Genomic DNA, 272,705 nt, shown 5'->3' with positions numbered 1-272,705 from the left:
TCGATTTAGCCCTGTCCGTCTGTCTGTCCGTATGTTTGAACGCGTCGATTTCAGAAGATACAAGAGCTAGAGACTTCAACTTTTTTTTATATGTCCGTATATATCACACGCATATCGTGTTCATCACTAAAAAACGATAACTCATTCCGATACTTTTTTATCGATAAAAAACCTTATCGAAGATCACTTCAAAAATTATATCTCCTACATCTTTCAAGCTAGAGTCTCAAAATTTAAAATGTATATTAAGATTCATTTTATACAATTTCGGTTTTTGTTAAAATTTACCCCCCACCCCTAAATCCACCCCCTCACCATCATCTTTATAAAAGTCGTATATCAAATACTAGAAACTTGTGCTTCGGTATACACATACATTTAAGCATTATGATTACGTTCTGAAAGTTTCATTACGATCGTACGTCTAGAAATTAAATTAATCCACAAACAAGTTATCATTATATTGCCAACATTACAACGCAGCCAAAGCGCAAACGACTGTATATGCGTGTGTGTGTGTGTGCGTGCGTGTGTGTGTGCTAACTATTATTGAAATATCAGTTGCTTGTAGGGTTCAGGGGATCTCGTAGTCGAGCAGTCTCGACTAGAGCTTTCTTACTTGTTTTTTATACCCTGAACCCATTGAAAATGGGAAATCAGGGTATACTGGTTTTGTTGAAATGTATGTAACAGGCAGAAGGAGGCGTGGCAGACCCCACAAAGTATATATATTCTTGATCAGGGCGACGAGCTGAGTCGATTTGGCCCCGTCCGTCTGCCTGTCTGTCCGTCCGTCCGTCCGTCCGTCCGTCCGTCCGTCCGTCTGTCCGTATGTATGAACGCGTCGATCTCAGAAGATATAAGAGCTAGAGACTTCAACTTTTTTTAAAATGTCCGTATATATCGCGCGCATATCGAGTTTATCACTAAAAACGATAACTCATTCCGCTACTTTTTTATCGATAAAAAACCTTATCGAAAGTCAGTTTAAAAATTATATCTCCTACATCATTATAGCTAGAGCGTCCAAATTTTAAATATATATTAAGACGTATTTTATACAGATTCGGTTTTTGTTAAAATTTACCCCCCACCCCTAAATCCACCCCCTCACCCTCATCTTTGTAAAAGTCGCATATAAAATACTAGAGACTTGTACTTCGGTATACACATGTATATTTATACATCATGATTACGTTCTAAAAGTTGCATTACGATCGTACGTCTAGAAATTAAATTATTCAACAAATAAGTTCTCATAATATTGCCAACACTGCAACCAAAGCGCAAACGCCTGTATATGCGTGTGTGTGTGCGTGTGTTTGTTTGTATGCGTGTGTGTGTGCTTGTGTATGTGCGAATTATTATTGAAATATCAGTTGCTCGAAGGGTTCAGGGGATCTCGTAGTCGAGCAGTCTCGACTAGAGCTTTCTTACTTGTTTTTATTATTTTTGTTTTTATTTTTTTATTTTAAGAATTATTTATTATTTTATATGTAGTTAATAAATCTACATAATAATATTTTTTTCTAAGTTTTCTTACTAACACTTCTTTTCATAGCATTATTGATTTCACTGGCCATATTTGGCTGTGAGACGTGGGCAGTCCGGCCTGGCAAATAAAATACCCCCATCGGGTCGATGTTACTATTGATATTATATCCTGTACTTTGTTTAGGCTTTTTTTTAAATTTAAATTGACTCTCGTTTTTGTCGATAGCTTTAAGAAATAAAATAAAATAAAAATTCGACCCATAATCCAAGATAAGATGGATAACCTTCCGGGTCTACCGAAAATTCAAATCCCAATATATTTTGGAGATACCAAAGATTGGGATTTATTCACTGAATTATTGGCGAACTTATTGATAGAAGAGAAGATTTAACTCCTTCTATCAAATTCAGTTATTTAAAATCCTCATTACTTATTGATAGAAGAGAAGATTTAACTCCTTCTATCAAATTCAGTTATTTAAAATCCTCATTACAAGGAGAAGCAAAGGGCATGGTTGCTCATTTGTTAACGGGGTCCGCAGATAATTATACTACCGCTTGGGAATTACTTACCAAGCGTTATGAATATAAAAGAAAATTTTGTCGGAACAATTGAACCGAATAATGGACCTTCCCAATTTAAATATTCACTCGTCCAAAAGTATTAATTATTTTATTGATACAATTAATGAGTCAATACATATAATTAAAAGTAAGGCTCAACTTTCAGAAGAAGTTGATAAAATCTTTGCGCATATAATACTAAGGAAATTTAGTAAAGAGGTATTTCAATTATACGAAAGCCAAATTAAAAAGAAAAAAGAAATACCATTACTGACTGACGTAATGGACTACTTCGATCAGCGACATTGTTCATTACCCACTTCAAATAAGGAGGAAAAGAAAATACTTCACTCTGGTTACAATTGTCCTATATGCAAAGTAGTAGGTCATAGTACCACGCAATGCACGAAATTTAAGGCAATGGTCCCAAGATAAAGATTGGATGCTGCATAAAAAAATACAGTTATGTTTAAGGTGTTTAAGACACACGAATACTAATAGGTGTACAAGTAACATGAATTGTTACTTTTGTAGGAAGCCTCATCATACAATGTTACATATAAATGCAGAAAAAGTTAATACAGTAGTAACAAATGAAAAGGTCTTATTAGCCACAGCGATAAGTAAAGTTTAAGCAATAAAGGGGAATTATATTGACTTAAGAGCCTTAATAGATAGTGGATCTCAAAAAACAATTATATCTGAGGAGGCCGCACAGTTGCTAAATTTGCCCAGAACCAAAAATGAGACAGAAATAAGTGGTGTCTCATCAGAAAATACTTGTAGATCGAAACACAAGTTAAGCTAATAATAAAACCTAGAGAGCCAAATAAAGAACAGCTTAGGGTTCACGTCATCATACTTTCAAAGTTAATGAAAGCTCTCCCAGTTGGCAAAGCAAATATAGACATAGCTCAATGGCACAATTTCACTTTAGCTGATCCGCAATTTTATAAACCAGGTCGTGTAGATATAATAATAGGTGCAGACTTATATCCACACGTACTAAAGGATGGGATAGTAAAAATAAATGGATTACTTGGAATTTGGTTGGAAAATCGAAAGGTAAAACAACGATAGTAGCGACAAGTATTGCAATAGAAGACCTAGATCGGTTCTGGGAGTTAGAAAACGAAGAAGAAGAAGATGTCAAAGAGATAGAATTAGGTGAGAAAAATTTTCTGAATACAACAAGAATTGATTCAAGGGGTCGATATGTTGTAACAATTCCGTTCAAAGAACAAAATGAATTAGGAGAATCAAAGCCACAAAATATAGCTCGGCTTCTTAGCTTAGAGAAAAAGCTGCAAAAAAATGAAAAATTAAGAACAGACTACACAAATTTCATGAACGAATATTTGCAGCTAGGACATATGATATCTACAAATAAAGAAGGAAAATATTATTTACCACATCAGGCAGTAGTCTGACAACGAAGCTAAGAGTAGTTTTTGACGCATCTGCAAAAACAACAAATAAGAAAAGTCTAAATGACATTATGTGGGAATATGTAGTATCAGCAGATACAGAAAAAATGTGTAGGCAAATAAAAATAGCAAAACATGACCAGGAATTTCAATATATTGTCTGGAGAGATTCTCCAAGTAAAAAATTAAAGAACTTTAAGCTTACAACAGTCACTTATGGTAATGCATCAGCTCCTTACTTAGCCACCAGAGTTCTTTTAGACATAGCCAATAACTGCGATAATGCAACAATTAAAGAAATAATTAAAACAGATTTTTATATGGTCGATCTTATGACAGGCGCTGAATCCATACAGAACTGTAAAGAAATTGTTGAATGTGTTTCCAGTGAACTAGCAAAAGTAGGATTTAATCTGAGAAAGTGGATTTCAAATAAACCAGAAATAATTAAAGAAATAGACAGAAATGAGGAAAATAAGGGTTGAGCATTGAAGAGAATGAGTCAATAAAAACATTAGGGCTACAATGGGAACCCCTCAAAGATGAATTTAAATTTAGTTTCACTGACAACGATATTAAAACAATAAATAAAAGAACAGTCTTATCAACACTTGCTAAAATATATGATCTTTTAGGGTGGTTATCTCCAGTGACCATAATAGGGAAACTGTTTATGCAAAAGCTATGGCTAACTGATAATAAATGGGCTGAAGAACTATTCAAAGAAGAAATCAAAGAAAGAGAAGAGAAGAGAAGATAATTTGAAACATCTACAAAACCTAAGAATACCTAGGTGGGTCAAAATACAAAAAGATATTGAAGTACAGTTTCATTGCTGATGCTTCTGAAAAAGCCTATGCAGCAGTAGTATATGCCGAAGTATAGGTAATTCAGTAATGATATTAGCTAGTAAAGTAAATCCCAAGAAAAATCGTAGAACTATTCCCAAATTGAGCTATGCGCTGCCCATCTTTTGACAAAACTCATTTCTAAAATAACAGAATCGATTAGAATTAATGTTGCTTGGATCCAAAACGGATTGAATAAAAATAAATTCATTAGAAAAAGAACGGATGAGATTAGGAAAATGTCAGATTTTAAATGGAATCATGTAAAATCAGAAGACAATCCAGCAGATATAGCATCCAGAGGAATCAATACTTATAAATTAGTGGAATGCGAAATTTGGTGGAATGGGCCAAAGTGTTTAGCCAAATCAAAGAACAATTGGCCAAAAGAAGAAGAAAATGTAGATGAAGAAAGAATAATTGTTAGCTTTATGATAGAAAACTCAGAAAACAATAAAGAAACAAAAGCCACAAAAATATATAACAGTAGAAGAATTAAACAACGCTAGAATATTCATTATTAAACAACAACAAGCATGTCAGTTTAGAACAGAAACAGAAAAGCTGTTGGAAAAAAAATATTTTCAAAATAAGAGTAAAATAATTAGTTTGAATCCATTTTTAGATGAAAAGGAAATACTTCGAGTAGGAGGAATATTAGAGAATGCTAGTATTGGATTTGACGTACAGCATCCAATTATTCTTGACAAATGCCATTTAACTTAAAAATTAAAGATGCGCACACTATCACTCTGCACTGAGGTATTAATGTAATGAGAAACTATTTTCAAAGGAAATATTGGATAATTGGACTCAGAAACTGTCTAAAGAAATACTTACGTAATTGTATTACATACACTAGATATAATCATACACCCACACAACAAATAATGGCAAATCTCCCTATGAATAGAATTACAATGTCATACCCATTCCTGAATACTGGAATAGACTATGCAGAGCCTTATTATATAAAATGTTCTAAGTATCGTGGGCAAAGGGTACATAGCATTATTTGTGTGCATGGCAACAAAAGCTATACACTTAGAAGCAGTTAGTGACTTAAAAGAAATATATCAATTACTTACAACGAAAGGAACCTTTATAGACAACAAAATAATAGTTAACGCTAAGATTCCGCAATTTAGCAGATATCTATCTCATTTATATAAGGTTATCCCAATACCAGTCTACAATGACGACCAAATGATAATGGTACACCAAAGATTCTTACCACTTAATGGCTGAAGCCACATTAAACAAATGCAAAAATGGCAACCAAACAAGCTCATATGTGAAGGTAACTGGCCCTGGGATAATGCCAACGATATCAGCTGCGAAATATCACCATTTAAGCCAAACCGACCGGCGAACTGTATTTATCAAACATTAGTTCATTCACAAACATACTGGGTTGAATTGGAAGGTAAAATTAGGTGGTTATTTAAAGTACCTATTAATGAGCAGCTAAGCGTACGATGCAAGGGAGCACAGCAAGAACTAATAGAATTACCAGAACAGGGTGTGCTAAAAATGAAATCAGATTGCACCGCTCGATCAGGAGATAAGACCTTAATAGCTCATAATGATGATATTCACACTGAAAGACACGAGAAAATCGCAAGGAAAGATGGTTGACGTTCCAAAAATAGTTTGGAACCCATAAGAACTATCAAGAATAAATCATACTAAAGAAATTGAGCATTTACAAATAGCAATACAGCAAATGAAGGAGAGCCATATAAAATTAAAAGGGCTGTTAATAAGTATCTTGATTGCATTAATTTTAATCATATATACAATAATAAACAAGTAAGAAAGCTCTAGTCGAGACTGCTCGACTACGAGACCCCCTGAACCCTTCGAGCAACTGATATTTCACTAATAATTCGCACATACACACGCACACACACACACGCACACACACACATACGCATACAAACAAACACACGCACTAACACACACACACACGCACATACAGGCGATTGCGCTTGGGATATATTAATTATTATATTAACAAAAATCGAAATTGTATAAAATACGTCTTAACATATATTTAAAATTTGGACACTCGAGCTATAATGATGTAGGAGATATAATTTTTTAAGTGATCTTCGATAAGGTTTTTTATCGATAAAAAAGGATCGGAATGAGTTATCGTTTTTTAGTGATAAACTCGATATGCGCGTGATATATACGGACATTTTAAAAAAAAGTTGAAGTCTCTAGCTCTTATATCTTCTGAGATCGACGCGTTCATACATACGGACAGACGGACGGACGGACAGACAGACAGACGGACAGGGCCAAATCGACTCAGTTCGTCGTGCTGATCAAGAATATATATACTTTGTGGGGTCTGCCAAGCCAATTTTAATGAAACTTTCAGAGCTTGATCATAATGTTCAAATGTACATATGTATGTACATTCCAAAGCACAAGTCTCTACTAGTTGAAATACGCCTTTTTCAAAGGTGAGGGTGAGGGGTCGAATTTAGGGGTGGGGGGTAAATTTTAACAAAAACCGAAATTATATAAAATACACATTATTCTACATTTGAAATTTGGATGCCCTAGCTGTAAAGGTGTAGTAGATATAATTAAATAAGGTTTTTAATCGATAATAAAATATCGGGAGGAAAAAAATTTCAAATCTCTAGCTCTTATATCTTCTGAGATCGACGCGTTCATACATATGGACGGACCGACGGACGGACGGGCGGACGGACAGACAGACAGACGGGCAGGGCTAAATCGACTCAGCTTGTCGCCCTGACCAAGAATATTTATACTTTGTGGGGTCTGCCACGCCTCCATTTGCCTGTTATATACCATTATACCCTGATTTCCCATTTTCAATGGGTTCAGGGTATAAAAAGGTGATTAAAAGCTATAACATTTCCTGGTCCCATATAAATTGAAACATAAAAAAATATTTATTCCATAGCCTGCGCGTTATTAAAAAAAAAAAACCAAATATATTTTTGGCCCCTCAGGCAGAATGTTGAAAACATGTCAATACTGGATGACCTGCGAATCATCGAACAATAAAAATTTTTAAAGCCACAACATTTTTGGGCCCCTGGCAGAATGCTCAAACATGAACATACATAATAAAAATAGAGACAATACTCGATAACCTGCGCGTTATCCGACACAAAGTAATAAATATATCGCCCTTTAGTTGCAGCGACCAATATGTAAATGTAACGTGAGCCTGGGCCCAGCGATCTAAAAAAGGGGCACTTGAGTAAACATCTGTGCACTTGATTGTATAAGAAAATGCACCTTTCCAGTGACTGGAAATAGTTTTAAGAGTCTCTGTTCCTCTTTCCTTTTTATTTAAGCGCGACAAAATTTGTAGCTTTAGGCGTCAGAATGCGAAATTAATAAAAATGAGGTGCATTCACTCTAACAGCTGTTAGTAGTGCTAGAAATTGCAGCGCACAATCAGCTGCTCACTAACTTTGGAGAGCTGCTAAGTCTTAGCAAAGACAGCAGCCTAACTTCTGAAGTTTCTTAAATAAGTTTCTAAAGTATTGCATACGTTAAGCTATTGAGGCCTGTGATCTTAAGCTTATATTATTTATTCGCAGCTAAATGAATGTCAAGATGGAGGACGAGCTGCAAGCTTTCGCGTGCCGTTCATCGTTGCAGCGATCGCCGCAGCAACAACAGAGGGCGTTGCCGCAGCCGTTGACTTTCAGTCAGTCCCCAATGGTTGAGTGCCAGGCACCCAAATCACTTAAGGAATCATTAGATCAAATATAGGGTTATTAGGCCTTATTTGGAGGTCAGCGGCATATAAATGCCTTAATGAGAGAGGAGCTGGTCAGCGAACCCAATAGAACCAATGGATCCACGGGCTGCAGCTGATAAATCCAATAATGCAGGTCGACCGAAAAATTCGAATAGCTGGACGGTCATTAAAGGACGCCTCTGCAAAAACGACCAAGAAGTGATGCTATCCCGAGTCAAGAGCGACCCAAATCCAAAACATCTGAGCTGCGATGTTCAGGGCGTTAGGAAGACAGTTAAGGGGGACCTTTTGTTGCAACTGAGTAGGAAGCCGGAACATAGCGCTGATGCCCTGCACGAAGCTGTAGGAAGGGCCTTGCGCGACAGAGCGGCAGTTAAAACACTTACCGAATCGGCTCAAATTGAGATTAATGATCTAGATGAGTTAGCGAGCAAAGATGAGATCTTGGAAGCAATTAGGGTGGAGTTGAAGGATAGCCTATGGGCCCATTGGCCAACACACTCTTCCCACACAATCCCGCGGCGCCCAGTTGCAGCTGCCGCTAGCTGGCACCCATCTGCATTCGCTCCCTGGTAGCCCCCATTCCCCGATAGCCGGCAGTGGAAAGCACCCGCTGAGCTCGCCCAACAGTACGCCGCAGTATCATTTGGGCCTTCAAGTTCCCATCCTACCGTGAAGCTGCACGTAAAATGAAATGTTAAGGTTTCTTCAGCTAAACTTAAATCGCTGCTGCCCAAGATCTACGAGCCTCATCACTGTAGGTCTGCCTGCCATAGAACATGGACACAGACGCAAATGGCAAAGTTGTGTTATGGGTATGTGGCAACTCAGCGAATGTACTTTCGGATGCTAAGTCATTCAATGGGTTCGTACGTGGCCATTATGGTAACTTATTGCTCTACAGTTGCTATTTGGCCCACAGCATGCAGATCAGCGAATTCACAACAATGCTAGACGAGCTTGCCGAGGATGCTAGGGGTCGGACGGCCATTATTGCAAGAGATTTTCACTCATGGGCTAGATGTTGCACTGCTCAACAATGGCCATGAGTTCATCTTCAGTCGGGCTGGATATAGATCTGTAATTGACATTAATTTTGTCACTTCATCCCTCTTCTGGAAAGCAACATGGAGCAATTGCGATAGCAGCGATCATACGGCACTTCTGTTCGCAATAGGTGAGCCACCGACCAGGGTGTCAACCTTGTGGAGAGAATCGTATCGGCTGGATACTTCTGATGGCATAATTGGTAATGCTGAGGCCAAAGCATGCCAATTGGTAGCCCAAATTCAGAGTGCCTGCAATAGGAACATATTACGCCGCAAGCAGTTCACGCGACAACAATAGCCTACATATTGGTGAAATAGACAGGTAGACAGGTGCAGCCCACGGATCGCTAGGAGATTAAATCAATTGTGGAAACGCTCTTTCCAGAACGATGAAGCTCCATTCATGCCTCTGAGATCGTGTCTGCTAACCAAGGCTCAACGAGCACCCACATTGTTTCTGTTACGGACGAAGAAATATTAGTAGTTGTAACTCAGCTCCAGGGCCGGATAGGATCCCCAATCGGAGCCCATACGTACTAGGGTGTACGTTTGCCGAACTATACAATGCATGTTCGATTCAGGAGACCTTCCCTGCGGCATGGAAAATACAGAACTTGGTATTGCTACCCAAGGCTGACAAACCACCAGATGAGCCATCTTCATAAAGACCGATCTGTCCGTTAGGCACCATGGGAAAGGCGTTTGAAAAATTGACTGGAGACTGCTATTTCTAGTGCCGGAGGACTGTCGTCTAACCAATTTGGTTTCCGAAAGGCATGGTAAACAGCAGACGCGCTAAATAAAGTTCTTGGTCTGCCAACTTCCGCACAAGATGGAAGCACGGGACGAAGCAATACTGCATCACCGCGACCCTGGATGTAAAGAATGCCTTCAACACAGCCAGTTGGGATATGATACTGAATACGCTGTCACATTATAATATCTAAAAGAGATAATAAAGACCTACTTCAGAGGAAGAACACTGAAATACAACACGAGTGAGGGTCCCCAAACTCATACAGTGTCAGCTGGAGTACCCCAAGGCTGGGGACTCTCCTATGGAATATCATGTACGACAGCGTACTGCGCTTGGAACTACCAGCAGGTGCACACACGACGGGTGCGCAACGACGGCTTCTTCTACTGAGCGTCCTCTATGCTGCGCCAATATGGACATGGATTCTTCCGGAGCTACTTGAGCCGCTTTGGCCACGATGGAACCGACGAATGCTCTTGGTGCGGACGAGGACTGGTGAAGGACGCCAACCACGTCTTATTCGAATGTGGACGCTTCCTTGAGGAGAGGCGTTGTCTGGAAGAACCATTGGACTCCAATAGAGCGGAAAACATTGTCAACGTGATGTTGGAATCGGATGCAGCTTGGAAACTTATAAGCACCTTCGCGACCACAATTATGATGGAGCTTCGCAGAATCGAGGGAAGACGAGGTATCAAGTTAAAGGGGTGCAAAGTGCTTGCGAAGCAATGCTTTACGGCCGTCCAGCAAGCATCGTGCGCTATCCTTAGCCACCTAAATACACTCATTTTGTAAAAGTTGTTAGTAAACGAATATAAAAAAAAAACCGCACACACACACACTAACACACATACATACATACGCTCACATACACTAGCGAATGCGCTTGGGCTTCAGTGCGGGCAATATTATGAGAATTTATTTGTTGAATAATTTAGTTTTATTTATATACCGAAGCACAAGTCTCTAGTACTTGTAATAAGCGTTTTACAAATATGAGGGTGAGAGGGTAGAAATTAAGGTGGGAGGTGAATTTTAACAAAAAACGAAATTGTATAAAATGCATCTTAATATATGTTTAAGATTTGGAGACTCTATCTTCAAGGTTATGTTATGGATAATAAAATATCGGGAGTAGTTATCGATTTTTAATGACAAACTCGATATGCGCGCGAGTTATGAACTTGTGATTGATTTTATGAGATGGTACCCAAACTACACACAACTTGTCTCGAGGAGTAAGAACAATAGAATGAGTTTTTATTCGTCTTCGAGCAGCAGCGAGTCTGAACAATTGTATAAGTATAAGTTGTCCCTCAGCGACTCATACGTGTGCACAAGTAAGTCTGTACATGTATGTGTGGCGCTGTGACCGGCGAGTCACTCATGTACATATATGTGTCTGTATAGTGACTGGCGGGTAACTCCTCCCCTCCTAGATTGAAGTGAGGGCCAGAACGAAGGTATGGCCTGAATGAGGGCTAGAAAGTCCGAGTCATCCACCATTGATGTTCCTTTTCAGTGGCTTAAGTTCCATGTAGAAGCATTTTGTATCCTCCGTTTTGCTTTTTCTTTTGCTTTAATTTTTTAATATAACGTATGACAATTGAAGTATATTTCAAAGTTGTAACATAACTTTCATATTTCAAATTTTTACATTTATTTTGCCTGTTATTTTTTATATATAGTATATATGTCGCAGATATCGGACTAAGTATTTTCTATTTTATAAACACCATCACCGGACGCTTTCTGGGCTTCGACATGCTCGCTCGTTTAATTTCTGCTCGAAATTGCCACAGCTTCGTTTTACCATCTCACGGCTGTTCTATGTGAGGACACACAAATACTCGCTCATATGTATTGCAATTGTTATGCTTGTCTCGCTCTAACTTACTCTCGGGCCCAGACTGCGTCAGACAGAGACGTCTGCCAGGTTAGGATAACGGATCGGGGAAGAAACGAATGGAATTGAGATAACGGCAGTCGCATAGTCACACATACAACCTTATGCGTTATTGCGAAGTACATTTTATTCTTTCCTCTTTACGCTCTTAATCTTGAAATATAGTGATGACACTATGCTTATAATAAAGATAACACAATATTCATAATATTGTGAAGACACGACATGGCCATTTTGACGTTCACACGTCCTCGAGTGGCACAAACCAAAAACTAATGAAAAACTAAACTATACACAGCTCAATTTAAAAGAAAAAACAAACTCATTACTTTAAATAAAAATCCAGTTATTTTGAATTTTCTTAAGTTGGTCATTCAATTGCCATAGTTTCCAAGATCGAACAAATATTTTCGCGACTTCCACTAGTTACATGTGAGGTTTACCTAGATCATCAAGACAACAATCCACTCATAATCTTACTATACGTGCCCACCAGCGACTCAATAGGATAACACATTAACTCGTGTCCCTAATAGCTTTAGTAGTTTCAATCACATATCAGCAAGATTCCCCGGTCGTGTCTGATATCTCACATGTTAGCTCCACCAACATGCCACTGACGTCACTTTCAACGCCTTCATTGACGTCTCCTGCAACGTCCTCATTGACGTCTCTTTCAACGCCGTCTACATCGAGAACTTCTGTCGCTAAGAACGGACCATTAAATTTGGAATCTAATTTGGTTTGGTGTCTTTTCTCATTCTTGAGCAGTGCATAGTCGCCAACCTCTAATGGGCTAGCTTTTGTAGTTCCATTTGTTGTACAATTTATAGCCAATTGAATTTCACCTAAAGAGTCTTGCAAGAAAGCTCACTACTCATAAAGCGTTCAACTTGGCCATTTGCTCGCTCCCCTTACTATTAAATGTAGGTCAATTTTTTGCATGGTACAAAAAACATCTGCTCTGATCTGCAACTATTCTTTCTGAAATAATATTGACTGTGTGATATACATATGTAAGTAAACGAATTTAGTGAAGCCATCAACTTGAACTATTATATACTCCTTTTGGTCACTTTTTATACCCTGAACCCATTGAAAATGGGAAATCAGGGTATAGTGGTTTTGTTAAAATGTATGTAACAGGCAGAAGGAGGCGTGGCAGACCCCACAAAGTATATATATTCTTGATCAGGGCGACGTGTTGAGTCGATTTGGCCCTGTCCGTCTGTCTGTCTGTCCGTCCGTCCGTCCGTCCGTCCGTCTGTTTGTATGTATTAACGCGTCGATCTCAGAAGATATAAGAGCTAGAGACTTCCACTTTTTTTTTTAAATGTCCGTATATACAGCGCGCATATCGAGCTTATCACTAAAAAACGATAACTCATTCCGACACTTTTTATCGATAAAAAACCTTATCGAAGATCACTTAAAAAATATATCTCCTACATCTTTCAAGCTAGAATCTCCAAATTTAAAATATATATTAAGACGCATTTTATACAATTTCGGTTTTTGTTTAAATTTACCCCCCGCCCTTATATCCACCCCCTCACCCTCATCTTTGTAAAAGTCGTATATCAAATACTAGAAACTTGTGCTTCGGTATACACATACATTTAAACATTATGATTACGTTCTGAAAGTTTCATTACGATCGTACGTCTAGAAATTAAAGTATTCAATAAATAAGTTCTCCTAATATTGCCAACACTGCAGCGCAACCCAAGCGCAGTCGCCTGTATATGTGCACGTGTGTGTGCGTGCTTGTGTTTGTTTGCTGCGTGTTTGTGTGTGTGCTTGTGTTTGTTTGTATGCGTATGTGTGTGTATGTGCGAATTATTATTGAAATATCAGTTGCCCGAAGGGTTCAGGGGATCTCGTAGTCGAGCAGTCTCGACTGGAGCTTTCTTACTTGTTCCCCATAATTTACCAGTGATGTCAATGTGATTCGTGTGCCATGGAATATCTACCTTTGGTATGGGACGGAGCGCTACTCGTTTTTTCTATTCCTTTGAATTTTCCGATGAACAATTTTTGATCGAGCTCATAAGTCTTTGCAATGCTTTCCTCAAGCTCATCATTTTTAAATTTCGTAATTATCAAAGAAATCTCTGGATCTCTCTGTTGCTCCGCCAAAAGTCAATAATTTGAATCTCAGCTAGCTGTACCCGCTTGATAGGAACTTGAGTACTCATTTTATTGGGTAAAAGATTTCTAGAAAATAAGTCTACATACGCCATTCTACTACCAGGTGTATATTGTAAGTCAAAGTTGACTTATTGTAAGCAAAATTGCTCCGAATCCATCCATACTGGTATCGGATAATCCGGATTAAATATGGTAATAACAGGTTCATCTGTCAATGCTTTAATACTTTTTTGAAAAATTTCTTCACGCTCTAATTTCCATTCAGATACTTTGCCTTAACATATGTGGCCATTCAGTGGTTTAATTATTTGTGAAATCTTTGGGATGAATTGTCGAAAATATGACGCCATTCCAATAAATTGTCAGACTTGTGTCACAGATTATGACCACTCAGACAGTGAACTTTTCTTGCGGGGATTTTTGCGAATTTCACCCTCTCTAACTTAAAAGCCCAGATATTCACCGCTAGATTTAAAAAACGAGTACTTAGCAACGTTAAAATAGAATCCAGCCGCAGACAATATTTTCAACTTCGCTTCAGCAACTATCATTATGCCATCCATTTAAACGATTACCTATGAATATGCAAGTTCTCCCATAGCTTTCATCTCTGCTCGTTGAAGCACTGACTGTGCATTTTTTCTTTAACCCGAAGAGCATATTCAAGAACTCATATTGCCCGTCTGGAATGACGAAAGCTATGCAATTTATTGAATTTTAACATTATGATGACGTTCTGAAAGTTTCATTACGATCGTACGTCTAGAAATTAAATTATTCAACAAATAAGTTCTCATTATATTGCCAACACAGCAGCGCAACCCAAGCGCAATCGCCTATATATGTGAGTGCGTGTGTATGCATGTGTTTTTTTGTATGTGTATGTGTGTGCGTGTATTTGTTTGTATGCGTGTGTGTGTGTGTGTGTGTGTGTGCGTGTGCGTGTGCGTGTGAGTGTGCTAACTATTATCGAAATATCTGTTGCTTGTAGGGTTCAGGGGATCTCGTAGTCGCGCAGTCTCGACTAGAGCTTTCTTACTTGTTTTTTTTTTTTTTTTTTTTTTTTTTTTTGTAGTAAGGGAGTGTGTGTGTGCATGCTCATCGCGAAAACATTTTCATTATGAACATCATAATACCCTTTTTAGAAATTATCATGAAAAAGCTAGCATTTTGTATAAACGTGGCATACGCTTTACAAATTTCGGTATACCCTTCACTTAAAAGGAAAGATCGTCGCGAACAAAAATTTCAATTCAATTCCCTCACCTTGCGTTTCAGTTTTGCCATCCGCTCCTAATTCACTTGTTCCCATATCACCTGTTCCTGAAGCTATTGATTCTTCTGTCGAGGCTGCTATTGAAACTCAGGTCTTTGTTTCAAATTGGAATCTTCTCCATGAGTGTCAATAATTCAACCACTCCCGGCATTTCCTTATCTGTCGTCTCTCCCTGAAAGCAAGTTTTCTTATCTAGGCTTTCATCTGATATGACCTGTGAGGCAGTATCTGCTTTTATTGCAAGCAGGACATCGTTTAATGTTTTTATATCGAAGTTTAGCTTCGCAACTCCGCGTGAAATTGCCTCTTTCAAGATATGTAAATGTGCCGGTAGAATATTTTAAAACTTTATGTAATCCAAATTTTTGGCCACCTCATGTAGTTGTTCCTGAATTTCGGAGATTTTAGGGGGTAAATTAACCCTCCCATCGTGCTTATTGTTTATCACATGTTCTTATATCACTCCCTTTCCTGATGTATGCTCAACATATTAATTGTATTAAAGAAGTTTATGAGCATGTGAATGATAAAGACTTGCTTCTTGTGTTGGGGGATTTTAGCATTCCCAACACTTCTTGGTCAGCAACTTGTAATACAAATTACTTTATTCCGACAATTGATCACTATCTTTTTGATGAATTGTTTAACCTGTCTCTGTTTCAGATTAACTCTATTTCTAATCATCTGAATCTTGTGAATCTTGTGTTCATTAATCATGATTCGCTCATTAATGTCGTGAGATCGACTCCTTTCTGCATACCTGGGGATTTACATCACCCCACTTTAGAGGTTTTATTAGCTGTTGATAATCATCTCAATTATACTCCTCTGCCTTCTAAACCAAGTCGTTGTTATGGGAAATGTGGTTTTGTTTTGCTCAAAGAATTAATTTACTCAACAGATTGGTCCCTTTTATATTAGTCGGTTGATATTAATTTAGCAGTATCGCTTTTTTATACAATCTTAAACTCTATTCTTGATGTTTGCGTCCCTCTCTGCCGTATTTAGCCGTTTTCAAATAAACCTCCTTGGTTCACTAAGACACTCTTGAATTTAAGAAATATTAAATCTAAATTTTGTAAGAGAGTCTGGTTCTAGTGTCGACTGGTCAAAGTATTCCATAGCCAAGTCCAATTATCTTACGTCAGTTTGCTCGATATCCTAAACAATTTTACTCATTTGTAAACTTAAAGCGCAAGTCTTCTGGTTTGCCGTCTACATTTGGGCTTGGTGCTGAAAAAACTTATCATGACCAGGATCCCTCTGATCTATTTGCTGATTTTTTTCAATCCACTTATTCTTCTAGCTATCCCTATAACAACTCATATGCATATTCACAGAAAGCTCTAGTCGAGACTGCTCCACTACGACATTACCTGAACCCTTCGAGCAAATGATATTTCAATAATAATTCGCACATAAGCATGTACACACACACGCATACAAACAAATACAAGCACACACACACGCGCGTGCACATACATATACAAGCGATTGCGCTTGGGTTGCGCTGCAGTCTTGGCAGTATTAGGAGAATTTATTTGTTGAATAATTTAAATTCTAGACGTACGATCGTAACTTTCAGAACGTAATCATATTGTTTAAATGTATGTATATTCCGAAGCTCAAGTCTCTACTATTTGAAATACGCATTTTACCAAAAGGAGGGTGAGGGGATAAAGGACATGGATAAAGGTCAATTTTAACAAAAACCAAAATTGTATAAAATGCATCTTAATATACATATTAAATTTGGAGACTCTAGCTTTAAAGATGTGAGAGATATAATTTTATAACTGATTTTCGATCAGGTTTTTATCGATACAAAATATCGGAATGAGTTATACGGATGGAGCGTCTTCTAGACGACGCCTCTCCTCCAGGAACCGTCCACATACGAAAAGGATGTGGTTGGCGTCTTCCACATGCCCCCGCCCGCACCAGGGGCACTCGTCAGTTTCCTCGTGACCAAAACGCTTCAAATAGCTCCGAAAGCATCCATGGCCCGAGAGGATCTGCATAAGATAGAAGTTAACCTCGCCGTGTTTGCGGTTAACCCATGGTTCGAGCTCCGGGATGAGTTTGTGCGTCCAATGCTGTTCGCCCTGGTAGCGTTGTGTCGCACATGCGCGTGCGAATTCCGCTCCACGGCTTCGGCGACCAGATACTCCAGTGGCACCATGCCGGCTATGACAAGCGCCGCATCATTGGAGATAGTCCTGAAAGCGCAGCTGACTCTGATTGCGCTCAGTCTGTAGATCGCGCAAATGTCCCGGCTGTAGCTCGGCGTTGCCATCGCTCTTGCCCATATGAGCGCAGCATAGAGGATGACGGACCTAATGACGCTCATTAGAAGGAGACGTTGCTGTTTAGGTCCCCGCGTGTTAAGCATAATTCTTGAGAGAGCTCTACAAGAATCAGCTGCCTTTTTATGCACATATTCTAAGTGCTCGCGGAAAGTTAATCTTGTGTCTAACATGACGCCAAGATACTTAATCGCCCTCTTTGACACGATGCTGACGCTGCCTATCCTTATATTGTCAGTCTCCACTTTCTTGCGACTGCTTACTAGGACGACTTCCGTCTTGTGCGCCGCAAGCTCGAGACCAGCTCAGTCAACCAGCTTCGTATGCGATTGATACTTTCGCTGCACATATCCTCTGTATCTTTAAGCTCCTTGCCTATGGCAACGACAGCCACATCATCAGCAAAGCCAATGGAGTGCGCACCTGCTGGTACTTCCGCGCAGTACGCCGTCGTACATGATATTCCATAGGAGAGGCCCCAGCGCTAAGCCTTGGACTACTCCAGCTGACACTGTATGAGTTTGGGGACCCTCACTCGTGTTGTATACCAGTGTTCTTCCTCTGAAGTAGCTCTTTATTATCTCTTTTAGATATTTAGGGATTTTATATTGTGACAGCGCATTCAGTATCATATCCCAACTAGCTGTGTTGAAGGCGTTCCTAACATCCAGGGTCGCGATGATGCAGTATTACTTCGTCCCGTGCCTCCATCTGTTGTCTTGGATGGCGGAAGTTGCTAGGCCAACAATTTTTTCTAGAGCATCTGTTGTTGACCGGGCCTTCCGGAATCCAAATTGATTTGGTGATAGGCCTTTGGCGCTAGCAATAGCAGTCTCCAGAGCAGATCAATTTCTCAAACACTTTTCCTATGGTGTCAAAGAGGCAGATCGGTCTGTATGAAGATGGCTCGTCTGGTGGTTTGCCTGTTTACCCGCGTATAGTCTTTTAACTACTGTCTTATATGCCCTGCCCCAAGGGTCATATTCGGCTGAGTCGCACAACTCTAGAAAGCATTCTCTTTTGCTTGCCCGAATGGCCTTCTTCAACTGTCTTCTAGCTACCTGGTAAGCTAATTGTAGACCTACCGCGAGCCCGTTGGCAGCTTCTTCTCGCCTGGATGCATATGCGTCGAATGTCACCTACTTGTGCATTCCACCAATACGTAGGCTATTGTTGTCGCGTGAACTGCTTGCGGCGTAACATGCTGCTATTGCAGGCACTCTGTATTTGGGCCACAATATGGCATGCTCTGGCCTCAGCATTACCAATTGTGCCCAGAGACTGAATGGCCTCTGAAAAAGCCGCGGGATCAAAAGTATCCAGCCGATACGATTCCCTCCACAAGGTTGTCACCCTGGCAGGTGGCCTATTCTGAACAGAAGTGCCGTATGATCGCTGCCCGTATAGCTATCGCAGTGGCTCCATGTTGCTTCCCGAACGAGGGATGAAGTGACAAAATTAATGTCAATTACAGATACGTATCTAGCCCGACTGAAGGTGAACTCATGGCCAGTGTTGAGCAGTGCAACATCTAGTGTCACGAAAATCTCCAGTAGGATACGGCCTCTGACATTTGTTGTGTGGCTACCCCATTCTAACGCCCATGAGTTAAAATCTCCTGCTTCCGACCCCTAGCATCCTCGGCAAGCTCGTCAAGCGCCGTTGTGAAATCACTGAGCTGCATGCGGGGGGCCAGGTAGCAGCTGTAGAGCCATAGGCTACCGTATTGGCCATTAGCATCTGTTGCCCATGTCCTAGGGCAGCTGGCTCTACAGTGGTGAGGCTCATTGAGAAATGCTACGTCTATACGTTTTTCCCTTATGGTCTGCTCTAGAAGATCTTGGGCAGCAACACAATGATTTAAGTTAAGCTGGAGGAACCTTAACATTTCATTTTACGAGCAGCCTTGCGGTAGGATGGGCACTTGAAGCTGCCTGCTGAGTAGTCTGCTTTTCGCATTTCCGGATGCAGAGGCTACATTTTGGTGGCTTAGTGCATGCTTTTGCACTGTGTCCCATCTCTCCGCACCTGAAACAGGCGCCCTTTAGGTCACAGTCGCTTCCACAGTTTGCTGCCATATGACCGTAATCAAGGCACTTGAAACAGCGTTTAAACTGATCCACGGCGCGGATACGGCATACAACCCATCCAATTCTGATTTTGGACAGCTCGAGCAGAGTTTTGGCTTTTCCAATTGGAAGAGCAACTGTAGCTCTTTGCTGTCTACCAAAAGCCGGTCGAAGCGACTTGATAGCCTCAATGGGGAGTGAGCTATCCTTCAACACCGCTCTAATTGACTCCAAGATCTCCTCTTTGCTCGCTATTTCATCTAGCTCACGAATCTCAATTTGAGCCGATTCGGTAAGTGTTTTAACTACCGCTCGGTCACCCAAGGCCTTGCCTACAGCTTCGTGAAGGGCCTCAGCACAATGCTTCTGCTCAATTGCAACAAAAGCTCCCCCTTAGCTGTCTTCCTAATGCCTTGAACGTCGCCGCTCAGATGCTTTAGATTTGGGTCGGTCTTGACTACACGAAGCATGTCCGCATAGCTGCAACCACGCACGCCTGAAATCGCGATTGCGTCATTTCTGGGTCGCTTTTGGATGGGTTTGCGTCCCTTAACGACTGTCCAGCTGTTCGGGTTCGTCTGTCGACCTGCCTGATTTGAATTTTCAGCTGTAGCCCGTAGAGCCATTGGTTCTTTTGCAGCGCCTTTATTGGGCCTCGGCTTTTTTGAGGGTGTTTTCCTCTGATCGCGCTAGTGATCGCTTTCTCCACTACTTTCTGGAGCGGCATGGTCTGCACCTCGCAGTTTTTAACTGGTCGGTTGCAGAGCTTTTCGGCCGTCTTATGGAGATTGACCAGCCTAGCTAGCTCCTCTCTTATTAGGGCATTAATATGCCGCTGACCCCCAAATAAGGCAGTCAAGCCCTCTAACGTAACTCCTATTTGAGCTAACGCTTCTTTTAGTGAGTTGGGTGCCTGGCACTCAGCCACTGGGGACAGATTAAAGGTCGACGGCTGCGGCAACGCCCTCTGTTGTTGCTCCGGTGATCGCTGCAACGAGGAACGAAGCGCGAAAGCTTTCAGCTCGTCCTCCATCCCGGCATCCATTTTTTGCTCCCACTACAACGATGTGAAACCTGTAGTGGGCAATGGCTACTAATATAATTTGAGTTTACAGACCGCAGTATCTTAAACTCAGCTTAACTACAGAGAGAGCCCGAAAGTATGCACTACTTTTAGTAACTGCGTCTTCACTCCAGATGTTAGGTTGCTGTCTTTGCTAAGACTTAGCAACTCACCAAAGTTAGTGAGCAGCTGATTGTTCGCTGCAATTTCCAGCACTACTAACAGCTGTTAGAGTGAATGCACCTTATTTTTATTAATTGCGCAAGTGCGACACCTAGTGACAAAACTTTTCGCGCTGGAAAAAGAAAAGGAAAGAGAAAAGCCCTGACGCCAAAACAATGACGCTATTGCCCACCTCTCTTGCACCATTGGATTCTACCACCGGGGTATTCCACGAACCGGCGCGCAGTAAGTCTTTGGTAGCTTTCGAGGTCGCTGGGTACGTTGGGCCACAGCATACACGTTTTCTTCAGATATTTCCCCTCTCGCAGGGAAAAACTCGGAACAAGCTATAGTAAACGATGGATCACAATAACATCGACCGCACTCCGCGAAACGCAACTCGCAACACTCGTGTGCGTGTGTGTGTGTGTGCTTGTGTGTGTTTTAATTATTATTGAAATATCAGTTGCTTGTAGGGTTCAGGGGATCTCGTCCTCTTTTGTGATGCGTCTTAATTTTTCGGTTCCGTCCAGAACAACTAGACATTATCGTCCGTTTCATTTATCTGTGTGTACTACGGATTATTCTTTGCATAGTGCGTTTTATGTTCTATGTGTTAATTCCAACAAATATTATCAAAATATAAACAAATTTCATTAGATTAGAAATTATATTAACTATATTTAAGCTCTTGTCATATGTTATATGAAGTTCTCCATTTTAGCACTGTCATAGTTTCAATAGTATATACTGTATACTGTAGTATACTGACTGTTGCTCTTATATTATTACTGTACTACGTTCTTCGATCAGTTCACCAAAATAATCCACAACAGAAACGATATCAGCGACAAGACGAAACTGCTATACCTGCAAATGTATGTCAAAGGAGAAGATCTACAAATGGTAACTACAAGTTAGCGTGGGACTGTTTATGCAGACGCTACAAACGTTATTTGCCAGTGGACAAGCAACTGCTGAAGAATGATGATGAAGGCAGTATCCGAAATTGCGTGAGCACCTCCGATAACAATGACAAGGTCACCGCTGATGAGATGCATCTCAGGCAGCCGGCAAGCCCCCACATGGGAAGAAATACAACTGAATCTACAGAACAAGAAAATAAAGTTCAAGTAGTAACTAACAACAAAAACAAAGCTGGGTGAAGAAAAGAGATCAATAAGATCTGGGCTCCACCAACTCCGACATCGGATTCGGAAGGCATAGAACATGAGGACGAGAATGGAATCTCTGCCAAAACTTCGACATCGACGTTGAGTATCGCTGAGGTTACATCAACAGATATCCAATTGGAAGTTCGACCAATGGATGATATTTCCACAGTTGGCAGCACGACAGAAGCGCAAACTTCTGCGGAGACTGCAACAGCGGCTGGATGTGCAGCTGAAGAGAACAGCGACAATACCGACTCTAGCTCTCCAGTAATGACTACAGCAGCGCTACCAACTATGGAGACTAAAACTGCAAGTAGAATTACATCGGAAAGGGATTCAATTGGAAGTAGCAGCTGTTCTAAAGCATCAGGATCCAACTAAAGAGGCTTTGGCTTCGGCAACAATCAAACGATTGACAACTTCCTCAACAGATGCAGTCAGCCATACTAATGCGACAAATGATGACACCCAAAAGCCGCGGAAGTTCTTCAAAGAGGCTCGACTTCATTTGGCATGGGAGCCGCCGCCTAAGCAAAAGTCCAAGGTACTGGTGGCACACTCGGTTTATCTGGATGTCACACACTCTGGGCCCCGCAGAATGTTCAGGCACGATCATAAGGATTGGATTGATGATCATTTCGTCAAGAATATTAACAATTATCAAATTTGTATTTGTCCTGTTTATTATTAAGATTTCAACAGACGACAATTCCAGAAGTCAAAACACTTGGCCCCCCGAAGAATGTTCAGGCATGAGCATATGAATATACGAAGATCGTATACATGCTTCCGACGCACTCAGCGACTAGCTGGTAGTGCGCTGTGAAAGGGTCACATGTACGGACTTTATAAATAGACAAATGAAGACCAACCCTTGCAACCCCTTATCACTAAAAAACGATAACTCATTCCGATATTTTTTTATCGATAAAAAACCTTATCGAAGATCAATTATAAAATTATACCTCCCACATCTTTAAAACTAGAGTTTCCAAATTTAATATGTATCTTAAAATGCATTTTATACAATTTCGGTTTTTGTTAAAATTTGTTTCCCACCTCTATATCCACTCCCTCACCCACATATTTGTAAAAGCCGTATTTCAAATGGTAGAGACTCGAGCTTCGGCATATACATACATTTAAACAATATAATTACGTTCTGAAAGTTACGATCGTACGTCTAGAATTCAAATTATTCAACAAATAAATTCTCATAATACTACCAAGACTGCAGCGCAACCCAAGCGCAATCGCCTGTATATGTGCGTGTGTATGCGTGTGCTTGTGTTTGTTTGTATGCGTGTCTGTGTGTGTGTGTGCGAATTATTATTGAAATATCAGTTGCTCGAAGGGTTCAGGGGATCTCGTAGTCGAGCAGTCTCAACAAGAGCTTTCTTATTTGTTTTGTTTTAATTCTTTTCTTTATTTGTTTTTATATTTCCTAAGTTTCTTTAATATTTGTTTCTTTCGTGTTTTTAGACCTTGAAAATGCATTCAACAGGCAAGAGGAGACGTGGCAGACCCCACAAAGTATATATTCTTGATCAGGGCGACGAGTTGAGTCGATTTTGCCATGTCCGTCCGTTCGTCCTTCTATCCGTATAATTGAATGTGCCGAAAATATAAGAGCTGGAGACTTGAACTTGCTTTTAGAATATCCGTATAAAGCGAAAATCAGTTAAATATTCATATCTCCTACACCTTTAAAGCTAGAGCCTTCAAATTTTAACTATTTATATTAAGATGCATTTTATACAATTCAAGTTTTGTTAAAATTAACCCCACACATCTATGTCTACCACCTTTGTAAACGATGTATTTCAAGTACTAGAGATTTGCCAACTTATACACATTTTTACCATACGACTACGCTCTGAAAGTTGAATATTCAACAAATAAATTCTTATAATATTACCCACAGTGCAGCGCAGTCGCTGCATACTGCGCAGTTCGCAGAGCACGCAGAATGATTACAATATCAAATCGGAGGGTCAGCAGCAGTCACGACATCTTGCTGGTTTATTTTTAGTTTTCTATCTAATAAAACAAACCGCGCACTATAAGAAAAAAGCCCGAAATTTTGACATAAACGCAATTATTTTTGTGTTAATTGTTAAACCTTTTTTTTGTTTTCCAATAATAAACATCTTAACTAAAGTAAAACGTATTTTTTTTTTTAATTTTTAATTTTATGGACTGTTGTTACTATAAGTCAGCTGACCTAGAGTTTCTCTGCATGCAAAAAAAAAAAAAAAATGGGTCGTGTTTTGTGGAGTATAACTTACAAATAGAGGCAAGTTTAAAGGCAAACGTATTGTCTGAATCTCTATTATATGAGACTATTCACCGTTTTTACTCCTTTTTGCTCCATTTAAAAAAAAATAACAATTTTGTTGTAAAATATGAGTTTCAGCGTTTAGAATTTCTAGACGTATGGTCAAACAAAAATTACCAAGTAGCGTTAAGAAAAATTATTTATCGTTGAGAAAATGAATAACAATATGGACGAAAGTATGGAAGCCAATATGTCTGCTAAAATTTTTGTCAATTTTGTGATTTTATTAAAAATAATTGCCAAAAACTAGCCGGAATCTATAAAAAATCAAAACAATTTATTCACGGGTAGAATATTGAGAAACTTAAAAGAGCCGAGCTCTTCATGAAATAAAGTTCTCCATAAGGAAAAAATTGTAAGTGCCAGTTTCTTCCTTAAACTTGCTTTTGATCTTGCAAGACAAGAAGAACACTCTATTGCTATCTCCTCAGACTCAGAGGCTCTGAGCCCTATATAAATATTGACAAATTTTGAAATATAAATGATTAACTGTGCTTCGTATTCTGTGTCCCAGATGTGCACATAGTTTTGATCCATGAATACTATCTAATGGATAGCTGCTAGTAATCTTGACGAAAACGCAACAGAAGCTCGCAAGAAAATTTATTAAAAAAAATTGTCCGAGGGAGCAGTAGATTTAACAACATCTTGGATGTTTTTGAGAGGGTACTGATAAACTTAGGACTTAGCTGACTTTGGCTCAAAAAAGACAAAACTCTTCAAAATAATTAAATTTTCAAGTTAAGTGATTGAAATATTTGCTTTGATTGAGTGTCCGTTAATTGCGCCTCAGTAACGATAGGATGATATAAGCTAAGCCGGAAATTTAAAGGACAGACGAAGATAAGCATGATCTATACAATTTGAATATCGAATTAGATGTAAAATATTAAGATTATTAATCTTAATTTTCTAAATATGTTATAGATAAAATGGGAATTTTTTTTACAGGGTATAAACTGGTTTGTCATACACTTTTACATTTTTGTATTATATTATGACGTTTGTAACGAACCTTCGGTTTATCCCGAGTCTAAGCTGGGCTAGTTTCAGCTGACTGTGGATTCGTGCCAACAAATTTATTTGTTGAAGCCCCTGCGATAATAATTAGTCACTTGTGAATTTAGGTTTTATAGCGTAAATATATATTCTCTTGAATAAGTTTAAAATGTACACGTCACTTAAAGTTATGTTGGCTCGCTGGTTAGCTTTAGCGGAGCACACCTACCGAGCGCCGAGAGAATTGTGCTAAAAACACGCTTGTTCACCGGGACGATTAGGGAAACGCCAGGACTTCGGTCTGAACAAAACTCTGGCGGTTCGCTCAGATATGCAGGCCTCTCCTACTATCCTACTCGCTCACAGCACAACACTAGCTTCGTTTTCACTCACAAACACTTCTCTTGCGCACGGCTACGTGAACTTACTCAGATGTGCAGGCCTCGCTTAAGCCGCTGATATGCACCGATGTCCTGATCGGTGCCGCTGATGCTGCTGATTGCCTCTTTCGTTGTCGCAAGGATTCCCACTCGATGTCCTTGCTGTTCCCACGATGTCCTTTCTGTTCCCACGATGTCCTTGCTGTCCTTTGAAGTCCTGAGAGTCCTGATTTACCACTCGCGTTGACTTTCACTAATCACTTTGCACTCGCTTAATCCTCACTTAATAATCTGACTCCTTTAATCACCACTTAATCATCTGAATCCTCTGAAGCCTCTCAATCATCTGAAGCCCCGTATGGAGCCGCCGGTGGCCTTTTATAGCCCAGCCACAGGCCCTGCTTCGGGTGATAACGGGGCCCGTTCGGCTCTGGAGCGGGGCCTTTCAGCCGCTCGTGCCCATAGAAACGGTAAAGTGGCGTGATCCGGGTGACGCCACCTTCCCGCCAAATTGCGTGGCAGCCTCCCATTGGCCGAAGTACCGTTGGTGCCCTGCGAGTGAAAGTGATCACTACTATCACCCGGCACGAACGGCACCTCGGCTCCACAGCAACGGTAAAGTGGCGTGATCCGGGTGACGCCACTTTCCCGCCAAATTGCGTGGCAGCCTCCCATTGGCCGAAGTACCGTTGGTGCCCTGCGAGTGAAAGTGATCACTACTATCACCCGGCACGAACGGCACCTCGACATACCTATATTGCTCCTCACACTCCCCTCTTCCTTCGGGAAAACACGAGACCATCGTGTTTGAATTTGGCGCCCGTCTCCGCTGCGCTGCTCCGTTTTGCGCTGCTCCATTTTGCGCTGATCGCCGCTGCCTTTCCGCTTACCGCTGGCAATGCTGTGTTCTGCCGGTGAGTGAAAAGTACAATATTTTTTTAATTTTCCATAAAATTACCAAAAATATTATGCTTTCAGGCTGGGCATCGTTTCCCATTATGCCCCCTTGACCTGATGGCCTGCCGCTGCCAATGCCCACGCCGGGCGCTGCTGCAAAACTCGCCTGTCGGTTTTGCAGCCCCCGGTGGCATTGGCGCATGTGCGCGCGGCACTGGCCATTTCATCTCCATCTCGCCGCTGGAGATGCTTTTCTGCTTGTTGCTGCTGGACCTTTGGGGATGCTCCGGTGGGGCACTGCAGTCATTCCATGTACTGCTGCTAGGAGATCGGGCCACAGACGTCGTTCGCAATTGGACACCGGTGTCGCGTCTTTGGTGCCGGTACGCTTGTTGGTCGATCCTCTTTCGCGCACAGCTCACAGCGAAGTCGCTGGCCAGTGCGCGAGGATCGGTTGCCAAGCTTTGTCGACACCCAAAGTTCCGGAGCCGGTGGAGCCAGTTGCGTGGCTGGCGTCTGCAACCACACTCTTCCAGCAAGCAGCCACATGCTCGAACGCATGCCCCGCGTCTATGGCTTGCCGCCGCTGCCTCTGCCCACGCCGGGCGCTCCTACAAAACTCACCTGCTGAGTTGTAGTCCCCGGTGGCTTTGGCACCCCTGCGGCGGCCACCTGCCTTCCGCCATACCTCGCCGTCCTCTCCGTTGCTGAAGGCGTCCACAACAGCAGCTGCTCTCCCTAGTTCGTGCGGTGTCTTCTTTGCGGCGCTGCAGACCAAATTCTGGATTGTTGTTGGGAGTTGGCCACATCGATGTCGTTCGCAACTACCACCGGTGCCGAACTTTGACGCCGGCTGGCATTTTGCGGCCACTCCTCATTCGCTCACAGCTCGCTGGCCAGTGCGCGAGGATTCGGCCAGCAAAACGCGCCTACGCCCAAGCACGGACAACTGGATGAATTCGTCGCGTGGCAGGCATCGATGGTGGCCAGGACTCCCAACTGGCAACCCAACTTATGGCTGCGTGCTCCTCGTCTCCACTCGGACACTTGATGGCATGTGGACGGCGCACTCGAGCGCCGTCGGTCCTCTCTGGTAACTCATCCAAAAGAAAAACCCCGGCCCGATGCCCACATGCCCATTTTATACCCTATGCTGCCGCGCGCCGCTGCTTAGGCGACAGCACATAACGGGTCCTGTATCCTATGCTCAGCCCACTCTAGGCTTCGCTGCCTTATGGCTGAATTCCAGGCAGGCTACGGTACTGCCCAGATACCGTTTTTCCCACATTCCCATCGGCACGCGCATACATAACCCTTCTAGCCGATGCAAGCTCTTCTGCCGCGTTGCATTGTTGTTGGCATCTCTTCGATAGCGATCGTTTTACATGCCGCCGTGTGTTTTGTTGTTGGCGGTTTTAGTTGTCGCTGTGCGTTTTGTGGTTGGCGGTTTTCGTTGTCGTTGTGCGTTTTGTTGTTGGCGGTTTTAGTCGTCGCTGTGCGTTTTGTTGTTGGCGATTTCGTGCGCTAGCGATCGCTGAGCTTGCTCTCGCTTCGCTGTGGGTGTGGGTGTGCAATTTTCGCCTGGAATCCGTGCGGTTTGTTTTTGTTTCCCGCTCTCGCTTAGAAATACATATAATTTCGGCTGCGCGCGCGCTGTTACTAAGGGCGCCTTCACTGCAGGTGGGTACTGCTTGCACTTGCACTGCTTTGTTGTTGTATCTGTGCATAGTGCATTGCACTTGCACTGGCAGCTAAGTTTTTCGGTGCAGTACTGTACACTGCTTGCTGCCGTGCGCGCGCAGTTCAAACAAATTGTTGTTGCGCATCCAATATACCGTAATTATCCCGATGGCAACTGTAGTTTTCCAGCCACAGATGCATTTCACAGCCGAAATTATGCATTTTGAGCAAAAATTTTGCTGTGTTTTTTTTCTTCTTCTTCTTTCTGCTCTTAAATTAGAAGCAATACACTTCGCTGTGTATTCACTCCCTTTTTTTTTTGGGAAAAAAAAAAAAACGAAACAGCTTTAATGCTCACCCGTGTCTCCTCTCCACGGCTTGAGAGCCGCCACATGCGCCGTCCTGGTCCGCTTATCGGCCTCCGACCTGATCCGGCAGATTACCGGCGACACAAAACTGGCCACGATATAAGGGCCTCCATAGCGTGGTGCCAGTTTTGCTGCAAAACCCTCTGCGGCATTCGACAAGTGGCGTTCCTTTGCCCACACCTTGTCACCTACGGCCGGCTTCCACTGCCGCCTCCGTAGGTTGTAATGCCGCGCCTGATCCTCAAACACTTCGCGCATCTTATCGGCTCTCTCGACTGGGCTCTGTGCCTCCTGCCCTGTGCCGATTGTTTGCGCGTCGAACAGCGATTTGGGCAGCCTTGGCCGAATACCCTGTGGATGCTGACACGCTACTGTTGACCGCCAACGTCAACTCCGGCAATGCGTCGTCCCAGCATCTCTGGTCACCTCCAGCGAACTGCGCAATCATCGTCTTCACGGTTCTGTTGGCCCTCTCAGTGGGATTCTCTTGAGGTGTGTATGGTGCTGTCAACTGATGACGCACCCCAAGCTCCTCCAGAAACACCTTGAATGCCCGACTGGTGAATTGGGCCATTGTCAGTAATGAGCACCTTTGGCGTGCCGAACTGCGCCAAGATCCGCTCTCGAAATGCCTTTTGGAGAGCCGCGCTATTCGCGCTCCGCAGCGGCACCATCTCCGTCCATTTCGAAAAGCGATCTATGAAAACCAAAAGCATAGTGTTCCCATGCTTTGATCTCGGCAGAGGGCCAACAAAATCGGCACAAACTGTTGCCCATGGCTCTTCGGGCACCTGCGTCAGCATCTGCCCAGCAGCTTGCAGCTGACTGGGCTTATATCGCTGACACACGTCGCAGCGCTGCACGTATGCTCTCACATCCCGGTACATACCTGGCCAGTAATACCGCGCTGCCACCCGAGCGATTGTTTTTCGGCTCCCAAGGTGGCCAGCGGTGGCTGCGTCGTGGTTATCCTCCAGAACTTGTTTGCGCCGGTCCGCCGGCACGCACAACTTCCATGCAGCCACATCCTCGTGGCCGGCTCGATGCGGGATGTGCCGATATAAGTTTCCAGAATCTTTCATATAGTCTGGAAACTTTTGTGGCGCCTTCTTGATGTCCTGCTGAAGCTTGGTGAGCCAGCGACATCTGTCCCAGCTGGCATCTCCTTGCTCTTGACCAAACGGCACGCCTCCTCTCCCAGAGGCTGCCGTGAAAGCGCATCTGCTACCACATTCTGCTTGCCCTTCCTGTAGCGCTGCTTTATGGGCCTATTGTCCTGCATCCTGATCCGGTGCTCCGTGATCCTGGTGGTGCCTTTCACATGCTGGAACTTCTCCAGCTCATGCCTCAGAAAAGCATCCATGCATGGATGCTCCATGTTCGCCTCCAATGGCGTCTGGTTCGCCTCCACGCTGGCCACAGCCACGGACAGCTTCTCCTCTGACTGTCCGCTCGACTGTGGAATTCTTGATCCTCAGCGTCAAGCCACCGCACTCCAGTGTGGTGCCCATGCTGGCCAAGAAATCCCAGCCCAGCACCAGATCGTTGATCACTCCTGGCAGAATCAGCAACGGGATTTGGCTTTGCTGATTCCCCAGGCTGATCGTCCGCTAAGCGCATGCACCGCCGTATTGCACGCACCATGCCCACTCCTCTGAGCCTGTCAGCAAGCTTTTCGCTTATAAAGCTGCTTGTGGCTCTAGTGTCGATTGTGGCTTTTTGTTGGGTGGCTCCAATGGCCACAATCGCTGTCATTTGGCTGCCTTCATCCTGAAGACGGCCAACTAGCGCCTGGGGGCTCCTGGCCGCTGCTCCCGCTCGCCCCTGGATGGCGGGTGCCGCTGCTCGTTTCCCGACTGGCAACAGGCAAACGTTCTCACCTCAATGCGCCCGCACTGCCAGCAGAAATCCAGTGCTTTGTTGCGGCACGTAAAAGCGCGGTGCCCCTCCTGGCCACACACTCGGCATGCCCTGGCTGGATTCGGGATGTGAGTCCTTGCTCCGGTTGCACCTGTCCTTGGCGCAGTTGAAGGCTTCGCCTCATCCTCCATGCGGCGATACTCCACATCGCCTCCAGCGTCGTCCATGGCCATAAATCGTGTTCGGCCCGGGCATGGCTGCTGCCGCAACCTCTCGCGGTCCCTCTCCAGCTCCTCGAACTCGTCTGCGAGGTGCATCAATTCCACCAGATTATGGAACTGATATGGGCGGGCGTAGGCACGCAGATCGGGCAGGCTGTTGTTGTAGATGAGCTTCATCTCGCGGTCTGCTCCATAGCGCAGAGGCCGCATGAGAGTCTGCATCTCAACCATGTAGACCTTGAAGCTCTCATCTACCATTTGCCTCCGGCGTTTGATGTCGTCCTCCAGCTTCTCCAGATAGCCTCTGGGCAAGAAGAACTCCTGGAAGCTGCGCACAAACGTCGCCCACGCCGTCCAGTGCCTGTTGTTGACCACATACCACTTCAAGGCCATGCCTTTCAGCAGCTCTGGCATCGCCCTCGGGATCATATCCAGATCCAGGCCATATGTGTCCGCCGACCACTCCACCTGCTCCAAGAACTCCAAAGGCTTTGTGGTGCCATCAAATCCACTCTCGCACTTGTTTGGCTACCTTTGGATATTCTTGGGCTGTGCTGCCGTTCCCAGTGGCCTGATTTCTGGTTGCAGGGTGGATGTGGCCCTTATCTCACCCTGTCGCGTGTCCTGCAGCCGTGCCGCTGCACTCGTGGAAGGCACACAGAGCCGCGCCACATGCGCCAGCTCTGTCTCCATGTCGTCGTTAACTACGGCGGTCGTTGCCTCATCCCTCAGTGAGGCACGGCGTCCATGCAGTCGCCTCAGCTCGGCGATCCTCAGTGAGTAAGGAATGCTACCTTCATTCCTCTCAACCCACTCGCCAAACTGCCTCCGCATAGCGTCCAGTGTGCCTGACAAGCTCACTCCGAACTCGTCACCATAACTCAACACTTCATCTTTTTTCAAGTTATATACCTACGATCGCACCATAGTTTCTAATTAAACTCTTATCGCAGGGCCCCACGTTGGGCGCCAGTTGTAACGAACCTTCGGTTTATCCCGAGTCTAAGCTGGGCTAGTTTCAGCTGACTGTGGATTCGTGCCAACAAATTTATTTGTTGAAGCCCCTGCGATAATAATTAGTCACTTGTGAATTTAGGTTTTATAGCGTAAATATATATTTTCTTGAATAAGTTTAAAATGTACACGTCACTTAAAGTTATGCTGGCTCGCTGGTTAACTTTAGCGGAGCACACCTACCGAGCGCCGAGAGTATTGTGCTAAAAACACGCTAGTTTACCGGGACGATTCGGGAAACGCCAGGACTTCGGTCTGAACAAAACTCTGGTGGTTCGCTCAGATATGCAGGCCTCTCCTACTATCCCACTCGTTCACAGCACAACACTAGCTTCGTTTTCACTCACAAACACTTCTCTTGCGCACGGCTACGTGAACTTACTCAGATGTGCAGGCCTCGCTTAAGCCGCTGATATGCACCGATGTCCTGATCGGTGCCGCTGATGCTGCTGATTGCCTCTTTCGTTGTCTCAAGGATTCCCACTCGATGTCCTTGCTGTTCCCACGATGTCCTTTCTGTTCCCACGATGTCCTTGCTGTCCTTTGAAGTCCTGAGAGTCCTGATTTACCACTCGCGTTGACTTTCACTAATCACTTTGCACTCGCTTAATCCTCACTTAATAATCTGACTCCTTTAATCACCACTTAATCATCTGAATCCTCTGAAGCCTCTCAATCCTCTGAAGCCCCGTATGGAGCCACCGGTGGCCTTTTATAGCCCAGCCACAGGCCCTGCTTCGGGTGATAACGGGGCCCGTTCGGCTCTGGAGCGGGGCCTTTCAGCCGCTCGTGCCCATAGAAACGGTAAAGTGGCGTGATCCGGGTGACGCCACCTTCCCGCCAAATTGCGTGGCAGCCTCCCATTGGCCGAAGTACCGTTGGTGCCCTGCGAGTAAAAGTGATCACTACTATCACTATAAGTGCATTTGGCAATTCTTTGTGGCACTGTGACCGGCGAGTAACTCATACAGATAGTTGTGTGTGGTATAGTGACTGGCGGGTAGCTCGCACTTATATTTAAGCACCTGATTTCATTTTAAAATATCGTGGGTTTGTCTATCAGAAGGAATTCTTAAACAAACGTAGTACCTGATTAAGATCAGTATACCTGTTCATATATGTACATATGTACATATACAGGTGCATGCCAATACAAACAAACTTATAATAAGAATTGGCAAATGCACTTATCACTTTAGTTAGACAGCTACTTAAATAACAGCGCGTCTCTTCCATTCAAACCCAAAATCGTTCACACAACTCTAAGTTGAGGTAGGCACACGCCAATGCTCATGTCCCATGCTTACACACATGCACATACACACACGCGCATGTAAGGCACATAGGCATACAAATGCTTCTACAAGTGATATTCCATAATTGTGACAATCGCATCGCATGCGTACACACAATCAAATGTACATATGTATATACATACATACATATGTATGTATGTGAGCACTTCTCATGATCGACCAAATGCAAATGCTGGGCTTCAAAATTACTACAGGCAGCAAGAGCTTCGCACACAGGCATACAAATGCTCATAATACATGTAGCAACGGAGACTGTGTGTGTCTGCATGCTCATCGCGAAAACATTTTCATTATGAGCATCAACACTTTCATACCCTTTTTAGAAATAATCGTAAAATCTAGCATTTTGTATGAACGTGGCACACGCTTTACAAATTTCGGTATACCCTGCACTTAAAAGGAAAGAGCTGGGATCGTCGCGGACAAAAATTTCAATTTTTGTGCGCGGCTGAGAGTGATGATTTCAGCGACCATAGAGAGCGAGAGAGAGGGACTGAGAGAGAGAGAGAGAGTATAAAAAATGGCTCACAGCTGTGCTTCATACGGAATTGGGACCATTTCGCTTGAGCGCTCACAGCGCACTGTTTTTGTCGTGCAGTATTTTCATTGCTCGAACCTCCAGCGACCGAGCCGAGCAAATACGAAGTATAGCGGTCGACCAACTTAACAGTTTCGAGCTGTAGAAAAATTTGTTCTACATGTCTAGTCTATGTGTTCTCTGGTCAGTGCATATATAGTGCACATATCGATTTTTTTATCTAAAACTCGATAACTCATCCGCTTATTTTTTTATCGACTAAGCCCTTTTCAATTAGTAATTTAATTACCATAAAACAAATGGACTAAATATGTAGAGCAACCTTTTTCAACACTGAAAAATAGGTACCAATAAATTTCATGTTCGCTCGGCTCGATATTTGCTGGCTCGTGTAATGAAAGATAGCTGTTATTCTCTTTCACAATCTCGCCCTTCTCGTATCTTCTCCAAGGGCTTTTCAAATCATCAAGCTCAGCAGCGCACAAGAATTTAAATTTGTTCGCGACGATCCTGCAAATAACACAATCCTTTTTTTGAACTTGTCGTAAAAAAAATAACCTTTGTGTGTTTTCCCCTCTCTTCTTGGAAATTCTTTTAAGTCTATTTTTTGTAGATTCATAAATCTTTTTTGCGGTTGCAACGTTCTTTCTTGTTTTTATTACTCTTTATCTAGCTCGTAGATTCCTTGCGCTTTTTGCATATACATATAAAAATGGATATATATACATATATATTAGAATTAGAGCATGTAGGCGAATAACCAAAACATAGGCAAATCGGTGCCAGTATACCCTGAACCCATTGAAAATGGGAAATCCGTGTATAATGTGTTTGTGTAAAAGTATGTAACAGGCAGAAGGAATCATCGCAGACCCCAAAATATATATATGTATATACATATATTCTTGATCACAGCGACGAGCTGATTCTAAATAGCCCTTTCCGTCTGTCCGCATGAACGTCGAAATCTCAGAAGATATAAGATAACTCGATCCAAAAACTTATTATCGAGAATAATAAAAAAATTGATTTTGTTCTTTGACCCTTAATGGAATACTATTAGACCTGAAGACTTCAGATTTACTGTGTATATATGTACATATGATGAATACAAACATTTTGTAATGGACAGATAATGGATACCATGTTCAAATATTTAAAGTAAGGAATGTGCATACATTTTCACATGATGATTACGCTCTAAAAGTTTTATTAAGATTGTATGTCTAAAAAAGATGTGTATGTATGTGTGCCTAAAAGAAGTGAAGAGTGATTACAATATCAAATTGGAGGGTTCAGGGTATCTCCTAGTCGAGCATTCTCGACTAGGGTTTTCTTACTTGTTATACCCTGAACCCATTTAAAAAGGAAAATAATGGTATATTGGTTTTGTATGAAACCGGCAGAAGATGACGTGGCAGACCATCCGGATATACTTTGTTTATAAGTTCATCTTCTGACGAGACGAAATCGCAAAAATTTGGAGGAAATTAAATCAAACCACTCGATTCGTCAACAGGATCATGGCCATTACCGATATTCAGCAATTGCTCTGAGAAATCATCAGCAGATAGATCGTTCAACAATGCATCTCTCATATTTACAGACAGTTGAAGTTTGTTTACATATCGCCACAGATTTGATGCTCTGAGGCAAGCTTTTAATTCGTCGGCAGCAGTAGATCATGGAATTACGGGTAGTGTTTGTCGGAAATCGCCAGATAATAAAATCATTTAACTATCAAAACTTCTCATTGCGCAGTTCTTTTAATGTCCCGTCTAAAGCTTCCAATGCGCGTTTGTGCGCCATTGTGCAATTGCTACCGCAATTTCGGACCTCGTACGTACAGTGGCCAAAATCAATGACATGGGGAATGTCTTCCCAGTTCCATCGGGGGCATCAAAAAATAACTCACCATTTCCATTATCAATTGCATTTATCAGTGTATCATAGACTTCCCTCTGTTTAGGATTCAACAGTGGTACACTCGTTTGAACTGATTAGATTATTTCAAGTGGATCATATTCACTTTCGTATTCAATTCTCGATTCATTCCGTCATTCATTCCGCGATCTGACGCTGGCATTCCTAACCTAACTAACTGCCGCATATGAGGTAATACATATCTTCAATCAAGGGCAAGGCCTGGTTATGCATCTCCCGATTAGAGGTGCCAAACTATCGATGGTGCGCCCCATCGATTGAGGACGATAGTAATTTCCAAACCATCGATAGAGGTCGATAGTACCATCGATAGTGGTTCTTGCCTTAAAAATTTGAACACTGAAATTTTGTGAAATTTTATTTTGAGATAAAAGCTGAATTGACTTAAAAGCTAAAAACTAAAAACTGTTTTTTTTTTTATTGTAGTGATAGATTTTTGTTCAAAAACAGCAAAACGTTCACATTTTCTTCTTTAAGCCGTGTCCGCCTATCAGACACAATTTGTCCCGCCTTGCTGAAAGCTCTCTCCGACTCCACAGACGTAAAACAGACAATAAAAAAGACTCAGATTGTTTTTGTCGCGTATGGTTTAGCTCTGAGCGAGACAGTTATTTCAGTTCACGCTTCGCTCAAGTCAAGCATTGTCTTTTGCGTATGTATGGGTAATCACACGCAATTTTTGTGTTATATATGTATGTATGTTTTTTAGTAAAACCATCTTTTGCTGAAAGTCTTTGTGTAAGCGAAAATCGTATTACTCTTTACGCGACACTCATTTCAGATCGTGACACCAATGAGTCAATGGGAAGCGCTTGACCAAAACAAAGAGAGCCGCTTTTTATGTTATGTTATGAAGCAGAGCATATTCGATAAAACAATCAACTATCATTTGCAATCTATGATATAAAATTAAGAAAAATTATAATTATTTATTCCGCGCCTTTGACGATATTATCGTTCACTATCGAGACATTGAACCATCGATAGTTCAGTCGCTCGATAGTGCCCGGCCATCGATAGTGACTATAGTGCCATCGATAGTTTGGCACCTCTACTCCCGATTCGCCTCAAGATCGGAATTTCTTGAGCTGACACGAATTTTATATAAAATGTCTTCTGACATGTTATCATTGTATTTGTTCCACAGGTCACGCGGGTTCGATGGGCATAAATTTTTAATTTAATAAAGAACTCCAAAATTAAAGAACTTTTAGGGATAACGCATTTCGTCGTTTTAGAGCTAGAGCAAGTATTCGTCAATTTTTTAGTATTTTTTAGATATATTCTGTTATTCGGGCCGCAGAAAAATCTAACAAATCAAAAACCATGAAAATTGGTTCAGTAGATCTCAAGTTATAATACTTGTAACAAACACGACTTTGTTTTATATATAGAGATAGATTAAAACATTATCGAGAGCTATTTATTTAATTATGTATCCCACACAATTAGATCCAAAGTTTCCAAATTTTATATGTAGACTTATGTGTATTTTAAAAATTTTTTATTCTCGTTAAAATTTGCTCTCACCCCTATATCCACCCCTCACCATCACATTTGTAAAAGGCGTATTTGAAGTACTAGAGACTTGTGTTTTGGAATGTACATACATTAAAATATTATGATTAAATTAAATTAAATTCGTATTATATTGCCTTTTTATACCCTGAACCCTATTGAAAATGGGAAATCAGGGTATAATGGTTTTGTTAAAATGTATGTAACAGGCAGAAGGAGACGTGGCAGACCCCACAAAGTATATATATTCTTGATCAGGGCGACGATAACTACTCCCGATATTTTATTATCGATTTAAAAACTTATCGAAAGCTAGTTATTTAATTATAGCGCCTACACTTTTAAAGCTAGAGCTTCCAAATTCTATTCATGTCTATTTTATAAAATTTCGGTTTTTGTTAAAATTTACCCCCCACCCCTAAATTCGATCCCTCACCCTCACCTTTGTAAAAGGCGTATTTCAATTGGTAGAGACTTGTGCTTTGGAATGTACATTCATTTGAACATTATGAGTATGTTCTGAAAGATTCATTAACATTGGACGTCTAGAAAATAAATTATTCAACACTCTGCAGCGCAGCCCAAGCGCAGTTGCTGCTTACTGCACAGTTAGCAGAGCGCGTTCTAATACGTGCGTGTGTATGTATGTGTGCCTATCTCCTAGTCGAGCAGTCTCGACTAGAGTCTTCTTACTTGTTTTTAATATGATATAATGAGATAGAATAAGATAACGACTATTGTTGAAACAGAATATTTAAGTGGTGGGTTTTTGTTCTTTGCCATATGTATGTACATACATATGTTCTTGTGCTATAGTTACATATGTACATACCATTCTAAAATTACGTCATTTATTATCTTATTTCATTGTAGATGACCAATTTAATATTGTGGGAGCAACTAAATGTACATACATACATACACAAAACGGCTGTTTTCAACAAAGAGAGCAGTTACAAAATAAAGACAGCGTGCTCCCTCAACAGAGAGAGAGAGAGAGAGAGAGTTTTTGTGGAAATCAAAAATAATCGAAAGCTTTTATTTCAAAACTTGGGGAGAGGACTTTCTCTGAGCTTTAGAGGGAAAATTGGTTGCCGAAGTCAGAATAAAAAGAGATGCAGCTGAGTTGCTCGTGTATAATTCTCTCTGCTGTGTTTGATTTAAGAAATGAATTAGTGTGGCAGCTGCATTAAATAAAATTTTGCCAATAGGACATTCAGTTCGGGTCGGGTTAGCAACTAAACAGCACAGCAAAACGGATAAAATATTTTAGTGATATGTGGTATTGACATTCAACTGCCAACACAAGACTCGAAACAATAAGCACAGTAAAACTCATTTTCTCGCTCTAACTCTCTCTCTCTACATGGAATATTTTGAAAGAGAATTTATTCAAAGGAAAACATCGAAATATAACTTGGTACATATATATGTATTGTTTAAATAAATACGTGTGTAACATTGATATGTTAGCTTAGATATATTATCGAAGCCCTACAAAGTGTATAGAAAAAATTGTATCAAGTGAATAATCTAAAATTGTTCTTGCTTGTTTCATTGCTAAAATTCCGTTGAAAGTTTGGTTAGTTAATTTTTTTTTATTATGTACGTATGCATTAAGTGAATTATGTAAAGTATATTTCGGTACAGAGCCCTGGGAGCCAGAAATGCATAGTAGAAAAAAAGAACACAGTTTATAGATATTTATACATATGTATTTACTAAAATAAACCATAATAAACGAAATTATAATAAAAAGAATAATACGACAGCTTCATGACCCAGTAACAATTAATAATCGGTTTCAATCAAAAAAATCAATTCACGCAATTAAATTAACAAAAAACATTATAATCAAAATTTCTTAATATTTATTATTAGAAATAAAGTCAATATCAAAAATTAAAGCCTATAATCGTTTATTGGACCTCCAAAGAACAACTATTTAATATACTAATTTTCATTACCTTCACGCGGTTTTTATTTTTAGCTGCATTTTTTATACCCTGAACCCATTGAAAATGAGAAATCAGGGTATATTGGTTTTTTTAAAGGTATGTAACAGGCAGAAGGAGGCATGGTGGACCCCACAAAGTATATATATTGTTGATCAGGGTGATGAGCTAAATTGATTTAGCCATCCGTATGTATGAATGCGTCGATCTCAGAAGATATAAGAGCTAGAAACTTAAAATTTGTTTTCCCAGGCCCGTGTATATCATGCTCATATTGAGTTTTTTTTTTCTAAAAATCGAATTTTTATCAATTGCAAACTTTTTCGAGCTAGACCTTCCAGATTTTAAATGTAGACCTTTATGTATTTTATATAATTTCGATTTTTATTGTAATTTGACTGCTCGGATACGAGATCCCCTGAACCCTTCAAGCAACTGATATTTCAATATTAATTCGCACATACACACACACGCGCACATACATAGGCATACGCACGCACGCATTGGCGGCAGTGTGGGCTTACCTAGGAAATTTAATTGTTCAATAACTGTTCTTGTCGATGGACTATCTTCATGAACCTTTCAGATTATGGTTATACACGTACATCGTACATCGTAGGCCCCCACTGCAGCCAATGCGTGTTAATGCGTGCGTATATCGGTGTCCATGAATGTGTACAAAATCATTAAAATTATTAAGATCCGAGTTTATAATAATTTGAACGATTTTGTAATTTTTCTAAATTTTGAAATATTTATAAGTTTCCATAGTTTGGTCAAGTGCAAACACAGCGCTATATAAATAGTTTCATATTCATTTTATTTTATTCATACATATGTATATTCGTAATGTATGTTCATGTTACATGCACGTGTACCTGCATATGTATGTATATTTGCATGGCCCTACCGACTAAAGCTTTCTTGTAGAAAAATGAAATAAAGCTTATATATCAAAGTTTAGTTTATGTCATTTGTGTTGGCACTGCCAAATAGAAAACAGTTGTCTAGCTGAGAATTTCGGCAGGGCTCCAAACTGTACAACCCTTAAAATACTTGCGACCCACATTTCTTAAATAACATCCTACACGCAAAAGCAAAGACTGCGTTATGAGTCAGCCTAATTTAGCTCACATTGCGTGTCAAGCTGTACCCGGTAAACAATAAATATTAAACACATTTGACGGGGTTTGAGTTTACACACGCACAAAAAGTTCTACATATTTTTAAACCCTGAGCCTATTTTCAATAGTAAAATAAGGTATAAAGGTTTTTTTTTTTTTAATTTTATTGTATTTCAAAAATTGATTGTCTTTCATTGAGTTGAAACTTTAAACTAAAACATACCAGTGCAACCTATGTCCAGAAAGCAGTTGGCGTTGATGGCATTGTCGCTAGCAGCGAAGAGTGGCCTCATACTGCATCGCCTGTTAGTGCCGTTGAAAGTTAAGGGGCAACAGGAGCGGTTTCCGGTATAGGGTGTTTGTATTCACGAAAGTGAATTAGTATTTTTTTTTTTTTTTTTTTTTTTTTTTTTTTTTTTTTTTTTGTGCAATGTCCGTCTTGTAAATAGATATGCAAGCCTAAACACGCATTGGCTACAGTGAGGGCTAGTTATCAATTTTTGGAGAAAAACTCGATATGCGCTTGATATAGCGCTTATACAAACATTCGGCCGGACGGACAGACAGAAAAACGGACGACTAAATCGACTCAGCTTGCCGCCCTGATCAAGAATATATATACTTTGTAGGATCTGCCACGCCTCCTTCTGCCTTGTACATAATACTTTTGACAAAACCACCATGATTTCCCATTTTCATTGGATTCACGGTATAACAAGTTAAAAAGCTCTAGTCGGCACGTAAACTTTACGTGGTTATGATCGCGGTTCCCTGCTCGGGCGCCAAATAAATATTCGAAAGCGGTTTTTGAATTTAAAAAACATTTTATTACTTTCGGAGCTGAATTAGAAGTAAAATAGAATAATTATAGTACTATTTATATAAAAGTTGCCGCTGCTGCAATTGGCGTCGCTGCCGCCGTGGTCGCTGCTTTTGCTGCTGATAGGTGTCTTATGACACGATGGCTCCCAAGTACATTAATCTTATTGCTGACGACAGGCTCCCACGGTTGCGGTTGCGTTGCTGTTGTATCTTGCTGACAAAGCGCACGTGTCAAAAGTGCACGCACTGGGGCCGTGATATGATGGGGCCGGTGCAATGCCCTCTTTTAGGATCTGTCGTTAACTTATATATCGTTATAATAACGAGTTTATCTCTAAAAATCGACAACTTTAAAGCTAGAGCCTCCAAATTTTAACTATATACATATATTAAGATGCATTTTATACAATTCGAGTTTTGTTAAAACTAACCCCCCACCTCTATATCTACCACCTTACCATCACCTTTGTAAACGATGTATTTCAAGTACTAGAGATTTGTCAGTTTATACACATTTCCACCATACGACTACGCTCTGAAAGTTGCATATTCAACAAATAAATTCTTATAATATTACCCACAGTGCAGCGCAGTCGCTGCATACTGCGCAGTTCGCAGAGCACGCAGAATGATTACAATATCAAATCGGAGGGTCAGCAGCAGTCACGACATCTTGCTGGTTTATTTTTAGTTTTCTATCTAATAAAACAAACCGCGCACTATAGGAAAAAAGCCCGAAATTTTGACATAAACGCAATTATTTTTGTGTTAATTGTTAAACCTTTTTTTTGTTTTCCAATAATAAACATCTTAACTAAAGTAAAACGTATTTTTTTTTTTTAATTTTTAATTTTATGGACTGTTGTTACTATAAGTCAGCTGACCTAGAGTTTCTCTGCATGCAAAAAAAAAAAAAAAATGGGTCGTGTTTTGTGGAGTATAACTTACAAATAGAGGCAAGTTTAAAGGCAAACGTATTGCCTGAATCTCTATTATATGAGACTATTCACCGTTTTTACTCCTTTTTGCTCCATTTAAAAAAAAATAACAATTTTGTTGTAAAATATGAGTTTCAGCGTTTAGAATTTCTAGACGTATGGTCAAACAAAAATTACCAAGTAGCGTTAAGAAAAATTATTTATCGTTGAGAAAATGAATAACAATATTGCCGAAAGTATGGAAGCCAATATGTCTGCTAAAATTTTTGTCAATTTTGTGATTTTATTAAAAATAATTGCCAAAAACTAGCCGGAATCTATAAAAAATCAAAACAATTTATTCACGGGTAGAATATTGAGAAACTTAAAAGAGCCGAGCTCTTCATGAAATAAAGTTCTCCATAAGGAAAAAATTGTAAGTGCCAGTTTCTTCCTTAAACTTGCTTTTGATCTTGCAAGACAAGAAGAACACTCTATTGCTATCTCCTCAGACTCAGAGGCTCTGAGCCCTATATAAATATTGACAAATTTTGAAATATAAATGATTAACTGTGCTTCGTATTCTGTGTCCCAGATGTGCACATAGTTTTGATCCATGAATACTATCTAATGGATAGCTGCTAGTAATCTTGACGAAAACGCAACAGAAGCTCGCAAGAAAATTTATTAAAAAAAATTGTTCGAAAGAGCAGTAGATTTAACATCTTGGATGTTTTTGAGAGGGTACTGATAAACTTAGGACTTAGCTGACTTTGTCTCAAAAAAGACAAAACTCTTCAAAATAATTAAATTTTCAAGTTAAGTGATTGGAATATTTGCTTTGATTGAGTGTCCGTTAATTACGCCTCAGTAACGATAGGATGATATAAGCTAAGCCGGAAATTTAAAGGACAGACGAAGATAAGCATGATCTATATAATTTGAATATCGAATTAGATGTAAAATATTAAGATTATTAATCTTAATTTTCTAAATATGTTATAGATAAAATGGGAATTTTTTTACAGGATATAAACTGGTTTGTCATACACTTTTACATTTTTGTATTATATTATGACGTTATTTAATAATTTTTATCAAAAATTATGTGGTTTAAACGTTGTATTAATTCACAAGTAACAAGTGGGCGGAGAGAGGGCGTGGTCTAACCGGAAAAAATATTTGCTTTAGGTGTATGCATAATTTCAACCTCCTAGCTCTGTTTTTCGAATTGATGCCAAAATTTCAGGCTTTTTTTATATAGTGCCGTCAAAATCGGACGTGGTTCCTTAAATTTGAATGAAATCATTTACAAGTGGTAACGCAAATTCGACGTATTGCCACTACTTTCCACACGCAGGCACTTTGCAAAATTTATGTTGTCTGATTTTTATTTTAAATATTTCCATACATCCGATATTTTGATTTTCTTTTTTATACCCTGAACCCATTTTCAATTGGAGATCACGGCCATATGGTTTTGTTAAATGTATGTAACAGGAAGCAAAAGGCGTGGCAGACCCCAGACAAAGAATTTATAATCTTGATCAAGGTAACGAGCTGAGTTGATTTGGCCCTGTCCGTCTGTCTGTCCGTATGTATAATCGCGTTGATCTCAGAATATGTAAAATCTAGAGACTTTTTTAAATGGCCATTTACATATGTAGTGCACATATCGATTTTTCGTCTCTAAAAATCGATAGCCCTATCGAAAATATGTGATTTAATTAGATCACGATCACTAATCATAGAACATATAGACTAAACATGTAGAACAACCTTTTTCAACACCGAAAAATCTGTCTAGTAGGTACTAGAGTCCATTCGAGAATGAGAATGAGTGAGCAGTGCATGTACTCTATGTCTCATAACCCACTCCCTTCAGTTTAAGGAATGATAATTAATGAGACCTAAAGAGGAATACAACATTTTTGCATATGTCTCCTTGCCAACACTTCGTATTTGCTCGGCTCTGTCGCTTGAAGCTCGATCAGCGAAAACATCTCATACCAAAATCAGTGCGAAATAATCTATATTTAGTAATATCGTAAAAAAGATCGATAATAACGATATATCGAACACTTTTGAACGTTAATTTTCTTGTTTATTAAAATTAAAATAAAAGCGACGAAATCAAACGAAAACAAATTTACTATTATTATTTTTCATAAACTTAAACTTAAAATACAATAATTCATTAAAGACTAAAAGCTCCAGCTTACTCTGTTCCTTAAAAATAAATTAACAAAAAAAATGGCTCCATGGCAGTTCAATAAATAAAGAAAAGCCCATTGCTTCTTATTCAAAAATGTTAGTTTGTCGACAGTTTCTGGCTTTAACGAAGCTCGTTTAGAATTAGCAATCTTTAGCAATTGTTTGCCATTTTTTGAAAAGCAACGTCATTCTGGAAAATTAATATCGTTACCGAATATATTCTTGATCAGGGCGACGAGCGGAGTCGATTTAGCCCTGTCCGTCTGTCTGTCCGTCCGTCCGTATGTTTGAACGCGTCGATTTCATAAAATATAAGAGGGACTTAATTTTTTTTAATGTCCGTATATAGCACGCGCATATCGAGTTTATGACTAAAAATCGATAACTCATCCCGTTATTTTGTTATCGAAAAAAAAACCTTATCGAAAATCAGTCATAATCTCCTACATCTTTAAAGCTAGAGTCTCCAAATTTTTAATATATACATTAAATATGCGAAAGCGGTTTTTGGATAAAAAAACATTTATTCACTTTCGGAGTTGGATTAGAACTAAACTTAAGAATTATACAAGTAATATTTATATGAAAGCTGCCGCTGCTGCTATTGTCGTCGCTGCTGCCGTGGTCACTGCTGTTGCTGCTGTTAGGTGTCTTGTGACACGATGGCTCTCACGGTGGTGCTGATCGGTGCGCTGAGTCGGCGCTCGTGGCGGAAATGCACACGTCAAGTGCATTGATCTTATTATTATTGCTGACGATAGGCTCCCACGGTTGCGGTTGCGTTGCTGTTGTATTCTGCTGACAAAGCGCACGTGTCAAAAGTGCATGCACTGGAGCCGTGATATAATTGGGCCGGTGCAATGCCCTTTTGTAGGGTCTGTCGTTAACTCTTCCCCCCTTAGATGCGGACGTCCTCGGTCGCAATATAGAAAACTTGAGCATTTTCTCTCTTTTCTGCTTCGGATGTTGTGACTTGGCCTGTGGTGGCTGGGGTCTTCCGTTTCAGCAAGTATCCAACTACTGCCATAATTATCAGTAGAGTTCCAGAGAGTGTTATATTGATTGCTGCTCTTGTATCGTTGCTGCTCTTTAGGGTTTCTAATTTTCTTGTGTTGTTTAGATTTATTTCCTTGAGCATTTGCAATGAGAGGACTTCATCGATCTTGTTTGTTTCCGCCATGATTTGAAATAGCGGTGGGGTGGCTTCTGCGAAGGACATTACTTTTGATTCGTATACGTCATCTTCGATGCGTATCGTGGAGTTTTCGAATTGTACCAGGAAGGTACCATGGAGCTCTACTTCCTCTTCGTCGATCTTGATTGGTCCATTGAAATCGTTGAGCAATATTGTTCCGACGAACAGCTGTTCGTGATTGGGTACGTGTTGATTGTTGATAGCACGGCAGTTTGGAGGTTGGCTTTTTAATAGTGGCAAAGTACAAGTATCATTTCTTAAATCGACTAACTTATTTTTATTACAAATTGTTTTTTCATTATGCGACTCACATGAGTCTCTTATAGCATAGATTGCATTTCCGCATTTTACAATATTTTCGAATTTTATTTCATTGATATAGTTTTTTCTTTTAATTGGCTTAATTAACATGGTTGTACAAACTTCATTTGAGATTAAAGGTATGTTGATTGTATAGAGTATATTTTTTCCATTACTTGCAATTTTTATTTGGGTAAATTCTAACAATTCTTCTGCATTTAAAAACATGATTTTTTCTCTTTCTAGTATCTGCTCTATTATGTTGACTTCAGATTCTGACAATATTATTGAGTTTATTGTATTTGTTTTTGCCCAGTCTATGGCATGAATTAAATTAGTTAAATCGTCTTTAAAGATTTGGAACTTGTATTTAAAAAACGTGATTTTTTCTTCTTGAATATTAGAATGATCTTTTACAATTTTCATTATGTTATTTGAGGTTTGTGTGATTTCATTGATTCTATCTTGCAATATTCGATTGATGACTACTTGTCTATTCTTATTTTCTAATTGTTCATTTATTTTTGAAAATAAAACCTCATGGTCACTGTGGTCCAGTGTACCGGCCAGCCATTTCCATGCTGTTCCCAATGCATTAATTGCTCTTGCCACTCTCATGGAGGGTTTGAGTTTACGCAAGTCATTTTTGACGCTATTTAGTTCATAATTTAGCAGTGGGTACATGTGGTGTGAGGTGCTTATATTGTTAAGGGTTTCTTCGAAAGTTTCGAAGGTTTTTTTCATATTCTGAAATGTGAACTATGTGAATAATTTTGAAAGTTCCATTCTGCATTGCCGAAGTTCCTGTCTTTATCGGAATTAGTTGAGAGTGTGAGTAGTCGAGGATTGTGGTTATACCCAGACATAGCGATGCCAATATCCTATAAGTTACGTTCGAATGTTATTTTTGTGGATAATTTTCCCTGAAACTGTTCTAATGGTTGAATTTCTGTTTTCTGCTACAATTTCCTTTTTGTATTTGGGTGTGAGTTTTGAACCTAGGCGCTTGTTTACTTTTACATAGACTATCTCCCCTTGTTCGTAAGTTTTGCTTTCCTGTCTCTCTTTATTGTGGTAATTTAAGTCATATTTTTGTTTATCTAGTAGTGTGTTGGATATTATTTTCCTATTCTCTTCTGTTTTTTCTGGGTTATCCTGAACTGTTGTGCCGAAAAATATTTCTATTGGTTTTCTTTTAGTAACTGAATGGTAGGAGGCATTATATTCCTGTACTGCTTTAAAGAGTGTATCTGTGAAACTCATATCTTTATTGTCTTGTCTTAGGCAAGTCATTATCTCTGACAGGGTGGAGTGAAATCTCTCTATTTGTCCGTTACTTGTTGAGTTATAGGGAGGGGTAGTATAAACTTCGATACCTAGTTGGTCTTGCAGCAAGAACTTAATAGAGGCTGAATTTAAAGCTCGCTCGTTGTCGATTACTACGGTTCTGGGCATGCCGAATGCAATTAGGATTTCTCTTAATGGGATTTTTATATCCTCTGCAGATCTTGAATTTAGAATCTTAACTTGAACGTATTTTGAAAATTTATCGATGCTAGTTAAAATAGTCTTATTTTCTGTTATATAAATATCTATATGAATGATTGGAAATTTGGGAATTGGCGTTGCTTGAATAGAGGGATGTGGAGGGTGTCTATCATATTTTGATTCTCTGCATGTTAAGCATGATTTTGTAATTTCTTTAACTTTTTTATGTAGTTGTGGGAAGAAAAATTTGTCTAGAATTTGGTCTTTATTTTCCGATGCATTTCTGTGTGCTCGTCTATGCTCTTGTGTTATAATTTTATACTGTTCATCGACGCTCGTAATGTCTTCTACCTTTCTTTGAGTGTATTGTATTTTATAATTGGAGAAGTGAAGTGGGTAGAATTCCTGTATTTTGCCCATTATATGTTCTGGAGTAAATAAGCCGTTAATGAGTCTTGGGTCAAGTCGTTTCTTAAAAATGTCAATTAATTCGTCTTCAGTAAAGTGGGGTTGTGTATGTATGTATGGAAGGGAATTTCGAATTTATAATCGTACTTTTCGCCGATTACTATGAATAGCTGATTCTTGAAAACATTAATAGGTGTTTCTATTGTGGGGATGAGGTTGTGTGATGAACTTTCATCACTCATAACTGTGGTTTCTGTACTATTGACTTCGTTTATTGGGTTCCTTGATAAAGCGTCTGCTACTACGTTAGTGGTTCCTGGTTTATACTTTAACTCGTAATTGAACTCTTCTAAGTAACTCTTCCAACGTTTTAGTTTTCCGTTGTGATTTTTATTACTTAGAGCAAAGACCAACCGGTCTGTGAATATAATAACTTTGGCAGTTCCATACAAATAAATTCGAAGGTTTTGCAATGCCCAAACTATGGCTAGCATTTCCTTTTCATTTGTTGCATAGTTCTCCTCTGTTTTTGACAATGTTCTTGATATGAAAGTAATGGGTCTGCCTTCTTGTTCAAGGACTGCACCGATTGCGTAATTCGAAGCATCGGTTGTTAAGTGGAATTCTTTAGAGAAGTTAGGGTATTTTAAAATTACGTCATTGGAACAAAGAGTTGCTTTATTTTATTGAATGCTTCTATTGCCTTGTTATCTAGCTTTATCTGTACTTTATCTGATGCTTTTGCTGATATACGGCCATTTTCATCTCTGAGGTGAGTGGTAAGGGGTTTAGCTAGTTTTGCATAATCTTATATGAATCTGCCGGAGAGGCCTAAGAACAATGGTAGTTCTTTAAGAGTTTTGGGTATGGGGAATCTGGAAATCGCTTCAACCTTTTCTGGATTTGTCTTAACGCCACTGTCTGAAATGGTGAATCCTAGGAAATTTACCGTTAAGTAAAGTCGTGAAGACTTGTTTTAGGTGATGAGCATGTTCGTTTTCAGTTTTGCTGAAAACAATGATGTCATCAATGTAGACATAGCAGACTTTTCCAACATGATCCCTTAGAATATCATCTAAGGCTCTTTGGAATATTGAAGGGGAATTCTTGAGACCAAAAGGTAGTCTTGTAAATTCGTACTTCCCTCCGTTAACAGAAAATGCTGTCTTTTCTATGACTGTCTCCTTCAAAGAAATTTGGTGGAAACCACTTTTGAGGTCGAGGACCGTGAAGAATTTATTATCCCCTAAGTGGGCTATGATGTCCCCTATTTCTGGCATGGGATATCGATCGGAGATTGTGACCAGATTTAGCTTGCGATAATCAATTACAAGTCGGTATTTCTTTTTCCCTGAGGCATCAGTTTTTTTGGTACGATCCATACTGGAGCGTTATACGGTGATCTAGAGGGTTTAATGACTCCGTCGTCAAGCATTTCTGATATCTGCTTTTCGACTTCTTGCTTTAGAGCAATAGGATATGGGTAATGCCTGCTGTAAACCGGAGTGTCGGTATTGGTTCGGATTTCTCCTACTACTTTAGTCGTGTAGGTTAATTTTTGCTCTGGGTCTGCAAATAACGGTTTAGCTTCTTGAATTAGTCGATCTATTATCTTTTTCTGGCTATCGGACATATGATTTGTTCGGACCTTTATATTGTTAACTGCTTGTGCATGTAATTGCTTGATTCGGAATTTATTACTGCCATTTACTATTAGGATATCATTCCTGACGTCGATAACTACATTGAGTTGTTTCATTGTATCATTGCCTAGAATGCCATGAAATGTTTTTAGAGTGGGCAATACGAAAAATCTGATTGGAGTGTTGAGGTTAAAAAGATTGAGCAATATATGATGAGTTATGGCTATTTTCCCGCCTATAGAATAAGCGAAAAAAGCTTCTTTGTTCTTTTTTGCGTTGGTTACTAGGGAAGATTGTATGTAATTCTGATTGGAACCTGTATCAATGAGGAAGTTCAGTACCTGTCCGTCCCTCGGTTTGCATTGGAAGTAAGGTAACGAGGAACGATTTAAGCTAAACAAGTAAGAAAGCTCTACTCGAGACTGCTCGACTACGAGATCCCCTGAACCCTACAAGCAACTGATATTTCAATAATAATTAGCATCCACACACGCACTCATGCAAACAAATACACGCACACACACACTCACATATACAGGCGATTGCGCTTGGGTTGCGCTGCAGTGTTGGCAATATTAGGAGAAATTATTTGTTGAATAATTTAATTTCTAGACGTACGATCGTAATGAAACTTTCAGAACGTATTGATATTGTTTAAATGTATGTGTATACCGAAGCACAAGTCTCTAGTATTTGATATACGACTTTTACAAAGATGAGGGTGAGGGGGTGGATTTGGGGGTGGGGGGTAAATTTTAACAAAAACCGAAATTGTATGACATGCGTCTTAATATATTTATTTTAAATTTAGAGACTCTAGCTTGAAAGATGTAGGAGATAAAATTTGTTTAGTGATATGGTTTTTTATCGATAAAAAAGTATCGGAATGAGTTATCGTTTTTTAGTGATAAACTCGATATCCGCGTGATATATACGGACATTTAAAAAAAAAGTTGAAGTCTCTAGCTCTTGTATCTTCTGAAATCGACGCGTTCAAACATACGGACAGACGGACGGACGGACGGACGGACGGACGGACAGACAGACGGACAGGGCTAAATCGACTCAGCTCGTCGCCCTGATCAAGAATATATACACTTTGTGGGGTCTGCCACGCCTCCTTCTGCCTGTTACATACATTTTAACAAAACCATTATACCCTGATTTCCCATTTTCAATGGATTCAGGGTATAAAAAACGATAACTTTTTTTTACAATTTCGGTTTTTGTTAAAATTTACCCCCCACCCCTATATCCCTCGCCATCATATTTGTAAAAGGCGTACTTCAAATACTAGAGACTTGTCTGCTTCGGGATATATACATACACATTTGGGCAATATGGTTACGTTCTGAAAGTTTCATTAAGATTGTACGTCTAGAAATTAAATTATTCAACATATAAATTCTTAAAATATTGCCAACACTGCAGCGAGCTTTCTTACTTGTTTTGTATTACAAGTGATCAACGCATTTTGCTTTTGTTTGTGTACATTCATATTCTATGCCTACTGTGATTACACTGCTTTAGGGTTTCTATGAGTATATTGCTATCTTTTTACCTCTTTAAACTTATTTTTTTACCTCGTCGCCAATGTAATAGTCTGGTACTGTAAACAAACACTCTATTTCCGAAAATATGATAGATATAATATTGCGCTTCAATGCGGCCGCTGTGTTGAGAGATTTTAAAACTCTTAAACATTTATTTGTGGGCTCATCAATGCGTTAATAAATCTTTAAATATTGGATATACAGTATGTCCATTAATTGTTTGCAAAACAAAAAAGTCTTTCAAATTCAACTTTAACATCACATTTTATTAAGAAAGGCACTTTTTCTCAGAATTTTCTCAGAAACTAAAGTAATGTAAGAAAAAAATTCTGAGAAAAAGTGCCTTTCCTAATAAAATGTGATGTTAAAGTTGAATTTGAACGACTTTTTTTGTTTTGCAAACAATTAATGGACATACTGTATAAACCTTTTTGGTTTTCGACGCCCATTGTGGGTATAGTTATATCCTCCATAGCTTGGTCAACCCGATTATATATACCAAATTTCAGAGTATAGCAGAAATCGAAAAATCAGTATAATTTAATTTTCGATTCGCCACGCGTAGTGGGTGTGGACGTAGTATTTATAGTTTTATTTAATAGAATTAACTCGCGTGAAATGGGTGTAGATCTCGGGTGGTGTACTTCCAAATTTTAACTTTCTAGCTCTTCATATAATATGATTTCTGGCATATCGGAAAATTAGTTTTCCCACTTGAAACGTGTTTAAATTGGGGTTCTGAAGTCTCTACGAACAGACAGATGGTCGGACAGCAAGACGGATATTACACAAAACTAATATACTCATATCACTTTCGTAAATAATTATAAAAACTAACATAAATAGATAAAATTTGTATTATGTACATATGTAGATTATGTATGTATTTACTTGCAGCTATCGTACCATGGGCTACGACTTTGACTCAGCAAGAAAGCGGCTCGAAAAAAGTATAACGAAAGAAATACAACAAAATTCTTCTAACGACACCGGAAAATTGGAAAAATTCCAACAAATTTATAAAACGGAAACAGCAAGAGCAGTCGATAATAATTTAAAGGCATCAGTACAAGTGCTTTTAACGGAACACGTAGTGCATGAGAACCAAGTCACGTTGGCAGGACGCAAATCAATTTTTACAATCAATATTCAGACGCCACCAAGCTCTTTGCAAATAAATTGCTCGAACTGCTACAGCCGTAACCAAAAACTTAAAAAAAATGACCAGGAGAATAATCGATGGTGTCGCTGGAATCAGAAGTATATGTCCAGGGGATGTAGCAGCAATACTGGAAAATCTACCAGTTGCGCTGGAGAATCGTCACTGGCTGGAATACCTACATGCCATATTCAAACTAACATAACAAATGCTACAGGTACCGACAAGCAAAAGTTACGGCACCAAGAGATGAAAGTATACAATATGTGTATGGAGAGATCATTCGCCTATCTAACGTTATGCATAAGCAATATCGCCAGGGGTACTGTCCCCGTAACTATGTCAGCCGCAATTCTTACGAGTCTAAGCACCACTTTAGCAGTCGGATTTCAGTATCTGGCACAGCATTACAAACAATATAGCACATCGTTTAGCTTTTATGCAGCTTCCAGTATTATATTGATGCTGTGCTATCTGACGACCCCATCCACGGCTGCTACTACACAATCGGACACGGTTGCCATTGATAAGCATCCAATGTAAGTAATTTACGCAAACGCGCAGGTAACTATTTATTACTTATTCATTAAATGTATATTATTCACCTATCATTTTACTCTAAAATTTATATTTCTCTTCTAAAATTCTTTCATTCACAGCATCGATTGGTCAAAGTAAGTTTACACTTAGGCAATTAGTAATTAATAGGAAAATTACGAGGGAATGGAAGATAAACCAAAAAGCATTAATAATTAATTTTGTATTTAAGGTTTTATTAATTATTGTTCATTTTTTATGACAATACTTTTTTTTTATATTATTATTATTGGGCTGACATCATTTTGATATGCGCCAACCCTTATTTCGTTAAACCTTAATTTTGATTTTTTGAAAAAAATTAACTTTGAGATCTATGTACGTCTGATCTGTAAAGCTAAGATATGTACATAAGTACGCCATTCGTAAAATATCCATTTTATCCATATCCATTCCAAAATAGCATGAATGTAGATAATTCAGTCATCCTTATGCTTTAATCTCTGAACACAAAATAATTTTAATTTAACTTATTATTTGATAATAAAGGTGCTTAAAATTCGAATCGCATGTACTTTCATAAAAACGTGTGCATTTTAATCTAAACCTAAAATTTATCTAAATATATGTATATACGATATTGTTAATAATATAATATTAACTATAATCAATTTAAATACATATTTAAAGTGTTAAAATATACTAACAACGCAATGAAAAGTATGAATACTAATGAATACTATGAATATTTTATTCTTTATATGCAGATTTGACGAGTCCAGTTCAGATAAAGAGATTTTAGATTTATTACTTGAAAAGAAACGATATGATAAACGATTACTGCCACCTGTCAATGGTAAGAAAATTTTCAAATATTTCAATTGAAAATCAACCGCACACTTTCAATGTATTATATGTATGTATACGGTTTCTCTCGCAGAGTTTCTATTGTAAACATCAACTGTACAAGTTGTGGTCGCAACCACTAACCTAGAACACATAGAACACGTTTTTTTCAGCTTAAGCACCCCAGACAACTTCGCATTCGCTCGGCTCCTTACTTTTAGGTTCAAGCTACGAAAATATACGAAAGCACAAACATTGCGCTTCATGCGCTCGACTGAGATGGTCGAGTGTTGAGCAAAAGATTCCCCTATGCTCAATGTTTCCCTTGCTCTCTCTCTCTGTCTCGATGCTCTCTCAAATGTGTATATGTATGTATGTATGCATATGAAAACAAGTGCGACGAGCGTACACACGCATACTAAATAATTTTCAATTTTCGTGAGCTGCGGCTTGTACTCACATGCATACATACATACATATATACATTTGAGAGAAAGCAAGGGAAACATTGAGTATAGAAGGATCTTTTGCTCAACAGTCGACCATCTCGGTCGAGCGCATGAAGCGAAATGTTAGTGCTTTCGTATATTTTTGTAACCCGAACCTAAAAGTGAGGAGCCGAGAGAATACGAAGTTGTCTGGGGGGCTTCAGCTCGAAAAAAGCATGCAAAAAGCTTTATACTACTTGTTCAGTCTATGTGTTCTATGGTTAGTGGTGCGATGTACCTAGCGAATCAAAAGGCTGCCAAATGCTTACTGTGCAATATGTGGTGCTCAAAAGGTGTGTCTGTGGTGCGAGAGGTGTCATTTCTTATACTTATAACGAAAGTGAAATGAGTATATTGGTTTTTAGCAGTGTCCACACAATTTGTGAAGCATATTAATTAAAAAGCTCGACCGCTGAATTTAAAATGTTGATTTGCGTTGACACAAGAAAATTAAAGCCATGGCGGTTATATCTAAGCCCGTTGGAGGAATGCTAAATCGTTTGAAACTGTGTCTTCCACAAAAATAACATTAAAGCTATTAATGGCTCGTTTTAAGAACTGGCAAATCGGTAAAAGCTGAATTTATCTAAGTTTTCGCTGATAGAAACCGCTCTTGATTTTCACGGAGCGGTTTCTATCAGCGAAAACTTAGATAAATTCAGCTACGAGTAGGATAGTAGATCTTAAAACTACAGAAAAAATTTGACGAATACTTGAAAAACACGGTTTTTTCCCTAGATTCAAATTTTCTTTGATACTCAGTAGGCTGGATAACAGTGACAGTTTTCGGTCCTGCTCTCATATTATACAATAGTATAGAAGTAAATAAACAAATGTAGCCAGTCAGTCTACGGCACAGCCTCAGGCGAACCTAACTATTCATAAAAAAAAAAAATACACTTGATAAAAATAATACGTGTGCATACAGTAGCTAAATATCTCGAAAGTTCAGGTATTTGTTTCTCTCAACATACATTTTTGTAAAATATTTTTATTTATATTTCTCGATTGTTATACCCTGAACCCATTGAAAATGGGAAATCAGGGTTTTGTTGAAATGTATGTAACAGGCAGTAGGAGGCGTAGCAGACCCCAGAAAGTATTTATAGTCTTGATCAGGGCGACGAGCTGAGAGTCGATTTAGCCCTGTCCGTCTGTCTGGCCGTCCGTCCGAATGTTTGAACGCGTCGATTTCAGAAGCAATTAGAGCTAGACACTTCAACTTTTTTCTTTTTATCCCTGAACCCATTGAAAATGGGAAATCAGGGTATAATGGTTTTGTTAAAATGTATGTAACAGGCAGAAGGAGGCGTGACAGACCCCACAAAGTATATATATTCTTGATCAGGGCGACGAGCTGAGTCGATTTAGCCCTGTCCGTCTGGCTGTCCGTCCGTCCGTCTGTCCGTATGTTTGAACGCGTCGATTTCAGAAGATATAAGAGCTAGAGACTTCAACTTTTTTTTAAAATGTCCGTATATATCACGCGCATATCGAGTTTATCACTAAAAAACGATAACTCATTCCGATACTTTTTTTATCGATAAAAACCCTTATCGAAGATCACTTTAATTTTAAATGTATATTAAGATGTATTTTAGACAATTTCGGTTTTTGTTAAAATTAACCCCCCACCCCTAAATCCACCCCCTCACCCTCATCTTTGTAAAAGTCGTATATCAAATACTAGAGACTTGTGCTTCGGTACACACATACATTTAAACATTATGATTACGTTCTGAAAGTTTCATTACGATCGTACGTCTAGAAATTAAATTATTCAACAAATAAGTTCTCATTATATTGCCAACACTGCAGCGCAACCCAAGCGCAATCGCCTGTATATGTGAGTGTGTGTGTACGCGTGTGTTTGTTTGTATGTGTATGTGTGTGCGTGTGTTTGCTTGTATGCGTGTGTGTGTATGCGTGTGTGTGTGCTAACTATTATTGAAATATCAGTTGCTTGTAGGGTTCAGGGGATCTCGTAGTCGAGCAGTCTCGACTAGAGCTTTCTTACTTGTTAAATGTCCGTATATATCGCGCGCATATCGAGTTTATCATTAAAAAACGATAACGATAACATTCCGATACTTTTTTTTCGAAAAAAACCTTATCGAAGATCACTTAAATTATATCCTACATTTTTCAAGCTGAAGTCTCAAAATTTAAAATATACAAATTCGGTTTTTGTTAAATTTGTGTGTGTGCTAATTATTATTGAAATATCAGTTGCTTGTAGGGTTCAGGGGATCTCGTAGTCGAGCAGTCTCGACTAGAGCTTTCTTACATGTTTTATGTGGCCGTGAAACGGCAATTAGAAATGGCTCAGAGCACCAATGCTGTGGTGATATGTAACCAAACTTCAACTGTCTGTACATATGAGAGTTGCATTGTTGAAAAATCTATCTGCTGATGATTTCTCGAAGCAATTGCTGAAAATCGGTAATGGCCGTATTCCTGTTGCCGAATCGAGGAGTTTGATTTAATTTCCTCAACATTTTTGCAATTTCGTCTCATTAAAACATGAGCTTATCAACACAGTATTTCCGAATATCATTTTCCACAAAAATACTAAATGGCTAAGTGAGCGAGCAATTTTGGCGGCTAAAAATAAAGATGTGGATGACCCTAATTTTATAATTAACAAACGAGGAAGAAGCCATTAATTATCCAACTGAATTTTTTAACTCCTTGGATGTTTACCACCGCCCAATTTACAACTGAAGGTTGGCTCGGTAGTTATCATGCTTAGTTAAAACAACCAAAACTGTGCAATGGAACGCGTTTGGTGATAACAAAACTGATGATGGTGATAACAAACAATGTGATTCACGCGTCGATACTCAAAGGAAAATTTAAAGATGAGGAAGTTTTTATTCTTAGGATTCCGATGATCCCTTTGAGTTTAAACGAATTCAGTTCCCGATTCGTCTTGCCTTCGCCATGACGATTAACAAATCACAGGCCCAACCTTTGACTATTTGTGGCCTCAATCTAGAAAATGCGTGTTTTTCTCATGGTCAATTGTACGTGGCATGCTCACGTGTTGGCGAACAATTCGCATTATTTGTTCTTGCACCTGACCAAGAATGTCGTTTACCACTAGGTGCTTGAATGAAAATCCGATTAATAAATTAATCAGAGTGTATCCCAACCTGAACGACATAGCTTTCAACAATTTTTTACCTAGAAATAATGGATAGGGCAATGCAACGTTTGTCGGGCCAGCTAGTTAGTTATAAAATTATATATCCCACATCTTTAAAGCTAGAGTCTCCAAATTTAAAATGTATATTAAGACGAATTTTATACAATTTCGGTTTTGGTTAAAATTACCCCCTCCCGCCACCTTACTTTCTACCCCCTCACATTCATAGTTGTAAAAAGCGTATTTCAAGTACTAGAGACTTGTGCTTTGGAATGTACATACATTTAAACATTATGATAACCTTCTGAAGGTTTCATTAAGATTGTACGTCTAGAAAATAAAGGGGATCTGGTAGTCGAGCAGTCTCGATTAGAGCATTCTTACTTGTTATACGCTGAACCCATTCAAAATGGGAAAGCAGGGTATAATGGTTTTGGTTAAAGTATGTAACAGGCAGAAGGAGGCGTGGCAGACCCCACAAAGTATACATTTTCTTGATCAGGGCGACGAGCTAAGTCGATTTAACCCTGTCCGTCCGTCTGTCTGTCCGTCCGTTCGTCCGTCTGTCCGTATGTTTGAACGCGTCGATTTCAGAAGATATAAGATCTAGAGACTTGACTTTTTTAAAAATGAACGTACATATATACAGCGCGGATATCGAGTTTTGCTTCAAAAATCAATATCGATTAAAAACATTATCAATCAAGTCAGATGCCACTGTAGCTAATTGTGAATGATTTTTAATTTTTTTAAATTTGTCAATTATTCAATATGATAAGTAGATCATATGCTGAAAGTCTCATTAAATTCGGTTAAGTCAATCGACGTTAAAAAATAACAAAATGTTTGGCCAATTAACAAACGCACGTGCTGCAGCTACAACAGTGTTCCCATACGTGTGCACACATACATTCAAACTTCGTCTAGCACATTCTTAGAATCACATCAGCAGTTAAGTTTGGTTTAGATTTGCTAGATGGCGCTGCAGTTTTGCCATTACAAGTTCGAAGACTGAAGACAATGGGTCTAGAGCACAAAGCCAAATATCATCACAATGAAAGAAAAAATTATATAAACATGAGCTTGGAAAATGTGTTATTAATTATATTAAATACATTTTTATCATATCTTTGCATATAAAATCATATTAATTAAATCTTACAGATGAGGACTTTTGCTGTGGCTTGCAATCACCTGATATGGCTACAAATCATAATGAGCGCAGAACACATAATCGCGGTTGGTGAAAATACAAACGAAATTCATTGTACAGTAAAAATTTTATACGAAGCACTTCACAAATTATTTATTTTATTTTTATTTTAGTTAGGCACCCTACATTTTATTAGGCCCCGAATTCATTCAAAATGGGAAATAAGGGTATAATGGTTTTGTTAATATGTATGTAACAGGCAAAAAGAGGCGTGGCAGACACCACTAAGTAAATATATTCTTGATCAGCACGATGAGCTGAGTCGATTTGTCCGTCTTTCTGTCCGTAAGTCTGTCCCTATGTTTTAACGCTTCGAGAACGGTATATAGAGCACGGATGTCTAGCTTATTTTCAAAAATCGATAAATTCCGTTATGTTTTTATCGATTAAAAACAATTACTTGATTCAATGTTCAAGTAAGATGCTAGTATAACTAATTGCACTAACCATAGAGCACAAAGACCGGGCAAGTAGTGTAAAGCTTTTTGCACACTTTTTTATCGAGCGTAGTCTCGTATTTGCTCGGCCTTTGAGCTCGGGCCGCGTAAATATACGAAAGCACAATCATTTCGCTTCATGGGCTCGAACGAGATGGTCAAGTGTTGAACAAAAGATGTCTCTATGCTAAAATTTTTCTGCTCTCTGCTTTCTAAAATACTCACCAAAATTGAAATTTCGTTGAGTTAGAGTTCTTTCCTTCTGAGTGAAGAATATTCCGAACACTCCACTTTAATTAGCTACTTAAATATAAGCGCGCCTCTGCAATTCGAGCCCATCGTTTGCATCGCATCCCATGCGTACACATAATCAAATGTATATACATATGTATATGAGCACTCCACAAGACCAAACGCAAATGCTGCCCCTTAAAATTGCTACAGGCAACAAAAACGTCGCACACATATATAGTACAGGTAGCAAGGGAGAGTGTGTGGGTGCATGCTCATTGCGAAAACATTTTTTCTCTGCGCACCAACCATTCATACCCTTTCCACAAATAATAACGAAAACACAAATATTTTGTACGAGCTTGGCAAACTTTTTGTAGAGTTCGGAATACTCTTCACTCACAAGTGAAGAAACGGCAGTCTAACGCGAATAAATTTGAATTTTTGTTAGCAACTACTTAAGCTCACACGCATACAACATATTTGAGAAAGCACACATGCAATAAAATTTATTTGCTAGATTTCGTAAAGTAAAATGGCGCTGTGACTAGCGGCGCGCACTCGATTGAGAAGTCTCGGGTTAGACTCCAAAGCACGCAATTTATGATTTTTTCTTTTTTTTTAAATTTTGTTCACAATAATTATACATCTAATCAAATGCGTTTTTAAGTTCAGTTACATTTTTAATTTGTCTTATGATAATGTCTAGTCGAGGACTCTCGACTAGAGTTTTCTTTCCTGCGTTTCTTGTAATTATAAAAATTATGGGATTTAAAATCGTGATACACACAAATATTAATTAAATTAGATATATGCATATAGCCTTAAAGAACTTAAAAAAAAAAAACTTTTAGTATAAAACTAACTTTTATTATTTAATATTGTTTTAGGTACGCTGACGGTTAATGTTAATGTGTTGCTTCTAAGCTTGGCATCACCAGATGAGAGCAGCTTGGTATGAAGTCGTGTAATATATACATTATGTAATACTTAAATGCAAATTGTTTGCAGAAATATGAAGTGGAATTTCTGTTGAATCAGCAATGGAACGATCCGCGTCTGCAATATGGCAATAAATCTCATTATGATTTCTTAAATGCTTTGCATCATCATGATAGTATCTGGACGCCCGACACATATTTTATTATGCATGGTGATTTTAAGGATCCCATCATACCAATGCATTTCGCTTTAAGAATATTTCGAAACGGGACCATTACATACGCAATGAGGTGTGTAAAATCAATTTGAATAATCTCACACTTGACTTAAATGCATTATAGGATGGCGTTGCCCAGCTACATAAACGCAAACAATTGAACTCTGTTCTTATATTAAAAACTCAAGATTTTAATGTATCTACATTAAACTGTATAATTACGAGCTTCATAGACACCAAGACATAGTTTAATCCCCTAAGCTAGAATCACTGTAAATTATTTATCGTCGAAAATATAAAGTTGCATATAATATATCATATTGATATTTTTATACCCTGAACCCATTGAAAATGGGAAATCAGGGTATAATGGTTTTGTTGAAATGTGTGTAACAGGCAGACGGAGGTGTGGCAGAACCTATAAAGGACATATATTCTTAATCAAGACCACGAGCTGAGTCGATTTGGCCCTATCCGTCTGTCTGTCTGTTCGTTCGCCCGTCCGTATGTATAATCGCGTCGATCTCAGAAGATATAAGAGCTATAGACTATAGAGTTTTTTTTTAAATGTTCGTAAATAGCGCGCGCATATCGAGTTTATCATTAAAAAATTAACTCATTCCGATATTTTTTATTGATAAAAAACCTTATTTATAGTTATAAAATAATATCTCCGACATCTTTAAAGCTAGAGTCTCCACATTTAAAATGTATATTAAGATGCATTTTATACAATTTCGGTTTTTGTTAAATCTACATCCACCCTCTCACCCTCATATTTGTAAAAGGCGTATTTCAAATGCTAGGGACTTGTGCTACGGAATATATACACATTTAAACAAGATGATTAGGTTCTGAAAGTTTCATTAAGATCTTACATCCAGAAATGAAATTATTCAACAAATAAATTCTCATTATATTGCCAACACTGCAGCGCAGCCCAAGCGCAATCGCCTGTATATGTGCGTGTGTGTGTGCTTGTGTTTGTTTGCGTGAGTATGTGTGCTCTTGTGTTTGATTATAAGTGTGTGCATGTGTGTGTGTGCTTGTGTTTGTTTGTATGCGCATGTGTGTGTATGTGCGAATTATTATTGAAATATCAGTTGATAGAAGGGTTCAGGGGATCTCGTAGTCGAGCAGTCTCGACTAGAGCTTTCTTACTTGTTTAACAATAATATATGTTCAAATATATGATTGAAGTAATTAAGATCACTGGATTTTCGATTTCGGTAAGTAACAAGAAAGAAAGCTCTAGTCGAGACTGCTCGACTACGAGATCCCCTGAACCCTACAAGCAACTGATATTTCAATAATAATTAGCAAACACACACACACACACACACACACACGCATACAAACAAACACACGCATACAAACAAACACACGCATACACACACACTCATACGCATACACACACACTCGTACATATATAGGCGATTGCGCTTGGGTTGCGCTGCAGTGTTGGCAATATAATGAGAACTTATTTGTTGAATAATTTAATTTATAGACGTACGATCGTAATGAAACTTTCAGAACGTAATCATAATGTTAAAATGTATGTGTATACCGAAGCACAAGTCTCTAGTATTTGATATACGACTCCGTTAGATGTCATAAAGTTTCAAAATAGCTATAAAAAGTAGTGGGAAGTGCACTTGTCAACAACGGATGCCTCTTTTTAAAAAGGGTCAATTTGGGCTGCAAACGGATGCAATATTTATAAAAAGGGTAATTTTGACCTGTTGACATATTCATCGTTTTAAAAAAGGGCCAAATTGACCTGCATATGTATGCACAAGTGCAAGGGTTAAAAAAAACACATCCTATTTTGCCCACTTGGTTTGATCAGGTACTACACATATTTTTTAAAAATTCATTCAGATAGGCAAGCCCACGAAAATTGAAAAAAAATCAGGTACTTAAATAAAAGCGCGCCCCTTCAATTTGAGCCCTAAATCGTTCACACCATTCTAAGTTGAGGCAGGCACACGCCAGTGTTCATCTCCCAAGCACACATGCCCATACACACACGCACATATGAAATCACATAGGCATAGAAATGCTTCTACAAGTGATCTCCCATAATTGTAAGCATCGCAGCCCATGCGTACACACAATCAAATGTATATATGTACATACATATGTACGTATGTATGTATGTGAGCACTTCATAAGATCAACCAAAAGCAAATGCTGGGATTTAAAATTGCTACTGGCAGCAAGAGCTTCGCACACAGGCACACAAATGCTCATAGTACATGTAGCAAGGGAGAGTGTGTGCGTGCACGCTCGTCGCGAAAGCATTTTCACTATGAGCACCAACGCTTTCATACCCTTTCCACAAATAAAATCGAAAACACATATACATATTTTGTACGAGCTTGGCAAACAGTTTGATAAGTTCGGTATACTCTTCACACAGAAGGGAAGGCATGGGTTCTTGCTGCGAAGAAATTTCAATTTTCGTGAGCTGCTGCTTGTACTCACATGCATACACACATATACACATTTGAGAGAGCAAAGAGCATCGAGAGAGAGAGAGAGCAAGGGAAACATTGAGCGCAGAGGGATCTTTTGTTCAACCATCGACCATCTCGGTCGAGCGCATAAAGCGAAATGATTGTGCTCTCGCATATTTTTGTAGTCCGACCCCTAAAAGTGATGAGCCGAGCAAATACGAAGTTGACTGGGAGATTACCCTCGAAAATAAGTGTGCAAAATACTTTACACTACGTGTCCGGTCTATGTGTTCTCTGGTTAGTGGTTAAAATGTATGTGTATACCGAAGCACAAGTCTCTAGTATTTGATATACGACTTCTACAAAGATGAGGGTGAGGGGTGGATTTAGGGGTGGGGGGTAAATTTTAACAAGAACCGAAATTGTATAAAATACATTTTAATATACATTTTAAATTAGGAGACTGTAGCTTGAAAGGTGTAGGAGATATAATTTTTTAAGTGATCTTCGATAAGGGTTTTTATCGATAAAAAAGTATCGGAATGAGTTATCGTTTTTTAGTGATAAACTCGATATGCGGTGATATATACGGACATTTTAAAAAAAAGTTGAAGGCTCTAGCTCTTATATCTTCTGAAATCGACGCGTTCATACATACGGACGGACGGACGGACGGACGGACAGGGCCAAATCGACTCAGCTTGTCGCCCTGATCAAGAATATATGTATATACTTTGTGGGGTCTGCCACGCCTCCTTCTGCCTGTTACATACTTTTAACAAAACCAATATACCCTGATTTCCCATTTTCAATGGGTTCAGGGTATAAAAAGGGATTTCAATGGAAAAACAGATTTAGTTCAGTCAGGTTTACAACTCAGCCCTATTTATTTTCTTATTTTATTCCATTCTAAATTCTTTAATAAATTATATATAATAATTATATAATAAATTATATATAATAATTTTATAATAAATTATATACTGTCAAAATTGACTGACCTTGTGGAGAAAAAATGCGTATACTCAGAATTTAACTTGTATTAAAACAAGTAAGAAAGCTCTACTCGAGTCTGTTCGACTACGAGATCCCCTGAAGCCGTCGAGGAACTGATATTTCAGTTCGCAAATGCACACAAACACAGGCATAAACAAGCATTGCACTATGGTCCAGATATAGTTTTTTTTTGGTATAAAGTCGAAAAATTGAGTTATAAAATCTAAACTTAGCACATTTTATTTTTATGGCACTGACTATTTTGTACACAATATTTTCGATCAGTGTGACCACACCCACTCTTGCCATCCTTGCAAACTAAAAGAAAAATATTTTCGGTAGCATTAAAAAAAAAAAAAAATTTTTTTTTGCTGCTCTATTTAGTTACTAACTCTTTTAGATTTCATTATATTCTTCATCTAATTCAATAACATAATAATATTTATCCTCATTATCAGAATCACAATCCAGTTCGTTGTCATTTGAAGTTATACTAATAGCTCTAATACATTTAGCACCTCCTCTGAAAATGTTTTTTTTTTTTTTTAGTCCTTTTCCTTTAAAGAGTATAGTGGATCCGATGAATTCAAAGCTCTGTCAGTCATAGTCTTGATCCGACTTTTTTTTCTGAATTCCACAATCTGTCTTTTTTTTTGTATATATTATTGCGTGCTTGTGAAGCGTTCCTGAGGTTCCTCAGGTTCCTTTTGGAACCAAACTCGAATTAATTATCTGGTAGCTGTGACCTCGAAGAGCTCTGCTCTTTGAATTTTCTCAATATACCCGTGAATGAATTGTTGAATTTTTATAGATTCTAGCTAGTTTTTGGTAAATATTTTTAACAAAATCAATAAAATTGATAACTTGAGCATCAGTTTTTCTCTATTTGCCACGCTCCTGCTGGTCATAGACACTTCATTTTTAGCCAGCTCACGGAACAAGCAAACCGTAACCCAGCTGCAATTTGGATGCTTACGCTCATAAAATGAAAAAATTTTAGGGTATTTTTTGATATGCCACGTCCCTAAAGAGGCGTAACAATATTATTTGGAGAATCGATAGAGGAAGTTACTAGTAACTTAACTATTTATATTTGAAACTTCTAGCTCTTATACTTTACGAGATACGCGCTCCCAATGGGCGGTGATATATCCGCCACAACTGGTGATCTTGTGGATACATACCAAATTTCAGCTTTCTAGATCTTCAACTAACATGATTTCTGGCATATCGGAAAATGCATTTTTCGATTTGCCACGCCCCTAGTGGGCGGATCCATATAGCTTAAAGATTCTAAGAGAAACAGTTTTATCTGATTTGCCACGCCCCAATGGGCGGATCTATGTCCAGTAGGGCCTTGGCAAATCGAGAAAAACTGAACTTTCTACAATATTAGCGCAAAACTTGGTTACAAAAACGTACATACTTGTTTTGCTATAATTATAATTAAAAAATTGAAAAATTGGGAAATCAGGGTATGATGGTTTTGTCAAATGGCATGGCAGACCCCACAAAGTATATATATTCTTGATCATCTTATGTGTGTGTGTGTGTGTGTGTGTATATGTGTGTGTGTGCATTGCTTCGCAAGCACTATGCGCTACTTCTTCCTCTGCCATCGTGCAAGGCTGTTCGCCCTGATAGCGTTGTGTCGTACAGGCGCGTGAGAATTCCGCTCCACGGCTTCGGCGACCAGGTACTTCAGTGGCACCATGCCGGCTATGACAAGCGCCGCATCATCGGAGACAGTTCTGAAAGCGCAGCTGACTCTGATTTCGCTCAGTGTGTAGATGCCCCAGCTGTAGCTCGGCGTTGCCATCGCTCTTGCCCATATGAGCACAGCATAGAGGATGACGGACCTAATGACGCTCATTAGAAGGAGACGTTGCTGTTTAGGTCCCCGCGTGTTAAGCATAATTCTTGAGAGAGCTCTACAAGAATCAGCTGCCTTTTTATGCACATATTCTAAGTGCTCGCGGAAAGTTAATCTTGTGTCTAACATGACGCCAAGATACTTAATCGCCCTCTTTGACACGATGCTGACGCTGCCTATCCTTATATTGGCAGTCTCCAGTTTCTTGCGACTGCTTACTAGGACGACTTCCGTCTAGTGCGCCGCGAGCTCGAGCCCAGCTCCTGTCAACCAGCTTCGTATGTGATTGATACTTTCGCTGCACATATCCTCTGTATGGCGACGATAGCCACATCATCAGCAAAGCCAATGGTGTGCGCACCTGCTGGTATTTCCAAGCGCAGTACGCCGTCGTACATGATATTTCATAGGAGAGGCCCCAGCACTGAGCCTTGGGGTACTCCAGCTGACACTGTATGAGTTGGGGGACCCTCACTCGTGTTGTATACCAGTGTTCTTCCTCTGAAGTAGCTCTTTATTATCTCTTTTAGAGATTTAGGGATATTATATTGTGACAGCGCATTCAGTATCATATCCCAACTAGCTGTGTTGAAGGCGTTCTTAACATCCAGGGTCGCGATGATGCAGTATTGCTTCGTCCCGTGCCTCCATCTGGTGCCTTGTTGCCAGGCCAACAACTTTTCTAGAGCATCTGTTGTTGACCGGGCCTTCCTCCGGCGCTAGCAATAGCAGTCTCCAGTCTAGAGCAGATCAATTTCTCAAACACCTTTCCTATGGTGTCTAAGAGGCAGATCGGTCTGTGAAAAGATGGCTCGTCTGGTGGTTTGCCAGCCTTGGGTAGCAATACCAGGTTCTGGGTCTTCCATTTTGTAGGGAACGTCTCTTGTAGTAAGCATTCGTTGAATAATTCAGCGAACGTACTAGGGTGCAAGGCGAGGGCTAGCTTTAGCGCACGATTTGGGATCCCGTCCGGCCCTGGAGCTGTGTTGGTTCTAAGACCTCTGAGAGCTACTAAGATTTCTTCGTCTGTAACTAAAACAATTTGAGTGCTCGTTGAGCCCTGATTTGCAGACTCGGACTCCGGGGCATAAATGGAGCTTAAACTTTCTGGAAAAAGCGTTTCCACAATCGATTTAAGCTCCAGACGATCCGTCGGCTGCACCTGTTTACCTGCGTATAGTCTTTTAACTACTGTCTTATATGCCCTGCCCCAAGGGTTATATTCGGCTGAGTCGCACAACTCTAGAAAGCATTCTCTTTTGCTTGCCCGAATGGCCCTCTTCAGCTGTCTTCTAGCTGCCTGGTAAGCTAATTGTAGACCTATCGCGAGCCCGTTGGCAGCTTCTTCTCGCCTTGATGCATTTGCGACGAATGTCACCTATTTGTGCATTCCACCAATACGTAGGCTCTTGTTGTCGCGTGAACTGCTTGCGGCGTAACATGCTGCTATTGCAGGCACTCTGTATTTGGGCCAACATTTGGCATGCTCTGGCCTCAGCATACCAATTGTGCCAAGAGACTGAATGGCCTCTGAAAAGACTGTGGGATCAAAAGTATCTAGCCGATACGACTCCCTCCACAAGGTTGACACCCTGGCAGGTGGCTCACCTATTGTGAACAGAAGTGCCGAATGATCGCTGCCCGTATAGCTATCGCAATGGCTCCATGTTGCTTCCCGAACGAGGGATGAAGTGACGAAAGTAATGTCAATTACAGATCCGTATCCAGCCCGACTGAAGGTGTACTCGTGGCCAGTGTTGAGCTGTGCAACATTTAGTGTCGCGAAGATCTCCAGTAGGATACGACCTCTGGCATTTGTTGTGAGGCTACCCCATTCTAATGCCTAGGAGTTAAAATCTCCAGCTATAATGGCCTTCCGACCCCTAGCATCCTCGGCAAGCTCGTCGAGCACCATCGTGAATTCACTGAGCTGCATGCTGGGGGCCAGATAGCAACTGTAAAGCCATAAGTTACCGCGTACGAACCCATTGAATGACTTAACATTCGAACGTACGTTCGTTGAGTTGCCGCATACCCACAACGCAGCTTTGCCATTAACGTCTGTTGACCATGTCCTAGGGCAGCTAGTTATATAGTGATGGGGCTCATACATTTTTCCCTAATGGTCTGCTCTAGAAGGTCTTGGGCAGCAATACAATGTTTTAAGTTAAGCTGCAAGAACCTTAACATATCATTTTACAAGCAGCTTCACGGTAGGATGGGCACTTGAAGCTGCCTGCTGAGTGGTCCGTCTGCTTTTCACCTTTCCGGATGCAGAGGCTACATTTTGGTGGCTTAGTGCATGCTTTTGCACTGTGACCCATCTCTCCACACCTGAAACAGGCGCCCTTTAGGTCACAGTCTCTGCGACAGTTTGCTCTCCAAAAATGTTAACCTGTTATTTCTTTCCATTTAAAAACCTTATCGAAAATCAGTTTTAAATTTATATCTCCTAAACCTCAGATGTATTTTATTAAACTTTGATTTTTGTTATTATTTACCCCCCACTTCAACATAATATATTTAAACAATCTGAAAGTTTCTTAAAAAGAAGTTTATCGACAGGAAAAGTTATTAAAGAATTAAATTCCCATTGAACGAATACACTTGACTATGATGGTGTTTAGTTTCGTATTGATCTTTATTATTCTGAGCCTGGGTTTATATACCCAAACTCAAGCATATTTTCAACCCTTAAATCTAGTATATATGTTGCTGAGTGTATAAGGCTCTGCATTGGTCTATTAGCTATTCTTATCCTATCGCTGTGTTTGTAATTATCAGCATTGGGCTATTACATATTCTTATCTTATCGCTGAGTGTGTAAGACTCCGCGTTGGTCTATTAGCTATTCTTATCCTATCGCTGAGTTTGTAAGGCTCAGCGCTCGTCTCCTTCGTAATCTGACTCTGGGGTTGCAAGGGTTGGTCTTCATTTGTATATTTATGCAGTCCGTACATGTGGCCCTTATCGCTATCACAGCGCACTACCTGCTAGTCGCTGAGTGCGTCGGAGGCATGTATACGATCATCGTATATTCATATGTTCATGCCTGAACACCCATAGTATGCCACACTGCTGTCAATGCATACTTATGCGTGGTTGGCTCTGTGTGTGTACTTCTTGTGTAAGCAGAAGGATGTCAATAATTAATATATCATTCCTCGAAGGGTTCAGGGGGTTTCATAGTCTAGTAGTCTCGACTAGAACTTTTTTACATGTTTTTTTTTTTTTTTTCTTATTCATACCCTGAACCCATTTTCAATGGGAAGTCAGGGTATACTATGTTTCTTAAAAGTATGTAACAGGCAGACGGAGGTGTGGCAGAACCTATAAAGAACATATATTCTTAATCAAGACAGCGCATGTAGCAGATCGCATAGGCAAGTACGTGTGGATGCATGATTAAAATATCAGCTTGGAGGGTTCAAGATATCTCCTAGTCGAGCAGTTTCAACTAGAATCTCCTCACTTGTTTTTTGTTGATTAACTTGACTGATTCTTTCAGAGTGACAATAAAATGCATTGTTTAAATTTTTTTTTAAATTTCTGCTCAGAAAATAAAGAGCTATTGCAAAAACCCAACGTATACGAAGTTATCAAAAATGTTGTGAATAACAAATTCCACATATTTATTGAAACACTGGAAACAAAATTGTAATTCTCGACTTAGGTCAGTTTTTCCAATGGATTCAAGCCATCCAATCCAGCGTATCTAAAATCAGTCAACTAAAAGTGACACCGAGCGAAGAAATCTTTGAATCAAATTCAATAGATGCTTTCCAACAAATGGGAAATGAAAATCTCAAATTCGACCGGTGACCCGAATTATAAAGAAAAGGAAGCAATACTGTCTACATTCCATTACGATCCGATTCAAGGAGGTAATACAGGCATAACAAAGCAAGTAAGAAGGTTCTAGTCGACACTGCTCGACTAGGAGATACCCTGAACCCTCCAATCTGATATTCTAATCATTCTGTACTTTTTTTATGCACATATGTATATGTCGTGTCTTCACAATATTATGAATATCGTTTTATCACTATTATAAGCATGGTGTCATCACTATATTTCAAGATTAAGAGCGTAAAGAGAAAATAATAAAATGTACTTCTCAATAACGCATAAGGTTGTATGTGTGACTATGCGACTGCCGTTATTTCAATTCCAATCGTTTCTTCCCCGATCCGTTATCCTAACCTGGCAGACGTCTCTGTATGACGCAGTCTGGGCCCGACAGTAAGTTAGAGCGAGATAAGCATAACAATTGCAATACATATGAGCGAGTATGTGTGTGTCCTCACATAGAACAGCAGTAAGATGGTAAAACGAAGTTATGGCAGTTTCGAGCAGAAAACGAGCGATCATTTCGAGGCCCAGAAAGCGTCCGGTGATGAATGTTTATATAATAGAAAATACTATCTCCGATATCTCCGACATCAGAACATCCTGATGACCGCTTGTGCGCGAGCTTGGAATCGCAACACGTATCTTAGAGAAGCAGAAAAAAATCTACAATAATCTGTTTCAAATTTGAAGAAGCTGGACACATTCAATCGGCCTGCCCTGGGGGATCGGCATCACCATCAGTTGTTATTAAAGACAAATATTCACTTGAAGTTATATTTCATGTTGTGTTGAATGATTATCTAAATTACGATATAATAATAGGTCGAGAAATCTTGTGTCATGGCTTTAGCTATTGTAAAGCTCGAATGAGAAAGTTGAACTTTTAAAATCAAAGTCTATATTTCAATTCTATAACACAGTAGATGATAAATATCCGTTGCCGTTGATAAGCGATCAAACAGCTTGACTTTGCGGTGCAAGATATGACGAGCGGGCTTTATCAGATTCCTATTCACCGAATTTCAAAACATCGCACAGCTATCGTCATTCCACACGGGCAATATGAGTTCTTGGATATGTTCTTCGGGCTAAAAAATGACATGTCAGTGCTTCAACTTGCATATTCACTGTATGGCCACACATGTTAAGGCAAAGTATTCTTAAAAAAAAATTATTAAAGCATTGACTGATGAACCCGTTCTTTCCATATTTAATGCGGATTATCCGATTGAACTGTATACTGATACCAGTATGGATGGACTCGGAGCAATTTTGCTGCAATTTTGCTGCCTCGCGAAGTCGAATATTATAGTAGACGAACCTCTTTTGCTGAGTCTCTATATCATTCGTACGAATTAGAAACTTTATCCCTTTACAACTCAATGAAGCACTTTCCCCACTACTTACAGACAAACATTTCGTAGTTTATATAGACTGTAATTCGTTGAAAGCTTCACGTTCAAAGGCTGATCAGACGCCAAGAGTTCATCGTTGATGGGCTTTTATGCAATCCTTCAACTTTGACATACAATATAGGCTTGGTAGTAGAATGGCGCATGTAGACTTATTTTCTAGAAATCTTTTACCCAATAATATGAGTACTCAAGTACCTATCAAGCGGAGCAACAGAGAGGTCCAGAGATTTCATTGATAGTTACGAAACTTAAAAATGATGAGCTTGAGAAAAGCATAGCAAAGACTTATGAGCTTCGATCAAAAATTCTTTATCGGAAAATTCAAAGGAATAAAAAAACACGATGCCTTCCAGTTATCCCCCGCCGGTTTATATGGTCTGTCGTGAACCATGTCCACGAGGCAACACCTTGGTTGGAAAAATGTATGAGTTTTACTGGTTTGATAACATGTGTAAATATGTGCGCAAGTTTGTAGACAACTACATTACATGCAAATTGACAAAACCATCGTCGGGCAAACCACAAGTAGTGCTCCATCCCAAGCCAAATGTAGATATTCCATCCAATTATGCGGAAAAAGTGACCAAAAGAAGTTGATGCCTTCACTAAATTCGTTTACTTACATATGCATATCACACAGTCAATATTATTTCAGAAAGAATAATTGCAGATCAGGGCAGATGTTTTACGGGCAATGATGCAATGCAAAAAAATTGACTTACATTTAATAGCAAGAGGGGCGAGCAAATGGCCAAGTTGAACGCGTTATGAGTTACTGAAAGATATGCTAACCGCCATTTAGAGTAGTGAGCTTTCTTAGCAAGACTCTTTAGGTGAAATTTAACTGGCTAAAGTGGCTAAGTAATAATATTCATAATAGTGATATCCTTTCCAGTAATTTCACTATTTATAGACTCGATCGTTCAATGCGCTGAGGGGGTGGTGTATTATTGCGGTTAAATCCAGTATCCTCTCTGATGTGTTTACCTTTTCGTCCCTTCATGAAGCGGAGATTTCAGGGGTTAAATTAACTCTCCCATTGCGCTCATTGTTTATCACATGTTCTTATATCCCTCCCTCTTCTGATTTACAAGTTTATGCTCAAAATATTCATTGTATTAAAGAAGTTTATGAACATGTGAATGATAGAGACTTGCTTCTTGTGTTGGAGGATTTTAATATTCCCAACACTTCTTGGTCAACAACTTGTAATACAAATTACTTTATTCCGACAATTGATCACTATCTTTTTGATGAATTGTTTAACATGTCTCTGTTTCAGATTAACTCTATTTCTAACTTGCTCTTGTGCTTATTAATCATGATTCGCTCTTTAATGTCGTGAGATCGGTCCAAATATTCCATTGCCAGTTAAACTTCAATCTTTTAAATTCTAGCTGTTATGATAATTATCTTATACGTTGCAAACGTCAGTTTGCTCGAGATCCCAATCAATTTTATTCATTTGTAAACTTGAAGCGTAAATCTTCTGGTTTGCCGTCCTAATTTGTCCTTGGTGGTGAAAAAACTTGCAATGACCAGGATTCCTCTGATCTATTTGCTGATTTTTTTTTCAATCAACTTATTTTTCTGCTGATCTCTACAACAATTCATATCCACTCTCTGAATATGGGCCTATAAATACTCGTAAAGTTACTGCCGCCTCTCTGGCTGCAGGCATTAGGACATTAAAATATTTCTCTCCCGGTGCCGATAATATTCCTAGTTGTGTAAAGAGTGCAGTGTTTCTGTCCTTGCATACTCCTGTGTTTCCTTCAATTTGGAAAGAATCTTTCATCATTCCCTTATATAAAAAAGGTGGAAGATCTGATGACTATAACATGGTTTTGTTCAAAATCGATCAACGTCCACTAATTTACTTGAATTTACTTCGCTTGTCAATGATAGTTTTTCTAAAAAAATGCAAACGGATGTTATTTATACTGACTTCAGTAAAGCATTTGACTCAGTACATCATCACATACTAATTCTTAAGCTTGAACCTTAGGATTCTCGCCTAGACTTGTATCTTGGATTTCATCCTATTTAATTGGTAGAACCCAAAGAGTCTTGCTCAGAACAGCTATGTCTAAAGTTATCTTTGTTTCGTCTGGTGTACCCCAGGGTACCCAATTGGGTTCATTGCTCTTTTCCCTTTTTATAAATGACCTTCCTAGTTGTATCCCGTATTCTACTATATATATGTGTGCTGATGATGTAAAACTTTGCCTTCCATACTCCAGTGCAAATGGACATCATCACCTCCAAAATGATCTAAAAGCATTTCACCTTTGGTGTGTGGCAAACCGGCGGAACTTAAATTGCTCAAAGTGTATGACAATGACCTTCAGTCGTACTGTTCCTCTCATTGTTGATTATAAAATTAGCAATATTTTCTTACGACGCATCCATACAGTCAAAGCTCTTGGTGTTTCCTTTGATTGTAAACTAAATTTTAATCTTCATATTTCTACCATCATTAATGAAGCCAAAAGTGTGCTTGGCTTTATTAAACGTTGGTCTAAGGAATTTAAAGATCCTTTACATCTCCGCAGCATAAACTGCATCAGGATCGCATCGAATCGGAGCAAAAACAGTTTCTTCTCTTTGCCTTAAGGTATCTTTGATGGGACAGTAATTTACGGTTACCGTCTTATCATAATAGGCTCTTTCAAGCTAGAGTCTCCAAATTTTAAATGTATATTAAGATGAATTTTATCCGATTTCGGTTTTTATTAAAATTTACGCCCCACTCCTAAATTCACCCCCTCACCATCATCTTTGTAAAAGTCGTATATCAAATACTAGAGACTTGTGCTTCGGTATACACATACATTTTAACATCATGATTACGTTCTAAAAGTTTCATTACGATCGTACGTCTAGAAATTAAAGTATTCAACATATAGGTTCTCCTAATATTGCCAACACTGCAGCGCAACCCAAGCGAAATCGCCTGTATATGTGAGTGTGTATCTGCGCATGTGTGTTTGTATGTGTGTGTGCGTGTGTGTGTGCGTGTATTTGTTTTTATGAGTGCATGTGGGTGTGCTAATTATTGAAATATCAGTTGCTTGTAGGGTTCAGGGGATCTCGTAGTCGAGCAGTCTCGACTAGAGCTTTCTTACTTGTTACTTTTCTTTTTATGCCCTGAACCCATTGAAAATGGGAAATCAGGGTATAATGGTTTTGTTGAAATGTATGTAACAGGCAGAAGGAGGCGTGGCAGACCCCACAAAGTATATATATTCTTGATCAGGGCGACGAGCTGAGTCGATTTAGCCCTGTCCGTCTGTCTGTCCGTCCGTCCGTCCGTCTGTCCGTATGTTTGAACGCGTCGATTTCAGAAGATATAAGAGCTAGACTCTTCAATTTTTTTTTTAAATATCCGTATATATCGCGCGCATATCGAGTTTATCACTAAAAAACGATAACTCATTCCGATATTTTTTTATCGATAAAAAACCTTATCGAAGATAACTTAAATAATTATATCTCCTACATCTTTAAAGCTAGAGTCTCCAAATTTAAAATGTATATTAATTTTATAATATATTTATATAATATAAATATAATATTTATAATTTTATTCATTTAATACAATTTCGGTTTTGTTAAAATTTACCCCCCACCCCTAAATCCACCCCCTCACCCTCATCTTTGTAAAAGTCATATATCAAATACTAGAGACTTGTGCTTCGGTATACACATACATATAAACATCATGGTTATGTTCTGAAAGTTTCATCGTACGTCTAGAAGTTAAATTATTCAACAAATAAGTTTTCATAATATTGCCAACACTGCAGCGCAACCCAAGCGCAATAGGTTATAAATTTATATCTCCTACATTTTTAGAGCTATAGTCTCCAAATTTTAAAAATATATTCCAATGCATTTTATACAATTTCGGTTCTTGTTATATTTTGGATGCCGGCTCCAAATTCACCAGAATCCTCAGTGAAGGTCAGATGCTAGTATAGCTAATTGTGAATGATTAGACTTTTTTTTTTAAATGCCAAATATTCAATAGAATATGTAGATCATATGCTGAAAGTTTCATTAAATTCGGTTTAGTCAATCGACGTTAAAAATAACAAAATGTTTGGCCAATTAACAAACGCACGTGCTGCAGCAACAGCAGTTTTCCAATACGTGTGCACACATACATTCAAACTTCGTCTAGCACATTCTTAGAATAAAATCAGCAGTTAGTTTCGTTAAGTTCTGCTAGATGGCGTTGCATCAGTGAATCTATTTCAGTTTTGACATAGCAAATAAGAACAGAGGAATGGCGTCGCGAGGTCTCTGGCTCAAATCCTGCTGGGCGTATTGTAGTTTTCTTTTAATTGCTTCAAAATTTTTATAAATTTCTCTTATATTTTTTCAAAAATCGAAATTGCAATTTTAACCATACTATGTGTACGTTTTTATTAGTTTGGTTGTTCTTGCACATTCTTCACAGTCACATTAGCAGTTAGTTTGAGTTAGATTTGATAGATGGCGCTGTAGCAGTGAATCTATTTCAGTTTTGACGTTGAAAATCAGAATAGAAGGGTGGCGTCAAGGTAGAAAGCGCGGCGCTTAATCACGAGGTCTCGGGTTCAAAACCAGAGCGTGTCGTAATTCTTTTTTTTAATTGTTTCATTTTTATATATTTAATTAAATGAGTTTTCTATTTCATTTATATTTTTAAATACATCGAAATTGAAATTTGAACCATACTAAATGTGCTTTTCTATTAGTTTGGTTCAGGGTAGTATCTAGTCGAGCGCTCTCGACTAGAGTTTTCTTACTTGTTCTTTTTATACTCATTCACGAAGTGAATTAGTATATTGGTTTTGTGCAATGTCCGTCTTGCTGTCCGTCCGTCTGTCCTTCTGTCCGTATGAACGCAGTTCATTTCGCCGCTATTGAAGCTAGAGACTTGAAATTTGGAACACATACTCGTTTATAACTCCGATTTATAAAGTGTTAAAATTTTCCCGATCCGCCCACTAGGGGCGTGGCAAATCGGAAAATGCATTTTCCGATATACCAGAAATCATGTTAGTTGAAGAGCTAGAAAGTTGAAATTTGGTATGTAGATCCGCGTTGACCCCCCAAGTCCAAAAAGCTATGGTGGATATATCTACGCCCATTGGGGGGCGTGGCAAATCAGAAAAACTGTATCTCCTAAAGTTCTAAAGCTAGAACGTTGAAATTTCGCACGTGAGCTAATGCTATAATGCTATAATTCTATATATGTCTACGCCTACTGGGGGCGTGGCAAATCGGACCTGAAGATATAGTGGTTTTTCAAATTTGGCTATATTTTAGGCACTATTGATGCTAGAGACTTGAAAATTGGTATATATACGCGAGTTGACCTCCCAAGTCCAACAAGCTATGGTGGATATATGTCCGCCCAAAGGGGGCGTGGCAAACCGCAAAACTATATCTCCTACAGTTTAAGAGCTAGAAGCTTCAATTTTGGGTAGTTGAGTTACTGGTAACCTCCTCTATCGATGCCCCAAAAATAATTTTCACGTTTCTTTGGGGGCGTGGCATATCGAAAAATACCGTGTAATTTTCACATTTTTTGAGCGTAAGCATTCAAATTTTGCATTTACGTTACCGTTAGCTCTTTCTAAAAACTGGCCAAAAATGAGGTGTCTACGGCCACTAGGGGCGTGGCAATCGGCATTTGTAGTATCAAATTGCGACATTTATATGCTTGAGCTATCTATGTATGTACATGTATATACAAATAGGCTTAATAGGCATTGATAACACGGAAGGAAACATTTTTATAAAATTTAAAAATAATTTAAATTTAAATATTTAAAAAATATAAAAGAAGCTAAAATAACAAAATTTGCAATTTATAAAAAAGAGTTTTCCGCGGGATTTGAACTCGCACCCAAGTCATGTTTGTCACAAGAACAAAAACAAATGGAACCGGCGCCTTTGCTGACAGCGCCACCACCTACTGTCAACAAATGTAATTAAAATGAAATCCAACAATTAAGAAAGCTCTAGTCGAGACTGCTCGACTACGAGATCCCCTGAACCCTACAAGCAACTGATATTTCAATAATTAGCACACCCACATGCACTCATAAAAACAAATACACGCACACACACACGCACACACACATACAAACACACATGCGCAGATACACACTCACATATACAGGCGATTTCGCTTGGGTTGCGCTGCAGTGTTGGCAATATTAGGAGAACCTATATGTTGAATAGTTTAATTTCTAGACGTACGATCGTAATGAAACTTTCAGAACGTAATCATGATGTTTAAATGTATGTGTATACCGAAGAACAAGTCTCTAGTATTTGATATACGACTTTTACAAAGATGATGGTGAGGGGGTGAATTTAGGAGTGGGGGGTAAATTTTAATAAAAACCGAGATCGGATAAAATTCAACTTAATATACATTTAAAATTTGGAGACTCTAGCTTGAAAGATGTAGGAGATATTATTTCTTAAGTGATCTGCGATAAGGTTTTTTATCGATAAAAAAGTATCGGAATGAGTTATCGTTTTTTAGTGATAAACTCGATATGCGCGCGATATATACGGACATTTTAAAAAAAGTTGAAGTCTCTAGCTCTTGTATCTTCTGAGATCGACGCGTTCATACATACGGACAGATGGACGGACGGCCGGTGGACGGACAGACAGACAGACGGACAGGGCCAAATCGACTCAGCTCGTCGTGCTGATCAAGAATATATATACTTTGTGAGGTCTGCCACGCCTCCTTCTGCCTGTTACATACATTTCAACAAAACCATTATACCCTGATTTCCCATTTTCAATGGGTTCAGGGTATAAAAATAAGATTCTTGTTATGAGAGTAGCGGATGGTAAATTCAAGAACAAAGCAAAAACAAATCAGTCTCATTTCAACGCAACGTATGTGTACATACATACACCCATACAAATGAGCGCGTGCATAAGAAACGCTGGAATGCTTGATGCTACATACGCGTGCAGACTTATGTACATACATATGCATGCATAAATGCGTACATACATATATGAGGGCTATTTAAAAAGCAACAAATTTAAACTTATAAAATTTTTCAATTAGAAAAAAGAATAAAATAAGTATCTATTTTATAAAAAACGAAATATGTATGAAATATGTACATATGTATATGTGTTGAAGGGGCTTTGAACCTCCGCAGCTGTAACATAACTTGCGACGCCTTTAGCGCCCACGCTATCGCTTTGCTTGACAATCTGGTAGCTGAAATACAATAAGCTAATAACAGAGCGTCATCTGACAAAACTACAATAACAGCTAGAAAATCCAGAAATCAATCGCAATTCTTAGAATGCTAAAAAGCGCGCTTTTGTAATGTAAGCAAAAGCTTATGAATCTGCATTAGGTGTGACCGAAAGCTATCAACGAAAATTACCATACATTTGTACTCAAAAAGTGCACGATCAATATAATAATTATCGATTAATCGATAAAAATTACCAAAAGCTACAATATAATCAAAAAGCATAATTGTTTTGTACTAAATTTTGTAAAGCCAAATTAAATTTGAAATAAGAATAAATGCCCCATTGTAAACATCATGTATACGGACTGTGAATGAGTATTCCGCAGTCGGTAGCGCCCGACTGCAACGTTCTTACTTGTTATACCCTGAACCCATTGAAAATGGGAAATCAGGGTATACTGGTTTTGTTGAAATGTATGTAACAGGCAGAAGGAGGCGTGGCAGACCCCACAAAGTATATATATTCTTGATCAGCACGACGAGCTGAGTCGATTTAGCCCTGTCCGTCTGTCTGTCTGTCCGTCCGTCCGTCCGTCCGTATGTATGAACGCGTCGATTTCAGAAGATATAAGAGCTGGAGACTTCAACTTTTTTTTAAAATGTCCGTATATATCGCGCGCATATCGAGTTTATCACTAAAAAACGAAAACTCATTCCGATATTTTTTTATCGATAAAAACCTTGATCGAAAGTCAGTTAAAAAATTATATCTCCTACATCATTATAGCTAGAGTGTCCAAATTTTAAATATATATTAAGACGTATTTTATATAATTTCGGTTTTTGTTAAAATTTACCCCCCGCCCCTATATCCTTCCCCTCACCCTTATCTTTGTAGAAGTCGTATATCAAATACTAGAGACTTGAGCTTCGGTATACACATACATTTATACATCATGATTACGTTTACGAAAGTTTCATTACGATCGTACGTCTAGAAATTAAATTATTCAACAAATAAGTTCTCATAATATTGCCACCACTGCAGCGCAACCCAAGCGCAATCGCCTGTCTCGACTAGAGCTTTCTTTCTTGATTCTTTTTTTATACCCTGAACCCATTGAAAATGGGAAATCAGGGTATAATGGTTTTGTTGAAATGTATGTAACAGGCAGAAGGAGGCGTGGCAGACCCCACAAAGTGTATATATTCTTGATCAGCACGACGAGCTGAGTCGATTTGGCCATGTCCGTCTGTCTGTCTGTCTGTCCGTCCGTCCGTCCGTCCGTCCGTCCGTCTGTCCGTATGTATGAACGCGTCGATCTCAGAAGATATAAGAGCTAGAGACTTCAACTTTTTTTTAAAATGTCCGTATATATCGCGCGCATATCGAGTTTATTACTAAAAACCGATAACTCATTTCGATATTTTTTTATCGATAAAAACCTTATCGAAAGTCTGTTAAAAAATTATATCTCCTACATCATTAAAGCTAGAGCGTCCAAATTTTAAATATATATAAAGACGCATTTTATATAATTTCGGTTTTTGTTAAAATTTACCCCCCACCCCTAAATCCACCCCTCACCCTCATCTTTGTAAAAGTCGTATATCAAATACTAGAGACTTGAGCTTCGCTATAAACATACATTTTAACATTATGATTACGTTCTGAAAGTTTCATTACGATCGTACGTCTAGAATTTAAATTATCCAACAAATAAGTTCTCATTATATTGCCAACACTGCAGCGCAACCCAAGCGCAATCGCCTGTATATGCGTGTGTGTGTGTGTACATGTGTTTGTTTGTATGCGTGTGTGTGTGTGCGTGTGTATGTGCGAATTATTATTGAAATATCAGTTGCTCGAAGGGTTCAGGGGATCTCGTAGTCGAGCAGTCTCGACTAGAGCTTTATTACTTGTTTTTTATTTATTTATTTTTTTTTTTTTTTTTTTTTTTTATTTTAAGAATTATTTATTATTTTATATGTAGTTAATAAATCTACATTTAATATTTTTTTCTAAGTTTTCTTACTAACACTCTCCTTTTATAGCATCATTAGTTTCACTGACCATATTTGGCTGTGCGACGTGGGCATAGCTGGCCGGACTGGCAAATAAAATACCCCCATCGGGTCGGTGTTACTATTGATATTATATCCTGTACTTTGTTAAGGCTTTTTTAAATTTAATTTGACTCTCGCTTTTGTCAATAGCTTTAAGAAATAAATAAATAAATAATGTGTTATCCTATTGAGTCGCTGGTGGGCACGTATAGTAAGATTTTGAGTGGGTTGTTGTCCTGATGATCTAAGTAAACCTCACATGTAACTAGTGGAAGTCCTTTTGCTATCGGATACATCACGAAAATATTTGTTCTATCCTGGAAACCATGTCAATTGAATGACCAGCTTGTGTGAATTCAAAATAACTGGATTTTTATTTAAAGTAATGAGTTTGGATCGATTTGTCTTTTAAGTTGAGCTGTGTATATTGCTGTTTTATTTATTCTATTAGTTTTTAGCTTGTAGCACACGAGGACGTGTGAACGTTAGAATGGCTGTGTCGTGTCTTCACAATATTATGAATATCGTGTTATCAAGATTAAGAGCGTAAAGAGGAAAAAATAAAATGTACTTCGCAATAACGCTTAAGGTGACTATGCGACTGCCGTTATTTCAATTCCATTCGTTTCTTTCCCGATCCGTTATCCTAACCTGGCAGACGTTTCTGTCTAACGCAGTCTGGGCCCGACAGTAAATTAGAGCGAGATAAGCATAACAATAGCAATACATATGAGCGAGTATGTGTGTGTCCTCACATAGAACAGCCGTGAGATGGTAAAACGAAGCTGTGGCAGTTTCGAGCAAAAATTAAACGAGCGAGCATGTCGAGGCCCAGAACGCGTCCAGTGATGAATGCTTATAAAATAGAAAATACTATTTCCTATATCTCCGACACATACATACTTATGCACCCGCACGCACGTATATAAACGCGCTCTGCTAACTGCGCAGTAAGCAGAGACTGCGCTTGGGCTGCGCTGCAGTGTTGGCAATATTATGAGAACTTATTTGTTGAATACTTTAATTTCTAGACGTACGATCGTAATGAAACTTTCAGAGCGTAATCATATTGTTTAAATGTGCGTATGTTTCGAAGCACAAGTCTCTAGTATTTAAAGTACGCCTTTTACAAAGATATTTATGATGAATAAACTCCCTTCCTCTGTTTAATTCGCTAAAGTGTTTCTCATCAACAGACTTAATTTTGGCAGTTTTCTTGAATGGGTTTTGGAGTTTGCCTTTCAATATTGGTGCTTTTTTATATTTTGTATTGACTTCAAAAGATTTTCTATTTTCATTGACTTTATTAATTTTTTGTGTTTTTAAGACTTGATTACTGTATGCAGGGGTGCCTGCAAAAATACACAAATGCGCTGGTGTTCTACCTGTGCTATTGTGTTTAATTTTATGAATATAAATGAATAGGATAGTTTCGATTTTCATCTGCTTTTCTTCAACGTAAGTATCAGTATTTATTATTCTAATACGCTCGTTTAAGGTTTTGTGAAATGTCCGCAACCCCTGTCATTATTGATGCTAATTCTAATTTAACCTCCTCCGAAGTCAACCATTGTTTAATTGCGTTACTTGTGAAAGCTGAGTCTCTGTCTGCTTTGAGTGTTATCGGCTTGCCCATTTGAGTAAATACTTGTAATAGTGCACGTTTGGCTTCCAGCGAGTCACGGCTTTTCACTTTTACTAACATGACGAATTTTGAATAAATGTCGATACATGTTAGGTAAGTTTTATTCTCTGAAATATAAAAGTCTATTATAAATATTTTGCGAGGGTTGAATACTTCAGGTGTTAATTCAAATGGGGCGTTTGTATTTCTGTGTTCTGTTTACGACAATTCGCAAACATCGCATTGATTAATAATGTTTTGTATCAATTCACCAGAATCTGGGAAATAATAGCTTTCTTTGAAAAGTCTTAACATTTTTTCAATGCCAGGGTGGATAAGCTTAATATGCTGTTTTAATATTAATTCTTTAAATTCAGCGTAACTTTCTATATCTTTCAAATATAATAAAGCTCTTACAATGGAAGTTTTAGATTTAGAGCTTTTTCCGTTAAAGGGATTAAGAATGAACTATCCTCTTCCGCACTATGTACAGTTGCACAAGTACTTCCTAACATTACTTCTTCGTGTTGTGATTGAATACGTGAAAGCGCATCGGCTACATAATTGGTTTTTCCTTGGATGTATTTTATTGTAAAATCGTATTCTGATAGGCGAATTTTCCACCTTTGGAATTTCATGTTGGGATCTTGTATTGAGTGAAGCCGAACCAATGGCTTATGATCACTTAATACCTCGAAAGTCCTACCAAATAAATAGGGCCGAAAGTATTTTGTTGCCCAAACAATGGCCAATAATTCCCTCTCAATGGTGCTATAGTTTTATTCGTGATCGTTTAGTGTTCGACTAGCGAAACAAATAGCTTTACCTTCTTGTGACAAAACAGCACCTATTGCTACATTACTAGCGTCAGTTGATACTTGAAACAATTTTTTGAAATCAGGGCAAACAAGTATTGGGTCACTTGAAATTAGAATTTTTAATTTTTCAAAGGGCTGGAGATAAGCTTCGTTTTTTAAATCAATTTTATTTCCTTTTTTAAGACAATTGGTAATAGGTTTTGCAATTTGGGCGAAATTTGAGATAAATTTCCTATAGTAGCCGCATAATCCAAGAAATGATTTTATTTCTTTTGGACTCTTGGGAAGAGGGAAATATTTAATTGATTTTATTTTATCTTCATTGGGCTTGATGCCATATGTGCTTATAATATGACCTAAAAACTTTGTTTCCCTTTTAAGGAATTCACACTTATCAAGCTGCAACTTTAGGTTGGCTTCTCTTAATTTGCTAAACACCTTTCTCAACGATTCCAAGTGTTCAGTTAATGATGTCGAGAATACAATGACATCATCGAGATATACTAAACAACATTTATTTATTACCTCTTTCAAAACATTATTCATGCAACGCTGAAAAGTTGCTGGTGCGTTTTTCAACCCAAATGGCATTCGTGTATATTCATAATGTCCATTTTTGGTTGAAAATGCAGTTTTGGTGATGGAATCTGGATCCATTTCTATCTGGTGGAAGCCTTTTGCAAGATCGATTGTCGTAAAATACTGAAATTGTTTTATTGTTTATTATAATTTGATCTCTGGAATAATCGATAATTGAATTAGTTGCCTTTAGAAAATTGCGTCCTAATAATATGTCATAATAGTGTGAAAATGGAAATATGTAAAAATGCTGTTCTACTGGGAAAAGTTCATTAGGTTGAACAGTAATTAGTTCGTTCAAATTCACCACTCCTTGCAATGCACGAACTGCTGTAGGCTTTAATGTTATTGGTAGGTTAAAGAAATTCTGGCGCATAATATTAATTGAACTACCTGTATCAATTAGACAACGACAGAGTTTATTATTAAATTTTAAGGCAATATATTGGTGTGTTGGGAGGCTGATAAACGAAAATTTTCGGCATTATCTTCATCTGGTTGTTGGTATGGATGATTAAGATTCTGATGGTCGGTTTCGCAATAAGGTTCGTCACCATTATTTTGATATTCGCAACTTTGATAATAGTATTGATCAATCGGCATTTCTATATGATGGTAATCATCAATTTCCATCCTTTGATGGCCACTTGTACTTTCACGTTGGCGCTTTTGAGGTTGAGTTAAATTTGGTATCGAATAACCTTGACTTGACTTTCTATGGGCATCACTTTGTTGAGCTTGTACGAGTTTTTGTTAAAATTCTTTAAATATTTGTGGGTTTTGTGAGGGTAAAGAGGGTGGTAAAGAAGGTCGTCCCTGATTAAATGTGTTCTGTCGGACATGGTGCGGTATAAGATATTGATTGCTGACAATTTCGTTAGTTTTTTGCTGAGATGGACTATTATTGTATAAATTCATTTTAGTATTATTTATTTCTTTATTAGAAGGCCTATCAGGATTGATATTTGAATTTGATTTCCTACTATTTTGTACGAGAATTAAGTTTACATTATCTTCATACATGCCTTATTGTTGGGCAACACATTTTAACTTAGAAATACTAGATATATCATGACGTGCTAAAATCATGAACATACGATCAGGTAATTTTTTATTTATTACATTCTTTAGTGTTTCGTTCATAGCTTGTGTATAATAAAAGTTGTTTACTTCGTCATTTTCTAATGATAATTTGTTTACAATTATGCTGGCTTTGATTTCGAGCTCTTCTACAAACTTACGCAAGCTACCCTGGAAATTAGTATTATAGAGACGGTGAAGCAGCTCCTCGAAAGATATGTGCGGTTTGTACTCGTTGATTAAAGCTGCCTTTAGGGATTTCCAGTTGCTGACACCTTGAAGTCCTACTGCCCTTTGTGCTTGGATACCCAGCAACACCTCTGTCGCTCCAAAGATTATGCTTTGCTGTCTGAGATCATGTGTTGGATAAAGAGCAAGCAGATAATCCAGTCGACGAATAAACGGCCCCAGAGTATCTTCTTGACCCTCGAATGTTGGAATTTGTTTTAATTGCATTAACAATTGATTGAGTTGGCCTTCAGTAAGCATATTTGTGCTACTCCCAGTTGAAGGTAGTTGGTTATGGTTTTCAGTCAGCGACATAATTTATTTATTTTTTTTTTTATTACGTGGTCAAATTTTCACTCACGATTTAAATAAGGTTCTTATGCGGTGGTTTCCACTCAATAATTTTTGTTTGAAATGTTTGTGGCAGTTGATTATAATTTAACTGACGCACTTTTTCACTGTCTTTTATTGATTCCGCACAATTGGGCGATGGTACTAGTATTTGACCAATCAAATAAAATGACTTTATAGAGTTTATGTTTAAGCAATGCGGTTAGTTAAATAGTAATATAACTTTATTTTAATTGCATTGGAGTTGAACAAGTTTCTTCTTATGATGCAAATTTACAACTAACTCTAATTCTAAGCTTACAATGCAATGCGTCGGCGTTGACAGCTATAAAGCTCCAGCATGCTCTTAGTGGCACCTTGCCGGCTATGACAAGCGCCGCATCATCGGAGACAGTTCTGAAAGCGCAGCTGACTCTGATTGCGCTCAGTCTGTAGATGCCCCGGCTGTAGCTCGGCGTTGCCATCGCTCTTGCCCATATGGGCGCAGCATAGAGGATGACGGACCTAATGACGCTCATTAGAAGGAGACGTCGTTGCTGTTTAGGTCCCCGCATGTTATGCATAATTCTCGAGAGAGCTCTTCAAGAATCAGCAGCCTTTTTATGCACATATTCTAAGTGCTCGCGAAAAGTTAATCTTGTGTCTAACATGACGCCTTAACTTAATCGCCCTCTTTGACACGATGCTGACGCTGCCTATCCTTATATTGGCAGTCTCCACTTTCTTGCGACTGCTTACTAGGACGACTTCCGTCTTGTGCGCCGCGAGCTCGAGCCCAGCTCCTGTCAACCAGCTTCGTATGCGATTGATACTTTCGCTGCACATATCCTCTGTATGGCGACGATAGCCACATCATCAGCAAAGCTAATGGTGTGCGCACCTGCTGGTATTTCCAAGCGCAGTACGCCGTCGTACATGATATTCCATAGGAGAGGCCCCAGCACTGAGCCTTGGGGTACTCCATCTGACACTGTATGAGTTTGGGGACCCTCACTCGTGTTGTATACCAGTGTTCTTCCTCTGAAGTAGCTCTCTTTTAGATATTTAGGGATTTTATATTGTGACAGCGCATTCAGTATCATATCCCAACTAGCTGTGTTGAAGGCGTTCTTAACATCCAGGGTCTCGATGATGCAGTATTGCTTCGTCCCGTGCCTCCATCTGTTGCCTTGGTTGGCGGAAGTTGCTAGGCCAACAACTTTTCTAGAGCATCTGTTGTTGACCGGGCCTTCCGGAATCCAAATTGATTTGGTGATAGGCCTCCGGCGCTAGCAATAGCAGTCTCCAGTCTAGAGCAGATCAATTTTTCAAACACCTTTCCTATGGTGTCTAAGAGGCAGATCGGTCTGTATGAAGCTGGCTCGTCTGGTGGTTTGCCAGCCTTGGGTAGCAATACCAGGTTCTGGGTCTTCCATTTTGTAGGGAACGTCTCTTGTAGTAAGCATTCGTTGAATAATTCGGCGAACGTACTAGGGTGCAAGGCGAGGGCTAGCTTTAGCGCACGATTTGGGATCCCGTCCGGCCCTGGAGCTGTGTTGGTTCTAAGACCTCTGAGAGCTACTAAGATTTCTTCGTCTGTAACTAAAACAATTTGAGTGCTCGTTGAGCCCTGGTTTGTGTGTGTGTGAGCGTGTGTGCGCGTGTATTTTTGCTAATTATTATTGAAATATCGATTAAAAACCCTATCGAAAGCTAGTTATTTAATTATATCTACTACACCTTTAGAGTTAGAGCTTCCAAACCTTAAATGTAAAATCATCATGTGTATTTTATATAATTTCGGTTTTTTTAAATATACCCCCGCCCGTAAATCCACCCCCTCACCCTAACCTTTTTAAAAGGCGTATTTCAAGTATATACATTTGGGATGTATATACATTTGCACATTATGTTTACGTTCTGAAAGTTTCATTAAGATCGTACGTCTAGGAATTAAATTATTCAACAAATAATTTCTCATAATATTGCCAGCACTGCAGCGCAGCCCAAGCGCAGTCCCCTGTATGTTTGTATGAGTGTGTTTGTTTGTATGCGTATGTGTATGTTTTTTTTTATTGTATGCGTGTGTGTGTATTTCTATGTATGCGTGTTTGTGTGTGTGTGTGCGTGTGTGTTTCCTAATTATTATTGAAATATCAGTTGCCTGAAGGGTTCAGGGAATCTCGTAGTCGAGCAGTCTCAACGCGAGCTTTCTTATTTGTTTACTATCATTTTGGGGTCTGTTAAATAATGAAGCACTTCAGACAACTAGCTGCGTAAATGTATTACAGACTTAGATCGTACGGGAAAAAGCTTTGAAAATTTATCGGTTCAACTTAAGAATTGTGTTCGCTGTAATGTGAAGATATCCAGGTGTATTATTTCGCATAGATATCTTTGTAACGGTGTAGGTCGTAGAAGTGACCAATTTAGATGTCAAGATGTCTTTGGATCAGAATGTAATCCATGATTTTGATTTGGTAGGCCATTTTGATAAAATTACCGCTTCGCTATATTATGACAAGTTAGAACAGAAATTTAGAAAATTTATTTTATTATGTTTAAAGTTTTTTTTTTTTATACCCTGAACCCATTGAAAATGGGAAATCAGGGTATAATGGTTTTGTTAAAATGTATGTAACAGGCAGAAGGAGGCGTGGCAGACCCCACAAAGTATATATATTCTTGATCAGGGCGACGAGCTAAGTCGATTTAGCCCTGTCCGTCTGTCTGTCCGTCCGTCCGTCCGTCCGTCCGTCCGTATGCTTGAACGCGTCGATTTCAGAAGATATAAGAGCTAGAGACTTCAACTTTTTTTTAAAATGTCCGTATACATATATCACGCGCATATCGAGTTTTTCACTAAAAAACGATAACTCATTCCGATACTTTTTTATCGATAAAAAACCTTATAGAAGATCACTTAAATAATTATATCTTCTACATCTTTCAAGCTAGAGTCTCCAAATTTTAAATGTATTTTAAGATTTATACAATTTCGGTTTTTGTCAAAATTTACCCCCCACCCCTAAATCCACCCCCTCACCATCATCTTTGTAAAAGTCGTATATCAAATACTAGAGACTTGTGCTTCGGTATACACATACATTTTAACATCATGATTACGTTCTGAAAGTTTCATTACGATCGTACGTCTATAAATTAAATTATTCAACAAATAAGTTCTCATAATATCGCCAACACTGCAGCGCAACCCAAGCGCAATAGGTTATAAATTTATATCTCCTACATTTTTAGAGCTATAGTCTCCTAATTTTAAAAATATTCCAATGCATTTTATACAATTTCGGTTTTTGTTATATTTTGGATACCGGCTCCAAATTCACCAGAATCCCCAGTGAAGGTCAGATGCTAGTATAGCTAATTGTGAATGATTTGAATTGTTTTTTTTTAAATGCCAAAGATTCAATCGATTATGTAGATCATATGCTGAAAGTTTCATTAAATTCCATTTAATCAATCGACTTTAATAAATTAACAAAATGTTTGGCCAATTAACAAACGCACGTGCTGCAGCAACAGCAGTTTTCCTATACGTGTGCACACATACATTCAAACATCTTCTAGCACATTCTTAGAATCTATCAGCAGTTAGTTTCGTTTAGTTCTGCTAGATGGCGTTGCATCAGTGAATCTATTTCAGTTTTGACATTGCTAATAATAACAGAGGAGTGGCTTCATGGTAGAGGGCGCGGCGTTCGATCGCGAGGTCTCTGGTTCAAATCCTGCTGTGGGTGTATTGTAGTTTTCTTTTAATTGCTTCAAAATTTTTATATATTTGATTAAATTTCTCTTATATTTTTTCAAAAATCGAAATTGAAATTTTAACCATACTATATGTACGTTTTTATTAGTTTGGTTGTTCTTGCACATTCTTAAAGTCACATCAGCAGTTAGTTTGACTTAGATTTGGTAGATGGCGCTGTAGCAGTGAATCTATTTCAGTTTTGACATTGAAAATTAAAACAGAAGGGTGGCGTCAAGGTAGAAAGCGCGGCGCTTGATCACAAGGTCTCGGTTTCAAACCCAGAGCGTGTCGTAATTCTTTTTTTAATTGTTTCAAAATTTTTATATATTTAATTAAATGTGTTTTCTTTTTCATTGATATTTTTAAATACATCGAAATTGAAATTTGAACCATACTAAATGTGCTTTTCTATTAGTTTGGTTCAGGGTAGTATCTAGTCGAGCGCTCTCGACTAGAGTTTTCTTACTTGTTTTTATTAGTATAAGTAGGTTACAGAAAATTATACGAATATTAAAAACAAGTAAGAAAGCTCTAGTCGAGGCTGTTCTTCTACGAGATGCCCTGAACCCTCCAAGCAACTGATATTTCAATTCGTACACACACAAACACACACGCATACACACGCACACATACAGGCGATTGTGCTTGGCTTGCGCTGCAGTGTTGGCAATATATTGAGAATAATTTAATTTCTAGGCGTACGATCTTAATTAAACTGTCTGAACGTAATCATATTGTTTAAATGTGTGTATGTTTCGAAGCACAATTCTCTAGTATTTTAAATACGCCTTTTACAAACATAATGGTGAGGGGGTGGATATAGGAGTGGGGGGTAAATTTTAACAAAAACCGAGATTGTATAAAATGCATCTTATAATATATTTAAAGATTGGAGACTCGAGCTTTAAAGGTGTAGGAGATACAATTTTATAACTGATTTTCGATAAGATATTTATATCTTCTGAAATCGACGCGTTCAAGCATACAGACAGACAGACGGACAGGGCCAAATCGACTCAGCTTGTCGCCCTGATCAAGAATATATATACTTTATGGGGTCTGCCACGCCTCCTTCTGCCAGTTACATACATTTTAACAAAACCATTATACCCTGATTTCCCATTTTGATTGGGTTCAGGGTATACAAAACTTTTTACTTTAATATATTGAATAACAAGTTGTTTGGTTTCTTTTAAATATTACAGAAGACATTTGATATTGTCGTGTCAGGGAAGTCTCCATATATTTCCATTCGATGATCCAAAATGTTCGTTCTCAATGGAAAGCAGTAAGTATGATTTTTTATTGAATGTAATGTATTATAATATAAGCAGCATATGATGATGACAACGCCCCATATGACCCCATAACTAAGAAGCTTATTAGGTTAACCACAGAACACAAGCTGCAAGACAGATTTTTTGGTGTGAAAAAAATTTGAAAAAATTTGTAGATCTCCGTATTTTAAAGGAGATCTACGTGCCTACGTGTGATGAGACTAAAACTACGTACTTTTATAAAATATTGCATAATACCCTAAAAACTAAAAATTTTTTAAATAAAAAAGATGATATGATTTATATTGGGTTAGCAGCACTAAATTCCATTTTTGATATGTTTACGAAAACTTAGAGCCTTCTGACAAACACCTAAAATATTTAAATCAAAACATTTATAAAGTTTTGTTGTAAAACGTACATTAATTAATATGTATAATTTAAACAATGTAATTTGCTTTCTAAAACGGCAAATGAAATTAATAACAACGAGGTGTTATACAGTTAGTTTAAAAATTTAATGGTTTATATTTTATACCCTGAACCCATTGAAAATGGGATATCAGGGTATAATGGTTTTGTTAAAAGTATGTAACAGGCAGAAGGAGGCGTGGCGACCCCACAAAGTATATATATTCTTGATCAGGGCGACGAGCTGAGTCAATTTAGCCCTGTCCGTCTGTCTGTCCGTCCGTCCGTCCGTCCGTCTGTCTGTCCGTCCGTCCGTATGTATGAACGCGTCGATCTTAGAAGATATAAGAGAAAAGCTAGAGAATTTGTTTTTCCTAGGTCCGTGTATATCACGCGCATATCAAGTTTATCACTAAAAGTCGATAACTGCTTCCGATATTTTATAATCGATTAAAATTCTTATCGAAAGCTGGTTATTTATCTATATCTTTTATAACTTTAGAGCTAGAGCTTCTAAATTTTGAATGTAGACTTATGTATATTTTCTATAATTTCGGTTTTTGTTACTGTCGCTGCTTACTGCGCAGTTGGCAGATCGAGTTCTACTCCGTGCGTGTTTATGTATGTGTGCCTAAAATAAGTGTAGAATGAGTGGAATATCAGATTGGAGAGTCGAGCAGTCTCGACTAGAGTTTTCTTACTTGTTTTTTATTGTTTTTAACAAAATTGTGATACGGAAAAACACGTAGATTTTGGAGCCTGGCTACGTAATTCTCAAATTTTGACTTGGCATCCCTGTTGGGCTCTCATATCATCCAGCTCAGCAGCGCACAAAAGTTTAAATTTCTTCGCGACGATCCCATGTCTCTTCTTTTGAATGAATGATATACCTAAATCTTAAAATCGTTTGCCACGCTCATACAAAATATTAGCGTTTTCGTGATGCAGCGTAGATTCGCATCAAGAATATGTTTTGGCGACGACAACACACACAATTTCAGTCCCTACATGTATGAGCACTTGTGTGCTCTGCTGCCACTGTTGCCGTTTCACCTTTTTTCCCGTCAAATCTGGCTGTTTCAAAAATCCGACTAAGGGAAAAATTGGAAAACAGCGGGGGCGGGAACTCTATCTTTTTTGAAAGCAACCACTATTTTGCTTATTCTCCCACTTCAAGGCTAATAAAATTTTGTCATCGCTAATTAATGAGAAAAGTTTTTTATTTTTTAAAAATTATTTTAAGATGCTAAAAGTATTGAACAAGCAAAAAATTTGTGATGTTTGGCTGCAGAACACAGAATTTAAACATTGGTTGAGGAAAGAAGGGCAGTATACTGAAGTTTTCTTTAATAACATGGGATACCAACAAATTTTGGGCGGAGGTAACAAAATATTCGAAGAGTTGGCAAAGATTGCAATGCAGATTATTTCACTCTCTTGGTCGAATGCCAAAGTTGAGAGTTATAAAACCTAAAATAAGAAACCGGATGAGCGTAGGTAGTCTCAACTCGACTTTAAGAATCAGGTAATTTTTTGACGTTTAAGAATGAAAATCTTATCTAATTATAAAGATTGTAGATACGGATTGCGTCGACACAATAATTGTTGCTTCAATTACATACGCTATTGCGATGATGATGAAATCAGCAATTCTATCATTATTGTTTTGACATTTTTATACCCTGAACCCATTGAAAATGGGAAATTTAGGGTATAATGTTTTTGTGAAAAAGTATGTAACAGCAGAAGGAATCATCGCAGACCCCATCATATATTCTTGATCAGCACGACGAGCTGAGTCGAAATAGCCCTGCCCGTCTGTCCGTCTGTCCGTCCGTTCGTCCGTCCGTCTGTCCGTATAAATGCCGAGATCTCAGAAGATATAAGAGCTAGAGAGCTGAAAGTATGCATACTCGTGTATACCATACGCAGTACGAGTTTGCTTTATTTTCTCGATAACTCATCCGACAACTTTTTATCGAGAATAATCGAAAAAATGATTTTGTTTTTTGCGCCTCTATGGAATACTATTAGACGTGGAGACTATAGATTTACTGTGTATATACATATGATGAATACAAACATTTTGTAATCAAAAGATTTTGGATACCACGCCCCCTTTGCCCCCAATTTGTAAAAAACGTATTTCTAGTAGTAGAGACTTGTGCTTTGGAATGTATACACAGTTTGACCTTATGATTACGCTCTGAAAATTAAGATTGCATGTCTACAAAAAATGTAATTCATCAAATAAATTCTCATACTATTGCCCACACTGCAGCGCAACCCAAGCGCAGTCGCTGCTTACTGCTTACTGCGCAGTTAGCAGAGCGCGGGTCCTTGAGGGTGGATGCATATGTATGTATGTGTGCGTGCATAATAGAAGTGCAGAATGATAAGAATATCAGCTTGGAGTGTTCAGGGTCGAGGAGTCTCGACTAGAGCCTTCTTACTTGTTATTATTGAAATATCAGTTGCTTGTAAGGGTTCAGGGGATCTCGTAGTCGAGCAGTCTCGACTAGAGCTTTCTTACTTGTTTCTAACTATTTTTGTATGCGACTTTTTTTTTTTTTTTTTTTTTTTTTTTTTTTTTTTTTTTTTTTTTTTTGTTTTTGCTCTAGCCTATTTTTCTTCGGAAATGTGGCCAAACTGCTTGCTGCCTGTGCAGATTATGGTGAATTTCTACCAATCGCGCTTTTCTCTGCATTAATTGTGTAAAAGAGTGTAAATGGACAAAAAATATAAGCAAAAATTCTGTGATTCGAGGACAAAAATCATCAGAATTCAAATATTAAAATATTGCATATACTGCAAATGAAGTGTTTTTGCGAAATTACATGGAAAAAATTATAATTTATAAACTTATTTTAACTATTTTTTCAAAACTATTTTCTTTATTTTTATACCCTGAACCCATTGAAAATGTGTAAAAGTATGTAAAGGGCAGAAGGAATCATCGCAGACCCCATAAAGTATATACATTTTTGATCAGGAAGAGCTGAGTTGATATAGCCCTGTCCGTCTGTCCGTCCGTCTGTCTGTATTAATGCGTCGATCTCAGAGGACACAAAATCTAGAAAGCTGAAATTTGGCATGCATACTCGTGTATACCATACGTGGTACGAGTTTGCTTTTTTCGATAAATCATCCGATAACTTTTTATCGAGAATAATCGAAAAAATTGATTTGGTTTTTTCAGCCTCATTTGAACATTATTGGACCTGGAAACTTCAGATTTACTGTGCATATACATATGATAAATACAGATATTTTGCAATTTACAGATTTTAGATACCACGTCCCGAATTCGTAAATAACTCATTTCAAATACTAGAGATTTATGATTTGGAATGTACATACAGTTGAACATTATGATTACGTTCTGGAAGTTTCATTAAGATTGTACGTCTAGAAATTAAATTATTCACCACATAAATTCTCATAATATTGCCCACATTGCAGCGCAGCCCAAGCGCAGTCGCTTCATACTGCACAGTTAGCAGACCTCGGCTTTATACGTGCATGTGTATGTGTGTATATGTGCATAAAAGAAGTACAGAATGATTGAATATCAGATTGGAGGGTTCAGGGTATCTCCTAGTGGAGCAGTCTCGACAAGAGCCTTCTTATTTTTTTTAGAGGTGATTTTGCTAATTTCATGTCTGAAAACCTTTTGTACGGCCCAATATATACCGTTGGTCGGCCTTGTAAAGTGCCTTAATGACTTACATAAGTTGTTTTGGCAATACAAAGTACAGCTTGACTATAAAACGATATACACACATACATATGTATGTTTGTGTATTATGTTGAACTTGAAGTTTTTATATTGTGCTAGCATTTAATGAAATTATTAGTTTATGTAGTATTTTATTAGTTTTATAGTATTTTATCGATACACACATTTATTAACAAGATTAGATTACAATATATGTATACATATGAAGTCGATATGGCAGTCCTTAAGATCGACCGAAAAATTTTGTTTATAATTTGAGCACACGGAATAAGGTACGCCACAGGCACACAAATGCACATAAATTTTTCCAGAGACTGGAAGTGTGTGTGTGCACGTCCGTCGCGAATTCATTTTTTTTATACGCCTCAAAGACTTCATACTTTTCTTAGAAATATTCATAAAAACATTTTGTATGAGCGGGGCAAACACATTTAAGATTCGGTATACCCTCAAACTCAAAAACAGTCATGGGATAGTCGCGAACAAATTTCAATTTTTGTGCGTTGCTGAGCTTGATGATTTGAGAGAAATGGAAGAGAGATAGAGTGCGAGAGAGAGTAGGACAAAAACGCAAAGCATACACGACGGGACCATTTCATCTGAGTTTCTGCATCGCATGACTTCGTCGTGCTATATTATTATTTTTATTAAATACCGAGCCGAGCGAATACAAAGCTAATGGGAGCTACTAGACAGATTTTTCGGTGTTGAAAAAGTTTGTTCTACATGTCTAGTCTATGTCACTAACCACATAACACATAGACCGGACACGTAGTGTAAAGCGTTTTTTTGGGGATACGAAAGGGGGTGGGTTGCAACCCACCCAACTTCGTATTTGTTCGGCTTCTCAATTTTAGGTTCAGGCCAAGAAAATATACGAAAGCACAATAATTTTGCTTTATGCGCTCGACCAAGTTGGTCAAATGTTGAAAAATAGCTTTCTCTATGCTCAATTCAACTAACTTGATTTTCAATGTGCATTTTCGATTTTTTGAGATAAAATCGGCATCTGCGCTATATGTATATGTATATGAACTTTTACAAAATTTCAAGGCTCTTGCTCTTATGTATTCTGATCTCGACGCGTTCATACATACGGACAGTAGAGCAGACGGACGGAGGGACAGATGGACATGGCGAAATCGACTCAGCTCGTCGCCCTGATCAAGAATATATATACTTTGTGGGGTCTAAAACACCTCCTTCTTCTTGTTAAATACATTTCAAGAAAACCATTGTACCCTGATTTCCCATTTTCAATGTGTTAGGGCTATAAAATAGTAACTATTTCCTTGATTATCTCCCTTTATTCTGGACCCTTACATGCTGGCCAGTTTCTTACGAGGAAGCACAAATCAAATATGTTTGGAAGAATGATGAGGACACATTACGTAAAAGCCCCTCGTTGACAACATTAAATGCATATTTGATTAAAAATCAAACAACGGCCTGTGATCAAAATAGTTGGCGAGGTAAGTTATGGCCCATGGCCATCAAATTTATGGAAACCTTGACTTGTGTTTGTCATTTAAATATGATTTAATGTGTTTATCTTTAGGATAGATTTTGTTTAAAATCATGGTTATTATATTAGTATTTTATTTTTATTGATTTGATGGGAATTAGCAATTTCTTCTTGAACTAAAATAAAAAATAATATATTTTTGAAACATTTTTTCGCGTACCTAATAGTCTATTGATTGTTTAATTCTAAACAAAAAAAAACCAACAATAAAAATAAAATATATGCTGTACAAAAATATTTGTCCTGCTTCATAATATTACAAAATCATTAACAACGAACATAAATGTTATCAAAAATTGAATAGGGAACTACAGCTGCCTTAGGGTCGATTTAATCTTTACCAGAGATCGTGCGTTCTATTTTACCACCGTTTTTATACCTGGCATTATATTGGTGACGTCGTCTTTTATAACTTTCTGGCTAGAATGGAATGCAGTACCTGCTAGATCAATGATAGGTAACGAATACTATATAATATAGTACCATTTAAAAAAATAAAACACCAATAAAAGCTACCAACAACATATTCGCATTAATTAAATTAGACCTTGCTTTTTCACAAAAAAAAAAAGTAAAATTTTAACGGTTTTAAATTTCATTATTTCGCATTTGTAGCAATAGACTTACAACAATTTTACTGACCCTTTCATATGCAATTTATAAACATTATTTAATTTTGACCAAACGACAACATGTAAATTACCTCGCTGCTTTTTAAAGTAGTTCGTATTTGAAGACACATCTTTATATATATATATAATAAAAAATATATACTATATATATTTTATTTAATTTAACAGCATTTATTTTAAACATTATAAACGTTAAAGCTGCAAAAAAGTATACGACACTTCCTCTTAACAAAATATTGCTTTTTGGATTTTGAGCATGGTTTCCAAATTATATATACTCTTAAAATACCTAGAAATTGTCTTTATACAAGCAAACCTACCAAAACTGAATCCATCAGCAAACTTAGACACATATATTTTATTTTTTATTAATTTTTTCTTTTCCATGGAAGTACAACATAAAATTAAAAGATTTAGAGCTTTAATAGGAGAGGTAACACCTTTATAAATTTGTATATATACTGGGTATGGCTCTGCCTCTGATGTTTGATTCGTCTGCATTAATAGACTTTTTAATTTGTGTATTATTTTTATTGTTTGTCCAAAATTCAATGATTTTGGCATTGTACTTTAAGGAAATTACAGTTGCCTGCAAGTCGAAATGACATTTACCCGTGATCGTGCATATTATTTTACAACCGTTTTCATACCTGGTATTATATTGGTCACCTCGTCGTTTATCACTTTTTGGCTAGAGTGGAATGCGGTACCTGCACGTGTTATGATCGGTACGTAAAAAAAATACAAAATTTTTAATTCAAAGGAAAAAACACTAGCCCATTTAAAGTTACACCAAAATAAAATTTTATCAGATACTCATTTGAAAACAATTATATGTACTATCTCTCCAATTATTAGTATTATGATATTTTAGACAGTGAAATCTAGAAAGTAATAAGAAATTTTTCGTTAACTAAAAGTGTATTAATGGGCTTGCGATCATTTAAAGTATTTTAAAAATTAATTATAATATAGGGGCCTAGAATTTGGAATAAATTAATATTTTCATCTGTTTTCTAGTATATGTACATTGTGTGCTTGCACTAATTAGTATTATTAATTGTAGACTTTAATGCATGCTTACCTCTTGTAAGCATGTATCAGTCATGAAGGCGTGTAAGACCTCAACAATATACGTGTTTTGTTGATCCGTACTAATTGTCTGTATATCTTTTCAAATCTATTATTAATTTAATTTATAAATTTTGTAATCCAAATTTTTATTACAAGCACACAATTTTATGTGATTTGAGCTATTAATCTTCAAGTTAGTAACCGAATACTCATTCACATCCCATCAGCATCAGTAGCTAAGCTTAGCTCAAATACTGTAGAAAATTCATTTTTTTCCCGATTCTCCACGCTACTACTGGGCGTAGACACATTATTTTTGACCAGTTCATAGAACAAGCTTATGTTAACCTCACTGCAAAATTTGGATGCTTACGCTCCAAAAATGAGAAAAGTATAGGGTATTTTTCGAAATGCCGGGCCCCTAAAGATTCGTAACAATATTTTTTGGGGAATCGATAAAAGAGCTTACTAGTCTATATAAATGTGAAGCTTCTAGTTCTTATACTTTAGGAGATATAAACTTTTGCGGTTTGCTACACCTCTATGGTTGGACATATATGTATGTGCCAAAGTATTTTCATTTTGGTAGGTCAGCTCGACTATATATACCAAATTTGAGGTCTTTAGCATCAAAAGTGTCCAAAATTTAGCAGAATTTAAAAAATCACTATATCTATATTACCCCTAAAGGGCGTAGACATATAATTATAATCATTCACGAAAGTGAAATGAGTATATTGGTTTTGTGCAATCTCCGTCCTGCTGTCCGTCCATGTGTCCGTATAAACGCAGTCTATCGGAAAATGCTTTCTCCGATATACCACGTCCCTAGTGGTCGGATCGGGAAAATGTTTAACATTGTAAAAAAACAATATACTAATTCACTTTAGTGAATTATAATATAATAATTCACTTTAGTGAATGAGTATAATGATTTTGTATGTATATTATTCAAACTGGTCACGATTATAATGCATGCGTGTCTATACCACTTATATACGTAAGTAAAATAAAGTATTATGGCTTCTCGGATCTGTAGATAAGGTAAGTGTGCTTAATCCCCACAGACACTTTCAAAGCGGCTCTTAAAATAAAATAAATTTCTGTATGTCTTTTTATACCCTGAACCCATTGAATATGGGAAATCAGGGTATAATGTTTGTTTAAATATTATATTCAAGTAGAAAAGTAAATATTAGAAAAGTAATATTGATTAATAAATATTAAAATATTTACAAATTATATTAAAATATATAAAATATTGCTAGTTGATTCGTTAACAGTTTTTAAAATAGAACGTATTGTTTATTATTATTTTATTCAGTAAAGATATCATCTAAATATTCAATATTTGTTTACTTCTTATTTAACACGCTATACATTCATACATTCACATTATGCCCTGCAATTAATTTGAATGGCTCACATATGAGCCAAAACCATTAATAATAAATTGTAGTAACCAACGAAAATACACAAAACATTAACTAAAAACGAGTTTCAATAGTCTAATGCAAATTTCTCTCTTCGTCTTATTACTTTTTAATTCAATTTTGTGGTACAACATAAACTAGGCGTGACGACAATGTTGAATTTCTTTACTACCTCGAATGGTTTCCGCAGCACCTTGCCTGTTGTGTCAAATTTGACGGCGATGAACGTATGGGATGGCGTTTGCATGTGCTTTATTTACGCCTCTTTACTGGAGTTCGTCTGTGTTAATTATGTGGGACGTAAGCGGCCACTACACAACGTCGTCTATCGCCCCGGGGAAAATCCCGTAACACAGGTAAGTTAATATTGAACCTCACGAAAAACGTGAATGCCAGAAAGACGCCCTAAGGTGGCCCTAACTCAATTACTATGGACTTCAAGAAAATAATTACATACCTATTTTATATGATCCATACTATATGCGCACACACATTCTGAATATTGCAAATGCAACCTTTTTTTGTGGACCCCCTAAACTATTTGTATACTAACACAATAGATTTTTTTTTTTCGGAAGAAACTTTGTACTAATGCATCAGTCATCTCCATTTTATTTACGTTTAGGATATTAAATCATGCAATCGTACATAAACGGGAATAACAAAATGCTTAAAAGATAAATTATATGTATATATTTTTAGCCTCATCTTCTCTCATATATAAAAATTTAGTTTAAGGACATGCTTTTAAATTTCCCATGTTGTAAATTAAAATTTTGAATAAAATGTCTGTAACCTGAAAAAAAAAAAAGAACGTTGTAGTTACGTTACGGACTGTGGAATACTCAGCTCATAACCTGTAGGATATAAACTTTTGCGGCTTGTCACGTCATAACATTAGCTCTCGTGCAAAAATTTAACGTTCTTACTTTTAAACTCTAGGAAATACAATGTTATCCCATTTGTCATCTTGGGTGGTTACTCACTCACTCACCAAAAAGTAACCTCCCCTCTATCGAGAACTTGTCAGAAATGAGAGGTATATGCCCAGTAGGGACGTGACAAATCGAGAAAAACAGAATTTTCTACAGTATTAAAGGTAAACTCAGCTACTAAATTGCTAATGGCATGTTGATGATTATTCCGCAGTCGGTAACGCCTGACTGAAACGTTCTTACTTGTTTTGTTTTTGTATATATATTTTTTATACATATATTTTTGCTTGTATTACTTTGCCAATTGAACAGAATATCAAATCAGAAAAATTCAAATTAGTGCATGTAATGATTTAATTGCTACTGTATAAAAATATAACAAATATTGAAAGAGCATATAAAATAAAGTGGCTTATTTTTCTTTATTCATTTATTATAATACATTAATTTATTTTTTTATTTTTAATTGCATTAAAACTTATTTTTTAAACATTGAGTTAAGATCTATATATAAAATATTCAGTTGATTTTTAATTTTTTTTATATTAAAGCATTGTGTTTTTTATTTTAATGTTTTCAAATAACACTATTTTGATAGCTTTACATATATTAAATTTTATTACTCATCGAAAAGGCTTTTATAAATACTTCTAAATAAAAATGAAACATTTTTCTCAATAAGTGCCGGAACATGTTGGGATATGTTAACTTACTTGAGTACAGATACTTACATCAACAAAAATTTTTGCTTAATGAAGCCACTTCTCCTGTAAATGCATTAACAAAATCAAAGCAATTTTAACAAAAATGAAAAACAATTAAGCTTAAAGTGTGTTTTTAGTATGAATTATTTTGTGTAAATTTTTCCAGCGACTTCCAGCAGACTAGCAGGATCGGAGAGTATTCTTGCAAGGCCGGGTAAGAAGCCCGGTTGGAATGGAAGAAACACGCAGACGCAAAGGATAGGAGCAAAGTACAGACAGGACAGTGACAGGGACAACGTAAAGTACATTAAAACAGACAACAGTTGACAGGGAGCACAGGGACTTGACAGGGACAGGGACATACAGTGGAAGTGACAGGACAGGTACATTTACATTTACATTTACATTTACATTTACATTTACATTTACATTTACATTTACATTTACATTTACATTTACATTTACATTTACATTTACATTTACATTTACATTTACATTTACATTTACATTTACATTTACATTTACATTTACATTTACATTTACATTTACATTTACATTTACATTTACATTTACATTTACATTTACATTTACATTTACATTTACATTTACATTTACATTTACATTTACATTTACATTTACATTTACATTTACATTTACATTTACATTTACATTTACATTTACATTTACATTTACATTTACATTTACATTTACATTTACATTTACATTTACATTTACATTTACATTTACATTTACATTTACATTTACATTTACATTTACATTTACATTTACATTTACATTTACATTTACATTTACATTTACATTTACATTTACATTTACATTTACATTTACATTTACATTTACATTTACATTTACATTTACATTTACATTTACATTTACATTTACATTACATTTAACATTTACATTTACATTTACATTTACATTTACATTTACATTTACATTTACATTTACATTTACATTTACATTTACATTTACATTTACATTTACATTTACATTTACATTTACATTTACATTACATTTACATTTACATTTACATTACATTACATTTACTTTACATTTACTTACATTTACATTTACATTACATTTACATGTACATTTACATTTACATTTACATTACATTTACATTTACAGTTACATTTACATTTACATTTACAATTTACATGTACATTTACATTTACATTTACATTTACATTTACATTTACATTTACATTATTACATTTACATTTACATTTACATTTACATTTACATTTATTACATTTACATTTACATTTACATTTACTTTACATTTACATTTACATTTACATTTACATTATTACATTTACTTTACATTTACATTTACATTTACAGTTTACATTTACATTACAGTTACATTTACATTTACATTTACATTTACATTTACATTTACATTACATTTACATTTACATTTACATTTACATTTACATTTACATTTACATTTACATTTACATTTACATTTACATTTACATTTACATTTACATTTACATTTACATTTACATTTACATTTACATTTACATTTACATTTACATTTACATTTACATTTACATTTACATTTACATTTACATTTACATTACATTTACTTACTTTACATTTACATTTTACATTTACATTTACATTTACATTTACATTTACATTTACATTTACATTTAACATTTACATTTACATTTACATTTACATTTACATTTACATTTACATTTACATTTACATTTACATTTACATTTACATTTACATTTACATTTACATTTACATTTACATTTACATTTGCATTTGCATTTACATTTGCATTAATATTTACATATGGCATGTGAATTTCGCTTTTTTTTTTTACTAAATGAATTATTTAATCATTTAATAACAAACAAATATATGGCTCGGGATATTTATTTTGAGCGCAACTCAATTAATAAAACATAATCAAACTACATTATTATTGTGTTGGAGCATGTATTACCAACCTTATTTTGCGTTTTTAAGGCGTATATGTTTTTGTTCAAATTTTATATTACATTTTTTTCTTCTTTTTAAGTTTTAACCACAATAAACAATAAGTTCGTAAAATACCACAAAAATAATGATAATCATTCAAAGAATTACGAAAGCAGCAAAAATTACAAGACCAGCAAAACTAGAGTAAAAAGTTTATTGAATAAATAAAATAAAACGAAACACACTTTAAGGTCACTCACAATTGGGAAAAATGTTAACAGAAAATGTAAAAAAGATGCAATAAAATACACTTTTGAAAATATGTTATTTTTCTTCTCAGTAGTTTCGATAAATTTTAAGTAAAGATTTTCATGAGCAATATTTGATTATTTATTAACAATTTTTTTAAATATTTTGTTTGTTTTATATGTGTTTACTTAATATGCCGAATTAGAAAACCTGATATGCACTTCAAAAAAATTTTTTACTGGAAAAATACGGCTGTTAGCATTACCGCAAATTTATAAATCATAATGTAAAATATGTACACTTAAAACAATACCATACCATTTTCATTTTTAATCAAATATTTTATTCACTGCATATTGTACATCTTCTACTTCTTATTCCAAATGACTGTAGACCAACACATACTAAATATATATTAGATATCCAACTAAACATTTTAATTTATTTTTTATTTTTGTTACGTATTAAGGAGTTAGATGCACAAATAGTTTTTTCTTTGCTAACCACCCTAATTAATTAATTCAAATAACACATCTATCGTATATATTGTACATATTAATTAAATTCGTCAGTGGGTAAATTAACACTTTCCAGATTCACTTCTTTATCTTGAAATTTTGTAAAAAATACGTAATTACATTCGTTCCTACGTATCGCCACAAAAAAAATAAATAAATAAATAAATATATACATACATATATATATATATATATATATATATATATATATATATATATATATATATATATATATATATATATATATATATATATATATATATATATATATATATATATATATACAGGGAAGTTTGACTTATATACGAATGTAGCAACCTTGTTTATTAGTGGGTCCCACTTCAATAATTCTCGTTGATAAGTTTATAGGTATTATTTTTCTTAAACTTAAGATCAGTTTTGATTACTTGTAAGCAGATTATTTATATAATATATACATATATCCATACTGTATATCCATAAATTGATTTCTTCTACTAACTATTGCTTGAGCTGAATATAGACATTGTGAACATGACTGTAGCTAATTAAACTAACTGAGAAATCGTATATGCTGCAAGCAATTCCCAACTAAAATCATTCTCCAACTTTCTCTCCAATCTCAACATATTTCCATCAATGTTCGCGTTCAACTTTCAAATCAATTGTAGCACCCTACTCGACAATGACAATATACAAATATAAGAAATAATAAAAAGACAATTTGACGCTGCTTTGTCGTCTTTTAACGAAAAGGAAAGCGCGATCGGTACATCGCAGATGACGAATGCGCCACTCCCAATGAACACAGCAGCCTCTAAATTTATAGCAGGCACCGGCCTAAGAGAAACAGAGACTGAATTTCTAAGCGGTATGCGGTGGCAAGAAGCACATGGCGGAATCATTGGTGCAGCAGTTCAGAACTTGCGAGCACGTTCTATTAAACATAAGACCAGAACGGCTGCTTCTTCAAAATTGGCGGCGACATTGTCTACCGTATCTACGTTGCCAACTGAAAATGTTTATCATGAGCCAGAAACAGATAAAAACAGGACGAATGTAATTGTGACAAGTATTAAGTTTGAAGATATTCAGGAGAAAGAATTATGTCCCATGTTACGTCGCTCTATCGCAACAAGCACACCAGCATTAGTTTTACGCATTGACCAAGAACAAGGAAAACATAGCGAGGAACAGCTGGTGGAACAACCGGTGGATAGCAAACGTAAATTAAACTTGCCACTAAAACCGCCACGTAAGAAATCTTCGCGCTCCAATTCTCCAAACAGCATATATGTGACGGATACGGAATCGCATATGAATAACAGGATAAAGACAGCTGCAGCTAAAACTGAAGCTCCAGTGGAAAATGTGAGTAATTGCCAGTTGTCAAACGGAAACATTTTCATGTGCCCTTTAACAAAGTTCTTCTTTATTACCTGCGAATAAGTTTCTACTTAGCATTAAGAAGTAAACGCATTAATTACTTCTTCTAAATTAATATTAATGTAGGTAGCACATATAAGGAGCTTTAGTATCTACTAATATTCAATATTTATTGTAAAACAAAACTTTGTTAAAAAAGAATTTCATATAAGGGAAGCAAATTTATCCACCGATAACTGCTACACCCTGCTTATTTGCTACTGGAATATCGAAATTTAGAATTAAGTTTAACATAAACATTTAATAAAACTAACTATATAAACATTAAACCTTACTAAGAGTATTTGACATCTATGTGAACTTATATTTACAAATATTATCTGACAAACGATTTAAGATCTACGACAAACGATATGCTATAATATTTTCATAATTATCAAATGTGAGAAGTATAAAGGAAGGGAAACTTAGTAATTAATGTGATATGACTAATTATTTATGCTGAAAAGCTTACAGCTAAGTAAGTTATAAGTAGTAATATATAATAACAGAATCATTGGGGATTTGTAGGACAGTTTATATGTAAATATATATTCTTATATACTATATATAATTCTTATATATATATATATATATATATATATATATATATATATATATATATATATATATATAGAAGGATTCAGTTTAACATATTAATGAGAATGCAGGGACAGCGAATAAGAATTATGAATTTAACAAAATTGAGGCTCAAAAGAATCCACACACATAAGTTATTTTTTTAAGGTAAATTCAGAAAAAGGATCAACTTTTATTGCAATTTTTGTAAAATCAAAAATAAAAATCAAAAATAATTATAACAGATAAATTTGTATATAAAAATCTAATCATATTTCTCTAATGAAAAGCAAAGTCTGTTTTTTGAAATTTTATAACATATGTCGAATATTATGACAATATATGTATATTTATGAAAAAACCATTGGTAAACTATATTAAATTTTTAGTTTTCTAAATAATGCTAGTCAGTGTATTATGAAAGTCATGAACAACATTTTAGCTTGGAAATTAGCACAAACTTCGTATTCTTTTCTAAGCCATAGGGTAAAAACACAAACCGCATTTGTTAATAGTCAATTGGCAAACGATAAGAGTATGACAAAATTTGGTAGTAGAAGACGATAGCTTTATTTGGGGATAATATTTCTGGAGGTTATTAAATAGCTATGGGACCAACTTCTGCATATGCTTATAAATTTGCCATAATAATTTCACATATACACGACCCTAGTATATGTGAAATTCGCAAAGTCGATATATAAAAAAAATATATCTACAGATCGCTTTTGTGTCCTTTTGCCTATTACATTAATTTGCACAATAATACCAACCATTTTTGATGGATATGAGAGTATATAAAACAAAGGCTGTTTATTAATTCTTGCATCATGCACTCGTAAATTTTATTTAGCACGTTTTTAATATGCTTAAAGAAATATTTTGAGCAATACCAATTTTAATCACCAAGTTAAATCATTTTTAAATAACACATTGCATAATTGATTCATAATCTTTATAAGCTAGTAGAAAAATTCTCATGCCATATAGGATAAACCATAATTTAAAAAATGTACACCTTTAATTTAAGAAACAAAAATAATTATTGCTGAACCGAAGACTAATAAATACTCTTGCAGAGTTGTGATTTATTTATATTAGTAATTTTTGTTGTAGATGTACATGAAAGTTCACATTAATATAAAGCGGGTTTGGAACACTTCCCATCTCAATTTTAGCAGATAGTTAATTATAGTGTTTAGTTAGTATTTTAATAATAGAATTGTAAAGCCACACGCTACGAAATTTGATTAAAAATAAATAGGAACGTTGCCCAATACGTTGCCCATTCCGACCATCTGTCAACAACGTATTTGTGAATGTGTCGATTTCAGAAAGCGACTTGCAATTTATTTGAAGATGCGTATATGCAACCATAATTATTTTTGCTTTAAGTTTATCGAAATTAAAGCTCCTACATTGTCTGTCTACCCAGATATTTGGCGGGTAAGACTGTATCTTCTACAGTTGTAGAGCTAGAAACTGAAAAAAAGGACTATATCCCCTTTAGTATCCTGTATTGAAAGAATACATGTATATATCGATTGAGGGATTGGCAAATCGGAAAATTAGCTGTAGTAGAGAATTTTTCAGAGGATCCAGTAGTAGAGCACTCGACTAGAGCTTTCTTATTTATTTTAGACTTGCGTTGTCAGCGCAAAGGACCGCTGACTATAATATTTCGAGCCATTATGAATCGGCTTCCTTTTCAGTACCAAAGTGTTGTTTCAGAGGTAAATATTTTGTAAACAGTAAAAACAAGAAAGCCATTTTAATTTTACCCTCTGTTCATTGTTGTTGTGATTTAAAAAACAAAGTAATATATTTACATTTTTCTTATGTCGCTTAACTAAGCAATTCATTAAAAAATATTAACTTCGATATTTGATACAATCAAACGACTACCCCATTTATATGCTCTCCAATATAAATGTGGAAATAAATTACAAATCTGCAAGGGTATATATAAAATAATAATAATTAATAAGAATACAATCAAAAACAATAAAGCAAAATATCATAATTTATTATCCGATTTATTCAATGCTGCCTGAAATATATGATATATAATAATAAAACAGCCCGTGAGTATGCATTTTTTTGTTTAATAAAGTTGTAAGCACCTAAAACCAAGGCCACCCAAACATTGTTTTTATACCCTGAACCCATTCAAAATGGGAAATCAGGGTATTATGGTTTTGTTCAAAGTATGTAACAGGCAGAAGGAGGCGTGACCCCATAAAGTATATATATTCTTGATCAGGGCGACAAGCTGAGTCGATTTTGCCCTGTCCGTCTGTCTGTCCGTCCGTATGTATGAACGCGTCGATTTCAGAAGACATAAGATCTAGAGACTTGAACTTTTTTTAAAATGTTCGTGTATATAGCGCCGATATGGAACTTATCAATAAAAATTGATAACTCATTCCATTATTGCTATCGATAAAAAACGTTATCGAAAATCAGTTATATAATTGAATCTCCTACATCTTTAATGCTAGAGTCGCCAAATTGTAAAGGCATAATATTAGATATTCTTGCATTCACTTTAATAAGTGTTGTTTTCAAAATGATTATTTTCTTTTTTTGTCTTTCAATACCCCATATCAGGGTGAAAAACGACGCGATGCCAGCGCGCCAAATGAAATTGTAGCATGTACCACATGTGGAAGCAGTAATAGCCCATGTACCCATTCGGTCAATAATGGATGCGCCACAGAGGTAAATAAAATTAATACGTAATCTATACAAAAAACGCTAACTAATATTATTAATCAAATACTATTTGTCCTCAGACCTGTTTTGTACAGATGCGCAAAAAGGAGCCGCCACATCCTATTCGTGTGGCTAAGACGATTGATGTGATTGCAAGAATAACATTTCCAACAGCCTATGCGATTTTTCTCATATTTTTCTTTGTACACTATAAGGGATTTTCATAAGGCTAAGCTAAAATCAACAATTAACAAGCGCTAAATAAAAACAATTATTAAGTAATCTTCAAATGTGGTAAATACTCGTAATATCGCGGTCATAAATAAATAGAAGCCTACGTTATTATTAAATATAACATGAAATAACCATTAATTATTAGAAGTACATTAGTTGACTCTTTAAAAAAGAAGAAAAAAAAAAAGAAAAAAAAAATTACAAGTGATAAACAACTTAAAATAAAACACATTTTTTGTATAAAATTTAATATACTAAGGAATTAATCAATTGATACATTATTATATGCAAAATAAAATGAATGAACCTTATGGGTCGGCTGCAACCGGCTGATTAATACTCTGTTCACAGTAGCCCTGGTGCTATTGCATGATTTTTAAAACCATTTTTATTGCAATTTTTATGGACATTCTAATGGGAACTAGAAGCTTTTTCTGCCATGAAAATAATGGAATATTTCATTCTAGGCTAATGCCGCGATAAGCGATGCGATAATATTGAGCAACAATGTGCGAGGAAGCTCTACATGCAAACATGAACACTCGCAGGTAGCTTGTACTCTGTCATGTCAACGCTTTGCAGATCGCTGCGATCATTATCGCTTATAGCACCGCATCGCATCCACTCTGACTCTGACATCAGCCTATATATATGTACGGCTGTATTAACTTTTAAGAATGTTGCATTAATATGATGCGGTAACAAAATTTATTACTTCGTGAACAGAGTACACAAAATAATACAAAAATGTTTTAATTAATTTAAATTCTATATGTGTAGAAATATTGTTTTTTATTTTTTAAATATGATTTTAAGAACTTATGCTGAAAGTATGTACCAAAACGTAACTCCGTCTAAAATAAAACCTCAGCAAAACAAAAATTGACTTTATCATTATAAGTAAATAACCATAGTTTACCAATAACTATTTCTATACCACTCAATCCTTTTTTACCGCAACTAGAATTATTAAAAATATAACGGTAGACTCAAATATGAGAGTGCTATGATCCGAAGAATATTGTTCTAATTATTTTAATGGCTTCAGAAAACTGTAAAAAAAAATTACGATTCTTATGTTCTTCACAATACTTTTAAATAAATGTTTCCTTATTTTTAATTGAAGGTTTCTGCCAAACTGGCTGTTTAAGTCTGTTCCCATCTTTAAATTTTTTACTTAGACTTTGAACATTATTTAAAATAAAGCCCTTTTTGGGATCACTTTTCAATATGAAAAATTTGCTTTAAGTAAGTACAAATGTATTTTTTTCATTATTTCAAAGGTTAGTACAGGGAATATGTTAATCGAATACTTACAAGTAGAGCCTGTTTAGATTATTTACCCTATTAAACCAAAACAAGCTAAAATATTATTAATTCATATTAAGTATTCTTATTATTTATCGGTTTTTTATTTTTATTTTTTTATAATGTGTGTTAATAATGTCATATTTGTACTCTATTTGCACCTTATTATGCATAACAAGGATTAAATTGGATAAAATTTTAATTAAAACATATCAACTAAATATATTGAAACCCCAAAACCAAGAAATTAGAAGCTATGATATCTTAATTAAAAATAACTCACCTAGGTATTTTGTATATAATTTAGCTAAAAACGCAAAAATCGCATCTCAGCATTTTCAAAAGGACCAAATAACAAAAAAAAAAAAATAATAATAATAATAACAGAATATTTAAAAAGAAAGCCTTGTGATAAACTTAACAACAATTTAAAAATAAATCCTTTGCAAAAATATTTTTCCACTTTATTATTTATATAGAAGTCTAGAGTGCTCGACTATGATCCCTGAATCCTTCGGGCAACTGATATTTCAAAAATGAATCCGAAATCTTCTGAACTTATTTTCAAAATGTTTTTTAATCGATAAAAAAATATCGGGAGTAGGACATCGTTTTTTTACTGCTTTTCGATAATGGTTTTAATTAATAAAAAAAATAGAGGGATGATATATGGCCTTTTGGATTTAAGCTCGATATCCGCGCTATATATACACAGACATTTAAAAAAAAGGCTTTTGGTCTTATATCTTCCTGATCGGACACACAGACAGACGAACAGAGATCGTCACTTTAATCAAAAATATATTTAAAGTATATCAAATATGACGTCGCATATGAAAACAAGAAATATGGTTTTTTTGACTACCGAATACTGAAGTTAAGCAGTCTTTTTCATTAAAAAAAAAACGTATTCTTATTATTCTTGGTTTCTTGGGACGGATTATAAATATATTGTGGGCAAAAAGTAATTAACAAAATCGAATAATATTGATACATACATCGATATTTTTAAAGTTTCATATAAAATATCATATTAATATTTTTCAATCCGATTCGCACATCCATCGCCTAACGTGGGTAGTTTCAATGGAGATAGTGGTGGTGCGGAATGCGTTTTGGGCGCGGAACTAAAAGCACTAAGAGAATGGCATAGCTTATTAATATGCTGTAAAACATCGGCAATCGCAACTAAATCAACCTTTTCTTGCAGCCTTATTACGCGTTCAAAAACCGACTGTACCTTAGGCTTATAAAACCGTGTAGGATTATTATAGCCGCGATCGTATTGCAACCGAGAGGAATGCAATGGCAACGAAAGAATAACGCAAGCATGTAATTATATTGTGCTTATGCATGCTAAATAGAAGTACATACATACATATATATATTTCGAAGCTCTAGAACACCGCATTTCAGAACATAGCTGCCATTGTTTATTAACACAAAATGTGTGCAGCTTGAAACTTGTACTGGCACTGTTTTTACGGACACCAGTAAAAGGCGCAACGAAAAAGTATCTGACGACTTTCAAGGAGTTCCTGCATTCATATATACGTATGTATCATATATATACATTTACATATGTATGTAGAGTATATACATATGTACATATGTACAGTGTCACACTACATTCACCGTACTCTTGTTGTACTTCTGCAAATCACCCTGAAACTTGGCCAAATTTTTGTCGAATTTCCTTCTAAATTATAAAAGAAAAACATTTACTTTTAATTTAAGTTTCATAATATTATATATACCAGCTGACCCGGCAACTGTTTCATTGCCATATCCATTATTTCTAGGAAATATTTTGTACTTATGTATATACAAACAAACAAGAAAGAAAGTTGCAGTCGGACGTTACCAACTGCGGAATACTCATTCACACCCCATTAGCAATTTAGTCTATGCGCTGTTTGTCCTACTCTCTCTCACTCTACCTCTTCTCTCTACCTCTATGATCACTCAAATCATTCATTACAGTAACGCACAAAAATTGAAATTTGTTCGCGACGACCCCTTTCCTTTTGAATGAAGGGTAGGTATACCGAATACATAAATTGACAATAAAAGTTTTCGAGTACTATTGTTCAATTTTCTAATTGTTTAATATTTTGCTGCTGTGTATTTTAGATAAAAAATAACAAAATATACAACTTGCAAAAAGAGGCATTTTGCAATAAAGTTTAAATGCAAAGGTATTGTCTGAACCCTCTATTATTAGAGACTTTAAGCGCTCAGAGCTTCTAGACATATGGGCAAGTAACAATCGCCAAGCAGACGTCGTGAAATTGTTTATGGTTAATAAAATTTAAAATAATATCGATCAAAAAAAAGTAGAAAACAGTATTTCTACCCAAGTTGCCCAGTTTGGTTTTGTTTAGTTTTGTTAAAGGATATTTGCCCAAATGTAATCTTTAGCGCTTTCAGAACCTAGAATGTTATCTGATATATTAAACCTTAACTGTGAATTTATCAGGAACTTTCATATAATATTAATTGCTATCTCCTCCGAGCATTACGTTTGAAATTTATATGAATAGCTATCCTTGGTATCCCATATCCCCAACTGTGCACAAAGTTTTGATCCATGGATACCAAAGAATGGATAGCTGCATAGTTACTGTTGCTGTTCTTGGAATCAGAAAGTCGAACTAAATTTATAAAAATGATAGAAGGTCTCATGCTAGAAAGAGCAATAGGCTAAACAACATCACTGATGTTTTTTACAGATTAGATTCATTTTATCCGCTTTTATCAAGTCTTTGTCTTAAACAAGTAGGAAGGCTCTAGTCGAGACTACTCAATTAAGAGATACCCTGAACCCTCCAATATGATATTCAATCATACATACATACACATGCATCCGCACGCACGTATAACAACGCGTTCTGCTAACTGAGCAGTAAGCAGCGACTTCGCTTGGGCTTAGTTGCAGTATGGGCACAGTAAATCTGACCGGATCGAGAAAATTTTAACACTTTATAAATCGGAGATATACACGACTATGTGTTTCAAATTTAAAGTTTCTAGCTTCAATAGCGCCGCAATAATCTGCGTTTATACGGACCGACGGACAGTCGGGCAGACAAACGCACAGCAAGGCGGACATTGCAAAAAACCAATATACTTATTTCACTTTCGCTAAAATGTAAAAAAAGACAGTAGCTGCACAAGAAATTAAAATTTGCAAGCGAAGTGATTGATCTGTTTGCTCTTATTACTGACCAGAGAACACTGAAACTAGACATGTAGAACAAATTTTTCTACAGCTTGAAACTGTTAAGTTGGCGGACTACTATACTTCGTATTTGCTCGGCTCGGTCGCTGGAGGTTCGAGCAGTGAAAATGCTGCATGACAAAAACAGTGCGCTGTGAGCGCTCAATCGAAATGGTCCCAATTCCGTATGAAGCACAGCTATAATCCATTTGCCCTATCCTCTTTATCTCAGTCCCTCTCTCTCGCTCTCTATGGTCTCTGAAATCATCACTCTCAGCAGCGCACAAAAATTGAAATTTTTGTTCGCAACGATCCCAGCTATTTCCTCTCGAGTGAAGGGTATACCGAAATTTGAAAAGCGTTTGCTACGTTCATACAAAATGCTAGCGTTTTCATGATTTCTTCTAAGAAGGGTATGAAAGCGTTGGTGCTCATAATGAAAATGTTTTCGCGATGAGCATGCACACACACACACTTTCCCTTGCTACATGTACTATCAGCATTCGTAGCAATTTCAAAGCCCAGCATTTGCATGTATGCTCATACATATGTATGTACATACATACATTTATTTATAAGAGTTAACTATAATTAAAATTATGAGCAAACTTAACAGCTAAAGGGCTGGCTACTAGGGCATTTTGCTTACCGTTTATATTTACATTAGTATTTCTTTTTTATTATATTTGTGCAAATACTTTTTATATATTATTATTCACTTTATATCTTTTTGTTTAAATCTATATTTTTAAATTAGCTTATATATGTTACTATATTTTAAAAACTTTATCATTTTGAGTATGTTTTCGGGAGAGGGTTTAGTAAGGAGCGACATGGGACAGTTGTTGTGAAAGATTTGGGCTTTAAGGTCTTATGTGGCGGGTCAGTTGAGGAGTATGTGTTGGATGGTGAGATCTGTGGTGGTGTTGCAGTTTGGGCATGGCAGTGTGTTGCCCGGGTTGAAGTATACTTGTTTTGAGAATATTGTGTGTCCTAGTCGGAGTCTAAGTAGCTTAGTTTGATCACGACGTGTAATAGTTTTTTGGTTAATATTCTTTAAGTAGTTATTTGTGTGTATTAGGATTGTATTTATTTGTCGGTACCAGTCGTTGCATAATTGAATGTTGTTCTTTAATTTTTGAGCTAGTATGTTTGAGTTAGTTTGTTATGCATTTGTTAATGTCTATTGTGTTAAAATTGGGGGTACAATGAAGGGGCACTTTTATTGTGGCTTTGGCTGTAGTGTCGGCTAGTTCATTCCCCCCAATGCCGCAGTGGCTGAGAATCCAGAGCAGTTTTATTTTTTGAGAAGATTTTGTAAGTAGTGTTCTTATAAGTACAGGGTATAGGTTGTTGTTGTTGATGCTGGAGATGGATTTAATGGGTGAGAGGGAGTCTGAGCAGATTATGTAGTTTCCTGAGTTGAATTGAATTGAGCCCATTGAAAATGGGAAATCAGGGTATAATGGTTTTGTTAAAAGTATGTAACAGGCAGAAGGAGGCGTGGCAAACCCCACAAAGTATATATGTTCTTGATCAGGGTGACGAGCTGAGTCGATTTGGCCCTGTCCGTCTATCTGTCCGTCCGTCCGTCTGTCCGTCCGTCCGTCCGTATATATGAACCCGTCGATCTCAGAAGATATAAGAGCTAGAGACTTGAAATTTTTTTCCTAGGTCCGTGTATATCACGCGCATATCAAGTTCATCACTAAAAATCGATAACTACTCCCGATATTTTATTATCGATTAAAAACCCTATCGAAAGCTAGTTATTTTATTATAGCGGCTACACCTTTAGAGCTATAGCTTCTAAATTTTATATGTAGATTCATGTCTATTTTATATAATTTCGGTTTTTATTAAAATTTATCCCCCCACCCCTAATTTCGACCCCTCACCCTCACCTTTGTAAAAGGCGTATTTCAAGTAGTAGAGACTTGTGCTTTGGAATGTACATTCATTTGAACATTATGAGTATGTTCTGCAAGTTTCATTAAGATTAGACGTCTAGAAAATAAATTATTCAACAAATAAATTCGTTTAATATTGAACACACTGCAGCGCAGCCCAAGCGCAGTCGCTGTATGTGTGCCTAAAAAAGGTGCAGAGTGATTGGAATATCAGGTGGAGGGTTCAGGGTATCTCCTAGTCGAGCAGTCTCGACTAGAGTCTTTTTACTTGTTTATTTTGGTTTTTATTTTGCGGATTACACATCTTTTTGGACTGTAAGACCCAGTTATCAGATGGTCTGCAAAGATCAGACTGTCTGTAACTGAGTTACCTTGTTTAAAGCCTATCTGATTTGGATGTATCTGTCTGTTTTCTGTGACGAACCACCAAAGGCGTTTGGCTATTACTTTTTCCAACGTTTTAGCAAGGCAACAGTTAAGGGAGATTGGTCTATAGTTGGCTATTATTGATTTGTTAGAGTTGGGCTTTAATATGGGGATGATTAGATTGGTTTTGTAGGATTGAGGAATGAAGCTATTGAAAATATTGTTAAATAGTGTTACTATTCTGGATTTCAGTTTGTGGGAGGAGTTTTTGATTAGGGGATAGGATATTCTATTTAAGCCGGTAGTCGTTCGTTTGAGGGACTGTAAGGCGGATATTAGTTCTATGTGTGTGATTTCTGCTTCTATCCCTTGCGCTTTATAGTTGGGTATGTAGTTGACTGATTTATCAGTATTTATTGATGTTAACATTTAAAGTGAAGTTGGTGTCTTTGGAGAGATCAGGCCAGTGTTGGGCAAAGAGATGGGCTATTCGGGTTGTGTCGGTAGTGGCTGTGTTGTTGGTTGTGTCGATGATGGAATTTATTGATTTGCTCGGATTCTATAGAAATTCTGAGTTCCCTCCGGAAGATGCATTGGCTCTTTTGTATTTCAGAAGTTTCTCAGTGCTGTTAATATTTATAAAAACTTGCCATGTCTTAAATATGACTTTTCTGAGTTCTGTGAGAGTCTTGTTCCACCAGGGTGGTGTGGGGAAGTTTGGGTTATAGCGTGATGGGCGGCTTGTAGGATTATCTTGTTTATGGATGCGGCTTCTTTATTCATGTTTGTGCTATAGGGTATAATTTTGTTGATATCGTGAGTTAGTTTTTCAAAGAGTGACTAGTTGGCTTCATTTATTTTGAAAAGTGGACGGGAAAAGTTGGTTTTTTTGTGTTTGTGGGAATAAGGATATTAGGATTGTAGATCGTCACATATTTTCCAGTTGGTGAATGTGGTGAGTTGGGGGGAGCATAATGAGAGGTCTATGTGGGTGAATGTGTTGTGGGTCGAAAAATGAGTTAGGGAGCCGTCGTTGAGTATGGTGCGGTTTGAGTTTTGAATAAATTTTGATGAAATTCTGCCTCTTCTGTTGTCCTGAGGTGAACCCCAGCTGTGGTGTTGACTGTTAAAGTCTCCTACAATAATTTTATTACTATTGTTGTATATTTTAAATTGATCAAGTAGGCATTTGAGGGAAAAGAGTATACTGGGAGGGATGTATGTGGATAGTATGTTGATTTTTGTCTTTGATATAATCTCTATCGAGAGAGTTTCTAAGTTGTCAGGAAGAGGGATGTAAGGTCTCACATAGACGGATTCGTATCCAATTTATATTATTTGCTTGTCTTTGTAAAATTTCACGTACTTCAGTTACTTTTTGTGGTTTCAGTTCTTGTTGGATTATATTTTCACTTATGTTACGTAGATTATTACAGTATATAACGCCTTTAGAATAGTTTAATGATTTATGTCCTGATGCTGTAATATCGATGTCAATCCTTTTGGTGAGCTTAAATAGTTTTAAAGCTTGCAAATTGTTTTTGGTTTTAATTAGTAGGCAGCCGTCCGGTGGCTCGTGCATATTAGTTGTTTTTTGGGCGCTAGCCCGGTGTAACTGTATGTGGTGTGTGTTTGTTTTGTTTGCTTTGCGGTTTGATTTTTTGCTTGTCGCGCGTTTGCTGATAAGCTTTTGCTATTGCGTTGGCGTATCGAGGTTTTATTGCAGCACGTCTTATCTCCAGAGATGTCGAAGTGATACTGATACATACATACATATGTATGTACATATATACTTTTGATTGTGTGTACGCATGCGATGCGATGGTCACAATTATGGAATAGCACTTGTAGGAGCATTTGTATGCCTATTTGCCTTTACATGTGCGTATGTGTATGTGCATATGTGAGTGCATGGGACTGAACATTATCGTATGCCTACCTCAAATTTGAATTGGCTGACCGATTTAGGGCTCGAGTTGCAGAATCGCTTGCCTATTTAAGTACCTTTTATTTTTTATCAACGATCGTGTGCTTGCCTATCGAAGTCATTCATACAAACAAATGGGAATCTGTTTAATTTAATTTCATTAATTTAATAAACAGAAAGATAGAAAACATAAAACTTAATTATATAAAATAAAACAATGAGAAACTAAGGTAATTCGATAACATTAACAAGATAATTCAATAAATTTATAATTCAATAACATTAACAAGGTAATTCAATAAATTTATACTGATTGAAGCTAAAATTTGCAACAAGCATTTCGAAAGGAAATATTTTGGGGAATTTAATTTGTGCAGCGCAAATTTTGTTTCAAATAATAATGATGACGTACGTGATAAAATTTATTCAATAGATAATCAGGAAGAAGATATTACTCCTTATAGCTACCAAAAGAAAAGTTTAGAGAACTTTCTCTACTTATAGGATGGCCTTGTGAAGGCATCTGACCCAGAACAGCAGCATCAGATCAGCAACATTCAAAGTCAAAGTGCCGAGGAAAACATTTTGGAGACTTTTTTACGCTTTGACAATAGTTTAAAAAATCAATTTAAGCGCCGGTAAGTCTTCGTTCTGTTCAAATTGTTTAAAAAGAGAGCAAAACGAGGTATATTATCGGAGAAAATATTATGATATAAATGTAGCTCTTCAGAATGTCCAGAAAGAGAATCGAAATTTGAAAAAAAAATTATTCATCGTTTAGAAATTCTGATAGGCAAAGAAAATTTACCAAACAGCCAGAAAGAAGAAAAAGCATTTTAATATCTTCACGACAATTAGCAATTTACCTCATGCTTCAGACCAATCAAATGTCTTATGTAAAATGACTTAAACAAAAAAACAAAGTTTTAACAAAAACTGAAATTGTCTAAAATGCATCCTAATATACATATTAAATTTGAAGACGCTAGCTTGAAAGATGTAGGAGAAATAATTTTTTAAGTGATCTTCGATAGGGGTTTTTATCGATAAAAAATATCGGAATGAGTTATCGTTTTTTAGTGATAAACTCGATATTCGCGCGATATATACGGACATTTAAAAAAAGTTGAAGTATCTAGCTCTTATATCTTCTGAGATCGACGCGTTCATACATACGGATAGACGGACGGACGGACGGACGGACAGACAGACAGACGGACAGGGCCAAATCAAGTCAGCTCGTCGTGCTGATCAAGAATATATATACTTTGTGGGGTTTGCCACGCCTCCTTCTGCCTGTTACATACATTTCAACAAAACCATTATACCCTGATTTCCCATTTTCAATGGGTTCAGGGTATAAAAAAAAAAAAATCAGGTTTATAACAGCGCGAAATAATTTTCATTTTTATTCATTTCTACTAAGCTAGGGCATATGATTACCTAAGGGACGTTCTTAATTTAAGACTTCCGTGTAAGAAACAATTAAATCGCTAGGCGATTTTTAAAAAATTAGTTCCTGGTCTTAATCCAGAGCTATTAGAAAACTTGAACGGCATTGTCGAAAAAATGAGCGCCAAGGAAAAATGTACCGTATTAGTTTGCGATGAACTTAAAATAAAGAGAGGTCTGTAATCTAATTCATCTCCTGACGAGATACAGGGATTTGAAAACGATGGCGAAAAAAGAAGTAGGTTTTTAGGACAGCAAGTCTGTGTTTTCCTTGTTAGGGGGCTGTTTGATAACTAGAAGTATGTTTCAAGCTATACGGTTTTAACTCGTGGCATAAATCATACTGACCTAAAAAAAAATTTGAAGAAAATATTGGACTATCGCAAGCATTGGGGCTTAATGTCAAAGCCGTTTTTTGCGATCAGGGATCCAATAATAGAGCAGTATTTAATAGATGGAGCATTGATTTAAACAATCATAGCTTTGAGGTTAATGGTAAACAAATTTTTGCGATATTTGATGCCTCGCATCTAGTAAAATCCCTTAGGAATATTCTTTTAAAAAATAATATTTAAACACCAGAAAGTACAGTTTCATATGGAATAATTAGAGAATTATATGAAACTGAGACCAAGAATTTAACACGTTTATGTCCGAAATTGACCGTAAAACATATCAGTCCGAATTATTTTGAAAAAATGAAAGTGAAATCTGCCAGTTTAACCACAGTGTAGCTGCTGCGATACGCAAAGCTGTCGAAACAGGTAGGTTTGCCGATTGCAAAGATAGTGAAGTGGCACTAATAAGCTTTGAAGAATTTATTTTATTTGACTAGATGTCGGGAACAAATAGTAATCCAACAGTATTAGAATTCAATACAATATTGTCTAAAATACTATCCGATATTTGGAAATTGTTATTTATTATTATTATTATTAGTATTATTATTATTATTATTATTATTATTATTATTATTATTTTTATTATTATTATTATTATTATTATTATTATTATTATTATCATTATTATTATTATTATTATTATTATTATTATTATTATTATTATTATTATTATTATTATTATTATTATTATTATTATTATTATTATTATTATTATTATTATTATTATTATTATTATTATTATTATTATTATTATTATTATTATTATTATTATTATTATTATTATTATTATTATTATTATTATTATTATTATATACAGTTAACTAACAATGTGAAATTATATAGCTAGCTTAAATTATAGAGTGCTGGCTGCTGGGGCTTTCGACTCTCTTGTTGAGATTATATTTTGTTCAAAATTTTTGTTTGGGTGAGGAGCTTAAGGATACTACTTACATTATTTGGTGTTGGTTGGGATAGGAGTTGAATGGGGTCAAGATTTTGAATACTTTATTGTAATATGTTTGTAGGGATTGACATTCTTTTAGTATATTGCGTAACGTTATTTCTGTATTATTGCAGAACGGACATGCAGAATTTAATGTTGGTGGGTGATGTTGGTGTGGTCAAGTCTAAGTCTTGAGATCTTGACGTGCTTTTTGGGGCTATGTATTCCTGCGGGTCAAGAATTTGACACCAGTTTGATGTGTTGTATTGTGTTTAGTGTAAGTGTTTTGAGGGAGTTTTTTAAATATTTGTTTATGTTTTGGATGTTATGATTTGGGGTTAGGATGAGTGGAAGATCGATTGCATCTTTCGCAGCAAGGTCGGCTAACTCGTTACCCTAATACCCACATGGCCGGGGATCCAGATGATTTTTAATTTTGGCTGGTATTTGGTGAGAATGTTTCAGATGAAGGATGGGTAATAGGATGAATTTTTGATGTTTTCTATTGCGTCTATAGTTGAGAGGGAGTCGGTGTATATGGCATAATTGTTTTTTTAAATATTGAGGGCTTCTATGATCGCGATGATTTTTGCTAAAAAAAACTGTTGAGTACAATGGTATTAAGCCTGATTTTATTATGTCGTGTTCGTTGTTTATGGCGTAATATGTGATTTTGTTTATTTATGAGCCGTCTGTAAATATGGTTTTGTATTTTTTGTTGTCGTCTAGGATTCTTTTAAATAATTTGTTGTATATGAGAGAAGGAGCTGAGGTTTTTTGATTTCTGAGAGAGGAATCTGTTTATAGAGTATTTAGGTGCCATGGTGGGGTGTGTATTATTGGGTTTCTGGGATAATGTTTGTGTGAGATATCGATCGCTTTGGCAGTGCTGATGATTCTGTCTATTGTTGATTGTTATTTAACTTTCTTATTTTGTTTGTAGTTTTTATACCCTGAACCAATTGAAAATGGGAAATCATGGTATAATGGTTTTGTTAAAATGTATGTAACAGGCAGAAGGAGGCGTGGCAGACCCCACAAAGTATATATATTCATGATCAGCACGACGAGCTGAGTCGATTTAGCCCTGTCCGTCTGTCTGTTCGTCCGTCCGTCCGTCCGTCTGTCCGTATGTTTGAACGCGTCGATTTCAGAAGATATAAGAGCTAGAGACTTCAACTTTTTTTTTAAATGTCCGTATATATCGCGCGCATATCGAGTTTATCACTAAAAAACGATAACTCATTCCGATATTTTTTATCGATAAAAAACCTTATCGAAGATCACTTAAAAAATTATATCTTCTACATCTCTCAAATATAAATGTATATTAAGATAAATTTTATACAATTTCGGTTTAAGCAGTTAATATTTGTTAAGTGATAATTAGTTGTAAGGATGTGGCATGAGCAGTTCTGTTTGCGATAAATGTCTAGGTGTTTGCATTTTGTAGGGGATAATTGCGCTCCAGAGTAATCGCACCATTCTGATATTTGTGAGAATAGTGTGGTTAAGTCTATGGTTTGGTTTTTGGTATTACGGATATTTATGAAAAGGTCAAAGTCGTCAGCATATGCGCTTACTTGAATGTTTTTGTGAAGGGATACGATTGAGTTGAGTTTGTTAAAAGCGATGATGAAGAGGATAACTGTGAGGGGAGAGCCTTGTGGGATACCATTATGTAAGAGGCGTGCTATTGAATAGTTGTTTCCTATTTTTGTTATGATTTTTCTGTTTGTCATAAAGTTTTTTATATAGTTGAAGATATTGGGTCCGATGTTCCATGTTTTGAGTTGGTCGAGTATCGTGTGTCAAATGCTTTTGTGAAGTCAAGGGAGATGACTGATGCGTGTTTTCTTTTTGAGAGCATTCTACATATAAGATGGTCTAGAAAAAGTAGACTATCTATAGTAGATTTGCCTTTTTTAAAGCCGGCTTGACTGCTGTGTAAGAGTTTGTTGTTGTTGACAATCCACCACAGTGTTTTTGCAACAATTTTATCAAGGACTTTGGATAGGCAGCGTTTTAATGAAATTGGTCGGTGAGAGTTTAATTCGGATTTTGGGGAGGATGGTTTGAGTATTGAAATAATTATGCTAGTTTTGTACAATGTGGAATGCAATTTTTATGGATTACCTTTTTGGAGATGGGTTATGCGGATCTTAGTTTCGACGTCTATGTTCTTTATCATAGCATACATAGTTGATTCTGTATTGTCCAGGCGTTTTGCCAGTTAGTGAATTGATTGCATTGAATTCTAATGGTGAAATATCATTTTCTATGGCTAATGCTTTTTTGTCATTCTTGGGTGTGGGCTTTAATGTTAATGTAGTGCGTTTAGCTAGAGAACAGGCTGTAGGGAAATTATTATCGTTGGCTGCGTCTGACCAGTTTTTGCAAAATATGTTTGCGATCTCCGATCTGTCGGTGGTGTGCTGGGATGAGATTGGGTTGAGGATGCAGTGGATGTTTTTGGAGGGATTGAGGCCACAAAAGCGCCGAATGTTGTCCAACATTTTTTGAGATGAGGTTTGTGAATTGATTTGTGCGGTAAAAGTGTTTGTGCTTGCTGTTTTTGCTATTTTTAATGTGCGTCGGAATATGGCATTGTTATGTTTGTATTTTATTATGTTATCTGGGTTAATGTTATGTTTTAGTTTTCTCCACGATCGTACCTTGTTGTTGCGTAGCAGTTGGAGTTGATTGTTCCACCAGGCAACGTTTTTTGGGTGTTTTTGGAGGGTTGATTGGGGGATTGCAAGGTGAGCTGCGGTGCAAATGATTTTTTAAATGTTGGTCGTGGTCTGTAATTGAGTCTGTCGGTGGGATTTGACGAGAATAAATTGATAATTATGGGCGCGTGGCCGCTACCGTGGAGGTCTTCATACACTTCCCAGCTGCTTTCGAGAATTAGTTCGGGGGAGCAGAGGGTGAGGTATAGGTAAATGAGTGTGTTGTGTGTACTGAGGTGTGTTGGGGTGCCGTCATTGAGAAGAATATGGTTGGAAGAAGTTATAAAGCTAGCGTTTTGCCTCTTTTGTTGTTGGTTTTTGAACCCCACATTTGGTGCCAGCTGATGAAGTCACCAGTTATTATTATACCTTGAACCCATTGGAAATGGGAAATCAGGGTATAATGGTTTTGTTAAAAGTATGTAACAGGCAGAAGGAGACGTGACAGACCCCATAAAGTATACATATTCTTGATTAGGGCGACAAACTGAGTCAATTTGGCCCTTCTCACTTGGAGTCTTGTTCGTTCTTAGTACCTCTTTCTGTACCAACACCGTCACCGTCTCTGTTTCAAATTGGAATCTTCTCTAATTGTTGTTCAAGCCATGAGTGTCAATAATTCAACCACTCCCGGCATTTCCTTATCTGTCGTCTCTCCTTGAAAACAAGTTTTCTTATCTAGGCTTTCATCTGAGACGACCTGTGAGGCAGTATCTGCTTTTATTGCAAGCAAGACTTCATTTAATGTTTTAATATCCAAGTTTAGCTTCGCAACTCCGCGTGAAATTGCCTCTTTCAAGATAAATGTGCCGGTAGAATATTTTAAAACTTTATGTGATCCAAACTTCTGGCCACCTCATGTGGTTGTTGATGAATTTAGACCTAAAAATTGTAACAGATCGACTCCTATTTCTGTAAATCTACCTTCGGTGCAATCGTCATCAAACATCGTATCAAAAAACTAAATACTTTTCAATCTTCTTCGCAGCTGTTTCTGATTTATCAATATGATATTATTACATTTACTGAAACGTGGCTAAGTAATAATATTCATAATAGTAAAATTCTTTCAAGTAACTTCACTAATTATAGACTCGATCGTTCAATGCGCAGAGGGAGTGGTGTGTTAATTGCGGTTAAATCCAGTATCCTCTCCGATGTGTTTACCATTTCGTCCCTTCATGAAGCGGAGATTTTAGAGGTTAAAGAAGATTAACTCTCCCATCGTGCTCATTGTTTATCACATGTTCTTGTATCTCCCCTCCCTCTTCTGATTTACAAGTTTTATGATCGACATATTAATTGTATTAAAGAAGTTTATGAACATGCGGCTTCTTGTGTGGTGATTTTAATATTTCCAACACTTCTTGGTCAGCAACTTGTAATACAAATTACTTTATTCCGACAATTGATTCGCTCTTTAATGTCGTGAGATCGACTCCTTTCTGCACACCGGAGGATATACATCACCCCACTTTAGAGGTATTATTAGCTGTTGATAATCATCTCAATTATCCTCCTTTTCCTTATAAACCAAGTCGTTGTTATAGCAAATGCGATTTTGTTTTGCTTAATGAATTAATTAATTCAACAGACGGGTCCCTTTTATATATTTCGAATGACTGTCGAAATTGCCGTATTTCGCCAGTTTGAAATAAACCACCTTGGTTTACCAAGAATCTTTTGAACTTGAGAAACATTAAAACCAAATGTTTTAAAAATTATAAAAAGTCTGGTTCAAGTGTTGACTGGTCCAAATATTCCATTGCCAAGTCAAACTTCAATCTTTTAAATTCTAGCTGTTATGTTATCTTATACGTTGCTCGAGATCCCAAACAATTTTATTCATTTGTAAACTTGAAGCGTAAATCTTCTGGTTTGCCGTCCTAATTTTTCCTTGGTGGTGAAAAAACTTGCAATGACCAGAATTCCTCTGATCTATTTGCTTATTTTTTTCAGTCAACTTATTCTTCTGCTGATCTCTACAACAACTCATATCCATATTCACCTTCTGAATATGGGCCTATAAATACTCGTAAAGTTACTGCAGCCTCTCTGGCTGCAGCCATTAGGACGTTGAAATTATCTTTCTCTCCCGGTGTCGATAATATTCCTAGTTGTGTGATTAAAGAGTGCAGTGTTTCTCTTCAGTCACAATTACTAAAATTGTTTAACTTGTCCTTGGATACTGCTGTGTTCCCTTCAATTTGGAAAGAATCTTTCATCATTCCCTTATATAAACAAGTAAGAAAGCTCTAGTCGAGACTGCTCGACTACGAGATCCCCTGAACCCTGCAAGCAACTGATATTTCAATAATAATTAGCAAACACACACGCACACACACACGCATACAAACAAACACACGCATACACACACACACTCACATATACAGGGGATTGCGCTTGGGTTGCGCTGCAGTGTTGGCAATATTAGGAGAATTTATTTGTTGAATAATTTCATTTCTAGACGTACGATCGTAATGAAACTTTCAGAACGTAATCATGATGTTTAAATGTATGTGTATACCGAAGCACAAGTCTCTAGTATTTGATATACGATTTTAATAAAAACCCGAAATTGTCTAAAATACATCTTAATATACGTTTTAAATTTGGAGAATCTAGCTTGAAAGATGTAGCAGATATAATTATTTAAGTGATCTTTGATAAGGTTTTTTATCGATAAAAAACTATCGGAATGAGTTATCGTTTTTCAGTGAAAAACTCGATATGCGCGCTGTTTTTACGGACATTTTAAAAAAAAGTTGAAGTCTCTAGCTCTTATATCTTCTGAAATCGACGCGTTCAAACATACGGACGGACGGACAGACAGACGGACAGGGCTAAATCGACTCAGCTTGTCGCCCTGATCAAGAATATATATATACTTTGTGGGGTCTGCCACGCCTCCTTCTGCCTGTTACATACATTTAAACAAAACATTATACGCTGATTTCCCATTTTCAATGGGTTCAGGGTATAAAAAGAGTAAGTGGTGTTTGGACAGTGGCGCCACAAGCCACATGTGTTGTGATAAAAGGTTATTCACAAAGTTTGATAAACACACAGAAATGATTAGTCTGGCTGACTCTGGGTTGCTGAGAGCAGAGGGCAGAGGAGATGTAAAGCTGTTAAAAGATGTTCTCTATGTGCCAAAAATGAACGAAAATTTTTTTTCAGTTAGCAGCGCTCTGAAGCATAACTGCTTTATTACTTTTGTGCAAGAGTATGCAAAAGTAATGCAAAAGGGTGATTGCATTGTTAAAGCAAGAAAAGTTGGAGACTTCTATTTGTTTCAAGGAAAGCAAAATGGCTATTATTCTGCGGTTAAGGCAGATGGCTATGTATACTTTCTAACAGGTGGACCAATTTCTTGGCGGTACGAAATGCAACGCAGCGTGGCACTTAGCAGAACAGAGGCGGAATATATGGCACTATCTGCTGCTTGTAAGGAAGGATTGTTCTTACGTCGAATTATTATCGAGATTGGTTGTGGAGATGAGGCTACCTCAACTACTCTGTATGGCGATAATCTGAGCGCGCAGGAGTTGGCCAGAAATCCAGTTCATCATTCCAGGACTAAGCATATTGATATAAGATATCATTTTGTTCGTCAAGTAGTTGACGGGGGTCAAATTAACTTAAAGTATGCTTGTACAAAAGATATGATTGCAGATATCATGACCAAGAATCTTTGTAAGAACAAGCATGTTAAATTTACTGAAATGTTAAGTTTGAAATGAATTATGTTATTGTTAAGTTAATTTGAAGTCGATTATGTAAAATGAATTTGTAATCATAATCGCATTGAGGAAGGAATTAATAACCCATGATCCAATTAGGCAACGGAATAAGGCGAGTCAATTATCTGACGAAGAACGAGAAAGGCGCCGCGTTAGTACCCAGCAAAGAAGGGCCTTAATGCGTGCTTTTCAAAGAGAGGCAGCCCGTGAAACGACAATAAGAAATGGTTCAAGGATTTTATTATCTGTCAATTTCCGACAAACCGGTGATTCCAAGATCTACTGCTGCTGACGAAATAAACGCTTGCCTCAAAGCATCAAATCTGTGGCGATATGTAACCAAACTTTAACTGTCTGTGAATATGAGAGTTGCGTTGTTGAGCGATCTATCTGCTGATGATTTCTCGAAGCAATTGCTGAATATCGGTAATGGCCGTATTCCTGTTGATGAATCGAGTGGCTTGATTTTATTTCCTCAAATTGTTTGCAATTTCGCCTCATTAAAAGATGAGCTTATCAACAAAGTATTTCCGAATATCATATCAAAAGAAAATTCAAAGATGGGGAAGTTCTTATTCCTGGGATTCCTATGATCCCAACAGATATGCCCTTTGAGTTTAAACGAATTCAATTCCCGATTCGCCTTGCCTTTGCCATGACGATCAACAAATCATAGGGCCAATCTTTGACTATTTGTAGCCTCAATCTAGAAAATGCGTATTTTGTCTCATGATCAATTGTACGTGATATGCTCACGTGTTGGCAAACCATCCGCATTATTTGTTCTTGCACCTGACCAAAAAACAAAGAATGTCGTTTACCACTAGATGCTTGAATGAAAATCCGATTAATAAATTAATCAGAGTGTATCCCAACCTGAACAACATAGCTTTCAACAATTTTTTACCTAGAAATAATGGATAGGGCAATGCAACGTTTGCCGGGCCAGCTAGTATATGTATAGATGTACTTATGTACATACAAATGTATGTTCATACATAGCAATCTGTGTGAAGTGGTTATGACAGTCCTTAAGACGGACCAAATGCAAATGCTGGGCTTTAAAATTGCTACAGACAGCAAGACCTTTGCACACATGCATACAAATACTCGTAATACATGTAGCAAGGGAGAGTGTGTGCGTGCACGCTCGTCGCGAAAGTATTTTTATTATGAGCACCAACGCTTTCATACCCTTCTCGCAAATAGTATCGAAAACGCAAATATTTTGTGTGTACGAGCTTGGCAAACGGTTTGAAGAGTTCGGTATACTCTTCACACAGAAGGGAAGGCATGGGTTCTTGCTGCGAAGAAATTTCAATTTTCGTGAGCTGCTGCTTGTGCTCACATGCATACACACATATACACATTTGAGAGAGCAAAGAGCATCGAGAGAGAGCAAGGGAAACATTGAGCATAGAGAGATCTTTTATTCAACCATCGAACATCTCGGTCGAGCGCATGAAGCGGACTGATTGTGCTTTCGTATATTTTCGTAGCTTGAACCTAAAAATGAAAAGCCGAGCGAATACGAAATTGATGGGCCCTAGGAGGCAGATTTTTCGGTGTTGAAAAACTTTGTACTACATGTCTAGTCTATGTGTTGTTTGGTTAGTGGTAGTATATATAGAGGCTGGAGAGTCCAGTCAGACATTCAAGGGGAGAACCCAATCAGTAGAACTGATTTGGGGTCAGTTTATATTCGGACTAGAGAGAGTTTAGATCTTTTGTTACTAAATTGTATAACATATATTATTTCATTGAACACAAAGTTGTTTATATTCACAAGAACCCACCACAGCGTCCCCAATCACTAGTTCTCTAGTGTGGAAGAGCTTAATTTATATAATCAATTGACAAAATTTATGCCTAAAATACACGTGATTGGATCAATGGATAACAAGAGGGCGGGAAGAAGGCGTGGTGTATATAAAATTTCAACGTCCTACCTCTATTTTTAGAATTGATACCAAAATTTCGGGCTTTTTTTCCTGATGAGTCGCCTTTGTGGTTAATTTGGCCTTTGATTTTGAATGTGAAATTAAATTGTTGACCATTTGCAGCAGTTTTTGTAACTATTTCCGTTGCTACAACAAGTCGTTGAAAACGAATCGAATTTTCCAATGAACTATATGAACAGCAAAGAATCTGGATCAGTACCGTGCAATGGTTCCGGCGGTGTTTTAATTTTCCTGGAGAGTGACACATCCCGATCGGCTCATTTTTAAAGTCCTTGTCCAATGTACCAATGACCACTTTGGAATGAGCGTAATATTCAACATCAGGCTCATACTGAAATTATCAAGTAACTGCTCGACGAACTTGTTGACTTTCGCGGTCAATTCCTCTACGTCGTTCTAATTGTCTTTGCTGATTTCGTTCATCTCGTGGCTCTTGCGATTGTGATTCACGTAACTGCGCCATGCTCACACAGACATATGCATTGCTTTGTTTCCTTTCTTCATCTGATCTTTGTGCTTTGCATGCCTGTAGATTTGAATGTTCGTCGATTCAAATTAGTTGTTGCCTATTGATCACACATAAATAAATCAAGTTGAACAAGTAAGAAAGCTCTAGTCGATACTGCTCGGCTACGAGATCCCCTGAACCCTACAAGCAATATAATGAGAATTTATTTGTTGAATAAATTAATTTCTAGACGTACGATCTGAATGAAACTTTTAGAACGTAATCATATTGTTTAAATGTGTGTATGTTCCGAAGTCTCTAGTATTTGAAATACGCCTTTTACAAACATGAAGGTGAGGGGGTGGATTTAAAAAATACAATTGTATAACTGATTTTCGATAAGGTTTTTTTTATCGATAACAAAATAACGGAATGAGTTATCGATTTTTAGTCATAAACTCGATATGCGCGCGCTATATACGGACATTTAAAAAAAAAATTGAAGTCTCTAGCTCCCATATGTTCTGAAATCGATGCGTTCAAACATACGGACGGACGGACAGACAGACGGACGGACAGGGCCAAATCGACTCAGCTCGTCGCCCTGATCAAGAATATAAATACTTTGTGAGGTCTGCCGCGCCTCCTTCAGCGTGTTACATACATTTTAATAAAACTATTATACATTTTCAATGGGCTCAGGGTATAAAAACTTTTTGGTGATCAACAGTGACGTAATATTCGATTGCTCATTATTTGCCTTACCTTTTAAACTAATAAGCACGTATATTTATTTATATTACGTTCACGTATTAAAAAAAAGGTGCATAAATAATAATTCTAAATCTAGTACTTGAAATACGTTTTTTACAAAATATTGGCGAAGGGGGGTCGTATTCGAAAACTGTAAATTAGAAAATGTTTGTATTCATCACATGTATATACACAGTAAATCTGAATCTGCAGGTCTAAAAGGTGTCAAATGAGAATACAAAACTAAATCAATATTTTAACCAAAATCGAAATTGTATAAAATGCATCTTAATGTATATTTAAGATTTGGAGACTTTTGCCTCAATATATAAATATGTATGTATGTTTATATCCAAGAAACAAAATATTTACATATGTACATAATTTCTTACATTCATTCAGTTTCATCTACAAATATGTATATATTTAGAGAGAGAGAGTGAGTTCTTCCTAATATATATTCATATGTACATGTGCATCTGTATGTAATCTTGTTTTCATAAATTTATTTTAAATTTATAGTCGGGCATACCGACTGCAAAATACTCATCCACATGCCATCAGCATCTTGCTGGGCGTACACACTTCATTTTTGCCAGCTCATAGAACAATCTAACGTTAACCTAGCTGCTAAATTTGGATGCGCACGCTCAAAAAATGAAAAAATTAAAGAGGCGTAATAATAAGATTTGGGGAACCGATAGAGGAGGTTACAAATAACTTAACTATCCAAATTTGAAGTTCCTAGCTCGTATACTTTAGGAGTTATCAACTTTTGCGGTTTGCCACTCCTCCTATGAGCGGACATATATCATATATCATATTCGTCTTGGGAGGTCAGCCCGAGTATATATACCAAATTTAAGGTCTCTAGCATCAATTGTATCCAAAATATAGCAGCATTTGATTTTCAGGATCGATTTGCCACGCCCCTAAAAAGCGTTCACATATAAATTTTTCGATAATCTTTATAGAATCATAACATTAGCTCACGTGCTACTTTTAACGTTATAACTTAAACACTCTAGGATTTCAGATTCCTAGCTCTTCAACTAATTTGATTTCTGGCATATTGGAAAATGCATTTTCCGACTTCAATAGCGCCGAAAAAAAATTGGGTTCATACGGATGGACGGACTGACTTGACGGACATTGCACAAAATCAATATACTAATTCAGTTTCGTAAAAGAGTATAATTAGAGTATAAAAAAAATATTAATAATCACATAAGATAATCACATAAGATTATATTTAAATTTGGTAAAGAAAAAGCTATTTATGTACATATGTATTTTGTTTTTATAACGAATTATACTTACTGACAGTAAGTAAATCTTATATGCATATTGCTATATACATTTATAATCAAATATCTCTCGTACTGCCAGTTAAGTAAATTTTATATACCTACAACGAGTTTTCATTGTTGTTTCCCTGACATTTTATCAACAATCTTTTTTTTACCAAATACCGCCTGTGTATTTTCGTTTGTATTGGTAGACGAATATCTACTAATAACATCAAAGTCGAGTTGAATGGAGGGGTTATAGTCGAAGTAGCCGTTGCACGCTATGAAAAAAGCGAGCTATATTGTGGATTGAGGGAGTGGTCGCATGTGGTTCGCTTATCTGTAAGGCTAGTGGGAAATTGTTTATACGACGAAACGCGACTTCGTTTGGTTGGTGGTTGCTGCTGGTTGGCCAAAATCGACGACAGACCAGTTGTTAGTTGTTCAGTGCTACTGCCAGCCACAACATTCCCTGACGGTAGAAAACAGAACCAACTACCCTCTTTTTATCATACCATGCATGTGTTGGTGCGTGCATATATTTATGGCAGGTGTGCGTGCGTGCTTGTAGTTGCCTGCTATTGCTTTAAAGTTTTGTGTAGTAGCAAATAAAATTTTAGTTAGCCACATGCCGTTGTCAAGGATACGTCATCGTAATATTTGTTTGTTTTGCATCGAACACAAGTTGTCATTGGCAACCAGCTAAAGGACTATAAGACTGTAACAGAATATTACTAAAACGTTAGAAATACATTCTTATAATTTCACTCTTTCTGCATTCTCTATCTATCTCTATCTTCATTTATCTCTTTAACTCTCTCGGTCTCTGATTCACTTTGCCTCTCTCTCACTCTGTCTCTCTCTCTCTCTCTCTCTCTCTCTCTTATTCTTCATCTCTCTTATTCTCCATCTCTCTTACTCTCATTCTTTCTCTCTTTCACTCTCTTTCTCGCTTTCCCATATCCTCCCTCGTGACTTTCCGCGGACTTTAGTGTGTGTGGTATGTACATATGCCGCGGTAAATATTATACACCTGCAGTCAAACAAGGACAGCAACTAAGCGCATGACACCTGCCTAGATCTAGAAGAAATATAAGAAGTTTCCGTTACCGAATTGGCGGCGCTGCTGACGTCGAATTGTAGAAGAACGTGACATAGCTGTACATTCAAATTTGAACTTCAGTCTAGTATCAAAGCTGAAAGGATAAACATGTCCTGCACCTTTATGATGGTGGTCTTTGGCTTGTTTAGCTAATATAATTCCCGACCGTAAACCTCTTTACAAAACGGAATGGCATCATTCAAAATATTTAGATCAATAAATACATATATATATATCCTTAGGTCAAAATAGTGTCATGCGCTTAGTTTGAACTGAATGGAATATTAGTAATTGGTAAGTCAATAATACATTATCAAGACGTTAAAATCAATATTCTGATATTTTATCTTGGCACTGGGAGAATTCACAGTTGATTATATAATATTCTGTGGTTCTGCAGGTGCCAAAATGTAATATGCGGAGTAAATCAACGCAAACTAACTAATAGTAAATTTTAAATAAATATGTATTAAGCTAATACTCTCAAGAAAAGCTTTTACCTTTTTTTATAGAAAAGTTAAGTCCAATGAAAATCCACTAGTTGGACGATCCGTCGCCTTTTGAAATATACTCCACAAATTATAGCAATTCATATATATATATATATATATATATATATATATATATATATATATATATATATATATATATATATATATATATATATATATATATATATATATATGTATTTATATAGTCGCACGTGTAAAAATATATGCATATATAGAGAATGGAAAATAAATTGAAAAAGTTGATACACATTTTTTCTAAAAAACACGTTTCTTTTATATACCTTACGTTGTGCTTGACTGAAATCTAAATACATTTACAATTTCCTTCGAATAGTCGTAAGTGGTGTACGCGATTAGCAAACGACCTGATATACCTACCGTAGCTACTATTTAGCTCACCCAAATCAAAATTTGCATGCTCGTACTTTCTCATTATTAGTATAGTAGTATTAATTATACACATATGTACATATGTATATACAATTTCTAATGTAGAAGCTTGGCACCGGTATTCATGGCATTGAATTCCTATCGATTTTTTAAACAAAGTCGACGGAATCGACGCAACCTAGATCACTTTAATCCACTTAATCCATACGTTACGTAACTATTGATTTGAAAAAGTAATGAATTTACACCATAACTTATAATTACAATAAAATTTAACTTTTTTCTTCATGCCAGGACCAATTAGTGGGTCAATTTTTGCACAATGGAATTGCAGCAACAACAAAAGTCAACATTCGTCGACGATCACATACCAGATCCCCAGCTATTGAATTTTTTAATAGCCCTATACTTATGGTAAATCCACAAACACGTAAAAGTCTGAGCAATAATATCAGAACCAAAAAAAGTTCAGCTGATAATTGTTCGCTACATGCAAAAACGACACTACCTAAGGCCGATGTCAATGGCTGTTTCCCTGCTTACAATATGTACTTAAAATAAAAACGAAGCAACAAATAAAAATGACCAACCTACGAAAGGCACTAATCGACGTCATTTTTATCGCCATCGACATCGTTTCGAGCCCCTCTGCGACGCTATTGTAAGTATACCGGTTCAAATCAAGAAAACATGCATTTTGGGCGAAGCTCGGAAGCTAGAAGTAAAGCAAGTACAGTACTGTCCAGAAACACTGGAGTGATTTATAGGCTTTAAAGGCATCTCTGTGATTTGAAGCTGGCTCAGCTAAACTACAATATTAAGCAAAACACAAATAATACATTTACTAAACTTCTCCTCTTTCTCCCATATGCTCTTTTCAACAACTAAATTAATTATTTAAAAAACGTAATAACGTTGCAGTCGGGCGTTACTGACTCCGGAATACTCATCCCATTAGGAATTTTGTTGCTAAGTTTAGTTCTAATACTGTAGAAAATGTTTTCTGGATTTGTTGCGCTCCTACTGGGGCGTTCTTAGAACGACGTAACTGTAATCTTTCTGCAAAATATGGAAGTTACGCTCCAAAACTGTGAAAATTACAGGGAATTTTTTAATATGCCACGCCCCTAAAGAGGCGTAAACATTATTTCGCATAGCTGTGAAGATAGCTTATGTTTCATTGGCTGTTACAATTAGAGTGAATCTAAGACAAATTCAATAAAAATTGGTTTTATTGTGCTGTGAACTGAATAAAAAGGTATGTAGTTACTAACAAAATAAATGTTTGCGTAATAAAAAATGTAATATTTTAATAAGTACTTGAATTTGTCCTAATATACGACTGTATTCGGTACCAATGCTTTTATACCCTGAACCCATTGTCTGTCCGTCCGTCTGTCCGTATGCTTGAACGCGTCGATTTCAGAAGATATAAATGGCCGTATATACAGCGCGGGTGTCGAGTTTATCTTTACAAATCGATAACTTTTTCCGATATTATTATCGATTAAAAACATGTCAATCAAGGCAGATGCCACTGTAGCTAAATTTGAATGATTTTTAATTTTTTCAAATTTATCAATAATTCAATAGAATATTTAGATCATAAAAAATAACAAAATGTTTGGCCAATTAACAAACACACGTGCAGCAGCTACAACAGTTTTCATATATGTATGTGTGCACACATAAATTCAAACTTATTCTAGCACATTCTTAGAATCACATCATCTGTTAGTTTGGTTTGCTAGATGACGCTGCAGCAGTGAATCTATTTCAGTTTTGCCATTGCAAGTTCGAGCAGTGAGGTAGCGTCGTGATAAGAGGCGTGAATCTCGATCGTGAAGTCTCAGTTTCAAATCCAAAATTTGTACATATTTAATTAAATGAGATTTTTATTTCTCTTATATTTTTTATAAAAATCGAAATTGAAATTTTAACCATACTATATGTACGTTTTTATTAGTTTGGTTCAGGGTAGTATCTAGTCGAGCCACTCTCGACTAGAGTTTTCTTAGTTGTTAAATAATTAGTCTGTATATTACGTGGTGAAATTGTCTAAAATGAGCTGCATATAGCCGCATATTTTTTTAGAAATATTTTTTTAGCAACCATGTCAGTGTCTAAAAGAGTATTGTTTACTGTATGGCATATGGAGCCTGATGCTTAAAAAAAAAAAACTTTTGAGGTAGAGGCATACATATACACCAATATTATAGATAATATTAAATACGACGGCAGCCAATGCGTTAATATTGCATTTTTTTATAGTGTTATAAATATTTCTTAAGTAATAGCAAAAAAAAAAAATCTAAAAATATCTATTGAAAATCCTTAAAATTGAGCGAAAACGACCAGCCATTGAATAGGACAGGTTTAGACTATCTTAAAACAAATGAAATATTTTTTTTATGTTAATTCTGATGTGTATCAAATTTATCTACAAATCAAAAGTATTTATCTACAAATCAAAAAAATCGCATCATTTTGCAGAAGTTATTAATTAATCGCCTCTAAATCAGCCGTTTCACCCACTGTGCACTGTAGCCAACGCGTGTTTGTGCTTGCATCTCTAAGTGTAAGCAGAAAGACGCGAAGAATTATATCAATTTCTAGAAGACCCCCCGTTATTTCTAAGAAGAACCATGACGCCAGACAGCGCAAGAAAAATAAGAGTACGTAGACTTTTGTTCACGTAAATTTCTGGGTATGTTTACATTCGCTGTAATATTACGGAACTTAAATTAAAAGTACATGTTTTTCTTTTATAATTTAGAAGAAAATATATTAGCACAAAAATGACAAAAATTTGCCCAAGTTTCAGTGTGATTTGCGCAAGTACAACAAGAGTACGGTGACTTTAGTGGCACACTGTATGTATATATTATGTACATATGTATATACTTTTTTCTATCAGGAACAATGTAGGGAACTATCCATTAGGCTTAACAAGAATGAATTACGTTATTTATCGGGTATAATAGAACAACTTGTACGGAGATAATCAATGCGCTAATTGATAACGAACAACGCAATAGTAATGCAAAAATGGAACGAACAACATCAACAATAATATCGCTTACAATAAGTTAGGTGAGTTTGCTCTATTCCAATTATATACATATGTATGTATGTATGTATGCGCTCACATAAGTAAATATACATATATGTATGTACATATACATACATATGTATATAACCATAAATCCTAGGAACTGAAGTTGTTGAGCTGTTTCGACAAGAGCATTCTTACATACATATGTATGTACATATCTTTTTTATTTTTTATTTTTACGTTTTCCCAGTGTCAAAACAAAAACAAGATGGCGACCATAGCTCAAACTCAGAAACAGAATTGCGTGACTACAACGATTTCGTTATAACTGTACGTTGGCGTGGCATCGACCGCAACTACGATGGCGACATGGCCATTTTACCTATTTGGCTAACGTGGAGCCGTGTGCTCAATGAGGTAATATACGCTAAGCCCACGCTTCCGGTTACCACCCTAGAACCATATCCTCTGGTTCAAAAAATAGGCCCAAATGCAAAACTATATTCGACAGAGATTGCATAATAGGTTCTTTCCCTTTTATTTCTTGTTTTTTTCGCTCCTTCCCGTCCGTCTGGCGCCACACGCGACTGACTATGCTAAATTCAAAACCAACCTCTGCCATCCTCCTCCCTTGACCAATGTTATTGGTTACTCCTTACATAGTAAATACGTACATCGGTATGTATGTAGTTTCCGGTTTAATACTTCTATTGTATTTAACTTGATTATGCACCACGATTAAAATAAAATTAGTAACACAAATCTAGTCGAATTAGTATATTGGTTTTGTGCAATGTCCGTCTAACCGTATGAGCGCAATTTTTGATGAGCTAGAAAGCTGAAATTTTGAATTTAGATCCGCATCGACCATTCAAGATCATAACCGTCAAATTGAATATCTCCTAAAGTATAATAGTTAGAAAAATAATGATTATGCTTCTTTACATTCACAATTAGCTATAAATTGTATAAAAATCATCTAAATCTTTAGAATTATAATACTCTAGCTTTAAAGATGTCAGTAATATAATCTTATAACTGATTTTATGATTTTTTATTGATAACAAAACAACGGAGTGAGTTATAAATTCTTTGAGATAAATTCTATGTGTGATGATTTTTGTTTTCGTTTTATCCGCCGTGACGAGTCACTTTTCTAATATTCTAGTATTCTACAGTAAGTTATAAATATATAATATATACTAGCTGGCCTGGCAAACGTTGCATTGCCCTATCCATTATTTCTAGGTAAAAAATTGTTGAAAGCTATGTTGTTCAGGTTGGATTTTCATTCAAGCACCTTTTGTAAACTACATTCTTTGTTTTTTGGTCAGGTGCAAGAACAAATAATGCGGATGGTTTGCCAACACGTGAGCATATCACGTACAATTGACCATGAGAAAAACACGCATTTTTAGATTGAGGCCACAAATAGTCAAAGATTGGCCCTGTGATTTGTTGATCGTCATGGCGAAGGCAAGGCGAATCGGGAATTGAATTCGTTTAAACTCAAAGGGCATATCTGTTGGCATTATCGGAATCCTAGGAATAAGAACTTCCTCATCTTTAAATTTTCCTTTGATATGATATTCGGAAATACTTTGTTGATAAGCTCATCTTTTAATGAGACGAAATTGCAAAAATTATGAGGAAATGAAATCAAGCCACTCGATTCGTCAACATGAATACGGCCATTACCGATATTCACCAATTGCTTCGAGAAATCATCAGCAGATAGATCGGTCCAACAAGCTATAGTGGATATATGTCCGCCCAAAGGGGGCGTGGCAAACCGCAAAACTTTATATCTCCTACAGTTTAAGAGCTAGAAGCTTCAAATTTGGATAGTTGAGTTACTGGTAACCTCCTCTATCGATGCCCCAAAAATAATTGTCACGCCTCTTTGGGGGGCGTGGCATATCGAAAAATACCGTGTAATTTTCACATTTTTTGAGCGTAAGCATTCAAATTTTGCATTTACGTTACCGTTAGCTCTTTCTAAAAACTGGCCAAAAATGAGGTGTCTACGGCCACTAGGGGCGTGGCAATCGGCATTTGTAGTATCAAATTGCGACATTTATATGCTTGAGCTATCTATGTATGTACATGTATATACAAATAGGCTTAATAGGCATTGATAACACGGAAGGAAACATTTTTATAAAATTTAAAAATAAAATTTAAATATTTAAAAATATAAAAGAAGCTAAAATAACAAAATTTGCAATTTATAAAAAAGAGTTTTCCGCGGGATTTGAACTCGCACCTAAGTCATGTTTGTCACAAGAACAAAAACAAATGGAACCGGCGCCTTTGCTGACAGCGCCACCACCTACTGTCAACAAATGTAATTAAAATGAAATCCAAAAATAAGATTCTTGTTATGAGAGTAGCGGATGGTAATTTCAAGAACAAGACAAAAACAAATCAGTCTCATTTCAACGCAAGAGTATGCATTTATGTGTACATACATACACCGATACAAATGAGCGCGTGCATAAGAAACGCTGGAATGCTTGATGCTACATACATATGCGTGCAGACTTATGTACATACATATGCATGCATAAATGCGTACATACATATATGAGGGCTATTTAAGAAGAAACAAATTTAAACTTATAAAATTTTTTAATTAGAAAAAAGAATAAAATAAGTATCTATTTTATAAAAAACAAAATATGTATGAAAAAAATACACAACATTGAAGAGGCCTTGAACCTCCGCCGCTGTAACATAACATGCGACGCCTCTATCACCCACGCTATCGTTTTGCTTGACAATCTGGTAGCTAAAATACAATAAAGTAATAACAGAGCGTCATCTGACAAAACTACAATAACAGCTAGAAAATCCAGAAATCAATCGCAATTCTTAGAATTCTAAAAAGCGCGCTTTTGTAATGTAAGCAAAAGCTTATGAATCTGCATTAGGTGTGACCGAAAGCTATTAACGAAAATTACCATACATTTGTACTCAAAAAGTGCACGATCAATATAATAATTATCGGTTACTCGATAAAAATTACCAAAAGCTACAATATAATCAAAAAGCATAATTGCTTTGTACTAAATTTTGTAAAGCCAAATTAAATTTGAAAAAAGAATAAATGCCCCTTTGTAAACATAGCATCATGTATACGGACTGTGAATGAGTATTCCGCGGTAGCGCCCGACTGCAACGTTCTTACTTGTTTAACAGATGCTATTGTAAGGTGGCTCGCCCACGGCCCACCTTACATTGCGTAAGATTTGTAGTAGATAGGAGTTTGTAGCTAATAGTTGGTAGCGAGTAAGTTAAGTAATAAGTAGAACGAGTTGTAAGTTTGTAAGACATTGTTAATTAGTCGGTAAGTAGTCGTAAGTGTCATAGCAGTTAGTTTCGTAGGGTAAGCGTAATTTGAATAGGACGCGCTCAAGTTGAGATTCTCGGCGCGCGGCGCGATCGGCCGCGTGCATTCGGTAGTAGGGGTGCTGATTTGGATTTGTAATAAATAAAGTAAGCTTATATAAGAAAATCGTGTGCTCATTAGTAGTTAGTTACTATCGCTCTATTAACCTTTGCTACTAACGGTGGGTGTGGCCGGCAATATGTGCCCCACGTGGTCACCTAACCTCCAACTAATACCCTCCCCCTCTCCCATTTCTCTAACTCTGTATGTCCCGTAATAACTTATAAATTTCTTGTAAGTTGTGGCCCTGGGCAGACTGAGACTCTGACCCCGGCTGGAAAATAATGTAACTTTACACTATTCAAACCAATGGGTGGACAGGAACTGCTTTCGGGTTAACAATGGTCGGCTTGCAAAGCAGAAATTTGATAAAAAAAAAACACAGATAATTATATAAATAAATACGTAATATTACAAAATAAATTGTTCTTATAAATAATAATATAAAAAAAACTTACTTCGCGGCGGTTTCGCGGAGTACCCCAGTGGTACAATCCGGTGGTGCAAGAGAGTTTTGTTTTTGGCGTCAGGGCTTTTCTCCTTCCCTTTCTTTTTAAGCGCGAAATAATTTGTCACATTAGGCGTCACATTTGTGCAAATAATAAATAATCAGGTGCATTCACTCTAACAGCTGATAGTAGTGCTGGAAATTGCAGCGGACAATCAGCTGCTCACTAACTTTGGTGAGTTGCTAAGTCTCAGGAAAGACAGCAACCCAGCTGCTGGTGTGAGGTAGCAGGTACTAAAAGTAGTGCATACTTTCGGGCTCTCGCTGTAGTTAGGTTGAGTTTAAGTTACTGTGGTCTCTAAACTCAAATTATATTAGTAGGCAGTGCCCACTACAGGCTTCACGCCGTGGTAGTCGGAGTAATATGGAGGCCATGATGGAGGAGGAGCTGCAAGCTTTCGCGCGCCGTTCCTCGTTGCAGCGATCGCCACAGCAACAACAGAGGGCGTTGCCGCAGCCGTCGACGTGTAACCAGTCTCCAGTGGCTGAGTGCCAGGCACCCAGGTCTTTAAAAGAAGCGTTAGCTCAAATAGGAGTTACGCTAGAGGGTTTGTCTGCCCTATTTGGGGGGCAGCGGCATATAAATGCACTAATGAGGGAGGAGCTGGCTAGGCTGGTCAGTCTCCACAAGACGGCCGAAGCGTTCTGCAACCGACCGGTCAAAGACTGCGAGGTGCAGACCACGCTGGTCAAAGAAGTAGCTCAGAAGTCTAAAACAGCGAGCGTTAGTGCTACAGCAGGTAGTAATACGCCCAAGCGGTCGAGGGAAGTTGCCACTGAGCAGAGGAAAACTCCCTCGAAAAAGCCGAGGCACAATAAAAGCGCAGCAAATCCAATAGAGCCAATGGTTCTACGGGCTGCAGCCGTTAAAACCAACCAACTAGGTCGACAGACGAATTCGAACAGCTGGACGGTTGTTAAGGGACGCAAGCCGCTGCAAAAACGTTCCAGAAGCGACGCCATCGCGGTTTCAGGTGTATTGCTGCCCAAGACCTTCTTGAGCAGACCGTTAGGGAAAAATGTATAGACGTAGCTTTTCTCAGTGAGCCCCACCACTGTATAACCAGCTACCCTAGGACCTGGTCAACTGACGTTAATGGCAAAGCTGCGTTGTGGGTATGCGGCAACTCAACGAACGTACTTTCGAATGTTAAGTCATTCAATGGGTTCGTACGCGGCCGATATGGCAACTTATGGCTTTACAGTTGCTATCTGGCCCCCAGCATGCAGCTCAGTGAATTCACGACGGTGCTCGACGAGCTTGCCGAGGATGCTAGGGGTCGGAAGGCCATTATAGCTGGAGATTTTAACTCCTGGGCGTTAGAATGGGGTAGCCTCACAACAAATGCCAGAGGTCGTATCCTACTGGAGATCTTCGCAACACTAGATGTTGCACTGCTCAACACTGGGCACGAGTACACCTTCAGTCGGGCGGGATACGGGTCTGTTATCGACATTACTTTTGTCACTTCATCCCTCTTTCGGGGAGCAACATGGAGTCATTGCGATAGCTATACGGGCAGCGATCATACGGCACTTCTATTCACAATAGGTGAGACACCTGCCAGGGCGTCACCCTTGTGGAGGGAGTCGTATCGGCTAGATACTTTTGATCCCGCGGTCTTTTCTGAGGCCATTCAGTCTCTGGGCACAATTGGCCTTAGCATTGCCAGAGCATGCCAAATGGTAGCCCAAATACAGAGTGCCTGCAATAGCAGTATGCTACGCCGCAAGCAGTTCACGCGACAACAAGAGCCTACGTATTGGTGGAATGCACAAATAGGTGACATTCGTCGCAAATGCATCCAGGCGAGAAGAAGCTACCAACGGGCTTGCGGTAGGTCTACGTTTTTAGAGAAACAATTAGCTTACCAGGCAGCTAGAAGACAGTTGAAGAGGGCCATTCGGGCAAGCAAAAGAGAATGTTTTTAAGAGTTGTGCGACTCAGCCGAATATGACCCTTGGGGCAGGGCATATAAGATAGTAGTTAAAAGACTATACGCAGGTAGACAGGTGCAGCCTACGGATCGTCTGGAGCTTAAAACGATTGTGGAAACGCTCTTTCCAGAAAGTTTAAGCTCCATTCACGCCCCTCGGTCCGAGTCTTCTGATCAGGGCTCAATGAGCACTGAAATTTTTTTAGTCACAGAGGAAGAAATTATATTAACTCTCCGGGGTCTTAGAACCAACACTGCTCCAGGGCCGGACGGGATCCCAAATCGTGCGCTAAAGCTAGCCCTCGCCTTGCACCCTAATACGTTCGCTGAATTGTTCAACGAATGTCTAATACAAGAGACGTTCCCGGCAAAATGGAAAGCCCAGAACCTGGTGTTGCTACCCAAGGCTGGCAAACCACCAGATGAGCCATCCTCATACAGACCGATCTGCCTCTTAGACACTTAGGAAAGGTGTTTGAGAAATTGATCTGCTCCAGACTGGAGACTGCGATTACTAGCGCCGGAGGCCTGTCACCAAACCAATTTGGATTCCGGAAGGCCCGGTCAACAACGGATGCGCTAAACAAAGTTGTTGGTCTGGCCACCTCCGCCATTCATGGCACAAGATGGAAGCATGGGACGAAGCAATACTGCATTATTGCGACCCCCCCTTCAATACAGCTAGTTGGGATATGATACTGAATGTGCTGTCACAATATAATATCCCTAAATATCTTAAAGAAACAATAAAGAGTTACTTCAGAGGAAGAACACTGGTATACAATACGAGTGAGGGTCCCCAAACTCATACAGTGTCAGCTGGAGTACCCCAAGGCTCAGTGCTGGGGCCTCTCCTATGGAATATCATGTACGACGGCGTACTGCGCTTGGAACTACCAACAGGTGCGTACACCATCGGCTTTGCTGATGATGTAGCTGTCGTAGCCATAGGAAAGGAACTCAAAGATACAGAGGATATGTGCAGCGAAAGTATCAATCGCATACGAAGCTGGTTGACTGGAGCTGGGCTCGAGCTAGCGGCACACAAAACTGAAGTTGTCCTAGTCAGCAGTCGCAAAAGAGTGGAAACTGCCAATATAAAGATCGGCAGCGTCACCATTGCGTCAAAGAGGGCGATAAAGTATCTTGGTGTCATGATAGACACAAGATTAACTTTCCGCGAGCACTTAGAGTATGTGCAAAAAAAGGCAGCTGATTCTTGTAGAGCTCTCTCGAGAATTATGCTTAACACGCGGGGACCTAAACAGCAACGACGTCTCCTTCTAATGAGCGTCATTAGGTCCGTCATCCTCTACGCTGCGCCCATATGGGCAAGAGCGATGGCAACGCCGAGCTACAGCCGGGGCATTTGCGCGATCTACAGACTGAGCGCAATCAGGGTCAGCTGCGCTTTCAGGACTATCTCCGATGACGCGGCGCTCGTCATAGCTGGTATGGTACCACTGGAGTACTTGGTCGCCGAAGCCGTGGAGCGAAATTCGCACGCGCCTGCGCGACCCAACGCTATCAGGGCGAACAGCATTGCACGATGGCAAAGGAAGTGGAATAGCTCAGCTAAAGGGCGGTGGACGCACAAGCTCATTCCGGAGCTTGAACCATGGGTCAACCGCAAGCACGGCGAGGTAAACTTCTACCTTACGCAGATCCTTTCGGGACATGGATGCTTTCGGAGCTATTTGAAGCGCTTCGGCCACGAGGAATCTGACGAGTGCCCTTGGTGCGAGCGAGGGCACGTGGAAGACGCCAACCACATTCTTTTCGAATGTGGACGGTTCCTGGAGGAGAGGCGTCGTCTGGAAGAGGCAGTGGGCCGCTCCATCAGAGCGGACAACATTGTCAACACCATGCTGGAATCGGAGGAAGCTTGGGAACAAACAAGCACCTTCGCGGCCACAGTGATGATGGAGCTCCGCAGAGTCGAGCGAATGAGAAGTCGAGCTGTCCCAGGCTAAGGTAGCGCACAGTGCTTGCGAAGCAATGCTTTACGGCCGTCCCGCAAGCATCGCGCACTATCCTAGCCACCACGCAACTTGCACCTTGTATTATTATATAAAAACTGTTAATAAACGAATATAAAAAAAAAAAAAAAAACACACACACACACACACACACACACATACATACATACATACAAACAAACACACGCACACACAGACACCCACATATCCGGGGTCTTAGAACCAACACTGCTCCAGGGCCGGACGGGATCCCAAATCGTGCGCTAAAGCTAGCCCTCGCCTTGCACCCTAATACGTTCGCTGAATTATTCAACGTATGTCTAATACAAGAGACGTTCCCGGCAAAATGGAAAGCCCAGAACCTGGTGTTGCTACCCAAGGCTGGCAAACCACCAGATGAGCCATCTTCATACAGACCGATCTGCCTCTTAGACACCATGGGAAAGGTGTTTGAGAAATTGATCTGCTCCAGACTGGAGACTGCGATTACTAGCGCCGGAGGCCTGTCACCAAACCAATTTGGATTCCGGAAGGCCCGGTCAACAACGGATGCGCTAAACAAAGTTGTTGGTCTGGCTACCTCTGCCATCCATGGCACAAGATGGAAGCATGGGACGAAGCAATACTGCATTATTGCGACCCTGGACGTAAAGAATGCCTTCAATACAGCTAGTTGGGATATGATACTGAATGCGCTGTCGCAATATAATATCCCTAAATATCTTAAAGAAACAATAAAGAGTTACTTCAGAGGAAGAACACTGGTATACAATACGAGTGAGGGTCCCCAAACTCATACAGTGTCAGCTGGAGTACCCCAAGGCTCAGTGCTGGGGCCTCTCCTATGGAATATCATGTACGACGGCGTACTGCGCTTGGAACTACCAACAGGTGCGTACACCATCGGCTTTGCTGATGATGTAGCTGTCGTAGCCATAGGAAAGGAACTCAAAGATACAGAGGATATGTGCAGCGAAAGTATCAATCGCATACGAAGCTGGTTGACTGGAGCTGGGCTCGAGCTAGCGGCACACAAAACTGAAGTTGTCCTAGTCAGCAGTCGCAAAAGAGTGGAAACTGCCAATATAAAGATCGGCAACGTCACCATTGCGTCAAAGAGGGCGATAAAGTATCTTGGTGTCATGATAGACATAAGATTAACTTTCCGCGAGCACTTAGAGTATGTGCAAAAAAAGGCAGCTGATTCTTGTAGAGCTCTCTCGAGAATTATGCTTAACACGCGGGGACCTAAACAGCAACGACGTCTCCTTCTAATGAGCGTCATTAGGTCCGTCATCCTCTATGCTGCGCCCATATGGGCAAGAGCGATGGCAACGCCGAGCTACAGCCGGGGCATTTGCGCGATCTACAGACTGAGCGCAATCAGGGTCAGCTGCGCTTTCAGGACTATCTCCGATGACGCGGCGCTCGTCATAGCTGGTATGGTACCACTGGAGTACTTGGTCGCCGAAGCCGTGGAGCGAAATTCGCACGCGCCTGCGCGACCCAACGCTATCAGGGCGAACAGCATTGCACGATGGCAAAGAAAATGGAATAGCTCAGCTAAAGGGCGGTGGACGCACAAGCTCATCCCGGAGCTTGAACCATGGGTCAACCGCAAGCACGGCGAGGTAAACTACTACCTTACGCAGATCCTCTCGGGACATGGATGCTTTCGGAGCTATTTGAAGCGCTTTGGCCACGAGGAATCTGACGAGTGCCCCTGGTGCGAGCGAGGGCGCGTGGAAGACGCCAACCACAATCTTTTCGAATGTGGACGGTTCCTGGAGGAGAGGCGTCGTCTGGAAGAGGCAGTGGGCCGCTCCATCAGAGCGGACAACATTGTCAACACCATGCTGGAATCGGAGGAAGCTTGGGAACTAACAAGCACCTTCGCGGCCACAGTGATGATGGAGCTCCGCAGAGTCGAGCGAATGAGAAGTCGAGCTGTCCCAGGCTAAGGTAGCGCACTGTGCTTGCGAAGCAATGCTTTACGGCCGTCCCGCAAGCATCGCGCACTATCCTAGCCACCACGCAACTTGCACCTGTATAATTATAAAATCTGTTAATAAACGAATATAAAAAAAAAAAAAAACAGACACCCACATATACTGGCGATTGGGCTTGGGCTGCGCTGCAGTGTTGGCAATATAATGAGAACTTATTTGTTGAATAATTTACTTTCTAGACGTACGATCGTAATGAAACTTTCAGAACGTAATCATGATGTATAAATGTATGTGTATACCGAGCACAAGTCTCTAGTATTTGATATACGACTTTTACAGAGATGAGGGTGAGGGGGTGGATTTAGGGGTGGGGGGTAAATGTTAATAAAAATCGAAATTGTGTAAATGCATCTTAATATACATTTCGAATTTGGCGACTCTAGCTTGAAAGATGTGGGAGATATAATTTTTTAAGTAATCTTCGTTTGGGTTTTTTATCGATAAAAAAGTATCGGAATGAGTTATCGTGATAAACTCGATATGTGCGCTGAAGTCTCTAGCTCTTATATTTTCTGAAATCGACGCGTTCAAACACACGGACAGACGGGCGGACGGACGGATGGACAGACAGACGGACAGGGCTAAATCGACTCAGCTCGTCGCCCTGATCAAGAATATATATTCTTTTTGGGGTCTGCCACGCCTCCTTCTGCCTGTTACATACATTTCAACAAAGCCATTATACCCTGATTTCCCATTTTCAATGGGTTCAGAGTATAAATAGTACATTACTGAATCGTTTCTATATTTCCATTAGTATTCAATTATTTATGCAATTACATTTGTAAAGAAGTAAGCCATATTATATAGCGGGAAAATGGGTTGCAGGTTATTGTGTTGTAATGTACGCACATGAACCCATAAGCGGTTTTGAAAATGTATAAGGCGTTTTCTTCAGCTTGCGGAATTTCTACATTACAATATTTAACAAGTAAGAAATCTCTACGAGATCCCCTGAGCCCTACAAGCAACTGATATTTCAATAATAGTTAGCACACACACACGCACACGCACACACACACACACGCATACAAACAAATACGCGCACACACATACACATACGTATCCTAGAGATCTTCGCGACACTAGATGTTGTACTGCTCAACACTGGCCACGAGTACACTTACAGTCGGGCGGGATACGGATCTGTTATCGACATTACTTTTGTCACTTCATCCCTCTTTCGGGGATGGAGCCATTGCGATAGCTATACGGGCAGCGATCATACGGCACTTCTATACACAATAGGTGAGCCACCTGCCAGGGCGTCAAACTTGTGGAGGGAGTCGTATCGGCTAGATACTTTTGATCCCCCGGTCTGTTCAGAGGCCATTCAGTCTCTGGGCACAATTGGTAATGCTGAGGCCAGAGCATGCCAAATGGTAGCCCAAATACAGAGTGCCTGCAATAGCAGCATATTACGCCGCAAGCAGTTCACGCGACAACAAGAGCCTACGTATTGGTGGAATGCACAAATAGGTGACATTCGTCGCAAATGCATCAAGGCGAGAAGAAGCTGCCAACGGGCTCGCGATAGGTCTACGTTTTTTGAGAAACAATTAGCTTACCAGGCAGCTAGAAGACAGCTGAAGAGGGCCATTCGGGCAAGCAAAAGAGAATGCTTTCTAGAGTTGTGCGACTCAGCCGAATATGACCCTTGGGGCAGGTCATATAAGACAGTAGTTAAAAGACTATACGCTGGTAAACAGGTGCAGCCGACGGATCGTCTGGAGCTTAAATCGATTCTGGAAACGCTCTTTCCAAAAAGCTTAAGCTCCATTCACGCCCCTGGGTCCGAGTCTGCTGATCAGGGCTCAATGAGCACTGAAATTGTTTTAGTCACAGAGGAAGAAATCATATTAACTCTCCGGGGTCTTAGAACCAACACTGCTCCAGGGCCGGACGGGATCCCAAATCGTGCGCTAAAGCTAGCCCTCGCCTTGCACCCTAATACGTTCGCTGAATTATTCAACGTATGTCTAATACAAGAGACGTTCCCGGCAAAATGGAAAGCCCAGAACCTGGTGTTGCTACCCAAGGCTGGCAAACCACCAGATGAGCCATCTTCATACAGACTGATCTGTCTCTTAGACACCATGGGAAAGGTGTTTGAGAAATTGATCTGCTCTAGACTGGAGACTGCGATTACTAGCGCCGGAAGGCCCGGTCAACAACGGATACGCTAAACAAAGTTGTTGGTCTGGCCACTTCGCCATCCATGGCACAAGATGGAAGCTGATTCTTGTAGAGCTCTCTCGAGAATTATGCGTAACATGCGGGGACCTAAACAGCAACGACGTCTCCTTCTAATGAGCGTCATTAGGTAGATGAGCCATCTTCATACAGACTGATCTGTCTCTTAGACACCATGGGAAAGGTGTTTGAGAAATTGATCTGCTCTAGACTGGAGACTGCGATTACTAGCGCCGGAAGGCCCGGTCAACAACGGATACGCTAAACAAAGTTGTTGGTCTGGCCACTTCGCCATCCATGGCACAAGATGGAAGCTGATTCCTGTAGAGCTCTCTCGAGAATTATGCGTAACATGCGGGGACCTAAACAGCAACGGCGTCTCCTTCTAATGAGCGTCATTAGGTCCGTCATCCTCTATGCTGCGCCCATATGGCCAAGAGCGATGGCAACGCCGAGCTACAGCCGGGGCATTTGCGCGATCTACAGACTGAGCGCAATCAGAGTCAGCTGCGCTTTCAGGACTATCTCCGATGACGCGGTGCTCGTCATAGCTGGTATGGTACCACAGGAGTACTTGGTCGCCGAAGCCGTGGAGCGGAATTCGCTTGCGCCTGCGCGACTCAACGGTATCAGAGCGAACAGCATTGCACGATGGCAAAGAAAGTGGAATAGCTCAGCTAAAGGGCGGTGGACGCACAAGCTCATCCCGGAGCTTGAACCATGGGTCAACCGCAAACACGGCGAGGTAAACTTCTACCTTACGCAGATCCTCTCGGGACATGGATGCTTTCGGAGCTATTTGAAGCGCTTTGGCCACGAGGAATCTGACGAGTGCCCCTGGTGCGAGCGAGGGCATGTGGAAGAACCACATTCTTTTCGAATGTGGACGGTTCCTGGAGGAGAGGCGTCGTCTGGAAGAGGCAGTGGACTGCTCCATCAGAGCGGACAACATAATCAACCCCATGCTGGAATCGGAGAAAGCTTGGGAACTAACAAGCACCTTCGCGGCCACAGTGATGATAGAGCTCCGCAGAGTCGAGCGAATGAGAAGTCGAGCTGTCCCAGGCTAAGGTAGCGCACTGTGCTTGCGAAGCAATGCTTTACGGCGTCCCGCAAGCATCTCGCACTATCCTAGCCACCGCGCAACTTGCATCTTGTATTATAAAAATTGTCAATAAACGAATATAAAAAAAAAACACACATACACATACAAATAAACACACGCATACCCACACACACGCATGTACAGGCGTTTGCGCTTTGGTTGCGCTGCAGTGTTGGCAATATAATGAGAACTTATTTGTCCTAATGAAACTTTCAGAACGTAATCATAATGTTAAAATGTATGTGTATACCGAATCACAAGTCTCTAGTATTTTATATACGACTTTTACAAAGATGAGGGTGAGGGGGTGGATTTGGGGGTGGGGTGTAAATTTTAACAAAACCCGAAATTGTATAAAATACATCTTTATATACATTTTAAATTTGGAGACTCTAGCTTGAAAGATGTAGGAGATATAATTTTTTAAGTGATCTTCTATAAGGTTTTTTATCGATAAAAAAGTATCGGAATGAGTTATCGTTTTTTAGTGATAAACTCGATATGCGCGTGATATATACGGACATTTTAAAAAAAAGTTGAAGCTCTTATATCTTCTGAAATCGACGCGTTCATACATACGGACGGACGGACGGACGGACGTACAGACAGATGGACAGGGCCAAATCGACTCAGCTTGTCGCCCTGATCAAGAATATATATACTTTGTGGGGTCTGCCACGCCTCCTTCTGCCTGTTACATACTTTTAACAAAAACATTATACCCTGATTTCCCATTTTCAATGGGTTCAGGGTATAAAAAGGAATACCATCTAACGCGCCACCTAGCACACAAGTGCAAACAGTATCATTTACAAAATGAGAGGTATTCGAATATAGACATGGACTTTTCCATGAGAAAATTGCAACTTAATATTGAAGCCTATGCATAGGATATTATCAAACAGGGAGAACGAGCTTGTAGAGCTAAAAAATGAGATCAAGCAATTGACATACCTAATAAACAACCTTAAGCAACTGGTATTAGAAACAAGTAAGAAAGCTCTAGTCGAGACTGCTCGACTACGAGATCCCCTGAACCCTACAAGCAACTGATATTTCAAAAATAATTAGCAAACACACACGCACACACACACACACACGCATACATACAAATACACGCACACACACGCATACAAACAAACACACGCATACACACACTCACATATACAGGCGATTGCGCTTGGGTTGCACTGCAGTGTTGGCAATATAATGAAAACTTATTTAATAATTTAATTTCTAGACGTACGATCGTAATGAAACTTTCAGAACGTAATCATAATGTTAAAATGTATGTGTATACCGAATAACAAGTCTCTAGTATTTGATAATGTGTGGGGGGTAAATTTTAACAAAAACCGAAATTGTATAAAATTCATCTTAATATACATTTTAAATTTGGAGACTCTAGCTTGAAAGGTGTAGGAGATATAATTATTTAAGTGATCTTCGATAAGGTTTTTTATCGATAAAAAAATATCGGAATTAGTTATCGTTTTTTAGTGATAAACTCGATCTGCGCGTGATATATACGGACATTTTAAAAAAAAGTTGAAGTCTCTAGCTCTTATATCTTCCGAAATCGACGCGTTCATACATACGGACGGACGGACGGACGGACAGACAGACGGACAGGGCCAAATCGACTCAGCTTGTCGTCCTGATCAAGAATATATATACTTTGTGGGGTCTGCCACGCCTCCTTCTGCCTGTTACATACTTTTAACAAAACCATTATACCCTGATTTCCCATTTTCAATGGGTTCAGGGTATAAAAAGTACGAAAATGGTTGAGGAAATATATGAGGAAATAGCATGTTAGTTTAACTTTCTATTCATATTATGAACATATAATAATATTAACTTTACCAACAATGTTTTTGAATGCCTATAGTATTTTACTAACTGCCAAATAAAAATTATGTTTACAAAATTAATCATTTGTATCCTCCGTATATACAAATAAGAGTTACTCCAATTATTTTTAAACTCTTTGGCGAAAGTGAAATGAGTATATTGGACAAGCAATGCCCGTACTGTCATGCCCTTAAATTTAAAAATGAGCCGATGGGGATGTGTTACTCATCAGGAAAAGTAAAACTCCCAGAAATTAAAACACCGCCGCTGCACGGCTTCCTAATTGGTACTGATCCAGATTCTTTGCTGTTCTTATAGTCAATTAGAAATTCGATTCGTTTACAAATGGCATCGTTTAGAGCAAAAACTGCTCAAAAACTTAACCACAAAGGCGACTTTTTCCTACTATAGGAAAAAAGTAAAAATAGCAATTTAGTAGCTAAGTTTTGCTCTAGTAAATTCCGTTTTTCTCAAATTACCACGCCCCTAATAAGCGTAGACACTTCATTTTTGGCCAGCTCATAGAACAAGCTAACGGTAGCCTAGCAGCTAAATTTGAATCCTTACGATGAAAAAATTACAGGGTATTTTTTTATATGCCACGCCCGTCCCTCCGTCGATCTCAGAAGATATAAAAGCTATAGAGCTGAAATTTGGCATACATACTCGTGTATATTTTTATTTTTATCAAGAATAATCTAAGAATTGATTTTGTATTTCAGCCTAATTTGAACACTTTTCTACCTAATGATTTCAGATTTACTGTGTATATACCACGAGCCCTTCGCCCCCAATTGGTATTTCAAGTACTAGGAACTCGTACTGTGGAATGAGTGTATATACATTTGAACGTTATGATTACGTTCTGAAAGTTTCATTAAGATCGTATGTCTATAAATGAAATTATTCAACAACTTAATTCTCATAATATTGCCCACACTGCAACGAAGCCCAAGCGCAGTCGCTGATTGCTGCTCAGTTAGCAGAACGCGTTGTTATACGTGGGTGCGGATGCATGTATGTATATGTGCAGAAAAGTGCAGAATGATTAGAATATCAGATTGGAGGGTTCAGGGTATCTCCTAATTGAGTAGTCTCGACTAGAGCCTTAATACTTGTTTAAGACAAAGACTTGACAAAAGCGGATCAAATGAATCTAATCCCCTGTAAAAAACATCAGTGATGTTGTTTAGCCTATTGTCATCTATCACTTTTATAAATTTTGTTCGAGCTTCTGATGCGTTTTCTCCAAGAACTGCTTCAGGAACTATGCAGCTATCCATTATTTGGTATCCATGGATCAAAACTTTGCGTACAGTTGGAGACATGGGATACCAAGGATAGCTATTCATATAGATTTCATATGTACGGACGCAGAAATCTCTTAATTTATCAGTATTTATTTGATGCTTGGAGGAGATAGCAATTAATATTATATGAAAGCTCCTGATACAGGGCTAAATCAAATCAGAGAGAGTTCTCAGTGAGAGTGTACGGTCGTTTTCGTTTTCTGCTCAGCAAATTTTCCTGATTTTTATAATTAATCATTTCCATTAAATTGTTCACACAACTACGGTCGGTTTGTTTAAATATTCCTGTGCAAGGTTTGATCCGTGGTTTGCTGCATCTCTTTTAAAATTGCTTTTTAATTTGTTGAAGTTTGGTGCCGCGTCGTATTTGCATTTATTTTGCACTTTCTAGTTCTCTAGTTTTCTATTTTTTTACTCTTTACTCCATGTTTTTGCTCTTTACACGTTGGTTAGAGTGAGTGTAAGCATACTTGCTCTCTCTAGATTTCGGTCGTCGTGCTGTGCAAATAACCTCTGTGTTTCTTTCGTTACGCTCTGTAATGGCTGCGACTAGCAGGTAGTGCGATGTGAAAAGATAAGGGCCACATGTACGGACTGCATAAATAGACAAATGAGGACCAACCCTTGCAACCCCAGTGTCAGATTACGAAGGAGACGAGCGCTGAGCCTTACAAACTCAGCGATAGGATAAGAATAGCTAATAGACCAATGCAGAGCCTTACACACTCAGCAACATATATACTAGATTTAAGGGTTGAAAATATGCTTGAGTTTGGGTATATAAACCCAGGCTCAGAATAATAAAGATCAATACGTAACTAAGCACCATCATAGTCAAGTGTATTCATTCATGGTCCTTCGAGCCGGAGGAAGATTTTTAATACTTCAATGCAGTCCACAAGGAAAAGTGCTTGTGTCTAGTACAAAGTCAAGTGCTAAATAATTGTAGATTTGTGCATTGGCTTACCAACCCAAGCTGTGAGTCGAGGCACAGAAAGATCAACCTGGTGATCAAAACAAAACAAGTAAGAAAGCTCTAGTCGAGACTGCTCGACTACGAGATCCCCTGAACCCTACAAGGAACTGATATTTCAATAATAATTGGCACACACACACGCACACACACACACACACACACACACGCATACAAACAAACACACGCACACACATACACATACAAACAAACACACGCACACACACACACACGCATATATAGGCGATTGCGCTTGGGTTGCGCTGCAGTGTGGCAATATAATGATAACTTATTTGATGAATAATTTAATTTCTAGACGTACGATCGTAATGAAACTTTCAGAACATAATTATAATGTTTAAATGTATGTGTATACCGAAGGACAAGTCTCTAGTATTTGATATACGACTTTTACAAAGATGAGGGTGAGGGGGTGGATTTAGGGGTGGGGGGTAAATTTTAACAAAAACCGAAATTGTATAAAATTCATCTTAATATACATATTAAATTTGGAGACTCTAGCTTGAAAGATGCAGGAGATATAATTTTTAAACTGCTCCTCGATAAGGTTTTTTATCGATAAAAAAGTATCGGAATGAGTTATCGTTTTTTAATGATAAACTCGATATGCGCGTGATATATACGGACATTTTAAAAAAAGTTGAAGTCTCTAGCTCTTATATCTTCCGAAATCGACGCGTTCATACATACGGACGGACGGACGGACGGACGGACGGACGGACGGACGGATGGACGGACAGACAGACGGACAGGGCTAAACAACTCAGCTCGTCGCCCTGATCAAGAATATATATACTTTGTGGGGTCTGCCACGCCTCCTTCTGCCTGTTACATACTTTTAACAAAACCATTATACCCTGATTTCCCATTTTCAATGGATTCAGGGTATAAAAACCTCCAACGGGAAAAGCCAATGGATCTACAATAAACACACAACTGTGTCGTCAACCATCAATATTTAAAGAGGAATATTTGATGGCATAATGTCAGAAATCAGGACCAAAGTTGCCGATCACGCCATAGACACAGGCCAACTTCATAACTGGGCAACGAGACCGGAAACAAGGCAAGAGATGTTTTTATTCGGTTGGTCGAGGCCAATGAAAGAGTTGGTAAAACTTGTGGATAAAAAAGCTGTAAAAGTAGGGAAAGAAATGACAGAAGGGACTGCTATCCTGGAGAGCAACAACAGCGAAGAAATTGTTTTCTATAAACGCAGGTTATCTTTCCGATGGAAAAAGGTCCAGTCAGCGCTAGCAGATTTAGAGGCGAGATATGGAGAACATTCCTCTTGCAGCGATGAAATAGAAGAACTGGAATACAGCCTCGACGAACTGTTAAACAAACTTAACAGAAAATTAGAGGACCAGCAAATCGTAAAAGAAGACACTCCAAGGAGACCGAAACCAACACTTCCTTACTTTAATGGAAGTCCTAAGACGTGGCCAACGTTCTTCGAGCAGTTCACCAAAATAATCCACAACAGAAAGAATATCAGCGACAAGACGAAACTGCGATACCTGCAGATTCATGTCAAAGGAGAAGATGTACGAATGATAAGCAATTTCGCAATGCGAGTGGGTAACAACAAGTTAGCGTGGGACTGTTTATGCAGACACTACAAACGTTATTGCCAGTGGACAAGGAACTGCTGAAGAATGATGATGAAGGCAGTATCCGAAATTGCGTGAGGACCTCCGAAAAAAGTGACGAAGTCACCGCTGATGAGATGCTAGCATCTCAGGCAGCTTTGGATGCAATTGTGTTCAAGAAAGGGGATTTCAACCCGCCGGCAAGCCCCTACATGGGAAGAAATATAACTGAATCTACAGAACAAGAAAATAAAGTTCAAGTAGTAACAACAAAAACAAAGCTGAGTGAAGACAAGAGATCAATAAAGAAGATCTGGGCTCCACCAACTCCGACATTGGATTCGGAGGGCATAGAAGATGAGGACAAGAATGGAATTTCTGCCACAACTTCGACATCGACGTTGAGTATCGCTGAAGATACATCAACAGATATCCAATCGGAAGTTCGACCAATGGATGATATTTCCACAGTTGGCAGCACGACGGAAGAGCAAACTTCTGCGGAGACTGCAACAGCGGCTGGATGTGCAGCTGAAGAGAACAGCGACAATACCGACTCAAACTCTCCAGTGAGCGCTACCAACTATGGAGACGAAAACTGCAAGTACAATTACATCGGAAAGGGATTCAATTGGAAGTAGCAGCAATATTTTAAAGGAAACAACCATAACCACTACAAGCGAATCAATATCTGTTCTAAAGCATCAGGATCAAACGAAGGATATCTACCATTTGGAGGCTTTGGCTTCGGCAACAATGAAACGATTGACAACTTCCTCAACAGATGCACTCAGCTATACTAATGCAACAAATGATGACACCCAAAAGTCGCGGAAGTTCTTCAAAGAGGCTCGACTTCACTTGGCATGGGAGCCGCCACCTAAGCAAAAGTCCAAGGTACTGGTGGCACACTCTCTGGGCCCCGCAGAATGTTCAGGCACGAACATAAGGATTGGATTGATGAACATTTTGTCAAGAATATTAACAATTATCAAATTTGTATTTGTCCTGTATATTATTAAGATTTCTACAGACAGCAATTCCGGAAGTCCCCGCAGAATGTTCAGGCATGAACATATGAATATACGATGATCATATACATGCCTCCGACGCACTCAGCGACTAGAAGGTAGTGCGCTGTGAAAAGGGCCATATGTACGGACTGCATAAATAGATAAATGAAGACCAACCCTTGCAACCCCAGAGTCAGATTACGAAGGAGACGAGCGCTGAGTCTTACAGACTCAGCGATAGGATAAGAATAGCTAATAGACCAACGCAGAGTCTTACACACTCAGCGATAAAATAAGAATATGTAATAGATAAGATAAAATAAGAATATGTAATAATAACACACTCAGCAACATATACACTAGATTTAAGGGTTGAAAATATGCTTGAGTTAGGTATATAAACCCAGGCTCAGAATAATAAAGATCAATACGAAACTAAACACCATCATAGTCAAGTGAATTCATTCACTATCTCTCTCAACATAATCTTTCCTTATGCTCTTCAACGGCTGATTGTTATTGGACTCGCTCTGTCAACATAAGCTATTAACATTGTAACGAACGTTCGGTTTATCCCGAGTCCAAGCTGGGCTAGTTTCAGCTGAATGTGGATTCGTGCCAAAAAATGTATTTGTTGAAGCCCCTGCGATATTAATTAGTCACTTGTGAATTTAGGTTTTATAGCGTAAATGTATATTCTCTTAAATAATGATGTCCTTGCTGTTCTCACGATGTCCTTGTGTTCCCACGATGTCCTGGGAGTCCTGATTTACCATCCGCGTTGACTTTCACTTCGACTTTTCACTTTATATCTTCTTTTCAGTATAGTTTCGATAGCCGCCCGTATGGAGCTGCTTGTGGCCTTTTATACCCCAGCCACAGGCCCTGCTTCTTGTGAAAACGATGATCGTCGTGCGTGGGACGCGAGCCCATTGCTGAATCTGTAGCAGCGACCCCCTTTCCAGTGCGAGGGTTGCTCCTACAGTATTCGCGTCGCTGTGTGGAGCAACATGTATATGCACGTATATGCATATAAACGCACAGCAAATACGTACGTTCATATACATTAATACGTACATACCTATATTGCTCCTTACAACATAAACAAATAAACACATTTTGTTGCATTTACATATTACACACCTTGTTCAATATTATCCTCTACTAGAAATTATTAAAATATTGTTTTGTTTCACGAGCACAAAGTCTGCTAAACTTTTCCCTCTTGTTTTCGCAAAGTAAACAGCTGCACTTGAGTGGTGCACGAAAATTCCAGGGAAGCAGAAATTTGAAAAAAAAAAATTTCCTAAATTATAATCACTACAGAATTTATTTTTTAAAAATGTATCTAATTAAGCGCAGTGGGCAAAATGGGATGCGATTTTCGATCCCTTGCACCTTTTCATATATGTATGTACATACATCTATAGGTGCATGCAAGTAAAAACAATTATGAAAAGTGCAAGGCAAGTGCACTTGTCACTTTAGTCAGTCAGCTACTTAAATATAAGCGCACCTCTTCAATTCAAACCCAAAATCGTTCACACAATTCTAAGTTGTCGTGGGCACACGTCAATGCTCATGTCGCATGCATACATACATAAACATACACACACGCACATATGAAGGCACATAGGCACTCAAATGCTTCTACAATGATACCCCATCATTTGTGAATATCGCGGCCCCTGCATACACACAATCAAACATATGTATGTATGCATGTGTGAGTAGTTCACAAGATCTTCGAAATGCAAATTCGGGGCTCTGAAATTTCTACAGGCAACAAGAGCTTCGCATACAGGCATACAGATGCTCATACATGTATCAAGGGGCTGTAGTGTGCGTGTGCCCGCTCATCGCGAAAACATTTTCATTATGAACACCACGCTATCATACCCTTCCCACAAATAATCAAATTTATACGAGCCTGGCAAACGATTTGAAGAGTTCGGTAGACTCTTCAGAAGGGAGACATGGGTTCTTGCTGCGAAGAATTTTCGTGAGCTGCGGCTTCTGCTCACATGCATACACACATATACACATTTGAGAGAGCAGAGAGCATCGAGAGAGAGAGAGAGCAAGTGAAACATTTAGCATAGAAGGATCTTTTGTTTAACAATCGACCACCTCGGTCGAGCGCATGAAGAGAAATGATTTTGTGTTCCCATATTTTCGTAACACAAGCCTAAAAAGTGAGGAGCCGAGCAAATACGAACGGTCTGGGAACCAATGCTCGAAAATAAGTGTGCAAAACGCTTTGCACTACGTGTCGCATACTCGTGTATATCTCCGATTAATAAAGTGTTAACATTTTGCCGATTCGGCCACCATTGACGTGGCAAACCGGAAAATGAAATTTCTTGGTTATATGCCCTCTGTACAAAAGGAAGTAGCTCAAATTTGGTTAGTAAAGTTTCTAATAGCCTCCCCTATCGATAAACCGAGCGCAAAATACCCTGTAACTTTCACATGAATATTAAAACACCTAGGAATAACGGCACAAAAGGAAACGATAAAGTATTTCCTAAAATAAAGAGCTCAAAATTCCCTTATCTATTGTCTTATTTTTGAATGATTTTAAGAATTCGGTATACTATTCCTTCAAAGGGAAAGAGCTGGTATTGTCGCGAACAAAATTCATTTGTGCGCTGCTGAGATTGATGCTTGAGAGACTATAGAGGTTGCGAGAGAGCGGAGGACAAATTGCGCATAACCACTAACCATAGAACCTATAGACCAGACAAGTAGTGTAAAGCTTTTTGGAAAGGGTATGCGTTGGTGCTCATAAAGAAAATATTTTCGCACACAAACACTCTGCCTTGCTACATGCGTGTGTATATGTGCATGGGACATAAGCATTGGCGTGTGCCTACATCAACTTAGCGCGCTTATATTTAAATAGCTGACTAACTGTGCTCACATGCATACACACATACATGCATGTACATGCATAGCACCGAGAGAGAGAGCAAGTGAAACATTAGAGGGATCTATTGCCACTGACCAGAGAACACATAGACTAGACATGTAGAACAAATTTTTCTACAGCTCGAAACTGTTAAGTTGAGCGACCGCTATACTTCGTATTTGCTCGGCTCGGTCGCTGGAGGTTCGAGCAATGAAAATACTGCATGACAAAAACAGTGCGCTGTGAGCGCTCAACCGAAATGGTCCCAATTCCGTATGAAGCACAGCTATGAGCCATTTTTTCTACTCTTTCTCTCTCTCAGTCCCTCTCTCTCGCTCTCTGTGGTCGCTGAAATCATCACTCTCAGCCGCGCACAGAAATTGAAATTTTTGTTCGCGACGATCCCAGCTCTTTCCTTTTAAGTGAAGGGTATACCGAAATTTGTAAAGCGTTTGCCACGTTCATACAAAATGCTAGCTTTTTCATAATTATTTCTAAAAAGGGTATGAAAGTGTTGATGCTCATAATGAAAATGTTTTCGCAATGAGCATTTGTGTGCCTGTGTGCGTAGCTCTTGCTGCCTGTAGCAATTTTAAAGTCCAGCATTTGCATTTGGTCGATCATGAGAAGTGCTCACATACATACATACATATGTATATATGTACATTTGATTGTGTGTACGCATGCGATGCGATGGATTAGCACTTGTAGAAGCATTTGTTTGCCTATTTGCCTTTAAATGTGCGTGAGTGTATGTGCATGTGTTTATGCATGGGACATGAACATTGGCGTGTGCCTACCTCAACTTAGAATTGTCTGAATGATTTTGGGTTCGAAATGAAGAGGCGTGCTTATACATACATATGTATGTACATATGTATGTATTTATGTAAGTAGCTGATTAACTAAAGTGACAAGTGCATATGCCAATTCTTTGTGGCACTGTGACCGGCGAATAACTCATACTGTATGTGTATGTGTGTAGTATAGTTACTGGCGGGTAACTCGCGCTTATATTTAAGCACCTGGATTTAATTTTAATGATCGTGGGTTGGCTATCAGAAGGAATTAAAAAAAAGTTTAGTTCCTTATTAAACTCAGTATACGAAATGGGATGCAATTTTCGATCCCTTGTACCTGTTCCTATATTTACATACATATACAGGTGCATGCCAATAAAAAAAAAATTCTAAAATGAATTGGCATATGCACTTGTCACTTTAGTTAATCAGCTACTTACATAAATACATTTATATGTACATATGTACATATGTATGTATAAGCACGCCTCTTCATTTCGAACCCAAAATCATTCAGACAATTCTTAGTTGAGGTAGGCAGCCAAAGTTCACGTCCCATGCATACACACAAGCACGCTAAAGTTCACGTCCCATGCATACACACATGCACATACACTCACGCACATGTAAAGGCAAATAGGCAAACAAATGCTTCTACAAGTGCTAATCCATCGCATCGCATGCGTACACACAATCAAATGTACATATATACATATGTATGTATGTATGTGAGCACTTCTCATGATCGACCAAATGCAAATGCTGGGCTTTAAAATTGCTACAGGCAGCAAGAGCTACGCACACAGGCACACAAATGCTCATTGCGAAAACATTTTTATCATGAGCATCAACACTTTCATACCCTTTTTAGAAATAATTATGAAAAAGCTAGCATTTTGTATGAACGTGGCAAACGCTTTACAAATTTCGGTATACCCTTCACTTAAAAGGAAAGAGCTGGGATCGTCGCGAACAAAAATTTCAATTTCTGTGCGCGGCTGAGAGTGATGATTTCAGCGACCACAGAGAGCGAGAGAGAGGGACTGAGAGAGAGAAAGAGTAGAAAAAATGGCTCATAGCTGTGCTTCATACGGAATTGGGACCATTTCGGTTGAGCGCTCACAGCGCACTGTTTTTGTCATGCAGTATTTTCATTGCTCGAACCTCCAGCGACCGAGCCGAGTAAATACGAAGTATAGCGGTCGCTCAACTTAACAGTTTCGAGCTGTAGAAAAATTTGTTCTACATGTCTAGTCTATGTGTTCTCTGGTCAGTGCTATTGCTCAACAGTCGAAAAAGTTTTTTCTACCTGTCTCGTCTATGTGTTCCTTGGTCAGTGGTTTCATGTTGCAGCTCTCACATATCGATAACTTATGGAATACGACTACTAAAACTTGTTGTCCACCAAGAAATCGTTTCACAACACTTTATACAACAAATGCAGAGGTCACCGTTCCTAATACTATAAAATAAAAAACAAACTACACAGGGAAATTCACAAAAAGCAAGTGTCAATAAATTCGGGTATCACAAAACACGTAGTTTGTAAATTATTACATTACATCCGATAGCAGATCCTGCACATCCTTCTACTAAATTTACTATTAGGTGAGAAAAATCAAACGTGGTCGTTAAATTAAAAAAAACGTGTTACGAAAAATATGGTTGGAGACTTTCCGCCATATCGTTCTTATGACGTCTATCTTTTATTAATATTGAATGATTAGAACATAATAATCTATTCATATTCACCACAAAGACTACTGACACAGCTCCAAAATGTCTAATGTTAATTCATTTTAGTTTCTATTGTGCACATTATAAAAAGGCTGTGACGAAACTGATTTATTTATTATTATTATATTATAGGAAAATATAGAATACTGATTAATAATTATAACTCTTGTTTTTAAAGTCAACAGCTTTGCAACAATGGCACGCGGTCATCAAAAAATACAATCGCAAGCAAAAGCGGCTGAAAAACAAGCGAAGATGAAAAAGCAACAAGGCCACAGTGCCAATGATCAAAAGAAAGCGGCACAAAAAGCACTCGTATATGTCTGTGTCCTCTGCAAAGTAAGAAACATCGCTATCTAATTATCTTGAATACTTATAAAACAAAAAATGAAATTCTTCCACGCAGTCGCAAATGCCAGATCCTAAGACTTACAAGCAACATTTTGAGAATAAACATCCAAAAAATGATATGCCTGAGGAGCTGAAAGACCTGTAACGCGCGTTTGAATATTATCAAGTAAACGACGAGTTGCCTACAAGTACGAATAATTGCAACAATAATATAGTTGAAACAATCAATAATTTAAAATAAAATGAAAAAATATACGCAAACTAATTTTTAAAATCCATACATTTGATTGGCCTGAATAATAAAAGTTTCAATATCTGTCACAATACTTTTTAAATACATTCGGGGATTTAGGGCATTTAGTATAATTTATAGCTTTAAAATAAAAATTTTTGTACGATTTTAAAACAAACAAAAAATTGCTATCAAACAATACGAAAAAGATTATAAATAACCATGTCAGGAAATAGAATAAAACATTAACTCATAATTGAGGCGACAGCATTAAATCTAAATGTTCGCGATCGGGAAAATCTGCTAAAATGGTTATACCAATGTTATTATCCGGTAATAGCGGCGTTTCTTCGTGATATCCAAACCAATAGATGATAATACCAGGTCCAAAACTACATATATAATATATAAAATAGGATCCAATAGTTGATTGCAAAGCGAAAAGTTACCGATTGCAGTAGCTCAATAACTGCTGCTGAATGTTCCATTTATGGCTTTTGGGATCTCCGAAATTAGCCTTGCTCTCTATCCAGTTAACTATATGACCTTTGTAAAGAAACGGCAATATAACCTTGATGTCGGGTGTCTTGTCATAACCCATACGACGCAAATCTCGCTCATCATAGAAAAAAATTCCAGCTGCATTAGCCAATTGTTTGAGTTTTAACTCGTACTCTTCACCAATCATTCGTCGTCGAAGATCTGTAATAGGTCCCTCCTGATTGTCGCTGTATAAACATTGCTGTACGTTAGCAGCCAGACGTGAATCATTGATCAAGTAGGGATGCTTTAGCAATTGGGAAATAAGAGGTCTTTGTCCCATATAATATTTCTCTTGCAATAGAAACCGACACATCGATATGGGATTTATTGATTCCGCACAAGCCATGCGTATAAGAAGATCACTATCATCATACAAGTGGCATTGATCGTCGTATCTGAACAAATGTTTAAAATCGTTCATGCAAAAAGCCATTAAATCAACGTGCATATTTAAACTTACATTTTCAAAAGCAATTCGGCGCGATTCTCGTGCCGCCAGTGCTGGCCACGCGCTTTATAAAATAGTTGCGATTGTAGAATGCAAACCAGAGCTAATGGTTCAATGTCATTGAAAATGCGATTTGCCATGTTTAGCTCGCAGTCTATCGGCAGCCCATCACCGCAGAATTCATTTATGAAATGACAGATTTGTGTATACTCTACGTTAGTCAATATCTTTTTTTTCATTGGTTTACTTTTTTCCGCTTTATTTCTACTTAACGCCATACTTTCAAATTCAAACCAAATTTTGCTCGTAATTCCGATCAGCTGATGAAACCATTCTTGACAGTGAACTTAATACAGTTCTTAATACAACTGAACTAGTTTAACACACCCAGCTAAGAACGATTTACATTCATCGAAATGAAAAATTCCCTTATATTTGCATATGCATGCATTAAAAAATTCGTTTTATGAAATTTAAATTAAACCTTAAGCTCGTACGGCCGCAAAAAAAAAAAACGAATATTAATATATGTACATATGTATGTACATATGTATTAATATTAATGATTTTTATGAACGATAGATCTGAATATCGAACTGATACTGCTGATGCTCAAGAGAATTCTAAATTCATATCAAAATAATAATTTATTTTAATCACTAGCAGTTAGTGATTTTATATACTGCTAAATTGAATTCACATACATTTACATATGTATGTATGTTTATACTGTTATTGTCGATTGTCTGGAAGGCTTTGAATTTCGAGACGTCAATCGACAACTGAAGCTACAACTCTTAATAAAAACAGCTGGTAACACTCTGACAAAGCAATAGTCAAGACATACATACATACATACATAGTGTGTCTTGTCTGGCAGATGTATATAGCACCTGAGATAGAAAGACACGTCAGAATACATCTACATACTTATTTCGTTAAATTATTTACACAGTTGGTTCTCTTATTAAACACATACTAATCCGAATACATTCTACCATGAAATTTATCCTAGCGAGTGTAATGCTTACGCTGTATTTAGCTTATTTAGTTATGGCATTGCCTGTAACAAAAAATAAAAAGGAAGAAAAGCGCAAAGAGCCAAGCAGCACAACAGACACAGCTGACGTAGAAGCTGCATTGGAGTATGAGCGGTATTTGCGCGAAGTCGTGGAAGCCTTAGAAACAGACCCTGAGTTTAGGAAGAAACTGGACAAAGCACCTGAGGCCGACATACGCGTAAGTCTTACGATATGGGCATTTTTTCAGAAAACTATTTTTTGTAGCCTGCGAACACCTTGTTTTTTTTTTTGCGCAAATACATATCATAAAAACGCATCGATTACAGTGCTAAAATAAATCTTTAAGTTGAGAAATAGTGAATTTTCTTGATTGCAAGGTAAGCTGTTCGCATGCTTTATGAAGCAAACTTATGGAAAATGCCCATATCATCTGTTTAGGGTGCACCCCAATAATCATATTAACCATTTAGAGTGGCAAAATTGCACAAGAACTTGATTATGTAAATCATCATGTGCGAACAAAGCTGGATGAAATTAAACGCCGTGAGTTGGAGCGTTTGCGAGAACTGGCCAACAAAGAATTTGAGCTAAGTAATGACATTGATCGCGCACATTTGAAAGTACCACAGCATTTGGATCACGGCAATGAACATACATTCGAAATAGAAGACTTGCGTAAACTGATTCAGAAAACATCTGACGATTTGGCTGAGGCCGATCGTAAACGACGTGGTGAGTTCAAGGAGTACGAAATGCAAAAGGAATTCGAGCGGGAAGCTCAAAAGAGAGTAATGGATGAAGAGTCGCGAAAAAAATTCGATGCAGAGATAAAAGAAAAGGAACAAAAACATAAGCAGCACGAGAAAGTCCATCATCCAGGTAACAAAGCGCAATTAGAGGAAGTCTGGGAGAAACAGGATCACATGGACAAGGATGATTTCAATCCCAAAACCTTCTTTTTTATTCACGACATTGACAGCAATGGGTTTTGGGATGAAGCTGAAGTAAAGGCACTCTTCATCAAGGAACTAGACAAAGTATACCAAAGCAATTTACCCGAAGATGACATGCGCGAGCGCGCCGAAGAAATGGAACGCATGCGAGAGCATTACTTTCAGGTATATTTTTAACTTGAGCTTTAAAAAAAAAAACGTTAATATGAATTTCTAACTTATTTGCGACACTACTTTAATTAGGAAACTGACACTAATCATGACGGACTTATCAGTATGGATGAATTCATGCAACAGACCTCAAAGGAAGAGTTTCAAAAAGACCCTGAGTGGAAGACCATTGATCAACAGCCTCAATTTACTCATGAGGAGTATTTGGAGTTTGAGCGACGACGCCAGGAAGAAGTACAACACATGATTGCTCAAGGTCAACTACCCCCACATCCCAACATGCCGCAGGGCTACTACATAGGGCCGCCGCCAGCATCATTTCAGGCACCTGCGCAAGGTGCTCAATTGCACTATCAGCAACCAAATCAATTACTTAAGCAGCAAGAGCAACAGTATCATCATCAACAGCAGCAGTACGCCCAGCAGCAGCCCCAACAGCATGGCGAGTCGCAGCCCTCTCCAGCTTATCAGCATCCACAGCCGCAGCCGCACATCTATCAACAACCAAGCCAGCAGCAGCAGCCACAGCCTACTTATCGGCACGTACAACATAACGGTCATCCTGAGCAAGTTGATCTGGAATACCAACCACATACCTTGCTGCAACAGAGCAATAGTGAGATACCTTCACTTGTGCAAAAACAGCAGCCTCAAGACAAGTTGGCTCATGACCAGTCCACACAACAGCAAGGATCCCAACAACAAAATGAACAACATTAAACAAATCATTCCAATATTGTATATTCCGCAAAGCAAAACTCTAATTTAAATTTTCGGTGATTGAAAAAACAACATACATATTTATGTATTTCATTCTAAAATTATCTGTTGAGTACAGCATTTTTCTAGCATAATAGTTTTGTGTATGCTTTTCATACATATATACTTGTAAATAATTTAAATAATATAAGTTGATGATCATGCGAATAAAACTAAATGGATTTCTTTTATACCGTTGGGTAATAGGAGTAAAAGATAACAAGAAGGCTCTAGGCGAGACTGCTATACTAGGAGGTACCGTGAACCCTCCAAGCTGATATTCTTATTTTGCCATTTTTTATGCACACATACACATGCAAACGCACGACGACGTACCCAACGATGTTTGCGACCATCAATATTGCCGATGTTTTCCAAGGCAAACAACGATGTTTGTGCTCATTGGGATATGAGTCAAAATTCTTTAAATTATTGATTTATGTGTAAGTTATGTTAAGTTATTACTAAGAAATTATGTTTGAGAAAAGGAATGCAATATAATTTTTTTTATACCCTGAACCCATTGAAAATGGGAAATCAGGGTATAATGGTTTTGTTAAAATGTATGTAACAGGCAGAAGGAGGCGTGGCAGACCCCACAAAGTATATATATTCTTGATCAGGGCGACGAGCTGAGTCGATTTAGCCCTGTCCGTCTGTCTGTCCGTATGTTTGAACGCGTCGATTTCAGAAGATATAAGAGCTAGAGACTTCAACTTTTTTTTAAAATGTCCATATATATCACGCGGATATCGAGTTTATCACTAAAAAACGATAACTCATTCCGATACTTTTTTATCGATACAAAACCTTATCGAAGATCACTTTAAAAATTATATCTCCTACATCTTTCAAGCTAGAGTCTCCAAATTTAAAATGTATATTAAGATGTATTTTAGACAATTTCGGTTTTTGTTAAAATTTACCCCCCACCCCTTAATCCACCCCCTCACCATCATCTTTGTAAAAGTCGTATATCAAATACTAGAGACTTGTGCTTCGGTATACACATACATTTCAACATTATGATTACTTTCTGAAAGTTTCAGTACGATCGTACGTCTAAAAATTAAATTATTCAACGAATAAGTTCTCATAATATTGCCACACTGCAGCGCAACTCAAGCGCAATCGCCTGTATATGTGAGTGTGTGTGTATGCGTGTGTTTGTTTGTATGTGTATGTGTGTGCGTTTGTTTGTTTGTATTCGTGTGTGTGTGTGTGTGTGCGTGTGCTAATTATTATTGAAATATCAGTTGCTTGTAGGGTCTCGACTTCTTACTTGTTCTTGAGTGGGCTCTTTTGTCGCGCTCGTATATTTTATTTCGGGATTCCGATGTATGTTCCCTAAAGCAGCCTACGGGAACTATGTCATGTCTATTATTTGGTGCCCATGAACTAAAACTTTGTGAACTGTGGGCGACATGGGGTACCAAGGATACTTTTTCTGATAAGTAGCAAAACCTTTAGCAAGCTTTAAACTTTGCTGAGTCTATATCGTAGTCGCAGTTAATGGTTATTAATATAGCCTGAAAGCTTTTTAAAATTTTACAGTAAAAATCAAGAATTGAATTCAATAAATCAAAATAGGAAAATGCTCTTCTCGCCGTTTTTCTATCATTGGAGTTCCCACTGCCATTTGTAAAAGGCTGGTCCAGTCCACATTTAATCCCATTTTTTTTATACCCTGAACCCATTGAAAATGGGAAATCAGGGTATAATGGTTTTGTTAAAAGTATGTAACAGGCAGAAGGAGGCGTGGCAGACCCCACAAAGTATATACATTCTTGATCAGGGCGAAGAACTGAGTTGATTTAGCCCTGTCCGTCTGTCTGTCCGTCCGTCCGTCCGTCCGTCCGTATGTATGAACGCGTCGATTTCAGAAGATATAAGAGCTAGAGACTTCAACTTTTTTTTAAAATGTCCGTAATTATCACGCGCATATCGAGTTTATCACTAAAAAACGATAACTCATTCCGATACTTTTTTATCGATAAAAAACCTTATCGAAGATCCGTTTAAAAATTATATCTCCTACATCTTTCAAGCTAAAGTCTCCAAATTTAAAATGTATACTAAGATGAATTTTATACAATTTCGGTTTTTGTTAAAATTTACCCCTCACCCTTAAATCCACCCCCTCACCCTCATCTTTGTAAAAGTCGTATATCAAATACTAGAGACTTGTGCTTCGGTATACACATACATTTAAACATCATGATTACGTTCTGAAAGTTTCATTACGATCGTACGTCTAGAAATTAAATTATTCAACAAATAAGTTCTCCTATTATTGCCACACTGCAGCGCAACCCAAGCGCAATCGCCTGTATATGTGCGCGTATGTGTGTGTGCGTGTGTTTGTTTGTATGTGTATGTGTGTGCGTGTGTTTGTTTGTATGCGTGTGTGCGTGTGGGTGTGCTAATTATTATTGAAATATCAGTTCCTTGTGGGGTTCAGGGGATCTCGTAGTCGAGCAGTCTCGACTAGAGCTTTCTTACTTGTTTTTTTTTTCATTCTTAACTGTAACAATTTTTTTTCGTGCTTTTAATTTAATATTATTGGCGTCCCTGACATGTCAATTTTATATGCGAATTTTAGAACAAATTCGAAAAAGCGGATTGATTCCAAATTGAAGGGCGTGTGGTTTAGGTATGATAACCTCCGATCTTATTTCAATTGATTGGCGTCGCTCCACAGATTTGGGAAGATTGACACGAGTTGGTTCCTGACAACACATTTATAACTTATCCATCTATCAGTGTCATGTGTCCAGTATACTGCACATATATACATTGAAAATCTGGACATCTAAATTGTTTGTTTCTGTTAATATGAGCTCAGTACTTTTCTTGGTGAATTCGATTCGAAAATCTAACCAATTGCGGAGCCCCATTATTTACAGAATACGAGAAGACGTAAGACATAAAAGAATTTGCAATGAAACATACGCTTTATTTTCATAATATTGAATTCCTTTTGGCTTTTCACTTTTATTCTCGGCACTCCAACAATTCACTTTTGACTATCTTTGACTAGCTCGTATGGAATTGCCGGTGGCCGTTTATAGCCCAGCCACAGGCCCTGCTTCGTGATGTAACGGCGGGACCTGCCTTGCGAGTGACAGTGATAACTACCATCACCCGGCCCGAACGGCACCTCAGCTAACGGTCCTCGATGATCGGCGTGCGTGCGACGCGAGCCCATTGCTGAATCTGTAGAAGCGAAAGAGACCATAGTCGGACCTTGACCCCTTCCCAGTAGTGAGGGTCGCTCCTACAGTACTCGCGTCGCTGTGTGGAGCAACATCTATATGCACGTATGTATATGCATATAAACGCACAGCAAATACGTACGGTAATATACATTAATACCTATATTGCTCTTCACAATATCAAAGCCCTGCATTTTTGCTTTTGTTGAATCCATGACTTTTTGTGAATCCATTTTCCAATTCCTAAAGGCAAGTGCACTGTTAGCTGACATTTACTTTGGCTCGTCTCTAAAACGTTTACTTCTTTATCACATTTAGATTCTCACAACTCCTAGCAGCTTTTAAAAAATCTGCTTTTATTTTGATTTATTAGCAGAAACTGTAGTCGCATGTATGAGTAAAGGAGATGAGTTGTTATTCTGATCGAAAAGCTCAGTAGCTAATTTTCTTGTCAGGCGAGGATCAGCGCTCTCGTAAACACTTTTAGGACGACCCATTTTTTCTATTGCACAATGACCGGAGATTTCAATGAGCATGTTTTTATTCAGCATTTAGCATGCTTTCCTTTAAATCCTGCCGGAGCTGAGTTGCACTTTATCAAGTGTTTATTAATATAATTTACGAAAGCTTTCACGTTTTCATTTATTGTCTTAATGTTCTCGTTCTTTGGTAAGGTTTTGTAATATGTAATATTTCACTGCGTCACGTGAAACGTCAACCAGCTCCGCCCGCTTCAACACATCTTGTACTACAAATGTTGAAAACGGATAAAAATGGTTAGTTTTTTAATAATCTGCACACTTTTGTTGATAGCATCTCACATTAATCTTTTTGCAACGCTTTGCCATGCAAAAGTACTGATCCACTTAATAAGCTCAATCATTAACCAAAGAACACATAGACCGGACACGTAGGTTCGTGCTACGAAAATATGGGAACACAAAATCATTTCTCTTCATGCGCTCGGCCGAGATGGTCGGGTAATGAAAAAATACGTATAAATTTGATTGTGTGTACGAATGGGATGCGATGCTAACTATGGGATATCACTTGTTGAAGCATTTGTATGCCCATGTGCCTTTACATGTGTGTGTGTGTGTATATGCATGTGTGGGACATGAGCATTGGCGTGTGCCTACCTCAACATAGAATTGTGTAAACGATTTTGGGTTGAATTGAAAAGTCGCTTATATATTTAAGTAGCTGACTAACTAGAGTGCTAAGTGCACTTGCCAATACTTTTTATAAGTTCTTTTTACTTGCAAGATCACATCAGATTTTGCCCACTGAGCATTTATTTAAATCAAGTGCTTAGATATAAGTTCCTTGCCAGTCACTATACTACACGCATATGATTAGGTGTATGAGTTACTCGCCAGTCACAGTGCCACAAAGAGGCGCGCTTATTTTGTATACTCTGAACCCATTGAAAATGGGAAATGTGAGCACTTTACAAGATCGACCAAGTGCAAATGCTGAGCTTTAAAATTGCTACTGGCAGCAAGAGCTACGCACACAGGCACACAAATGCTCATTGCGAAAACATTTTCATTATGAGCATCAACGCTTTCATACCCATTTTTAAAAATAATCATGAAAAAGGTAGCATTCTGTATGAACGTGGAAAACGCCTTACAAATTTCGGTATACCCTTCACTTAAAAGGAAAAAGCTGGGATCGTCGCGAACAAAAATTTTAATTTTTGTGCACGGTTGAGAATGATGATTTCAGCGACCATAGAGAGCGAGAGAGAGGGACTGAGAGAGAGAGAGTAAAAAAAATGGCTCACAGCTGTGCTTCATACGGAATTGGGACCATTTCGATTGAGCGTTCACAGCGCACTGTTTTTGTCGTGCAGTATTTTCACTGCTCGAATCTCCAGCGACCGAGCCGAACAAATACGAAGTATAGTGGTAGCCCAACTTAACAGTTTCGAGCTGTAGAAAAATTTGTTCTACATGTCTAGTTTATGTGTTGTCTTGTATGTGAACTTGTATAGCGTAGAACAGGGCGGGAGCTAATATGGTTTTATATAGTTTTACCTTGTTGCCAAGACATGTGAGGTGCCTGTCCAGCATCACTCCTAGATCTTTGTGTGCTGATTTGTGATTCAACGTTTTTCTGTTTAACGTGACTCCAGGGCAGCTAAGTGAGCGATTTGCAAATCTAACATCTGGGCATTTGCGTTTGGCAGCATTGATGCAGACGTTCCATTTTCGTCCCCGTTTCTGGAATGCATCGAAATGTGAATGAAGCAGCTTAATTTTGTGAGCACCGCAGTGTTGTGAGCATATGTCTCAATTGGCACACTTTCTTATGTTTTTACAGAGGGCTTGAAGCCATCGACTGTTACCCGGAATGTACGCCCTTTGAGAAAACTCTTTGATATTCTCCCCCCACATGTTGACACGCTTATAAGGCTCAAAAGAAGGGTGAGAAGAGAATACTCAAGAACTGGGGATACTCGAGTCCACCAGATCTACGCAAGGCTATCCAATCGGCTGCAAAAGGTCCTTGCAAAAGTCAAGCAGAAGAAAATTGATGGAATACTAGAAAGTGCGGGCCCCGATGCACCTTTCAATTACACACTCTGGAAACTTACAAGTCGGTTTAAAAGGGTCGCTATACCAAAAATGCCAATTAAAAATCCATTGGGTGGTTGGTGTTACTCCAGTCAACAGAAAGCCGAAGTCTTTGCAGACAGCTTAGAGGAAAGATTTAAGCCATTTAATCTCACTTCCGATAGGACCAGAAGAGACGTTGAGCTAAGTTTGGAGACGCCCTTTCAGATGTCACTGCCTGCAACTCCAGTCACTCTCCAAGAGATTGTGCAGCAAATCAAAAAACTGAAAACCAAAAAATCTCCTGGAGAGGACTTGCTGGATAATAGAACTTTAAAACTACTGCCCCAAAAAGCGTTATTGTTTATTGTCCTAATACTCAACAGCATGCTTAGACTGAGACACTTCCCAACCTGCTGGAAGATGGCGTTGATCACGATGGTACCCAAACCTGGAAAAAACCACACGGAAGTTGAGGGATTCCGTCCAATCAGCTTACTTTCGGCGCTAGGGAAGATGGCAGAGAGAGTGATCCTGGATCGTATCATAAAGCTCGAGCCTGTAAAGCAAAAAATACCGAATTGGCAGTTCGGATTTAGACAAGGGCACGGCACGCCGGAACAACTGCTGTTTTTATGGACATCCGACAAGCTTTTGACAGAGTGTGGCACGATGGTCTCCGATTTAAACTGAAGAACATATTACCACCGCAGCTATTCCAGCTTGTCTCAAGCTTCCTCACGGACAGGTACTTTAGAGTCGTTGTGAGTGGAGAAAAGTCCTCGAAACGCTCAGTTTGCGCAGGTGTCCCACAGGGTAGCGTGCTTGGACCCACGCTATACAACCTATACACAGCTGACATGCCAACCACAAGTGTAGTTACTGGACTAGATGAGGAACACGTCCTGATAGCAACCTACGCAGATGACACTGCAGTTTTGACCAGAAGTCCTAGCATCAACATAGCCACGGAATCCTTGCAGCAGTATGTAAATAGCTTTGAAGGATGGACCAGAAAATGGAACATAGGCATCAACACCAGCAAGTGCGTAAATGTCACGTTTACCACACGAACTTTGTCTTGCAGCGGCATCACCATGCTTGGCTCCAGAATCCCACAAAAGAGCTCATACAAGTACCTTGGAGTTTTACTGGACAGGAAGCTAAACTTTAAGGCCCATACAACCATGGTACGGCAGTCAATAATGGCAAAATCCAGAAAAATGGCATGGCTTCTTGCTCCAAAAAACAAGCTGTCGCTTTATAGTAAAACTACGATATACAAAAGCATCCTAAGCCCGATCTGGAAATACGCCCTAGAAATATACGGCATTGCATCCAAATCAAACTTGGAAAAAATTAGAGTCGCCCAAGCAAAGATCCTGAGGCGAATCTGCGATGCCCCATGGTACATGAGGACTCGAGACATCGAAAAGGATCTAGAGGTTCCAAAGGTGGGAGATGTCCTACAATCACGTTCCGCAAGGTATATAGAACGCCTTGGCAGCCACAGCAACGTACTAGCCAGACGGCTAACTGCCAAGCCGAGGAAGAGACGACTCAAGAAGTGCCACCCAACGGACTTGCCCAAAAGAGTAATAACATAATTAAATTAATTAATATAATACTAATAGTAATGTTAAAGTAATATTAAAAATTAACACATAAATTTATAATCTAAGTCTAGATCTGTTTGTTATTATTTTTAATGTAGAACTAGATTAAGTTGCCATTATGGTAGCAGTAAGCTCGTTAATAAAATATAAAAATTTTTACAAAAAAAAAAAAAAAAAAAAAAAAAAAAAAAAAAAAAAAAAAAAAAAAAAAAAAAAAAAAAATAATATGAGAGCAGGACCGAAAATTGTCACTGTTATCAAGCCTACTGAGTATCAATAGAAATTTGAATCTTTAGGGAAAAAACCGCGTATTACAAGTATTCGTGAAATTTTTTCAGTATTTTTAAGATCTGCTATCCTACTCGTAGCGGAGACAAATCCAAAAAATCAAAAACCATGAAAATTGGTCCAGCAAATCTCGAGCTATAAGTGGTGGAAAACTTTTCACAACTCTCTTTTATAAATATAAGAAGAAGATTATTTCATTGAACATAAAGTTCTTTATATTCACAAGAACCCAACACAGCGTCCCCAATCACTAGTGCTCTAGTGTGGGAGAGCTTAACTGGCGCCCGAGCAGGGACCCACATTCTTCACGGAAATAAAAGGAAATGGTAACCTGTCAATAATTCTTTAAAAATAACTTATTAAAAAAATCAAGTACAAATAACTTATTCCAATCCAATTGGGTAATTGTTAAAAAGAAGCTACTGGAATCGGAGCTGAAGCTGGAGGAAATAATAAATATGTGCACCATTGAAGAACAAGTGAACCAGCAGTCAGAGGCAATGCTGATCCCGCCGGATACCGAGATTGTAAAGAAAATCGCGGTTCAGTCAAGGAGACAAGACAAAGTAGGTGTGTTGTGTGGCCGGTGTGGAGCAGAAGACCATGATGAACGGAATATGGCATGCCCGGCAAGGAAATCGAAATGTAATAAGTGTTCCCGGTTCGGACATTATGCTCGTATGTGCAAAACCACATTAAAGAGGCAGCGTAGGACACCATATGAGTATCGACGCAAGCGACCGCGAACCTCGCAGTCCCACGTGCACGCCATCGATGAGGAAGAGACTAAAAGTCAGGGCGGCCAGGGTTGGTCAAACTGTTTTAAAGTGATTAGCGAGCCAGGAGGAGATGAAACCGTGTCATGCCTAGTTGGGGGATCCCAGCTGCAGATGATCATTGACTCAGGATCGCGGTACAACCTGATAACATGCGACGGTGTTTAATATTCGCACCACTTTGGCAACCCAGTTCAAAGCTTATGCGTCGGACGAGACGCTGAGAGTGGTTAACGTCTTTGATTAGAGTTCAAGAAAGACCAGAAATGATTGCTACATTTCATGTAATCGAAAATGGGAGACAATCGTTACTGGGTCGAGACACAGCCGTGCAACTCAACGTCCTAAAACTTGGCTTAAACGTAAATAGAGTGGAAGCTCACACATGTTTTCCCAAATGGAAAGCATCACCTGTGAGACTGGCCATTGACCACAATGTGAGACCAGTGCAGCAGCCAATGCGCAGATTCCCGACTGCGTTAGATGACCAAATCGCAGACAGGATAAACCAGGCGGTGCAGCAAGATATCATAGAACCAGTTCGTGGACCGAGCCCATGGATTTCGCCAGTGGTAGTTGCATTTAAAGGGAACGGAGAAATAAGTCTATGTCTGGATATGCGAAGAGCGAATCTAGCCATCTCAAGAGAGAATCACCCACTGCCAACATTCGACATGTTTATGACCAAGCTTCGAGAGGCAAAATACTTTTCTAGGCTGGATCTGAGAAATGCCTATCACCAATTGGAGCTCGACGAATCGAGTCGGCAGATCACTACATTTATTACACACAAGGGACTATTTCGTTACAAAAGACTATTATTTGGGGTTAACTCGGCCCCAGAAATATTCCAGAGGCGGCTGGAAGAATTGCTAGCAGGCGGTTCAAATGCTCTTAACTATATTGACGATGTCATCGTATTTGGCAAAAACGAAGAGGAACTCGAATTCCTAGGTCACATTCTGTCGGACCATGGTATTGAAGTGGACCCAGAGAAGGTCAAGGTGATCGCAGGCTTCCGGGCCCCGAAAACTAAGGAGGAGACAAGAAGCTTTCTAGGCCTCGTAACATACGTTAAAAATTTATACCAGATCTAGCCAACACGACGGAGCGATTGAGAAGATTAATAAAGGCAAACACCACATTCGAATTGGGCGACAAGGAACAACGAACTTTCGATATCCTGAAGAAGCAAGTCGTCGAGGTAACAAATCTGTCATATTTTAATAAAAATTTTCGTACGTGTCTCATAGCCGATGCAAGCCCGGTGGCATTGGGAGCTGTTCTAGTGCAGATTGATGACAGCAACGTGCATCATATCGTATCGTTCGCCAGTAAAAGCCTAACTGACGTGGAGAAAAGATATTCACAAACGGAGAAAGAAAGTTTGGCATTAGTGTGGGCAGTGGAGAAATTCTACTACTACTTAGCGGGACTGGAATTTGATCTGATAACAGACCATAAGCCTTTAGAATCCATTTTCAAACCAACTTCGAAACCACTGGCACGGATCGAACGCTGGTTGCTACGTCTGCAGTCTTACTGATTTCGGGTCATTTATAAAGCCGGAAAAGAAAATATCGCAGATTCCGTGTCGCGTCTTTGCGAAATATCTAAAGCGGAAGCTTTTGATTGGCAAGATGAGCGGAATATGTTTCGAATTGTAGAAAAAGGGTACCGAAGTCACTAACCATATCGGAAATCATGGACAAAAGTATGCAGGACGAGGAAATAATTGATACAATGGCCTGCCTTAGTACCAACTCATGGGAGGCAAATCTTGGTAATGTGTCGCATCCGACTTACAGGGCCCTTTGCCAAGCAACGACCATGTACTGGTGTTAATCGACTACTTTTCCAGATACATGGAATTTAAATTTATTAAAACTATCTCTTCGAAAGTATTAATCGAACAGATGCAGGATATATTTTCTCGTTTGGGAATACCACGAACGCTGAAAACCGACAACGGTCGGCAATTCGTAAGTCTCGAATTTCAAGATTTTTGCCGGAACAACGGTATTACCCAAATAACGACTCCACCATATTGGCCACAGGCGAATGGCGAAGTAGAAAATATGAACAGGTCTTTAGTAAAACGCTTAAAAATCGCGTGGTCGAAAGGGAAAGACTATAAACAAGAGATTCAAAACTTCGTCATGATGTACAACGTAACAGCCCGCTCGGAATTGATATTTAACAGAATCATTAGAGACAAGATACCAGACATTCAGGACTTGGTAGGTGATGTTGGCGAATCCTCGAAAAGAGACTTAGTTTGCTTAAACAAACAAAAGGGAAAAGAGAGAGCAGACGAGAGAAGAGGCGCCAAAACATCGGATATCCAACCCGGCGACAAAATCGTGCTGAAGAATGTCCTCTGCCCACATAAACTGACACCCACGTTCGATACAACCGAGTACGTGGTGATCAACAGAAAGGGGAATATAGTTCAAGTGCAAGGAGGAGGAAAAACACTAACATTTGAGTCATTTAAAAAAGATTACAGTTACAGGTACTCATGGAGCTGCAGCGACAACCGATAGTGTCCAGAACACAGTCACACATAGACAAACGCCTCAAGTACCGGAAACTGGAGCCGGCGCGTAGGACAATGGGTTGAAGATGAAGCTGAAAAATATTGGAGGGATGTGGAGACCCGTACCACGAGAGCTTTCTGTGGAGGACGATCCACACACAGGAAGCTCCGCGGCACAAGCCACGGAATAAGCTTTCGTATGCGAGCTTTATTACTGTTGTTACTTTTGTTCCTTTGACTACTTTTATTCTTGCCAGCGAGCGTGGCTGGTCATTGTAAACGACGCGTGAATAAATAAATATTACTTTGCAAATTAACTAGCCGGTAACTGTGTTTACTTAGACCCGGGCAAACACGGGTTGATACAATGCCTATATGTATGTATATCCTTATATGCATATATAGATATGTCTGAAGCTGTGTTAGAATCCATACACAAGCATATGTACTAATCCTATTTAGTCCGACACTCCGTCCATATCATTCATACACATATATTTCTCCATGACTATATGTATATTCTGATCAATATTTATTAAAACGAGAGAACAATATTTTTTGTTAATTGTTTAATAAACTTATTTGCAATATTCTGCTGTTTAGCACATCCGCACACACTCAAATACTAGTCGCCGGCTGCAGAGTGACATACATACTTATGTACGTACATACTAAATAAAAAACCAATATCCTTTGTTGTTTTTAATAGTTTTATTTTGCAATTTAAGATAACCACCAGATATCCACCAAGCATAATTACTTCTACTTGTTATATGTATATATTTGCTAATTGTGTGTGCGCTATCTTCTGTTTGTACAAACATATGCTCATACATATGAGCATATATACATACATGTATGCACATATGAGCAGCCTTGGATTTATTTGATTTTCACTCGCGTACTTCTAAACAGCCCAGCAACACAATTAACATATAAATTCACAATAAAAAGTTTCACATACATATGCACGGCACATTTACTAAATAATAAACTTAAATTGCTAAATTGGTTATTTTGCTTTGTGTCCAAACAGCTGAGATCGTAACTAGTATCTTTTCCGATAATTATCACCGGCCGCCACAATTTCGTGTCGATAGTTTTGCACGATCAGAATCCATCGTAATTTAATAACTATTGCGAAATAAATAGAAAATAGATTTTTAGTCTTGTTTTTTTATACCCTGAACTCATTGAAAATGGGAAATCAGGGTATAATGGTTTTGTTAATATGTATGTAACAGGCAGAAGGAGGCGTGGCAGAGTCGATTTAGCCCTGTCCGTCTGTCTGTCCGTCCGTCCGTCCGTCCGTATGTATGAACGCGTCGATTTCAGAAGATATAAGAGCTAGAACTTCAACTTTTTTTTAAAAATGTCCGTATATATCACGCGCATATCGAGTTTATCACTAAAAAACGATAACTCATTCCGATACTTTTTTATCGATAAAAACCCTTATCGAAGATCACTTAAATAATTATATCTCCTACATCTTTCAAGCTAGAATCTCCAAATTGAAAATGTATATAAAGATGTATTTTATACAATTTCGGGTTTTGTTAAAATTTACACCCCACCCCCAAATCCACCCCCTCACCATCATCTTTTAAAAAGTCGTATATCGAATACTAGAAACTTGTGCTTCGGTATACAAATACATTTCAAAATTATGATTACTTTCTAAAAGTTTCATTACGATCGTACGTCTAGAAATGAAATTATTCAACAAATAAATTCTCCTAATATTGCCAAAACTGCAGCGCAACCCAAGCGCAATCGCCTGTATATGTGAGTGTGTGTGTATGCGTGTGTGTGTGCGTGTATTTGTATGCGTGTGTGTGCGTGTGTGTTTGCTAATTATTTTTGAAATATCAGTTGCTTGTAGGGTTCAGGGGATCTCGTAGTCGAGCAGTCTCGACTAGAGCTTCCTTACTTGTTTTTTTCTTTTATTGTAAAACGGAAATCTCCGCCGAGAGCGAGTCTGGGCCTTGTGGGATGATGCTGAGCAGCAATATAAGGTCTGTGCCAGAGCGTTGAACCAAGGGGCGAGCAGTGGTGAAGTTGAAGCCATGGAGGCCAAATTCGACAACTGCTACACTTTGTATGAGCGGCGTACGACGCACGTGGGGGTGCAAATCGACACACTTTCCGCATCGAGTACACCGCCCGCTCCAATGTCCGCTACTTTCGCCTCGTCTGGAGGCTGTCGCCTTCCACCCGTTGATACGGAAGTATTCCACGGTGACTACTTGCGCTGGCCAACATTCCGCGACCTTTTTACTGCGATTTATATTCAGAATCCGCGCTTGACTCCGGTGGAAAAGTTATTCCACCTCAATTCAAAGACAGCAGGCGATGCAAATGCTATAGTCGACGGCTTTGCATCGGCTTGGGGCTCCTTGTGTGATCGGTTCGAGAATAAGCGGCTGTTAGTCAACAGCCAGCTTAAAATCCTGCTCAACCTCTCCAAAGTCACCAAGGAATCAGGCTCGGCTCTCAGAGAGTTGCATGGCACCATAGAGCCATAGATGCGTCACTGCAATCGAGCATGCTCAAATCTCTACGGAGAATTGGGACTGTATCCTTGTGTTCGTGTGCACATTCAAATTGCCAGATCACACTCGATCTCTCTGGGAGCATTCACCGACACAAAAAACAGAAATTCCAGCCTGGCAGAACGTTAGTCACTTTCTTAGCGAGCGTGCTCTTGCTCTCGAGGCTATGGAAGGTGATCGTTCTGCACCAACAGTTCCAATCTCAGTTTCGAGATGCGCGAGCTCTGCCCCTCCCAAACTAGTCAACTCCTTCACAACGCAAGTGAATCTGTGCGATCTGTGTTCAGAATAGAACCATCCAATTCGATTTTGCCCTCGGTTTCTCCAGCTGTCTATCCATGAACGAGAGGCATACATCAAAGCAAAGAATCTTCGCCTGAACTGCTTCGCTAAGGGTCACCAGTTACGAGAGTGTACCAGTACGCACAACTGTTTCAAGTGTAATGGTCGGCAAACACCCTACTCCATAGGGACAATACTCCTCGGACTGCTGCTGCATCGGCAACAGCTATAGCCCCAATTCGTACGCAAGTTATGTCCAACGTCCAAACATTTCTGGCTGCCAACACGCGAGGTGTCCTCCGCGGCACGGCGGTGATTAACATATGCCAAAACTTGCCTCCCTTCATCACCAATTCCGCAACTCTTATTGAACCAGCTGCCGAATATTCAGCTAGCTGATCCCGAGATCTACAAGAGTTCAGAAATTGATACCATCCGAATATCTGGGGATCTCTTCTAGGTCTAGAGACTGTTTTCGGTTGGGTACTGACTGGCCCACTTTTACGAACTTCACCGGAAATGGTCTCCTCGTTCACAACTCAAGTCTGCGTTCCGGGAGAGACGAAACTTGAGATTCCGACAAGTCTTCCATCCCGAGTTCCCGACAACACCACTACAAAAGTGAGGGTCGGTTTCAATGAGAGCCTGAATGATATTCTTCATTCAGGCCCATCATTCCAACTCAATCCTCGTCCGCCTTGTGCTGTCGAACTAGCCTCCATGTTGTGTTCTAACGAACAAGTAATTCAACCTCCAACTCATTCGTTCTTCCAGATAAAGACGCCGTCATTAGAAAGCAGCAAGCCACGTGGTACCAATTCCTTCCAGTGCCGCGTATGCCCAGGAGCCCATGGTCTCCGAAACTGCCAGCGTTTTCTAGGCCTTTCAGAGGAAAACCGGATGTACTTATACATGAGTACTGCACGAACTGCTTGGCTCACGAGTACTCCGGGCAATCCTGCCGCAACAAGGGACGTTGCAAAACGTGTGGCCAGAATCACCACACGCTCCTGCATCTCCAGGACAGCCTTGATCCGCACATCAAGAGATCTCCAGCTTCGAACGCGACGTCTTAATTTGCAATCCTTGCAAGGGGTGGGGGGGGGGGGGGGGGGGGGAGTATGTTAATGCCAGATCCCATTAACAAGAATTGCTCTTCCCGCAACACACGTTATGTTATTAACAGCACTCTGTCTGACTGTCACTTGCCTCTCCTGGTATTGACGATATACTTTACTAATGCACAGCTTTAATCTAAGAAATAAAGACGAGGAAAGTACAAACCGGTCTTTTTACTTATCGGCGACACCACCACTCCAACAATCGATAACAAAATATCGGAAGTTGTTATCGATTTCTAGCGATAAACTCGATATGCGCGTGATACACACGGACCTAGGAAAAAAAATTTCAAGTCTCTAGCTCTGATATCTTCTGAGATCGACGCGTTCATACATACGGACGGACGGACAGACGGACGTACAGACGGACAGGGCTAAATCAACTCAGCTAAATAAATAATAAAGAATTGGAAAAATAAAAAAAAAACAACACCTATACAATACAATAAAGGAGAGGAAGTATATGTATATAAGAAACAATCAAATTAAGACTAAGGAAAAAAAAAATTGCAATTCCTTTAGGAAAACCACAATGTGACAATCAAAACACATACTGGAAAAATTCTTCAAAAATCACACTTAAGAAAGAAAAAAAAAAAGGAAAGCGCACATTCAATTATATTGTAATAATCCTCTTTTAACTTCCTTTACTTCCTTAGCACCCATAGCATCCACAGCACTTTACACGTGGTATATCCTTCCTAGTTTCGATGATTCATGGTAATAGGGATATCCGCGATGCCAGAGGGAATGAAATAAATGCGCTTACAATGTTGGATGTATCGTCATAACCACAAATGAATACTATGAATGCTTAAATTAACTTGAAGGTGGATATCGGTGGCCCTCTTTATGCTAATTTATGGACTCGACTATGGATAAATATCGTTATATTGGGCAATTTATATTGGATAAATATCGTTATATTGGAAAATTTATATTGGATGAATTTCATTATAATGGACATATGCACCCTGATCTGCGGGACACAGATATTTAGATGGGGAAGAGTTAAGACTATCGACAATCTAAGGAAGCTGGAGAGTCCAGTCAGACATTCAACGGGAGAACCAAATCAGTAGAACTGATTTGGGGCCAGCTTATAGTCGGACTAGACAGAGTTTAGATCTATTGTTACTAATTAATTTATATAAAATATAATACTTCATTGAACACAAAGTTGTTTATATTCACAGGAACCCAACAACAAAGTACAATACAGTAAATTCAAAAATTGAATGGTTTACTCATTTATTTTTATTGTTTTTAAGCTTTAAAAATGTACTTAGATCTACGTATTTCAGCGAAATTGCTCTACGGAAAAACACGTCGATTTTGGAGCCTTGCTGCGTATTTCTCAAATTTTAACTTGGCATCCCTGATAGTAAAGAAGAACATTAAAGTGACGCGCATTTATGTTGAAAACACAAAGCGTTGCATCATGTCTGAGCCGAGAAAAAGCAAGGCACGCGCTGCTGATAAAATATTGGTGAAACCGGACGAGAACGAATCTGCGACACATACATATATTCTGATATACATTAAATTTTTGCAGAACGCGTGTGTACACTTTGACAGCTTGATTTGTAAAGCTCACAATTGTAGAATAATTTGTATGCTTCCGTGTTTAGGCAAATGATGTGAACATTGGCGTGCTTTCGCATATTTTCGTAGCCCAAACTTAACAGTGAGGAGCCGACTTTGTGTGGGACGCAACGCTCGAAAAAAAAGTTTGCAAAAAGGTTTACACTTCGCGTACGGTCTATTGGAGGTGAAGAGCAATCGAATTTGGGGCACAATCGAGCTAGCAATATATCGACGGCCAAATAATGCGATGGTTATCAATAGTGTCGTCGATATTTTTGGGTTTCACATCAGTTAAATCACTGACCTTAGACACTAACCAGAGAACACATAGACTAGACATGTAGTACAAAGTTTTTCAACACCGGAACAGCTGTCTCGTAGTTCCCAATCAACGTCGTATTCGCTCGGCTGGGTAATTGCTGGCTCGGGTAATGAAAGACAGCAGAACGAAATCAGTGCGCTGTAGTGCTGGGAAAAATTCGATTTTACCTACATCGATATTTCGATTTTATGTATGGGTCTCAGATCAATGTATCGATTTTTTTTATAATAATATCACTAACCAGAGAACACATAGACTAGACAACTAGTGGAATGCTTTTTGCACGCTTTTTCTGGGACTTTAGCGCCCCAGACTGCTTTGAATTCGCTCGGCGAATTACTTTTAGGCTCGAGCAACGAAAATATACGAAAGCACAATCATTTCGCTTCACGCGCTCGACCGAGATGGTCAAATGTTGAACTAAAGATCCTTCTATGCTCAATCTTTCCCTTGCTCTCTTGTGATCTTGTGAACTACATGCATGCAAGTAGGGACACGAAAAAAGTATCGATATTTTCGGTATCGGATACATTGGGGCGATGATACCGATACTTTTTACTCGATGTTTTGGTTTCGATATTTTTACTTATCGAGTATCTCTAGAGCCATATCGAGTAAAGAAAAATACGCGGGATCAAGTCAAGCTCGCCAGCCAATTTGCGCAAAATTTTAGACTGAGTTTGAGTTGAATCATTAAAAAAGGTTAAAACAGTGAATTATTATCAAAGTCAATTTGATTTATAGTTAAAGTAAGTAATAAAGCAATGACTCTATGCAGTTTATTGAAATATATTTCTTTAAAAGAATTCCACCAAGCCACAGCAGTGTTTGGCAGTAATTCACCAGAATACGCAACGACGAGGTGAAGTGCAAAATTTGCTTCAAAACTCTTAAATCATCAGGAATCACCTCAAACATGCATAAGCATATAAGAAAATTTATATTATCCAGTCCTAATTCTCTCTCCAGTGAGAATGAGAGTGATACTTCCATAGATTCAGCAAACAATCTTTGGAGTGATTATAAGAAGTGGACGCATGCAGGGAAGCAGACCAAAAAAACAAGATCTACAATGAACGATGACGAAGTAGGTCGCTACCTATCTACCCATGTTTTACCACTTTCCATCGACCCTTTAAAACAATGGGCTGATATGAAAGTAGTTTATCCCAAACTATACAACTTAGCTCAAAAATATTTGGGAATTCCCGCGACGTCCGTGCCCTCTGAGCGCCTTTTCTCCAAAGCTGGAAGTCCCATAATCAAAACTCGCAGCCGATTGTCACCCAAAAGGCTTGACAAACTTCTTATTTTAGGCGATTGTGCAGAGAAGGAATGGAATATATAACTTAACATAACTTCATTGTACTATGTAATATTGAAAATTTACTTGTAACTTTTTATTAAAAAAAAACATGAAAGATATCCTAGATTTAATAAACATTTCATCCGATACCTTGCAACATCGATGCTTTTGATTTGATATTTTTATAAGTACGATGCTTTTTTTTTTGATGCTTCTTATGAGTACATGATCGATACTTTGCATTCGATATCGTGTCCCTACATGCAAGTAAAAAAAAGTGTAAAAAATGCAAGTGCACTTGTCAGTGTAGTCAGTCAGCTACTGAAATATGTATGTATAAGCGCGCCTCTTCAAACCCCAAAATCGTTCGCACAATTTTAAGTTGAGGTAGGCACACGCCAATGCTCATGTCCCATGCTTACACACATGCACATACACACACGCACATATAAAGGCACAAAGGCAGTCAAAGGCTTCTACAATGATCACCCCATCATTTGTGAGCATCGCGGCTTCTGCGTACACACAATCAAACATATGTATGTATGTATGCATGTGTGAGTAGTTCACAAGATCTACCAAATGCGAATTCGGGGCTCTGAAATCGCTACAGGCAGCAAGAGCTACGCACACAGGCACACAAATGCTCATAATACATATAGTAACGGAGACTGTGTGTGTGCACGCTCGTCGCGAAAGCATTTTCACTATGAGCACCAACGCTTTCATACCCTTCTCACAAGTAATATCGAAGACACATATACATATTTTGTACGAGCTTGGCAAACGGCTTAAAGAGTTCGGTATACTCTTCACACAGAAGGGAAGGCATGGGTTCTTGCTGCGAAGAAATTTCAATTTTCGTGAGCTGCTGCTTGTGCTCACATGCATACACACATCTACACATTTGAGAGAGCATAGAGCATCGAGAGAGAGAGAGAGCAAGGGAAAGATTGAGCATAGAAGGATCTTTTGTTCAACATTTGACCATCTCGGTCGAGCGCGTGAAGCGAAATGATTGTGCTTTCGTATATTTTCGTTGCTCGAGCCTAAAAGTAATTCGCCGAGCGAATTCAAAGCAGTCTGGGGCGCTAAAGTCCCAGAAAAAGCGTGCAAAAAGCTTTCCACTAGTTGTCTAGTCTATGTGTTCTCTGGTTAGTGGTTTTACGCTAACAAGAAGTCCAGCTCAATGGAAGTTGCTGGCACGCAAAAATATATTTTTCTGCCACTAACATCTCTCAAAAACATGTCCATTGCGTGCCAGCACCAATATCCTACAAAAATAATAAATAAAAATTAAAATAAATAAATAAATAAATGCAAATTTGTTTCTTACCAAGCTCACACTCAGTTCACTGTGATAGGCTGGTAAATTTAGTGGAGGGAAGATAAAAAAAAAAACATCTATTATCGAAGAAAAGCATCGATGTTTCTCTTTTTGTTTCAAACATCGATGTATCGATGTTGCGCCCAGCACTACTGCCCAAGTCTAGTCTATTAAAGATTTCCTACGCATAGCTCTTTACAATTGTGTATTTTTTTTTTTTTTTGTAAGATTAAGGTTTAGATACAGTATAATAAAGTGACATATTGAAAAGTAGTTTTATTACATATGTATAATAATGTATATGAATGTCAATTATGCTTATTTGTTAGAAGCAATTTTGTTTATTGCAGTTGGGTTTTTGATTAAAACTGATTGAATTTACTACCGACGAGAAAATAAGCGTGTCTCTTGATTCCAGGACATTCAATAAAGTTATATATATTACATTCTATACAAAAATACCTTTGGTTCACAAGGAATATGGATATATTGGATATCGATGAAGCATTAAAAGATGATTCATACATGTATGTAGCAAGATTTGTATTTCCATCTGTGGTTAGTTTAAAAGATAAAAATACATGCGTTTGTTTTGTTTTTTTTTTTGTTTTTTTAATTTTAGTTTTCTGGCAGATAAAACACACGACGATATATCAAATATTCTTCACCAATGGAAAATTAACAATCAACAAAACTTGCAAAAACCTTTACAGCCGATTAATGGAGAAGGTTCGTACATACATACGTCCATCATAAATATATGTATATACATATGTGTGTATGTTCGAATGATTATTAAACATGGATCATGCTCTAAGAGCTCAGTGCGCTAGCTCTCAGCACATAATCATTTGTTATGACCAATGCCCAACTCAGCCTGATTGAACAATTGGGAAAACTCAGAAGTTTCTTCCACAGACACACTAACCTATTTTTGTATTTTTGTTGATGTACCAATTGAAACTAATTTATGTATTTACATATCTATTTCATATAAAGCATACAAGTATAATTCTAAAACATTCACGAGGCCCAAACGCAAACCACAGGAAAAAATGGAGACACAATTAGTAAGTTATAATTTATATTAAAAAATGGAACTTTGAATTGATGTCATCAAAGATAAGACTATCTTCACACCGTTTGTTTGTTAATAGGAGAACCGAAAGACCTGAAACTGCTTAAATGTATTATAGTAGGAATCCGTAGTGTCCATAGAGAGGGGGAAAAAAAAAATATCAATAGTCGAAGTGGCTGACTAGAAGATAAACTGAGCTCCGACCGATCTGCGCTTATAGAGAGAAACCTTTAGTCGACTCGACTGCTCAACTATGACATCCCTTGAACTCTTCGGGGAACTGATATTTAAATTATTATTCACGTCTTTCTACTTACACAACTCACTGACAGACGCACATAGTCGCACACGCATACTAGACGGCTGTATGAGTGCCAAAAACACGTACTCGAATTAACAATGGTCATATTGAAATGAATGGCACCGAGGCCAAATTGGAAATTGTATGAGTGAGTGACCACGCTCGTCGATGATTCAGAGGCGCAATATTCTATTGAACGAGAAAGAGTCGAATGAATATGAGTCTGGGTCTATGAGTTGCCTCGCCGAGTATATGAGTTGCGTCGCTGCTAGCAAAGAAAAAAAAATAAGGAAAGAACGAAGGCGAATGTAAGCTCGAGTGCCTCGACGCCTATATGCTTCAGGTGAATGTTTAGGTCTTATTTATTATCATTCATTAAACTGAAGGTAGTGGGTTATGAGTCATAGATTCCATGCACACTCCAACTCACTCAACTCTTACAGCCCTTTAATAAACACTCATGCGCTGCAATGTGTGCTTAGGTTTTTATACCTTGAAAATGGGAATTTAGGGTATGTATATTGGTTTTATTAAAAGTGTGTAACAAACAGAAGGAGGCGTGGGAAACCCCATAAAGTATATATATTCATGATGAGAGCGACAAGCTGAGTCGATTTAGCCCTGTCCGTCTGTCTGTCCGTGCGTCCGTGTGTATGAACGCGTCGATCTCAGAAGATAAAATTTTTCGCATCTGAAACAATAATTTGTTCAGTTTTCCGACCAGGACATGTGCTGCTTAACAAAATCTACCCAAGTCGCATTGTGGCAGTTAGATAAAGCCGGTTTTGACTTCAGTTTCATCCATTTTGGCCGGTTTCTAGTAGCCAAAATTTACTGAATGTAATAACCCGGTACTTTCAATGAAAACACTCTACTTTCAAAATAAAGAGAGAGAGAGTTTACGGGCTCTGCTTTGTAGGCGTCGATTGTTGCTTAGCATCTCGGCATCCCTCCTTTCCTCACGAGTTTAAACTTTAATCCGTAGGGGCGGTACCTGTGATTCCATGAGGAGTTACATTGTACATTAGTGTGAAAGCTTGAATTTCCTCCATAAGATTCCTCTTGTTTTGATGACCTATTTTCAACCGCTTGCCTTGTATATGCTCTCGACCTTACCGTTGCCTTGTGGCCAATAAGGAGGTGTTATTATTTGCTCTATGCCGCACGATTTACAATAGTTCTCGAGGTCAAGGCTTACATATTGTCGGCCATTATCGGTTCGTAACATTTTTGGGTAAGCCAGTCTACTAAAAATTTCCTTAATCACCCCAATTAGTGATTCAGATGTGATGGAGCGAAAGAAATTTAAACTTCATGTAATATTCTATTAAGACTAGGCTATATTCATTGTTGGGTAGCGGTTCTATCTGTAGCGACCGAAATCCATGGTCCATTCAGAAATTCGGTCCTCTTCATAGGTGGTGGATTTGTCACTTGGGATACCAAAATATAATAAAAACAATTCTTTACAAATTTTTCGGTATATTTGTCAATTTGGGGCCACCAGACTTTGGACCTCAGTCTTCGTTTCATGGCCGATTCACCCGGATGTCCTTCATGAACCACTTTCTGTCTCAATGTTGATGGAATAACGATTCGAACTCCTCTAAGCATGATTGTTCCGATTGTTGACAGTTTATGTCGAAACGGGTATAATTTATTCGACATTGCCGAGTCCCAATGGCCCTGTTCAAGGCACGCCATTGCGTCTACTATTTCCTCATCTAGTGTGCTGTTTTCAGCAATTTCAGGTATCGATATTGGTATTGGTGTAGCGTTTTCAATAATTCTCAATATGCTGTGCTCACCCTTGATGTAGCAACTGGATGACGTTTGCTCACACAAGCTATGTTTTCCTTTCCCGATTTGTAAATAACTTTAAATTTATACGCTTGAAGACGCAGAAGCCATCTTTTGATACGCGCTGGAGGCCTTGATGTTGGCTTAAAAATGCTTTCTAGTGACTTATGGTCTGTCACTAATTCGAACTATAGTCCTTATCAAATAGAAATAGTATTTCTCTACTGCACAGACCAAAGCTAAACTCTCTCTCTCAAAGCTAAACTCTCTCTCGCATCAGCGATTAAGCGCGTTTTATTTTTGGGGTTAAAATATGAGAGACTCGGGATCTTAGTTAATGCTGACTTTATCTTCTGAAACCCATTTTCTTCAGCTGGTCCCCAAATAAACTTTCGATCCCTCTTTACTAGCTGACATAAGGGTTCCGTTCTTTCCGCCAGGTCTGCGATGAAGTTGCCCACATAGGTTACTATTCCCAGGAAACTTCGAGTCTCTTCCTTATTTTTGGGTGCATGAAATAAATTCCATTTTGTTAAGATCTACTTCAATTGTCTGTTAAGATGTATCCTAAAAATTTAATTCTGCTTGTTTCCCAACTACATATTTCATTGTTTAAAGTCACATTATTATCTTTGAAAATGTGCTCTTCTTTGTTACTCCCGAATATTATAACATCGTTGATATAATTCAAGACGTTATTGCACGGTGCTAAAAGTTCTTCCATTCGTCGTTGAAAGATTTCCGGCGCCGCATTTATGCCAAACATTAGCCGGTTATACCTATATAGCCCCCGAAAGTCGTTATCTGCCTACTTGATTCATCCAACTCCAATTGTTGATACGCGTCTTTAAGATCCAGTCGTGAAAATATTGTCATTTCTTAATTTAGTCATAAATGATTCAAATGGCGGCAAACGGTAGCTCTCGCGAAGAATCGCCCGGTTGGCTTGCCTCATATCCAAACATATACGAATATCACAACTACCTTTAAACGTGATCACCATCGGAGAAATCCATGGGCTGTGACCCTTGACCGGTTCAATAATGTCTAGTTTGTGGGCTTTCTCTAATTTTGCATTGAGTTTCAGTTCCAACGCAACCGGAATCCGTCTCATTGGTTGTTTCACAAGATTGACGTAGGGGTCTATCGTTAGCTTTACCTTAATACCTTTCCACTTGGGAAATGGTAGCACCATCTCAATATTGTTAACCGGTAGTCCAACTCGAGGAACGTTCAACTTCGTTGCCGTCTCTCGTCCCAGCAGTGACTGCCTTCCTTTTTCAATTACGAAAAATGATGCGATCAACTCGGGACTCTGCTTGATCGATATCGGTGCCTCGAAAATACAAATAACGTTAAGGATTCGATCTGAGGCGTACCCCTTAAATTGGCGTTGTGAATTTCCGCGGACATTAAAAACTGTTGATTGTTTTAATTGAAGAGTTAACCAGTCGTTTTGCGAGATAAGGTTAAATCGAAATCCCGAATCAATCACTATGGAAACATCCGCACCTCCAATTCTGCATTGCATCATCTCTTCATACTTCTCGTCACTGTCTATCTTAAGACAATTTCGTTGGATTGTCTTATTCTCCTCTGTGTTCTCGTCTTCAATTTGATGCACATATTTGCGCTTGGGATTTCCTATTGCTTTATTATTCCACTGTGGATATGGGCGTTTAAGGTTTGTTCTACATTTGCGGGCAAAATGACCTACGCGAGAGCAACGACTGCCCTTAATTTGGCGTGCTGGGCACATTTGACTGTCTTCCTTGTGTCCCGGCCGTTCGCACCTTCCACAATCGCTCTGATGAATTTTCCTCGATTTTAAATTATGGTTTCTGACTTGGACTGCATAAGCTCAATGATTTTATCTTTGAAACAAATTTCTTCTATCTCGCCCTTCGAAGACCCGAAATTATATTTTTGAATTTGTTGACGCAAACGCAAAATGAACTTTCCGAATGTTTCACCTTCTTCATGTTCTGTTCTGTTATCGGAAAATCTAATTCTAGAAAAGTTTTGGAAGCAGAAGCATTTTTTAAATTACTGCGCGTATAATAGCGGAGTAAGGTGAAACCCTTCCAATTGTTTAAATGTTCTCTGTTTTCATTGTATTTTATCTTTTAGTTTTACAACATTCTTTACAACAGTTGGCGAACGATTCAATTACGTGAAATTGTTCGGTTAGACCAACCCACATCTTTGTATTCAAGGACTACAGCCATTTATTCGTTTGTCAGCATCTCTCCTTTTCCCATTTCAATATAAATTGATAAACTCCGACTAAAACCCAACTAAATGCTTAACACGTAAGAAAACTCTAGTCGAGAGTGCTCGACTAGATACTACCCTGAACCAAACTAATAAAATCGCATCTGCCTTGATTGATAATGGTTTTAATCGATAATAAAATATCGGGAATAGTTTTCGATTTTTATACCCCGAACCCATTGAAAATGGGAAATCAGGGTATAATTTTTTTTGTGAAAAAGTCTGTAACAGGCAGAAGGAATCATCGTAGACCCCATAAAGTCCGTCTGTCCGTCCGTCCATAAACATTTTGTAATCAACAGACAAACCATGCCCCCTTGGCCCCAAATAAAAAAAAAGAATATTTCAAATAGTTGAGACTTGTGGTTTGGAACACACATTTTGACCATAGATTACGCTCTAAAAATTTGATTAAGATTGTATGTCTACAAAAGAAGTTATTCAACAAATAAATTCCCATAATATTGCCCACACTGCGGCGAAGCCCAAGCGCAGTCGCTGCTTACTGCGCAGTTACCAAAGTGAGTGTGGATGCATATGTGCATACAATAAGTTCAGAATGATAAGAATATAAGCTTGGAGGTTTCAGGTATCTCCTAGTCGAGCAGTCTCGACTAGAGCCTTCTTACTTGCTTTTAAATGCCCGTATATATAGCGCGGATAACGAGCTTAATTCCAAAAATCGATAAGTCATCCCGTTGTTTTTTATCGATTGGAAACTTTATCGAAAATTAGTTATAAATTAATATATCCTACATCTTTCCAAACTAGAGTCTCCACAATTTAAATATGTATTCAAATGTTTCAATTTGTATTTTGGTTATATTTTGGATACCGGATCCAAACTCACCACAATCCCCATAGAAGGTCTTATGCAAGTATAGCTAATGGTGAATGATTTGTTATTTTATTAAAAATTCAAATTACATTTTGTTAAGTTCATCAACGTTAATAAATTAACAACATGTGTGGCCAAATAACTAACGCACGTACAGCAGCCACAACAGCTTTCCTATGCGTGTGCAATTAGACGATTGATAGAATTACATACTGATTTAAGTGCTAAAATTCTCAACAGTTAGCTTAGTTTGAATTTGTTAGATAGCGCTGCAGCAGTGAACCTAAGTATTTCAGTTGTTGCTATTACAGTTCGAAAGGTGAAGAGGCGTTGTAATTAGAAGCGCTGAGCTCGATCGTGAGGTCTCAGTTTCAAATCCAGAACGCGCCATTTGTGTTTAACTATTCCAAAATATTTCATCTTCCCAATTCCAACTACATAGTAAAATGCAATATGTATGTCATTTGTATTTGTAATTCATATGTTCATAAATATAAATATATTACATTTATGTAATTAAATGAGTTTTTTATGGCATTTATATTTTTAAATACATCCAAATTAAGCTTTGAAATTTAGTTTCGTTCAAGGTAGTATCTAGTCGAGCACTCTCGACTAGAGTTTTATAATTATAATGTAATAAAAGACACTTACTTGATCACGTTAATTTCCAAAAAATGCAGTACAAAATTAAATTTGCTTTTGATTTTATTTTATTATAGACTGTATAGCATCCTTAACTAAACCAGTCAAAATTTTTTATGCAGACACAAACAACAAATGTTACATCATCAAAAAATTCAGTATCTCCGATGCTAAGTTTGGAAATTGGAGGACTTGTGACAAATTTGCATAAATCGTTCCTGCAGGACACGTCGCCACCATCGTCTATATGTACATCAATAAACACCGGCTGTATGAATAGTTCGCTAATCAGCTCAGCTGACTTTACAAATCTCAACTTTTTACAATCGATTCATAGTTTGGAAATAAATAATACTAATCCAACAAGAGATCACATGTCCACAATGACAACGTTAATGAATGACGTAGGATATAACCTGAGCGACATGATTAGGGATCGCAAAGTCCTCGAATCACTTAGCCTGTCCGGTGATGGCACACTAATTAAGGATTCACATATTGGCCAAATTGATATTTCACTAATGCCGCTAAGCAAAACAGCATCCGGTTGCAGCACCATGCATAATAGCACTGACAGTGTATCTACGCCAAATGAAATGCAGTTACTGCAACAATCACACGACAATAACCAGGATGACGTTCAAGCTCAGTTGTGTGCAACGATAGTGTTGAGTGAGGACTTAATTGGTGATACTACATTTAATCTGGTGGATAGTCTGACTTCACGTACAACAGCAGAATCTCAGAGTGAAGGGGATGTAAACGTCACGTTTAAGCGGCCAATCGCGGTGCTAAACGAAACACAACTCCTTGCGGGGCGACAGGGGAACAGTACTGTTACCGAAGGGTGTCATACGCCCGAAGCAGCTCGTTGCGATACACCTGAAAATATTGAGACGAAATTGTCCATAATTCAAATGCAATCTACGCCAGTAACAAATTTAAACACCCGTTGTGCATACAACTGTAAAAACAATCAAAATAATAATACCAATAATAAGGCGCCTATCTATACACCGACCCAGACTAGCTGCAACGAAATAGTAAACATATCTCCCATTGTGAGCAGCATAACTCCCCATAAAAGCTACTGTTGCCGACAAGAGTTAAACCATACCTACGAACCACCAACGGAAACATTAAAGAATCTTCAACTTAGAGGGGCGCCTGAATGCTTTGATGGTCAAAAGTTTGTGCATGATACAATGCACTTGCTTGAACAAATTGAACAACCAGCGACAGATTTAACGTACGAGAAGTCAGAGGAATATATGCAGATGCAGTGCGTCTTAGATTTAGCTGAGGCAGAAGTAGAGCTGCTTGCTCATCAGGGTGATGAAGACCAGTTTGAGCACATGCTCGCTGAGCTTGGAAGAGTAAATAAAATTAATGCAGAGCAGATAAAAATGCAAAAATCATTGGATAGTATTAAGCGTCGCTTTCAGAAAGGTGAGGAGTATTCTTCAGAACCTGACCAGCAGCAACAGGTAGTGGACATGGCGCATGACACGCCGCCTTCGTCGAAGTCGCATTTAATGAATAGTCAAAATCAAAGTAACAGCCAATCATCTAGTAGCAGTGAACGTTTACTTAGCCGACGTAGTCGCCTCTATGACGACGTTAAGTTGAATGTAATGCACGACAGCGTAGCCACTTCTGCCAGTTGCAATTCAACATCTTTTATAGTTCATCGAAGGGAAGAGGAGCCATCAAACTCATCGGGGGCATGCATGCCACTACTTGACTCTGAGAAGCACGTAGTGGACATGAAAACTAAACAAAACCAGACAACCATAGAATCTGAATCACAGAACTATAAGATGGCTGAACGCCGCACTAGAGATCGCGAACGTTTTAAAACTATCAAAATAAGTAGGGAAGTGCGCGCTACTGATGAGAAGCTGGGATACATTGTTGTACCCTGTATTGACGATGAAGACTCCCAGTCTCAGCTATTGAATTCAGCTAAAATAGAAGATTCACAATCTCCTCAAAATCGACTTTCGCGTCTTGATAAAAATTCTCTTGAAAACAAAAATGGTTCAGAAAACAATACCATTTGCGGCAAAAATTACTTGACCTACAAAAAGCCAAGAGAAAAAAGCTTGTTGGTACAAAAACAGCAACCGCCGGCGGTCGCATGTGGACAGAACTCGCGATATCAGCCACGTTCGCTATCTCGACCACGCTACATTAGTGGCTTGCAAAAGCTAGGTACTGTGAGCAAAGCAACATCTGCTGGCGGTGGTCTGAATGCTGTATCATCTTCAATTTCAAGGACAACATCAAGAGAAACACCGCCAAAACCTGGGGATGGAGTAAAGAGTCCAATGGGCATCAAGTCAAAGTCATTTCATAACTTGTCCTCGAACATTTGCTGCTCTATGGGTGCTGGTGGTAAGGTATCGCCTTCACGACAGAGCTTAGGTGACGCCTTTAAAATACCCAGTAGCCAAATTAGCAAGCCGTCGAGTGTGTTTCAAGCAGCGCCACAGAACGAGGTATGTAGTGCAAAAATAAAGTAAAAAAAATTATTTCTAATGAGATGAAAAGTAACCATAAAATGTATTCAATAGGATAACACTTCCCTATTTAAAGTGCCCAAGATAGTTGGCGCCTTGCGTGCGCCGACCACTACCGGAGGCCCAAGCAAGCGAGTTGTGGGAAATGGACTGGCCCGCCCTTCTTCCGGCTTTTATAGTTTGACTATGAGAGGAGTTGGTGATTCTGAAACACCTGAGGTGAATTAGATCATGACTTCAATTAATCTTTAATGTAACTATATATATTACTTTACAGAGTCTTTCTTCAGCATCTTCGCGAGGAAGTCTGTGTGATAGGGATGGAAAACAAATTGATGCTTTTGAAACAGCAGCATTAAACTCAAGGCTGGTACAAATGACATCCTGTACAACAGGCATTCCGAAGCCGTCAGCTCTTCGGCAACCCACGCAAATAAAACGCAGTGGATTACCCCGACCTTCTAATGTTATAAGGCGTTGACCCAAACGAAATCCGAGATACCAAGACCCTTCCTCGAACAAGTATAGAACTTTGCTTATATAAAGAAATTCTTAATATTTACCAGCTTGGTTTCTCCTGTCATTTTTGGCGCCCTTACCCATTGTCGTACTGGTGTACGGATAATTGTTTTATAAATTTCGCATTCATTTAATATATTAACATTAAATTATATTTTTATTTAGCTAAAATTAAAAAAGAGCACCAAAATCGTAAACACACTATGCCTTAAACGAGAAACGGAGTAATCTCCATATGAATTATTTTACTGAAACGAAATAAAATTAATATTTTTGTAAAAGATGCAAACAATTTAGACATACATATATTGAAAGCTGAAAACAATGAAGACTATGAATGTAACACCCTTGTGGATAGACTACAATAAATGTGAAAATCTTAATGAGTAGGCATAGAACACATAGACCGAAAACGCAATGTAAAGGATTTACACACTTTTTTTTGTGCAGAAGTTCAGGCCACTTCGTATTTGCTCGTTCCCCTTACCTTTAGGTCGGCCTACGAAAATATGGGAACGCAAAATTATTTCATGAAAAGATCAATTACAAGCTCCATTACTTTATTAACAACTAGCCGCGTTTTCTACCGGGTGCATGAAATAATTTATTTTTGTAATGCAGAAAGTAATGAAGTGACGAAGTTTCATTCGGTTCTACATTACCCCAAACGTATACTTTTTAGACCCTGAACCCATTGAAAATGGGAAATCAGGGTATAATGTTTTTGTGGAAAAGTATGTAACAGGCAGAAGAATTCGTCGCAGACCCCATAAAGTATATATACGAGCTGAGTCTATATAGCCCTGTCCGTCCGTCCGTCTGTCCGGATGAACGCCGAGATCTCAGAAGATATAAGAGCTAGAGAGCTGAAATTTTGTGTGCATACTCGTGTATACCATACGCAGTACGATATTTTTCGATAACTCATCCGATACCTTTTTTATCGAGAATAATCGAAAAATTGATTTTGTTTTTTGAGCCTCATTGAAATATTATTAGACGTGGAGACTTCAGATTTACTGTGTACATAGATATGATGAATACAAACATTTTGTAATCAACAGATTTTGGATACCACGCCCCTTCGCCCCCCCAATTTGTAAAAAGTACTGGAGACTTGTGCTTTGGAATGTACACACATTTTGACCATATAATTACGCCCTGAAAATTTCATTAGAAGTTATTCACCAAGTAAATTCTCAGCTTGTGGGCAGTACTCCACACTGCAGTGCAGCCCAAGCGCAGTCGGTGTTTACTGCGCAGTTAGCAAAGCGCAAGCGCTCTCTTAGGTCCTCCCAAGCATCTGTTAATTAAACATTAATTTATTGTCATTAAATATCGTGTGTATAAGCCGATGCTCGGAACACGGTGGAACTCAAAGGGCTTAGACTAAAAAAATATCAATTTTAGAGGCTTTGTAAATTTAAACTAGCTCTTAGTCGTATTAAAATTTTGTATTTTTTTTATTCTATTAGTAAAAATCCATTCTTTAAATCGCAACCAACACTGCAAAAATTGGTGCAATATTGACAAAAGCTCGATTCTTTCGTATAAGTGGTAGTTTTTATTTTGTACAATACAACTGCGCTGAAAAAAATCTCATGGAATGCATTCTTTCTTTCTCGTATGTAATGCTTTATTTCGACCAACCTCATCCAGCTTCGACACTGGGTCATTCAGGTCGACGAGCCACTGGGCACATGCGCTCTGCGCTCTCTCTTTCGATGCTCTTTGTTCTATAAAATATGTATACATGTATGCATGTGAGCACAAGTGCACTTTCACTTGCACATTTTATAAATTTTTTTACTTGCATGCACCTGTAAATGTATGTACATACATATATGAACAGGTGCATGGGATCGAAAATTGCATCCCATTTTGTCCACTGCGCTTAATCAGATACTACTTTTTATGCTCGCTTACGAAAGTGAAATGAGTATATTGGTTATGTGTAATGTCCGTCCGTCTGTCCGTATGAACGCAGTCTATTTCGGCGCTATTGAAGCTAGAGACTGAAATTTGGAACACATACTTGTGAATATCTACGAATAAAATTTTTCGGATCCGCCCACTAGGGGCGTGGCGAATCGGAAAATGCATTCTCCTATATGCCAGAAATTATGTAAGTTAAAAAGCTAGAAAGCTGAAATTTGATATGTAGATCCGCGTCGACCACCCAAGATCACCAACTATGGCGGGTATATCTCCGCCCATTGGAAGCGTGGCAAATCGGATAAAACTGTATCTCCCAAAGCTGTAAGTCTATGTGTGTCATATCAAAAAATACCCTGTAAGTTTTTCATTTTTGGAGCATAAGCATCCAGCTATGTTACGGTTAGCTTGTTCCATGAGCTGGCCAAAGTGTCTACGCCCAGTAGGGGCGTGGCAAATAGAGAAAAACTGAATTTTCCACAGTATTAGAGCTAACTCAGCTAGTAAATTTTGATGTGAATGAGTATTCTGGAGTCGGTGACGCCCGACTGCAACGTTCTAACTTTTTTTTTATGGCACTAACAATTTGTATCCAAATTTTGAATCAGTGCGACCACGCCCACTCTTGTCGCCCTTGCGAACTAGAAGAAATATATTTTTAGTAGGATTAAAAAAAAAAACATATTTTTGTTTTCTGTTCTATGTGGCTATTTACTTTTTATACCCTGAACCCATTGAAAATGGGAAATCAGGGTATAATATTTTTGTGAAAAGTATGTACCAGGCAGAAGGAACCATCGCAGACCCCACAAAGTAGATATATTCTTGATCAGCACGACGAGCTATATATATTCTTGATCAGGGCGACGAGCTGAGTCGATTTAGCCCTGTCCGTCTGTCTGTCCGTCCGTCTGTCCGTATGTTTGAGCGCGTCGATTTCAGAAGATCTAAGAGCTAGAGACTTCAACTTTTTTTTAAATGTCCGTATATACGGCGCGCATATCGAGTTTATCACTAAAAAGCGATAACTCATTCCGATACTTTTTTATCGATAAAAAACCTTATATCTTCGATAACAAATTAAATCTCCACTTAAAAAATTATATCTCCTACATCTTTCAAGCTAGAGTCTCCAAATTTAAAATGTATATTAAGATGCATTTTATACAATTTCGGTTTTTCTTATAATTTACCCCCACCCCTAAATCCACCCCCTCACCCTCATCTTTGTAAAAGTCGTATATCAAATACTAGAGACTTGTGCTTCGGTATACACATACATTTAATCATTATGATTACGTTCTGAAAGTTTCATTACGATCGTACGTCTAGAAATGAAATTATTCAACAAATAAGTTCTCATAATATTGCCACCACTGCAGCGCAACCCAAGCGCAATCGTCTGTATATGTGAGTGTGTGTGTGCGCGTGTGTTTGTTTGTATGTGTATGTGCGTGCGTGTGTTTGTTTGTTTGCGTGTGTGTGTGCGTGTATTTGTATGTATGCATGTGTGTGTGTGTGTGTGTGTGTGTGTTAATTATTATTGAAATATCAGTTGCTTGTAGGGTTCAGGGGATCTCGTAGTCGAGCAGTCTCGACTACAGCTTTCTAACTTGTTATTTATCTAGTAGTTTGTTGGATATTATTTTCCTTTTTCTTTCTCTTCTGTTTTTCTGGGTCATCCTGAACTGTCGTGCCGAAATATATCTCTATTGGTTTTCTTTTAGTAACTTAATGGTAGGAGGCGTTATATTCCTTTACTGCTTTAAAAAGTGTATCTGTGAAAGTCATATCTTTATTGTCTTGTCTTAGGCAAGTCATTATCTCTGATAGGGTGATGTGAAATCTCTCTATTTGTCCGTTACTTGTTGAGTTATAGGGAGGGGTAGTATAAACCTCGATACCTAGTTGATCTTGCAGCAAGAACTTTATAGAGGCTGAATTGAAAGCTCGCTCGTTATCGATTACTACAGTTCTGGGCATGCCGAATGCAATTAGGATTTTTCTTAATGGGATTCTGATATCCTCTGCAGATCTTTAGAATCTTGACATGAACGTATTTTGAGAATTTATCGATGCTAGTTAAAATAGTCTTATTTTCTGTTATATAAATATCTATATGAATGATTTCGCCTGAAAATTTGGGAATTGGTGTCACTTGAATTGCGGGATGTGGAGGGTGTCTATCATATTTTGACTCTCTGCATGTTAAGCATGATTTTGTAATTTCTTTAACCTTTTTGTGTAGTTGTGGGAAGAAAAATTTGTCTAGAACTTGGGCTTTATTTTCTGATGCATTTCTGTGTGCTCGTCTATGCTCTTGTGTTATTTATTTATTTCTCAAAGCTATTGACAAAAACGAGAGTCAAATTAAATTTAAAAAAAAGACTAAACAAAGTACAGGATATAATATCAATAGTAACACCGAGCCGATGGGGGTATTTTATTTGCCAGTCCGGTCAGCTATGCCCACGTCTCACAGCCAAATATGGTCAGTGAAACTAATGATGCTATAAAAGGAGAGTGTTAGTAAGAAAACTTATAAAAAAAAATATTAAATGTAGATTTATTAACTATATCTAACACGATAAAATAATAAATAACTCTTAAAATAAAAAAAAATAAAAATACAATAAACAAGAATTAGTATAGAACAAGTAAGAAAGCTCTAGTCGAGACTGCTCGACTACAAGATCCCCTGAACCCTACAAGCAACTGATATTTCAATAATCATTAGAACACACATACCCGCTAAAAACAAATACACGCACACACATACACATACAAACAAACACACGCACACACACACGCATATACAGGCGATTGCGCTTGGGTTGCGCTGCAGTGTTGGCAATATTAGGAGAATTTATTTGTTGAATAATTTCATTTCTAGAAGTACCATCGTAATGAAACTTTCAGAACGTAATCATGATGTTTAAATGTATGTGTATACCGAAGCACAAGTCTCTAGTATTTGATATACGACTTTTACAAAGATGTGGGTGAAGGGGTGGATTTAGGGGTGAGGGGTAAATTTTAAGAAAAACCGAAATTGTATAAAATGCATCTTAATATACATTTTGGTACATTTGGAGACTCTAGCTTGAAAGATGTAGGAGATATAATTTTTTAAGTGATCTTCGATAAGGTTTTTTTATCGATAAAAAAGTATCGGAATGAGTTAACGTTTTTTAGTGATAAACTCGATATGCGCGCGATATATACGGACATTTTAAAAATAAGTTGAAGTCTCTAGCTCCTGTATCTTCTGAAATCGACGCTCTCAAACATACGGACAGACGGACGGACAGACAGACGGACAGGGCTAAATCGACTCAGCTCGTCGCCCTGATCAAGAATATATATACTTTGTGGGGTCTGCCACGCCTCCTTCTGCCTGTTACATACATTTCAACAAAACCATTATACCCTGATTTCCCATTTAATACAATTTTGGTTTTTGTCAAAATTTACCCCCCACCACTATATCCACCCCCAACATTGCGTTGTTTCATTGTATCGTTGCCTAGAATACCATGAAAAATTTTTAGAGTGGGTAATACGAAAAATCTGATTGGAGTGTTGAGGTTAAAATGATTCAGAAATATATGATGGGTCATGGCTATTTTTCCACCTATAGAATTAGCGAAAAAAGCTTCTTTATTCTTTTTTGCGTTGGGTACTAGGGAAAACTTTATGTAATTCTGTTTGGAAGTTCAGTACCTGTCCATCCCTCGTTTTGCATTGGAAGTAAGGTAACGAGTAACGATTAAGGCTAAAGAATTGGCATCAGACATATCAGCAATTTCTACTTGAATCTGGTTGTCTGCGGTTGCTTCGTTCTCGTACGGTGTTTCGACGATACCTTGCTCCTCTGCAGCAGCATAGTAGGCCTGTTCACTCATACACTGCTCGTATGCCTCGGCATAAGCTTTGGCGGCGTATGCGTTTGCATAAGCATTTGCGTAAGCGTTAGCCTCATCATCTACGTTCTGAACCTGGGTTTCCCAATGGGTTTTCTGTCCTAGAAGATAAGCGTCTTTTTCCCAGTAAATTGGTTTATTTGGCCTATTCATATAATTCACATTCCAGGTTCTGGTAGACGAGTCGACTTCCATTTGTTGTGGAGCCGGTTGTGGCTTTGGAGCTATTGCGTTAAGGAACTGTAGTGGTTGTTGGTGTATGGGTCTTGGTATGAAACCTGAATTCTGGGGGTTAAACTTAGGCTTTAGTGGATAATACAGATCCGGATTGAAGTTGGTTCGATTTAAGACATGTGGGTTATTATATCGAAATGAAGATTGAGTAATTCTATTTTTATGATTGTACTTCGGAGCAAGCGAAGGGGCTCTTATGGGGTTAACGGAATTTCTAATCGACTGGTTCTCAATCAGTCGGCACAAGTGAAGAGCATGTTTAAGGTCGGCTGGCTCTTTGATGGCTAATAACCTTGGTAAGTCTCCGTTGAGACCTCTGATAAATGTATCTAATGCTTTGTCCCTATAAATCTTGGTAATAGCTCTTACTGTTTCTGCAGATGAATCATGGTTGTTTATCTGAATCAATATTAGAGACAGATGATAATAAACGGCTTGGTAAAATTCGTCTATTGATCGCCCATTTCGCCTAAGAATATAGAGTTGGTATTCCAGTGTCTTAAGATCTCTGCGATCTGCGAAATGATCAGTGAGACATTGGAATATGGCTTTCCAATTTAGTGGGGTATTATATGCTTCTAATACAGCATCGGCTTCGCCAACTACTTTACTTCTTACTACCATTAAGATACCATAGTGCTTTAGTGTTCCCTGTACAGTATCCTGTCTACACTTTTGCGCCATGAAGTGAATTCTGCTCTATTCCCAGAAAAGTCTTTTAAAACTCTTACAACGTCTGGTAACTTGTCTAACTAACGAGTCAACGATTCGTCCCATATGTTCTGGGAGAATCGTCTGATCTTGCTCGGCTGAAACGGTTGTACCTGCGTTAAGTAACTCGTCACCTTTCTCAGACAATATCTTTCGTCAATGGTCACGGACAGATTTAAAGAATTTTTATCGAATCGGAAAATGATACTGGTTTGTTTTCAGAAGATGTTCTTGAAATCTTAATTTATCTTAGTAAATTCCTACGCGATCAACGCAGTGATCTTCCTGGCTATTATTGTATGGCTTTGCGGGCCATACGCTATACCGGGCAACTAGATGTCGCTCAGTAGTACAGTTTAGAGTTTTCTTAAAGTGTTAAAGTTCAATATTTCTTGTGTTTTCCTTAATTTCTAGGTGAATTGTTTAATGTTTTTTATTTTTATTTTTTTATTTATTTTTTTTTTTTTTTTTTTAAATCTTATTTACTATGCTTACAATATAATTTTTAGCATCGTTGACTCCCGCGATGATGGTCCGGATTGCTCCTTTTCGTCAGATTCCAGTATTAGTGGTGTGTCTGTTACTAAAGATCCTGCGACGTACACTGATTACGAGGTAACTTAGGGTGCCAACAATGTTTTTGACCCACGACCGTACCTCGTTTACGTAGTTAGAGTCACTCTTTCACGAACACGGTGTAGCTGCGGATTAGGTACTATTACGGATCGTTCGAATGCTCCCGTTAGCTACGGATTAGGTACTAACGTTTCGATAGTTGCGGATTAGGCACTAAGGATTTTCGTCGCGTTCCTAGCAGCTATATTTCGTTATAGGTGCTCTCGCGAACAATAGTTGATACTATGTTTTTCGACGCGTAAACTTTCTAAGATAACAATCGCGGGTCCCTGCTCGGGCGCCAATTAAATACGCGAAAGCGGTTTTTGGATTAAAAAACATTTGATTAGAACTAAACTTAAGAATAATTATACAAGAACTATTTATATGAAGGCTGCCGCTGCTGCTATTGGCGTCGCTGCCGCCGTGGTCACTGCTGTTGCTGCTGATAGGTGTCTTGTGACACGATGGCTCTCACGGTGGTGCTGATCGGTGCGCTGACTCGGCGCTCGTGGCGGAAATGCACACGTTGACCAGAATGTGTTTTGGCCAAGTGCATTGATCTTATTATTATTGTTGACGATAGGCTCCCACGGTTGCGATTGCGTTGCTGTTGTATTCTGCTGGCAAAGCGCACGTGTCAAAAGTGCATGCACTGGAGCCGTGATATAATTGGGCCGGTGCAATGCCCTTTTGTAGGGTCTGTCGTTAACTTATATGTACATACATGCGTATGTATGTATGTGAGTACTTCACAAGATCGACCAAATGCAAATGTTGGGCTTTAAAATTGCTTCAGGCAGCAAGAGCTTCGCACACAGGCATACAAATACTCGTAATACATTTAGCAAGGTAGAGTGTGTGCGGACACGCTCGTCGCGAAAGCATTTTTATTATGAGCCCCAACGCTTTCATACCCTTTTCGCAAATAACGAAACTGCAAATATTTGGTACGAGCTTGGCAAACGGTTTGATAAGTTCGGTATACTCTTCACACAGAAGGCTGCTGCTTGTGCTCACATGCATACACACATATACACATTTGAGAGAGCAAAGAGCATCGAGAGAGAGAGAGAGAGCGTAGAGGGATCTTTTGTTCAACCATCGACCATCTCGGTCGATGATTGTGCTCTCGCATATTTTTGTAGTCCGACCCCTAAAAGTGATGAGCCGAGCAAATACGAAAATAAGTGTGCAAAACACTTTACACTACGTGTCCGGTCTATGTGCTAGTAGTAAGCATAGTCATTAAGCATAATCATAAAGCGGTATAGCAACTAGCTTTTGAGAGGGTAACATTAATTTGAATGTTGGGCGGGTGCGATCAGCAATGCAACCATGCAGCTCTAAAGCTCGCTGCGGTGAGGTTGCATTACGGACGCTGCGAAGAGCTTTTGCAGAAAAGAGCAGCAAAAGCTGCGGAGAGAGGGTTAGCTAGTTTTCGGCGCTTGAAAGCGAAAGACGGGTTCTTGATAGCGAGTGTTCGCGCAGAGGCGAAGATAAGATAGGCTAAGAGTAAGCGCGGAATTGTCAGCGAAGTGGAATCTTGTAACTATCGGAGTAAGTTTGCAACAATAAATGGGATCAAGAAACAGAATTTAACATCTGTGTGCTGGCTGCTAGTAACAAACCTAACAATTAACGAGTAGCTTGAATGTACCGAGTCACGTTCCCGCATAACGGCGATCCCGGCAATCTTGAGTACGCCAAGCTGCGCAACTCGATTTTCGCATAACTGCGATCCCGGCAATCTTGAGTACGCCAAGTTGCGCAACTCGATTGCTGTCGCCCTCCCGCGTGAAGATGCGTGGACACGATCGACGAGGTTATGCCACGTGGACACCTAACCTCTAACCAATACCCCTCCCCCCCCCTTTCCCCATCTCTCCGCCAACGCGTCCCGCAGTTACTTACAAATTTTCTTGTGAGTTCTGGCCCTGGTTAGACTGAGTCCATCACCCCGGCTTAAAAGTAACCTTACAATATTTTTATATAAATCGAAATTGGAATTTTAGCCATACTATATGTATGTTTTTATTAGTTTGGTTATTCTTGCACATTCTTAAAGTCACATCAGCAGTTAGTTTCGTTTAGTTCTGCTAGATGGCGCTGCAGCAGTGAATCTATTTAAGTTTTACCATTGCGATTTCCAAAATAAAAAGCGTGACGCTTTATCATACATTATAAAAACGTACATAGCGCGTGCATATCGAGTTTATATATTTTCGTAGCCTGAACCTAAAAGTGAGGAGCCGAGCAAATACGAAGTTGAAAAAGTGTGCAAAACGCTTTACACTAAGTGTCCGGTCTATGTGCTCCTTGATTAGTGGCTAGAGTCTTCAGGTTTTAAACATATATATATTAATTAAGCTGTATTTTATACAATTTCGATTTTTGTTAAAATTTACCCCCCACACTTATATCCGCCCCGTAACCTTTTGGCATATGCATGCATATTCATGTTATAAACATAATCTGAAAGTTTCATGAAGATAGTCCATTGATAAATAAAGTTATTAAACAATCAAATTTCCAAGGTACGTGCGAATAAAATAAATATTTACACTTACAAATTGCTGGAATTTTGATCAAACAAATGTTTATGTTTAACGATAAAGCAGATGCATTAATTACTAATTTATATATAGCTGTCAAGTTGACGCAGATTCGGCGATAATATATTGCAGGTATTAAAATACCGCTGCTTACTATTATAGGTCGGGCACTGTCTCCTTTTGTGTGGTCAGACTCAATTGCTTGGTAGAGACGGTTATTTGTAGGTAAAGGCGTCTAATTTGCATAAACACGCACATAATCTACAATCATCGCACTGTTATTTGTCCATGTAGATGCCCAAGTATCGCGTTTTTCCCAAAACGAAAGAGCGGCCCGCGGTTGTTTATTTTTGTACGGCTTTACGTCGTCCAATAGTATGCTGTCTTTGAAATTTAGAAATCCACCAACTGTAACGCCAAAAATGATGAAACATTTCTCATTAAAAAATGGCAAGCCATCGTAAATCTCGCCATAAATATCATCGTCGACCAAAAGTGTTAGCTTGTCTCGTTGCCAGATCATTGTATAATTATGAAAATCGTCACCATAGTGCTTTTTATCAAGTCGATTCTTTAAAATTTCTATGGCATCTCCTTCTTGCCAAATGATAATGCCACCATATAGGCGGTGACCCGATATATCATCTTGCTGAGAGCTGCGCAAAAATTCATTTCCTCGAGCATAAGCAATCCCTAAAAATATGATTTTTTTATAAGACTTTTGTATTTAAATAAAACAATATAAAGCAGATATAGATAATGCGAATAATATTTGATCATCCGAAATTACAATTTTTAGTATTAACAATGTGCAAACTTTTAGAATTACTATACTTTCAGATGGAAGAACAGAGCGAAAATTGAAAATATGCCGCCACAATAAAACTGTATATAATACATGCATATGGATAACATACAAATAACGGATCACAGAACAGCCTTCACGCTCTCTTCACGAGATCAGTCTAGACCAATTAGTTGCTTACAGCATAGAACAGCTTATTATTATATTCCCCGGAGAAAGCATGTGAATTTAAAAAAAATAAAAATAAAATAATAATAAAAATAAAACAAGTAATAAGGTTCTAGTCGAGACTGCTCGACTAGGAGATACCCTGAACCCTCCAAGCTGATATGCTTATCATTCTGCACTTCTTTTATGCACGCACACATACATTCACATGCATCCACCCTCACGCGCCCGCGCTCTGCTAACTGCGCAGTAAGCAGCGACTGCGCTTGGGCTGCGCTGCAGTGTGGACAATATTATGAGAATTTATTTGTTGAATAATTTCTAGACGTACAATCTTAATAAAACTATTAGAACGTAATCATAATGTTCTAACGTGTGTACATTCCAAAGCACAAATCTCTAGTACTTGAAATGTGTCTTTTACAAATTGTGGGCAGAGGGGTAGGGAAGGGGCAGAGGTAGCCAAAATCTGTAAATTACCAAATGTTTGTATTAATCATATGTATATACACAGTAAATCTGAAGTTTCCACGTCTATGAGTGTTCAAAAGAGGCTGAAAAAAACCAAATCAATTTTTTGATTATTCTCGATAAAAAGTTATCGGATGATTTATCGAAAAAATAAAGCATACTTGTCCCACTAACCAGAGAGCACATAGACCGGACACGTAGTGTAAAGCGTTTTGCACACTTATTTTCGAGAGTAACCTCCCAGAGAACTTCGTATTTGCTCGACTCTTCACTTTTAGGGAGAGATGGTCGATGGTTGGCAGGGATGCCAAGTCAAAATTTGAGAATTACTTAGCCAGGCTCCAAAATCTACGTGTTTTTCCGCAGCACAATTTTGATAAAATTCCTAAAAATAAATAAACCTTTACATTTTTACACTAACTGTATAACACCTCGTTGTTATTAATTTCATTTGCCGTTTTAGAAAGCAAATTACATTGTTCAAATTATACATATTAATTAATGTACGTTTTACAACAAAACTTTATACATGTTTTGATTAAAATATTGTAGGTGTTTGTCAGAAGGCTCTAAGTTTTCGTAAACATATCAAAAATGGAATTTAGTGCTGCTAACCCAATATAAACCATATCAGCTTTTTTAATTAAAAAATTTTTAGTTTTTAGGGTATTTTTCAATATTTTATAAAAGTACGTAGTTTTAGTCTCATCACACGTAGGCACGTAGATCTCCTTTAAAATACGGAGATCTACGTGAAAAGACGGAGGGTTGGCATCCCTGTTGGTTGACCAAAAGATCCTTCTATGCTCAATGTTTCCGTTGCTCTCTCTCTCTCTCTCTCTCTCGATGCTCTTTGCTCTCTCAAATGTGTATATGTGTGTATGCATGTGAGCACAAGCAGCAGCCTTCTGTGTGAAGAGTATACCGAACTTATCAAACCGTTTGCCAAGCTCGTACCAAATATTTGCAGTTTCGTTATTTGCGAAAAGGGTATGAAAGCGTTGGGGCTCATAATAAAAATGCTTTCGCGACGAGCGTGTCCGCACACACTCTACCTTGCTAAATGTATTACGAGTATTTGTATGCCTGTGTGCGAAGCTCTTGCTGCCTGAAGCAATTTTAAAGCCCAACATTTGCATTTGGTCGATCTTGTGAAGTACTCACATACATACATACGCATGTATGTACATATAAGTTAACGACAGACCCTACAAAAGGGCATTGCACCGGCCCAATTATATCACGGCTCCAGTGCATGCACTTTTGACACGTGCGCTTTGCCAGCAGAATACAACAGCAACGCAATCGCAACCGTGGGAGCCTATCGTCAACAATAATAATAAGATCAATGCACTTGGCCAAAACACATTCTGGTCAACGTGTGCATTTCCGCCACGAGCGCCGAGTCAGCGCACCGATCAGCACCACCGTGAGAGCCATCGTGTCACAAGACACCTATCAGCAGCAACAGCAGTGACCACGGCGGCAGCGACGCCAATAGCAGCAGCGGCAGCCTTCATATAAATAGTTCTTGTATAATTATTCTTAAGTTTAGTTCTAATCAAATGTTTTTTAATCCAAAAACCGCTTTCGCGTATTTAATTGGCGCCCGAGCAGGGACCCGCGATTGTTATCTTAGAAAGTTTACGCGTCGAAAAACATAGTATCAACTATTGTTCGCGAGAGCACCTATAACGAAATATAGCTGCTAGGAACGCGACGAAAATCCTTAGTGCCTAATCCGCAACTATCGAAACGTTAGTACCTAATCCGTAGCTAACGGGAGCATTCGAACGATCCGTAATAGTACCTAATCCGCAGCTACACCGTGTTCGTGAAAGAGTGACTCTAACTACGTAAACGAGGTACGGTCGTGGGTCAAAAACATTGTTGGCACCCTAAGTTACCTCGTAATCAGTGTACGTCGCAGGATCTTTAGTAACAGACACACCACTAATACTGGAATCTGACGAAAAGGAGCAATCCGGACCATCATCGCGGGAGTCAACGATGCTAAAAATTATATTGTAAGCATAGTAAATAAGATTTAAAAACAAAAAAAAAAATAAATAAAAAAATAAAAATAAAAAACATTAAACAATTCACCTAGAAATTAAGGAAAACACAAGAAATATTGAACTTTAACACTTTAAGAAAACTCTAAACTGTACTACTGAGCGACATCTAGTTGTCCGGTATAGCGTATGGCCCGCAAAGCCATACAATAATAGCCAGGAAGATCACTGCGTTGATCGCGTAGGAATTTACTAAGATAAATTAAGATTTCAAGAACATCTTCTGAAAACAAACCAGTATCATTTTCCGATTCGATAAAAATTCTTTAAATCTGTCCGTGACCATTGACGAAAGATATTGTCTGAGAAAGGTGACGAGTTACTTAACGCAGGTACAACCGTTTCAGCCGAGCAAGATCAGACGATTCTCCCAGAACATATGGGACGAATCGTTGACTCGTTAGTTAGACAAGTTACCAGACGTTGTAAGAGTTTTAAAAGACTTTTCTGGGAATAGAGCAGAATTCACTTCATGGCGCAAAAGTGTAGACAGGATACTGTACAGGGAACACTAAAGCACTATGGTATCTTAATGGTAGTAAGAAGTAAAGTAGTTGGCGAAGCCGATGCTGTATTAGAAGCATATAATACCCCACTAAATTGGAAAGCCATATTCCAATGTCTCACTGATCATTTCGCAGATCGCAGAGATCTTAAGACACTGGAATACCAACTCTATACTCTTAGGCGAAATGGGCGATCAATAGACGAATTTTACCAAGCCGTTTATTATCATCTGTCTCTAATATTGATTCAGATAAACAACCATGATTCATCTGCAGAAACAGTAAGAGCTATTACCAAGATTTATAGGGACAAAGCATTAGATACATTTATCAGAGGTCTCAACGGAGACTTACCAAGGTTATTAGCCATCAAAGAGCCAGCCGACCTTAAACATGCTCTTCACTTGTGCCGACTGATTGAGAACCAGTCGATTAGAAATTCCGTTAACCCCATAAGAGCCCCTTCGCTTGCTCCGAAGAACAATCATAAAAATAGAATTACTCAATCTTCATTTCGATATAATAACCCACATGTCTTAAATCGAACCAACTTCAATCCGGATCTGTATTATCCACTAAAGCCTAAGTTTAACCCCCAGAATTCAGGTTTCATACCAAGACCCATACACCAACAACCACTACAGTTCCTTAACGCAATAGCTCCAAAGCCACAACCGGCTCCACAACAAATGGAAGTCGACTCGTCTACCAGAACCTGGAATGTGAATTATATGAATAGGCCAAATAAACCAATTTACTGGGAAAAAGACCCTTATCTTCTAGGACAGGAAACCCATTGGGAAACCCAGGTTCAGAACGTAGATGATGAGGCTAACGCTTACGCAAATGCATATGCAAACGCATACGCCGCCAAAGCTTATGCCGAGGCATACGAGCAGTGTATGAGTGAACAGGCCTACTATGCTGCTGCAGAGGAGCAAGGTATCGTCGAAACACCGTACGAGAACGAAGCAACCGCAGACAACCAGATTCAAGTAGAAATTGCTGATATGTCTGATGCCAATTCTTTAGCCTTAATCGTTACTCGTTACCTTACTTCCAATGCAAAACGAGGGATGGACAGGTACTGAACTTCCAAACAGAATTACATAAAGTTTTCCCTAGTACCCAACGCAAAAAAGAATAAAGAAGCTTTTTTCGCTAATTCTATAGGTGGAAAAATAGCCATGACCCATCATATATTTCTGAATCATTTTAACCTCAACACTCCAATCAGATTTTTCGTATTACCCACTCTAAAAACTTTTCATGGTATTCTAGGCAACGATACAATGAAACAACGCAATGTTGTTATGGATGTCAGGAATGATATCCTAATAGTAAATGGCAGTAATAAATTCCGTATCAAACAATTACCTGCACAAGCAGTTAACAGTATAAAGGTCCGAACAAATCATATGTCCGATAGCCAGAAAAAGATAGTAGATCGATAATAGATCAGTCACCTCAGAGGTGAAGATGGTCGTATATCAGCAAAAGCATCAGATAAAGTACAGATAAAGCTAGATAACAAGGCAATAGAAACATTCAATAAAATAAAACAAACTCTTTGCTCTAATGACGTAATTTTAAAATACCCTAACTTCTCTAAAGAATTCCACCTAACAACCGATGCTTCGAATTACGCAATCGGTGCAGTCCTTGAACAAGAAGGCAGACCCATTGCTTTTGTATCACGAACATTGTCAAAAACAGAGGAGAACTATGCAACAAACGAAAAGGAAATGTTAGCCATAGTTTGGGCATTGCAAAACCTTCGAATATACTTGTATGGAACTGCCAAAGTTATTATATTCACAGACCACCAACCAATAATCTTTGCTCTAAGTAATAAAAATCACAACGGAAAACTAAAACGTTGGAAGAGTTACTTAGAAGAGTTCAATTACGAGTTAAAGTATAAGCCAGGAACCACTAACGTAGTAGCAGACGTTTTATCAAGGAACCCAATAAACGAAGTAAATAGTACAGAAACCACAGTTATGAGTGATGAATGTTCATCACACAACCTCATCCCCACAATAGAAACACCTATTAACGTTTTCAAGAATCAGCTATTCATAATAATCGGCGAAAAGCACGATTATAAATTCGAAATTCCCTTCCCTACATACCATAGGCATACAGTAACACAACCCCACTTTACCGAAGACGAATTAATTGACATTTTTAAGAACGGCTTATTTACTCCAGAACATATAATGGGCGAAATACAGGAATTCTACCCACTTCAGTTTTCCAATTATAAAATACGATACACTCAAAGAAAGGTAGAAGACATTACGAGCGTCGATGAACAATATAAAATTATAATGATCCAAATTATTAAATTATGTGATCCAAACTTCTGGCCACCTCATGTGGTTGTTCATGAATTTACACCTAAAAATCGTAACAGATCTACTCCTATTTCTGTAAATCTACCTTCGGTGCAATCGTCATCTAACACTGTACCAAAAAACTAAATTCTTTCCTATCTTCTTCTCATCTGTCTCTGCTTTATCAAAATGTACGCGGCTTGAATTCCAAACTTAAAAGTATATTCTTACACAGTTTTAGTGTACAATATGATATTATTGCATTTACTGAAACGTGGCTAAGTAATAATATTCATACTAGTGAAATCCTTTCAAATAATTTCACTATTTTTAGACTCGATCGTTTAATACGCAGAGGGGGTGGAGTGCGGTTAAATCCAGTATCCTCTCTGATGTGTTTACCTTTTCGTCCCTTCATGATGCGGAGATTTTAGGGGTTAAATTAACTCTCCCATCGCGCTCACTGTTTATCACATGTTCTTATATCCCTCCCTCTTCTGATTTACAAGTTTATGCTCAACATATTAATTGTATTAAAGAAGTTTATGAGCATGTGAATGATAAAGACTTGCTTCTTGTGTTGGGGGATTTTAACATTCCCAACACTTCTTGGTCAGCAACTTGTAATACAAATTACTTTATTCCGACAATTGATCACTATCTTTTTGATGAATCGTTTAACCTGTCTCTGTTTCAGATTAACTCTATTTCTAATCACCTAAATCGCACACTTGATCTGGTGTTTACTAATCACGATTCGCTCTTTAATGTCGTGAGATCGACTCCTTTCTGTATACCTGAGGATATACATCACCCCACTTTAGAAGTATTATTAGCTGTTGATAATCATCTCAACTATACTCCTTTGCCTTCTGAACCAAGTCGTTGTTATCGCAAATGCGATTTTGTTTTGCTTAATGAATTAATTAATTCAACAGACTGGTCTATTTTATATGAGTCGAATGATATTAATTTGGCAGCATCGTTTTTTTACTCTACCTTAAATTCTATTCTGGATGTTTGTGTCTCTCTCTGCCGTATTTCGCCAGTTTCAAATAAGCCACCTTGGTTTACCAAGACTCTTTTGAACTTGAGAAACATTAAAACTAAATGTTTTAAAAATTATAAAAAGTCTGTTTCAAGTGTTAACTGGTCCAAATATTCCATTGCCAAGTCAAACTTCAATCTTTTAAATTATAGCTGTTATGAGAATTATCTTATTATATTTCTTGCAAACGGCAGTTTGCTCGAGATCCCAAGCAATTTTATTCATTTGTAAATTTGAAGCGTTAATCTTCTGGTTTGCCGTCCTCATTTGTCCTTGGTGGTGAAAAAACTTGTAATGACCAGGAGTCCTCTGATCTATTTGCTGATTTTTTTCAATCAACTTATTCTTCTGCTAATCTCTACAACAACTCATATCCATATCCTCTTTCTGAATATGGGTCTATAAATACTCCTAAAGTTACTGCAGCCTCTCTGGCTGCAGCCATTAGGACGTTGAAATTATCTTTCTCTCCCGGTGTCGATAATATTCCTAGTTGTGTGATTAAAGAGTGCAGTGTTTCTCTTCAGTCACAATTACTAAAATTGTTTAACTTGTCCTTGGATACTGCTGTGTTCCCTTCGATTTGGAAAGAATCTTTCATCATTCATAAAAAAGGTGGAAGATCTGATGTTTCCAACTATAGAGGCATTACGAAATTATCTGTCATTCCGAAGTTATTTGAGAAAATTATAGCATCGGCCTTGCAGCATTTTTGCAAATCGATTATTCAACCATCTCAACATGGTTTTGTTCAAAATCGATCAACGTCCACTAATTTACTTGAATTTTTTTCGCTTGTCAATGATAGTTTTTTTTTTTAAATGCAAACGGATGTTATTTATACTGACTTCAGTAAAGCATTTGACTCAGTACATCATCACATACTAATTCTTAAGCTTGAACGCTTAGGATTTTCGCCTAGACTTGTATCTTGGATTACATCCTATTTAATTGGTAGAACCCAAAGAGTCCTGTTCAGAACAGCTATGTCTAAAGTTATCTTTGTTTCGTCTGGTGTACCTCAAGGTAGCCATTTGGGTCCATTACTCTTTTCCCTTTTTATACTCTGAACCCATTGAAATGAGAAATCAGGGTATAATGGTTTTGTTAAAATGTATGTTACAGGCAGAAGGAGACGTGGCAGACCCCACAAAGTACGACGAGCTGAGTCGATTTAGCCCTGTCCGTATATCTGTCCGTCCGTTCGTCCGTCTGTCCGTATGTTTGAACGCGTCGATTTCAGAAGATATAAGAGCTAGAGACTTGATTTTTTTTGAAATGACCGTATATACAGCGCGGATGTCGAGTTTATCTTTAAAAATCGATAACTATTCCCGATATTTTGTTATCGATTAAAAACATTATTAATCAAGGCAGACGCCACTGTAGCTAATTCTGAATGATTTTTAATTTTTTCAAATTTGTCAATTATTCAATAGAATATGTAGATCATATGCTGAAAATTTCATTAAATTCGGTTTAGTCAATCGACGTTAAAAAATAACAAAATGTTTGGCCAATTCACAAACGCACGTGCTGCAGCAACAGCAGTTTTCCTATACGTGTGCACACATACATTCAAGCGAGCAGCCCATGATATTGAGGTGATTTTCGTCTTCTGAAACCTAGTTCGACTAGACTATGTTGGAGATTTGAAATCCTAGACGGTTCTTCGTCTAAAAAGTCCACTAGAGCCTTGAGAACTCAAACGCAAGGAGTTCGATATTGGTAGCTAAATGCAGCCCATACCATTAATGATACGCCACCAAAGTTTCGATTTGTGGAATATCGCTTAGGCTGCCGAATGTCATGTCAGTATTAATTAAACCACCAAGGCCGTCTAAATAGAATTTTTTCGTATCTGAGAAAATATTTTTTTTTACTGAATATGGCGTTCTGTTATTGGAAGGACTAATTCTACAAAAATTTTGGAAGCAGTAGCATTTTTTAAAGTCCTCCGTGTAATAAAAGCGGATTTCCACGTGGTGAAACCCTTCATTGTATGTTATCTCTTAATTATACAACATTATTTACAGCAGTTGGCGAACGATTCAATTATAAATTGATAAACTCCGACCAAAACTCAACTAAACGTTTAAAAACAGTATGATTAATAAATTGAATAGCAAAAACTAGAGTTCAAACGCCTTACTGACCTCTTTCCAAGACTCAAGACGGAGTGCCTTTAATTAATTTAGCTTTTTTTTTTTTTGAAAATTTTTGTTTTTTTACATTCAAATTTTGTTGTGTAAAAAATATATAAAAAAATGTTTGTGTATGTCATATAACCAATAGAAATATGCGAATAAAAAAAAAAAAAAAACTATTCCATTATGCATAATACTATAAAAAAAGGGAAAACTGGGTGCCTTTTATCACTGACCAGACAACACATAGATGAGACATGTAGAACCAATTTTTCTACAGCTTGAAACTGTTATGTTGGTCGACCGGTCATTTATTTTGGAAAATAAAACCTCATGGTCACTGTGGTCCAGTCTACCGGCCAGCCATTTCCATGCTGTTCCCAATGCATTCATTGCTCTTGCCGTTCTCATGGAGGGTTTGAGTTTACGCAAGTCATTTTTGGCGCTATTTAGTTCATAATTTAGCAGTGGGTACATCTGGTGTGAGGTGCTTATATTGTTAAGGGTTTCTTCGAAAGTTCCGAAGGTTTTTTTCATATTCTGAAATGTCAAATATGTGAATAATTTTGAAAGTTCCGTTCTGCATTGCCGAAGTTCCTGTCTTTATCGGAATTAGCTGAGAGTGTGAGTAGTCGAGGATTGTGGTTATACCCAGACATAGCGATGCCAATATCCTATAAGTTACGTTCGAATGTTATTTTTGTGGATAATTTTCCCTGAAACTCTTCTAATGGTTGAATTTCTGTTTTCTGCTACAATTTCCTTTTTGTATTTGGGTGTGAGTTTTGAACCTAGGCGCTTGTTTACTTTTACATAGACTATCTCCCCTTGTTCGTAAGTTTTGGTTTCCTGTCTCTCTTTATTGTGGTAATTTAAGTCATATTTTTATACCCTGAACCCATTGAAAATGGGAAATCAGGGTATAATATTTTTGTGAAAAAGTATGTAACAGGCAGAAGGAATCATCGCAGACCCCACAAAGTAGATATATTCTTGATCAGCACGACGAGCTATATATATTCTTGATCAGGGCGACGAGCTGAGTCGATTTAGCCCTGTCCGTCTGTCTGTCCGTCCGTCCGTCTGTCCGTATGTTTGAGCGCGTCGATTTCAGAAGATCTAAGAGCTAGAGACTTCAACTTTTTTTTAAATGTCCGTATATACGGCGCGCATATCGAGTTTATCACTAAAAAGCGATAACTCATTCCGATACTTTTTTATCGATAAAAAACCTTATATCTTCGATAACAAATTAAATCTCCACATAAAAAATTATATCTCCTACATCTTTCAAGCTAGAGTCTCAAAATTTAAAATGTATATTAAGATGCATTTTATACAATTTCGGTTTTTCTTAAAATTTACCCCCACCCCTAAATCCACCCCCTCACCCACATCTTTGTAAAAGTCGTATATCAAATACTAGAGACTTGTGCTTCGGTATACACATACATTTAATCATTATGATTACGTTCTGAAAGTTTCATTACGATCGTACGTCTAGAAATTAAATTATTCAACAAATAATTTCTCATTACATTGCCAACATTGCAGCGCAACCCAAGCGCAATCGTCTGTATATGTGAGTGTGTGTGTGCGCGTGTGTTTGTTTGTATGTGTATGTGCGTGCGTGTGTTTGTTTGTTTGCGTGTGTGTGTGCGTGTATTTGTATGTATGCATGTGTGTGTGTGTGTGTGTGTGTGTGTTAATTATTATTGAAATATCAGTTGCTTGTAGGGTTCAGGGGATCTCGTAGTCGAGCAGTCTCGACTACAGCTTTCTAACTTGTTATTTATCTAGTAGTTTGTTGGATATTATTTTCCTTTTTCTTTCTCTTCTGTTTTTCTGGGTCATCCTGAACTGTCGTGCCGAAAAATATCTCTATCGGTTTTCTTTTAGTAACTTAATGGTAGGAGGCGTTATATTCCTGTACTGCTTTAAAAAGTGTATCTGTGAAAGTCATATCTTTATTGTCTTGTCTTAGGCAAGTCATTATCTCTGATAGGGTGATGTGAAATCTCTCTATTTGTCCGTTACTTGTTGAGTTATAGGGAGGGGTAGTATAAACCTCGATACCTAGTTGATCTTGCAGCAAGAACTTTATAGAGGCTGAATTGAAAGCTCGCTCGTTATCGATTACTACAGTTCTGGGCATGCCGAATGCAATTAGGATTTTTCTTAATGGGATTCTGATATCCTCTGCAGATCTTTAGAATCTTGACATGAACGTATTTTGAGAATTTATCGATGCTAGTTAAAATAGTCTTATTTTCTGTTATATAAATATCTATATGAATGATTTCGCCTGAAAATTTGGGAATTGGTGTCACTTGAATTGCGGGATGTGGAGGGTGTCTATCATATTTTGACTCTCTGCATGTTAAGCATGATTTTGTAATTTCTTTAACCTTTTTGTGTAGTTGTGGGAAGAAAAATTTGTCTAGAACTTGGGCTTTATTTTCTGATGCATTTCTGTGTGCTCGTCTATGCTCTTGTGTTATTTATTTATTTCTCAAAGCTATTGACAAAAACGAGAGTCAAATTAAATTTAAAAAAAAGACTAAACAAAGTACAGGATATAATATCAATAGTAACACCGAGCCGATGGGGGTATTTTATTTGCCAGTCCGGTCAGCTATGCCCACGTCTCACAGCCAAATATGGTCAGTGAAACTAATGATGCTATAAAAGGAGAGTGTTAGTAAGAAAACTTATAAAAAAAAATATTAAATGTAGATTTATTAACTATATCTAACACGATAAAATAATAAATAACTCTTAAAATAAAAAAAAATAAAAATACAATAAACAAGAATTAGTATAGAACAAGTAAGAAAGCTCTAGTCGAGACTGCTCGACTACGAGATCCCCTGAACCCTACAAGCAACTGATATTTCAATAATCATTAGAACACACACACACGCTAAAAACAAATACACGCACACACACACGCATATACAGGCGATTGCGCTTGGGTTGCGCTGCAGTGTTGGCAATATTAGGAGAATTTATTTGTTGAATAATTTCATTTCTAGACGTACGATCGTAATGAAACTTTCAGAACGTAATCATGATGTTTAAATGTATGTGTATACCGAAGCACAAGTCTCTAGTATTTGATATACGACTTTTACAAAGATGAGGGTGAAGGGGTGGATTTAGGGGTGAGGGGTAAATTTTAAGAAAAACCGAAATTGTATAAAATGCATCTTAATATACATTTTGGTACATTTGGAGACTCTAGCTTGAAAGATGTAGGAGATATAATTTTTTAAGTGATCTTCGATAAGGTTTTTTATCGATAAAAAAGTATCGGAATGAGTTAACGTTTTTTAGTGATAAACTCGATATGCGATATACGGACGGACAGACAGACGGACAGGGCTAAATCGACTCAGCTCGTCGCCCTGATCAAGAATATATATACTTTGTGGGGTCTGCCACGTCTCCTTCTGCCTGTTACATACATTTCAACAAAACCATTATACCCTGATTTCCCATTTTCAATGGGTTCAGGGTATAAAAAAAAAGACTAATATCCATAGTAACACCGACACGGTGGGGGTATTTCATTTGCCAGTCCGGCCAGCTATGCCCACGCCTCACAGCCAAATATGATCAGTGAAACTAATGATGCTATAAAAAGAAGTGTGAGTAAAAAAAACTTAGAAAAAAATATTAAATGTAGATTTATTAACTACATATAAAATAATAAATAATTCTTAAAATAAAAATAAAAACAAAAATAATCAAAAAAAAGAAAAAATGTAATAAATAAGAATTAGTACAGAATAAGAAAAAGTAAGGTATTAAAAGAAATTGCAAGAAAAGTTAATAATAATAATAAAAATAAAAACAATAATAAGAAATAGTAAAAAGAAAAGAGTAAAGGAAGAGCACAGAATAGAATATAGGATAGAATTGGGAAATCACTACACAACATTGACAACGAAAATGTATACCAATGCTTATGCCTGGGCATTGTGAGCGTTCACAGCGCACTGTTTTTGTCGTGCAGTATTTTCACTGCTCGAACCTCCAGCGACCGAGCCGAGCAAATACGAAGTATAGCGGTCGACCAACTTAACAGTTTCAAGCTGTAGAAAAATTGGTTCTACATGTCTCATCTATGTGTTGTCTGGTCAGTGATAAAAGGCACCCAGTTTTCCCTTTTTTTATATAATTATGCATTATGGAATAGTTTTTTTTTTTTTTATTCGCATATTTCTATTGGTTATATGACATACACAAACATTTTTTTATATATTTTTTACACAACAAAATTTGAATGTAAAAAAACAAAAATTTTCAAAAAAAAAAAAAAGCTAAATTAATTAAAGGCACTCCGTCTTGAGTCTTGGAAAGAGGTCAGTAAGGCGTTTGAACTAAATAAATTGAATAGCAAAAAATTCAATTTATTAAACATGCTGTTTTTAAACATTTAGTTGAGTTTTGGTCGGAGTTTATCAATTTATAATTGAATCGTTCGCCAACTGCTGTAAATAATGTTGTATAATTAAGAGATAACATACAATGAAGGGTTTCACCACGTGGAAATCCGCTTTTATTACACGGAGGACTTTAAAAAATGCTACTGCTTCCAAAATTTTTGTAGAATTAGTCCTTCCAATAACAGAACGCCATATTCAGTAAAAAAAAATATTTTCTCAGATACGAAAAAATTCTATTTAGACGGCCTTGGTGGTTTAATTAATACTGACATGACATTCGGCAGCCTAAGCGATACTTTGGTGGCGTATCATTAATGGTATGGGCTGCATTTAGCTACCAATATCGAACTCCTTGCGTTCTCAAGGCTCTAGTGGACTTTTTAGACGAAGAACCGTCTAGGATTTCAAATCTCCAACATAGTCTAGTCGAACTAGGTTTCAGAAGACGAAAATCACCTCAATATCATGGGCTGCTCGCTTGAATGTATGTGTGCACACGTATAGGAAAACTGCTGTTGCTGCAGCACGTGCGTTTGTAAATTGGCCAAACATTTTGTTATTTTTTAACGTCGATTGACTAAACCGAATTTAATGAAACTTTCAGCATATGATCTACATATTCTATTGAATAATTGACAAATTTGAAAAAATTAAAAATCATTCAGAATTAGCTACAGTGGCGTCTGCCTTGATTAATAATGTTTTTAATCGATAACAAAATATCGGGAATAGTTATCGATTTTTAAAGATAAACTCGACATCCGCGCTGTATATACGGTCATTTAAAAAAAAAATCAAGTCTCTAGCTCTTATATCTTCTTCAGGGTATAAAAACAGGAAACTGGTTGGCTTTTCGGGGAGTGTATATTAAGATGCATTTTATATAATTTAGGTTTTTGTTAAAAAGAGGAATGATTAGAATATCAGATTGGAGGGTCAGGGTAACTCCTAGTCTCGACTAGAACTTTCCTTTTGTATCCTAAACCCATTGAAAATGGGAAATCAGGGTATAATGGTTTTGTTAAAAGTATGAAACAAGCAGAAGGAGGCGTGACAGACCCCACAAAAACTATATATTCTTGATCACGGCGACGAGCTGAGTCGATTTAGTCCTGTCCGTCTGTTTGTCCGTATGCTTGTACACGTCGAGACTTCAAAATTTTGTTTAAAAATGTCCGTACATAGCGCGCGCATATCGAGTTTATCATTAAAAATAGATAACTCATCCCATTATTTTGTTATCGATAAAAAAAACCTTATCGAAAATCAGTTACAAAATTATATCTCCTACATCTTTAAAGCTAGTCTCAAAATTTTAAATATATATTAAGAATTATAGAATTTTGGTTTTTAATAATTTTTACTCCCCACCCTTATATCAACCCCCTCACCCTCATATTTGTAAAAGGCGTATTTCCAATACTATTATAATTATTGAAATATCGATTGCTCGAAGGGTTCAGGCACTGACCACTGTGTTCTCTGGTCAGTGGTTCAGGGGATCTCGTAGTCGTAGTCTCGACTAGAGCTTTCGTACTTATTTACTTACGAAGCTGGTTGGTAAAGTGGGTTTCTGCATAAGTTGAAACTGGCTGTAACATCATATCTGTAAAATTTATTAATTAATTATTATAATTATTCATAATTATAACGAGTTTTTTAATAAATGCAAAGTACTTACATGGAAAGAGCCAATCGCCCTTTGGAAGCTTAGCACGCACCACAATTTTTCCGTATTTAAAGCTGAAGCTCTTCCGTGTGTGCAATTGAGCTGAATATACAGGTGGTTTAATCTTAAAGAAACTACCTTTGGAAATACTGCACTCCAACTGACGGTTATCAACAGCCGTACAGCGATCACCTAGCTTGTAAACTCCCTCTGTCACCTCGTTGGCCACCATCGGCACAATGTGTAGGTGTCCCTCACGCAAGTACGAAATTCGCGGCGAATCATCAAATGCTACCAACTCTTCTTCCACATAATACATACGCTGACGAATGTCATACATCCAAACGCTGCTATTCAGCTGTCCTTCACTAAAGTCATCTTCAAAAAGAAGCTCACCCTGACATATAACTTGACTACTACTACTTCTACTCGTAATACTATTAGTTGGCTTGCAATATTTAAACAGTTTTTGGTCTGCTGGTAGGTGTAGCTGGCATTTTTTTTCGTTGCTGTTGCTGAGGGTCTCTAGAGCTTTGGATCGCCAGATATTGACGGTATTTCTTTCTTGGGTGATCAGAAAACGTGTGTTGAGTATCACACGTGTCTCACTCTTCTCGTAGATATTATTATTGTACTGCACCAACAGCGAGACTTGCAACTTATCATCGTTTTGCAGCCAAATGCGTTGTACACTGGTCCAACTGCCATTATTGGCTTGAGTTAAGTAATCCATTAAAGCTGGACAGCTGCCATCCACTTGCAGCATTACAAAGACACGTTGCATTCCTGCCTCATCTTTAGATTATTTATTATCATTAATGTTAGTACTGTTCTTCGGTACATCCACTTACCAGGTATTGAGATCTTCAGCCCCTGTTCATTTAACATTTCTATGTTCACGTTTGGCATTTTATATCCCATATTTTGTCGGCCAATCAGTAGTAACAGAAGGATAAGTTGGAAATCGAATAAAAACTGGGGAGCCATGACGCATTTGGGTTTGAAAAAAGAACTACTAATGCTAATGCAAGCTCTTGCAAACCTGTTAGGTTGCATTCTATGGAAACTCTGTTGCGTCAAAGCTCTCACGCTACTAGATTACAAGCTATGCTTGATTGAAAGCTCTAGTCGAGAATGCTCGCCTACGAGATCCCCTGAACCCTTCAAGCAACTGATATTTCAATAACTATTCGCGCCTTTCATGCACCATTTATTTATTTTAATAGGGTTTTTCTTTATCAGTAAGTTAGTTATTAACCATTTTGACGAAATTTACTATTGAAATTTTCTTATATGAATATACTTAATTTTGGTTGCTTTGGACTGCTTGGTAGATCTCTGCTGAAGTGCCCGCCCACTGTTAAAAGACAGTAGGTTGCGCAAAGGTTAGTGGCAATAAACAGAGTGTTCTCTGTTAATTTTAACTAACACTCTGTTGTGACGGCGGTGTTGGTATTGGTATTGGTACATTGTTATGAAAGACCACTGACCAATGAACACATACATGGACTAGACATGTAGAGCAAACTTTTTCAACACCGGAAAACCTGTCTAGTAGGTCCCAATCAACTTCGAATTCGCCGGCTCTTCACTTTCAGGTTCGGGCTACGAAAATATACGAAAGCACAATCATTTCGCTTCATGCGCTCGACCGAGCTCAGGGCTGCCAACTTAGCCTTTTACCAGCCAGATCTGTCATCTTTCAATTGCCAATTGCAGGAAAAATTGTAAACTAGCTGGTGGCGGTAAATCTGGCATTTTTATACTCATTCACGAAAGTGAACGAGTACATTGGTTTTGTGCAATGTCCGTGTTGCTGTCCGTCCGTCTTTCCGAATGTCCGTCTATGACGGAAATATCTACGCCCATTAGGGGCGTAGCAAATCGTGATCTGATGTTATAAAATTTATGAAAAATTAGATATCTAAGCTTTTTATGGGCGTGGCGAATCGGACCTGAATATATAGTAATTTTTCAAATTTTTCTGCTATATTTTGGACACTGTTGATGCTAGATACCTCAAATTTGGTATATATACTCTGGCTGACCTCACAAGACCAACAAGTTTTGGCCACCCGCAGGGGGCGTGGCAATCCACAAAAGTTTATATCTCCTAAAGTATAAGAGCTCGAAGCTTCAACTAATATTGAAGTTACTAGTAACTTCCTCTATCGATTCTCCAAATAATATTGTTACGCCTCTTTAGGGGCGTGGCATATCAAAAATACATTTTTGGAGTGTAAGCATCCAAATTTTGTAGCTAGGTTACGTTTAGCTTGTTCCATAAGCTGGCCAAAAATGACGTGCCTACGGCCAGTAGGGGCGTGGTTAATCTCGAAAAACTGAACACGCCCGACTGCAACGTTATTACTGTCACTTTTGAGCATTTTTTGAAACTCTGATAGCACTCCTTCAATTTATGAAAGTTGGCATCAGACTAGTTCGTAGCTGTTGCACTACAATATATCATTGCATTATATCGTATATTCTTCCATCATTAACAAGAATTTTACAATTATTGAAATCGTTCGTTAGCAGGGCTGCCAACTTAACCTTTTACTGGCCAGATCAGGCTTTTTTCAACTGCCACATGCAAATGGTAGTTAATTATTATTGGCCAACAAAAAATTCGTACATTGCCGAGGGGAAATCGATTTTACCACTAAGCAGAGAACACATAGACCGGACACGTAGTGCAAAGCGTTTTGCACACTTATTTTCAAGCATTGGTTCCCAGAACGTTCGTATTTGCTCGGCTCCTCACTTTTTAGGCTTGCGCTACTAAAATATGGGAACACAAAATCATTTCTCTTCATGCGCTCGACCGAGATGGTCGATTGTTAAACAAAAGATCCCTCTATGCTAAATGTTTCCCTTGCTCTCTCTCTCTCTCTCGATGCTCTCTGCTCTCTCAAATGTGTATATGTGTGTATGCATGTGAGCACAAGCAGCAGCTCTGAGCTGCCAGCTCACGAAAATTGAAATTTCTTCGCAGCAAGAACCCATGCCTTCCCTTCTGTGTGAAGAGTATACCGAACTTATCAAACCGTTTGCCAAGCTCGTACAATATATGTATATGTGTTTTCGATTTTATTTGTGGAAAGGGTATGAAAGCGTTGGTGCTCATAGTGAAAATGCTTTCGCGACGAGCCTGCACGCACACACTCTCCCTTGCTACATGTATTATGAGAATTTGTATGTCTGTGTGCGTAGCTCTTGCTGCTTGTAGCAATTTTAAATCCCAGCATTTGCATTTGGTTGATCTTGTGAAGTGCTCACATACATATGTATGTATGTATGTATGTATGTATGTATGTTTATACATTTGATTGTGTGTGTATGAATGGGATCTGAATCGAACAATTATGGGATATCACTTGTAGAAGCATTTGTATGCCTATGTGCTTTTACATGTGCGTGTGTGTATGTGCCTGTGTGTATGCATGGGACGTGAACATTGGTGTGCATGTGTGTATGTATGGGACGAGAACATTGGCTGCCTACCTCAACTAAGAATGAATGAATGCTGAATGCGCGCTTATAACTAAAGTGACAAGTGCATATGCCAATTCTTTTTAGAAGTTTTTTTTTATTGGCATGCACCTGTATATGTATGTAACTATATGAACAGGTACAAAGGATCGAAAATCGCATCCCATTTGTATACTAAGCTAAATAAGGTACTAAACTTTTTTTTTAATTCCTTCTGATAGCCAACCCACGATCATTAAAATTAAATCCAGGTGCTTAAATATAAGCGCGAGTAACTATACTACACACATACACATACAGTATGAGTTATTCGACGGTCACAGTGCCACAAAGAATTGGCATATGCACTTGTCACTTTAGTTAATCAGCTACTTACATAAATACATACATATGTATGTATGTATAAGCGCGCCTCTTCAATTCGAACCCAAAATCATTCAGACAATTCTTAGTTGAGGTAGGCAGCCAATGTTCTCGTCCCATGCATACACACATGCACACCAGTGTATGCATGGTACTATACTTGCATTGTACAGATTCAACGCTTAAATAAAAATATAATAAAAAAAAAAAATGATTCCGGTAATTATGTGTCAATTTTCAAATAAAAATATAGTTCATAACAAGTAAAAAACCTCGAGACTGCTCGACTACGAGATCCCCTGAGTTTCGATCAACTGATATTTTAATAATTCTTCTACTTCACAAGAAACAACACATGCACAAAAAAGCACACACACAAACAAATTGGAATTTAGTTTTTTAATATCTTTTCTTGTGGATGGACTCTTTTTGAGAAAACTCGATATCTGCGCTATATACATACACTGACATTTAAAAAATTCAAATATAGGTTTTATATTTTCTGAGATCGACGTGTTCATACATACGGACTGACCGACGGACAAGGCTAAATCGACTCAGCTCGTCGTTCAGGGTGGTATGAGAACTGAAATGGCTATTTTTCTGGCTATTCTTGATTTTGATCTAGCCGTTTCTAGCAGGCTTGAAAGATTAATTTAGCATTTTCTTGCTCTGAAAAGTTGGCAGCATTGTATGTACATATGTATTTATGCATGTAAGCACAAGCAGCAGCTCACGAAAATTGAATTTTCTTCGCAGCAAGTATCCATATCTTCCCTTCTGTGTTAAGATTATACCGAACTCTTCAAACCGCTTGCTAAGCTCGTACAAAATACATATTTGCGTTCGTTATTATTTGTGGGAAGAGTATGAAAGCGTTGGTGCTCATTTCACGACGAGCGTGCACACGCACACTACAGCCCCTTGATATGTACATACATACATACATATGTAGATGTGTGAGCATCTGTATGCCTGAATGCAAAGCTCTTGCTGCAGTAGCAATTTTAAAACGTAGTATTTGTATTTGGTCAGTCTTACGGACTGTCATAACCACTTCACCCAGATCTACTATGTATGAGCATACATACATACATACATATGTATGTATGTACATAAGTACATTTATTTATTATTATAGGTAATCATGTGTGCAGGGTATATTAATGTTGAAACCGGTCTGCAAACTTCTGATTTAGTTATTAATGTGTTGTAAGAGAGAACGGGCTGGAAATAATGAAGTCATCTAAAAAGTTACTTACAGATAAGCTACTGGTGCTACTGGTTGTGCTTTATAGTTCGATTGTTGGCATGTGTGCTTATAAGGTGCCTGCCGTTAAAGTTGATCCCTTGATAAACGGCTTTCGTGTGTCCATAGCAGGTGAGTAGATTGCTCCCACAAACCTGTAGTTTCATAAACAAAATATTTTTTTTAGATGATCATGACATAAAAAGCGTGGCATTCAATGTGAATCGTAATCGAAATTTTACGGGGTTTGAGGAAGGCGAGTTTACCGCGCAAGTAAGAGAGTCACAAGATGCACGTTGGCAATATGATTTTGAGCGAGTTCCTTTAAGGGCGCATGATACTCTTTATGTATGGACTAGCGTTCAACACGGAAATGCGATTTTTCGTGACCAGAGTCAGAAGTTTCAGGTTTGTCAACTACATGGCGTTCATTTGCCTGCAGACTGTTTGAAAAAACCTAATCTGCAAAAAGAACCAACAGCGAAGGAAAATGAAATTAACAGAGGATCGCCGTCAACTTCTTGTTCGTTACACTTGCAAAGTGAAACGGAGATGTCACCTTCCCCAACCCAACCACCTTGTAAAGGTCAATTGATATTCGAAGAGGAATTCGACCAATTAAACGAGAGCCGTTGGCTTCATGATGTGCGTGCTCCACTTGACAGTACCGATGCTGAATTTGTGTTGTATGATGGAAAGGCACGTGTTCTTGACAGCCAGCTTATCATCGAGCCCATACTGTGGTCGATTTATCGACCAGACTTGCACATAGCCAATGCACAGTTAGATTTATCTGATAGGTGCACAGGGACACACAATAAGCAAAATGAATGCGTTCTGCTAACTAGAGGACCACTCATCATGCCCCCAGTGGTGGCTCCCCGGCTGAGCACTAAGGAATCATTTGCTTTTAAATACGGTCGCATCGAAATACGGGCAAAGTTCCCGAAGGGCGATTGGTTGGTGCCTTTATTGCTGCTGCAGCCGCTAATGGAGGCATATGGTCAAACTGGCTATGAATCTGGTGACTTGATAATATTTATATATTGCTTGAATATGATTAATGCTTTAACTACTTTATGATAGGTCAGTTGCGTGTGGCAATGATACGTGGCAACCAACACCTACGCCTCCCCCATGGTAAACTCATCGATGGTCGCACCGTTTTCGCCGGAGCTGTGCTCTCGACAGAAGCTTCACAACGCGAAGATTTTATGGTCCAACAGCGACGTAGCGTACACTTTGGTGACGAATTTCACCTTTACAGCCTAATATGGAGCAGTCAAAGCTTGCGATTTTTAATTGATGGCCAAGAGTACGGTAAACCTTTAACTGGCTTTGCAGAATCTAACCTAAATCCAAGCTGGCATCGGGGAGGGCCCATGGCACCCTTTGATCGCATGGCAAGTACCTTATATGAATCTAATTAATAAACTGAAGCTACAAATCTGAGGGTCTTATCAATTATACATTGCAAAAGCGAAGATTTATATATATGGAATCTATGGAAACATACAAAAGCAATAAAGTATTCTACAAAAAAACACTCAGTAAAATTAAGGCTATCACTGAAATTTTTCATTTTGACCTAAGCAAAATGGAAGAATGTTTCAGCTGGCTACTACTGATTGTATTATGCCCATTCAGAGAGTTTATAAAAACATTCGCAATTTATGTTTAAATAGTACTGAAAAAATTATATATATATTAAATTTTTTTCAAATATAGTTTTACATCACTCTGGGCCTCTCCGTTGGTGGCTTCGGCGACTTTGTTGATGAATTGCGGACTTCTAGCTTTGAAAAGCCTTGGATAAACAAACACCCACAAGCTAAGCTTAATTTTTGGCAAAGCCAGGATCAATGGTTACCCACTTGGAAGCAACCGACCTTACTGGTCGATTATGTCCGCGTTTATGCAATATAATTTATTTATGTCTGAAATAAAGTTCTACCCGTTATTATTAATTTATATTAATTAAACATTTTAGTAGTTCAACTTGCATATGGGTCACAATTTCCAATAGGTGGTGACTCTGAACCTATTGGAAATTCTCATGGCGTTTCCGACAAATATTATTTTTTTATAATTCGTATATTTCTAGCATGTTCACAAGTAGCATAATATATTTTTACTAGTGATCTACGACAGTATAAAAGTTATTTTCAACTTTAATTGTAATAATGAAAATGGAAAAATTTAATATAGTATTAGTACTGGTACAAATCGGAGGATCTTATCAATTATAAAACTAAACTCCGACTTTTTTAAATTTTCAATAATTACTTTGATACAAATTGGCACTATGCATTTTATAAAATTGTATAGAATGCTTAGGTTGATATCTCATCCACCTATTCTATTCGCTAGAATGATCTATATTATTTAGGTATGCTAACATAACTATTTTTAATAGAAACTTTATTCAGAAGATTTGTACCCGATTCTAGCTTTCAGCGGAATGCGTTGTATAAACACGAACATATTCTATGACCAACTTCGGATGCTTCCATGTTTTAGTAATATCTGATAGTTTATCCTCAAATGATATTGCTCCCCTGGGCGGGCTAAAAAACTTCATATCTCCGAAATTAGCGCTATGTTCTGTGGGAAAATTTAGTACACCTCCAGCAGTCAATCCCAGTACGATGTAATGCTGTAATAGACTTGGTTATTACTATTATTATAACACTTGAAAATCAATTTACCTCATTTTTATTTATTTCTTCCAAAATCGAGGGATTGTCAATTGTGCCGTATTCTTTCCCATCTACTTTATATATTAGTCGATCCCGATGTCGGATCAATGTATAGTTATGAAAATTATGTCCATAATGTTCTCCTGTTTCGAGTTTATTGCTCCTTAAAGATTCATTCATTTCGGTCTGCTTCCTTACGACGTCACCATAAAGAGTATTTCCGCCCAAAGCGTTGCCAGAGCCATCGAATATCTGAAGATTGCCTCGCGCATATGCGATGCGAATATGCGAATCAAAAATAGAATAGGATTCAAACTCGGCGTCGCTTGGATACAACAGTAAATCTAAAATATCAAATATATTATAATATTAATGTATGTATACATGCACACATACACAGGCATACGCACGCTGCACAGTGGAGCCTTTGCCGACAGAGCGTGGCAAAAATCAAAAAAGGTACTTTAAGCGATTTTTAAAAAGTTGATGTCATATGAAAATAAATCGATCTACTGGTTTGTAGCCGAAAGATTTTTGAAAATCGGTCAATTTTAAGGGTAGTTATAGCCCTTCAAAATTTGGGAAAGTGGCAAAAATGTGAAAAGCAGCGAGTTTTTGTGAAAAATATCCCACTTGTCAATAGAATTGTAGGAAAAATCTTTCACCAATTTTTGCAGTGTTGGTTGCGATTTAAAGAATGGATTATTACTAATAGAATAAACAAAAAATTAAGTTAATACGACTTTTCATTGCAGAGCTGGTTTAAATTTACTAAACCTCTAAATTTGACCATTTTTGTTTACCTAAAGTAGTCTATATCTTTTGAGTTCCGCCGAGTTCCGAGCATCGATTTATACACACGTGTTTCTGAATATGTCCTCTTTAATATAAATAAAACTTTTGCTGCCACCAGGTTCCACCCTGGGTTTCTATAGCAAAAAACTAACCCAAAGTCGTCATAAAAAAGGTCAAATCTGCATGCAGCTGCATGCCGTAAGTAGAAATGCCGACGGCAAAACTACTTTACAAAAAATTAAAAAAAAAAAAATTTTTTTTTTTAGTTTAATTTTTTCTATTTTTTAATTTGTTTTGTTATATTTATTGAATATAATTTAAATAAAATCAATATCAACAAAAAAATTTGTAGTTTTTCATACAAAAACATACATTTTAGGATAAAAATCACATTTTTCAGGTTTGAGGTAAAACTGTGAAGCACCCTGTTAACGCATCACCCTGTATTTTGGTTTATTTATAGCTTGAAGAATTCTCTGTCGAAGAATTCTCTGCTTTTTAAATGTTTGAAATATCTTGCTTGGTTTAAAAGTTATGATTTTTGTAACGCAACATGAGCAAAGGCTCCACTGTGCGCTGGCTGTAGTGTGGGCTAATCATGGAAATTTAATTGTGTAATAACATTTCTTGTCGATAGACTTTATGAAACTTTCAGAATATGATTATAACATGGATTTACATGTATTTTCCAAAGCACAAGTCTCTAGTATTTAAAATACGTCTTTTACTAATATGAAGGTGAGCGGGCGGATATAGGGATGGGACGTAAATTTTTACAAAAATCGAAATTATATAAAATGCTTTAAAGATGTAGGAGATATTATTTCATAACTGATTTTTGATAAGGCTTTTTATAGATAACAAAATAACGGGATGAGTTATCGCTTTTTATACCCTGAGCCCATTGTTTTTTGTTTTTATGAAAAAGTATGTAACAGGCAGAAGGAATCATCGCAGACCCCATAAAGTATATATATTCTTGATCAGCCACGACGAGCTGAGTCGATATAGCCCTGTCTGTCTGTCCGTCCGCCTGTCCGTATGAACGCCGAGATCTCAGAAGATATAAGAGCTAGAGAGCTGAAATTTTGTGTGCATACTCGTGTATACCATACGCAGTACGAGTTTGCTTTATTTTTTCGATAACTCATCCGATAACTTTTTTATCGGGAGTAATCGAAAAATTGATTTTGTTTTTTGAGCCTCATTGGAATACTATTAGACGTAGAGACTTCAGATTTACTGTGTATATACATATAATGAATAAAAACCTTTTGAAATCAACAGATTTTGGATACCAAGCCCCCTTCGCCCTCAATTTGCAAAAAAACGTATATCAAGTACTAGAGACTTGTGCTTTGGAATGTACACACATTTTGACCATATAATTACGCCCTGAAAATTTCATTAAGATCGTATGTTTACAAAAGAAGTTATTCACCAAGTAAATTCTCATACTATTGCCCACACTGCCATAGCTCGTGATCTTGGGTGGATCTACATTCCAAGTTTCAGCTTTCTAGCTCTTCAATGATTGATTTATGATTTCTGGCCACGCGGATTGGGAATATTTTAACACTTTACAAAGCGGAGATATACAAGAGTCTGTGTTCCAAATTTCAAGCCTCTTTAGCTTCAATTGCGGCAAAAAAATGGCGTATGGTATGGTAATGGTACTAGACGAACTCCGCTGCGAAGGTTGATGACTTTTGCTACCATATCCTCTGTAAAAATGTACTTTATCAACATTTATAAGCGGCTTACCCTCGACATATTAATTAATGCCACAGATAAATATATATGCTTAACCAAAACAAATAAATCAATAATGGTACTAGACGAACTCCGCTGCGAAGGTTGATGACTTTTGCTACCATATCCTCTGTAAAAATGTACTTTATCAACATTTATAAGCGGCTTACCCTCGACATATTAATTAATGCCACAGATAAATATATATGCTTAACCAAAACAAATAAATAAATAAAACTCCTATACACAATATACCGATAAGCGAATTGAACATAAACTAGAATTTAGTAAAATACAAATTAAATGCGCTAGATAGATAAGAATTTAAATACAGTATTTATACACTCACAGGGAAAAAGCCAATCTCCGACCGGAAATTTAGCACGTATCTCGATCTTTCCATATTTAAATAGGATTGTTTTCTTAGTTGTTATTGCTGCTGAGTGCACAGGTGGCAGAATCGTGTTAATGCCAAATTGATAAGGTCCACACAATAATTTTCTATGATAATCTTTCTCATACGTACATTCGGTATAATTAAAAACTGTTTCTCTTTTTTTTTTCGGCAGACTTGCATGTAAATATAATATGTTATTTTCTAGATAGATGTTTTTTTTATCTTTCCTAAATGCCACAAATTCCACATGGTTTGTGTATAACCGTGAGTACTGAACATGAGTCCAATTTGATGACAACTTGTTGTTACTGAAAGTTTCCTGAAAAATGAGTTGACCACTACACACTGGCTGTAATTTATCTGAGTCAGATTCTGCCAGAAAACAATTTAACTTTTTATCGTATTTAGGCTTGTCGCATGTTTCCATATTATTGAAATCTATAATGTGATTTTGGCCATGACCATTGGCATCAATTTTAAAATTGTTAATTGCTGTTAAGACTGCGTCTTCTGTTTCAATTATCCTCAGCACCCGCAACGAATCATTTTTGCTTGATTTCTGATTGCCTTTTAGTATAATGCTTAACGCTTCACTCTTGTTGAAATAGTGATATTCCGCGATACATCCGTTCCCGTTTTCAGTTAAAATAAACATTGACTTGACATCTAGATCATCTGCGTTTTCTCATTTTATAATGTTGTAAATTTATCAAATATTATTGAACGGATCATATCACAGTAATAAAAATTTCTTACATACCGGACACTGAGACAACATTTACATCTTGTTTATGTATAGCAGTAGTGCTAAAGCAATTGAGAATGAAACAGTTCAAAAAAAAACAATATTTCAAATTCATTTCAAAAATGCCTTGACTGTCTTTTTAAATATAAATTCAACGGTATATATTGTTGACTCCAAAAGGCACTGATTGACGCTCAAGTCGACCTAACAAGTGCTTTGATTTCACTAGATCATAGACTGTTTAAACTGCTGATTAAATATACAGATTCTGAATATTCAAATCGCCAGATTCGCTGTAACAGTCGACTCTATGCGGTCGATGCCATACGATGTGCTGTTGAACTATAGGCGAATGATTAAAAACAAAACAACCAATCATAAAATTTACACATCTTTTGCTAATGATATTTATATTTTATAAAATGCAAATTAAATATGTGATGTTCATTTCTTGCTTTCTTGGTATTCTCTACGCCGAAGGAAAAAAAGATATATTGGTGAATGTAAAAGGCAGTGAAATAACGATTACAGTACCAAGTAGTATGTATATATTATATGAGTTTTAATATTTCAAAAAATTACAATTGTCACTTCTTTAAAGGTGACTGTAAAGTGAAGAATTGTTTTTTTTCAACAGAAATCGAGAAAGGGTGTATCTCGGATTATGTATTCGTCCACAGCCGAGATAAAAATGGAACATTGGATTTTGTGATAAATGTAAAAAGACCACTTCTTGCAGATGATCTGCTCCGAATTTTCGGTGTTTTCGAAACTGATAACGAAGTAATAACTGAAGTTTACGACTTATTTATTGATAGCCATGGAAATGGAAAAAACATAAATGATCCAATTTTCAAAGAAGATTTTGATCAGACTTTTTCCCAGTGGACACATGAGATAAGGTCTCGTATGAATGATCCCGAAAACGATAGTGAATTCGTGGCTTTTTTAAATAATACAAATACTAATTACATAAAGGATGGATATTTGAACATTGTAGCAACATGGGCTAATTACACGAACAATTTACCATTTGCTGTAGATGGGTGCACATCCAGAAAAGTTAATCCATCTCGGAAAAAAGATTGTGGGCCACAAATTCCACTTCAATATAAGTTACCTCCTGTGCACTCAGCAAAACTACATACTTTTGGAAAGTTTCAATTCAAATATGGTAGAGTAGAAATACGTGCAAGGATGCCGATAGGCGATTGGTTATATCCATGTGAGTATGACTAGAGCTGGGACCTAGAGATAAACTAGAATGGATTAACATTTCTTAATAAATTTACTCTTAGATTTGATATTGCAACCGATAAAATACCGAAGTGAAGAAAATTTTGTCAATCAATTGCGTATTGCATTTACACGCAGCAATGCACTATTGCAAAATAATGAATCAATTCCTATTAGTAGAGACCGACTCTTTGGAAGCGCTGTTCTTTGGAAATCAGGAAAATTTTCGGAATATGTTCATTTCAAGAAATACTCAACATACAATCCACTAAGTAATGATTTTCACAACTACACTTTGATTTGGCACAAAGATCACATTACTTACAAGGTAGATAATAATACTTACGGCACGATTACAAATTCAACAGTTCTTAACGCGTTTAATTCAGAGGTAAGCTAAACATTGTGATGCCAGAAAAGTATTAAAAGAAAAGTATATACATACATATGCATGTATGTACATATGTATGTATGTATATACTGATATTACTTTTTATTAACCAAAAAGTTCTAATTTTGTGTTAGAAAATTACCTGATATTTTTTAATTATTGTAAAATCATATTTATTATTTTTAGTGTTATATTGTATTGGGTCTGTCAGCAGCCGGAAATGTTAATTTCCCAGATGAAACTATTATGTTTAAACATAAACGGTTTTTAAATAACGATCCTATGGGGCCATATCAATTTGAAAAGTTTACTGATAAGAAAACGTGGACACAACCCAACCTTCTGATAGACTCCGTTTACGTTTACAAGACTCACGGAACTGATGAATAAAAGTCATGATTTTCTAAATGTATTGATGTATATTCAATTGAGATAATAACAAGGGTCAATAAATGACAGAAACACCATGTTAGAAAGTTTTCCCATTATTCTTTTTGGATCCGTTGTTTCGAGAATTCTGCGTCGACTTCTTTTTACGCTTATCTGACGACCAATCCACATCATCTTCGTCATCGGTACCGCCTGTATTGCCACTGGACTGAAGGTATGTTGAAGTTGAGGAAGAGCTAGCACTAGCACCCTCTTTAGTTGCCAACCGCCGACTAGCAATACGAGAAGAAATGCGTCCCATGCCCATGCATTTTTCCAAGTGTGGTGCAAATCGGGCCGCCGCCACTAACCTGTCACAATGTGGACAGGTACAGTCCATTGGTTTTTTTGCAGTTGATATGCCGAATATATCTAAGTTTGGCATTTCACAAATTCTGTAAGCAGACTCTGCATTTTCTTCCCCGACTCCGTCAAGAGCCGTCAGATTGCCTGTCTTCCGCAAATGATGAATTTCTATGAATATTCCCGCTACAACATCATCCAGAAGCCCCTGAAATAAGTAGTTTGCAGCATCCTCTAATCCCTTTGGTTCCTTGAGAAGTTCTCGAAAATTTAATGATATGGCTGAAACAGTTAAATGGCCCTGCGTTGTCGCCATTTGAGATACACTTCCAGATGAACTCAAATGCGTTTGAGCGATTACATACGTTGGATAGTATCTTGTGTAAATCTTTTGCCATATACTAAATGATTGAGTGGTGTGTGTAATGTTCACGTTACAAAATAATTCATTAAAAGAAGCAGGCAGTGGGGACTAGAAAATTAGGAATACAAAAATCGACTCAGTGTTATATGAGTAAAATTATTGACAAGAGCGCATACTTAAACTATCGATATGAAAGTCAGATGAGCAATAGATATATTTATATAAAAAATTATTTTGTATCTTTTATTTATTAAAGTAATAATGACATGCTATTTTTAATTATAAAATTAAATATGTCCATCCATTAACATCGATGTTTTCATTAAAATTTAAATTACTACCATTTGTGGTGGAAGCTATCAAAACGATATGTCGTATTCGATGATTCAGCAGCCCTTCCTGATTTTGGCAAAACATCTACATACATTGCATGTACATACATACATTTCACATACATATGTATTATGTATAATTAAAATGACGCTTAAAAAATATGAGACTTACAAATATTTAACAGAGAAAATTTACACTAAATGTCTGCAAATACAAACAGAAAATGAACGCAGCATTATGAGGTAAGAATAGCCACCGACATATGTATGTATGTATTATTTAGAAATTTGAATTCGGACGCTAAACATTACAGAGTAAATGAAATAAAAAAGTTACTACGCCGACGAGCATACGAGGTGATGTTATTGAAACGTAAACTGGACAAACATGGTGATAATTGGCGTTCGATGCCAATCGTGGTACCAAAACCGAAGGGAAAGCCTGAGCAAAAACGCCGAGGACCAAAACCTAAAAGTAAATCGTCAGCATCTAATGCAGCAGCCGAGGTCCAAGATCCTGCATTTCGCAAGCCCAGAAAACAGCGTATGAAACCCCAATCAAATAGTCAAGTACAGGCAAAATAACTATAACATCATAGTTTCTAAGAATTGTGTTTCTGCTATAGTAATTACAATAATTTGGGTACTTATAGAAATAAAAACAAACTTAAGGATTATGTATATTGATTTGAAGTGTTTTGAAATCCGAAGCTACTCAGCTTGTCGCAAACGTGCAAGGCGCTGTGTTAACTCATCCTGTTCTTGTGAGATTTGAGTGGAGGCACCAATGGTAGAACTTTGCACACCGCTGGGCAGCTCCATATTAAGATCGAGACCTGCTTCGTCAGCAACTTGCTGCAATAAATTATCAACATCTCCTTGTGGCACCGACGTAGTCACAGTATCGGACATAGTCCCCTCCATTACTGAGCTTTGTACATCCAAGTCTTCAAATTGTGATTCGAACTTTTCCATAAGTGACGAAATTTTTTCTAGATTCATGCCTTTCATGGCAGCATCCATGGCCTTAACTACGCCAGCCATTGAGCTAGTAACTTTGCGTGTTGTCAACGCAGATTGCACGCGACTGGCAACAGCATCTACGCGAGCGCTCATCCTCAGGTAATTTACGGCCTGATTCTTTTGTCTTATAGCATTTTCAGCATGAATGCGAGCGACATCCATATTACCCTTTTGTATGGCTTTTTTAGCCTTTGCCTTTTCTAGCTTTTCTTCTTTTTCGCACTTTTTCGAATTGCGCTCTAGATCTTTCACAGCGAACTTCAAATTAAAAAGATGTTCTATATAATATATGGGTGTGGATTATTTAGGAGTAATAGTTAACGACGTGATTATTATACTTACTTTCCATTGCAGATGTCGACATGTCGTTACCCAGTTTGAAGCCTTTAGTCCGGATGCTACCAAAAATATTTTATGTTTAATAATTTTCGTTACAGTGAATTCTACTAGCTAAATGTATGAATCACTTGTTAGTAGAGGTGGAGAACAATCGATCGAACCTTCGAGCTTTCAATATATCGATGGTCAAATGACGCGATGGTTATTGATAGTGTCGTCAATATTTTTGAGTTTCACCACTGACCAAACAACACATAGATGCGACATGTAGAAAAAATTTTTCTACAGCTCGAAAGGTTGATCGACCACTATACTTCGTATTTGCGCCACTCGGTCGCTGGAGGTACGAGCAGTGAAAATACTGCACAACAAAAACAGTGCGCTGTGAGCTAGTGCTGCAAAACCATCGATGGACCGTCCATCGATTTTGTTTGAGTCCGATGGATTAAAATATCGATAGTATCGATGGTTCCATCGAAAATAGGTCCATCATTCAAAAATAGTTAAAGATTCATAGAAAAAAGAATCAACTTTATAAACACTTATACCTAGTAAGTTCAAAACAATTCACGATTTTTCCTCTTAATTCATAAATATAATATTTGTATTCCAGTTCATCACAAAATAGTCTATCCTGAAACTAAACTTTGGTTCAAAAATATTTTATAACTATAAAATAAAAAGTTCGACTGTAATTAACAAGTCCTAAAATTTAACTTAAAATTAAAAAACAAAGCTTGACTATCTTTCACAAAAGTCTTGAGCTGAGATCCATTGTGTAGTCAATTATTGTGCTTTAAGAACATTAGCATATCGACAGCATTTAGCTAAAGACTGCTTCGTTTCTGCTGTGCGCAGTAATTTCTCCAGCCACTCCAGCCTTGCTGAAAATACGAATTATCGACATCGAGAAAATTCCATCGATCTATCTAACAAAAGAAAGTCCATCGTATCGATAGTATCTATCGATATTTCCATCGATGGATTTGCAGCACTACTGTGAGCGCTCAATCGAAATGGTCCCAATTCCGTATGAACCACAGCTGTGAGCCATTTTTTCTACTCTCTCTCTCTCTCAGTCCCTCTCTCTCGCTCTCTATGGTCGCTGAAATCATCACTCTCAGCCTCGCACAAAAATTGAAATTTTCGTTCGCGACGATACCAGCTCTTTCCTTTTAAGTGAAGGGTATACCGAAATTTGTAAAGCGTTTGCCACGTTCATACAATATGCTAGCTTTTTCATGATTATTTCTAAAAAGGGTATGAAAGCGTTGATGCTCATAATGAAAATGTTTTCGCGATGAGCATGCACACACGCACACTCCCTTGCTACATGTACTATGAGCATTTGTATGCCTGTGTGCGAAGATCTTGCTGCTTGTAGAAATTTCAAGGCCCAGCATTTGCATTTGGTCGATCATGAGAAGTGCTCATATACATACATTTGTATGTATATATGTATGTACATTTGATTGTGTGTGTATGAATGGGATCTGAATCGAACAATTATGGAATATCACTTGTAGAAGCATTTGTATGCCTATGTGCCTTTGTATTTGCGTGTGTGTATGTGCATGTGTGTAAGCATGGGACATAAGAGGTATGCGAAATGTCTCACAGATGTGCTTCATACGGAATTGGGACCATTTCGATTGAGCGCTCACAGCGCACTGTTTTTGTCGTGCAGTATTTTCACTGCTCGAACCTTCAGCGACCGAGCCGAGCAAATACGTAGTATAGTGGTCGACCAACTTAACAGTTTCGAGCTGTAGAAAAATTTGTTCTACAAATCACATCTATGTCTTCTCTGATCAGTGGTTTCACATCAGTTAATTACTTTTTGGAGCGTTCTTCAATTTGAGCGTAAAAAGCTTAATTATTATATTATATGTTTATAAAAAATAATCCGCTTCCTTCAAGAAGGTAATGCTCATAACGCATTGTTTAAGTATTAGAATGGATTTTAGCAATATTTTTGTCTAATTTAAGGTAAGCGCAGCAGTGCCCCGCCGGATTCTGATTGCAGCAGTGCGGATACTACAACCATTACGCCGACATAGACAAAAAATTTGCAAAATGCCTTACATGTGGAAAAGAATATAAAACAACGGGCAGGTGAATCAAACTGATTTGCGTCAGTATGATCAGAAAGAGAATTTAGTAAGACCACTGACCAAACAACACATAGACAGTGATGTCATTTCCGCTTTTTTGCCGTCAGATTTGGCTTTTTTAAAAGTGCGATAGCGGGAAAAATTTGAAAACAGCGGGCAGCGGGAATTCCAGCTTTTTTGGCAAATTCAAACCGCTTTTTTTCAAAGTAAATTTTTTCTAAATTTTTACAGCTGTTTTAACGATTTATATGTTAATAATATATTGTACGTAAAGTATCGATATTTACTTTAATCGACTAACCTCCTCTTAAAAATGCATATTGATATTGGCGCGTTATCTTTTCTAACATTGTGAAATTCGTTTGCGTAGTAAATCATGCCGAAGGAAGTTTATAGGCAAAAAGTGCGAGATGTGTGGCTGCGGGCCACAGAATTCAAGGATTGGCTAAGGAAGGACTCCACAGACGCAACACGGGCATATTGCCGTTATTGCAAATGCACAATAACTGCCAAATTAAGTGACTTGCAAGCGCATGCGGCTACAAAAAAGCACGCAGGCTCAATGCAGGGCTATGTGCAAAAAAACAAATTATCTTTTGTTCAATTGCCCACAAAGACAATTGAGCAGGAGGCAGCGCTTTGTCTATTTGTTGCCCAGCATAGCGCAATCGCCCCTGTGAACCATTTAAGCGATCTTTGCCAAAAAAAGTTCGATGACAGCAGTACCGCGTCGAAAATTAAACTGCACCGCACAAAATGTACATACATAATTAAAAACTCATTGGCTCCCCATTTTAATCAAGACCTACATAATGACATTGGCGGTTCCAAATTTAGTTTACTTTTGGATGAATCCACAGATGTTAGTGTAACAAAATTACTTGGTAAGAAATTTATATAAAAACATACATATGTACATATATGTATATATGGACTGCATCGACACAATAAGTGCTGCTTCAATTATGAACTACCAGACAGCTGCCTAAAATCAATAAAAGAGAAGGATTACTATCCAAACGATGTGGAAGAATGCATTGATGATTTATTGGATGTAATATAATCAAGGATATGATTTATAATTTATAAAAATACCTATAGTTTGCTATTCATATACATATGTAATTAAAGTCAGCTTTTTTGTCAACCTTTTTCCCTTGAATCCAGCTTTTTTCAGCTTTTTTTTTTTCCTTGATCCAGCTTTTTTTGCTTAGAAAAAAATGACATTACTGCACATAGACTAGACATGTAGTACAAAGTTTTTCAACACCGAAAAATCTGCCTCCTAAGCAGTGGTGCCAGATTTTCAGAGTCACCATAAGCTAGATTGAACAAAAAAATAAGCTAGAATAAGCTAAAATTAAAAAGATATATATATCTTTAAAATTAGCTAACTAAAAAAAAAAAAAAAACAATTGATGTATACTTTTTAATAGATATTTGAATTTTATTAATATATTTAAATTTATATTAACGAAATTATATCATCAATTTTATTATTTGCTTCCTCATATTTCTCAGATGTTTTAATTAACGATAAGTACCTTAAAGGTACTTTATAATTAAAGCAACATTTGCCATGACGGCGTAATCCATATCTGTAAAGCTAAAAAGAATATACTAAGTATACACTAAATTACTAATCATTTCATAAGCAACTTTCATACGTACTACTGTGTTTAAACCTTTAACACTCAATAGACTTCGCAATTTAGTCTTAACTATATTAACTTGACTAAATACGCGTTCAACTGCAGCATTCGACCAAGGAAGCGATAGCATATGTATAGTAAATAATGATAACTTCTGAAAAGTGTTGTTTCCGCCAGCATCCTTATAATTAAGGACCTCGGTCCAAAATTGGGTAGCATTTTCTTTTTCCTCCCAATTTATTAATGAATTTTTGCAAATTGAGCAACATTTTCACCAATATTTGAGTAGTTTAAAAATTCCAACAAAGAAATTATCTCAGTCGATGTCTTATTTGCACGTAGCATATTGTCTACGGAGAGAACTTCCATTTTTCTCAAAATGTCAAAATTGTTAGGAAGTCTGAAATTGCACCGTGGATTAAAAATATATTATTTTATTAAATTCATATATAAGCTTACCTCTCTCGCAGGTGGATGATAAATGTCATTATAAAATCTTTGCAATTTTGTCTTATGTCACATAAACAAATCTGGTCTAGAGACTTCTTCCAAATCGTCCTTCATAATATCAATATTCACGTCTGTTGAAATTATCATTGACTTTAGCGAATTTATGACAGTTATTTCGTTAAGGAGTTTCGTCGATTTCACTTTTTCGCTTTGAAAAAGTTTATTTAAATTTTGCATATTTTTTAGTATGGGCTTTTAAATCATTAAATAGATCTTAGTTTTCGTTTGTCGCTGCTAAGGCAAAGTGCGTCCCACTGCTCCTCGATCCTTGATACTGCAGCTCCAATGGAAAGCCACCTTGTATCAGAAACTTTGGGAATTTTTAAGGGTGCCTGAATAAATGCAAAAAACATATCAGTATACCAAAATACAATGCTATAAAAACCGAACGGATTAGACTACTTACAAATCATTGGGACAAGCATGAAAATTAAATTCAACGATTGACAATGAAACTATACACAAACAAAGATCCATATATACCTGCCCATTATTTAAGCACTCATATATTTTTATACCCTGAACCCATTGAAAATGGGAAATCAGGGTATAATGGTTTTGTTGAAATGTATGTAACAGGCAGGAGGAGGCGTGGCAGACCCCACAAAGTATATATATTCTTGATCAGCACGACGAGCTGAGTCGATTTGGCCCTGTCCGTCTGTCTGTCTGTCCGTCCGTCCGTCCGTCCGTCTGTCCGTATGTATGAACGCGTCGATCTCAGAAGATATAAGAGCTAGAGACTTCAACTTTTTTTTAAAATGCCCACTAAAAAACGATAACTCATTCCGATATTTTTTTATCGATAAAAAACCTTATCGAAAGTCTGTTAAAAAATTATGTCTCCTACATCATTAAAGCTAGAGCGTCCAAATTTTAAATATATATTAAAACGCATTTTATATAATTTCGGTTTTTGTTAAAACTTACCCCCCACCCCTATATCCACCCATCGCCCTCATCTTTGTAAAAGTCGTATATCAAATACTAGAGACTTGTGCTTCGGTATACACATACATTTAAATATTATGATTACGTTCTGAAAGTTTCATTACGATCGTACGTCTAGAAATTAAATTACTCCACAAATAAGGTCTCAAAATATTGCAAACACTGCAGCGCAACCCAAGCGTAATCGCCTATATATGCGTGTGTGTGTGTGTGTGTGCGTGTGTTTGTTTGTATGCGTGTGTGTGTGTGTGCGTGTGTATGTGCGAATTATTATTGAAATATCAGTTGCTCGAAGGGTTCAGGGGATCTCGTAGTCGAGCAGTCTCGACTAGAGCTTTCTTACTTGTTTTTGTATGTTATTTGCCAGTGAAAACTTTTAGCAAACTAGGTGTATGTTTCGGCAATAAGAAACTCCAAATGGTTTGGAAAATGTTTTTTCGTTGAATGACCTACAGCCAATTGTATTGAATGGCACACACAATTTATTAATATGAGAGAGGGTACGTTCTTCTTCAATTTTATGTGAACGCTGTGTTTAGTTCCAGCCATGACGCTAGCATTATCTGTCCCGATCCCTATTAAATTGCCAACATCAAGGTTTAGATTACCCAACTCTATTTTAATAGCCTCTGCAATAGTAACTGCGTCACCATCCTCAATAGGTATCAAACTTAAAAAGGTCGTAACTAAACGTTTATTATGCACACTAAAGTAGTTTATAGCGACGCCCAAATATTAAAAAAGAAACCAGCATTGCATGTTAACATTTTCTATATAAACTTATAGCTTATAGTTTATTTTATATTTACCCAGCAACTTTGTCACACTTATATCAGTTGACTCATGCAATAACAAGCTAAATTTGGACGCTCCTATGTCCATCCGCAAATCTTCATTAAAGTGCAATGCCATTGTTTAGAAGTTTTTTTTTTTTTATTGGCATGCACCTGTATATGTATGTAACTATATAAGCAGGTACAAAGGATCGAAAATCGCATCCCATTTGTATACTGAGCTAAATAAGGTACTAAACTTTTTTTTAATTCCTTCTGATAGCCACCACGATCATTAAAATTAAATCCAGGTGCTTAAATATAAGCGCGAGTTACCCGCCAGTAACTATACTACACACATACACATACAGTTCGACGGTCACAGTGCTACAAAGAATTGGCATATGCACTTGTCACTTTAGTTATAAGCGCGCCTTCTTCAATTCGAGCCCAAAATCATTCAGACAATTCTTAGTTGAGGTAGGCAGCCAATGTTCTCGTCCCATGCATACACACATGCACACCAATGCTCACGTCCCATGCATACACACAGGCACATACACACACGCACATGTAAAAGCACATATGCATACAAATGCTTCTACAAGTGATATCCCATAATTGTTCGATTCAGATCCCATTCATACACACACAATCAAATGTATAAACATACATACATACATACATACATACATACATATGTATGTGAGCACTTCACAAGATCAACCAAATGCAAATGCTGGGATTTAAAATTGCTACTAGCAGCAAGAGCTTCGCACACAGGCATACAAATGCTCATCACACATGTAGCACATGTGTGCGTGCAGGCTCGTCGCGAAAGCATTTTCACTATGAGCACCAACGCTTTCATACCCAAACGGTTTGATAAGTTCGGTATACTCTTCACACAGAAGGGAAGGCATGGGTTCTTGCTGCGAAGAAATTTCAATTTTCGTGAGCTGGCAGCTCAGAGCTGCTGCTTGTGCTCACATGCATACACACATATACACATTTGAGAGAGCAGAGAGCATCGTGAGAGAGAGAGAGAGCAAGGGAAACATTTAGCATAGAGGGATCTTTTGTTTAACAATCGACCATCTCGGTCGAGCGCATGAAGAGAAATGATTTTGTGTTCCCATATTTTAGTAGCACAAGCCTAAAAAGTGAGAAGCCGAGCAAATACGAACGGTCTGGGAACCAATGCTCGAAAATAAGTGTGCAAAACGCTTTGCACTACGTGTCCGGTCTATGTGTTCTCTGGTTAGTGCTATAAGCACTAACACTGACCAAACAACACATAGACTAGACATGTAGTACAAAGTTTTTCAACACCGAAAAATCTGCCTCTTAGGTCCTATCGAATTCGAATTTGCCTGGCTCTTCACTTTTAGGTTCAAGCTACGAAAATACACGGGTGCACAATCATTCCGCTTTATGCGCTCGACCGAGACGGTCAAATGTTGAATAAAAGATGCCTCTGTGATCGATTTTTGACTTCAACTTTTCAACTTCAACTATAACTCATTCCGATATTTTTTTATACCCTGAACCCATTGAAAATGGGAGATCAGGGTATAATGGTTTTGTTGAAATGTATGTAACAGGCAGAAGGACGCGTGGCAGACCCCACAAAGTATATATGTATATTCTTGATCAGGGCGACGAGCGGAGTCGATTTAGCCCTGTCCGTCCGTCCGTACGTCCGTCCGTACGTCCGTCTGTCCGTATGTTTGAACGTGTCGATTTCAGAAGATATAAGAGCTAGAGACTTTTTTTTAAAATGTCCGTATATATGGCGCGCATATCGAGTCTATCACTAAAAAACGATAACTCATTCTGATACTTTTTTATCGATAAAAAACCTTATCGAAGATCACTTGAAAAATTATATCTCTTAAATCTTTCAAGCTAGAGTGTCCAAACTTAAAATGTATATTAAGATGCATTTTATACAATTTCGGTTTTTCTCAAAATTTACCCCCACCCCTAAATCCACCCCCTCACCCTCATCTTTGTAAAAGTTGTATATCAAATACTAGAGACTTGTGCTTCGGTATACACATACATTTAATCATTATGATTACGTTCTGAAAGTTTCATTATGATCGTACGTCTAGAAATTAAATTATTCAACAAATAAGTTCTCATTATATTGCCAACATTGCAGTGCAACCCAAGCGCTATCGCCTGTATATGTGAGTGTGTGTGTATGCGTGTGTTTGTTGGTTTTTTTTTTTTTTTTTTATATTCGTTTATTAACAGTTTTTATATAATAATACAAGGTGCAAGTTGCGTGGTGGCTAGGATAGTGCGCGATGCTTGCGGGACGGCCGTAAAGCATTGCTTCGCAAGCACTGTGCGCTACCTTAGCCTGGGACAGCTCGACTTCTCATTCGCTCGACTCTGCGGAGCTCCATCATCACTGTGGCCGCGAAGGTGCTTGTTTGTTCCCAAGCTTCCTCCGATTCCAGCATGGTGTTGACAATGTTGTCCGCTCTGATGGAGCGGCCCACTGCCTCTTCCAGACGACGCCTCTCCTCCAGGAACCGTCCACATTCGAAAAGAATGTGGTTAGCGTCTTCCACGTGCCCTCGCTCGCACCAGGGGCACTCGTCAGATTCCTTGTGGCCGAAGCGCTTCAAATAGCTCCGAAAGCATCCATGTCCCGAGAGGATCTGCGTAAGGTAGAAGTTTACCTCGCCGTGCTTGCGGTTGACCCATGGTTCAAGCTCCGGGATGAGCTTGTGCGTCCACCGCCCTTTAGCTGAGCTATTCCACTTCCTTTGCCATCGTGCAATGCTGTTCGCCCTGATAGCGTTGGGTCGCGCAGGCGCGTGCGAATTTCGCTCTACGGCTTCGGCGACCAAGTACTCCAGCGGTACCATACCAGCTATGACGAGCGCCGCGTCATGGGAGATAGTCCTGAAAGCGCAGCTGACTCTGATTGCGCTCAGTCTGTAGATCGCGCAAATGCCCCGGCTGTAGTTCGGCGTTGCCATCGCTCTTGCCCATATGGGCGCAGCGTAGAGGATGACGGACCTAATGACGCTCATTAGAAGGAGACGTCGTTGCTTTTTAGGTCCCCGCGTGTTAAGCATAATTCTCGAGAGAGCTCTACAAGAATCAGCTGCCTTTTTTTGCACATACTCTAAGTGCTCGCGGAAAGTTAATCTTGTGTCTATCATGACACCAAGATACTTTATCGCCCTCTTTGACGCAATGGTGACGCTGCCGATCTTTATATTGGCAGTTTCCACTCTTTTGCGACTGCTGACTAGGACAACTTCAGTTTTGTGTGCCGCTAGCTCGAGCCCAGCTCCAGTCAACCAGCTTCGTATGCGATTGGTACTTTCGCTGCACATATCCTCTGTATCTTTGAGTTCCTTTCCTATGGCTACGACAGCTACATCATCAGCAAAGCCGATGGTGTGCGCACCTGTTGGTAGTTCCAAGCGCAGTACGCCGTCGTACATGATATTCCATAGGAGAGGCCCCAGCACTGAGCCTTGGGGTACTCCAGCTGACACTGTATGAGTTTGGGGACCCTCACTCGTATTGTATACCAGTGTTCTTCCTCTGAAGTAACTCTTTATTGTTTCTTTAAGATATTTAGGGATATTATATTGTGACAGCGCATTCAGTATCATATCCCAACTAGCTGTATTGAAGGCATTCTTTACGTCCAGGGTCGCAATAATGCAGTATTGCTTCGTCCCATGCTTCCATCTTGTGCCATGAATGGCGGAGGTGGCCAGACCAACAACTTTGTTTAGCGCATCCGTTGTTGACCGGGCCTTCCGGAATCCAAATTGATTTGGTGACAGGCCTCCGGCGCTAGTAATCGCAGTCTCCAGTCTGGAGCAGATCAATTTCTCAAACACCTTTCCCATGGTGTCTAAGAGGCAGATCGGTCTGTATGAGGATGGCTCATCTGGTGGTTTGCCAGCCTTGGGTAGCAACACCAGGTTCTGGGCTTTCCATTTTGCCGGGAACGTCTCTTGTATTAAACATTCGTTGAATAATTCAGCGAACGTATTAGGGTGCAAGGCGAGGGCTAGCTTTAGCGCACGATTTGGGATCCCGTCCGGCCCTGGAGCAGTGTTGGTTCTAAGACCCCGGAGAGTTAATATAATTTCTTCCTCTGTGACTAAAACAATTTCAGTGCTCATTGAGCCCTGATCAGCAGGCTCGGACCGAGGGGCGTGAATGGAGCTTAAACTTTCTGGAAAGAGCGTTTCCACAATCGTTTTAAGCTCCAGACGATCCGTAGGCTGCACCTGTCTACCTGCGTATAGTCTTTTAACTACTATCTTATATGCCCTACCCCAAGGGTCATATTCGGCTGAGTCGCACAACTCTAAAAAACATTCTCTTTTGCTTGCCCGAATGGCCCTCTTCAACTGTCTTCTAGCTGCCTGGTAAGCTAATTGTTTTTCTAAAAACGTAGACCTACCGCGAGCCCGTTGGCAGCTTCTTCTCGCCTGGATGCATATGCGTCGAATGTCACCTACTTGTGCATTCCACCAATACGTAGGCTCTTGTTGTCGCGTGAACTGCTTGCGGCGTAACATGCTGCTATTGCATGCACTCTGTATTTGGGCCACCATTTGGCATGCTCTGGCCTCAGCATTACCAATTGTGCCCAGAGACTGAATGGCCTCTGAAAAAGCCGCGGGATCAAAAGTATCCAGCCGATACGATTCCCTCCACAAGGTTGTCGCCCTGGCAGGTGGCCTATTCTGAACAGAAGTGCCGTATGATCGCTGCCCGTATAGCTATCGCAGTGGCTCCATGTTGCTTCCCGAACTAGGGATGAAGTGACAAAATTAATGTCAATTACAGATCCGTATCCAGCCCGACTGAAGGTGAACTCATGGCCAGTGTTGAGCAGTGCAACATCTAGTGTTGCGAAGATCTCCAGTAGGATACGACCTCTGGCATTTGTTGTGAGGCTACCCCATTCTAACGCCCAGGAGTTAAAATCTCCAGCTATAATGGCCTTCCGACCCCTAGCATCCTCGGCAAGCTCGTCGAGCACCATCGTGAATTCACTGAGCTGCATGCTGGGGGCCAGATAGCAACTGTAAAGCCATAAGTTGCCATATCGGCCGCGTACGAACCCATTGAATGACTTAACATTCGAAAGTACGTTCGTTGAGTTGCCGCATACCCACAACGCAGCTTTGCCATTAACGTCAGTTGACCATGTCCTAGGGTAGCTGGTTATACAGTGGTGGGGCTCACTGAGAAAAGCTACGTCTATACATTTTTCCCTAACGGTCTGCTCAAGAAGGTCTTGGGCAGCAATACAATGATTTAGGTTAAGCTGCAAGAACCTTAACATTTCATTTTACGAGCAGCTTCGCGGTAAGATGGGCATTTGAAGCTGCCTGCTGAATGGTCCGTCTGCTTTTCACCTTTCCGGATGCAGAGGCTACATTTTGGTGGCTTGGTGCATGCTTTTGCACTGTGACCCATCTCTCCACACCTGAAACAGGCGCCCTTTAGGTCACAGTCGCTGCGACAGTTTGCTGCCATATGACCGTAATCGAGGCACTTGAAACAGCGTTTAGGCTGCTCCACGGCTCGAATACGGCATACTACCCATCCTATTCTAATTTTGGACAGCTCGAGCAGAGTTTTAGCTTTCCCAATTGGAAGAGCAACCGTAGCTCTTTGCTGTCCACCAAAAGCTGGCCGAAGCGATTTGATAGCCTCAATGGGGAGTGAGCTATCCTTCAACTCCACCCTGATTGCATCCGCTCACCCAAGGCTTTGCCTACAGCTTCGTGCAGAGCCTCAGCGCTATGCTCCGGCTTCCTACTCAGTTGCAACAAAAGGTCCCTCTTAGCGGTCTTCCTAATACCTTGGACGTCGCCACTCAGATGCTTTAAATTTGGGTCGCTCTTGACCACGCGAAGCATGTCCGCATAGCTGCAACCACCTACACCTGAAACCGCGATGGCGTCGCTTCTGGAACGTTTTTGCAGCGGCTTGCGTCCCTTAACAACCGTCCAGCTGTTCGAATTCGTCTGTCGACCTACCTGGTTGGTTTTAACGGCTGCAGCCCGTAGAACCATTGGCTCTATTGGATTTGCTGCGCTTTTATTGTGCCTCGGCTTTTTCGAGGGAGTTTTCCTCTGCTCAGTGGCAACTTCCCTCGACCGCTTGGGCGTATTACTACCTACTGTAGCACTAACGCTCGCTGTTTTAGCCTTCTGAGCTACTTCTTTGACCAGCGTGGTCTGCACCTCGCAGTCTTTGACCGGTCGGTTGCAGAACGCTTCGGCCGTCTTTTGGAGACTGACCAGCCTAGCCAGCTCCTCTCTCATTAGTGCATTTATATGCCGCTGCCCCCCAAATAGGGCAGACAAACCCTCTAGCGTAACTCCTATTTGAGCTAACGCTTCTTTTAAAGACTTGGGTGCCTGGCACTCAGCCACTGGAGACTGGTTACAAGTCGACGGCTGCGGCAACGCCCTCTGTTGTTGCTGCGGCGATCGCTGCAACGAGGAACGGCGCGCGAAAGCTTGCAGCTCCTCCTCCATCATGGCCTCCATATTGCTCCGACTACCACGGCGTGAAGCCTGTAGTGGGCACTGCCTACTAATATAATTTGAGTTTAGAGACCACAGTAACTTAAACTCAACCTAACTACAGCGAGAGCCCGAAAGTATGCACTACTTTTAGTACCTGCTACCTCACACCAGCAGCTGGGTTGCTGTCTTTGCTGAGACTTAGCAACTCACCAAAGTTAGTGAGCAGCTGATTGTCCGCTGCAATTTCCAGCACTACTTCATCAGTGAATGAACCTAATTATTTATTATTTGCACAAATGTGACGCCTAATGCGACAAATTATTTCGCGCTTAAAAAGAAAGGAAAGGAGAAAAGCCCTGACGCCAAAAACAGTGACGCTATTGCCCCCCTCTCTTGCACCACCGGATTGTACCACTGGGGTACTCCGCGAAACCGCCGCGAAGTAAGTTTTTTATTGTTTTTGTTTTGCCGTCGCTGGGTGCGTCGCGCCCACAGCAACCACGTTGTCTACAGTTCTTTCCACTTTCACAGGGAAAAACAAAGATCAAGCTATTGTCCACGGTGGATCGCGATGACATCGACCGTACTCCACGAAGAGTTTGTTTGTACTCGTGTGTGTGTGTGTGTGCTAATTATTATTGAAATATCAGTTGCTTGTAGGCCCTAGCATTTGAATTTGGTCGATCTTGAGAAGTGCTCGCATACATATGTATGTACATATGTGTGTATATGCATTTGAGTGTATGTACGCATGGGCGGTGAAGCTAACAATTATGGGAGATCATTTGTATGCTTGGGGCCTTTACATGTGCGTGTGTGTATGTGCATGTGTATGCGTGAGACATGAACTTTGGCGTGTGCCTACCTCAACTTAGAATTAGTTGACCGATTTAGGGTTCGAATTGAAGAGGCGCGCTTGTATTTAAGTACCTTTTATTTTGTATTTATGATCGTGTGGCAACGAAGTCATCAATTTATAAAAACAATAGTTTAAAATAGGAATTTGTTTAAAATTATTTCATTAATTTAATAAATATAAAAATATAAAACATTACATTTAATATACAGCTGCGAAAAATAAAATAGCACCATTTGCATATTCAGAGTTTGAGGAGTTCTCCTCGACACATTTATCAATGTATGGATCTAATTAATTAGTTATTACAGCAAAAAAGAATTATTACAAAAATATTCATAGTTTTTATATATTTCCAAAAATTCTCAAAAAAGCCGAAAAAATGACAAAAAAAAAAAAAATAGCACCACTTTTTCATTTTGCGCTAAAAATGATTAAAAAAATAAAAATGAGTAAAAAGCTTTAATTTATAGTTAACGACAAATGAAAATCAATATACTCCCTTAAGTTTAGTATTTGTTTGTTTTGCCTTTGTTAGCAATTAATAATTATATATTAAAACAAATCAAAATCAATAATATTAACAAGATAATTCAAAGATAACAAAGATAACTCAATAAATGTAAATTTCTATACATATGTACATACATATGTGTTTGCACGCACAAGCCAGCTGCGTCGTTCTTGGCGACGAACCCACTTTCCTTTATTGCCCTTCGGATTGAAGAGTATACCATACTGTTGAAAATGTTTACAATGATAATGTAAAATTTTAAGATTATTATTACTAAAAAGCGTATAAAAATGTGTTGCGCCAGTTGCGCTTAATGAGTATGTGTTTACTTACATTTATACAACATATGTACATATGTATGTGTGTATGTTTATAATCCTTGACTAAGGCTTGTGCCCGCCAAGGGCTTTTACTTGTGCGAACTATTTTGGATAAAATCTGCAGAGGGAGCTTTAACGACCTTATAGTATCACTTCAGTGTTTACTCTTGTTAATCCTGCCAAAATTTATATCAACCCAAACTACCTATTGATGTATTATTCTTAATTTTCTTTTACTTAAAATGCTAGTTTCACCAACAAAATTCTCAGTTTGCCATTTACATTCTTTCTAATTAAAATTAAGACAAACTGATTAAGAATAAATTTTCTATGCTCAAAACAAGGGTAGGTGCTGTAGCGTCCATGCAGTATAGAACAATTTTCCCTTTAATACGTGGAATATATGGTTTCTTTTCGAAAATGGCCTTAAATGCTTTGAAATGCAGTTTTATCATATTGAAAAATAAGGTCAGAATGGGCCTTCAACTTGAGATATTTGTTTATATAATGATAATTTTTATTGAGTATCAAATACTCAGAAGAACACTGCATTTCATCTGATGATGTAAGAAGATTTGTTCATACTTCACAATCTGTTTTTTGCAACTTGTGCAGAAGATAGAAAGCAAAATAACGCAATGCATTTTCATTAAAAGCATTTTGTATATTAGCAATCGTTGCATCTAATAACAATTCTATTTCTAAATCAGCATTAGGTTCAATATCTGTAGCAATATGACGTGAATTACATTGGTCATGAAATACAGATAGTTGAGACCCACTGTCTTCTATGATATTGGCCAACATGAGGTCTTCATCTGGAATGCAATTTCCAGAAAGAGAAGCAGATGTTAACATTTTCATAGATAACATTTTGGACATAATAGAATTAAATTAAAAAATGGTGGGATTGGTATTTGTTGTCCCCAACTTCTAATTAAATAAAATAAATTCTCTAATGGGTCTTGGTTAAATTTCGATGAGACAGCAAAGAAAATATCATTGTTTTCACTCCAAATATTTTCTGCCAAAGCAATTACCGATGACATTGTAATAATCATCCCACAATGCAATACACTTTGTGTGGATAATGCAGATTTTGGAAATAATCACGCATTTCCTGAAGGTACTCGTGAACATTATTTTTCTTCCTAAAAGCACATCTATACGGATTGCGATCAAATAGCACATGACTATTTAAGCAATCAAAGAGATTATTAATGCTTATGTCCCATGTCTCATGCTTACACACATGCACATACACACACGCACATGTAAAGGCACATAGGCATACAAATGCTTCTACAAGTGATATTTAATAATGGTGAGTCACAATGGCACAATGTGAGCACTTCTCATGATCGACCAAATGCAAATGCTGGGCTTTAAAATTTCTACAAGCAGCAAGAGCTTCGCACACAGGCATGAAAATGCTCATAGTACATGTAGCAAGGGAGAGTGTGTATGTGCATGCTCATCGCGAAAATATTTTTATTATGAGCATCAACGCTTTCATACCCTTTTAAAGAATTATTAACGAAAAAAAAAAGCATTTTGTATGAACGCATTTTGTATGAGAGAGTAGAAAAATTGGCTCCTCCAGCAACCGAGCCGAGTAAATACGAAGTATGGTGGTCGACCAACTTAACAGTTTCGAGCTGTAGAAAAATTTGTTCTACAAATCTCATCTATGTGTTGTTTGATCAGTGCTACAACGGAAGAGACCAGACAACTTCGTGATTGGTCGGCTCGATCTTTTGAGGCTCAAGCAGTGTAAATAAGGCACGACCACTGCACTATGCACTATGTTTAGTTCATGAATAATTCGTGTGCATGAATAATTGTTTTACATGAGAGCATGACCGAAAAATGTCACTGGTATCGAGCTTACTGGGAAAATTCTTAACGACAATGCAAAGATAGCCTCGATATTAAAGGACTTTTAGGGATAGCGCATTTTCCCAGTATTCGTCAATTTTTCAGTATTTTTATACCCTGAACCCATTGAAAATTAAAAATCAGGGTGTAATGGTTTTGTTAAAATGTATGTAACATATTCTTGAACAGGGCGACGAGCTTACTCGATTCGGCCCTGTCTGTCTGTCCGTATGTGTGAACGCGTCGATCTCAGAAGATATAAGAGAGGCTAGAGACTTAAAATTTTTTTTTTAAATGTCTGTATATATCACGCGCTTATCGAGTTTATCACTAAAAACGATAACTCATTCCAATATATTTTTTTTATCGATAAAACACGTTATTGAAAATCAGTTATAAAATTATGTCTCTTACATCTTTTAAGCTAGAGTCTCCAAATTTTAAATATATATTAAGATGCATTATATACAATTTCGGTTTTGGTTAAAATTTACCCCCTACTCCTACATCCACCTCCTCACCCTCAAAAGGCGTACTTTAAATACTAGAGACTTGTACTTCGGTATATACACACATTTGAACAATATGATTACGTTCTGCAAGTTTCATTAAGATCGTACGTCTAGAAATCAAATTATTCAACAAATTAATTCTCAAAATATTGCCAACACTGCAGCGCAACCCAATCGCAATCGCCTGTGTATGTGCGTGTGTGTGTGCTTGTGTTTGTTTGTATGCGTGTGTGTGCAAATTATTATTGAAATATCAGTTGCTCGAAGGGTTCAGGGGATCTCGTAGTCGAGCAGCTTTCGAGAGCTTTCTTACTTGTTTATTGTATACAAACTTAGTATAAGAGAATTGTATGCATATATTATTCATAATAGCCAAATTGAAATCGTAACTGCTCATACAATAAAAACATAATAATTGTCTGCGGAATCATTCGCAACAGATTTGGCATAATGCCACGAAATAAACCCCTGATACCGAAGCGCATCATATACGTAATCTTTTCTGAGGTTGTGGTTAAATAACCGGTCGTTCTGTTCATTTGCATCGTTTTAAGTATCTCAATGGGCTGAACCAAAGGAACACACCAAACGGCTGCAGTGAGTGAGCTTGTTATATGCAGGATTTTACTATCTTCGTTCCACGCATAGTAGTGCGTATACATCATTTTGCTCTGCAAATGTCAGATACAGATACTAATAATTAAACCAAAATAGTTTCTGACCTGATCATACATCGCATTCTGTCCAATATTAATAATTGTGGCACGAGTAAAAGAACATAAGCCTCCCGTGTAGAGTGCCCTAAACCCCTCGTCCCGCCATATTTTATGCAGACCATCAAAGGCATTTTTATAATTTCGCCTATATTTCACTTTAAGCAACCGATCCACATGCATGCGAGTGTTAACCAGTTCACAAGGTATTCCGACAATCCCAGCCACAAAGCCAGATATGCTCGCCACGCAAACCTTGTGTATGAAATTGTATTCATCGACATATCGTTTTCCCACTTGGTACAGATGGAATCGTAACGTCGTATAAGAAAGCTGTCGTAAAAATTGAGCGCTTAGACCGTCATAAAGTGATAAAAATCCTGAAATATTAATAATTAACTATATAAATTTGTACATTAATCTGTAAACTGTAAGAATTATCTAAATAAAGGATTTAAAAGAAGTAAAAAAGCTCTAGTCGAAAATAATTATTCGGCTCCTTTCTGCTTACACAAGAAACAGCACATGCACATGCACACACACACACACACCCAGGCATACGAACGCACGCACTAACACGCTTTGGATGCAGTGTAGGCTTACTACGGGAACTTAATTGTTTAATAACACTTCTTGTGGATGGACTATCTTTATAAAACCTTTAGATCGTTATTATTGTATGGTAGAAATGTTTGACGTAGTAGACATTAATTTATTATTGCTTTTGATTATGGTTTTAATCGATAACAAAATAACGGAACAAGTGATCGATTTTTTTAAAAATACTCGATATGTGAATGATATACACCGACCTAGGAAAAAATATATCTTCTGAAAAACATACGGACTTATGTCGCCATGAAGAATCTAAATACTTTTTGGGGTCTGTCACGCCTCATCTGTCATACATTTTTATACTCATTCACGAAAGTGAATGCAATGTCTACTTGCTGTCCGTCCGTCCGCCCGTCTGTCCGTCTGTCCATATGAACGCAGTTCATTTCGGCGCTATTTAAGCTAGAGACTTGAAATTTGGAACACATACTTGTGTATATCTCCAATAATAACTCTATAAAGTGTTAAAATTTTCCCGATCCCAGCTATGACGGATATATCTCCGCCTATTGGGGGCGTGGTTAATCGGATAAAACTGTATCACCCAAAGTTATAAGTCTGGAATGCTGCTTTACAGGTGAGCTAATGTTTCGATTCTTTAAAGATGTGTGGAAAAATTATATATCTACGTTTAAGAGGGGCGTGGCAAATCGGACCTGAAGATATAATTAGTTTTCAAAATTTGAAATTTGGTATATATATGCAGGTTGACCTCCTTGTAAGGCGGCTCGCCGAACCGCCTCACATAGCTTTGTTAGTCTTTTTTTTAAATAAGTCAAGGGACGCGCGCAAGTCGCGGTGATCAGCAGTGCAACTCTGTCCTTCGCGGCGAAGGTTCGAAGAGCCGACGCCGTGGTGAGTTGCATTGCCGACGCCGAGGCCGATCGCGGCGGAGGCTGAGAGGCGGACGATGACGAAGAAGTAGATGATTAAGTTTTGAGCAGCGAATAGTAGCGGGTGAGCGTAACTAGCCAACTAGATGTTAAGCGTAGTTCTTTTGTGTGAAATAAATGCGGATAGCGAAAAGAGCGCACGTTGTTGAAGAATAAATTGAACGAAATAAAAAAACGAAACTCGGCGTATTATTTGTAAACGATCTAAATACTAACAACGGTAGTGACTCCCCATTACCCCCCCCCCCCCCCCCCCCTGTTCCATTGATTTCAACCTGTCGTGGCAAAGCCCGACTGTAGATAGAGTTGACTAGCAAGAACGGGGACGCGCCCGTTCGCCGAGTGGACAAGCCCCGGCTGTCGTCAACTAGTGTTTCCCGCAGTCCCAAAAGCATAAGTAAGCTTATATATTGGTGTATGCATATATACATATAGGCAGATATACATATACATATATATATATATATATATCGGAGGATCCATGTATATATATATGTATATATGATTATATCCCACGGCTCCACGTAATAGAGCAAATTATTAAAAAAATAAAATAAAATAAAAAAAAAGGGGGTGAAATAATATATATTTGTCTACGCATATACATATATAGAGAAAAAAAAGTGTAAGCTAGCGGTTCTCAGGCCATAAAAGTGCAGTGCACATTGGGTCGAGAGCGAGATAAACCTAGGCGAAATGAGTTGCAGTAAAACTGCATAAAACGGGAAGATATAATAATAATAATATTAATAATAATAATAGTAATAATAATAGTAATAATAAGAATAATAATGAGAATAACAATGGAAATGATAATAATAGTGAGGTAAGGCGTACATTTTTATTCTTGGTGCTCGCGGACTCGTGAGCGGATATACCCCACGGCTCAACGCTACAGAATAGAGTAGCGGTCACTGGGCCATAAAAGTGAAGCGCACAGTGGTGAGGAAAAAAAAGACTAAAATAAAACAAAATGAAATAAAATGAAATGAAATAAAATAGAACAAAATAAAATACAATAAAATAAATAAAATAAAATAAAATAAAAAAAAAATAAAAATAAAAAAATAAAAAAAAATAAATAAATAAACAAATAATTAAAAAATAAAAAAAATGATAATAATAACAAGTAAGAAAGCTCTAGTCGAGACTGCTCGACTACGAGATCCCCTGAACCCTTCGAGCAACTGATATTTCAATAATAATTCGCACATACACAAGCACACACACACACACACACGCATACAAACAAACACACGCACACACACACACACGCATATACAGGCGTTTGCGCTTAGGTTGCGCTGCAGTGTTGGCGATATTATGAGAACTTATTTGTGGAAATTTGGAAATTTCTAGACGTACGATCGTAATGAAACTTTCAGAACGTAATCATGATGTATAAATGTATGTATATACCGAAGCTCAAGTCTCTAGTATTTGATATACGACTTCTACAAAGATGAGGGTGAGGGGGTGGATATAAGGGCGGGGGGTAAATTTGAACAAAAACCGAAATTGTATAAAATACGTCTTAATATATATTTAAAATTTGGACACTCTAGCTATAATGATGTGGGAGATATAATTTTTTAACTGACTTTCGATAAGCTTTTTTATCGATAAAAAAATATCGGAAAGAGCTATCGTTTTTTAGTGATAAACTCGATATCCGCGCGATATATACCGACATTTTAAAAAAAAGTTGAAGTCTCTAGCTCTTATATCTTCTGAGATCGACGCGTTCATACATACGGACGGACAGACGGACGGACGGACGGACGGACGGACGGACGGACGGACGGACGGACAGACAGACAGACGGACAGGGCCAAATCGACTCAGCTCGTCGTGCTGATCAAGAATATATATACTTTGTGGGGTCTGCCACGCCTCCTTCTGCCTGTTGCATACATTTCAACAAAACCATTATACCCTGATTTCCCATTTTCAATGGGTTCAGGGTATAATAAAATAATATAAGATAAAAATAAAATAAGATAAAATAGGGTAAATACAGTGGGAAGTTTAGTTCGTTTTAATTCTTGGTGCGCGCGGGCTCGTGAGCGGATATACCCCATAGCTCAGCGTAGGAAATCCGAGGTCTTGGGGGCCATAAAGCGAAGAGTGGGACTAGAGTGTAACAATAGTAAATAAAAACAAAATAAAATTAAACTTAATTAAAATAACTTAAATTGAATTAAACTAAAATAAAATAAAGTAAATGAAAATAAAATGAATTTAATTAAATTAGAACAAAATTTATTTAATTAAATTAAATAAATTAAATTAAAATAATATAAAAGAAAATAAAGCAGTATCAAATTAAATTAAACAAAATAATATAAGATAGAAATAAAATAAAATAAAAATTAGAATAGCGTAAATACAGTGGTGAATTTTGTTCATTTTGATTCTCGGTGTGCGCGGGCTCGTGAGCGGATATACCCCATAGCTCAGCGTAGGAAATTCGAGGTCTTGGGGCCATAAAGCGAACAGTGGGACAAGAGTGAAACAACAGTAAATAAAACAAAATAAAATTAAACTAAATTCAAATAACTTAAATTAAATGGGATTAAAATAAAATAAAGTAAAATGAAATAAAATAAATTTAATTAAATTAAAACAAAATTTATTTAATTAAATTAAATAAGTTAAATTAAAATAATATAAAAGAAAATAAAATACAATTAAACAAAATAAAATAAAGTGAAATAAAATAAAATAAAATAAAATAAATTAAAATAAAATAAAATAAAATAAAATAAATTGAATTAGATTAAAATAGAATTAAAAAAATAATAATATTATAACAAAAAAAATATATATTAAATAAATAAATAAATAAAATAAATAAATAAATAAATAAAACAAAATAATCTAGAATAGGATTAACAAAAAAAAAAAAAAGAAAAGGAAAAAAAAAAAAACACCACCAACTCAGATAAGATGGAAGTAGGAGAAGGCCAAGGCTCGGGGCTCAGCGTGCGCTGGGTGTACTACCGCAATAAAGAGGAATTGGTGGCAATAACCCGGGAGCTCGGACTGGACTGCGACGGTCGAGTGGACGACCTACGAAAGAGGCTGTCGGCATATATACAGAGTGGTAAACACTCTGCAGGAATGAGGATGCGCCTAAACGAAATAGAGGCTCGTTTCCCTAAAGGGACAGATACACTCCCGGGACCGGCATCGGAAAGTATGGGGGGACGCGCCTATCAGAAGTCGGAACCTGACCTCCGTAAACTGCAAGAGCAAGAGTCGGCCCCGATGGCAAACTTGAGGCTGGAAGTGCCTGTCGTCGACAAGGCGAAAGCGGCGCCACCCACGCCGAGAACCCCCTTTCGCGACCCCGCGCCCTCATTACCACCCTAGAGACACCCACCTTGGTGCGTGGCTGAACAGGTGAGGAAATGGGGCATTAGGTACGACGGCCAGGCGGACCCGTTAGGATTCGTAGAGATGGTAGAGGAGCGGGCCATAACATATGGCATAGAGCTGGACCGGATGCCAAGAGCGATGAGCGAGATGCTCAACGACAAGGCGGCGAAGTGGCTTTTAACCAGTGGGCTGAGAGACGCGACTTGGACCGAGTTCAAGAGAGAGTTTCTGGACTTTTTCTTGCCACCGCAATATTTCGAGCGCCTGGAGGACCAGATCCGGGCGCGTCATCAGCGACAGGGAGAGAGCTTTAAGGACTACCTTCTCGAGCTCAGGTTGCTGATACGTCAGGCCAGGTACAGCGCGGCGCAAGAGCTACACAGGGTGTACGAGAACGCAGCGCCTGAGTATCGGTTGTACGTAAGACGCCACGACTTCACAACGCTGACGCAGCTGACCCAGATGGCGACAGAATACGAGAACGTCCAAGGTCAAAAGAGAATTTGGGAGAGGAAATTCGCGGCAACCCATTCAAGGGCACCGTGGGAAACGCCGGCTGGTGGTCGGCCTGGATATCCTTTCCGTGCGCAAGCGTCAGAACAGAGAGCCGAGCGGCAAGGCTCGGATCAGATCGTGGCGACAGCGACGACACCATCGGAGGCGGTGCATCGCGTGATGGCGCAGGAAGCCAGCTTCGCCGCTGATCCGCGACGCGTCTGCTACAGATGTGCGCAAACGGGACACTTCGCGAGGGAATGCCGCAACGCGCAGGTATTATTTTGCCGACGATGTGGAAGGAGGGGGAGGAGCACACAAGAGTGTTGCCCCCAGACGGAGGCGGGAAACGCGTAGGGGCGCCGTTCCAGAGATCGGGGTGCCGCCAGCGAACATCAAAAGGAAGAGACGGACACCCTTTAAGGATAAAAGAAGGACGGATCGTCGCGACGGTGGGGATTGGAGGCCGGAGTATAACCGCCACGATCGACACAGGAGCCACGCGCAGCCTCATGAGTGAGGACTGCGTGCGCCGACAGATGGTCCAAGGAGAGTCGCAGGAGGTAAGGTCGCGAATCAGGTTGGCCGACGGGTCGTCGCCAGACGTGACGCGAACCATGAAAGTTGTCGTAACCCTCGCAGAGGAAGTAGTGCAGCTGACGGTGGTCATCATGCCAACTATGTTGGACAACGTCATATTGGGAATGGATTTCCTGTGCGCGGTGGGGGCGACACTACGTTGTGGCGACACGGAGCTGACGATGAGGATGAGAGAGACGTCGAAAGAGAGCAGCCACCCTGAGGATGAGGAGCCGCTCGCTCGACGCAAGACCGTTGAAAATAAAGGGGGGTCGAACCCCGAGGCGCCAGGCTGGATTGAGCCATCGGAGGAGTGGGAACCTCCGGTAGATGCAGATTTACAGAGAGAGTCGGGCATCGGTGCAAAGGCCGACAGGAAGGGAGACGAGCAACTCAAACGGAAGCTGGGAGAGCACCCCCCGATACGAGAGGAGAGTACAGAGTCTTCTTCGGACGACACAGGGTGGCCGGTGGACCTGGAGGACGAGTTGAAGGAGTTCCTGTTAGCAGAGCTGGCGCTCTTCGAGGGAATGGACGGGGTGTCAAACATCGCCGAGCATAGCATAAGATGCGGGATAATAAGCCTCTTAAGCAGAGGTATTATCCCAAGAATCCGGCTATGAGGAAAGTGATCGACGAACAGGTAGACGAGTTGATTCGAGCTGGAGCCGTCGAGCCTTCGCGTAGTCCGCATAGTGCGCGCATCGTGCTGGTAAAGAAGAAGACCGGAGATTGGCGCATGTGTGTGGACTACCGGCAGCTAAATGCACACTCAATCCCAGACGCCTACCCTGTTCCGCGGATCAATCATATCCTCGAAAGGCTGAGACACGCGCGATATATATCCACCCTGGATTTGAAGAGCGGTTACTGGCAGATCCCCATGGCGGCGGATAGCAGAGAGTGCACGGCGTTCACCGTCCCGGGGAGAGGATTATTCCAATGGCGAGTGATGCCATTTGGTTTGCATTCCGCAGGCGCTACGTTCCAGAGAGCACTGGACACGGTAATAGGCCCGGACATGGAGCCGCACACGTTTGCATATTTGGACGATATCGTAGTGATCGGCGCCACGAAAGCGCAGCATGTGGAGAATTTGAGGGAGGTCTTCCGCCAGTTAAGGAAAGCCAACCTCCGCATAAACCGGAAGAAATGCAGTTTCTTTAGAAAGAAATTAGTCTATCTCGGCCACGTCATCAGTGAGGAAGGGATCTGCACCGACCCCGCAAAAGTCGAAGCGATTCGAGACTTCCCAACACCAAAGAACCTGAAAGAACTAAGACAATGTCTGGGAATGGCGTCGTGGTACAGGCGGTTTGTGCCGAGCTTCGCCTCATTGGTCCAACCAATGACCAAGCTGCTCAAGAAAGGGCAGAAGTGGGTCTGGACCAAGGAGCAAGAAGATGCGCTGCAGAAGCTAAAGGGGAGCCTGACGACAGCACCAGTCTTGGCATGCCCCGACTTCGCAGAAAAATTTTTGCTGCAAACCGACGCCAGCGACTGCGGACTGGGCGCGGTGCTGACTCAAGAAATCGAGGGTGAGGAACGAGTCATAGCTTATGCCAGCCGAAGGCTGACGAAACCGGAGGTGAACTATTCGGCCACGGAGAAAGAGTGCCTCGCGATCGTTTGGGCAATCAGGAAGATGCGATGCTATCTGGAAGGCTACAGGTTCGACGTGGTCACGGACCACCTGGCGCTAAAATGGCTAAACTCGATAGAGAACCCCACGGGCAGGATCGCCCGATGAGCGTTGGAACTAAAGCAATTCCAGTTCGACGTCCGTTATCGCCGGGGGAGCCTAAACGTGGTGGCCGATGCGTTGTCTCGCCAACCCTCGGAGAGCTGCCAACAAGCGGTGGAAGTCTACCCCCCTTGTAAATGGGTGGCAAGGATGCGCGAGAGCATCGCTAGAGAGCCGGAAAAGTTTAGAGACTACGTGGAGGAGAATGGGCACTTGTACCGCAACCTAGGGCATCGGACGGACGACGAGGATTACATCCCCTGGAAGCTATGCGTCCCGGAAGGCCAAAGGAACCGGGTGCTCCAGGAGTGCCACGACGCTCCCACGGCGGGACACCAGGGGGTGAGGAAGACGGCGACAAGATTAGCACAGCGATACTATTGGCCAGGTATGTCCCGAGATGCCGCCCGGTATGTGAAGCGCTGCGAGACGTGCCAGAAGTTCAAGGGCGTACAACAAAAGCCAGCCGGGCAGATGCTGACCAGGCAAGTAGCGGAGCCAATGGCAGTCCTGTGCGCAGATTTCGTGGGACCTTTGCCTCGATCCAAGCGTGGGAACACAATGTTGTTGGTATTCCACGATGCTTTCGCCAAGTGGGTGGAGCTAGTGCCGTTGAGGAAGGCCACTACCGCGCAACTGCAGTTGGCGTTCCGGGAACGGATACTCGGCAGATTCGGAGTACCCAGGACATTCGTCTGCGACAACGGCGTCCAGTTTACGAGTAGGAGCTTCAAGGCGTTCATGGAGTCCCTGGGGGTGACACTCCAACATACAGCGCCTTACTCGCCACAGGAGAATCCGACGGAGAGGGCTAATCGTACGATAAAAACGATGATAGCGCAATATGTCCAGGGTCACCAGAGCTCATGGGATGAGTTACTGCCGGAAATAACACTGGCAGTCAATTCCAGCGTGGCGGACTCTACGGGGCTCAGTCCGGCGTTCCTGATGTTAGGGCGAGAGCCACGCCTGCCGGCTGCCCTGTATGATGAAGTTACACCCGGATCGGCGACGGAGGAGCTTCACCCAGACGCCAAGAGAGACAGGATGAGGGAAGTGTTCGCAATCGCCCGCAATAACCTGCAGCGGGCCTCGAGTGATCAAGGGCGCTATTACAACCTGCGTAGACGCGAATGGAGGCCCAAGCTAGGTTCGTCAGTCTTGTTGAAGCAGCATCAGTTGTCCAACGCGGCAGATGGCTTCGCAGCGAAACTGGCACCCAAGTATGACGGTCCGTTCAGGATCGTTAGCTTTGTTCTCCCAACATCGTGCGCCTCGCCAAACGCGGCGAACGAAAAAGAAGAGTAGCTAACATCTCCCAGCTCAAGCCCTTCCATCACGACGATGACGAAAGCGAAGAAGAGCGGGATGAAAGCCGGGGGACCATCGACGTTCCTGATCACTGACGGCAACACACCTCAGTCTAACCCACTCCAAACCTGTTGTCCAAAAATCCCCATCAATCCAATCCCCATCATTGTGGACGCGGCGAGGTGAGACGGGGAAGGCGCGAGCCGCACATCTCGACTCAGCGGCCAGCGATGAGGAGAGCGGACCGAGCATCCACCTCCGACGCCGTCGCAGGCGAAGTCTGCCGAATCACTCGGTCAAAAAGACCCCGAGGGTCGATTTGGCGAGCGTGGCGGAGAGGCTACGGCAATCAGATAAGGGGCGACAAACGAATTTTTCCATGCCTGATCGGGATTCCCCTGAGGGAGGACGGCAAGCCGACGGCCTGGAACAGGGCGCGCACGAGCCGCTGGAGGAACCAAGCGCCGCGCGAGAACCGGAGGAGGATGAGGCCAATCTGCTGGCCGACATGGCCGATATCTTGGACGGCTGGGAGCCGAACCTGTTCGAAATTCTCATGGGAGAGAGCCCCCCTCCATTCGACCCAGCGCCGATCATCCCACCCGGCTGGAAGATCCGGCCACCGGGAGCCCCAGTGGATGAGCAGACCATCCGAGCGGTGCAGTGCGAGATGGGGATGTGGAAGCTACCGCGCAGAAGGGTGCGGTTCCGTGTTCGCACCGAAAGCGCCACGGTCAACGTGACGGTCACCCCCACGGGGAGCGTGACCCTCGCTCTAGTAAGTAAGGGGGGGGGGGGGGGGCGGGTGGTGTAAGGCGGCTCGCCGAACCGCCTCACATAGCTTTGTTAGTCTTTTTTTTAAATAGGTCAAGGGACGCGCGCAAGTCGCGGCGATCAGCAGTGGAACTCTGTCCTTCGCGGCGAAGGTTCGAAGAGCCGACGCCGTGGTGAGTTGCATTGCCGACGCCGAGGCCGATCGCGGCGGAGGCTGAGAGGCGGACGATGACGAAGAACTAACTAGTAACTAGCCAACTAGATGTTAAGCGTAGTTCTTTTGTGTTAAGTGAAATAAATGCGGATAGCGAAAAGAGCGCACGTAGTTGTTGAAGAATAAATTGAACGAAATAAAAAAGCGAAACTCGGCGTATTATTTGTAAACGATCTAAATACTAACAACGGTAGTGACTCCCCATTCTTATATCTCTTAGAATAAAAGAGGAAGAAGCTTCAAATTTGGATAGTTAGGTTACTAGTAATCTCTTCTCAGGGGCGTGGCATATCGAAAAATACACTACTTTTCACATTTTTTTAGCGTAAGAATTCAAATTTTGAATTTAGTTTACCGTTAGCTTATTCTAGGAGTGTCTACGCCCAGTAGAGGCGTGGCAAGTCGAGAAAAGCAGAATTTTCTACAGTCAGTAACGCCCGATTGCATTGTTCTCACTTGCTTTTTACTAATTATCGTCAACGCGAGTATACATTCCGAGTTTCAACTTTATAATTCTGCAACTAATATTTCTGATATATCGTAAAATGTAATTTACCATTTATCTCTTGACATTTTAAAGTTCTAGATATGTTACGGACAGTAAGTTAGACATTGTCAATTAATATATTGTTGGGGTTTCGAATAGTGCTTACCATGATTTTTTATTGCTATTTTAACATAGTCAACCATAGTCATGTCTTTCCTAAGGAAAATCATTTGAGTCTCCAGTAGATCAAAAGGTGCAACTATACATTGGCTACAGGCGCCAGATATTCCGCCGCTCCACCAGCGTGGTATGATTCTGTAAAGTAGTTGCCGAATGTTTAAGTGAGATAAATTATATGACATGTACTACTCACTTTTTGTTGTCATCCGATACCTTGGTGGCTGCTAAGAAATTCGTCAATTTTTCGTTCTCGGGTGACATTCTTTCAACGTGTTTTTTTCTATTTTCAGACCAAAATGGTGTAACTATTCTCAACTTCCTCCCATTAGGGGATACTGTCGAATTATATAAAAATAAGCTATTAAATGATTAATAGAAAAGTAGTATCTCAAATTGTATATGTTGTCAACTTGGTAATGCCCTACAAGCTGGATGCAACAATTGTAATTTAGTTAAGTGGTTTGGCCTTCTGCAAAGCTATTCCTTTGGTAGCCAATTTTGTATTAAAAAACAGAAAAGCAATCAATATTTCTAAGTAAAATTTAGTTTGCCAATCTTATTTGAGAGCTATAACTATTTTTAAAAGTTATTATGACATTGATAGCAAATGCTTTTGCTATAACGATACTATTTTGAAAACTTTTTTATACCCTGAACATTGAAAATGGGAAATCAGGGTGCAATGGTTTCGCGGAACCTTATGTAACAGGCAGAAGGAGGCAGAATAATATATATTCTTGATTCTTCCGAATTTATAACAGATGCATTTCCGATACTAGAGACTTGTGCTTCGGCAAATATACGGATTTTAATATTGCTATGCGGGACTATGGGGTACATGTTCGTACATGGGGTACATCTGACACGTTATTTCACATTTAAAGGTGTCATTACGCCCGTGCTGTAAGGTGTTTACATGTGCGAGGAGATTGAAATATCAGTAGCACGAGATCGGTATGTCGTGCAGCCCTCTTACATGTTCATAAATATTTTCGATTTTTGCTTTTCATTGAAACATCTAATTGAGATATAATTGCGTTAGTTCTTACTTGCTTTATTGCTGCGAATAGGTGGTAAGGCCAGTCGTCTTAGAAATGTGTATCTCCTATTCGGGAAGTATTGCTTTTTTAAGTGCTAAGCTTCTGTGTCATGTGTCATGATTGAGACAGACTTTTTGAACATTTAGAGTCTAAAGCTTGGCTGTCACTGAAATATTAATTTAGATAAGCATTTACCATAGTAGGTAGTTAGTTTTCAAAATTTGTACTTTCGCTAGAGAACATTGTTATTTTTAACTTCTTTCTGCATTGGTGGAATGTCTAATTTGGGTCATAGGTATAGGCACATCACAAGGTACTGGCTGACGATCGCGAGTTACGGCGACCACGATGGTGGTCTGGAGGAGTGGCATCCACATGTGTAGCTAGTATATTAGCACCTTTCGATTTAATCAAGACGCATATGCAAACACAGAAAAAAAAAAAGAGTATGTTAAAGACAACTGTCAAAGTTATACGATTAAGAGGTGATTAAAAACGTATTTTGTTTGCATTTACCTTAAGATGTTTTCATCAATCATTATTGTATCGTAGGCTTTTTAGGTTTTTATGATGGTTTTACAGCGGCTGCGCTTCGTCAGTTGACATGCTCAAGTCTTCGATTCTCCCTTTATGAGAACGGCAAGCACCTAGAGATATTGCAAAACTCGAATTCCATTTTTGACAAAATTTATATAGCCAGCTTTGCTGGCATAGTTGGATCATTAGTTGGTTTACCAATGGATGTTATAAATGTGCGGATGCAAAACGATATGAAATATGCTGGCAACTTAAGACGGAAGTACATATTTGCTATTCAAACTTTTCAATGCATATTCGCACTTTAATTTTATCGACACTATCATAGTTATAAGAGCGTTATGGATGCTCTGATCCGAATTCCCAAAGAGGAGGGGTGGATGACCCTATACAGTGGTGGAATCGCTGCAGTTCTAAAAGCAGCGATTGGAAACAGTGCCCAGCTAGCAGTCTATGACCAAGTAACTACTCTTTTTTGACTTCACATGTAATAGTAATTGTGTACATATATCCTTTCTGACCTGGATTAGGTTAAAAGTGAGCTTCATCATCGCTTTATGTTAGAAGACGACGTGCATTTACATTTTAAGAGTTCATTGATCACGTCCATTATTGAGTCAATTATTTCACAGCCCTTTGACGTGCTGAAGACTTTAATGATGAATGCACCACCCACACAGTTTCCTACGGTTTTCCATGCTATTAAATATATGATGCGTTTTGGGTATTTGGGCCCCTACCGTGGATTGGTGCCCACAATTGCTCGAAAGGCACCAGCCACAATATCATTGTTTATAATTTATGAGCAGTTGCGCCTTAATTTAGGTTATATTCCTCTCGACTCCAAATAATGTCAAAATTTGTAGTTCATTTTACCCCTGAAATTTTTACAGAAGTGGCCAGCCTTACGTTTGTCACCTATTGACCTAATTAAAATAAATTCGGTATTATAAACTCAGATTAACTGATCAAATGTATACAACGAGCCTAAGTCCCAATTAAAATTTTCTTGAAGACTAATATGCAATATAAAAATAAGTTATAAAATCAAATCTATATTAAATGTTAATAGCTAAGCTTTACAAATACTCGCGCAAATCATCATCTGAGTCAATATCAAGTACATATACATAAAATAACACACAAAGATACACCAAACGCGCTCCAATAACTCAGTAACAAAAGCAACAAAAACAGGCTTCGGCCACGTGCGCTGCGTCAGTATTCCCGCGGAGTTAAAGAACAACAACAAACCGAAGCGGCATCGGCAGCAATGTCAGCCAGTTAGCTTATCGTGAGTTAATCACCGAACGGTTTTTAATAATTGGCGCCCGAGCAGAGGCCCGTGGAATTGTAAGTAAAACATCGAGCTCAACATTTAGATCGTGCCTAATCGCCACGCGTTGTTTGTTAACGCAATCCGCAGAAGAACGCGTACGAACTCAAAGCTGCCAGAGGGTCCCAAGTCACATAAAACGCCGCCCTACGTCGCCGGAAATAGGACAAGAATAGAGAGTCGCCGAATGTATAGAATACTTGCGTGAGCTAGTACATAAGAAAGAATTAAATTAAGTGAATACACAAGAAACGAAGAACAAGTCAGAAGACTCTTGTCGACAGTGCTCGACTAGATACTACCACTGACCAGATAACACATAGACTAGACATGTAGTACAAAGTTTTTCAACACCGAAAAATCTGTCTCGTAGGTCCCAATCAACTTCGTATTCGTCGTCACTTCACTTTCAGGTTCAGGCTACAAAAATAAACAAAAGCATAATCATTTCGCTTCATGCGCTCGACCGAGATGGTCAAATGTTAAATAAAAGATGTCTCTATGGTCTATTTTTGTTCTTGCTCTCTCGCTCTCTCTGCTCTCTCAAATATGTATATATGCATGTGAGCACAAACAGCAGCACACGAAAATTGAAATTTCTTCGCAGCAAGAACCCATGCCATCCCTTCTGTGTGAAGAGTATACCGAACTCTTCAAACTGTTTGCCAAGCTCGTCCAAAATATTTGTGTTTTTGTTATTATTTGTGAAAAGGGTATGATAGCGAGCGTGCACACACACACTACAGTACAGAAATTATTACGGCAAAAAAGAATTATCACAAAAATATTCATAGTTTATATATAATTACAAAAAATTCTCAAAAAAGCCGAAAAAATGCCGAAAAAAATAATGTATATGCCTGTGTGCGAAGCTGTTGCTGACTGTAGCAATTTTAAATCCCAGCATTTGCATTTGGTTGATACAGATGTATGTATGTATGTATGTATATACATTTAATTGTGTGTATGCATCCCATCCGATCCCATCCGAATCAAACTATCACTTGTAGAAGCATTTGTATGTCTATGTGCTTTTACATGTGCATGTGTGTATGCATGGGACGTGCACATTGGCTGCCTACCTCAACTAAGAATTGTCTGAACGATTTTGGGTTCGAATTGAGAATGCGCGCTTTTATTTTAGTATCTGTCTAACTAAAGTGACAAGTGCATTTGCCAATTCTTTGTGGCACTGTGACCGGCGAGTAACTCATAGACATATGTATATAGTTGTGTGTGGTATAGTGACTGGCGGGTAACTCGCGCTTATATTGAAACACCTGATTCAATTTCAATGGTCGTGGGTTGCCTAACAGAAGGAATTTAAAAACAAGTAAGAAAGCTCTAGTCGAGACTGCTCGACTACGAGATCCCCTGAACCCCACAAGGAACTGATATTTCAATAATAATTAGCACACACACACGCACACATACACACACACACACGCATACAAACAAACACACGCACACACATACACATACAAACAAACACACGCATTGCGATTGCGCTTGGGCTGCGCTGCAGTGTGGCAATAATAGGAGAACTTATTTGATGAATAATTTAATTTCTAGACGTACGATCGTAATGAAACTTTCAGAACATTATAATATTTAAATGTATGTGTATAGCGAAGGACAAGTCTCTAGTATTTGATATACGACTTTTACAAAGATGAGGGTGAGGGGGTGGATTTAGGGGTGGGGGGTAAATTTTAACAAAAACCGAAATTGTATAAATTTCATCTTAATATACGTTTTAAATTTGGAGACTCTAGCTTGAAAGATGTAGGAGATATAATTATTAAAGTGATCTTCGATAAGGTTTTTTATCGATAAAAAAGTATCGGAATGAGTTATCGTTTTTTAGTGATAAACTCGATCTGCGCGTGATATATACGGACATTTTAAAAAAAGTTGAAGTCTCTAGCTCTTATATCTTCTGAAATCGACGCGTTCATACATACGGACGGACGGACGGACGGACGGACGGACGGACGGACAGACAGACGGACAGGGCTAAATCAACTCAGCTCGTCGCCCTGATCAAGAATATATATACTTTGTGGGGTCTGCCACGCCTCCTTCTGCCTGTTACATACTTTTAACAAAACCATTATACCCTGATTTCCCATTTTCAATGGGTTCAGGGTATAAAAAAACAAGTAAGAAAGCTCTAGTCGAGACTGCTCGACTACGAGATCCCCTGAACCCTACAAGGAACTGATATATCAATAATAGTTAGCACACACACACGCATTCAAACAAATACACGCACACACATACACATACAAATAAACACACGCATACCCACACACACACGCATATACAGGCGTTTGCGTTTTGGTTGCGCTGCAGTAATTGGCAATATAATGAGAACTTATTGGTTGAATAATTTAATTTCTAGACGTACGATCGTAATGAAACTTTCAGAACGTAATCATAATGTTTAAATGTATGTGTATACCGAAGCACAAGTCTCTAGTATTTGATATACGACTTTTACAAAGATGAGGGTGAGGGGATGGATTTATGGGTGGGGGGTAAATTTTAAAAACCGAAATTGTATAAACTGCATCTTAATATACATTTTAAATTTGGAGACTCTAGCTTGAAAGATGTAGGAGATATAATTTTTTAAGTGGAGATTTAATTTGTTATCGAAGATATAAGGTTTTTTATCGATAAAAAAGTAGCGGAATGAGTTATCGCTTTTTAGTGATAAACTCGATATGCGCGTGATATATACGGACATTGAAGAAAAGTTGAAGTCTCTAGCTCTTATATCTTCTGAAATCGGCGCGTTCAAACATACGGACGGACGGACGGACAGACAGACGGACAGGGCTAAATCGACTCAGCTCGTCGCCCTGATCAAGAATATATATACTTTGTAAGGTCTGCCACGCCTCCTTCTGCCTGTTACATACATTTCAACAAAACCATTATACCCTGATTTCCCATTTTCAATTGGTTCAGGGTATACAAATATATTATAATAAGGGAAGCAGCCGGCAGATAAACATGCTGGGCAAACGTAGCGACACCTGTTGCCATGCATTCCAGCTTGTGAATGTAGTTCATGACACCAAGGCAAGAGGCGCTTATTAAAAAAGTAAAATGTAAACTACAATAAAATGCATCCTGCTATTAATTGTTAACTTTATTAATTAGTGGTTCAGTGATCGGCTGTTTATTTTCGCATTCTAAACAGTAAAAGCTAAATCAGTATTAACGATCCAAAGTAAATAAATTATTAAGATACATACATGGAAATATGATTATATTTTATTTCAGTAATTTAAGATAGAAATTCATAAGTATTAGTCAGTGACTGAGTGACCTTTTATAACCGAGAACACTATCCGTTCAATTTTTATTTTTCGGCTTCTATTCGTTCACTAAGGATTCAGTTGAATCATAGTCACAGTGCTTCTTGCAACTAAAGTGAGCTAGAATGCATCCAAACACCGGCCAAAATATAGCACAACAACATGTAACAATGATAATTACCCACATACCGACTATAAGACCTCCAGCTGCAATATCGCCTTGAAATGTTGATCTATTCCGTGATTCCATTAGTTTATTATTTATAAAAGTTTTATAGAGGCGATTTAGGTCTACGAATTTGAAAGCTGAGACAAATGTTATAATAATAAAATTGTGTGAGTTAGTATATTTAACTAGCTGACCCGGCAACCGTTGCCATCTTTAGCTAACACAAACAAACTGAATGGTTTCCCGACGCGAGAACATGCCACATATATGTATGTACATATTTGTCCGTGGAAAAAACAGGGTGTTTCCAAATCTAATCCACATACAGACAACGTTTGGCCTTGTGACTTATTGATTGTCATCGCGTATGCCAATCTAATTCGGAATTGAATGAATTCAATAGGCCCATCTGTAGAAATCATAGGGATTCGTGACAACAATACATTTCGCCTTGAAATTGACCATTCAAAATAGTGGCATCAATAACGTTCTTCATTAATTTTTTAATTACCAATTGTGTGACATAGAGGGCTGCATGAGTGCCAAAAAAAACGTACTCGAGTTAACAATGCTCATATCGAATTGAGCGGAACCGAGGCCAACTCAGAAATGGTATGAGTGAGTGGGTGCGGAGTCATATACTAACTCAGAGGCACAATATTCTATTGAACGAGAAACAGTTGAATAAATATGAGGCCGGGTATATAAGTTGCCTCACCGAGTATATGAGTGGCGTCGCTGCTAGCAGAGAAGAAAATTAACGAAAAAACGAAGGGCAATGTAATCGTGTGTGTGCAGGCCAGACGGCCGACCAACGGCAAATTTGCCGTTACAATTTCGTAGCGAATACATATTCTTTATGCGTACCAACGCTTTCATACCCTTCCCACAAATAATGAAATTCTTTCACTGATCGAGCTTCAAGCGACGGAGCCGAGCAAATATGAAGTGTTGACACGAAGATATATGCACTCAAAGACTCGAGTCACTCGACGCCTATATCCTTCGGATAAATGTTGTATTCCTCTTTAGGTCTTATTTATTCTTATTCATTGAAATTTCAATTTTCTGCTACTGCTTGTGCTCACATGCATACACACCCAGTGGCGACGACCTGAATGAGGTCTGTTGAAATAGTGCATTACATACGAGAAAAAAGTAATGCAGCGCAATTGTAATGTACAAATTAAAAAGTGTTACTCATACGACAGAAAAGAGCTCTTGTCAACTTCGTTTATGTATACCTCTTCCCCGCAAATCAACAAACGATTTTCGTCTATCGTTGCGTCGTGACGACATCGCTGAATTTTACCGTTTGTTGCATGGAATGCATGCCTTCTTTCGTTTGGTTTTTTTTTTTTTTGTCTATGTCTATTCCTTTTGTGTGTATAGTGTTAATGAGTGTAAATACAAGTGCAAAATCGCATATGTGTGATGAGTTTTGTTTTCGTTTTATCCGCCGGGACGTCATTTTTTTTTTGTTGAGCTGTGCGGACTGAATTTAAAGGGAAGTATTCTACAGTAAGTTATAAATATATAATATATATTGTAAATTTGGCTTGTTGCCAAGATCTTTGACTTTGTAGATGCGTCGTAAGGAAATATTGCTAATTTTATAATCAACAATTAGAGGAACGGTACGACTGAAGGTCATTGTCATACACTTTGAGCAATTTAAGTCCAGCTGGTTTGCCACACATCAAAGTTGAAATGCATTTAGATCATCTTGAAGGTGATGATGTCCATTCGCATTGGAGTATGGAAGGCAAAGTTTTACATCATCAGCATACATAAATATAGTAGAATACAAGATTACAATTAGGAAGGTCATTTATAAAAAGGGAAAAGAGTAATGGACCCAAATGGCTACCCTGAGGTACACCAGGCGAAACAAAGATAACTTTAGACATATCTGTTCTGAACTGGACTGTTTGGGTTCTACCAATTAAATAGGATGAAATCTAAGATACTAGTCTAGGCGAAAATCCTAAGCGTTCAAGCTTAAGAATTAGTATGTGATGATGTACTGAGTCAAATGCTTTACTGAAGTCAGTATAAATAACATCCGTTTGCATTTAAAAAAAAAAAACTATCATTGACAAGCGAAAAAAATTCAAGTAAATTAGTGGACGTTGATCGATTTTGAACAAAACCATGTTGAGATGGTTAAATAATCGATTCGCAAAAATGCTGCAAGGCCGATGTTATAATTTTCTCAAATAACTTCGGAATGACAGAT

General features: G+C 38.4%; 14 protein-coding genes, 3 long non-coding RNA genes and 1 pseudogene across 36 annotated transcripts; 9 read left to right on the top strand and 9 right to left on the bottom strand.

Annotated features, from left to right (window-relative positions):
* The first annotated feature begins 38,146 nt into the window (after positions 1-38,146).
* Positions 38,147-107,935, top strand: pHCl-1 (pH-sensitive chloride channel 1). 15 transcript variants are annotated; one of them, XM_089260457.1, is made up of 15 exons: positions 38,147-38,500; positions 51,597-52,397; positions 52,518-52,532; positions 53,163-53,251; positions 58,042-58,116; positions 59,649-59,713; positions 59,770-59,990; positions 89,451-89,533; positions 95,007-95,144; positions 95,502-95,654; positions 96,405-96,557; positions 98,478-98,692; positions 103,437-104,051; positions 107,295-107,405; positions 107,480-107,935. In XM_089260457.1, exons 2-15 carry the CDS (start codon positions 51,607-51,609, stop codon positions 107,624-107,626), a joined length of 2,871 nt encoding a protein of 956 aa, XP_089116583.1. In that variant the 5' UTR covers positions 38,147-38,500; positions 51,597-51,606; the 3' UTR covers positions 107,627-107,935. The 15 variants fall into 15 exon arrangements, with proteins under 15 accessions (XP_089116583.1, XP_089116582.1, XP_089116584.1 ...); XM_089260456.1 differs by lacking the exon at positions 38,147-38,500 and adding an exon at positions 38,520-38,662; XM_089260458.1 differs by lacking the exons at positions 38,147-38,500; positions 52,518-52,532 and adding an exon at positions 38,520-38,662.
* LOC149091572 (uncharacterized) lies at positions 44,625-46,099 on the bottom strand (annotated as a pseudogene).
* Positions 50,434-221,804, bottom strand: GNBP2 (Gram-negative bacteria binding protein 2). 2 transcript variants are annotated; one of them, XR_016196859.1, is made up of 5 exons: positions 220,993-221,804; positions 220,154-220,936; positions 220,022-220,078; positions 204,343-205,155; positions 50,434-50,451 (listed from the first exon to the last, which is right to left on the bottom strand). XR_016196859.1 is itself a non-coding variant. In XM_089260495.1 (4 exons), the coding sequence occupies exons 1-4, from the start codon at positions 221,195-221,197 to the stop codon at positions 204,698-204,700; spliced, it is 1,503 nt and encodes a 500-aa protein (XP_089116621.1). In that variant the 5' UTR covers positions 221,198-221,804; the 3' UTR covers positions 203,890-204,697. The 2 variants fall into 2 exon arrangements, 1 of the variants encoding a protein (XP_089116621.1); XM_089260495.1 differs by lacking the exon at positions 50,434-50,451 and having other exon boundaries at positions 203,890-205,155.
* Positions 85,168-246,851, bottom strand: LOC149091568 (uncharacterized). Its single transcript, XR_016196866.1, has 3 exons — positions 246,245-246,851; positions 85,413-86,106; positions 85,168-85,308 (listed from the first exon to the last, which is right to left on the bottom strand). It is a non-coding gene; the product is annotated as an uncharacterized LOC149091568 (long non-coding RNA).
* Positions 131,007-135,970, top strand: LOC149091571 (uncharacterized). The gene is made up of 3 exons (XR_016196869.1): positions 131,007-131,482; positions 132,385-135,183; positions 135,396-135,970. It is a non-coding gene; the product is annotated as an uncharacterized LOC149091571 (long non-coding RNA).
* Positions 132,310-236,286, bottom strand: Chmp1 (charged multivesicular body protein 1). Of its 2 annotated transcripts, XM_089260514.1 has the most exons (3): positions 236,054-236,286; positions 235,383-235,989; positions 132,310-132,323 (listed from the first exon to the last, which is right to left on the bottom strand). In XM_089260514.1, exons 1-2 carry the CDS (start codon positions 236,073-236,075, stop codon positions 235,400-235,402), a joined length of 612 nt encoding a protein of 203 aa, XP_089116640.1. In that variant the 5' UTR covers positions 236,076-236,286; the 3' UTR covers positions 132,310-132,323; positions 235,383-235,399. The 2 variants fall into 2 exon arrangements, with proteins under 2 accessions (XP_089116640.1, XP_017955252.1); XM_018099763.2 differs by lacking the exon at positions 132,310-132,323 and having other exon boundaries at positions 235,285-235,989.
* Positions 160,723-161,152, top strand: LOC108650580 (transcriptional regulator Simba1). The gene is made up of 2 exons (XM_018099772.3): positions 160,723-160,877; positions 160,945-161,152. Exons 1-2 carry the CDS (start codon positions 160,734-160,736, stop codon positions 161,032-161,034), a joined length of 234 nt encoding a protein of 77 aa, XP_017955261.1. The 5' UTR covers positions 160,723-160,733; the 3' UTR covers positions 161,035-161,152.
* LOC108650564 (CDAN1-interacting nuclease 1) lies at positions 161,154-162,472 on the bottom strand. The gene is made up of 3 exons (XM_018099750.3): positions 162,125-162,472; positions 161,571-162,059; positions 161,154-161,513 (listed from the first exon to the last, which is right to left on the bottom strand). The coding sequence occupies exons 1-3, from the start codon at positions 162,388-162,390 to the stop codon at positions 161,372-161,374; spliced, it is 897 nt and encodes a 298-aa protein (XP_017955239.1). The 5' UTR covers positions 162,391-162,472; the 3' UTR covers positions 161,154-161,371.
* Positions 163,029-165,208, top strand: NUCB1 (Nucleobindin 1). Its single transcript, XM_089259153.1, has 3 exons — positions 163,029-163,351; positions 163,605-164,252; positions 164,331-165,208. Exons 1-3 carry the CDS (start codon positions 163,112-163,114, stop codon positions 164,976-164,978), a joined length of 1,536 nt encoding a protein of 511 aa, XP_089115279.1. The 5' UTR covers positions 163,029-163,111; the 3' UTR covers positions 164,979-165,208.
* ssp2 (short spindle 2) lies at positions 184,891-194,475 on the top strand. Its single transcript, XM_018099732.3, has 6 exons — positions 184,891-185,039; positions 185,135-185,241; positions 185,512-185,582; positions 191,571-193,949; positions 194,025-194,189; positions 194,248-194,475. The coding sequence occupies exons 1-6, from the start codon at positions 184,993-184,995 to the stop codon at positions 194,449-194,451; spliced, it is 2,973 nt and encodes a 990-aa protein (XP_017955221.1). The 5' UTR covers positions 184,891-184,992; the 3' UTR covers positions 194,452-194,475.
* On the top strand, positions 225,194-227,227 carry GNBP1 (Gram-negative bacteria binding protein 1). Its single transcript, XM_018099738.3, has 4 exons — positions 225,194-225,377; positions 225,433-226,269; positions 226,332-226,648; positions 226,974-227,227. Exons 1-4 carry the CDS (start codon positions 225,233-225,235, stop codon positions 227,169-227,171), a joined length of 1,497 nt encoding a protein of 498 aa, XP_017955227.1. The 5' UTR covers positions 225,194-225,232; the 3' UTR covers positions 227,172-227,227.
* On the bottom strand, positions 226,427-231,558 carry LOC149091570 (gram-negative bacteria-binding protein 2-like). The gene is made up of 4 exons (XM_089260510.1): positions 230,841-231,558; positions 227,954-228,288; positions 227,463-227,901; positions 226,427-226,679 (listed from the first exon to the last, which is right to left on the bottom strand). Exons 1-3 carry the CDS (start codon positions 231,541-231,543, stop codon positions 227,692-227,694), a joined length of 1,248 nt encoding a protein of 415 aa, XP_089116636.1. The 5' UTR covers positions 231,544-231,558; the 3' UTR covers positions 226,427-226,679; positions 227,463-227,691.
* Positions 231,997-239,326, top strand: LOC108650587 (gram-negative bacteria-binding protein 2-like). Of its 2 annotated transcripts, none has more exons than XM_089260508.1 (4): positions 231,997-232,173; positions 232,235-232,858; positions 232,932-233,260; positions 238,535-239,326. In XM_089260508.1, exons 1-4 carry the CDS (start codon positions 232,035-232,037, stop codon positions 238,535-238,537), a joined length of 1,095 nt encoding a protein of 364 aa, XP_089116634.1. In that variant the 5' UTR covers positions 231,997-232,034; the 3' UTR covers positions 238,538-239,326. The 2 variants fall into 2 exon arrangements, with proteins under 2 accessions (XP_089116634.1, XP_030246368.2); XM_030390508.2 differs by lacking the exon at positions 238,535-239,326 and adding an exon at positions 233,447-234,166.
* Sgf11 (SAGA associated factor 11kDa) lies at positions 233,660-234,308 on the bottom strand. Its single transcript, XM_018099765.2, has one exon. It carries the CDS (start codon positions 234,306-234,308, stop codon positions 233,730-233,732), a length of 579 nt encoding a protein of 192 aa, XP_017955254.1. The 3' UTR covers positions 233,660-233,729.
* LOC108650579 (uncharacterized) lies at positions 234,754-235,373 on the top strand. Its single transcript, XM_018099771.2, has 2 exons — positions 234,754-234,931; positions 235,003-235,373. Exons 1-2 carry the CDS (start codon positions 234,834-234,836, stop codon positions 235,271-235,273), a joined length of 369 nt encoding a protein of 122 aa, XP_017955260.1. The 5' UTR covers positions 234,754-234,833; the 3' UTR covers positions 235,274-235,373.
* On the bottom strand, positions 239,588-240,456 carry LOC149091569 (uncharacterized). Its single transcript, XR_016196873.1, has 2 exons — positions 240,276-240,456; positions 239,588-240,216 (listed from the first exon to the last, which is right to left on the bottom strand). It is a non-coding gene; the product is annotated as an uncharacterized LOC149091569 (long non-coding RNA).
* A 6,150-nt stretch (positions 246,852-253,001) lies between the features above and the next one.
* On the bottom strand, positions 253,002-264,465 carry LOC108658262 (mitochondrial dicarboxylate carrier). Of its 2 annotated transcripts, none has more exons than XM_030390034.2 (4): positions 264,249-264,465; positions 264,042-264,190; positions 253,392-253,762; positions 253,002-253,340 (listed from the first exon to the last, which is right to left on the bottom strand). In XM_030390034.2, exons 1-4 carry the CDS (start codon positions 264,314-264,316, stop codon positions 253,029-253,031), a joined length of 900 nt encoding a protein of 299 aa, XP_030245894.1. In that variant the 5' UTR covers positions 264,317-264,465; the 3' UTR covers positions 253,002-253,028. The 2 variants fall into 2 exon arrangements, with proteins under 2 accessions (XP_030245894.1, XP_030245895.1); XM_030390035.2 differs by having other exon boundaries at positions 253,198-253,340; positions 253,402-253,762.
* Positions 264,466-265,235: 770 nt separating this feature from the next.
* On the top strand, positions 265,236-266,588 carry Dic4 (Dicarboxylate carrier 4). 2 transcript variants are annotated; one of them, XM_089260102.1, is made up of 5 exons: positions 265,397-265,580; positions 265,648-265,894; positions 265,961-266,093; positions 266,163-266,457; positions 266,526-266,588. In XM_089260102.1, the coding sequence occupies exons 1-5, from the start codon at positions 265,517-265,519 to the stop codon at positions 266,555-266,557; spliced, it is 771 nt and encodes a 256-aa protein (XP_089116228.1). In that variant the 5' UTR covers positions 265,397-265,516; the 3' UTR covers positions 266,558-266,588. The 2 variants fall into 2 exon arrangements, with proteins under 2 accessions (XP_017955246.1, XP_089116228.1); XM_018099757.3 differs by having other exon boundaries at positions 265,236-265,580; positions 266,163-266,588.
* The last annotated feature ends 6,117 nt before the right edge of the window (positions 266,589-272,705 follow it).

Source organism: Drosophila navojoa, chromosome 4 (assembly GCF_054131105.1).
Source record: "Drosophila navojoa isolate 15081-1374.11 chromosome 4, UAZ_NAV_1.0, whole genome shotgun sequence".
NCBI lineage: Eukaryota > Metazoa > Arthropoda > Insecta > Diptera > Drosophilidae > Drosophila > Drosophila navojoa.
This window is presented reverse-complemented; position numbering and strand designations above follow the sequence as displayed.

What these genes read in the sequence shown, in the direction of transcription:
- pHCl-1 (XM_089260457.1), top strand. Translation starts at nt 51,607, where the DNA reads ATGGGCTACGACTTTGACTCAGCAAGAAAGCGGCTCGAAAAAAGTATA. An exon ending in TGATCAAAATAGTTGGCGAG is followed by an intron (nt 95,145 to 95,501) that starts GTAAGTTATGGC and finishes AAAATTGAATAG; the next exon opens with GGAACTACAGCTGCCTTAGG. An exon ending in GGGAAAATCCCGTAACACAG is followed by an intron (nt 98,693 to 103,436) that starts GTAAGTTAATAT and finishes TTTAACGAAAAG; the next exon opens with GAAAGCGCGATCGGTACATC.
- LOC108650580 (XM_018099772.3), top strand. Translation starts at nt 160,734, where the DNA reads ATGGCACGCGGTCATCAAAAAATACAATCGCAAGCAAAAGCGGCTGAA. An exon ending in ATGTCTGTGTCCTCTGCAAA is followed by an intron (nt 160,878 to 160,944) that starts GTAAGAAACATC and finishes TCTTCCACGCAG; the next exon opens with TCGCAAATGCCAGATCCTAA.
- LOC108650564 (XM_018099750.3), bottom strand. Translation starts at nt 162,390, where the DNA reads ATGGCGTTAAGTAGAAATAAAGCGGAAAAAAGTAAACCAATGAAAAAA. An exon ending in GCCGAATTGCTTTTGAAAAT is followed by an intron (nt 162,060 to 162,124) that starts GTAAGTTTAAAT and finishes ACATTTGTTCAG; the next exon opens with ATACGACGATCAATGCCACT. An exon ending in TTATTGAGCTACTGCAATCG is followed by an intron (nt 161,514 to 161,570) that starts GTAACTTTTCGC and finishes TTATATATGTAG; the next exon opens with TTTTGGACCTGGTATTATCA.
- NUCB1 (XM_089259153.1), top strand. Translation starts at nt 163,112, where the DNA reads ATGAAATTTATCCTAGCGAGTGTAATGCTTACGCTGTATTTAGCTTAT. An exon ending in CACCTGAGGCCGACATACGC is followed by an intron (nt 163,352 to 163,604) that starts GTAAGTCTTACG and finishes TTAACCATTTAG; the next exon opens with AGTGGCAAAATTGCACAAGA. An exon ending in TGCGAGAGCATTACTTTCAG is followed by an intron (nt 164,253 to 164,330) that starts GTATATTTTTAA and finishes TACTTTAATTAG; the next exon opens with GAAACTGACACTAATCATGA.
- ssp2 (XM_018099732.3), top strand. Translation starts at nt 184,993, where the DNA reads ATGGATATATTGGATATCGATGAAGCATTAAAAGATGATTCATACAT. An exon ending in AAAAAATGGAGACACAATTA is followed by an intron (nt 185,583 to 191,570) that starts GTAAGTTATAAT and finishes TTTTTTATGCAG; the next exon opens with ACACAAACAACAAATGTTAC. An exon ending in AAGCAGCGCCACAGAACGAG is followed by an intron (nt 193,950 to 194,024) that starts GTATGTAGTGCA and finishes TGTATTCAATAG; the next exon opens with GATAACACTTCCCTATTTAA.
- GNBP2 (XM_089260495.1), bottom strand. Translation starts at nt 221,197, where the DNA reads ATGCAACCTAACAGGTTTGCAAGAGCTTGCATTAGCATTAGTAGTTCT. An exon ending in GCTGAAGATCTCAATACCTG is followed by an intron (nt 220,937 to 220,992) that starts GTAAGTGGATGT and finishes AATAATCTAAAG; the next exon opens with ATGAGGCAGGAATGCAACGT. An exon ending in CCACTTTACCAACCAGCTTC is followed by an intron (nt 205,156 to 220,021) that starts GTAAGTAAATAA and finishes TCATATTTTTAG; the next exon opens with GGATTGCTTATGCTCGAGGA.
- GNBP1 (XM_018099738.3), top strand. Translation starts at nt 225,233, where the DNA reads ATGAAGTCATCTAAAAAGTTACTTACAGATAAGCTACTGGTGCTACTG. An exon ending in CTTTCGTGTGTCCATAGCAG is followed by an intron (nt 225,378 to 225,432) that starts GTGAGTAGATTG and finishes TATTTTTTTTAG; the next exon opens with ATGATCATGACATAAAAAGC. An exon ending in TGGCACCCTTTGATCGCATG is followed by an intron (nt 226,649 to 226,973) that starts GCAAGTACCTTA and finishes TTTCAAATATAG; the next exon opens with TTTTACATCACTCTGGGCCT.
- LOC149091570 (XM_089260510.1), bottom strand. Translation starts at nt 231,543, where the DNA reads ATGTTTATTTTAACTGAAAACGGGAACGGATGTATCGCGGAATATCAC. An exon ending in CGGAGATTGGCTTTTTCCCT is followed by an intron (nt 228,289 to 230,840) that starts GTGAGTGTATAA and finishes TTGATATTTTAG; the next exon opens with ATTTACTGTTGTATCCAAGC. An exon ending in AAGAAATAAATAAAAATGAG is followed by an intron (nt 227,902 to 227,953) that starts GTAAATTGATTT and finishes AGTCTATTACAG; the next exon opens with CATTACATCGTACTGGGATT.
- LOC108650587 (XM_030390508.2), top strand. Translation starts at nt 232,035, where the DNA reads ATGATATTTATATTTTATAAAATGCAAATTAAATATGTGATGTTCATT. An exon ending in AGGCGATTGGTTATATCCAT is followed by an intron (nt 232,859 to 232,931) that starts GTGAGTATGACT and finishes ATTTACTCTTAG; the next exon opens with ATTTGATATTGCAACCGATA. An exon ending in TTAACGCGTTTAATTCAGAG is followed by an intron (nt 233,261 to 233,446) that starts GTAAGCTAAACA and finishes TATTATTTTTAG; the next exon opens with TGTTATATTGTATTGGGTCT.
- Sgf11 (XM_018099765.2), bottom strand. Translation starts at nt 234,308, where the DNA reads ATGGCGACAACGCAGGGCCATTTAACTGTTTCAGCCATATCATTAAAT.
- LOC108650579 (XM_018099771.2), top strand. Translation starts at nt 234,834, where the DNA reads ATGACGCTTAAAAAATATGAGACTTACAAATATTTAACAGAGAAAATT. An exon ending in AATGAACGCAGCATTATGAG is followed by an intron (nt 234,932 to 235,002) that starts GTAAGAATAGCC and finishes TAAACATTACAG; the next exon opens with AGTAAATGAAATAAAAAAGT.
- Chmp1 (XM_089260514.1), bottom strand. Translation starts at nt 236,075, where the DNA reads ATGTCGACATCTGCAATGGAAA. An exon ending in GTCGACATCTGCAATGGAAA is followed by an intron (nt 235,990 to 236,053) that starts GTAAGTATAATA and finishes TATATTATATAG; the next exon opens with AACATCTTTTTAATTTGAAG.
- LOC108658262 (XM_030390034.2), bottom strand. Translation starts at nt 264,316, where the DNA reads ATGTCACCCGAGAACGAAAAATTGACGAATTTCTTAGCAGCCACCAAG. An exon ending in GTATCGGATGACAACAAAAA is followed by an intron (nt 264,191 to 264,248) that starts GTGAGTAGTACA and finishes ACTACTTTACAG; the next exon opens with AATCATACCACGCTGGTGGA. An exon ending in AATAGCAATAAAAAATCATG is followed by an intron (nt 253,763 to 264,041) that starts GTAAGCACTATT and finishes TTAATATTTCAG; the next exon opens with GATTTTTATCACTTTATGAC.
- Dic4 (XM_089260102.1), top strand. Translation starts at nt 265,517, where the DNA reads ATGCAAACACAGAAAAAAAAAAAGAGTATGTTAAAGACAACTGTCAAA. An exon ending in GCTGGCAACTTAAGACGGAA is followed by an intron (nt 265,895 to 265,960) that starts GTACATATTTGC and finishes ACACTATCATAG; the next exon opens with TTATAAGAGCGTTATGGATG. An exon ending in GCAGTTGCGCCTTAATTTAG is followed by an intron (nt 266,458 to 266,525) that starts GTTATATTCCTC and finishes AAATTTTTACAG; the next exon opens with AAGTGGCCAGCCTTACGTTT.